This window comes from Sparus aurata, chromosome 5, assembly GCF_900880675.1.
Source record: "Sparus aurata chromosome 5, fSpaAur1.1, whole genome shotgun sequence".
NCBI classification, from domain to species: domain Eukaryota; kingdom Metazoa; phylum Chordata; class Actinopteri; order Spariformes; family Sparidae; genus Sparus; species Sparus aurata.
This window is the reverse complement of record NC_044191.1, coordinates 10,889,859-11,137,362: the sequence shown is the minus strand read 5'-3', so window position 1 is coordinate 11,137,362 and position 247,504 is coordinate 10,889,859. Positions and strand designations below refer to the sequence as shown.

Sequence of the window (247,504 nt, the reverse complement as noted above, 5' to 3'; positions counted from 1 at the left end):
ATTTCTTTGATCCCCGGGGGTTTATTGCTTTAGGTTTTTTTTGTTTTTTTTTTGGTGGAAGCCTCTACAATTCTGTGATTCATGTATTAATTCCTCCTTCTATCATTGCTATCCGTTTCACAGGGGAGTCTTTAAGATACAGCTGTAGGAGTGATGAGGCCACAACTGCAACACATCCAGGAAGGAAGTGGGAGGAAGCGGTAATAAGTGCATTGGCTACTTGCAGTCTTGGAAAGAATATCCGTTCACCCAGCACATAGTGAGCCTTTTATTCTAGTATTTAAAAGCCACTGGGTCATCCTGGCTTCAGTCCCACAACTCATAGAAATGTGCAAATGATTTTAAGGGACAGGGTTCAAGGCTGGACCCAACAATGACGCTGGAAATGTCATCATTCATTTGAGCGAAAAACCCCACAACTCTTCAATGTGTTTCCTCTGATTGAGACAAAGGTTTTTTAAAAGAAACTAGCACAATGCCTCGTATTATGTGTGCGCTCTGGTAGAAATAAGCCCGCAATCCTCAGAATCTGCCATTTTTCAAAGTGGCTTCGCATTAAACAAAACGACTTTGCTGTGCATCATCGCTTAAATAGTGCCAGGAATGTCATAAATCTTTACAAATCTTGAAAACAAAGTCTCTATTTAGAGGCTGTGACAGTGACAAACTGCAAGGCCACTGGCTCATAATGATGTTTGACTGTCAGCCCAGGCTTCCATCCAGCAGGGAAAAGAGCTCGCCGTTATAATGGCAAAATCAGCCTCATTCTGCCTATATTGGCCTGGGCTTATTCTCCCCCCAGAGTTTGAAGTCTCTGTCATTATGAGGACACTGTGAAGCATCCGCCAACACCATGAATGTATCTTGCATCCGTCCTGCAGTTACTCATACGACCAGTTTTGTTTGTGCTTTTTTGAGCAAACCGACCTGTTTTTTCTTGGTTTGTTTTTTCTAGTTTTGCGGATAGAGAAGGCATTTAGTTATCCAAGGAAATTTCCTCACTGAAGAGCAGTTGCATAGATTGTATAAAGTTCACAGTTGCTTGGGCAGTATGCTCAGGAGGAGGGAGAAATCTCTGCTAACACAAGAAGACGTGAAATCAGGAGAGAAACATTAGCAGCAAACACAGCGAGTGAAACAGCTAAATCTTGAGTTGTCGGATTCTTATTCAGGCATTTCATTATTCCCGTCCACGATAGCGCAATATAGATGAACACCATCCTCCTATTTTTTTTTTTTTTTTCTTCCTTGAGCCAAGCTGTCAGTTCCACGGTGGGAGTTTATTCTTGTTGACATTGCACGATTCACCCCCTCCGTGGGTATTTAATTGCTCCATTCTGACATCATAAAGCATCTGCAGTCCTTTTTTTTTTCCACCTGTACAATTAGAGGGAGCTAACAGAGAAACACATACACACGGCTCCCGTTAATAAGCATACGTTTGTGTGCACTGCAGGCACACATTCATGCAGATGCATATAATCTGTATGTCAGATAACCGTGCCCCCACATGATGGCTCAAGACCGTGACGATACGGGATAGAAAGAGTCTGGATTGGAACACATTGTTCCCACTATTGAGGGAAATCACTGCCTGCCCCAAGAAGTGTGTCTAATATGGTGAATATAGATGATATCATTATGAATTCATGGGATATGAAATAATGATACAGATAACAGTCATAGTTAAGACTCTGCGCAATAACTTGTGCTTAGTGAGACAGCAAGCGGGAGGGGGTGTTTGAGTGTGAGCTCATGGTTACTCTCATGGGTCAAATAAGAGCTTAGACAGTCTGAATCCGTCACCTTGAAAGCAGGACAGACAAACTTGCATACAGATGTTGTGCGCGCACGTTTAAGTGTGTGCGTGTAGGTGCCTGAACAGGTGAACGTGAGTTTTTTTTTTTTTTTTTTTGTTCATTCCCCTCCTCATCTTTCACAAGGAGCCTCAAAAAGAAGGAGGGGTCATTACGTCAGGTTGGATGATATCATTGGACCTGTCAATCATCCTGAAAAAAATATGTGATTGACCTACTCTCTGAAGTATGTTCGTTCATTTTCATACAACAAAGATACAGGTGATCATAATGTGTTTCTTCATGCATCCCCCGTAGACTTCAATACAGTCGGCATTGGGAGATGCATGGAGAAACCCAGACCCAGTGTATCTATGCTGTATGGTTTCTGATGAAGAAGTGCCTCCAGAAAATGAAAGAACATGCTTCAGAGAGTAGGTTAACGACTGATACATCCCCCCGAAAAATGGCAGACAGGGCTAATTTCTTCATCATTAGTCATGTAAATATGTGGGGTTGTAGTGTGTTTCTGCCATAGACATCAGTACAGCTGACACCACAGTCTGGCATCAAGGCGATATTCAGCGACGTAATGACATAAATTCTTGGCCTCTCTCTATTCTAATTGTGCTTTGGCAGCACTTGTCAAATGCCCTTTTAAGTTAAAAAAAAAAAACTGAAAATTGAAATTGACTGCGTTCTCAGAATGACTGTAATTACTGCGCTCGGCCGACACTGAAACTCGACCCAGGTGAATCTGAGACATTTAGCCATCAAATTGTTAACTATCTAGAAAAACACCTTGAATGAACCATTGATCCTTTTGCTTAATGTCTCGTCCAATAATAAACTGGAATAATAGGCTGTTGGGCAGCAGTGATAAGGTTTTGCAAAGCTGTGCAACTTCGCAAACACAAAATTTAGTTTGAGATTTATCTGAGGGCAAAGGTCTCTGATTGCTCTGGGCTGGTCATGCTTGTTTGAGAGAGTACTAATGAACCGGGGCATACAGTATGTGCAAGCACACACATAGGCGCACACAGACACACACAGACACACACACACACACACACACACAGAGGTTAAGCATGACTGATTAGATTAGAAATGATGGGATAATTAATCTGTATCTTGGGAGACCTGTGTAGCATGCTTATTAAGAGAACCAGACCAAGTCAAGCGGAGAACATGCAAAAAATATGTGTTGTTAATTTCCTGTTTTAGATTAATTTAGCCCTCTGTAGATCTGTTTCCTCCTGTTTTATCAGAGTAATAAGAGATGCTAAAGATAAAACGTCTGCCTGTGCGTACTATAAAGCCATAAATTATTAAAGATTGGGGCTTGCTGTTGCCATATATCTTCAAAAATTTCTGTTACTCTGACTCTTGACTGAAAGTCAAATTTGAATTTATTTTTTTTTCTAAAAAGGCACAAAAAACTGTATGAGTCATGATATTTGAAACACAGCGAAGAGTGGCTGTGTCAGGTGCAGAGCCCGGAGTCAGTATAAATCATCCGTTCAAATCAATGTGTGAAGGAAAATAGCCAGTGAAAGTATGCATCAGCGACGTCGATCGTGGAGACGGTCGAGTGACAAGTGTCGCTGTGGGCTGCTTCACATTCTGCGGTCTGTTTGCTTTATCTCACGTCGTTCTCCTCAGCTCGCGGATTAAGACGATGAAACAACACAGCTGCTCTTGTTTGCAGACAAGGTCCTTCATGTCAGTGTTTATGTGTATGTCAACTTTGTTTTGGGTTGTTTTGAGTGTATGAACAGCCCTACACTTGCGATGTGACCTCTTCCAGACTCTCTGGAGGCTATCGACCAGTTGGATCCATTTGTTTTCCAGCCATTTCAGACGTCGTCCATTTCTATCACATTACTTTGACAGAAATTGAATTTCCTCTGATGCATTTTTATGTATCCTAAGTGCTGTTCTGTTCTCACTGGGAGTATACCGTTTCCAGTGGCGTGATGATGCAAAAACTCTATTGGTTTAAACAAAAAAAAGGGGGGGGAAATGGATTTTATTTTAATGTGTGTATTGCCTTTCATATTGTTGTTTTTTTTGTTACGTTCTCCACATAAATTATTGCTCCTCACAAGTGAGCATCATCCACATGGCGCTCAATACTGTGGCCATTGTCTGAAAGATCAGACATCATCTTCCAAGAGCACATACTGTAAGAACACATAGAGGACAAACTTTATCAGTGTGCTGATGCCATGCTGGGCTTTCTGTCTTGTTAGTCTCCAAAAGATTGCCATCTTTCTGACAGTAATGGCAGCACACAGTGAGGACATGCACCTATTCCTATCAAGGGGGCACAAACAAATACCATGACTCTGCAGGTTTTTCCAAGCTATTATTTATTTTTTCCTCTTATTTTTACAGTTTAGGAATATTGCACGTAATGACATAAACAGAGATATTCTCTTCAGTGGTTTAAGTGGCCGGTTGCTGGTTCAATCTCAGCAATTTACAGCAGAGCTGCAAACTGTGGCACATCTAGCCCATCTCGTTAAACACACCATGGGTCCCGTATGGAACATTGACAGGTACCTCTGCTCTGCCCAGCTCAGTGAAGGTTTTGGCATCCAGGACGAGCAGGAAAGTACTTTTCTCCTGGAAACAGAAGCAGAGGAGATTAAATATGTTATGTAAAGAAGAAGGTCACCCTTTCCACAGCCATGGCAGAGAAAGTATTAAACCATTCATCTTCTCATGGATGCAGTACAAAGAATATGTATTAGATTAGCAAACACATTAACAATTTACTAGATCCTTATTAGCAGGCATGATAGTAGTATATTGGCTCTTTATTAGTGATTATAAAGCCTTCTTCGGCATAACCATGTTATACAAATACTACCCATGAGCTCCTAATCACTGCTTGTTGTTTGTTATGATCTAAATATGCTTTTCTCAGTATGTCTAATAAAACAACTCAGTTTTAATAGTGTCTAATAACTTTCTAATGAATATATTGAGGTCCTGATATGGAAGGCTCTTCTGTAGAAAATAGTTGATTGTTCAGTCAAGTTCGCAGGTCGTCAAATGCCGACAATTTTGGGGTAGAATTTCAGGCCAAATACCTACCAAAGCATCAGTATTTGAGAACCTGGAATGAAACTCGACAATCAACTATTTTCCCCAGAATGGCCTTCTCTAACTTTAAATGCACAATATGTAATTTACGCGGGGATCTCTGTCAAAAGCAAAACGAAGGGTCTTTCATTTTAGCCGCCTCTCACTGCTCTAACCAGCTCAACTCTCACTGAAGCTGGAGGGGAAATGTACTTTACTTCATTCACGTAACGTTACAAAGAGGAGATGAGAAAAAGAAAAGACAGAACGACAATCTCTGGTGAGTGCTGAGTTCAGTGATTGACCCGAATTCAAACACACAGACACACACACCCTAGGTGCGTGCCATCGGTCATTAGCGTTGGTTAATGGACTGTAAAGTAAGCTGGCTGTTTGACGTGAAAAGCAGGCGAGTAACACAGACATATGCAAAAGAACCTGTGGTCAAACTCCCTTTGTCCCTTTTCTGTCCCAGCCACCACTGCTGTTGAAATCAGACATGACTCCTGTAGACGCGTTCGTGCATGAGTTAATGTTTTAGTCTCGTTCACCTACTTCCTTCCTCACCCACTGACTTGACAGCCGGAAACGTTCGGTATAATGCAACTGAAGTACACAACTCAATAAAATCTAATCTAATGCAGAATTATTGCTTAATATATCTTTAACTAATTGTAGATTTTGTTGTGTGTATAGTCTGCTTTGAAAGCACACAGAGGTTATGTATCCTTTTTATTTATATTTCTGTGATTAAGTGCACTGTTAGAATCTCATGTCAATATCAGTCAAAGCAATGTTGTCACTGGTAAAATAACAACCAGTCTGCCGCCCGCTCCTGTGCATTGTGTTGTGCGGGTCTTTATTTTTCTTTGCAGCTCTTAACTTACTTCTCTGGGTGTGATGATAACTGACATGACCACTCCATCATCTTCATCAGTAGCTTGGGGCGAAGCAACAAAGACAGGCTCAGACGGGTACAATCCGGGGTAACGCCACACCTAGACAGGGAGAGATTACATAAACATCCCCTTTCACTCGGAGCTGTTTCATGTTATAAAACCAACTCCCAACCCACTGGCCTCAGCGATAGAGAGACAGCAGTAGACGTAACTTTGATGTGATAATACCCGGCCCCAGTTAACAATGAGGTCTCCCTAAGTAGTCTTTGATTAATAGAGACCTTAAGCTCTTTGGTGTGGACATCCATCTTGAGCAGGGAGTCGCTGAAGACGTTTCCAAAGCCGCAGGAGTAGAAGTAGCGGTAAGGTCTGCCATTGTGCTTCTCATAGTTGATCTGAGGGAACTCGAGGCCGCCGTACTGCAGCAGCTCGTCGTCGTGAAGCTCCTCGTGGGTCATGTAAACCTGAAGGAGAAAGTCGGTGCAGCTTTTACATTTTAGCCCCAAAAAATATCACAGTAATGCACCCCAGCAGACCCGAATTACTGTAAGCTGCGAGGGCTAGAATCAATACTGCATTATTCTCTAAAACAGTTAAATGGATACCTAAACAAGATCCTGGATATTCATTTCAAACTTTTGCAAGAATAAATCAATTTCTTTTAATTTTACCTTAAAAAATACATGTACCTTCAGTTGCAATACAAGCCCATATTGTTTTATAATTCTTCAGTGTCTGTGGAAGCCAGCAGCATTTACACAGCTGTTTCACACTGAGAACTAAAACTGAGGACAGTGTCACTCAGGTAGTCATGACAACTAAAACACCACACTTTCTATTACATTTCAGACGTATTCCATCACAAGAAAATGTTGGACTGTCTGTGTGTGCATGCTCAATTGTGAACGGAATTGTTCAGCCCCATGGTGGACTCTCATTTTGACATCACTTTTCTAACTGCCTTAAGTTATAAAACGACTACTGCAGAAAGTACCCTAAGTGTCTCATCGAGCTGGATAATTGCTCAGTTCGAGCGTGTGGGAGTGAATTGGCTGCATTCATCATGATTATAGGTCTCACTCTTTGCTTGATTCCAGGAAAACCGTATTGAGCATTATGTACAGTATAACATGACTTCGTATGCAAGATGAGTGTTCTCCACTAAGTTCAAACGTACCTCTCCTGGCTTCGTCATAGTTGCTGTGGCTTTAAAGCTATTGAGAGTGACAAGGTTTTGGTCCAAAGGAGTTTTTTGGTCCACAGTCAGGGGCAGGACGTATCTCCTTGGGAGGTTTCTGCACAGCGAGTTGTAGAACTGTCAAAAGAAATCAGGCAGATATGAAAAACTGTGAGAGGGGCTCCTTTGACTGAAAGGTGCATTGCAACCTCAGGAACAATCAGATCAAAACCAGCCAAGTTGCCAGCATATGATATTAGCAGTCACGTTTCTGCAAACCAAAGATACGTCCAAGAGGCTGAGTACCATACTGACATTTGTACAACATGTGCCATATCATGTTCACATTGCATGTCTATTAACAGCCTCCACATCAGGAGGTGAAGGGGACGGTGTTGACGTTAACATGAAACAGCAGTATGAGTCTGTGTTGCAGCATTTGTAAGCGCTACACCAGTTGATATTTTTAAGAAGGGCTCCAGACCTCTCCAGCCGTGTTCGTGGCGACCAAACCAGATATTTCCTATGGGAAGTCAGGCTGTTTCCAGCTGTGTTAGCGGCGACAGAAACAGGAGTTTTAAAGAAGACCTCAGGACATTTCCAGCAGTGTTTGTGGCAAGCAAAGGAGGTATTTTAAGCCAAACCATGCTTTTTTTTCAGCAACCATTTTTTGTGCCTTAACCTAACCTGAGCATAAGCACAGCGTTGTGACAAGAGATAAATAGAAAGTGGAACCCGAACAAACATAAATTGTACCATTAAGAAACATACAGCTTACATCTGTGGTTTAGCAGAAACTGATCTTGTTAACATTTGTCTGGTGAAAAAAGCCATGTACTTACATGGCAGTGATATTGTTGGAGGCATTTCTACATATGAAATGTAAATGATTATGTTTTGATGAAAGAAACACGCTTCCCCACATTTGAAATAGCAGCGTTTTGAAAAGCTTATTGAATCAGAAACCGACCAATTCATGATCGACTACAGAAAGGGAAAAGAAGAGAATATCAGATATCATTCAACCGTGTCGGCCTAAGAGAAAGACTCTGCTAAGAGAGAAAGATAAGATAACCTTGGTGAAAAAGATGGCCCTTACACAGAAAAACTCAGCAACCTCTTTAAAAGCTTGCGAATAGATGGATGTTTTGTGGGCAGTTTTAAAGTAGGTCAAAACTGAATGGACGGGTCGATGGCAAGAAATGTAAACTAGCAATGGTGGAAAGAGAAACATCATATACTTCACCGACAAACACCTCCACTGAAATAGGCCAGTAAAAGGCAGCACTTAAATCTGCTCTGCTCATTGATGAGAAATTATAAATCAATATACACGACAATTGGATTACGTCTGGGTTTGTATGTGATTGTGAGTCAAACTGGTTGCGTTTACCTTGTCCATTTCCTCTCCTGAGCCTTTGCGGAGGTTCTCCAGTGTGAAGTCTCCAATGGAGTCGCCGTCATCTCCACAGCACATGTCCATAACCAAGAACCCGTTGTCTTCATAGGCGTTGATCTGATGCAGCGTGAACATGGGTGCTGCACGGTACCTCACTTTACTCACCTGTTATTGACAAAACAAAAATGTTATGAAGTCAATCAAGAAGGAGTTTCTGTGTCGGTTTTTCTCGGCCTCCTCGCAGGCACATGCCATTACTGCGTCGCACCTTTCCATTTCGAAAGTTTGATATTGTATGCTTAATGGGTACGCTGTGTAATGAGATGAGAAAATTGAGAGTAACAATGTATGAGAAAAGGCTATGCCATCAAAGTGTGACTTCATCAAAATAAATAAGGAAAGAACGTCGCCATGCGTGAAGAGATTAGCTCGCAGTTTTCCTTTTTTCTGTTCAGGGTGTTCAGCAAATGAGCAAGTATGCTTCCTATTTCACTCTGGTGGAGTATGTCTACTCCTGTGCAGGGAACTAATCCGAACCCACCTTGCCAGTGTGCCTGTTGACCAAGTGGAAGATGGTGTCATACTTAGGCTCCCAGATCATGACCTTGTGGAAGCTCTTTCCCTGGATTCTGTACAGCATGAACTTGAGCAGGTCTAGCTTGATCGGCTGCTCGATGAAAACGATGTAGTTCTCCGACATGACTGAGGAGAGAGAGGAGGGAGGTGATTGATTGATTTTTTTTTTTAGCTCATATACTGTGGACCTGCTGTGTCATGGTGGGATGATGAGCTTAAATGTTATTGCGTGATTCTGATTCTGTTTACTAGTTTCTTGTTTTTGCAATGCCCCACTGGTATGCCTCAGATATTTTCCTAAATATACATGAACTGGGTCAAAGATAATTATTTCAGGGTGCGACACTAATTTGGATTTTTTTTTTTTAAATAGGGCATTTATGTCTGTATGTAAACTGAAAATGAGTTTGTAAGTGGCCCCATGTTGTTTAATTGGACCAGTAATGGAAAATCTGTGAAAAGGATCTTTTCCTGAAGTCATTTCCCTTTTCGCAGGAGGCCACATCCACTGTTGCTCGTTTATTAGCCGGCCAGTTTGCAAAATTATTCTTTCTTGTCTCAGCACCAACCCTTCCTGACATGAGGGAAAAATATACCCCCCTCCTATCCACTGTAACTCTACTGGCAGAAGTAATTATGTGGTGCCTTGTATAGCCGTACAATGTTCCATCACTTGTTAGATTCCTCGGTGCCAGACAGTCTGACAAAGCAAGGGTGGTCTGCTGGAAATATAGACTGAGATATAATCAGTGAACTGGTGCAGTATGAAAACCAAATGGGGCAACATTGTGTTAGATCAAGCCTAATGAAGTCAGGCCAGCATAAACTGATTGGCATCAGCATAATGCGTCATTATCAGGAGCTTCTTTTCTTATCAGCTGCTTGGCTGACTATTAATACAGTGTTGGAATTTGTTTTTTTACTTTACTGGAGTTTTTCCATTTTCTGCTTCTTTATACTTCTGTTCTAGTAAATTTTCCAGGCAAATATTCTACTTTATACTACATTTATTGAATCGCTTTAGTTCCCAGTTAACTTGCAGATTGCATGCTGCGTCAGACCCAAAGTAGCATAATTTTAAATAAATGTATTACCACTGCCAAGGAGGTCATGTTTTCATCAGAGTTTGTTTGTTGGTTGGTTTGTCAGCAGGATAACACAAAAACCAATGAAAGGATTTCCACTTAAACTTGGATGGAGGACTGGCCTCGGCCCAAAACAGACCTTTATTAACTTTATGTGCGAATCTGGATAAAAGGACAGATCCAGGAATTTTATTCTTATCGTCTTCATCATCGCACATTGTGTTTTGAATATTTTCATTAATTTCTCAGGGAATAGTGTATCAATCTTACTGAAAGAAGTCAGGCATATTTATGGGAGTGAGTACAATTCGAAGTGGATCTGGTTAACTTAAATTACAGTTTAGAAGTCACTGGTGGTTTAAAATGTATTTGGATTAAGGGGGATTGTTTGGCCCGCACAGAGGGATGCACTGTATTGATTGCCACTCATCTGATATGCAATCACATAAAAAAAAACAGTAATTCAGATTCAAAATTGGCTTGCCATCAGTAGGCCCATAGTATACAGTGTATACATACATGCAAATATATGTATAATTTTACTTTTAACTGTATAATTATGATTTATAATGAAGCACATTTATTAGTTTTGATACGTTAAGTTTATTCAGATAACAACAAAGTGCCATCTTGGATGCCCGCGTGTTGAATTGAAAAAAATATAAATTGTCCTCTAGGATGCTCTTCCACTGCTGTGTGAACACTGTAACTTTACTTTCCTTACTTTTTACTCTGCTTACAAGCTAATGCCAGTGCAGTCGCAGCCTCCTAAACCACCCTCGACCACCACATTACGTGGTGTGCCCTAAGCTTTTGCTACTGCCGACTTTCCTAAGATCTAATATTCATGTATTTGTTTATTAGGGGGGATTAGTTCTCCCAGCAGGAAAAATAACTCCACTGGGAGAAGTAATTCTTTAAGAGCATCCTGAAAAGGAGCAGAGCACACACCAAACCTAACCGCATAAACATCTGCAATAAAGGTTGCTGACATAAAATATAGACACACAACAGTTTGCAATCAGGCAAAAAGCTACGCAAATTATCCTGATATATTCCTAGGGGGAAAAAAGTTGATTGTGTCTTTTTAATACAGTTAATATTTTTTGCAAAAGTAGGAGAGAAAGTGTGTTGTGTGAGTCAGAGGCAGAGTTATAGACAGAGAGAGATAGTGTGAGCTGAAACAGAAACACAAAGGAGCTCTGATTGACAAAAAAAGAAGCAGGATGAGACTAGAATTCACATTAGCAATTAATAAGAGCTGCAACAAAAAAAAAAACTGTGACGCTCTCTCTCACTGAGTAGACTCACCCTGTCAGTGCAGGGGTAAAACAAAGTGTTTCATAGAATTCATTAATTCCACGTCAGTACACGTGCAGGATGTGGACTCCTCAAAGAAGCTAAGGCCTGTTTGTTATACTGAGGTTTCCATCTCACCAAAGCTGTGATAATAGGAGGGTTTCCTGGGTTCGGCTGCGGGGATGGAGCAGATCACTTCAGCTCCAGCGAAGTCTGGAGAATCTGCCTTTGCCGCTGTCTCATCAGGAGGAGGCACACGGATGATGTTGTAGAAGAAACCTGGGGAGGCCCAGAAACAAGTGATGTGGTACAGCAGGATGGGTCACATAAAATGCAGGTGTATATGGTTTAGGAGGCGGACAGGTGGGAAGCGAGGAGGCAAGGAGTGAATGAAGGTTACCTCCTTTGCCGTAGGAGTTGCCCATGTTGTACGTGGCCCCGTCTCTGCTGTAGTGTGGGTGAGCTGTAGCTGAGTTGACAGCAATGTATTGAGTCCAGTCCACCTTAGAATGGACAGCATCATCCTCTTTATTATCCTGATCATCATTATCGACAGGCACTCATTTTCCTCATCTCTATCCCCTGACAGTTTATCAGCATTAGCATTCAAAGGGGACGTTACTCTGACTCACCTTCTCCTTCGTCTCCAGGCTCTGCGGGTCGACTCGTCTCATGTAGTTGGTTTCTGTGCTGACATAATAGTCTCCTTTGTACTTGACAAAGTTCACACTGGCGTTATCTGTGGCCTCTATTCACACATACAAATGTCAGGAACTTATTACATACAGCAGTTAAGCGAGATCATTGTTCTCAATGATATCACTGGAAACTACCATCCATTTGTTGCTACTTAACATTTCAGAGATTTTTTTTTACATCATGCACCGGATTGCTCTTTCCGTAACAGACAACTACACACAAATACTGACTCGTGTTCCTTTTACCTTAATAAAAACACAATCTGATGTAACACCAGTTTTCACTAGGCTGCAATATACAATGCAGCTCATTCAGTTGAGGGCATGAGCCCTGATGAAAGACATGCTGTGATTTTGGTTTTCTCTGACTTGTCCCTTGTTATCTGGCACAGCTGCCTTGGTACCTCTGCACAAATGAACTGAATACTTTAAATGGTGCATTTTGCACTGCTGGCGTACTGAGGTGAACCACAGATGGGAATATGCAATATGTAAAGAAGACACACATACTGGGAATCTGAAAGCGTGAAAAGAAGCGTGCGAAGATGTTCTTGCATGGATCAGGCATGGCTACTGTGCCAAACTCCGACACCACGATGCGGTTCTTCTCCGAGTTGTGGATGTACGAGTCGCTCCGCAGGAATCGACTGCTGTAGGTAACGTCACCGTCACTGATGTGGAAGCGGTGCATCATGGCCATGCCGTCGAACCAGTGGGTGTATCTGAGAGGGGGAAAAAGAACAATTGGATTTGTCAGCAGGTTATTCGTGTAAGTCAAAGTGGAGAGAGTGATTGGATTGGGAATTTCCGTGGGTGAAGGAAAAGTACCCCCCTGCACCATACTACAAAAGGGGTTCTAAATCTGAAAGTCAAACCTCAGTAAATTCATATTGTGTTCAAACAGTGTCCCTACAGTTATTTCACCCAATATCTCCAAACTGTACATTCTGAGCAATGCGTTCTTTTTTGCACGCTGCCAGTCCAATAAAGCTCACTTAATTCAAGTCATTTGTAAACTGTACACCTTTTGGCCATGATGTCCTTCCATAGTGCTTCTCAAATACCTGTCTTTGCCAAATTCAAACTTCCCGGGACCATTCCTCAGGAAGCTCCCGTTGACCCAGGATGGAATTCTTCCCGTGATGGTGGTGGGAATAGGATCAGGGGTTTCCTCCACAGAACGCACCAGAGGCGCCATGCTCTCCAGGCCTCTGGCGAGCGGACATCGGTCCCTGCTTGGTACTGAGGAGGAGGAGGAGGAGGAGGAGGAGGAGAGGTTTTGGTTAAAGGAGACTGTAAATTCTGTAAGATATTTAAATACAATCATGAGAGAACCCAGAGGTGATTTAGGTAGATTTGTAAGGTATCTGTACTGTACTTGTGTGGCCCGGAAAAAAAAATAAAAATACAGAACTGGACACAGAATAGAATTTTAAGTGGGTCTTTATTCCCCCAACTTAACTTACAAAAAGAATAAGAACAGTGTAAATGCTGTAAACTGAGGATTGTAGGTAACTACAGTGGTAAGAGGTGTGGGAAAACCACTCATCAACAGATATGCACCCATAATGTGGACTGTCTAGCTCACTGTCTGAATGGATTAGACCGACCAACTACACAACCGTGTCAATAATAGACTGAATAGACACCTCCTAAACACTATAGACAATACTAAAACAATACCTGGAACTGTACGGCTGTTCATTCCTTTCCTCAACGTGAGATGAAACACCAAACAGGTTTTTAAGACCTCCGTCGTCCAACATTGCACATTAAGTTTGTTTACTTTCACTTTAGTGTGTCTGCAGTCTCAAGGGAACTCCGTGCTCTCGCGGGTCTAGCCCTGCACCGGAGTGACAGCTTCCCCTCAGCATGCAGAGAGGAGCTTTTACAATAAACATGCCTCAAGTTTATCATAGTATGAGCTAAAAATAAACCCTATTAGCAGTTTTTAGTTCACCTTTTATTTTTCCGACAACTTTTTACTTTTACTCCCTACAGTTTAACACACTGTCTGCATGTACTTTCTACTCCTTACATTTTCAAAGTTGTTATTGAGGGGAATAACTGTTTATTTTCATTTTGGGGAGAAAGGGGGGTGTTGGCTTCACCTGAAGCCCTCTCCCTGTGTTTTCGTATTTTCTCGCTTTGTTGCTGTGGTCTTGCTGCTTTACCAACCCGAATGTTGGTATTTAACGTCCTGGGAATGAGACTTTACAATCAACCATCTTTCTGGTGCTGTTCCATACAGCTCGGTCAAATCCTACTGATTCTTCCTTTAAGTCTAATAATCTTTGAATTGAATCGGTGAGCTTGGCACAGGAATGGCCGGTAGAATTGTCCTTCAGAGGGATACTTTTTATTTTTATACTTTCAGTACATTTCGGAGCCTGTGCTTTCTAACTTCTGCTTGAGAAAGAATGTGTGTTCTTTTGCCACCTCTGAGAGCACTTGAGCCCCACAGTCTCTCTCTCCCTCTCTCTCTCTCTCTCTCTCTCTCTCTCTCTCTCTCTCTCTCTCTCTCTCTATTTCACAAACACAAACACACACACACAGACACACACACACACACACGCGCACACACACACACACACACACACACACACACAGAGAGACACAGGTAGATCTCTGCAGACTTGTACCGACAAGGTGTGGTGCTGTGAACCATTTATAGCTTTGGAACTTTGAGCAAGTGTGAATGAGGAAGTGATGTGAGACCCTATAGAAAACCATTTGTTAGCAGTCAGCTGATAGCAGCAATGAAGCAATCCCACTCGCAGGCTAGAAGACACAAACGCATTCAATTTTAGGGAAGTGATGGGATTTTCGCTGTGATTGTGCCTCACATGTTCAAATTAACATGGTTCAAATTGAAAAATCTAAACCAAATCGTTTACCAAATTGGTCTCGGTATGCCGTCTATAAACAGTACGACACACTTTCCAACTTCATCCTTCTGTTCACACCACAGCAGCTGAATTACCTGCCAAACCACACATGCCATAAAAGTTTAGTGAGAACCACGTGATCTCTTCGCAGGAGAGCTCATGCATTGTTACAGCTCCTGCTTGGATACGTATATGGCTCTTTGGGGTCATGCCCTGTGAATGACACCTGCACTATCTACCGTCTTATCTGTTATCCAATAACCAATTTGCGTTCATTACCTCATATCTCTGCACCATAACGGAGACTGTAAAATGTATGAGCGTTGCGTGATTAACAAAAGCAAATCATCGCGGTTCAATACGGAGAACCATGCTGAGTTCTACTACTATGTGAATTGTTATTGCAGCCAATCAGCAGAGGCAGAATTTTGTTCATTCCCATGACAGCAGCACAACAGACAATAAAAGCGAGAATGTGCAATAGAGAGATAACCGCTGTAGGCTTTAACAATCGCTTACAATGTTGACTTTGTGAGTTTTGATGTGATTACTGCAGCATTGCAAATGATGCCTGAATGCGTGCGGACATTTTTTTGGGGGGGGGGGTTCATGTAGTTTCCTACTGCTGCATATAAAATTGAGTCTCTTGAAAACAAAACTGCGACACTGACGAGCTCAGAACTGGTGTGGATAATAGCTTCAGGTATTGCTTTTTTGTATCTTTCATTTTTGGTAATCACAGTTGCAACAGTAGTTTATTTGTAACAGCTATTGCTTTAACAAACTGTTTTCCTCACGGCACCAACAGCATGTCAGTGTGCGAGCAAATGACCTTGTTGGAATTAGCTGTCATATTCCTGCCCATCTTTTTAATTTCTGTTCTTTTCATTTCCACCGTGCAGGGACCTGTTCGACAGTTTTCTGCCTTTGGTTCACAGCTGAGAATGACTAAAAGCTGTTAATGAGACATTGTTCATATTCCGTCAAAAGCTCTGATTCGACAGGAGACCATAGAGAAGGAACAATAGAAAATGCCAAGATGTACTATTGCAGCTGGATATCTGGTTTTGAAATGCAACAAAATACCATCAGGTCTAAACCACATTATTCAAATGCACCCATCTGTGTGTATTCTGTTTGTTTCTGTGTGGAATATGAGGGGTTTTCAATGAGATGCTATTGTTTATCCCTGCTCCCGGCAACACACCAGCACTGCTGCAAATGTGCACTTGTTGAATGTGGATTCAGTTAGTCGTGCCCATTCCTCCGAATAAATGATAAACTAGCTAGCAAGAAAATGTTCCCCCTTTTTCTGAAAACTATGCAAACTAAACATCTTTATTTTGGCCTCATCTTTTCATCTTCATCCAATATGAATAACATACTGAATTTATAACTCATCAACAGCCTTGATTCATTCTTCAGTTGTAATGTGTGTGCAGGTCTACTCACTGCTGGTTGTCTCTTTGCTCTTGGACATGGCTGGTTGCTCTGTGGAGTCGATCAGACAAACGCAGGGGATTTATACGAGCCCTGAGGGAGACCTTTGAACCTTTTGTCACTTGCCAGGTAAAGAAAGTAATCCCTGGCAGTAAACAACAGTAAGGTGCGGTGTTGGCTGTGTAATTAAACCAGCGCGGGCTGCTTCATGAAACACTGTTGCTCAAATTAGAATCACCTCATGTGATTAATTAACACTTATTAGATCGTTGGATAACGGGTGTTAACTCACAGTTACATTATTTAATTGCAACCAAATTATGTAGATTCCAGTGACATAAAACCTGTATGTTTGCTCAGCTGCTCTACAAGCAGAACAGTACCTGTTTCCATAGGAAAAATGATCTATCTTTAAAATAAAAGTGGTTGTCGAATGCAAACATTTACCTAATAAGCATATCAGAAATACAGTTATATAACTCTGGCATGTTAATATGGTCTATTTATAGTTGAACAACCAGTAAATAGTAATTTCTCCGTTAACAATGAAATGCTTTATAAACCATGTATTAAAGGGGCAATATGGCAATATGGATTTTAGTGAATTTAAATTCACTTACACTTTCAACAGAATGTTAAGAAATAACAGTTTTGTCATTATGTCCTCTGTGTATTGTGTTGCAGAGATATCTACTGAAGTTATCATGCTAATCAGCAAGCCCCGTTTCATTCAAGTCTAAAGTTTCTTAGCTAGCAGTGTAAACACCAAACACCTCCCCGGGGTGCTCCGACCTCCAAACCCGTGTTCCGATATCCATCCTTCCCGTACTTACTATACTTAGTTTGAGTACTTAGGGTGTTCCGATATCGATCGCGGCGAAAAGAAGTGTACCTAAAGGACCCGGATGTTGCCCTCATAACGGCAAAAACGTTGAGTGTGCAACGATGTATACTTTACACACTCAACGGCCGCCATCTTGTCTACGTAGCGGAAGAAGCAGAGCCTGGCAGAGGCCCTCAGCTTGAATTTATTTTTTTAATGGCTACTGAGACGACAGCGCCTGCAGCGGAGCCATACTGCAGGATTGTAGGACTGTAATTGTTAAAAAGTAAAGTCATAGATGTCTTTTGTTCACCGGTCAAAGCGGGATGTTTTTGGCGGGTGACAAGCCGCGCCGGCTGTCACGATCGTGATTTCCGGTAAGTGCAGCACGGAGTATTAGATTTGGAACAACACTCACCTGCTGAAATCTGCATACTTAGTAAGTGCGGATAGTGTACTACGTTTAAGTGTACTCATGGAAGTATGAATATCGGAACACAGCACAAGTCTGGACAGCTAGCTGCATGGCTTACTGAGCTAACTAGCTGGAGCTGCTATTGTTAGCAGCAGCTGTGTAGCACTGGTTACTCTAGCGATACACTGCTCCCTATTTGTTTTGAGGATGATTTTGACAGATAGAGAATTCTTACAAATTATACCTGTAATGCATATACATTACCGCTGGATACATGCATTAATCATCAAGAGTTGTGCATTAGTTAAACAGAACTTAAGCATATGTTGTGTACACAGAGTATATCTTGTTACCATAGAGTACATACTGTGTACACGTTTGACGACCTTTAGATTATCTATAGTACTTAGTCCACGTACTTGGTGCACATTTGCTGCGATTATCTAATCTCACTATACATTGTTAATCTTCATGCAGTTTAAGGTCAGGTACATCACACAGCAGTCAGGGTTCATACACATTTTTGCTGAATCAAGCTACATAAAATATCCATAATAACTGGGAAGTATGTGTCTTGCATCTTGTCAGTCATCTTTAGCCCTGTGTCATCTGGAAACTCATGATTTAGGTTGAGTGTTCAAAGGAAAGTTGCAAAAATACTTTGCTGCTATTTTAATCTATATAAGGCAACAACCAAGCAAAGTTAATGAGACTTTTTTGCCAATGACCACTCAGTGTTAATTGGCTGGGAAATATTCAGCTTCTGTGTCCAATTCTGATGCACTTTTATTTAAGTTCAATGACACTGCAGGCTCCACTAAACCCTAAATAACCCTGCATAGGGGAAAATCAGGCCTCCAGCATCTGAAATAGTTGTGCCTCTTCCAACACCAAATTGCTATGATTAACTCTACAGATATGTGTGTGTATAAATGACATGACATGCTGTAATGAAGAAGAACTATACCCCATAGGGAGAACACTCAAATGTAGAGAAATATAGATTAATAAAAAACTAAAATAACAAATAACACCTTTTGTGGACAAAAAATAAAAATAAGACAGTATTTTAAAAAAAACAACATATATGTCTCATATATTCTGTTTCATAATTGTTTCGTAGAGGAATAAGGTTAGTTTTCACCCACTTTGGACAGGGTTTTAAATGCTTTTGGCTTAGCAATGAAGAATATGTCTTTGGAGGGGGTTGTTTATTTTTTTTTTATGTTTTAAAAGAAAAATCTTGATCAAATATCAAATTGTAAAGTAGTGAACCGTGCATTTAACCTATTCCAAGTGAGCAGAGGGAGGAGTGTGTGCCCAGGGACCATGGATCTAAACCAGTGCCTTGGTCAAGGACAAGATCAACCAGTGTGCATGTTGTGATGGTGTAGAGGAAACCTGCAAAGAACATGCAAGCCCGGCACAGAAAGGCCCAGCCCAAGCAGGATTCAAACACATGGACCTTCTTGCTGTGATGCAACAGCGTTTATCACTGCAGCCCCGCGCCGCCTGCTGCTGTTACCTGACTTTGTATCTGCACAAAGTGACACTGTTGGTAATGGCTGAATTTTCATTTTTGGATGACCTTTTCACCTTTTCGCACTTTTGTGAATGCCAAATTCAGCTACAGCAGTGTTTGAGATTTCTTAATAAATATCTGCTCGTCGAGTTCATAATCACTGTGGCGTAGGAGTTAGAATACACTAGAAAACACTTCACAGGTTTCCTGTATATTAAAAGAAGGTTGTACAGGTTTACACTTACAAATATTTTCCTTTTAGAAATACTGAATAACAGAATAATGTAAATAACACTATAATTTGCTATAATATAGCACTTAAAGTCCACCTTTGCGCACAGGGTATCAATGCAACATCTGATATAGAGATATCATTTATCTCAAACAGAGAATAAAGTCAACAGCCAAACTATGAACTAAAAAAGTTCCTGTGTGTTTGGAGCATAGAATTAACTTGCGAAATTCACACACTACGAATACGTGTTTACACACGTCAATTCCAAGGTCAGGGAGTGAATCAATGTCCTACAGGCACCGTCTGCTACGGCACATATCCAGTCTAGCAAGTCAAATACAAGACACATTAAAGTGTTACCCCACACTTGAAAAAAGCAGTGTAAAGGCTTTTGTGGCTCCAGAGAAAGCCACATGTCATCTGAGCCATTGATGTCACTCAGTAGCTAAGCTGCATTGTGGGTAATGTAGGCACAAGGTTTTGTAAAGCAGTCCACTGGTCGAGTTTTCCAGTCTGAACAATGTTAGACAATTTGCAAACAAATGATCAAAATTGATACAGCAGAACAAGAGATATTATTATTCACTGCTATCTTCTTTCTTAAAAAGAAAAAAAACTCTCTCTCACGCCTCTATCGCCCACAATGCAACTTAGACATTGAGTGACATCACTGGAGGGAATTTATCAGATTAGATGCATCTTCCTCTGGAGCCACAAAAAGCTTCATACTACTTTTCAGATATGCACTAGTACTCTCCATGACCTGGAAACATAAATTATTGAAAAAAATAATAGTGGAGTCGCCCCCGATATGTCCATCGGGTTTACTGGAATGAACTATCAGACAAACAAAACAAGCCAGTACACCAATTACCCATTCAAAGTGGCTGATTGGTTCCTGACATGGTCTCCAGTGAAACTGAGGTGGGCTGCTGTTCCTGGAACATGGGTAACTGAGGGTTGATTTATTTGTCACAGAAAAAAGGCAGCGAGGAGAAAATATAAACATCCACTGAAAATGTAAACATGGAGTGACTGTAAACTATTAGCATACACGAGAGAGTACGAGCCTCATATGCCAAATCAAATAAATAATTCATTCAAGCTGTAAGTACTTCTAAACACTACAGCACTGTATGAAGTGAGACAGGCTGCACCCAGCCCCAGTACTCCCCTGCTACTCTCTCCCACTCAGCATGAAAGACATGGAAATCTGGCAAGTACATACAAGATCTGTGGGAAGACCAGTTCGGTCATGTGTGCTTGTGAGATTTAATTAAATCGGTAGTTCCCAACATGGGAGTTTTTTGAGGAATGATAAGCCAAAATGCTGAGAACCAGAGTACACCAAGACATCAAAATGAAATAAACATATGCACCAAGAATCGGAAGGCGAAGGCAGGGGAGGATTTCTGTTACCATCAGTAGAAAGGATAATGATAAAAGCACATCAGCAGCAGACAGACGATGTTTGGATTTACATCAGCCCTCCAGCTCAAAATACACTGCCTGTGGCAAATAAGGAAGCCCCTGGAAAATACAGCTGTATATTTTTAAATAGGCAAAAAGCTTGACAATATGGATGTACGTGGGCTCAGATTGAGCTAAACATTATACTACTGCTACAAAACTAGAAGATCCAACACACTGTGCAGTGGCACGCTACATACCATTGGTGATGTTGTTGGATACAAAGAGGTATGCAAGGAGAGAAAAGAAAAAAACACACAGCTGACTGCAGCCAACACCGCCGACCTGCCACAATAATGTTTATACTTTATTGCAAAATCTTTCTCCTTTGCTCCACACGGGGAAAGGCAATGGGCAGGACAGTGTTTACTGCCCCAATGTGATATAACCCAACCATAAACCTCACACAGAGTGTCATTCAGGGTTCAGCTGCTGTTCTGATAGGGAAAACACGCAGAAGTTTACCTGTTACAGACCCCCGGGAGGGTTTCAGTCGATGAGGTGTTCTGCTTTGCCCAGCCGTGAAACTAGTAGGCCTCATCCGACAGCAAGACAGACTGCATCAGACTGCATGTAAACATGTTCAAGCGGCCATGGGCGCCATTTAGCTGAGTTGGTAGAGCAGCGTCCCATGTGCAGAGGCTTTGTCCTCACTGCGGCGGCCCCGGGTTCAAGTCACGGCTTGGGGCCCTTTGCCATGTGTCTCTCCCCCTCTCTCTCATCCTGTTTCCTGTCTATCTCCAGCTATTCTATCAATAAAGCCGATAAAAGGCCAAAAAAAATATTTCAAGCGGTCAGGAGCAGATTATGGAGATCAGAGGTTTTGAACTCTGTGATATTTAAGGTCAGGTTAATATGTTTAGCTGCAAAAACGCCATTAACTGATATAATTTACTCCTATCTCTTCTTGATTTCTCTTTTCTTTTTAAAGCAGTTATACCAATTCAGCACACACCTCAGTTCATTATAAGTGTAGTGTCATCTGGCCACTATCAAATTTAATGAACACAAGAGGTTTAATCAGAAAATGGGGAAAGGAGGCCTTTATCCTGGACACTGGCCTATAATAAGTTTGACAATGTTTTAGAGATTTGAAGAGTAATTTAAATTAGCCTTCAGTTAATTGGATATCGCAGCCTTGGAGAAGCTCATACACGCAGGAATGGACACACACACACAGAAGCTAAGTCTACGCTTGTGTACGCTTGTTTTGTTGCTCTAATGGCCTTTCATGCATTTAAAAAAAAAAAAAAATCATATCAACTATTTTTCTCAAGTCTGCAAACGAGAAGGGTAGCTCTGTTGAAAGTTTGAAACCAAACTTTAAAAACAACACTGTTTTGTAGATTCAGCTGTCATGAGTTACAAAGTACTCTCAGAGGTGTATGAAGCTCTCTTACTATCAGCTCAGCATCAAAGTTTTGTCTGACCTCCTTTTCAGGTGCTGCAACCCAGTTAGACTCAGGATTGATTTTCTAAATGACTCAAAGCTTGGATGTTGTATCTTGCGGCAAACAGACACAACATATAGAGTTCCTTTTATCTCTTTTGTAAAAGAAAATAACTCAAGTTTGGTTTCTAAACAGATAAATTGTCCCATCTAGTGGCGAGCTGGGAGAGCAAATCACTCATGAACAACAAGTGCCGTCTGCCGCCTAATGAAAAACGTTCTCTGAAATACTTTGTGTAACGGCAGTGTTTGTTTAAGGTGGTCAGTGACTGGAGATAACAGCGTATGTCACAACCTGATCCTGTCTAATGTGGTGACAGACCATCGCCGTAAACACCTTCAAGATCGTTCCATACAAGCAAATTGTGTTCTAATGCTATAATTCCTCCTTCACCTTGTCTCCTGACTCTGCCTGATTACTGCACCGGAACACCTCACCTTTATTGAGCCATGTAATATTACAGCCTTTGACAGATTTACAGTGGGAGCCTGATGAGTCACCTGAGCCTGTGTCCTTGTTACATTCATTGACTTTCTTCTATAAAGTTGTCTGTGTGTGTGTTGGTGTGTTTCATCAGGTCTGCCACGCCCCTCTCTGGATCAGCCAGCCCTGAACTTCATTAAATCATCACTGGAGCCGTATTGCAACGCCCAGAACCAGTGTAGCTTACCTTTTCATGGACATTCTAATCCACGTGTGATAGAAGGCAATAGCTTATGAACATATGTTTAAATGCAGTTCACAATGTAAACAGTTTGATTTCTTAAGTGGAAATTTCCGTTTGTTTGTGAAAGAAGCAAAGAAGCTAATTTCACATGATTTCATGTGCAATGAGTTGTTTCCTTATGTGGATGTCAGTGTTCAAGTCAAGAACTACCCAAACTGAGGCCAAATCAAGACCAAATCAGGGCATGACTGAGTCAACATGCCAGAGAACATGCAAGCCATAAGCAGTCTAGATCCGATTCACATAAAAACCAAATGAAGCTTCTGTTTCATTCACTTCTTTTGTCTCCATGTGTCTCCATATGTATCTACGTTTTGCCATAGACCAAACACTATGTGCTCTTTTGTGGAAGCATCAGGCTTTCGTGTCTTGTCTTCCTATAGAAACCAACACTGAGTACACTGTACATAAAACAGTCGTTCCCCACAGCTGAGTTCTTGACTGGTCTTGAAATAAAATCCAGTCATCTTTGTCTGAGATGGAGACAAGGCTGAGTAAAAATGCGGTTGACTCCGAGACGAGAGCTTTAAAAAGTCACCTTGAGAACAAGACCAGTCTCCACGTAGTTGTCTGGTGCAGCTGTTGAAGAGTTTGTTGTTATTAGTTCAACTCGGGTTTTGATATAATCTACCTTGATACAGCTCCGTCTAACGCATTTTTTGCCTTTGCTGTCTAGCTGGTATAAACGCCCTTTTTAATTAGTTTTGGCAACTTTAAGGGAGCCTGGTGGGGATTCTCTGCTGTTTATTTCGCTTACCCTTTCCCTCCTGTTTTGTGGTTTGCAAGAGAGCTCGGTATTGTCTTTCTGTTTGATTCTGTAGACCAATTAAGTTTTGATTTTCTAGTTAGTGTGGGGGGCTGTTTATTATTTTAGCCTTGAGGCTTTATTTGTATCCATTTCTTGCAGTGTTTGTTGGCTTATCTTTGCTAATCATTTTTCTGTGAATCAATCTCATTCATTGCAGACTAGAAGTGTTTGAGGAGCCTTTCTTGTGCTTTTGGTCCCACATTTGCAAAGGTTTTGAATAACACTGTTTCGTTTCTCCCTATCAATGATAATAAAAAATAAAAAAAAAAGGTTGTAACACATTTTACTTCACAACATAAACATGTACTAGACTCCAACACCAAGACTGTTTGAATGCGGCATGTGTTTGGTCATACGTTTGGTCAGTTAGCGTGTCTCACATTCCTGGCACAGCAGAATTCACTGCAGAACGGTGTACGTTGCAAATCAAAAGGATTTGAGTGAAGCTGTCGATATTTTGTGCCCCAGTGACACCATCTGTTCCTCATTGTCCTAGTTATTTATCATAGTAATGCCTTCAAGGTGGATTTTTATTTTACATTTCGGAGAAAACAGGCATCCACCTGTAATCCAGATGTTGGCTTCCCATGCTGTTATGCAAGCATTTAATTCCAGGTTTCATGGAAGAGACTTTGTCACAGAAAGGAGTGAAGGTGAGTTAAGAAAATAGACTATCATGTGGAGGTTGTCTAGTATGTCTCGCCAGTGTGTACACACATCCACATACTGTGCATGTATACATGTGAGCCCTCCTGAATGCACACATCCGCTGCAAAATAACAGAGCATACATTGCAGCCCTACGTGAAGGTCATGGGAAATGTTCCAGAAAGCACACCTGTGTGATATGTCATTCGCCCAGTTGCACTGACCCTCATTGCCATTGGTCGACCCCGTCCCCGAAGGGCCTTAACAGACCAATAAGACTGTGTGTTACCGCATTCAGTGCGGGTGTTGCCTGTGGTAGAAAGTTTAAAAGAGATTGTGTGTCCTGCCGTCCCCAAGCAGAAGCATCAATCAACATGATCCCCATTGTGCTGGCCTCAGTGCTCATTGCTAGCGGTAAGAACATCTGGCATTCTCTAATTCTTTGTGTAATTGGCTCTGTGTGTTTGCAAGTTTGCTTGAGTGAGTGTGTGTTTGCCTGCACAATACCACACCGGGAGCTAGCACTGTGCAGTTCTTTATTGGGAAGAAAAATGATGCAGTTTGTGCCTGATGTGGGAATCAAAATTAATTTCATTGTTCTCCTGCCTCACGAACACGCCCTGTCTCATGTCCATCACGCTCGTCGTTATATCTCCCTCGCACAGCCCTTGGGTGCGGCACCCCACCCATTCAGCCCCTGACTACCCGTGTGGTCAATGGAGTAGATGCCAAGCCCCACAGCTGGCCCTGGCAGGTATGCTAATATGTACACATCTGTCAATGTTTTTATTTTTACTGGCAAACCTTTCGGGTCTGGCATCTGCTTGTTAGATTCAAGACCCAGTGGCTATTGAAGATTCTGTAATTAAATGGTTGCTTTTGAATTGAATCAGCAGCAAACTGCGATTTTACACATCCACGACCTGCCTCTCATTGTTTCTGCTATGTTGTCCTTTTTCTTGTCTCCAGATCTCTCTGCAGTATGAGAGGGACGGTGAGTGGAGGCACACTTGTGGGGGATCTCTGATTGCTGCCAACTGGGTCATGACTGCTGCTCACTGCATCAAGTACGAGCATAAAAACACACAAGGACAAAAACACAACCGCAGATTCCAACATCCACAAGTCACATACACACAGACCTTCAGTTAAATGTACTGTACTTACTCTGCACCAGACCGCTTGCCTAATTCTAGACTCTAAACCCTGCTTAACCCTCATAGGAAATGAGAACTGGCAAGACATTAGGTCCAAAGGTTTCCAAAACAAATGTCACACTGATAAGAAAAAATATGCTCAAGGTCACCTGAGCCGCTGCCCGGGTCAAGTCCTCATCATGCCGCCACTTTTAATTATCAGTTTGAGCTTAAGAAATCGTTGAACTGCACAGTAAATCTTCTGTTTGGGTTGGCCTCAACAGTCTGCTCTCTCCCCCAGCACCAAGTTCAACTACAGGGTGTTTGTGGGCAAACACAACCTGGTCGAGGAAGAGGCTGGCTCCAAGGCCATTGTGCCTGAGAAGATTGTCGTCCATGAGAAATGGAACCCCATCTTTGTGGCCTTCGGGTAAGAGAAGCATACCACCATACAGTACAAAAAGCAGCCTAGAGTGAGACATAGAGTGCATCAAAATCTGCTCTGCCTTAAAGAAGTGGACCGAGGCTCAAGCTCAAACCTTTTGTATTCAGCTCTGTAAAGAACTTGGACACAACTTTTCTCACCTTTCAGACGCAACCCACTCTGTCCACTGTCCACTCTGAAATATGCAGCAGGACAAATGAGTGAGATAAGATCAGCCATTGAGATGATTGATTTGTATCTGTAGACATGAGAACAATAAGAAAGATTGCAAAAGTGCAGATTGCACTTGTTCTCATTATCTTTTCTAGCTCTGGATGAACATTTTAAATTGCTTGCCAGAACAACCACCTCCCTAAGTCTCGCTCTCTTTTGTCTTTCTTGCAGTAATGATATTGCCCTGATCAAGCTGTCTGAGTCTGTGCCTTTGACTGACCATGTGCAGTTGGGATGTATCCCTCCTGCTGAAACTGTGCTGTCCAACCTCTACCCCTGCTACATCACTGGATGGGGCAGGCTGTACAGTAAGTCGACCGTAATGTGTTTTTTTTTTTCCAGCTTAGAACCTGTGAAATGTCTTCATGTGATGGTGCAAGCACAACAGTTGGATTTAAATCCAGCTGTGAGTGAGTGTGTGTGATTTGGGTTACCCAGGGAAGCCTCCAAAATTGGGATGAAAATCAAACGCTTGAGATTTTAGTTGAAACTTTTTTAGGCAAGGATTACTCCCAAATTGAAAATTTGGGTCGGGCTGTGAATTTGGCGCTCAGGGGAAATGCTGTAAACCAGATTTGACAGACGGCTAGTGTACGTGGATGATGGTAATGGACTCTGCCTGTGTGTTATAGCCGGAGGCCCCATAGCTGATAAGCTGCAGCAGGCTTTGATGCCTGTGGCTGACTATGCCACCTGCTCCCAGCCTGACTGGTGGGGTATCGCTGTCAGGACCACCATGGTGTGTGCCGGTGGGGACGGAATTGTGGCTGGATGCAACGTAAGTTCATACCTTCTTTGTGTGAGGGTGCAAAAAGTAAGAGGAAAATGTAGATATTTGGGTTCGCAGCTATTTCATTCTAATTGGTTATAATTAAACTGTAAAACTTTTAACAACCTGCTGTGGCTTCTGTACTCGATTATGCACGCAAAGAAAAACTGGAATTTGAATGCAGTGAGTGTGTTCAAATACAAACATCTAAGGAATCCGAGGGAAGGATTCTTTTTCATCACACTCATGCTGCCTAGCTACCAAGAAAAATGAAAAAAAATGTGTCTTTTGACCACATGATACGTGGTGAAACAATGATTTTGATTCTCATGGTTGAGGCTTTCTTGCCAGTCAACCAGTGACTCCACCAAGAGAATAAAACATAAGCCCTCCTCCTTACTTTCTGTGACCAGGGCGATTCCGGTGGCCCTCTGAACTGTAAGAACGCCGATGGTGCCTGGGAGGTTCATGGCATTGCCAGCTTCGTCTCTGGCCTCGGTTGCAACTACGTGAAGAAGCCCACCGTCTTCACCAGAGTCTCTGCTTTCAACAGCTGGATCGACCAGGTAGGAGACGCACAAACACATCCAGACCCTGTTGGGAAGGAGCACCACCAGTTGGCTAAGGGTAACTGAATATTTGTGCTTCCAGGTTATGATGAACAACTAAAGAAGATGGAGTGTCAATAAAGAAGACTATGGCAAGCTGCATTTCTGCTGTGTCTTTGTCTTGTTTGGATCTGATAAACACACATCCAGATGAATAGCGAATGAAGCCTAAACCGCAACAAGCCACGATAACTGATTGATGAGCCTTCCACTGAGGCTTACTACACATGCAAACAATGTCGACAAACGTCCAGCAGGTGTCCTCATACACTCGTGATTCGAAATTGGTTGTGACAGCTTTCCATAGCAGGATCCTTTGCAGAATGACCAATGATTCTGCCTGGGGGGGGAAAAAAAGCACCAAACAGATGTGATACACTGCAAACGGGCCAAATGGTATAAAAACAGGCGACTCACCAATATGACAAATAACACCAAGTTGCATGTTGGATGATTAAGAGTTAAAGGTGAACAGTGTGTGTGCGTTATGGAATAGATTCTTCTTACAAAATATGAATCTAGTATTCCTGCTTTGTAACTGACCCGGTTTGCCCCTTTGCCCTCGCTACAGGACGACTTTATGAAAACCATAATATTCATCTTGGGAGTCTATCTTTCCTCCAGATAACAGTGCTCTGGAAAATGAACAAAGCTGGAATGACAAAATTGAGATTAACACTTCTGTCCTATTTTTTTTTCCTCGCTGTGATGAGATGAGGACCAGAGAGCAGTGGCGGTGGTGGTGGAAATTAAGAAAGAAGTGAAATTGCCTCTCACTTCTGTCTGCTTTATCTCACTCTCCTTTCTCTCCTGTCACATTCGCGAGAGACACGCACATTGATGAGTTTTGACAGGGTAATGGAAGTGTGTGAGCTTCGTCGTTGACACGAGAGGTAGTGATCAGACATGACATGTCCTGCAAGAACAAGTAATAATTACTGTGCCTGTGTGTGTGCCATGTGTGTGTGTGCGTGTGTGTGTGTGTGTGTGTGTGTGTGTGTGGCTGTGGGTGGCATGCATGTGTGCCTGTGTGTATACTAAGAGCAGACACAGATAAAGGCAGTTTCGCTGTGCGCCTGTGATTCTCCCTGGTTACAATTGAGTGTATTCCGCTGATATGATGAATCATTCCTCTGAAGCAGCTTTCTCTGGAGTATCAGCCTCTGATCAGTGATAACTATCTATAAGCTCTCATGTAAGCTAGAGCACAAGTACTGCTCCCTGACTCATTCAGCGTGGCTTGAGTGAAATACGTATCAACGAATAGCGCTTGTCTACATTTGAAGTGCGTCCATTAAGATAAATATTTGCAGTTTTTAAGAGCGCTGTGAATTGTTATTGTGCACAGCAAGGTTGTCAAAAGTAGTGATGCTTTCTAGAGATGCAAGATACATATCAGACCAATACATTCCAGCCCTATATTGGGAAATTTATATGAACGGCTGTTTGCCGGCACTGGTGGAGTTCCAGCCAATACATTTAGACGATAATGACACAATAGGTGAGGAAATGCATCTTTACAGTTGGTTTTTGCGATCCACCTATAACCACAGAGAGGAAGAGGAAGAAGAAGAGGAGGAAGAAGATGTGTAGGAGGCAGGGGAGGACGAGGAGGGTAAAAAAAAGTCTACCAGTTTTGACACAACAATAGTTAGAGTAAGCAAGATGATGTAGACATTGGAATTTTGGAAGAGTTTCTGACTGCAACATCTCTGCCATGAATACAAATCCGACGAAATGTAGGCGCTTACAACAAATAAAAATCCTTACGTCACATCAACAACGTGCGTTGAAGTAAACATGCACATAACACTGTGATCAGACCCTCTCACTGAAGTTACATGTGATGGGGGGGCCGAGTGGCTGAGACAGACACCATTCACCCTGTTACAAGACACTGTACCATCCGAGTGATTTTGAAGCTGTTACTTCAAGGTAAAGTTACGTAATGTTGCTTTAAAAAATAAGACATTTCAGTTATCAGTATCTGCAATCACACTGATGGCTTAAAGTTTGCACATTTCTTTTCTGCTGTAGTAGCAGAGGATGCAGCTCAGCGTCAAACCCAAACGGCAACTTTGTATCCGGTGACACCAACAAATATTGGACAGCTGGCTGCCTGGGTCAAGGCCAATGCAAAATCTGCTCTCGTGTATTCACTAGCAACACTTTTTAGTCTCCTTAACACTGTACTAAGACCAGCCTTCATCTCTGTATGGCATCTGTCGGCTCACAGATTTATACCAATAATGTAAAGAGAGAGATGAGGAGATTCAGACCTGGGGGCTCTGGTGGTAAGCACCACAGCCTACATCTGTGTGGAGTTTGCATGTTCTCCCATTGTGAGTCCAGAGACAAGCAGGTTGGGTTTATAATCAGCCCTCGTCAGCTTATCAGTCTGCCTACACTTAAAGGTTCAGCAAAGGCTTGTATCCAAAGGGGTGTCGTTTGTCACGAGGTCATGCAAGGCTTTCAGCTTTGCACGCCACTGCACCACCCCACGTAAACCATGCAAAAGCTTACTGACTGCACTTGGACACCAATCATGGGCCGCTGCTCCAGGACAGCTCAGGCGAGAGAAAAAATTTGGTTGAAGAATCTGTCTTCGTGCAGGACGTCACTGATTTGCCTAAAGTAGCCAGAATGCAATTTAATGCAAATGAGGAGCCGGCAACATGACGCCCTGTCCTTCGAAACAGGATGCTCAGCTACCAGAATGCATTGCAGGGCTTTTTCTACATAGACAATCAATGGGGGTCATCATGGGGACACAGTCTCCAAAATGTGAATTCACATTGGGCAATGTTTCTGTAAATTAACCCATATTTCCACGTCAATTTTTTTATTTTTTTGAATACTTAGAAAGTAGCAAGGTTTATAAATGAGGCTCCTGGACGGCCTTAATAAGTGGCCCCATGTCCTCATTCAAGTTATTACACTGTTATGATTTCATTGATGTGGACATGAACTCAAGACTATAGATATTTTTGATTTCCAAAACAATAAAAGACGCTTTGTACATCAAAATCTCACTCACCAGTGTTGGTCAGACTCATTAAGAGTTCAGTCTAACCAGTAGCCTACTGCCGAGTTGGGTGAATCTTCTCCTCCGCCCAATTACAGCAACACCCTCCCGATAAATAGCTCCAGCGTCCCCGGTGCACCGTACTGATAATGCAGCCTAACGCAGTGCATGTGGAATAATGTGATACTGAGGGCAGTAATTCATCAAAACATAACGAGATAATTAGGTTAAAGGGGATCTATGTAACAATTTGCAGCAATTTGCAAGTTAATCACTTTTTTATTGGCCATATGTGAGCGGATCGTAATGTGACGTGAAAAATGAGGCCTTGTCCGTCTCTCTTTGCTGTCTGTGCAAAGCCTGTGGACGATTTTCTGCAACAGTCCAAAAGGATGTGACTTTACGCACGTTCTCGAGTGCCTCGTCTCTTGGCTTACAGGCAGCAACAGTTAGTTTTGAGATGAAGTCCACTAACACAAACTAACGACCGGCTCCAAGCAAAGCACAGAAGTTCCACAGAGCCCCTTTAAAACAGTCACCTATCTTTGCCTGACGATGTAATGACATCATCCAGACTGTCAGTGAGTCAAATTTGACGTATTCGAGCAGCTGAAAATGACATGCTGTAATATAAGAACAATGCTGTAACTGAAGCTATTACATTATAATCACTATTATCAATAAACATTTCACTGGCAGGTTCGAACATGTTTTGATTCAATGTTTCAGGATTTACAACATTTTTGGCAGTGTTTCATTACATTTATCATCTGGCACTTATTGCATTGCCAGTCCCTATGTTTACATTCAATCTAAACGCCGTATTTCTTGAAGTATTGCTAATGTGCGCACCAGTGCGGCACTCTGATTAAACCGAGTGCTCTCTGCAACTGTTCTTCTGCAGGACATTTATTTTTTTATTTTTTTCCCCCTGAAGCAACTGGTGAGAATGAGGCCTCAAAAGGACGCTTTGTCCGTTCCTCAACCCTGTGGGTCAGGTTCCCCCCCTCCGGCACACACACACACACACACACACAAACCCACACACTACACACAAAGGCACACACAAAAAGAGAGGCGACAGAGAGAGGGAGCAGATTCCCTGCGGGACAGCCTGTTGTTGAGCTGAATACCAATGAGGAGAAGGAAAAGAGGGGGCAACAAGTTTAAGGTTTGTGCAGCTGCCTGTCAGCTTTGTGCAACTTGTTTTGAGTTGCAGGGAAGAAGGTGGCTGTAAACCACTGCAGCTCCGCCAGGATGAGGCCAAAATAGTCTTGATGGACACAGAGCAGTTTTGAGATGGTCCCTCAGAGTTTAACTATGACATTAAATCTAGTATTTGTCACATCTCAACAAAGGAAACATTATTTTAACCATTTCAGATCTCTCATTTCCTCCTTGTTTTCAATCAAAATTTTTTCCAGAATGATGTTTGCTCTATGCATGATGTTACATTGTTTTTAAAAGTAACTGTGTTGTAACTTTACAGACTCTCTTCCTTGTTGTGTTGTGGGGATGGGACAGTGAAATATATTTTATTACTGATTGCGATAAAAAAAAAAAAAAAACACAGTAAATTGATCAAGGTGATTTTGCTTATTCGGGATAATCGTGAATCGAGATAATCGTAAGTGTCCTCACGTGAATGACTTGACCGAGCTGATGTGCAGTTCTATATTGGTATTTCTTTTGAATTGCCTCAGCTGGTCCCCATGGCTGGATGAACATCTTGCACATTGTATCTCCCGCAAAAACAAGTGAGATCGGATTATCTATAAATACAATACATTTTCAATGAAAATGTGATTCAAGAATAGTTTGATGAGTATCGGGGAAATGATGTGAATCATAATAATGTTGGACTGGATAATTGTGACGTTAAATCGCCCCATGTCTGTTGGCTTTGACCTTATGGGCTCTGTGCGGGTCAGCTGATGAGGATCTTCACAGCGGTGTCAGAGGAAAAGCCCTTGATGGGATGTTCATGAGTCTCTGGTATAAATAGCTTTGTAGTAACAGAGTGATGGAGGGAGGGAGAGAGGGAGGGACGGGCGGCGGATGGGGGAGGGACTGAGGGATGATGGGCAGCCTCCCTGACAGCAGCATCTCCGCTCCGTCGCGCTGCGCCCGTCAGCAGTCACAGGGAACCGGCCGGGACTCCGCCAGCTCCACTTCATTAGCGGTGCGCGCTGCTCACGGCCATATTGCCAAAAGACGGTCGTGGAGAGTTTGGTGACCCACTTCGAGACAAAAAAAAAAAAGTTCCCGCCTCACAGACAATTTGGGGAAGTTGCTGGAGATAGGGCATTCGTTCTCAACATTTTACGCAAGCGTGTTTTGCAGCCGAGGCGTGCAGGGAGGATTACGGACAGCGGACACCAGAGAGAAGAGTTTAGGTAGGTCTGTGAAACATTCATGCGGCTTCAAGTGATACTGCAAGTTTGAACAGCAGAGTACAGTTACATTACTGAAACATCATTCAATTACTAGTCAAATTACCGGCGTTAAAACAATACTTTAGTCAAAGTACAAAATATTCTTCCTAAACGCTCCTCGGAGTATTAGTTACTTTTTAACCGTTGATGTTTGATGCATTATCATCAGCACGCGTTCACACTAATGGCTGTCTCTTCCTCCATATCTTCAGTCTATGTAAATTGCGGCGTAATGCACTCGAAGAAATACAAGTCAAGTGCCCCCCAAAATGACTTAATTACAGTCATTTGAGTAGATGTAATTAGTTACTTCCACCCTGGATAGACAGCAGGTAAGATGATGAAATAGAAACAAATGCAACCCAGTTTTGTCACATTCATTAGATCCTGAACAAAAGTTACAAATCAAGTTTGTTATGTTCATCTCACAGCATCTGTGTTTAAGACAGTTTCAAAGTGCATGGACGTGTTGTCAAATTGCATGCAATATGTAATGTTTTTTCTAATATATCCATAATTTAAAAAGTAAGGCTACTAAGAGGACAATTAGTAATTAAATGTCTTTTTTTGCCAATTTCGCCAACAATCGGGTGATTCTCAATAGCGTTAAAACAGTGACGGCACTCCACCTCCCAGTGAAGGCCGTGCAGCGGCGGTCTCAAATGAGCTGGGGAGGAAGGAAGGAAGGAAGGAAGGAGGGTCAGCCACATGAGATGATAGTCTACTGCAAGGTGATGCATTATGCACAAGCACTTGCCCGTTTTGCATGTGCAGGTGTGAGTTGAGTGTGGCTGTGCGCCTCCATGCACTCCCCATTTGGATGTTGCTGTACACAAGCATTCCTTGGTGCATGTAGGCTCGTATTTGCATCACATTACATGAGATAGTTTGCATGTTAACACAAAAGGCCTTTTATACCGGTCAGTGGTGCCATTCACAAACACACAAATGCACAATAACACACGCACACCCTCATTATTGAGTACACAGTATTTTGCTGTTGCATGACTCCAGTCTCAGCTTAAGGCTCGACTATTTCCTGCCACAGCCACAGAGCCATTACATAACAGATAGACTTTAGTTATCTGTGTATTGATTGTGAACTCATGGAGCGTGTCTATGTGTGGTGGCTCAGTCATGTGCTTTCTGATCTTTGAGCCCTTGAATCTGCTAAACATGCACATTATTTTCCGAAAGAGTTTGGGCCTTTTCGGACTCTTCAAACGTGGTTTACCGTTAACTTTAACTTTCTATTTGGGTTGTTTAAGTTGTGTTTGAATCAGCCCAGTCGCAGGATCGAATGTTGGCAGTAAATGTTTCTGCAAACCCCCCAAAAGTTCCCCTTTTCAAGTGTCATACAACACATCCTCATACCTAAACGATTAAATAGGCTGACTGTCTGCTTCTCCCAAAACAACATGGTTGTTGCACAGTGGCCGGACCTTCCACGTATGGCTGCAGTTTGGTTAGGTATTGCCAGGCTTGGTTAGAGGTAGAAGACAACATCACAGTTTGGGTTGAGATCAAATTGCAAATGTACCTGCGTAATTATTGGTTAGTAACTTAAAATGACTCACTGCTGACTTCTGGTTTCACACAGTCTCCTGAATTGAAGTCCCCCTCCCTACATGGAGTTGTCGCTCCTCACTTCCTCCTATTCAGCTGTGATTATTACTACAGCCACTAGAGGTCGCCACCTACCAACAAGCGTAAATATGAGTCGCAATGACCTGCTAGAAACCTCTAGACATTTTTAGGGAGACCGTGGGACATTTCTAATCCTGTCTGTGGGGGGCAAAACAGCTATTATAAACCACAATGCAGTGTTTTCCTCACCCTAACCCCCCTAAGCGTTTATTGTGCCTGAACCCACCAAAGCATAAGCACGGCCTTGTCAAGATAAAGCTGAAAACTGTAGCTAAAGAAACGTTAAGCTGCAACATATCCGAGGTCTGCAGAAACATACAGCTGACATTCGCTCTCGTGCTGTGGTCGGTCTGACTACATCCGCTCTCCTCCAGCGTGGTCGCCAACAGAGCAGTCTTGCGTTCAGAGGAAATGTATTTACCTCGCAAATGAGAACAAATCATCCTCGTAGTTGTCAAAAACTTGCACCGTAATCACCTTCTGTGGGGAAGTGCGAGTCTTGAAGTCGTGTCGTAATTGGTGATAATGAATATCTAGTGTTGCGTGTTTTCTTGTTATATGCACCGCTGGTTGTCTGAAATCAATATAAGCACGCAGTCCTCTGTTCCAATACATGGCTCACACTTATTTGATTATTCGCTCCGGCACATCCACACACACACACACACACACACATTCAGACGCTCCCCTGTCACATCTCTCCTTCCCCTAACATCCAACACATGCCTCACTTTAGCTCTAATTGAAATTGCGAAAAGTGGATACGCTACATTTAGTGTCTCCTGACTTCCCCGAAGAAGTTCTCAGGGATGTTTGGGAAATATTCTGCAAAACAACGAAGAGGAAGAAGTTTTATTGACAGTGATCCCAGATAGCGATTAAGAGGGTAATTCTCCCCACAGCGATGCCACCAGCATCCTGAGAGGGGCCCATCTGCTACAAACAGAGAGCGACTTCATGTGTTGGAGAGCAGATCAAATGCATCACTGTCACCTCCTCTGACTAGGAGCTATCCGTCTTTATTTGGCTTGGTCATAAAATGCCTATAAAGGGAAGGATAACTCTGAAATGAGTTCTCAACAGCAAGCTCGGACAGTTGCAGCGTTGCCCTCAGTTGGAGAGAGGAAATGTGCGGGCTCATTAGAAATGCATTAGAGGGAAGGGAGAGAGGTGTAGAGATGAGATGAGCTCTAGTTTTTATCTGTTAAAACTCTGAGAGGGAAAATATTCGCACTCTCCATCTCATGCGTGAACCGACTTCCCTCTCTCTCTACCTCTGCCTCTCTCTCTCTCTCTCTCTCTCTCTCTCTCTCTCTCTCCCCTCTCTGTCAGTCTCCCACGCACATGCACACACACACACACACACACACACACCAGCACACCTCAGTGACCCATTTAATATCAGCCACAGAACTGGCAACTATATCCCCACGTGATCCTCCTGAAAACAAATTACTGCTGAAACTCATTCAAAAATAATTCGGCGAGAAAAAGTGCTTACTGGCACCTTCTTTATCAGTTTAATAACTTCATCCCTCTCACTGCCTGTGTAAAGGAAACAAGAGTAAAAAGAGGGGAAAAGGATGATTTTAACACAGAACTGCAGCCAAAAAGGCACCTTTTTTCTTGTCCTGCAATACTCTCCTATCAACCACAGATTATTATACACGACAAAGTCCCCAGAATGAATCTGTCTCCGCACCTGTCCGACACGTTTCCTGTGCAATACAGGTGCCGTGATTGTATAGCTGTCGAGCCCTTGTACACTTCTGTATTTGACACTGTAAGAGCTTTGACCTCTTCTTAAATAAATGTTAAAAACCCCTCAAGTGGAGACAGGACATACGCACGCTGTTCCATATATAGCGTCAGCAGGGATAAAGCCACCTTGACCCAGTGACTGGCTCGTCAGAGAGAAAGTAATCTTTACTGAGCTGACCACACCAGTGGACTCAGGAGGCCCACGTGATCAGCAGGTTAACTGTAGCCAAGTATGCCAACACGTGTGTGTGTGTGCACGGGGCATGCGTGCGTGCTCAGTATGTTCATGTGATGTCTTTCTTTTCAAGGAGAATCCGTGGAGCTGAAGCGACTGACGTGGCAGCTGATCCGAGACGTGCCCCCGAAGTGTGATGTGACCGCAGTCGACCATGGATCATGAAATGAGGCTGGGCCTGTCCGTGTGGGCCATCGTGGCCATCGTTTGTAACTCTGTGGTCGGCGTCCTTGTTCTCATCCTCTTCGTCATCCTCTACAAGGCTTGCAAGGTGCCTTCACACCCGGAGAAAGTGCCAGTGTTAACAGCAGAGCCGCAGCAGAAGAAGGCGGAACAGAAGTACCTGCTGACTGCAGCCTGATGACGAAGACACTGACTTGAGGTTTAGACCAAAACAAACGTCAATCGAAAAGAGGTCAAAAATTTCAATACAGGGTGTTTAGAAGAACACTTTTGTCGTCATTTTGTTTAACATACTGTCCACATTTCCCCATCATCCATGCCATTCAGTGGAGCTCAGAGTGAGCTGACGGCGCTAAGAGTTGCAGCAAGACCAACCACAACAACAAGCGGGGCCCAATCCTCTTATCTCTGCTGTGCGTCGCTGGGACTGTCCATCTGTCAGTCTGTTTGCTTTCCTCCACGCAGGCAGGCCATGATCTCCTCCTCTGCTCCATTCTTTTTCATCCCTCCACACGAGACAAGTGAGAGTCAGTGGTGGAAAGGCAGGCAAAACACAATGGATTGTAGCGGCAAAGTTTGGGGCGACGGGGTCGGCTGAGTTAGGGAGGTGAAGAGAAAGAAATTGATTTGTAGCTGCCAGCTGCAGCACTAATGATGGCAGCGACAGAGCTGTAAACAGACGACAGGTATGAACCGAAAGCCCGACAGAGTGAGGAAGGAGACAGACGCTGCTGGAGGAAGTGTTTAAGAGTCAAGGAGACGGGGCGGAGAGGGCAGATATTTGGTGGGGATAATAAAGTGCAGGGGAAGAATTGTGCTTTGATGTTCTGTTTACAGAAAGCAGCTCGAGGCTCCTGTTTGACAGTCTCCTTATTTGACACAAAAAGTCTCCGCATCCAGCAATCCGACTCCCGTGGGATTAAAAGCAACAGAAAAAATACAGCTCGTTTCCCGGTGTGCCTCTCTTTCAACTTGTGAGCTCCCCGTAAAGACTGAATACGATATTTATAGGCAGCCTTCAGCAGAAATGACAGACTGAACACTCACGGTCTCAGAGTAACGAGTGGATATTGTATGTATTGTAGTGAATGCACTACAGCTAACACACAACTGTGATGTCTACGTCATCAGAAGAACAAAAGTGCTGCATAACAGTATACCTGTTTGTTTTTATTATTGAAATGGCTCTCAACAGAAATGTACATTGTTTTGTTTTGGAAAAAACAAAAACAAAGAGTCAGTTAGCATCTAATTTCAGGTGTGAGTAAACTCGCTTTTAGTCCTAACTGTTGATTTCCTGTGCGGCACTTTCTGTTCTGCTTAATTTGTGGAATATTTCTGTGCAACTAATGTGAAAGTAAATTGTGCCGAAATGAAATAAATACATTTAAGATTTAAGATGTTTGGTATTTGATAAATCATTGAAATCACAGTTAAAGTATAAGTTTGCCCCAAAAATGAATGGTCAGTCAGCATCTGCCAACCCCATGGCTGATGGAGTCCACAAAACATTTCTGGGGCCTCACAGCAAAACAGCATTGCAGCATTCTCCTAAACGACTGAAGTAGATGAGGACATGTTTTAAAATAGAAATTATACCATTTTTAAAGAAAATCTTGACTCTAGTTGCTTAGCTAAAAGGATCAGCATGCACCCTGTATAAAGTTGGTGTATGAGCTCACGGGTATCAAGGGTGTAAATATTGTCAGTTTGAGATCTCTGGGCCGGATGAGGTTCTTTGGGGTCATTTTCTGTTTGTTTTCTGTTTTGGTTTTCTTCCTGTTGTTTTTTTAACGCTCCTAAACAAGTCCCCATCTGCTTCAGTTGTTAAATAGAGAGTGCTTGACTCGATGGTAAATACACAATGACAAAATTGTCATTTTTTGGGTGAACTTTTAGTTGCTTCCTACATGTGGGCATTTCCTTTAATGTCATAAACTGTTATATTTGGGGCGACAAATGGGAGTGCTCATTTTTCATCTGCATGTTCATTTATTTATTTATTTTCATTGTTTTTCAGATTAAATTACCCATCAAGGAATGATCAACAGAATAACTGATGTTGTAAATGATGATATGCTGCAGCCCCACACTCTGCTGAACAGCTATCGATTCACTGCGGGTGGTAATCACCGTTGTGCTCTGCTCCATGTCTCCCGTTACTGATGACAGTTTATTGTTTCACTGACACAATCAAATTATTTACTCTTCTGTATAACTAACGTGCGCCACAATCAATATCGCCATGCTCCTTCGGTGTGGGTTAGAGATAATGGCCCTCTAAATTCTTTAAACAGTAGCTGGAATTAAATAACAATTGGCTTCCCGCGCTGAAGTTATCAGTGTGGAACATGTTGACCCACATCCTGTTGTTTAGCCACCAGTCAGCTTTATCTGCTAAATGATGTGAGCATCTGAGCGTTAATGGCTGCTCCTCTTTTCTTTGAACGACTTCAGCTCTTGTTTCTCTCTGCCCCTCTGCAGCACACATAAAGACACTAACTACTGTATATACTTCGGTTACTAAATACATCAAATTCCATCTTTAGGGATTTACATTTTATGCTACGTTGTGTACTTCTACTAAACTACATCCCGGAGGACTTTACTTGACAATTATAGTTACAAGTTATAATTTACAGATTTTGACTTCTATATATGAAATAAATTGGTTGGTTTGTCAGCAGGATTACAAAAAAAAAAAATCTAGTGAACGCATTTGCACGAAACTTGGATGGAGGACGAGTCTCGGCCCAGCAGAGACCCTCATTAACCTTTGGTGCAGATACAGATAAAGGGACACATCCAGGATTTCTTTTCTAATTGTATTCATATTTAAATGTTTGTTGTTAAAACTGTCTGGTGGGGAGGGACTTGTCGAGGATATTGACTGGCATTTATTGTAGCCAAATGGCGTTGGCGCTATGGGAGTGAGCGACAAAATAGCTGGGCAAACATGGCCGAGCAGGACCTAACACAGCAGCCGAGACTGGGGACTGTTGGGCTTTGGCGGAGGTATGCACTCTACTAGGATTGCCATTCTAATTATATAGTAGAGTACAAGATTGATAGCATTAATGCAGTGTACTTGCAAGACTCATTTTAATGTTGAGGATGGCTATTTACTGTATGACAATCCACTGAATTTCATTCAGTGCTTATAGGATTTTAAACTCTTCCATCCGCAAAGGATGTAACTGAGGTGATCGGATATTCTTGTGAGGTAAAAAGTCCAATATTTCTCTGTGAAACTTGGAAATTTCCAAGTAGAGAGTAGCAGAACATGGAAACACTCAAGTACCTCATAAGTGCAATTAACACTTGAGTGAACGTAATTAGTTAATTTGCAAACACTGCTTTACGCTGACTTAATCTGACTTAATCATGGATTCATCACAGATCTTATGAGACGATAAAGTACATTGTTATTTGCTTCAAGTAGATCTATATCAACACGTCCATTGAGTGTGTGCGACAGGAAAAAGAAAGTATGAAAACATATATGCACAAGTGTAAAACAGCACGTAAGAGACAGATGGTTTGGGCCTTTGGTGGGCTGTTGATGTGAATCTGATCGTCGGAAAGGAGGCTCTACAGCTGTCTAGTGTTTATCTTCTTCCCTTCTCTTTATCTGCCTGCCAATTTCTCTCTTCCTCTCGCTCTTTGGCTGACTCCCTCTTATTTGTTTCTTTACTCCCATCTAAGCCGACCGGCGCCAGACCAGCGCGAAACTGGCCAGCGCACGTCCAGCGATCTCTTCTAGAGTGATGTGTTTGGGTGTGAAGGTCAGTGCACTCTGGCTCGCCGTCTTTGAACCACTGCACTGGCCTCCTTTGTTTTTAATGTTGCATCCTCTGTTCAGGTCAGCTGTAGGGTTTCCTCAATTGATCCAAGAGCCAGAAGAAAACATTGAATAGGCATCCATCATCCATCTGTTCTCTTGCCCATCACACCTCCATCGACCCCTCCGTCTCTAGCCTCTGACGTTTGTTATGGGCTCATCCAGCTGAGATTAGACGTGGCCACTCAACTCTGCGTCAGTGGTTCCATCCCCCCCTGTCAGGGAACGCATCGTGTGGCAGGGGGAGCATTTTTCTCGGGTCCTCCAGTGGCGGCTGAGACGGAGGAGGGTCACTGAACGCAGTATGGTCTTATATAATGATGAGAACAAATATTACAGACAGAGAGATTACTAATAAACATGTGAAGGGCCAGTAATCTGCAGCTCCATCTGCACTGCTGGAGGGGTTGCATAACGCACATCAGGCCAGACTGAGTCACGGCCAGTGTGTGTGCGCGTGTGTGTGTGAGACAGAGAGAGACAGAGAGAGAGAGAGTGTGTTGTAACGCAATTACCGAGGGATCAAATGTTAATCTATGTTTTGGACGCTACATGCCCCAAAATGTGTGCGATTTGTAAAGTACTTGAATTTGATGTAATCCATAATTTAATTTCAAAATAAAGCTTTTTCAAGTGTTTGTCTGTGGGGAGCAGAGAGGCAGAGAGAGAGAGAGTGTCTGTGAGTGCTGCTTTGAAGCCGATTGAGGCAAAGTAAGCATTTACGCAGTATATTGACAGCACAGGTTAAAAGTGATGGAAGACACATGCTGGGGGTGGGATATGTGTGTGTATGTTGATGTCTTACTGTGCTTGTTTAAAAAATTAATGACAAAATCCTAATCACACTTAATCAGCTCTTCATAACAAGACCCCTAAAGAGCCAGGAACACTCTTCGCAATCACACTCACACTCGCACACACGCGGTCAGGACAGACAGTCATTGAATCGATTTTGACAACAGCGCGGCTCTGATACTGCACATCATTATAATTCAGCATAATTTAGTCAGTATGAATGTTTATACTGTCAACAGAGGTCCAATTTTAGCATGAAACAAGCTGAAATAACGATGGTAATAGGGGAGGCATCAGTATGCAACAAAAACGATAAAACACAGTGAGCGCGTGTGAGATATATGGAACATGAAAGTGAGAAAATTGAAGAAAATGAGCTTCTGTAATTAGTATTTTAAGTATTCCTCTATTTTCTAAAAAATACCAGAGCTTTTTTTTCTTTTTTTTTTTTCTTAAAGTGCAGCGTCTCACGTTTCCAAAACGATAAAAAGCTGACCCCCAGACATGCTGCCACAGTCATACATTATACATATGCATGAGCAGAGGTAAGGGCTTCAAACTGTGTGCATTTAGCAGGCTAAAACACAATGACCTACTTGACCCTGCACACACCTCATTGTCATTCATCCTCCATCCGGCCTGTGACCCCTCTCTCCTGCAGTCTCACACTGCCACCTGCTGGCTCAGCCTGTCATGTCTGCTGCCTCAGGTCGCTGCTGGCTGCAGGAGCTGCTGACGGCCTCTCCATCACTGTGCAGCAGAGCGTGCTATTGCTGCTCTCTGCTGGTGTTGCCAGGTAAGAACAGTGTGCAGTCAGACGTGTCAGTGACTTTCAGTGGGAAACGAGTCTCAGCGTTGTGGGTATTCTTCTCTCCTCAGCCAGAGGTTATTTTCTTGAGAATGTATAATTAATGCGCTCCACGATGGTCATTTGGTTGTTTGATTCCGTGTGACAAAATGTATGGTCATCCTATAATACAGCAGTTAGAGGCACATTGGACTGAACTATGATTTAAAATAGAAGGTTTAATGAGTTTCACATTTATTTATTTTTTTTCTACAGAGCTATAAAATGGAGGGTAATTGTTACCTGGGGTGGAAACTCCACAGGGACCAACAAGAAACAAATAAAGCAACCGCCCTGCAGTAAATCCTGTTTTTGTGAAGTTTATAATGTTTTTTTTTTTACTTTCAGAGAGGCTCTGTGGTCATTTTTCAGAAACTATTTCCTCTAGTTCAGCAGTGGATGAAATATTCAGAAACACTAGAGTGTAAAAATAAGCTCCATCACTCAAAAAGCAATTTGCAGTAATTTTGCACGTAAAACGGTGAAGTCAAGCATTTTGATTGCATGTAAATCTTCCTTTTCTTTTTACATAAGTTCAATGTAAAGTGTCAAGTTTTAATGTAGGCTATATGTCATTCTGTGTCAAAGGGAAAAAAATCAATAACTTACTCTGACAATTTAAAATGAATGCAGACCTCTACCTAAACCTTGTGTTTTTTATTCAATTATTACATAATACATGAGGGGAAACTTCTACAGTAACATGATGTGTTTTCAAGGGTTCATGATTCAAGTGGTATCTATAAAATTAATGCTTTTCAATCAAATCACACATCTTATTATTTAATGTAAACACACTGACTTCACATGGAACTTGGTTAAATCATTTACATGTAATTAAAATACTTAAAGTCACTGTTTTAGGCACGTTATTTTTGTGAGGATTGAATGTCAGAGATCTGCATTAAATACAGTAAAATATAGTTAATAGATCAAGTACTATCCACCACTGCAACAGTTTTGCTGATTGTATTATCGTATGTTGTTAAGAGTTCCTGGCATTGTGGCAATTCCCTGCCATTGTTCAAGATTTTGTAGCATGATTGATGATTAAAAGGCATTAATTACAAGGTACAACAAAACTGTTTGTTGTGGACGATGTTGTTTGTCTCGCTGTGTGTTTATTTATTGTGTACCTATTACATGATTATTGTTCTTAACCCAGTTACGTGTCCCAGCAAAAATCCTTTCTGCTTAACAGAGACAACCTCTGTGCTTTATTTATTCAACCTGGTCTACATTTAAAATGCACTTAAGTAAAACCACAGAAGTATAATTGACAATATAGACTTGAAAAATAAAAGCATTCCTAATGCTCAGTGACCAGTTTCTGAGTGATATTATATATATTCATATCATAATATTTATTGATTTACACACAGATCACTTATAACACATCCACCTACCATCACTGACATACTGATGTCTTCTTAAAGGTGCAATATGTAATTTTGCTGAAAAACATTTAATCAGAAGAGAAAGATATTCATTGGCTGACTTTCTTTATGGCTAAACAAACTAAATAAACAAACCCCCCTCACATTCATGGCTGAATAAACTGAACTTAAAGGACAGGACAATTTCATGCTTTTTTACTTTGTTTGTATGTGACACATTAAAAGCTTCAAACAGTGTTCAGGGGACTTATTTTCCTGAGAACAGCTTGTTTATTGACTTATGGGGAAAAATAATTTCTGAGTTATGTTGTTACCTCATTAATAAAGAAGATATTACAAGTTTGAGTTTGAATTTCTGCTCCCAAACGACATAGTGCCCCTTCAAAACACATATGTGATTATACATGGATATATTCTATCATTATTTTAAAAAAAATCTACTATTGGCTAGACTTTATATTCATGTTCTTTCACAGTTTATTTTTCTAAAACAGACTCAACATTAAAAGTCCCATTCATATTTGTTTTCTATTTGCTAGATTCTCTGAAATGTCACTTCATTTGACTATACAGTGTATGACTGTGACTGTGAAACACACTGAAGTTTGATTGTTTGAACATTTTAATGTAATAGCTATTTGACATTTACTGGATGGTGGCTAGTTTAATCTATAACACTGCAGCACATGTTATGTTCAGGTACTGGTTCTTTACGTAGGTATTTCCACTCTCCGCTACTTTACACTTCCACTCTGCTCATTTCTTAAGAACATGTTGTACTTTTTACTCACTACATCTATTTAGTCACAAGTTACTTTGCAGATTGCATACTGCATCAGAGCCAAAGTAGTGCATTTTTGAATTGATTCCTTAGAAAGCTCCTAGAAAATGTGCTAAAATGCAGAAAATCTACTTGTGTAAATGTACTCAGTTACTTTTCACTGGTTTTCATAAACAGGGTGCTGAGTGATGGCAGGAGTCAGACAGCTGTCATGTCCTGCAGCTCCTTGGTGACGGAGGCTGATTCACATCATATAAACTAGTTGATTTTAATTGTTCTGTAGGAACCCAAAGATATTTAGCCTCAATCATGAATTGTGACAAATATGACTTTGTTTTGTGTTAGACATACATTTTTTATCCCCGATCAGCTAATTTCATGGCACTTTAATTATCTTAATTGGTTCCAAACTGTTCATTTGATTGATTAATTTATTCCGTTTTAATTGGAATTTCTGGGTGAAGGCAGGACTGTTAATTGGCTTTCTGAATGATGGCTCGTTAAGTGGTCTGCTTCTGATTTTCCCAGTATTTTTATAATAAAGGAAATGTCTTGAGTATTAACCGGCCTGCAAGATTTCAACTGCTGTTGAAACAATAAAAACTGAATTTCATGCCAAGAGTGCCGGCACAGAGACTCATTTTAATGAAGGAACAGGAGAGATTGTTAATCCCAGAGTTCATTTATTCACTTACATTTGATCTGAGACTCATCAGTTTACACCAGAGGAGCAAAAAGAGAAGGAGAAAATATGAATATGAGAAACAGAATGAACAAATAGCCACACATGAAAAGTCATATTGTTTTTCTATGACACTTAAAAAAAAAAAAAAAAATTAAATCCTATGGGAATTTTTGACTTTGCCAATAAAATCTTGTAGGATTCACATGTGTTTCTCTCTACTGGACATCTGTTTATATTTCTTCCATGGGTTCATTGTCACAATCTTATAGGAACTGTATTCAATGCATGTGAATATGTTGGATTCTTTGAAGATTTTCAAAGTCTTATTGGGAATCAGTGTTTTGTGGGTCCCAATAAAATCCCTCAGGATTCACATAAATTTCTAAAAATCCCATAAAACACTGCATAACCATCATAAGAAAAGAAATGTTCTGGTTCTGTTTTGTGTTTGTTTTGTGTTTTTTCTTCTCCTTGATCATAGAAATATTTTTAACGTCTGAGGGGACTTTTATTAAACTTTTACCAGAATTACCAATAGGACTCTTCTTTCTCATTGTAATTCCAAATACAAATTCAAAAATCCAAGTAGAATTTCAATTGGGGATTGTTTTTGGACTCACTCACGTCATCGTGCCTTCAATTCAAACTACCCACTCTGCTGGGGACCACTCTGTTCCTCTTCAGAGGGCCCCTTCTGGGTGCCCGGACCATAGCTTGGGATACCCTACCCGGAAGTGGGTGGTGGAGTCACCGTCACCCAACTGGTCACACCACCGTCGACATACTGCCTGCTGGGATGAGGCTCGCCAGCGGAGAGCCACAGAGATTGTTACGAGTCTGAGATCACACACACAATCTCGGCGATAAGTCGTCGGAACGAGCGTCTGGCAGCAGTTTGTTTCCGGGAGCAGGGAGGAAAGAGGCGCGTCGCCAAAATGATGGAAGAAATAGACAGATTTCAAGTGCCGAGCGCCGTGCAGGAGGCGGAGATGCAGGCTGAGATGCAGCCGCTGGTGAGTCAGATACGAGATCATCATCAGTGTTTTGGTCGTGTTTTCCGATCCAACACGTCTTCATTAATTCGGGATTATTAGTCTACGAGGCCTGCCATTCATAACGTCCTGCTCTGGGATCCCGACACATCCATCACCTGCCATGCGTAATATGGGCTGATGTGCCAACAGAGCAAGTTTTTTTTTATTTATTTTTTTTATATATTTCTACCACAGTGAAATGTTATAAATGGCAGAGTAACATGTGAGATGATGGCTGATCTGCTCATAGTCTGGCGTTTCTAGTCGTGTAATGCGAGCAGCGTCCGGTCTGCTGCGTAGTGAGCAGCATCCGTCATGTCTGGTGAAAAACAAGCATCCCATCCCAGCACCGCCGCCACATCCTCAGCATCCATGCAGCAAGTTGCTCCGGCGTCGACGCCGATGGTGTCGCCGTGACGTAACGAGTGAGCGGCCTTCAAAGGCAGATGTTTAGTGCTCGTGTTTTCCCGTCAAACCGCTGTCTTTTTGATTTTAAAAGGGAGAATCAGTGGACGTGGTGTGGCTGTGCGCTCCGTGGCCTGTAGCGGGGCCCTGGGTTACTGCAGCCTGCGGGGCGGCCTCTGCTGCCCACGGCCGGGGCCGCTAGAGAGCCAGACTAGACCCAGAGCAGTCTGACCTGGTGTCCATTCATCCCCGGTCCTCCCGTTTCCACTGATTGATAAGATCTTTATTCACCCCACCCTTGCCCTGTGGATATATTTGAGTGTTCCCTGAAGTGGGATCCAGGGACTACAAGAAGTCCTCCAAAGGGTCCCAGAGCAACCTGAAGAAAACAAGTGTAGTTTTAAGTTCAGTGTTTTGTATGGCCTGGCAATATATCTGCATTATAGATTAAACAAATGTTTGATATTGTTCTGTTTTAATATGGCATACATTTAGTCTGGTTTGAAAAGAGACATTTTGAAGATATGGCCAGAATTTGAGTTTAACGGGTTGCTTTGTAATCTCAGAGAAGCAATTTAAAGTCATAATTCTGCCCTTAATGAGGTAATAACGCAAACTCGTAAATATGTATGTTTTCCATAACTGAATAAACAAGCTGTTCTCAGAGGAAAGTAAGGTCCCCAGAACACTGCTTGAAGCTAGAAAGGTGGCAGGGTCCGCCACATATCAACAAAGTGAAACAGTATGAAGCTGTGTTGTCCTTTAAATTCAGTTTGTTTATTCAGTCGTGAAAACAGAGAGAGTTTGTTTATTTTGCTTGTTTAGCCATAAAATCAACAAAAGAAGATGCCCAAAACTACGTAGTGCACCTTTAAAGGTGGCTCATTCCTGATATGTTGCATGCACCTAAACTGTATTCGGTGAGAGAGAGAGTTGTATCTGTTCTGTTTTACAGTTTCGGTCTGTTTCTGTTTCTGCTATCCATGAATATACACAGGTGCTCACTAGATGGAGACGGATTCTTCCTCGCACGTTTTACCTATTCATGAACTGTTTTATTCTCATCGTCTGGGCATAGTAGGGCCGATTGTGCATTACAAAAGCGCATTAATTATTCATCGATGCCTCCGTAATGCACATTTCTGCTCATCTTTCTGCCGTCTGCCTTGTTGTTTGTCTCCAGGATCCGGCCTCGTCCACAGCCTCAGAGGCGGACTCAGACACCAGAGAGGGGGAGCCGGTCACCATCAACTACAAGCCCTCACCCCTGCAGATGAAAATAGGTGAGTAGAGGAGCTTGCAGTGTTTGTAAGGCCAAGTTTCCGCCTGTGGGACTCAGCATCTCTTGTAATCTAGTGTGAATTTAAAGTCTCCAGACAAGGCAGAGGGATCTGTACCGAGACTGTGGCTGTGTTTGGGCCACTCTGTTTCCTGGTGGGATGGCATTTGAACAGTGGGGATCAATTTTCAGAGAATCTTTCTGTGACGTGGCAAATCAAGACTGCTGTGGTTTAAACGTCCTTGTTGTGCTGCTTAACTCTCAGTAAAATGTACCATTATCGTCCATTTCAGGGCTGCAGCCAGATGAGTTATGTGTCATTTGTCTGGATTAATCTGCTAATCAATGAGTCTGATATACCAAGTTCCCAGAGTAGGGTGTTATCAGGATGATGCGTGTTCTCTGTGCGGTTACATATCTCAAAAAGTTCTCAAGTTACACCATATAAAACTGTAAAAAAAAAAAAAAAAACACTAATCCTCATATTTTAGAGGCTGGTGGCAGCAGGGCTTGGGCATTTTTGCATGAAAAGTAACTTAAACAAATAATCAGTTTTCAAAGTTGTTGTCCGTTACTTCTCAAAAGACTAATCGTTTCAGCTCTTACAAATGATATGCATCATTTGGCTTATGGATATCCAGGGCAAAAGATACCAGCCTGTTTTATGTTTGGGAATGTAACTCCCTTGTGTGTTTGCGAGAAGCCACAGTCCTTAAAGTCTCATTTCAGCACCTTGGACAGAATCCAGTGGTGAGCAGCAGCGCCTCTTTATTTTTCTTTTACTCCTACTGCAATACTCTCTCAGCCAAAACCTTTAAAGCGCCAGGAGTATTCACAAATCAGGAAACTACTCAGCTACAGAAATACATGAAAAATGATTTCAAAAAATGATAATAATTTTGTTTACATAGCACAGTTCATACATACAATGCGGTGTAGTGCTTTACAGCGTGGTGATAAAAACAGAAGGCAATAGAAAAACAATATTAAATAGTTCACATCGAACAAGAATGCCACTCACCAGAGTCCCTTGTAATTCAATCAGGCCTAATGCAATATCAAATAAAACATAGTTAAATCCTCTAGATCCAATTGTCCTCGTTCATAGATACCAGCCACCATACATGTGTGCTTTTCCTATCAAGATCTCTGCCTCATTCCCTCAGAAATTTACGAAATGTCAATCAATTCTTAGATCCGTCATTTTATACGGATACGCACCAAAAGTTAATGGGGTCTGTTCTGGGCTGAGACCCATCCTACATCTAAGTTTTGTGACAACCTGTTTGGTAGTTTTTGTATAATCCTGCTGACAAACCAACAAACGGCTCATGGGTGAGAAACATTACCTACTTGGCAGAAGTAATAAAAAAGGCAGATGCGCAAAAGAAGTGAGCAGTGCTTTCATACCTGAAGTAACTGGGAAAGATGTTTCACGGTCTCAGCTAAAAGCTGCTGTCTCACTTGTTTTGTGGGCCACTTTAGGATCAGGGCACTAAAGAGCTGGTTGATTGGGAGCTAAAAGGTCCAAAAATGTAGGGAGGTGCTATGTCATTAAGAGCTTTGTGTGTGAGTTAAAATGGAACTAAAAATCAGTTCTAAAAGAGCCAAGGTGTCAGTGTAGGGGAGCTAAAACAGAAGCCATTTGCTCTCTTGTCCTAGTTTCTGTTAAAAGTCTGGCAGCAGAGGTCTGGACTAGCTGGAGTTGAATGAATCAACTTCCCTGCATGGTGTTTTGCCACCCTTTGGCAACATTTCTCAGGTGGAAGAGTCTTGATCACATTTTCCAATATGGGCCTCAAAGTTGATATCAAGTCCAGAATAAATCCGACTTGGTTCTTTTCGAAATCTAGCTCCAGCAGAGTCGGCCAGTGCAGATGTTCATCTCAGTCTACATCCACGGTGAAAGTGAGAGCACGAAGATAGCTTCAACGCTGCTTCATATTATTCTGTTTAGTCTCACTGGAATTTTACAGCATGTAAACACTGTCATAACATTTCCTGAGTATAAAATACAACCTCCTCATATTGTAATAGTGTGTGCTTGTAAAGCTAGTCACTGTGTCTTTGTGACCTTGGGACCGAAAATAATCTGATCTACAGCGGACGGCCTTTTAAAACTCTTTCCTGCATTAAACATGCAATGCCTTTAACTGGTGTCACAATATAAATTAGACGCAACATTTTTCTGGTGTCACAGATCTTTTATATTCTAGTTAACCGCTGGACTAATGGTGGTAGTAGCTATTTGTTTTGGGGTCAGGTTTTGAAGACAGGCCAGGGGATTCTCTGTCACAGGAGGAGTCTTTTCTTCCTCAGTATGTTGTCGAATGCTTTCGCGATCTTCTGTCTTACTGATCGTCGCACTTCCTGAAGAGCACGTGTTTAAATTATGCTGATGTCTTCTTGTTAAATCTGCAAATCTGACAACCTGGAGACGTCCACAGAGTTTGCAGTGTGGTTTTAATCGGATGCCATCTGGCATTGCTGTGCTTTACATCAGCAAATTACAAAAGTTTATTCAGGGATTTCATTACAAGCAAATGACAGACTTGCAAGTAGACGACGCTGACATCAGTTCACCATCAATCCATCACTTTCTCATGCAGTTTGTGTGTCATTTGGAGCTAACCTGGCGTGTGTGTGTATGTGTGTGTTTCTCGTGCAGAGAAACAGAGAGAGCTGGCCAGGAAGGGCTCACTGAAGAACAGCAACACTGTAGGAAGTCCCGTCAACCAGCAGCCCAAGAAGAACAACGTCATGGCCAGAACACGGTAGGAAGTCAACGCTGTGGTCTCCACTTCCATCTTCTTTCATTCGCTGGTGTCGTTCTGATTGGTGACAGCAGCTCAGATGTATTTTTGTTTTAGTACTCCGGTGGAGGGTAAGGTAAAGGTAGAAATAATACAACAACCAGAAATTTTGACAAGAGTTTGGTGAGACGCCCCTCTTGATCCGAGAGATAGATAGAGGGCCAGATGTGTCTCTGGAGCCATCTACACTCTTTGGGTCCGGGGTTAAATGCAAACGAAATGCAGAGCAACAATCTGTAGCTCAGATGATGAGTTGGTGGCTCTGGATGCGGGCAAAAGGGAGAAAAAGTTTACCGCTGTTCAGCTCAGACCTTTAAAAAGGTCAAAGGGAAGTTGTAGAAACACTTTGGAATATGTAATGATGTAAACTGACAATTCCAGCAACTGTTTCACACACAGAATCCCCATTAAAAAGTCCACTTCTCCACTCGTGCGTGGCCTCCCTCACAGTGAGCCGTCTGCTGTTTTTATGTGTTTGAACAGAAACATGTTTTCAGCGCTCGACAAAACAGATTATATTCTCTTGTCATTATCTCTGTCTGTCAGTGAGGCTGGCAGGAGAGTAGTTTTATTGATTTTGGCGGTTGTTAGATGTCGGAGTTAGAAATTAGACCTCTTTCATGCTGCTTTTGTTACTGTAGTTCAGCTGCGAGGCTGCCTCAAGGCCGCCTTCCTTTTTTCTGTCAGCGCCTCCGCCGGCCCTTTTCTTACTCATCTCTTCCTGTTTTCCCCTCCTCCGCCTCTTCCCATCTTGCTCTGTTACACCCTTTTTTTCCCCCCTCCTCGGTTCTCTCTCTCTCTGTACCTGCCCCACAGGTTGGTAGTGCCCAATAAAGGCTATTCCTCTTTAGACCAGAGCCCGGACGAGAAGCCCTTGGTGGCCCTAGACACGGACAGGTGAACACATTCACACACCTTGAGCTACGTGAACATCCAGGACACAGAAAAACAAAAAGCTAACTTGTGCCTCTGTTTCTTTCAGTGATGACGATTTCGACATGTCTAGATACTCGTCGTCGGGATACTCCTCTGCTGAGGTGAGATACGTTACAGCTTCTACATGTCATCCACCCCCTCCCTCCCTCCCTCCCTCCCCTTCTTTCCTCCATTTTCTTTTATTGTCAAGAGTCAGATTTTATAAGCCAGTCTTGAAGCAAACCCATTTATATCCATCCCGCTCATCCATGTTAATTCTCAAAGCGCGTGTGCTACAAGTGCATGATTACATTGCAGACGCACCTGCACACAGATGTGTGTGTGTGGGTGTGTGTGTGAGACACAAAGCGGGGAAACAAATGAAATGATATCTCTGGGTGTCTGCTCCTGAAAATCCTATTTTCAATGCTGCTGCCAATATATAAGTGCGAATCACAGACACATCATCGGATTTATTCTCCAGGGGAATCCTCACTCCCACCCGCTACATCCATTTTATGCTTGACAGGACCGGGCTTGTGGATACACTGCGGGTGTATGCCACAGTGTTGTCACATAAACTAAATGTTTTAACCCGGTGTAGCCATCGTCTCCTCCCTCCTTTTTAGCGCTCGATAACAGCGGCAAGGGCAAAGCACACACCGTAACAAGAGTAGGATTAACAAAGTAATGGATTTTTGTTGTTGTAGTGTATGAAGCACAGTAGACACAGTTAATCCACTGCAGGTGAGGCAGCTAAATGCTGGGATTTTGAATGAAGCCATGAAGACAATCAGTTACATGCGAACAAAGGCACTGCTTTGCCAAAAACAAATCACGCCAGGACAGTAGTCGTCGTGTTCGTGACAGAGCTCCAAGCGATGATCCCCGCGACCATCTGCGAAAGTGCCTCGACTCACTTTGCCGTGGTTACCGCTGTAAATCTTTGCCCAGTCTGAGTCATGAGCTTGAGAAAACTCGGCTAAATCTGATAAAGTCAGAGGGAAGCTGTGTTTGTGTGAGAAACAAAAAAGACAAGTGAATTGTCTTCTTTTTTTGTACAGATTAAGCAACCAAGATGCAACATGTTAATGAGTGTGATTAAGAGGTGCTGATTGGCACATTTTGTTATCTTTGGACGGAGCCAGGCTAGCTGTTTCCAGTCAATGTGCTAAGCCAACCAGCTGCTCTCTGTGGATTCATATTCATGGTAGACATGAGGGAGGAATCGAGACGACCTTCTCATCCTACTCTCTGCCAAAAATGTCTAATTATTGATAAATTCTCTCAAATTGTGTCACAATGTATTTTTGTTTTGTTTTTAGCTCAGTTAGCTAGGTAATCTTAATAATATCAGAATCAAACCAGAATTGGAACGAAGTCCTGCAGTTTTATTTTTGATACATTTCATCCATCATCTACTGCTAGCTCACCAGGCAGGTTCCCACATTAGCTACACTCATCAGCTCTTCCCATTGGGTATTTTGTGTCTAGCCTGGGCCCTACTTGGAACACATGCAGAGAGCACTGCACGAGAAATCTAGCCCAAAGCTCAATGTATAAAAACGTCTGGACCTGTCCTGTTTGGGAATTTCTTTCGACAGTCCAAGCTACAGCTCCTCTGCTCAGTGCCTCTCTCCACCCCGCTGGTGGATTAGTGGTTCAGAAACTGAGACAAAAGTTCATCAGAGCCCCCCCCCAAAAAAGAAAAAAATATAAAAATACTTGCATGCAAATATTTTTGCATTAAAATATAAGAACATATTACCAATATGTTGAAAAGAATGAGCCGGTTGTGCATAGTCCCAAAGCTCTGTAGCCCGTCCTGGTTCACGGCCCTGTCGTAGGGAAACGCAGCTCCGACTCCTCATTCTCCTCTCTCTGTCCTCCCTCCTCCAGCAAATCAATCAGGATCTGAACATCCAGCTACTGAAAGATGGTTACCGCCTAGACGAAATCCCCGACGACGAGGACCTGGATCTGATCCCGCCCAAATCCGTCAACCCCACCTGCATGTGCTGCCAGGCAACCTCCTCCACCACCTGTCAAATACAGTAACCCCACCCCCCTGACCTTCTCCCCCCTCCCCCCTTTTCCACACACTATAACCCCGATCTCCATCTGCTGCGAGTTCACTTCGCCGCCACAGTGACGACAGTGAAAGCATTGGTAGAGTATTGTGATGACAGTTCAGTGCTATGATGATGATGACAATGAGGAATAATCAGATTAACATGTCAAACGTTTGGGTTTCTAATCGAGGGGGAAGGAACACACGTGAAAATATCAAATATGTATTTAAAATGAGAGTTAAAGTGGTGGTTTCCTCCTATGGTAGGACGTGCACTTGTGTCCGAGAGCCTTTCTCCTGGTGATGTAACATAACACACTGATATTAGTAGACCGAAAACAAAAGGCTAACTGATGCTATAAAGTGATTTCCATCTACCCCCCGAGAGAGTAAGAAACATCATCATAACTGCTGACTCAACTGTTCTGCTTACCGGAATTCTGGGTTGCATTTTTCTAGTTTGTTTTTTTTTTTAAACATTTTTTTATTTAAATGCTTACTTTTGTTCTTTCTAAACCCGAGGGATATGTATGATTGTACGCGTCAACGGGAGATATTTCAAAAGCATGGACCGCAGTCTCGGAACCCCAAATAGAGGATATTTGGTACTGTATTCATCGCACTGTACAGGTTTGTTATGTAGCACGGGCCAGGTATTGCACTCATCCACGCCCCCTTCAACACTTAGTGGAGGAATGTATGAACATGTATGGCTGACGAACAAACTGCATGAAGAAAGAACACTGGACTGAAACTGGAAAATTAAGAAGTAGCTCGTTGCACATTCGACTTCGCCCCATATCTACCGTGCAACCGCACGCTGCTGCCGTGGCACTAGCTTGACTCGTGTTGTTTTTTGAATTTGCACATTTTTTTGGGCCCGTGTCTTTGTACTCTTTCCTGCATAGCAGTGACAGTGTCTTAGCTGAAATGAACTGTGTCAAAAAGGGAAGACGATACAGCACGTGGCACATGATGCTCACGTGATTCACATATTAACAAGGCCAAAGGGAAGGTGGGGGGCCTGAAGATCCATTGTTCAGCACACACTGTTGTGTTACCCCCCCCCCCCCCCCACTACATCGTTTCTCAGTGTCACCCCTTCATTTCCATTCCCATTTCCACTGATCACACACTCACACGCATGCATACAGTGCCAACAGAAAGGGCGAGATGAGATCTATTTGTCTCTTTTGACTAATAGTTGGAAATTGTTTTGTAATTGCGACATCAAGGATCATCGACTTGGAGCACTAGTATTCTTCATTTACGACTCTCTGCCCCCCTTAAATCAGTTGATCATTTGCAATGAGAGTATGCCTTAAGTACAGAGAAGTGTATTTATCGCCATCTTGATGATTTACTTTATTTTAGCATTTGCTGTTTATGAAGTTATGCTTTTTTTTTTTTTTATCTACATTTAGACACGGGTGATGATTGTTTTTCTTTTTTTAAAATGACTTTCTTGTAAGGTAAACACTTCCATTACAGTATTTAACAATGTTATTGTTATGTGCAGTGTATGAAAAACAATGAATAAATACAAATCTAATAGAGCACTTCCTGTCCTCGCTGTATTCCCGTTACATCTTTGTGAAATTACAGCGTCAGGTGTGGTCGTGTGACGTGGGACAGAAATACTTCTTAGGATTTTTTTTTTTTTTTTACAAAGAAAAATAATTTTAATGTTAAAACATTTGAGCAGTCATTTATTACACAGCTATGTATATTGCAATAACTTGGGGGTCTGCGTTGACAGTCCCTGATTACAGTACAGTAGCATCAGAAGTAAGGGCATTAACCTGAAAGGCACCAACATCTAATCACAGTTGTCATAATGCCGGAAAAAAGAAAAACATTTCACTGTACAAATGTATGTAGTTTGCGTCCTACTACACCTACCTGTACACTCTGTCTGGACGTTTGAATGCATTGTGTTGCAAGTATAAAAGAAAAAATTAATGACATCAACAAGGTTTCTGGCTCCTGCAGTGGACAAATAAGACCTCTCATCCCATTAGTAATATTACAAAAGATTACCAGACAATTAAAAAAATACATTGTACCAAACAAATACATACAAACATGCTACATGATGTAATTCAAAAGACTCGGGAAAAAACAAACCAATCAAACAGAGACAGAGCGTGCCTTACAATGCTTGAACAGAAAATAAAAAAATGGTGTCGTGAGAAATGTTGTGCTTCCACATCACCACCAGGGGGTGTAGTACTGGTTGAAATGACCGTGCTGTCGCATTATTCCCTGATAAGAAATGCAGTTCAGATACAGAGTAAACAAAAGTTTCAATGTACAGCAACTGGCACTGTTGGCATAAGAGACAGTGGTTGATATTCAACGTAGCATTGAATATCAACATAAAGAATCTGATGATGTTCATTTATGTAGCATCTCCAAAGGCTGAAAATGTAGAAATTCATCTCTGCTACAAAACCCTTGAAAGGCACAGACCTCCTACGTTAACTGAACGTGAATCATTATGGTCTTGACGCCACAGAGTGAAAAATAAATCTCTAACTTTGCCCTTTAAAAGGCTTTTACCCTGTTGTGTTTTCCTGCACTATCGACAAAATTCAAGCCTGAAAAATCGTATTTTCCCATGAGGTCTGCTTATATATTATGGTCGAGCAGAAGTACTCTAAAAGTGTTCTGCTTCATTATGATGCGTCAACATTTATGTTTCCATACAGGAAACACGTCGTCTAAGCCTACAAGCTCACAGTATACCTGATTTACTAAGCCCATAGCCAGATATAAGAAATTAAATACCCAAGCTCTGTAATTCTCTCTATTATAGCTTTGTCTCTAATAATACTTAACTATACTGAGTATACATCCATCAAAAAAGTAGTCTGTTTATTTTATTTACATGATAATACTGCTATACTGTACATTCACCTCGTCCTGGACTGGAGATAACTGTACAAGTATGAGTGTATGTGCGCAACAGTAATATTTACGAAACGACCAGTCCCAAAACGTCTTACTCCATCTCAGTCATGATCTGCTCCCTTCCTGTTGTCTTAGCCTGAATTTAAAACTGTGACGTGAAGTGAGCACATGTAGTGTTAATGTACATGAACACCTCCTAGACTGCAGACTGTTCCAGGCAAACATAGAAAAAAAAAAAACTCACACAACACATAATTACAAATGGCGAAAGCAACTAGAAGCCGTCAGACAGACCCTGCATATCCCTTAATAAATACCAATCACCTCAGGGCACAGAGAGGGGAAGCTCTAGTTTGATTACAGTCAAAGCTATGTTTCTGGTACATGCGTAGAAAAACTTTAAATAGTGGTCTGGCTGGTTGAGGTGTGTGACTGGACAGGCGTGTGTGTAAAAGTGCACAAGCCCACATGTGGTTGTGTCTGTGTTTGCCTCTGTATCTACTGCATGAACCTTCATGTATATACAGTATGTGTGCTATGAGGGTGTGTCTCACACCCCCGCAGGGCTTTGGTCTCCAGAGTCAGAGGAGGACACGGACACGGAGCAGCGGCGTCTCTTGGCCGCGCCGGAGCCCTGGAGCATGCTGGGATGGAAGCCTGCGTGTCGCCGTGCGTGTTTAGTCAGGTGGTCGCTCCTCATGAAGCACTTGTCGCACATCGGGCAGTTGAAGCGCTTCTCGCCCGTGTGTGTGCGGTAGTGACGCGTCAGCTCGTCTGAGCGCGAGAACTTCTTGCCGCAGTCCGGCCAGGTACACTCGAAGGGGCGCTCACCTGAAGAGACACACACACACAGGTTTTGTATTACTATTCCTCTGAAGGCTGCCCTTTGACTGGATTTAAAGCTTTGCCACGTTCATACTTTTCTACATACATGGTTTTAATGAGGTCAGAAAAAAGAGGGGAAAAAAGTTTTGAAGGAGACTTATTACTGATTTTGTAGTTATTGTTTCGTACTACAGCAGCAGGGTCCCCAAACGAGGAGGAGAAACAGCACAGGTGCCAAGGTTGTAGCTGGCATCCCACTGCAGTGTATATTGGTATTCTGGAGTCCTGCTGCTGTATGTGTAAAATAATAATAGCAAAATCAAGAATTTCTTTCCTCACTTTTTTTCTCCTGACCTCATTTAAACCCAGTATGTAGAAAAGTATGAACGTTTACAATATATGATGATGGTGACACAATACAAAAATGTCAATAAAGTATTGTTAATGTACTAACGATACAAATGTTCACATTCCACATGTTATTTGTGCTATATATGAATGAACACACTCATTTTATTTGCCGACAGACCAAGAAATATGTTGTTTGTCATCCTCCATTACTACACTTTAAAATGGATTAGTCAGCCCTCAGAAAGGTCAAAGTTGGGACTTATTATGACCAAACTCCATTTAAGGGGTAACTCTGCATATTTTTATGCAGAGAAAGCTGCATGTAATCTGATTAACTGCCTCCAGTGTTGCATGCTAGGTGTAGGTGCCAGGTTTTGAAGAATGTTACCATTCTGATCATTTGTTTTTAAGGTGGCCATAATGGATCCAACAGTGTTATAGGAGTGCACACTGCAAGACCAGTGGAAAGCTTTTCAAAACCTGCAACTACATTTCCCACAATGCAACTTTGCTTTTTGAATGACATCACTGGAGGCAGTTTTATCAGATTACATGCAGCTTCCTCTGGAGCCGCGAAAGGCTTTAAACTACATTTTTCACATATGCAGTAGGACTCCCAGAGAACTGGAAACACACGTTAATGTGTACAACTGTTGAGGATTGGGGAGGTTGAGGTGTAAAATGTACTGTCAAAAGAAACTACTGCTACAGACCAAATAAAAATCTGTTGTGTTTAACCATGATTTCATCAGGAGTATCATGGTGATAAAACAAGTCTGGAGCTGTTAAAAAGAGCCCGTGGTCTCCAGGAAACCAAACAGAACATTAAAGTTAACCTTTTGTATTAGCACAGCTGCTCCATAACCTTTACTAAACTATCATTAACTCACATTACGATTCAGAACCATCATTTTACGTCTCAGTCCTGAAATGGAGGGCTGCAGATAACGAAAACAACACACAAACACAGAGATTACTAAACATGTATGTACTGAGGGGAGGGGGAGGGACAACATTCTGTTCCGTGATGTTGTTCTGAGTCTGTGAGGAATCCAGTTGTGGACGCTGCCGTGCACAAACAGCATTTTCCTGGAACAGTAACAGAACTTGATGATTTTAAAAATGGTGAGTCATCATAAGAGCCCCGTGAATAAAACCAAAAGAAAAAATGAGCATGGCCGCCCCCCTCCTCCTCCTCCTCCCTCTGCTGCACGTGCTCTACTGAACCACATGTCTGCCCTTGTTTACAACCCGGCGCGAGGGGAGTGGAGGAGGATGACGTATGAGGAAATAGTGGTGCAGGGAAGGGTTATCTCCGGACAAGAACATGTGGGGACAACAATGTCGCAGTGACCTGCATGTGAATCAGAAGCCACGATGTCGACTTTTACTGCTCTGTAATTACAATACCGTGTGTGCACACACACAGAACCTGATATATATATATATTGATTATTAACAGCCATCAATCATTTGAGGCATCAAGTCTCATTATTTGGAGAACGTGCCTCGTGAATTTTCCAGATGACCTGTCCACCACCTTTTGTACAAACATGGGCGGTGCTCCCTGATCGCAGTGGGTGCGCGTCAACAGCATATGAAAAAAATACCCTCCAACCACCATCTCCTCCTCCACCAGCACTTCTTTTTCTTTACCTCACACGCCTCCCCTCTCCCCCCTCAGCCTGCCCCTGACCAGCCATGGGCTGCTCTGTCACACCCCCAACCCCCCAGCAGCAGCAGGGGCCAATTCATGGGACCACCTTTCCTCTAATCTGTTATTCATTGGCAGGAACATGTGGTCCCTCGCTCACCCTCCTCGTGGAGTCTGTGGCGTTGAATATCACATTCTAACTTAAGCCATGGCTGATGATGACGACGTCATAATCACTGAGCTAGTTTTTCTCCTCCGTGGTTTGACGTCTTCAGCCAGCAGAGTTTGAACAGTGATGTCAACACATGCGTATGAAATACAGGAAAAAAAAAAAAAAAAAAAAAAAAAAAGATGGCAGAAGTGACGCAGAGCGGTCACTCAGGCTTACCAGTGTGCACCCTGAGGTGGGCTTTGAGGTGGGACGACTTGCCGTACATCTTCCCACAGCCCGTGAAAGGACAGCAGTGTCTCTTCTCGGGAGACTCCTGTCTCACCGCCACCGCCCTCTTGTTCCGGGACTGTTTGGGTGCCGCCGAGCCCCGGCTGTCCCCGGCGTTCAACCGGCAACTCCCCCGCTCCACCTTCTCCTGCGCGCCAGCAGCGTCGCCCATGCCACCGAGACATCTGCTGCCTCCGCCGCTGACGGCGTTGGGGTTGTTCAAGTCCAACAAAATCATTGCCACCATCAGCAAAGTCCTGTTCTCCTGGTTCTCTTTCAACACGTCCTCTGTCCGACCCGGCGGTCGGCTGGGGGCACAGTCTGCAGAGACACCGACCTCCGACATCACTACAGCGGGTCCGGGTGGAGGAAGGGGGACAGTGTGTTGGTAGAGTGGCTGTTCGTTCACAAACAATCCGACACCATAAAGTGATCAGACCGCGGTCTCCACAGGAAACATGTGGTTAACCATCCACACGTGTCGTCTTCAATGTGACTATTCCGCAAAGGCTGCGCTTCTTGTTGAGGTTGCAGGGTGGATAAGTAAACACCCCCGCAGCAAAGATAGCACTTTGAATCCCGGCTCTTCCTCTCTCCTTCTCCCTCTCCTTGTCTTCTTCCCTTTCTCCCTCTTCTTCTTCTTCTTCTTCTCCTTCTCGCGGTTCGTTCCCTCTAACTGCCGGATCGATAAAACCACAGCGGCTCAGCGAGGGAGCTATTGTGTCTGCGTTTATTCCGCCTTTCTGTGCGCTCCCACACATGCGTCAACTTGTCCTATTTTACTGCGAGCGGTACATCTCTCAACTCCAAGAAACAATTTCGCGGAATCCCACGGCGTCATACGAAAGCGGGGCTCTGATTGGCTGCGAGGAAACACGACTCAGTTTTTGGAATCGCCTATTCACGTGAGTGAGCGACAGGACGCTGGACCAATCACAGGGCGGGAACGATGGAGAGACGGCGGGACCAAACCGATGCCACATTTAAGTGCTTAAAATGACTGGGACATATGAGTGTCGTTTTCTAAAAGTGATTTTGAAGCGTCAGCTAAAATGACTTCGTACTCAGAGATGGAAGATGTGAATATTATAGTATATAAATCCAAAATATATACAACATTTATAATAGAATGTCTTTTTATTGAATGTTATAACTTGTTATAACTCAACCCAGTTGAAAAAAAAACAACAACTTGTAGCTGACCATAATTTGGACTGCTTAGCATCAATAAAATCACATTATTGTTCTAATCGTTTGATTATGATTTCAGGTCAGTGCTCTGATTTGATGATAGTCTGTTGACAAAAATGTCAAATTAATAAAAGTTGTTTATATTGTTCCAACTGTCTTATTTGCCTCCTGTTCATAACTAGGCACTTTTTAAAATTCTTATCTCTATGTTGCTATCCCCTTTGCTGCTTTAACAATACAAATTTCCCCGTTTATAGGAATATTAAAGGAATATCTCATTTTTGTTGATTTTACTAATGCATTCTCAATTTCAATGGTGGAATAACAGCTTGATTTACAATTAATTTACGACCTGATCCTTTCACAGTTTGGTGCAAAAAAAATGAAAAAATTAAACACTTCTAAAAAGTTAAGATGTTTATTAATAGGACAACGTGGAGGGAAAGATTTAGAGCAGAAAACTGTCATTACATTTAATCCCATTCATTTTATATTCTTAATGTCACTGTTTTTTGTCTGTTTCAATTCTTTGATAGCAATTCAAAGCACTTACGTTTCTCGTCTGCTGGAAATTCCTGTCACCAGGTCCGTTTTTCCATTTCCCACCATACGCAACTCACAATTACGACATGCTTTGAAGAGGCACTCGAATGCAACATGACAACAGGGGTACAGGCACTCTACATGGCACGCCTCCAGGCCCAGCCCACACTGTTGCCTCATGTTAGATAAACCTGCCTATCTTTTATATATTTTCAAGAATACATATGCTAACACTTTCATATTTGTAAAATAAAGTAACTAGCTGAGAGATTAAATCAAGGATTGTATTGTTTTGTTTTTAGTCCCTGCAGGATCGTGTTACTTGGAGGAAATGCACAACCTTTGTGTGTGAGAGTAAGAGAAAACAACAGTAGGCTGTGTGATTGCATACTTGCGTACAGTGAAATCCAGCTGCCCCAATTTACAGTCACCGCCTTGATAAATTAGATGCACCACAAGCCACACTGACCATGTCATGTGTAGTTGGTTTGTATGTTGACATTTGTGTGATCCATAAAGAGGCCAGTTGTGGCTTGTGTTGCTGAATGTCCCGCCTACGGCTGCAAAAGTATTTGCCCTGCAGTTATGAAACAGTGAAGGTCAAACCATACATGCAGCCCATGTGCTTTATGCTGCATAAGATTATCTGTGGACCATACGTAATAATTCTACCAGTATGAATCCTGTGTGCTAAATGCGGACACCTGATGCTGACTGATGCTGAGGAGAGAGGTGTGTGTTTTGTGTGCTCAGATGAAAACACAAGCCCAGCCGCTGTGGCCCATAAAGCTTCAGTTGTGGACAGGTCTGTCCCAGTTTCACAACCTCGCTCTGATCCCAAATTAGCGCAGTCCTCAACGGTCCTCTGAGGCACACTTGAACTCTCTGTGCCAGTGCAACCTCCCTTGACGCCGTACATCAGGTATGTCCACATTGGCATTGTATTACAGTGTTTTCTCAACATGAGTAGCTCTCAACTGGTATATGGTGTGAATGTGTGATGTTAATTTAGCTACGTCACTTTGCAACAGTCAACTGGTATCATCATGAAGACCTGTTTTAAAATGTATTTTTTTTAAAACTCAAAGGTTAAATCAAAGACTCCATATAGCTCGTCTGGCGTAACCCAAGTCTGAGGTAACCAAGGCCCTGAGGTTTTCATGTTGATTTGAAAATACTTTATTGACACCCTTTTGATAGATGAAATCTTTGTGGCCGTTAAACTAAAAGCCCTAGTGAGCACTCTGTCTGAGGTGGGACTACAGGCTTGAGCGCTCGTCGAGGGCATAAATATCGTCTTTTCAAATCAATTTAAGCTCTCTGGGTTTCCTGACACCTGGATTATAGCCAATGAGCTGTATGAAGCCATTTCATGATTGGGTTTTTTGGGGGGTCCCCATCCATTTCAGTTGTTTGGGAGAGTGCTGCAACCCTGTCTTGCTTCAAAGCTACAGAAATGTTTTGAGAGCTACAAAACTTCAATTGGAAAGCGGGTGATTAGATAATGACTGAATTTTCATTTGTGGTTGAACTTATCCTTTAGTGTCTAACATTCGCATTGCCATACCTCTGTCCAAGGTCTTGTTAATGTGTGGAGATGTTTGATGATTACAGTCATAAAGCATCACAAGCATGAGTACCAACAGATTACGATATAAAGGCATGTATATCAATAATATAATTATAAATCAAATAAGTTTTCTACCTAAATGCATGAAAGGTTGTGAGATTGTATGATCAGGGTGGATAGTGTGGTTATGGCGCTCTGTAATGTCTTAATGACTGCTATGTGCCTGTTTTGGGTTAGGTAACATGTTGACAGGTGCGTGTGTGTAGTGTTGCATCTCATAGGATTTAAATATTTAGACATGGCGTTTTTGTTGTTTTTGAGACGGGAAGAGAAAATCACAGCTTCTCTTCTGTCAATGATGTTCAGTGTCACAGTGACACACCAGAATATCATCACCATTTCTTTTTTTTTTTGACACAGTTTGATTGGAGCACAAAGGTAGACAGGAACAAAGAGTTCTGCAGTGACTCATACTTGTGTTTTGTTGTTGTTGTTTTTTTTTAATGTATGAACCATCCGAGCGTAATGTGCTTCTTAATCCTGCCACGCCGGTATTCCCACCCATTTAATTAGAGATGTTCTTTCAACAAGGCTGCAGTTCGGTTTCTTCTTGCCTCAATGCTTCTGCACTTTCTCTCGGCAAACACACATATAAGCCGGCTTAATTACTCCTAAATACATGTAAGGAAAGGGTAAAAGAACTAATGAAATAAAATAACATAACACAAAGCCAAACATAAACAACTCACACTGGCACCCTCCCCTGGATTGTGCATAGCAGATATTTAGTTAATAGGGTTGACCTTTAAGTTTTGTTGAACCAGCCAGTTGTGTCATTGTGGTGATCCATTCTTCAGAGGGGTGTGGGTGTTTTTCTCTCCAAAGTCTCAGGAGTATCCATTTAGCTGTTATATATGTAAAAAAAAAAAACTAGATCAGAGTCCAGAAGATCAGGCTTGAGCCCAAAACAGACAGATTTGCACAGACTTGTAACCTCTTTCTTAAGGTCTTAAAGTGCCTTCAGGATCAACAGATACTGTGACGGTCTGTCTGCACCCTGTGATGCTCACAAGTAGAACCTTTACTTTATGTAAAGGATAAGTTCCTCCAAAATTCAAAAACTCAAGTTGTTGTCTTCTCACCTCATTACTGACGGAAAGTCACGTGGAATTCTGTTGTCCATGAAACAGTTCTGGAGCTTCACAGCAAATTAAAATGGGGTCTCTAAAATGGCTCCTTACAGCTCGTCCAGTGTGATCACATTTCCGGAAGTCCCGAGATGCAAAATTGATTTGGGCAGAAGTCATTCACATCCTTTTAAAAGCCACAATCTTCCCTGTAGCTGCTAAATTATAAGCGTCAGCCCGCACCCCGAATGAAGTGCTTGCACAAACTAGACTGTGTGCCAAGGGTATAATTAATGTGTTTTCTGGATCCCAAATCGATTTGAAAAGATTTATTTTTTTTTCAATTCAGGAAGGGTACGCGCTAGCACTTCTAGTTTCGCAGCTACAGTGAAGTTTTCAGCTTTCTAAAGGGTTTAAACAACATCCTTTCAGATCAATTTGGGATCTCAAGGCCTCCGGAGACTTGGATTAAGCTGGACGATCTGTATGGAGACATATTTACATTTTTAGGTGTTGTTTTTTTTTTTTACCCCAGTTGTTCAGGACAGTGCTCTTAGCCCCAGAGATGTTTTGCGGATGATAAAACTTTCTGACTTTCCAATTTCTATTTTTAGGTTAGCTTGTCCTTTAAAGCAGACCATTCCCAAGAAGCTCCTGTCTATTTAATATGGCTAAAGAGGCAATAGTGTGCTCATAATAACTCATAGCCTTATATGGAACACGGGTATAGTAGATGAACTCTCATAGCGCAGTTACATGCGTTATAATAAGCTATATTATCATAAATGTTAAGAGGGTCTGCTGATCCTGTGTAGAGATCCTTTATATAGGCCTGTATGCAGTCTGCAGGAGAGGATTTAATGCAGCAGGCCTGTGTAACCGGACCCTCTGCCAAAAAAACAGGGGCTCTGAGTGCAGTGGGTGGTTCATTCATGGGTAAAGTTCCTAGAAAATTCTCTTTGGCCCAGAGGGACCTGGGATTGAGCAATGCTGCTTCAGGACATGACCTGTGTGTTTTGATACATGTTCCTCCCCCGAGGGCCAGTCAGACGAGAATACACTGACTCAGACACAGAGTGTAAGAGTGTTTTCCTGCGTCTTAATAACACACGACTCAGGCTAAAGTGAAGCAATCACATGTCACCGTTTCCCCTAAATGATACTACACTGCTGTATACATCTCAAACTGGGGGAATGTCACAACACAGCAACATTTCACAACAGGCAGAGAGCAGGGCCACGCCTCTCGTCTGTTCAGCTGAAGCCTGCTCTCTCTGCAGTGACTCACTGCTGCGATCGCTGCGTTTATAAATCCCGATGCTGGCATGACGTGAGAGACAAAATGTGCAGGAGGAAATGTTCAAGGAGAGGGAAAAACAAGAAGTCTCTATTTGCGCACAACAGATGCGGGGAGCGCTCGCCCTTTTCCTGGATCGTCTCGCCCTCGCCACTCCGCCTCCACTTGTGCTCGATTCAGTGGCAGGACCCCAAAGTTTTCCAGGAAAAAAAAAAAAATAATCGAGATTGGAACCAAAAAAGAAAAAAAAAAGAAAAAGAAGTTTCTTGCTGTTTCCTGCAGCCGCCCTCCTCCAGCTCCTCCTTCGGCAGCAGAGCTGTAAACATTCCCTGGAAGAGGAGGCGCCTCCTCCTCCTCCTTCTCCGCGCGCTCCCCGCCTCACCCTCACCCTCAAGTTCAGGAGTGCACGGCGCATCTGGGTCATGTTGTTGCGCTGACATGATGGCGCTGGCGATCGTGTCAAAGATGAGGCGCTTTCACGGTGCGCGAGCGCGTGCGCGCAGTGTAACAGAAGGGAGGGTGGGGGGCACGCGCATGATCCCGGTACAGAATGTTCCCTTCCACGTGCGGAGTTAGAGCTGACGCATCACCGCCGCCACGCGCCCTTATATGACTCCACAGACAGCCGGTAATATAACGCAGTGTGCGCATTGAACGGGCTGGTTTAAATTAGACAGAGCATCAGAAAACTGCAGGCATGTCACTGATCCAACAGTGTGAGTTAAAGTAGACATCATGGTAAACTATTACTTTGGTGAATGTCACCCATATGAATAGTACTTGAGTAAAAGTCTCAAAATGTCTTAGTAAAAAGCGCAATATTTGCTTCTAACATGTAGTAGAGTGGCAGTATTCTACTCATGTGCAGTACTTGATCAAATATACTTAGTTTCAGTAATCACTGATACAATTATAATACTCGAATGAGAGCATAATGAATACCTTTACTGTAGCAGTGCAAGATTTTACTTAAAAGTCTGTTATTGCGACTTTTACTTATGTTAGGAATTTGAGTATTCCTCTATTATTAAGTATGGTATTGAGTTTGTTACCCCTGTCCAAATGAAGACCTTACTCCATCATATCGATCTACTAAGTGAATCCAGGCCTGGGGTGGCACAGGATTTGAAAATGCGTCATTCACACACTACAGATATGATCGAGCGATTGCTACAAATTTAGAAGGGGGCTGCGCTAATGCTTTTAGCTTAGCAGCTACAGTGAACGTTTCAGCTTATTAAAAGGGTGTGAAAAACTTTTTTCAGCAATTTTGTATCCCAAGCATTTCAGCAACTTGTTTTCCGCTGGACGAGCTGCATGGAACGGTTTTATGTCTTTGTTTTTCAGGCCGCCCCTGAAATCTGATTCGCCACCCCAGCTGCCCATTACCCTCAAAACATTCTTGGCTTTTTGCCTCAGTTCGAGCAAACTTTTGGGACTTTCCTTTTAAGTTTTGCACAATTTTGTCAATCCAATATTTTGTCCGCACATGCCTATTTATTTTGTTGTCACTTTATACAGTGAATGTATTTGTGAATGTGCATGGTTTGCATGTGAATGGGCAAGATGTAGGGAGCTATTTTTTTATTTCTTTTTTAACATTTTAAAACAAGTCCCCATCTTCTACTTCAGTTGTTTAGGAGATGTTGATGCAATGCAGTTTTGCTGTGAAGCTCCAGAAATGTTTGACGGACTTTCACCCGACTTTCCATCGGTATGGATGTGACAAGAAAATGACTGAATTGTCAATTTTGGATGACCTTATCATTTAAAGAACCTGATTGGTGGGGCAATTTATCTTTTGAATACAATTTTTATACACAGGAGTGTTAGAAACTGTAAGATATTGTTACGTTGGTAATTACAGTAAAAAGGAGACAGAAGTAGTAAACGCTGTTCTGACACGTGTGTTAATGTGCAGGTTCTTCATTCCGCCCTGGCACAGTCAAAAATGTCTGGATGCGTCACTGATTGTAAGCTGGATAAAGGAGAAATTACTCAGTGCTACTGCCCTGACTGCATCATGATACAGGTGGTACAGGCACGTGTTGATTTTATTGTGTCCATAAAGCACGATGAAACCAGATCTTTGCAAAACAACACATGCCTGAATGCAGAAGTGGTGTTTTTAAGTTTCTGTGCTATTTGAATGTTGTAAACGGACGCCCAGGTGCTTACTGGTCGCTTTACGCACAAGCCAGAGTCAGAGCTAATGACCTCAGCTATGAAGAAATGACTTCATAAACAATCATTTCTAAAGAACATGGTGTAAGAAAGTGGCACATGTATTGAAAGAGTAGCATGTTTAAATAAAACAAACTACACATTTTACAACAAGGCTCTTTGGCGCTCATGGCTGTGGGACAAGTTTTAAGGCCGGTCCATCCAGCAGCACCTGTCCCGCTCATCTAACCAGCAGGCGTCGGGGGGAGGGAGGCCTGCTGTCCTGCCTGAACTGCAGCACAACTCATCTCATGTGCCTCATTACTCGACAGTTTACACACTGCATGTGTTTGATGTTTAATGAGTTTTACAGTGACGAGGTTAACAGCTCTCGGCCTCAGTTTGTAGCTCACATTAAGGGGTCAAAGAAATGCAGATGTTCCTGATGTTTGGTCCAACAGGCTCTTCTTCTCTCGGCCTCTTCCTCTGTGTCAGTTCGTGTCATAGAAAACGCCTCCCTGGATGTTTGACATCTCTGCGGGTCAGAACCAACATGGCTGCAGAATGTGGCTCCAAAATGACATCAAGTGGTCCAAGAGGAGCGCGAGTTGGTTGTCTTTTTGTATTCTCGGTGATGTTTTGCTGAGGGACAGCTTGTCTTTTCTTAGCATAAGGATTACCATCATGGAGATCCCAGGACAGTCTTTGGGTTTCATTTTGATTTAGTTCTTTTCTGGAATGGTGTCTGTGTATTGATTGTTTTACTTGAATTACTGTGTGTTCATCTGGAAATTCTTGTGTTTTGTTCAATCTCTACGCAAAGCACTTTGGTCAACGTTGTTTTTTTTTCAAAATGTGCTCCATAAATAAACTGAGGGACTTTAACGATGACTTGGAGATGTTTGTTTTTATGAGCCCTTCAATGTGTCTGCTGAAGAAACAGAGAGAGCTAAAATACAACGTCAAAACAGACAAATCCTAGTGCAGGAAAAACAGGCGAGACACAGGCGAGTACCAATCTATGTAGTTTTTTTTTATTTAACAATGCATGCCAGACATGATCCTATTCACATTGAAGAATACAGATTTGTATTTGCATCCAAATACTCACTACTTTGATTTCATATTATAATCGCTCTCTATCTTTCTCTCAGTCGTCTTTATAGGTCGTCTCTGTACACTCTGAGTGGAAGAACTGCATGCATTTGAAGGACATTAAATAAAACGTGACCAGTGGGGGGGGGGGGGGTTAAGTCCCCTTTCTGTTGTAAAGCAACATCATCAGCAGTTATTGCAGAAAAAAAACGTGCATGAAACTCACGACGGAGGTCATGGGAGGAAAGCAGATCTGTTCCATGATTATCATCATATGCTCATGATTCCACAAAACTGTAAGATACAGTATAGGAAAAAATATTTAAAAATACTGTACATGGAGATTCTGTTGGGTTGTGTTGTGTTGCCATGCCTCCCCATTATCGGCCTCGCCTACATCTCCGGGGTTCACACGCAGTTGATTTACTCTCACAGACACACATACACCCACGCTTCCTGTCAAGACCTTCCAAGACAGCCATGTCAACAAATCACAAAACCATTTCTAGAATCACGTTCTCACGAGTTCAGAAGTGTCATGGATATGTATGCTATCAAAAAACTGATTTGCTATCACACGAGGTCGAATAGCAGGGTCTGTTTTCGTAATTATCCGTACAAACCTGAGTTGAGCGGTACGACCTTTGCTTGGTGCCACAGCTGTGTAGACAACAGGTCAGCAGAGCACAACTCAGCTCGTTTCCATTTGGTTTGGCTAAGTTTGGTTTGGCTCAGCAACTGTTAGAGAACTTTCACAAAACTCCTGTGAGTGAACAATGTCAGTCGGTCAGGTATGAAGACATTCATTCATATTCTATTGCCATTCCTGAAGACATAGAGCACAAACTACAGAGATTTCCCTACAATCCTCAAAGACTCTGGGTAAGACTCAGAAAGCACAGTGATTATGTTTGAGGCTGTCTGCGGAGAACAAATTCAAATCTATTTCCTTTTGTATTTCCATCTTTCTTTCCACAATGATATACTTACAGCCTTGCATCTGGGGTAACATTGTCCCTGAGCATTGACTTGGGGTCAAACTTTCTATTTCAATTCATACCTGAACCCATATACTTCTTAAAGAAATTGCAAATCTGATCCTTTGTACTTATCAGTGGGCTGAGACAATAATTAAGTTATTTTCATGTCTTTTCGCTCAAGACTTAAAGGTCCAATTTGTAAAAAAAAACAAAAACTGTCGATTGTTGAGTCTCATTCCCAACTCGTCAAATACTGATACTTTCGGTCAGTAGGTCGGGTCGGCCGGCAACCCAAAGCGTCAGTATTTGACGAGTTAGAAATGAGATTCAACAATCAACTATTTAACAAATTGGAGCTTCTAAGTATTTAACAGATAGCCTGCTTTATAATCTGGGGTCCAAAAGTTTGACAGAAAAAGAAGGTCCATCAAAAGAATCTACTGAGACACACTATGACAAGGCTCCAGTGTTTTTGAAACATGACCCATACTGACTAAGAGGCTGTTCACACACGGTATCAACATGCGTCCTGAGTAATTCATCCACAAGCGGACAGCTCAAGATCCATTAAGGATGCATTTGAAATCTAATTATTCAAAGGGGGTCTCAAGCGTGTGGCCACACTCTTTCATCGCGAAACAACAAGAAGAATTTACATGTGGTTCACGGTTATTTAAACCTTGTATTTTCACCTGCAGCTCGTCTGCGTCTGTGTCCAAAGTGCATCTTACTTTATGACATTTAGCAGCTAGTTGAGGAGGCTGTTTCCACCTGATTTTATCATTTACTTCCAGTTTGTGGAGGAGACACCATTTTATTGATGGAAAACATTCTACATTTTTACCAATAAAGTTAACAGTAAACAATATAGGCAACTTATTAAATGCCTGTGGAGAGACTCCTTAAAAATACAATTTAAAAAAATGCTAAATTTTGTGAGATGTAGAGTAAAAAAAAAAAAAAGTTATAATCTTTATGAAGCACTTTCTACAAGAGATTATTACATCTTTGGGCCTTCTTGTTAATTCAGCAAACGATATATATAAAAATATTTATTTTTTTTGTGCAAAAACACTTTTTTTTTTACTTAGGACACATGTTAATACCAGGTCGGAATTCCCTCCAAAAGCCTAGATATCTCAGCCTCTGTTTGTTCATTCTGGACCATCCATTTTAAAATCTATAAAGTCCCCAAACTCTGTGGATGTGTACTAAATCACTGGAGTACAAAGGTCTGGGCCAGGGTTAGTGGGTATATGAAGAGACATGTGACACAGATAAGTCATTTGATAAAAACCACAGCACCAAACCTCTGGTGATGCTTTGCCCTCAGCTGCATGTCTCAGTTTAATGTGCAAATATATTTGTACCTTCAGCTATGAAACTGGTATCCTCACCGAGTTCCAGTTACGTGTATTGGGAGATTCAAATAAATGTCCATACAAGCAATGAAACAGTTTACTCATGACAAAATTCCCCTCACTCTGTACATCAGATGTCTTAAAAGAGAACAACAAAGCCACATGTTGAAAAAAATAATCACAGATATTTGGGCTCTATGATTCGGAGGAAGAAAAAAAAGAAGAGAAGTTTCACAGATTTCTGAATCACTTCAGTCCCCACATACTCCATCCATGCCCAAAAGGCACCCTAAGTTTGGTATACGGGCAACTGCGTATTGCCATGTCAACTTTACATTAGAAAATTATCATAAGCGTCTTGATAAAACATACAATAAAAACTACTTTAAATACTTTAAATATGATTGAAATGTACAGTATATTAGACAATTCTATATTTAATAAATAATATAATACATCAGCATTTAGTGCATGTCGATGGTCATCTTTTATTAAATTTAAAAGCTTAATTAGAAAATACTTAAAATTCGACAAAAATATCACTGAGAAGATATAAATATTGATTTCGTAATTCAAACAGGCATTTACTGTAATTATCCATAATGAGCAAGAAAATGTCAATAAATAGAATCAATCTCAAAATAAATGCAACATGATTATTAAACTGAAATGTAATAGTAAGGAAATATAAAACAAACATAAAAAAAAAATCTGTAAGAATTCTATTAATTTCACCTATCTTATCTTTACAAAGCTATCAGAGAGGGGCATCTTCCTTCACCCACACGTTTCACGTTAGAATAAAAAATGAGAGATTTTAAAACACTGATCTGGCTTTTATCTGTTCATAATAATATCCCCATGTTTCCGCCTTCATGTCACATAAAATGCTTTCTTATATCTCAGCTAGAATGCATATACTTGAAAGCTTATTTCAAGCTTTTTAAAAAATAAACTCCTCCCTTTTTCTTCAGGAACTCTTCTTGACCTGTTTTATAATGGGCTTGGTCATTGGACAATGACCGTCTAAAGTCTCCTTTTGCAGTGGCTGGCTTTAAATGCAATTCAAAAAATAAATAAATAAATAAAGGAGGGGAAAAAAAAAAAATGAATGACAGTTATGTAATAGATGAAGGACGGATCCATTAGGTGTAGGTGGATGTTAAACCATTGCAATGTAATGCCACTGTAGAAAACCTAAAGGAGGAGGAGGGTTGGGTCCAAGAGAGCAATGATTGGTTGAGTGTAAGGATTTTTGGTGTCAGGTGCAGGCAAAGAAGGCTCACGTCAGGTTCACTCAGCAAGCATTGCTTCTGAAGTAGGCTCACAGCGCCCTCTGGTCCTGTGTTTTTGCAATTGCACTTGTTAAAGCTCTCAGGGATCAGGTCTGAAACTTTCTCTTGTGTTCTTGTGTGCGCAGACATGTAAATATGATAGACTTGATTAAACTCTTCTATCTCCTTTCCTTCCCTTTCTTGTTGTAGATGCATGCCTTGACTCAGTGCTGTCACCTGCTAGTCTCTATTTATGTCACTCTGGTCACATGGCTAATTAAAGCCAGTTTTAACTGTTCCACTTAACAGCAACATGTGACTGACTGGTGACCTTTTGACTGGAGTACGTTCAAACACTGCTTTCTCTTTCTAGCTGAACTGACAAATGAAATAAAAACAGTTTTGTAGAGAAATTATGCTACAAATACAATTAAAGGCAAAATCGATATTCTTCTGGAAAAAAAAAAAGAAGATAATTGGTGATTATTTGAAAGGTGTACTGTACTTGTGTATCCAGAGGTAAGTTGTTGCCATTTTACTGCAGTCATTTCCAGTGCAACCATGAGGAGAAAAAGTCCCTGATGGTTCCAAACACTTTGATTCCTTTAAAGAAGCAGCCAAAAATGTCTTTCTGTTTGCGAGTGGAGTTGTATGAAAAGAGAAAAAAGTATTTAAAGCAAACGTTTTGCAACAGTAATGACTCTATGCTAAGACAAAATGACAAAATGAAGTGGCTGTTTTTTCTTTCTCCGCTCTCTTTGTCAAACAGACTAAACAGTTTCTACCATACAACGCAGCTAGGAGGAGTAACAGTATACTTTCTCTGACTAACGTGATTGATATGTGATGTAACACAGTGACAGATGTCTACTTTGACGTAAAGGTTGGTGGGTGGAACATACAGTACGAATACACCTTTCATTGCCATAACACCCCATTGAGAGTTACTTAGCTACAAGAGGAGGTAAAAACTACTCTAGATTCATAGCTCTTTGTTTTTGACTGGTGTACAGTAGGACCCCTACATCTCCCATCTATTCATCCTGACTTCTGATCCAGGGTAAAGTTGCCCACCAGCACTGACTGTCATTAAACTTTTATAATCTTTTCTATCATTTGCAACTTCACCCTGCGTTCACGTTCTCCTTCAGCCCTCTCAGTTTTCCTCCCTGGTCCTAACAATGTGTGAGTGTGCTGACCAGTGTTACTGTCACGTGTAGTTTTGTCTATCAAAGCTGCGAAAAGCCGACGGAGTGGCCAACTTCCTCATAGATAGGCTGTCAGTCTTGGCTGTATCAGGTCTTGCTCCAGACTTGCTCCTGAGGAAGGGGTTTCTGGTTCCTGCCAGACCCCGGCCCCCTGGCCCAGGCCCCCTGTCTGCCCCCAGACCCGGTCCTCTCTCCATCCTTTCACTCACCGACAGGCTCTTCCGTTGTGGAGGGGCCAGTGTGAGGGAAGGATGGGAGTCATCTGAGGAGCAGCTGTTTGCTCGCTCCAGCCTGGAGAAGGGGGAGCAGAGAGGGGCCCCACTGGGCCCGCTAAGCCCCCCTAGACGAGGGGTATCAGGGGCTGGGATCAGGTCCTCAGGGTCCTCTGGATCAGACTCTGTATGACTAAGCTCTGCCTCTCTCTCTGGATGAGAGGAAACAACGTCTGACGGCTTATCAAAGGGGAATGAGGTGGATCCTCCGGGGGAGTTTGAGCGTTCTGCAGGAGTGTATGGAGCGGAGACACAGCGTGTGTCGATGCAGTCAGTGATGCTGGTGTACTCTGCAGCTTTTACCTGGACTCCTGCCCCCAGTCCGCTGTAGCAGCCTCTTGGAGTGAACATGAGGCTGTGGGACTTGACCAGAGTGGGCTCATCCAGAAAAGATGTGCCTGCTGTGGAGAGGTAGCGGCTGCTCTTAGAGCGCTCAAGCAGCCCTGCTGAGGGAGGTGGGGATGGTTCTATGTCCCAAGGAGGTAAAGTGGCGTCTGGTAAGAGGTGGGCTGAGCACAATGACAAATCAGCAGCTGCACTGTCATCAAACATAGCTCCAGCTGTTCCGCTGCTGCCTGCACCACCCTCCGAGTGCCTGTCGCCCATACCGCTGGTGGCGACGCTGCCGAAGTCCCGGCCTCCTGGCAGCATCGTCTCCATGATATCTGACTGCAGCGAGGAGTCTCTCTGGAGTTGTGGGACCACACGGAGAGGATCCAGGAAGACCTCTGCAGGCCCCACCTCCTCCGAAGTTGAGACATAGATATCAATGCATGACGATGGACGGTGCTGCTGGGAGACCGACAGCGTCGCCAGGGGGAGGGGCTTAGACTCCTTGGGGGCGGCACCTGAGGACACTGATTGTGAGCTGTTGGCTCGGTGGAGACTGAGTGAGCGTTCTTTGAAGAAGCTCTCCGCTCGTTCGGCTCCACTTGCACGTTCACCACCACGACCACCTCCAACATAAAATGAGTGGCTTCTTGTCCGTGTAGCCATGCCAGTAGGAGAAGGAGGGGACATTGAGCCCTCCGCTGTTCCCTCCAGTGCCTCCTGCAGGCGGTAGGCGTTCCCTTCTGTGCTGTTAAAGCTGCTTTGACGGAGGATGTATGCTGCGTCTGGGCACTCACCCTGGCGTAGTATGTATGCTGAGTCTGTGCAATCAGATGAAGTCCGGGAACGTACTTTGTTGACCTCCCCACGCTCAACACCTGTCACACGCTCCAGTGCTACGGCAATACGTCCAATCAGCTCCTCCATTTGGGCCAGACGGATGTCAACAGTCTGCAGTGAAGCCTTCATGAAGTGTTCCCGTTCATTGACTTCCTCCAGTCGCATTGCCATGTTCTCCACCCTGATTGAGAAGAGTAGAAAGGAATGAAAGATTAAAAGCACTGGAGGGTGGAGAATAGCAGGGGACAATGGCAGAGAGAGACCGCCACACTGACAGAAAAAGAAAAAAAAACCTGAGAAAACAGCAAGATTGCATTTAGAAATGGACCACAAGCAAATACAGATAAAAGTGACTGAATACACTGTGGTTTTGAGTGTGAACTTTATACTTTGTTCACTAACACCAATGATCTATATAAATTGAGAGTTTGTGCATTAGAGGATAAGTTCACCCAAAAAAGAAAATTCAGTCATTACGACCCGCATGCTGACATAAGCTCATGTGTCCACAGCATTCTCTTAAACAATTGTCCATGTTTTGTGGACTACCAAACTCCCCACAACTCTCCATTGGCTTGAGGGTGAGCAGATAACTGGCTTTGTCCTGTGCTGTAGCCCATTTAGTCAGTCACAGTCTAAATAAAACAAGAAGTTATTCAGTAGCTCGATCATTTGTGTTCCTTTAAAAATGTCAGCCCTGTGTTCATGCATTGTATGTATTATAATACAGAAAGGAGAAAAATTATACAATCAAAATATCTAATACCACATATGTTGTTATAGTTCCTGGTAGACAGAGCACTGAACTTATACATATACCAATTTTCCCACAGACTGAAAGCTTTAATGCAGACAGATGTGACAATATGTCCGACCTTTCAGAAGTGACTCTGATCCTCTCATCGTTAGAGGAATGGAATCGGTCATCTTTCTCTCTGAAGTACTCTTCTATGCATTGCTCCTCAAAGTCGTGGACTTTCTTGAGCTCATCCTCGGTGATGAAAAGTTCTGCAGAAGAAAGAGTTGAAAAAAGGTTGATTGGCCAAAGTTCAAATCCTAAATACATATAGCACAGGTAAGGCACCAAAAGCAGAGTACTGAAAATAACTATAATATTAATGTGATGTGTCCAAATTGAGTTTATCAGACTTGTTCATGTTGCCACTCACTCAGTCCGTAGTCCCTCTCGTCGTCGTCATGCTTGCGCCAGCGACAACACAGATGCTTGAGGACCATGGTTATGTGACTGAAGATGATGAGGGGTGGAGGGAGGACTGGGCGCTCGTGGAAGGTCATAATGAGCTGGTAGCGCTGGAACTTCCAAACTTGGTTGGAGATGGACTTCACCTCGAAGAATGTATTACTATGATGATGGACAATAACACACCACCCAAGAAAAATTACATGCACTGAGAAAGATCATCACTACTTCAGATTCAGATGAATGAACTAATTCCTTCACTCAGCCAAGTAGGGACTAGGAGCATGTATGCAGATAGAAAAGAATGCGGCAGCCGGCAGCCGACAGTGCTGTAATGAGATTAAACCTTCAATTTAACTGCTGTGTTTATTCCATTGTGCAATTTTTTTGGCTAATTACCCTGACAAACGTGAAGAAGAGGATGATCGTCCTTGCTACAAAGATTATGCAGAGGTACAATAACAGATCATTAGCATGATAATGTCTCTGTGGAAGTAGTACTATCACACTTTGTAACACAATTTGCTACCAGCCTCTCGTAAGTGTCTTAACAAACAGAAACTTCTGTCATATCTCTTGATCCCTCACATATAAACACACAAATCTCGAGAAAGGGAAAGCGATACTACAACAGCGCTGTTATTTCATCATTTCATTATAATTCTTCCAAAATACGTGTGTTTCAGGTCCTGAGGTGTCTGTAAAGCAGCGCGGTGTCGATTAGACAGTGTACGTACTTGAACACAGCTATGAGTAGGTTAACCAGCAGGATGTTGGCCACCAGCAGGTAGCAGGCCATGATGGCTGGGACAATCCAGGCACCGGTCTTACAGGCAGGCAGGGCCACCACCACCCCATCCTCTGTGGTGATGTTCTGCCCACAGGGGGCTGCACACCGGCCCGAAACAAATACACACACATACAAGTTAATACGAGGTTAACAATGTCTGCAGATAGAGACGTGAATACATTGTGAATATTTCCATCGAATTTATATGGCTGTAAGGAATTACAATGACATGCAGACACAGAACGTAAATGAAAGATACAGTAAACAAACAATAAAAAAACGTAAATAAAATCAAAGCAAATAAAATAAACATAAAACATTGAAGCACACACTGTACACTGATTAACAAGACAGCAACAATGACAAACAAAGAGACAGGCAGACCTGATATACCAAACAAAATGCATAACTGCATATTTTGCAAACAAACAAGAAGCATAATTCGTCTTTATGCTTCTTAGCGTGGGGACTGGAACGAGTGGACACTATAATGGTTGGGGCTCATGTTCAGAAATGTGCATCTGAAAACAAAAATACACCAAAAAAATGCATTTATCATGTGTCATCACAATCTGTGTTCCCAATATATTTAAACATGTAGTCGATGTTTGAAATATATTGTCACATATGTGCGCCATAGCTTCATTCAGCAAGGGTGGGTTGCTCTAAATCATTTGAGATGTATTTAGGATACATAGTATGTTTTTTCCATCTGTGATGGTTCAGTTGCTGCGGCTTATCTGGGGAACATTCAGCATTTGTTCTTGGTTTGTTTGCCTTTGAGATTCATTCTAGTCATGCTCATCATTGCTTGATGTTCAATTGATTCACACAATGCAGCCCAAAGACAGAGAACTGAAGTAATTTTTCTGTTTAGAAAAATAAATACATATTTTTACCTTTAAAAAAATTTGGATTAAAAACTCTGACAACTGAACCACGTGAAAAAACAGATTATAGTTGATGAAAGGTGGCTGATTAAAATATTTTGGTGTGGATGTGTGTATATTTACGTGTATGGTGTGGAACTGATATGTACATTTCAATGCTTGCTTATGTTAAATGTTGGTGAAATATTGGTAGAAATATTTTGGCAATGTTGTCATTGCTCCAGTGAGAAGCTGAGCGGGCGTTAAGGGCAGGGTGACATGGTTTATGTGACAGACGGTGTTAACATGGCAGGGTCACTTTTTCAAATGAAACTAATTAAAAGTCAAGAAACAAAACGGGTGAAAGAAACATCAAGGGAATATCAAAGTTTAAACCTTGATAGTTCCTCTTGATGTGACAGTCGTGACAAAACTATAATATTAGAACACATTTGAAAAAGGTGCTACTGCCATGTAACAGAGCCATTTGCCAGCCAGTGCCAAAACTAGTAAGGTTAAAGTTGCTTACAAGTTACAGCCTTGGGTCAAGCTACCAGTCAATCAAAGATTCGGAGAAGATGAGCAGCATTGTGAATGAGGCTGCCATTGTTTTTAAATGATCTAAAACAAGACTCTATGAATATTTATGGAAGATGTTGTTTAGATACAGCAGCTGACCCAAGATACCAAACACACAAACGCAACTTTAACCTTAGAGCGCGTGGAGCCGCATGCACACTTTTGTCTCAAGTGGCCTCTAGTGGTGGGAGTGGGCATGACATGGTGGTAATGTGAGGATGATGAAGGAGAGGTGGGATACGTAGATGTGGTTAAATTGAGGTCTGTATGTATTGATTTACTGGGATTTTGACTGCACTGGAAAATGTGGAATGCACCATTACTACGCCAGCTTCCGTGAGTTCGAAAGTAATTTTCGACCAGCCAGAGTTTTTCATTCAGCCTGTGCTGTAACTTCCTACTATGCATATCTGAAACAAAGAATGAAAACATTATTTCAGATCTCTTCTCTTTGGGCCACTCCTCACATGCTGTACACACCATCATATACGCTACCATCCCAAAAGACAACAGACCAGCACACGGATGCACTCTCACTCTCAAGACATTTTCTCACAGACACCGCTCACAGTCTATGTTTGATTTATTGAGTCAAAAGTCACTTTGTCTACAATACGAAAATAATGCGGAGACAAAAAAGATCCAGACAGTCTGACAGTAAAAACAATATGTCCTGATGCAAGGAGCTACAGAATTTGAAAGAAAAAATTATGCAGATATGACTAAAATGATGCAACTACTCTTGTATTTGACAATAATGTATTATAAAAGGACAACTTTCAGTGTCAACCTGTGGAGGAAGGACTGAAAATTGAATGTAATTCTGAAAGTGCATATTCAGTCATATCACTTGCATCTCTCTTTATTCTCCCCTGAAATTAAAGAAAAAATATGTTTATCCCAAAGCTCTGATGCTCTGGCCCTGAACTTACGGTCAATCTGGTCGGCAAACACCTCTCCGTAGATCATCCAGTAAGGCATGAAGAAGATGTTCCTTGCAAGCATCCAGGACGGGTCTTCATTTGGGTTGAGGATGGCCTGACGCGCCACTCCGAAACTCATCAGCACCACCAACATGATGATCACAAAATACATCATGTCGATCATCTGACAAAGGGAGGGGGGTAGAGGAGGATTGTCAGAGAGAAGGGAAGGAGTGAGTGGTTAAAGAAGTGAATACAAACAGGGAACAGTTGGTTGGAATGTTCTTTTAGAAAGGAATGATTGCTGCCTTCAAATGGGGTCGTGTTTTCCATGCTCATACGAACACCCCCTCTTGTGGTATTCAAGACCTCTTAAGACCCTGACACACGAGGCTGATGGTCTCGCTGTCGGGCATTGTCAGAGCTGTCAGTGAGCTCTGGTCAGTGCAGCGTGTCCCACAATCTGATTGGCTGTTCAGGTAAGTGGACCAGTTCACAAAAAGAGAACCACAACACGAAATGGAAAACCCACTGACTCTGTTGCTGTAGTATCAATTATTTCACTCATTTAGCACAATTTCCCCTAATTCTTCTCCTCTGCCTCTTCCCCAGTGTTGTTTGCAATTTTTATCAGACATATTACTGATCAGAAGGGGCTGTATAGCGAGACTGGTGTCAAAAAATGCTGCTTAGTCATAACAAGGGTTTGTATATTGGCGGTACTTCCTCTCACGCAGGGGTTAGAATGTACAAACTTGTTAGCCATTAGCTGTAGTCTTTGCGGTGTGTTCAAGTGCACCTTTTCGCTAAAACACATGAGGCCTGAGCCAATGCAACAGTTGGCCTTTAATGCAGCGAGCTCGTTGACCTCAGAGTGGTGTGTCTGGACCTTAAGTTGTAATTTTCTGAAAGCTCAGAGTCCATGAGTCGTTGCGTGTTCGCTGACCTTTTCAGAAATGGCAGAGGCCATGTAAGTTCAGCATACTGTGGATGGTAAGTTAATTTATTGTAATGCAAGTCTCATAGAATTTTCCTTTTTTAAAATAATTTTTGGGTGCTTTCATGGCTTTCTTATAGGGCCACACTTCCTGAGCTACAGCAGCAAGGATGTAGCCTCTGTACATGGGCTGCACTCTCCACCAACTGAGGTCCCGGGGCGCTTCTCTTTGTACACTTTCTCTTTCTAATTTCAAAATATGTCTGAGGGAAATGTTGATATTACAGCCTCAACAGCCAACACCCCAACAGCCTCATCTTCTATATGCATTACTTTCCCTGCTCCCTATTAGCTTGGGTGGCTTCTAGATGCCATTGCCTAGCAGTGGTGTTTTAACGACTTGAATTAGCTGAATGCCACACATATCATGTATACATTTCCCCGTCATAGTTCCATTTGAAGGCAGCAGATGATAAAACCAGAGGGAATGGCTTAAATGAAGAAAGCAGCAATGGGGCTAAACAAGTCTGGTCCGTTACAGCTGGAGAAGCAGTTTAACAAGTTTTAATAAATGATGGTCTGCATTTGCATTTTTTGATGACTATGATTTCCAGAGTCTTGGTTGGTCAATCTTCAGTTTTAATTTGTTCTGGATTGAAACCTCAACTCAATATTTGAAATACACCTGATATCCATAAAACCCTGATTGATTGAGAAAGTCTAAGCCCAAGAGGGACAAACACTTCCTCCAAGCTGATTTATATTCCACATTCCTCTGTGTGTTTTCTTTTATTGAGGCTACCATTCATTGTCTTTTTTTGCAACTGAAACACATCTGGTTATAGTCACATTATAAGGTTCTTTCTCTCTTTAACTAATGGCCACATTTTCATATCAAAGACAGCTCGGGTCCAGCGGTCCACAGCCCATGTCAAAGACAGGAGAACATCAGATACAGATTTGGACCTTTGATCCCTTCTGTAGTTTTGTCTACATGTATTTATCAGAGGCTCTGATCTTGTGCTGTCTGAGATCAAACAATGAGGTTTAGAAGATCCATTAGGGCCAAGCCTGCACAGCACACACAAATGAACCTTTGTAATCGTAGGTCCTGGTAAACTCTTATATCAGTATGTATTGTGTGGAAGGTAGGAAAAGCCAGACATAAATGAAGAATAATGATGGACTGAGGAAAACATGAAAGACAATGTGTATAGCAAAGAAAGACACACACACACACACACACACACACACCATCACCCCTGCCCTCCTCTCACCATCTTGCCAATCATCATCACATAGGGACCGAGGTACTTGTTGACCCCGAAGATGTCCAGCAGCCGGATGTACCAATAGATGATGTTTACGCAGTAGATGACCCGCCCGTAGCTCATGAGCGGTGGCTCCTGGAGACGCAGGACCATGCCGACAGAGAATATGAGGATGGCCATGAGGTCTGTGATGTTCCAGTACTCCTGAAGCCAAACTTTCACCTTTTGTAACAACTTCCCCGGCTCTGACATCAGGATCTGGAGAAGAGTATGAAAAAAAAAATACTTAAGCATCGATGCCTCTCAAATGTGGAACAAATTTAAGTACGCTGCCAACGTGATTGAAACGGAGAGGAAAAGAAACGCATTATATCTTGACCACCATTAGAGGGCAGTATGAGTTCATCAATCAGGGCATCTAGCAGATGTCTGAGGAGGAATTGCTGTGCAGCTGAGAATGATGTGACATAATGATTAATGCATTTCATTCACTTACAGTACAAACACAGCCACAGAATGAGGCTGAAGTAGATAGTCTCATATGGCACATACCTTATTTTCTATTTACTCCTTTTTTTGCTGTTTTTCCCCCCTTCTCTGTCTCTATCCTTCATCTCAACTGGTCTCCTGTTCCTTTCTCTTTCCCTTTGATTCTTTCTTTTTCCTCCCCTTCAATTATCACAGTTGCCCTGTTTATTAAGAATTTGCTGATATGGACATATTATATTAAGCGTCGGCCCTCAGCCACAGGACTCACTGAATTAAACTGAACAATTATAACTATATGACTGCTTTTGTGTCTTCATTTCACTAAATAGTGGTGAAGAATTGATTATTGAGTCTTCAATACAGTACAGGATGGGTGGTACCTCTCTCATTTTCTCAATGCCGTTGGTGAAGATGTAAGCGATGACAATCCACTCTTGAGGAGAGGGCCACAGGTCCATCTTGACCAGGACGATGTAGTTGTACAGCATCAGGTAGCCAACGTACGCCATCTACGTAAAACACAACAGCAGCTCAATAAAGCACAAGCATCAATAAAGTGATATTCTCTTTTTCAAAGGGCTAGAGAGAGAAGAGGGGTTGTGTTTGAAATCAGGTGAATGATTGACCCTCATTACACCTTCATTTATGCAGTGTCTCTGATCTGATAATAGAGGTTTGATGTCAAGACACTTGATTGCTGTACGTTCACACTTGGGCTGAAAATATCCATGATGCTCCTCCTGTGGCTATGTCTATTTAAATCCATGTCAGCTGTCTAATTCCGTTTTTTCCACCACTTCTTTCGGCGCTCTGGCTCATCATGATCCACGCGATGATAAAAATGTGATTACAATGCAAGGCTCAAGGCCTGAGACTTGACACAAATGTATTCAAAATCAATTTTTACATGTTTACCTCATTCACAGGTCCTGACATCAGTTCAATCATATGTTTTGATTCAGTGAATGGTGATCCGATATGACTAAAGAACTTTTAAATGGCATGAATATAAGTGGTTGTGATTTGGACACAAAAATTAAAAGCTTTAACATATTCAAATTATGGATTGAAGTAGATACAAACACACTGGGGATGGTTTCTCTCCCAGTCCATGCTTAAATCAAGCATTCTAGTCAAGTAAGCAGGCAAAATGATTTTAATCATGTGTGACCAGGACTGTCATTCCGTCCCCCATGAGTTGGTTTGTGTGATATATTCGACTAATATAACTATAAATGAGCAGCGCTCTGCAGCGGATGACAGGTTTGAATATAAATCTAGTAAAGATGTAAATACCACATTTGACCCTGAGAAAATCCAGCATCTGTTCTTATCAGAGCAATAATGAAATTCAGAGTATATTCTCTTTAACCTCGAGGGCAGGGAGAAGAAGCGAGGGGTGAGAAGAGTATGAGGGGAGTAAATAGCCAGTGAAGAGAAAACAGGATGAAACAAAGTGCAGTCAAAATATTTCCACAGCATAAATAAACAGGGAAATCCCTGCCGGTGATGGAAAAAAGATGTTTTCACTGGGCAAGCAAATTGAAGGAGCCTAAGATGGGAAACAAAAAAATCAGCTTAAATCAAACATCACACACAAACTCACACGCAGATACTGTACAAAACACAAGCCCACACAGACTTCAAAAAAATCAGGGGCCAGATGCAAAAACCTCGACTAAAACTGTGTGTACGTGCAGAGACAGAAATCTGCATACACACTCTTTTCGCCGGATTTATAAAGCTGCTCATATGCCTGGTTCTGTTTTATAACCCTTAATCATTGCTGTTACAGTTGCACGTGCACAAGCTTCACTTCCACAGCCACAATTATCCAAAAATAGATCAAGAAATGGCCTTAAACATCTGTTTGTATATAGGTATACTTATACCCACTCCACTACTCATTAGACCTGGCAGAACAGAAAGCAAAGTTTCAGCAAAGTTCTCCAACAGCATCACAACAGCTGTCATTACACACAGCTGCAGCTTTTAATGGCGCCTGTATCACTAATTCATCACATTTATCTGTAAATCATGATTATTAAAAGTCAGAACAATGATGGTGGTTAATCTTTAGAGTTTATACTGAAAATGACTTGGCTAAGTGCTTGGCTATTTAGGATGAAATGATAAGTTCATTACCAGGTGAGAAATGGCTCCAAAGTCAATAAAAAGAAGAATCATCAAATCATCTTATATTGTAAGTACACCTCATTGTTTTACCCACAGCTGGCTCTAGAAAAATGTGTGCATGCTGGTCTGAAGTAAGTTCAAGGTATGCACATTCTTTATTCACATTCTTCCTCTATAAATACCAGTTGTGGGAAAAATCATAAACATTTTTTGGTGCGCACTCATTGTTTATACATTCGGCCCCTGGAGTTACAGAATCCACATGGACAGTGCTGTATAGAAAGATTAAAACATAAAACATGCAGACTTCCCCACATATGTAAACACTTTATTTACATATAGTAATATTTCATCCTGTGGCAATATGCTATAACTGAAAGGGTTCAGCGTCTGTTTACACACAGTTAACACACAACCTCCTTGTTCATTCTCTGAACGCTTTCTCTCAGCTGTACTTTTCTCCCCATGTTGCTTCCATCACTCTCCCAATCTCTTTCACACAGAAGCTTCCCACCTAACAGAAGCTGGGTAATGACAGAGTGGAACAGCACGTTAATGACAACAGAGGCACTGTGGCAGTAGCAGCAAACGGCAGGGAACCAGGAATAGTTGGTGTTACAGAAATACAGTTAGTACTGACAGTGGCAGCAGCAAGCTGAGTATGTAGGTGGCGTTGCTGCAGCTGACACTGACCGTATGGAACCAGAACTTGACAATTGGAGCGTTGTAGAACTCGTATATCTTGCGTCCCATGGGGATGAGGCGGTGGCGGTTCTGAACCTCCTCAACATCCTTCTTTCTGGATGTCTCTGTGGTAACCTTACCCAGCATTGCCTTGGGGAATGCAAACCCCACATGGAGCGAGGGAGGAAGTGAAAGGTGTGAGGGATAAAAGCATGGAAAGAGTGGGAGGAGGGAGGTGTGACAGATTGGAAAGACAGGAGGAGGAGGAGCGGGGGAGATGCACAGAGAGGATGGAGATGAAGATAAGTATGTGAAAGAGGGGAGGTGGGATGGGAAGAGTCGAATAACAAAGGAAAAAGCAGAACAAAAAAAGAGAAGGGGGAGAGGGTTACATTATGGACACTGCACAGTTTTAATATCATAATCAAAAAAGCAAGCACAGGCAATGTCATCATTCCAAAATGTGAGATGTGTGTTTGAGGTGGAGTGTTGGGTGAGAGTGGTAACACTGTATGACGCAGACAAGGACACTCATGGATTGTGTCTCAGACAACAATTAAGAAGCAGAAGAGAGACAAGATAATGACAGAAAGAAGACAGATAAAGAATAGATAAAGGGTAAGACATAGATATCTCTTTTCAATCTGTGACACATTTCCTTATCCATGAGAGAGGGTTCGGAGCCCACTGATTCGATGGGTCATGGTCTCAATGTCAAAGCAACACCAGACCTCTGAGGGAGTTTATTCATTGAATTGTATTGTATGTCAAGAAGTATACTGCCCAACAGACAAAACGCAGTAACTACATATCTATTATTATATCATATCAAAACTGAATTATAACTTGCATCCAGCATTCTTGTATCACATCGATTTTATGATATAAACAAATATCATAAAGGCTTTTCAAATCTGCAGTAACTACAAAGCCGACCAACTGAGTGCTGCAGGAATAAGTCATATAACCCGAAAATAAGTTAGCATTTATGCACTTTCTGTTCCCTCGACCTGAAGTCAGTGGGCTTTTTGAATTGATTTTTTGGTTGAATGCCCTCAATAAGTCTGTTGTTAAAACATGCGTAGAATATTTTCACGTTTTGTTCTACGACATAAGATACGTCGACTTTAACTGGAAACTATTCTGAAATGTTGAGCACAATGTAGTTCATTATAGCTTAAAGTAAGCTATACCATTCTGGTGATTGCGCTTACACTTCAAAAATCACAAAAGTTTTCATCCTTGAACTGAACAAAATGTGCAAGTATCATAAGCTTATTTTCTGTAATAATACAAAATCCAATGGAAAAATCTCACAGGAGCTTTGTCAAGGGAACCAGCGCGATGCTAACTTCCAAGTTAGCCAACAAAAATATGTCATCCCTGCAGCACTCCATAAACCAAAAGGCAGTATTTTCTATAGTTACTGCTCTGTAGCTTGGTAATATCTTGGGGGACTAAATAAAAATTAAATTTAAGTACATTTTCTTCAAAAACCTAGTTAAAACTGATAAGAACTGCAGTTTCTCTGAGCAGTGATTGTTTTTTAATGGTTTATTTGAGAGGGACGATACTTATAGGCAATGTTACATCATACATAACAGCAACCTATAAAACGTATATAGCACTTCTAGCTGTAGCTATTTTGCAGTTCTTGAGTTCTTGTCTCTGCCTTTAATCAAAGGCATAGTGGAGTATATTGCATTTTTTTTGCCTTTTGTGTACATTCTATTATGACATAGTCATAAATGACAGAATTTGAAAACATTTACAAATGATCTTTTTTACAGTTTGCCATCCAGTCTGAAAACCCAGCTTCACTGCTTCTGTAGTTACTGCACTGTCTTTGTAGGGCAGCATAGCAGACCCGGGGAAAGATAAATAGTTAATCTGTCCAAATATTTGAAACACATGGGTTGTTGGTTTAAGTTCCCAGGCCACTGAGTAGGTGATAAAAACATCGCTAAGAATTTAAAGAAGACATCACCATCAGTGAGGAACCATGGGATATATATAATTTTCCATTGTTTGAAAAATAAACAGTCAGTCTAAGTTTTGTCCAAGGCACACACAGACGGGGGCCTTCAGGGTGAACAGATTCAGATGCCAGTGTGTAAATCACACCATGCCTTTACTGTACTGAACATGCACATTATCTGATCAGCAAGTGGAGATCACACAAGCTATAACATTCATCACAGTGTGGTTTATCTAAAGCATCTGAGGATAGGACAATACAATCTCCCTCTGTGGTGTAGCAGTCTGTGTTTATCTGTATGAATCTTTGTGTGATTCATAAGTGTCTGAAGGTGCATTTGTACAGTCAGAAGCCAGGACAATAGTGAAGGACCACTGCAAATGCATCCTTTGGCAGCCGGGTCCTTTGTGTACCTCAGTGCCTCAAGAACTGCATGTGTAAAATGGCCCGTTTTGTGAATCTTTGTGCCTGCTTGCTGGCTGTGCTAAATGCAGATGGAGAGTATGTACAGTGGTGCTGAAAGGCGTTCAACTTCAATTCAATCGCTTAACGGGATAACCTCACACTCTGGCTACATGTAACGTATGAAAACCATTCACAGAGCTGATGTGCCACTGAATGCATCTTTTTACTGGCTACACCTGCAGCACAAGTATGGCGTAAAGTTCGAGTGGCAGGCAAATCAAGACAGTGAGCTTTCCTTTTTGGTTCTGTCTTCAGTTTTTGAAGACAGATAGCAGACTGGTCTATTCTTATGACTGTAGAAAGGATTTCTTACGCACTGCACTCACACTTGGTGGAGCCAGTTTCTTCGTGTTGCAGCTCTATTAACAGTCTGCATACGCTAATGTAGCCTGTCTGCTAGATTCAGTTTGTGTGTTAAAATTGTCTTTCATAATCCTGCTCTTTATTTCAACAAACAAACTGGATCTTGGTATCATCTCCACAATTGATTGGATTGAAATGGAACGAGTCCTAATCCTGCTGTACATCCATGTCTATGCAGATGGATCAACTCTTCAACTGTGAGCCGGGAGAAGATGCTCAGACTCTGCATGATTTAAGCTCTGCAGCAGCAGGCGGACATGGTTATATAATGCAAAAGCCTGGGCCTCCCATGCTCATCAGCCAACATGCTGAGTGGTATGCTGCAGCAAGCCATCATCATGATGGGAGAGAGTGAGGGGCAGCAATCGGCTAGCATACAGTACTGTACCTCAATCAGAACTGAGCTTGGAGAGACGGAGAGAGAGAGAGAGAGAGAAAGAGCTAGAGGAAGGGGGAGCCGAAAGCAAAAGAAATGAAGGAACAACAGAGGCAGAGAGAGAGAGAGAGAGAGAGAGAGAGAGAGAGCTGGGCAGAGAACGAGAGGGGTCAAAGAAAAGTAGAAAGAAATAGAGGAGGAGATAGGTGGAAGAAGAAACATACACGGGGGAACCCACAAGCGGCGACAGACTGAGACGCTACAACTCCAAGACCATGTCTTTGCTGAGACGACGAGAAACAGGAAAGGCCGATTTGGCCGGAGGGGTCCAGTTGGCCAGAATAGAGAAACAAGTATGTGTGTGTGTAGAGAACTGTGTGCGTATGTGTGTGCATATCGACATCTCATTGTGAACAGGTTGTATAAAACTGGTCCACAAGAGAAATGTACAAAAGACACAGAATCTGGGCTATGTGTTCAATGATCAGCTGTTTAACATCTGAATATGTGTATAGATTCTGAGATGCGGGGCTGAGGTGGGTTCTCTCACCACGGAGTTGTACTGCGTCTCACAGTAAGATCTTACTGTGAACTCCATGTCTTCCTCCTCCTTCTCCTTGACTGGTTTCTCAGGCTCCTCCTCCTCCTTCTCCTGCAGGTAGGCCTCCTGATCCTGGGGCATGTAGGACATCTCATCCTTGTTCTTGAACTCCAGACTCAGGATAGATGGTGGCAGAAGCAGCCCTAAGATTACCTGAGTGATGAGGTAGGGGAGGTTGAAGTGACAGAATTGACAAAGAAGTACAGTTTCATGAACAGCGCCGCGGTAATTAGGACACAGAAGTCTGGAACAAACAAACCTTCGTGATCAGGGAAAACCACTTTCCCCTCATGCCTGTACATGGCTGAATGACAAAGCCTTGGTATTTACAACCCCTAAAGCGAGGGTTCTCATTGCGGGAGTCGATTACAAAAGCATTAGTCCAGACAGGCAGCAAGAGTATTGTGCTGCCACGATAGATGAGAGGGACAAACACCCGAAGCAGAGAAGGGAGTCAGGCGTGCAGCAAACACTTCAGATACAGTACATAGTACCAGTCAAACAAGAAAAGCGAGAGCGAGGCTGTTACCACAGTGAGAAAGTGACCAATAGAGGAAAGAGAAGAAGATGGAGAGCAGTGTGTCTTCTTATCTCCAGAAGCAGTTGTCTTCGACTAATTAAAAAGTAAAATTAATCTGTCTTCATTGTATTGACCAGTGGCTAAAAATCTAAATGACTGTAATCAGTTTAATGTCTGACCAGTTACTGGACTGAAAATGTATCTTATAATTTAAAAAGTCAGTTGACTAGCCAAAATAATGTAATGTTAAAGACATTAACAAGTTGCTTATTATCAGGCATATAAGTAGCATATTGACTGATCATTATTCATTAAAAAGCACTTAGTGAGGCCTTATTTTGCCTTACCATATTCAGCTACAGCTACTAGGCCACACAAACTGCCAAACTATTGCTTCTTGATCAGGATGATGGCATAAATTACAAGGTTGACAGGCTTCAATCAGTCTGGGCTTTATAAGGTACAACAAGAGCCGGGGTGGCAGTTGCTCAAGAGGTAGATCCCCAGATCCCCCAGCTGCTTGGAAAAGATACTGATCCCCAAATTGCTCCTAGTTCCACTGGTGTGTGGGTGTGTGTCCATGGCTTTGCATAGAAATGAGCATGGGCAGCCTCCAACGTGCATGATTGTGCGTGTGATTGGGTGAATGTAATGTGTTGCAAAGTGCTTTGAGTAGTCTTTGAACCAGAAAGGCCCTATATAAATGTAAGTCCATTTACCATTTAGTGTCACACGAACAGTCATTCTCTATTCTTATGTAACAAAACTACATGTGTTAATAGTGTCCTCCAATTAAGCCTTTCTGATTCAGAATATCTCCCCATTCTAAGTCGAGGTCTTGCTCATAACTAATTCACTAGTATTTTGACACTTATTAACTCACACAGGTTCCACTAGTGAATAAGTTATGAGTAAGACCTTATGTCAGAATGTGGAACGTAATCTGAGTGAGAAAGGCTTAATCAAGAATTCTTTGGACACTGTAAATACATTAAATTTCATGTTTCGCTACACAAGAATAGATCCATTCTATGAAGTATTAAGGGAGAATAAAAAGTACAAGGTGGTGTGTTGGTCAATGTACAACACAGGTTTGCATAACAAAATTAAACTCCTTCATGCTACACAAAAACAGAACATGCATATGTATACAGTTATTTATATATAAATAAACATGTAGTGTATCTTTTGAATTTCAATCACCACCTCTCGTCATTCAGCCGTAGTCCTGCACTCTGTCGGTTTGAAACACTGCCTGCTTGTTGAGTACGACAGATTGATCCGTGATGTTGTGGCGGAGACAGGTCTCAGGAGGCACAACAGTCTCTGATTTCATTAATTGTTTGGCCAGCCTTAGTCCCCTTTGTCCGTTTCCTTTTCCTGCGACCAAGCATTAGTCATGAGCAGCCTTAAAACCAAACTGGATTAGCATGGCTCTTATTCCAACTCTCTCCCTGCCTGGGGCAGTCTGACTGGTCAGGTTGGATGGTCAAAAGATCCTTTGGGCAATGATTGTCTCCAAGTCGGCTTCTCTTCATCCAAAACACCCACTTTTTCCCTCCAATACTGATGAAAGTATTTAATCTAAAGGCAATACGTATTTCGTCAATAAAGCAGAGGAAATAACCATTACTTATGTTTTACAATTTATATTCGAGAACTTCCTTATTAATAAGCCGTAATTAGGAGATTACCGAGGGAAACTCTTAGTTGATGGCCTAGTAGTAACATAATGTGGTCAGGCAGAATAATGCATAATAGGTTTAATAGTTTTAAAATGACTAATACAGAGTCAATATGCCACTAATATGAATGCTAATAAGGATGGTATCAGGATGACATATGAGGGTAGTGACCTGTGAAAAATACAATTAAAACCACAGCACAAAAAGTGATGTCTCTGCTTCTCTTGTCATCAGTCATGTTGATGGGTTGAAAGCAAAGACATCGATAGTTTGTCAGACTCATTGATGTGCGAAGAAATCAATGTACTCGTCTTTGCATAGTTAACTCACAGCCTCCAGTAACGGTGTACTGATATGGTATGAGAGTGTTGGAGGGGGTGCCGAATGCCGTGACAACTATAGCAACTCAAAAATGTACACACATATTATTTTGACAACATTTTGACAATGTTATTTGCTGTATATCATGAACTCCTGGGGGCATCGAATCTTGTTTGTTCCACTTGTGTTTTTCTTCCTGTCTTTCTGCTCCGGTGAGTTTGCTTAGCAGTGAACTATCTCTCTCTCTCCTGCAAAGGCCAAACCATACTTAAAGCACTTGTAGTCAGCCCTGCTCCAAGACCTATTCCCCTGTCTCATTCTATGTATGAACGAGTGTGAACCCAGCCGTCCCTCCAGCAAATCCCAGGGTTACTCTTCATTATAAATAACTCTAACCTCTACGATCTATGCCGCCGTCCACCTCCAGACATCGAGAAAACCCACGTGAGTAAAGATCGCTCCAGTCTTAAATGAATCTACTCTAGACTCAAAGGATGTTCACCAAATAAGCATTTGATATAAAATATGTGGGACATAATGTTTTGAAATAATAAGGTCTGTTCTTCTGTCCCTCTGGGCTTATTAAAATGCTTTGTAGGCTTATACTAATGAAGACCAAAGTTGGAACTGGAGGGCCACCTCATCCAGACAGTTACATAATCAAAAGTATTAGCTTCCAAAAAAAGCCTCTTTCCTACAAATTCCCCCCCCCCCCCCCCCCCGAAATCAAATAGAACTTTCTGTTATTAACAATCATTAAAGGCTGGTTCTCAATTTGTCCTGAATCCAGTGAAAAAAAAATCAAAATTTCATAATGATGTAATTCTAACAGACTGACTTTTCCATCAGGGTTGGGTCTGCTTACTCCTGAGCTTCCACAAACTAGAAGATAAAGTGTTTTAACTGTCAGTGGTGACCTGTGGTCTTTTCACAGCCCAGCGCTCTCTACATTATTGTGAATGAGTCATCAAAGCGAAACCACAGATATACCCAGCCAGACGGGTGTACTCCCAGCTCTATTTAATGAAGATGAATAGCCCTATGTTGTACAGCATATGGGTTATCTGAATTGATCATTTAATTGTTTATTTGACTATATCCTGATATTTGAGAATTGTGACAAAGATATGCACTAATTCTATATATAACTGTGAGAAAACAGACCTGTCATTGTTTTTAAATTACCTGCATTCTATTTCTCATTACACATCTGTCAACATTCACACTGATACTGCACATGCACTGATATATGTTTAAGAAGAAGACCCAATCAGAATCTGCTGATTTTTTATATCTGTCAGGTTTTTAGTGTCTGCAGCAGTCAGAAGAATGTTTCTTATTCAGTTAAGATGACAAAGACTGTTTTTGAGCAAAAATAAACAAACGTGCAAAAAACATATTAACATGTGTCAGTGTTCTGAGTTTAACAAACAGCAACTCTGCTCGGGTAGAATCTGTGGAAAATCTGGGGAGTTGTTTACTGAATTCTGTGGCTGCAAATTGCGTGTAGGCCTGGTAATCACCTAATGCTGGCCGCCCTCTGCTTCTCATATAGGAACATTACATCCAAAGCAACTAACAATTTTCATTTTCTACAGAAAGGTAATCAGCACTACTCTCTGCTTCACATCTCTACATTTCCACACCTGGCAGCTGTCACATGTAACAACTCTCCACTTAGCAGCACCACTCAGCAGATCCACAGTAGTGATTTGGGCCACCTCTGCAGAAGTTCCTCAGATAGCTGAGAGCCTTTCTCATTACTTTGTGTGCATCACTTTTCACAAATGAGTCTGCAGGGATTCAAGCGTTCCAGTGCAACTCTGCATTTCTAGCCTGAAGCCTGAAGTTACTGTGAAGTGCACAGAGAGGCTACTTAATGTAAGCACACTTTCCTTTACCCAAAGGTTATCCCAAACATCTGTCCAACTTCTTTTACCTTCAGGCCTGAGTTCTTGCGCATCCGCAGGCGTCCCATCCACATGTCGGTCAGCAGCATCTGACTGCAGGTGTGAGCGATGAAATCTCTGTGCTTGGCTGCTACCGCCAGCTGCAGGCAGGTGGCGTTGCTCCAGTTCTTCAGCTCGTACGTCAGCAGCTTCATGGCCATCTGCTCGTCCTGTTTATAGGACTGGTCGAGGAGTTCCACCGCCAGCTGGCCAAACTCTCTGTGAAATTATATACAGGACATATACAAGCACACAGAGACAAGAACTGTGATACACTGTGTTCAAAAATGTAATTAAACTGGTCGGGGAATCACTGACCATCTGGTCAGATTCTGTAAGAGATTAAATTTGCATACAAACACTTGTACACACAAAGCGACACAACATTTTGTAAATCCTGGCACACAGGGAAGGTCAAGGACTTACATGAAAAGTGTATCTTATTGCCTTAGTGGATGCGCACTCGTACCCAAATTCTCACTGGTAACTATGTCTGCATCTTTTCCAAGGTGACAGTGTTTGGACCCCTTGTTGTTTAAGTTATAATGTATGTACACTGCATGCTGAACTAGAACTGCTGTGTGCAGCGATTATTACGGAACGACCGTGCTAATATGAAATATTTCTTTGAGAAATTAGGCAAAAATGTGAAAACAATATCTAAATGTTTGGATGTAATATGACCAACACATACAGCACATAAACACAATTTAGGTGGTATAAACCTCACACCAACACTTTAATATGTCCCCTTTGGACAAAACAAACATAAATCAATGCTCTGAGATCACGTTTCATCCTAATCTAAGTCTCTGAGAGGACTTTCTTCCACACGCACGCACGCACGCACGCATTACAGCACAATATTGCACACTACGCTAGAAAGCAATCTGTTCTGTACAGTTTAAAGTGTATAACATGGCACTAACACCACTGGGGTTTGGAGGATTTATAAAACAAGGGCTCAAAATGGCACAGATCACAGCACATGCCCCAGTTCAGCAGTTTCTGTTTATATGAGGGGCTTTTCTAATGACTTATGAATATAAAAGGTGAATACTCTACAGCAACACAGCCTGTTTGAAAATGTCTTGGACAGTAAGAAAAGGTACCTACAGAATGTATGCATTACTGTATGTACCTTCACACAAAATAACAAGTTCACATAAACATCCCTCAAATTTATCCATATCTACACACATACAGCCAATCTCAAACACTGCAAACACAAATAACAAAGGATAACATATAGATATAAAAATGCAAGTTAAATGAGCTCTCTTGAAGGAAGCCAAGAAAATTCTCTGTGGAAAGTAAACCTAAAATATGCCAGCTGTAAGGCTGTCCTTTGAAACTGTGCGTAAGTGTGTGTGGGAAATCGAGGTTGGCGTGATTTTGCTTCATCTGTAGTATCTGAAATCTTCCCCCTTAATTAACAGTAATTTCCATAGCCAGCATTTTCATCTCTATGTGATTACCTTCATCTCAAATGCATATCCTTAACTAATGATGATGCATGTTATTAGATTTCTGTATCTATGTCACTGACGTCCCATGAGAGCCTGGAGTAGTCCGAAACAGGTCAGTTTGCAGCAAAGAAGGTATGTTAGTGTATGTCTGTGTGCCCGTATGTAATGGAGTATGGAGGTAAATGTCCTGTCTAGACTCGCCACTCAACTTTACATAAATCATTTAGTGCACAAAAATGCACATGAGAGAGATCTGAACTCACAGAGAAGGACTACAGAATCTCAACATGTTGGAATACTCAGTTCAAGAACACATATGGCTGCGCGTGTGGTAGTCGGGAAGCATTGGGACACAATGTTCCTCCAGTGTGTTATATAGGTCTTTGTGCATGTAAAAGAATGAAGCAGGGTGGGCCTTAAAAAGACAGTAGCTAAAACAGAGTGTCAGAGTGAGGGGGAGAACAGTGCTGCAGTACTGGACAAAAGGAGAAAAATCTTTTGTTTTTTTGAGCATTAAAGGTTGTAAACCTTTTTCAAGCAGTCAAAGTAAAATTATGAACCTGAAAATATGCATTGATTTTTGTTAATATATTAATTATTTTGAAGTTGATGAGGGTTCACAGTCATCTTATCCTGAATTTGATGCCATATACATATATATACTTATGCCGTATGTTATGAACTCCCCTGGGAGATGTGAAGCAGGTGAAGTGTGAGGGCCAGGTGAGGTCAAGGTAGACTGATCCACAAATACACAACACAGAAACATGTCACGAGATGGGAGGTAGCTCACTGAACCCCGTGAGTGGGTGGAGTTGAGGAATCAGTATCACCTGGTCTTGGGGGGAGGTGGAGGTTGAAGACAACTTCCGGGGTTTCAAGAAGAAGAGAGAGAGACCGGGCCGGCGACACACACCCACCCACCGCACCGGAGTCACACACCAAATGAACTAAGAACCAAGTGCTGAATTGAGCGAGCTGGCCGGCTGTGGAGCTGCTGTGGCCATATAGCGACGGGGACGCCCTGAGCTATGGCTTCGCCGAGTCCGGTCGTGCCGGGTTGTACCGGGTCCAGAAGCGGTACAGAAGGAGTGGATAAGTGAAGCAACTCCCATGCTCAGTTAGTTACACACACCTAGATAGGTACACAAACTCACGTTCTGTACATACACCTGAGAGAGGTAACCACAGGAGGAAGCGGGAGGCTTAAATCAGGTCAGGCATAGTTTGATAATGTTAAACGAACAACCCATATTTACATGCTGTACTGTTGCAGTCCCGTTTGTCCACGTGTGTTACAAGTGGGGGCTCGTCCAGGATCAGGATTTCGATAGGCAGTGGTTTTGGTTAATGTGTGATACTGTTGTCTTATTTCTGAATTGTGTTTATGTTAGCTGACTTTTGTGAGTTTTCAGTTAGCTACTGAAGGGGCAACGGCGTTAAAAGCCGAGCTGGCGGAGTTTAACGCAGCTGGATTGGTCGCGCACAGGTGTGGTTTGGTTAATTGGCGCGGGTCTCTGGTCCGAGTCTGTCGTGTCGAGTGTGATGCGGTCGGAAGGAGAAGAAAGACTTCCATTTTGCTGACGGGGTTGGGATGAGGAGCACTGGGTGGCTCTGATACAAAGCTCACTTACAGGGAAAGCTCAAGAAGCCTTTGTTATGCTTGGTATGGACGACAGTGAGGATTATGAGTGTGTTCGGGATGCTGTTTTGAGACAGTATGCTTTAGTCCCTGAAGCTTATAGGCAGTTTTTCAGTTCTGACCGAATACAGACGGGGCAGTCATATGCAGAGTTTGCCAGGCAGCAGGCACTGGTGTTCGAAAGGTGGCTTAAGGCCAGTGAAGCCTATAGCTATGAGGAATTGAAAGAACTCATGCTCCTTGAGCAGTTTAAACTAAGTCATTCAGACATATTTGAGTGAGTTAGATCTTTCTTCAGTGACTAAAGCCGCTGAGGCTGCAGATCGTTATGCTCTCATTCATAAGGACATTAGGTCTGATAAATGTGAGTGGCAGGAGAGGCCAGGGCAGAGTAGGTGGTCAGGGGGCACAAAGAAGCCCATATGAGAAATATAGTGGCAGTTCACGGCCCCTTGTTGGAGAACCTGGAAATGATAAAGTGAGTGGTAACTGGCGCACCCCAGTGCATGGAGTCGACAGGAGAGGGGATGGCAGACGCCCTCCTTTGAAATTTCGAAATGACCGACCATATGATAAATTTTCCCCCTTTCCCAGGGAAAACATATATCACTATTTTAACAAACCAGGCCATCTCAAATCGCGTTGTCCAGTGCTGCAAAAGAGAGGGGCAACAGTTGGGATAGATGGTTGTGAAGTATCTTGTGTGGGGGCACAGAAAGAACCTTCAGGGGGGGAAGGAGGCCGTGAGCTTGTGTGTTTGGGACTCATGCCTGCCATGCAGCCAGTGTCAGACGTAACAAGTGTTGGGCTCAAGCAGTTTGGGAAATATGTGTCAGAGGGAGCAGTCGCTGTGGCAGAAGGAACAGCTGAGGCTTCTGTGACAGTGCTGAGGGACACAGCTAGTGGCATTTCAATCTTGTTAGCCGGTACCATTGATCTACCAGACACAGCTGCGATAGGGAGGTATGTCCCAGTCAAGGGTTTTGGTGGCACAGATTACCTGGCCGTGCCTTTGTATCGAGTGTTTGTGAGAACTAAGCATTACATAGGATATGCCGAGGTAGGAGTGGCGCCAGAGTTGCCGGTTGCTGGGGTGCACCTACTGTTGGCTAATGATTTGGCAACTGATGAAGCAGCAGTTGCTCCCTACCACAGCGACTGCTCCCATCTGTCCCCCACCCCCTGTGAGGTAGCGGAAACTGTGGCTCTGGAGAAAGAATTTCCAGCAGCATTCCCGGTGTGTGTGGCCCGAGCAAGAGCAAATGTGGACCCCCCTGTAACTGAGAAGGACGCCCCACAGGTTGAATTAGCAGATACCGTTTTTGCAAAGTGGTGTGGTTTGGAGAAAGCGCCAAAATTGAACCAGAGGAATTTGGTGAAGGAGTAGTTACAGGACCCTACCTTAGGTCTCCTGAGAGAAACGGCGGCATCCGAGGAGGAAAGTCGGGAGATGGCTGGAGGGTTTTTTCTTCGGGGAGATGTGCTCATGAGAAAATGGCGGCTTCCGGACAGGCCGGCCACCGAGGAGTGGAGTGTGTGTGAGCAAATAGTCTTGCCCTGATGTTACCAAGGTGAAGTTCTCAGGATGGCCCATGAGTCTCCCCTAGCTGGTCATGTCAGTGTTAGGAAAACGCTAGCTAGGATTAGACGTCATTTCTATTGGCCCCAGCTCCGTAAGGACGTGGTGAATTTTTGTCGGCCTTGTCATGAGTGTCATGTTGTCGGGAAGCCTAATCAAAAGGTTCCAAAAGCACCTTTGAATCCCATCCCAGTTATGGAGGAGCCTTTTGCTAAAGTGATTATTGACTGTGTTGGCCCGTTGCCTAAGACCCGGAAGGGAAATGAGTTTCTGCTTACCATCATGGATAGTAGCACTCGGTTTCCAGAGGCTGTTCCCCTGAGAAACATTAAGGCATGCACTATCATAGAGGCCTGAGTTGGTTTCTTTTCGAAGTTTGGCCTTCCTAAGCAGATACAGCATGACAGAGGGACTAATTTTGTGTCCGGAGTCTTTCAGGAAGTCATGACTGGGTTGGGCATCACACAAGCGGTGTCCTCGGCGTACCATTCAGAGTCTCAAGGGGCTCTGGAGCGTGCTCACCAGACCCTAAAGACAATGCTAAAGACATATTGTGTTCAGTTCCCTGCAAACTGGGATATGGCAGTTCCCTTTGTGCTATTTGCGTGCTGCTCAAATTGTTGAAGGAGCAGTTGACACAGCCACAGACAAATGAGAATATGTTGCAGTACATTTCAAAATTTCAAGATCGGTTGTGGGTTGCTGGCCGGGTGGCAAGGGAACACCTGAAGGGAGCCCAAGCTCGTATGAAGGTGCAGTCTGACAAGAGGGCTGTGGACCGCTGCTTTGATGTTGGTGACCGGGTTTTGGCCTTGATCCCACAGCGGACCTCTAGCCTGGGTTCATCTTTCTCTGGTCCATACTCGGTGCTCAAGAAAGTGGGTGATCGGAACTATATCATTAGTAACCCAAATGGGAAGCGAAAAGACTGTTTATGTCATGTTAATTTGTTGAAAAGATATGTAAATTGATCTCCAGCTCCAGCAGTGGTTTGTATGGTTATGAGTCAGGTGCCTGAGGAGGGTAGTGGGGATTAGATTCCCATCTAGCTCATATATCTGCTGAGTGGCAGTCTGCCATTAAGATGTTGTTAGTAGAGTTCTCACCACTTTTTTAAAGATGTTCCAGGGCGAACTACTTTGGCAGTTCATGACGTAGATGTTGGTGGTTCCTCCCCAATAAAGCAGCACCCATACAGGATGCCACCCTCTAAGCTGCATGTGTTAAAAGAGGAGCTGTCATATATGTTGGAGATAGGTGCCATTGAAAGGGGGCAGAGCAAATGGAGCTCCCCGCTGGTGCTTGTCCCTTAGCCTGACCAGACCGTTAGGCCATGTATAGACTATCGTAAAGTGAATCAGGTGACTCGAGCAGATGCATTTCCCATCCCATGGCTGGAAGACTGCATAGATCGTATTGGTAGAGATACTGTTGTCTCAAAGTTGGATCTGCTCAAAGGGTATTGGCAGGTGCCATTAACGCCCCGGGCCAAGGAGATCTCAGCTTTTGTGACTTCTGAAGGATTGTATTTGTGTAATGTGCTTCCATTTGGGATGAAGAACGCACCAGCCAAATTTCAGCGGCTTAGTGGAGTGACTGATGGTATGAGCTTTGTAGTCACCTACATTGATGATGTAGTTGTGTTTAGTAATTCGTGGGAGGAGCACCTTGGCCATTTGCGGCAGTTGTTTGAGAGGTTGAAAGGGGCAGGCTTAGTCGTCAACCTACCAAAGTGTGAATTCGGTAAGGGGGAGGTGACCTACCAAGGACACGCAGAGCCAAGGTGGAGGCCATTTTGAGTCTTCCTCAGCCCAAGAACCGGCGGGAGGTGTTGAGAATACTGGGAATGTGCGGGTTTTACCGTAGGTTTGTGCCCAACTTTGCGGCTGTCACAGCACCTTTAAGTGATCTGCTAAAGAAAACAGTGAAGTTCGTATGGACTGATGCATGTGAGAAAGCGTTTGGGGGGGTCAAGACAATCTTGGCCTGTGAACCCGTTTTGCGTGCACCGAATTTTGACATCCCCTTTAAGTTGGCTGTAGATGCGTGCGTCATTGGGGTGGGTGCTGTACTTCTGCAGTATGATAAGGCAGGACGGGATAGTTCAGTGGCCTATTTCTCTAGGAAACTCAATGTACATCAGAGAGCGTACTCTACGATAGAGAAGGAGGCATTGGGTCTAGTACTTGCAGTAAAGCACTTTGAGGTGTATGTGTCCCATTCTGGGCAGGAGGTTGAGGTCTACACAGACCACAACCCGCTGGTATTTCTTGCCCGTTTCCAGACAGCTAACCCGAGGGTGTTCAGGTGGGCTTTAGCCTTGCAGCCTTATAGTCTAGTGGTGAGGCGCGTGGCAGGAAAATACAACATCCTGGCGGATACTCTGTCACGCATGCCCATTGATCCAACTTGATTTGCTGTGTATTCAGAGAGTGATTGTAGTCTGTCCAGAGATTTTGGAGCTTATGTCTCGTAGAAACAGGAAGTGGATTGGTTTAGTGGGACTCTGTTGCCTCATTGAAGGGAGAGTCACTGATTGTCCTTTTGTCCTGTTAGATTTTAATGAGTTCAGGTAAATATTATGGAGGTTGGGGAAGTGGTGTAAAGATGAGAAAACCTCTATAAAAATATAAAATTGAATAAAAAAACTCCTTCTATAAAAAGATAAAAATTGGTAAAAACAAAACGCATAGAAAACATTAGGTGCTTTATGATTTCACATGGTTTAGTTTTTCTTTTATGGGGGGAGGGATGTTATGAACTCCCCTGGGAGATGTGAAGCAGGTGAAGTGTGAGGGCCGGGTGAGGTCAAGGTAGACTGATCCACAAATACACAACACAGAAACATGTCACGAGATGGGAGGTAGCTCACTGAACACCGTGAGTGGGTGGAGTTGAGGAATCAGTATCACCTGGTCTGGGGGGGAGGCGGAGGTTGAAGACAACTTCCGGTGTTTCAAGAAGAAGAGAGAGAGACCGGGCCGGTGACACACACACCCACCCACCGCACCGGAGTCACACACCAAAAGAACCAAGTGCCGAATCGAGCTAGCTGGCCGGCTGTGGAGCTGCTGTGGCCATATAGCGGCGGGGACGCCCTGAGCTACGGCCTCGCCAAGTCCGGTCGTGCCGGGTCGTACCGGGTCCAGAAGCGGTATGGAAGGAGCGGGTAAGCGAAGCAACTCCCATGCTCAGTTAGATACACACCTCGACAGGTAGACAAACTCACGTTCTGTACATACACCTGAGAGAGGTAACCACAGGAGGAAGCGGGAGGCTTAAATCAGGTCAGGCATAGTTTGATAATGTTAAACGGGCAAACCCATATTTACATGCTGTACTGTTGCAGTCCCGTTTGTCTATGTGTGTTACACCGTATAAATATATTTGTCCCTAATTTGATACCAGCAACACTTCTCAAACAAGGCAGAGGCAACAAACAACTGTAAAGAAATTTGGAATGCTCCATAAAAACCTCTTGGAACATTTCACAGGTAAACTAGATGATTGTATCATGATTGTGCATTAAAGGGGCATCCTTTTAAGGCTCAGTCATTCACAAACAAGGATGGGGCGAGGTTCAATACTTTGTGAAACACGATAACATGGGCTGAAATGGTTTAGAAATCATTGCATTCTGTGTTATTTCCATTCAAAGCCCAGTTCAGACCAAAGATTCGCAACACGACAAAACCATTTTATAACCTTGCTGGGGAAAGTTGCAGCAGTGTGAACTGACCCATAGCAGATCGCCGAGGCTGGCTGATTGTGTTGTCTGTGATTCAGCTTGGTAAGTCGCTTGTGGCTGTCTTTTGTTTTTCTGCCATTCCATCATTACTACAAATGCAACTATATCAAGGATGATCTGTGCACATTCATATTAATAAGGCATTACAAATAATATCCAGCTATAAAAAATCTGACAAGCTGGCAGTTCCCACAAAAGTACAGAGAATCGCAAATGACATGATAGACCGCCTCATCTAGTCAAATTGGTGTGAACTGGCAGGTTTGCAGAACGTTGTAGATCGACACTCATCTTGTCTCGCCACAGATTTTTGGTCTGAACTGGGCTTTACACAGCACCCCAATTATTGTTATCTGGGTTGTAATTCATGTCACCAACCTGGAGTTGTGGTTTAGTTCCTGGGAGATGTCGTCAACCATGTCGTTCTCGGAAGCTTCGTGTGCCATGGCCTTACAAAGCTTGCATGCCACCAAGGCCTTGGCCATGGCCTCTTCACCATGCTGCCAGAAGAACAGTGCCATCTTCTGACGTTTCATGAGCACGGCCCACACCATGAGCTCATGGAAGGGGAAAGGGAAGTGGTTGATTTCAGGGTCGTCTAAATCGATGTCCACTTCCTCCTCTCGTTTACGTGTCGTCTTCTGGCGACCTCTCCGGATGGGCATGTCATCCTGGTTGGGATCCATAGCAAGTGAGTTGGGTGGAAAGAAAGAGACAGCTATGTATATAGACATATATTGGGCTGAGTTGTGACAAATTATAATTATTTCCATGATTACAGTACAACTGTAGGGTGTTTTAGGTTGATGCTGTACTACTTTTGGATGTATACAGTCAGAGCTTGGGTTCTGGATTTTCCCAGTAACTCTGTCGCTGAAGGACTGGCCATGTGTTTGGCCACATTGCACACAAGTCTAGAGGGGTCGTAGCACTCAAGGAAGATTTTCAAAATGTATTTTCTATAATTGCTCACCCTCCAGATAATGAGGGTTTAGTCATGAGGCAAAATCAGACTTTGAAGGACACAGGTGGAAGGACAAAGAGCAACACACAAAATACGCATCACAGGCTTGATCTCATACACCTTTCAATGAAATCTTCTCAGAGGATTTAACTTTGGTCTCTCTTTTCATACTTTTCCTTTAATTTTGAGTACAGAAATAGTGCCTCAATGCAGATTGTCTCTACAGGGATGGACACTACCAGTTAATGTTTAAATGCCACATCAGCAGGATGGCATTGATATCCAATATTTTCGCATTTTAATAATTGAGGACTGCTGATGGTTGATCAATGACAGCGATCTGAGAATTAACTTTCAGCTTTTGCAGAGCTGCTGCTTGCTTTGAGACAGATCATCTGGAAAAAAGATAGGATATTTTTTATGGATACTTTGAAACGATTACAGCACCATATATGCATATCTTCAACAATCACAAGTGTTGAAGGTTAACAGCAGGAAATCACACTGATTAAATCATAAACTGAATTACAAAAAGAGAGAAAGACATTAAGGTAAACACTTGAACAGACAGACAGGGAAACAGATTTCAAACTGGCAGACGTACAAAGGAATGGACAGCCATGCATGTTAGATATAAATTCCTCTGAGAAAACTGTAGACACATGCTGCGATAAAAGCTTTATGATGTGGTTACTTCATGGCGTGTACACCATGTGTACATGTGAGTCCACAAACCACATATTATGTAATCCTGTAAGGCCTGTCATAACCTATTCCGAAAAATGTGACTGGGCTGCTCTGACATGTATCACAATAGCTACAGTAATGTGGACATATTTTTTCATCTTATAAATCAATTAATTGGAAATTATCTTTTAAGGTGTGTAAGGTATAAATAAATGTACCTGATACCGCACCTTCAATGTATGCAGATTTCCAGCAGAATTCATTAAATATGCCTCAAGGTCTTCCTTTCGAAGGCCGAGAGGCACAAGCACAATGATTATTTTGCTGAAAAGATTCTGTACACTGACTATACACTCAACATGTTATGAGGGAGAAGACGGGAGAGAGAGGAACAGTAAAGGAATGACTGAACGACAACCTTGATGAGATCAACACTCACCTCCATCCCCAGCAGTTTCAGGGCTTTGGGCTAGAAAAGCAACAAAGAACATGAAGAAACAGTACAAGACCTTGTCGGATGTGTTTTTATAGAGTAATGTACTCTATAAGTACAACACAGCACAGACTGACAGAGAGACGAACTGACTCACACGAAACCAGAAACACTCTTTGATATGGCAAGTCACTCACTTTCAGTTGAATGCTTTTCTTTAAAATGGCAACATAAATCAGGGATAGTATTTTGTGCCGGTGTGATTGACAGTATATGATACATACGGAAACAATCTCTTGTGGTTGCGTGTTTGCATGTATTATGGGAGAATGTAGTTGTGCATTTGGTACAGTACTGTGTATCTGTATTAAAGCAGGGCATGTATGAATTATGTATTCATGAGCCATCATCTGAGTTGGTAAAAATAGCCCAGGTCTCCTGTGGGGATTTTGATATCTGCATCTATTTCGAGGCTTTGTTCTTTCTTGTGTGTGTGTGCGTGCACTTGAAAATGTGATCCTAGGTTTTTTTCATCACAAAAATCATAGTTAAATTGCAACTGATTGACAAAGGCTCTTTCTCTCTCTCTCTCTCTCTCATTTTGCCTCTTTACTGTGCTTTTTGCTTTATCTGTGTCTTTCCAGCTGCTTTGTTTCTCCCATGGCACAAATACAATGAGATAAACAAGCACATATAGACTCACATACACACACTCAAACACAAACACAAAGGTGCACAATCAAGCAGAGGTATGGTGTTACAGATACAGCTGTGTGTTCTTCTATTTTCATCACACCTGTGACAGTGCGTGAAGTATTGAGGCAGAATGAGAGAATTAGAACATCAGAATATGAACATAAACCAGATAATGCGCAGAATGTGTGGAGTGAAACACACAAGCACCAAACACTATAGCTCATGATTTCAATGATCAGTTCCTCCACTTTGATTGAAGGTGTGCTAATCAGTGACATGAGTTTCTGTAGTGGTTGGAATGAAGTGTGTGTATCATTCAGGTTACGTTATGATGGCACATGATGAGGAGCCGCTGCTATAGATGGATAGTCTGTTGCAACAAGCTAATAATAGCCTGTGCTGCCTCTCTACTTGATGTGGACTCTTATGTTTGACCTCTGTTGTTGACCAAAGGAGAACGTGGTTAGGCTAACATACGTATGCAGATTTACATTTCTATCCTTGTGCGACATTAGCTAGCAGTTGCCCCCTAAAAACAAACATGTCAAACCGACGTTTTTGGGCTCATACATGAGATAATAATAGATGTCATTTGTTATCCATTTATTCCAGGAGAAATTGTTCCTCCCTGCAATTTCCGTCAAACATTTATGACATTTATAAAACTTTATTTCTTGTGCAAAGGAAAGATGGCAGTATACAACAAAGACTGGCAGTATACAACTATAATGATTGTCTCACGGTTGTATGCCTCCTAATACCAGTCAAGATGCTGGTTCCTGGGCTATGGCTTTGAATAATGTGAAGTAGACTTCTGACCTTTTGGTTATAAAATATCATAACTTCATATTTCATTCTATTAGACATTTGTGGTAAATTTTGTTTTATCAGCTCATGCTTGTATCCAAGTTGCTAACTTTATGTCCGTTTTGCAGTTAGCAATCCCCTCCGTCTTCTCTACATCACCACCTGAACAGGGAGTGGTCATCGCCAGATAAAGCAGCAAACAGAAGGGTCCTGCTCTCCTGCTAATTTGCTGCTAATTAACACATATTTTACTTACAGCAGCTTTAAGCCATAGTGGACATTTGTGCCAAATTGGAAGATGTTCCCTCATTGTGTTTCTGAGGTATAGCGTTCACGAGAATGGGGCTGACGGTCAGGTGAAAACATAACCTCTGGCCCCAGCTATCGCCAGCGTGGAGGCATAACAACATACAATACAGGATGTGGTTAACTCATTTCTGTCAACCTTGCTGTATTTCCTGCTCATTCAGTCATGTTACAACTAATAACATCTAAACGTTCATGCTAATTTACTACTTGCATCAGCAGGTGAAGTTTGCCCTTGAGTGCACAATGCCTAATTAACATTTTATTATAACACATCATTTGCCCATATTATTCATCTTTCCCTTATCAGGTATAATTTGATAATGAGGTTCATTTCACTGATATTGGTCTTTTGATTAATGGCATTAAATAATCGTAGACATAGTGTATTAAATGGAGGGGTAGTAAGGCAGTTGAAAATCTTTCACTCACCCTCTTGGGTCCGAAGAGGTTGTGGTAAAGTGTTCTGAATCTCTTCCTGGTGTAGTTACACCGATACGCCCCGCCCATGAGGTATTCAATGACCAGTCCAATGTCGATGAGGCTGATGCGGTAGTCCGGGGGCAGGTTTCCCTAGAAAATCAGACAGTGTTAACAGGCAACAGCCCAAGGCAACTGATTAATAATGGAGGTTAAACAAGAGTACAAAACGAACCACACAGTCTTTCGCACACTTTACAAAATCCATATCAAACATTTTTTGGCTATCAAAGAAAACGTGATTATCGGATTCACCTTGAAGTAGATCCAACTGAACCCTGGATATTCTCGCTTGGAAAGAACACACAATGTCAGTGAGTAAACGGCACGATAAGCAAGAGCAGGGGAAAAGAGATACACAGAAACTCTCAGGCACGATCTCTCTTCCAGCCTCTTTAATAATTTGTTATCTCGACCAGACTGTGGTTCAGTTTGCGTTTCTGTATCGAGCTTTAAAGACTTTAAAACTATGTGAATATAGAACTCTGCAGCTTTTCCTCTGACCTCTTAATTGTTTGAACCAACAACTGGTTGCAGTTTCAGGTTCAGACATTAATCCCGAGCCCCAAGCTGTAAATTGTTCTCTTATTGAGGAGCAGAAAATGAGGAGAGAATGAAAACTCAGGTGCAGTATGAATCGCAGAGAGAATATACTGACTGAGGACAAGTACTGCAGATGTAACAAAAATGGAATGATTTATCATAATTTGCATTTAGGGAATTAATGAGATCTTCTCAGTGAGGTTCAATGTAGTCTTGAAGAAAGGAAAAGAAAGAGAGAGTGGTAATATCTCATTAGCCTGGAAGAGAGGGCTAATAGCATGAAGAAACAGACAGGCGAGAGGGGAGAATCGCTTTTGAAGAAGTCCTTTCACGGGAGGCCTATAACCATATCAACACTCCCTGCTACTCATTGTGCCCTCAATGTCAACCCTGGATCCTGCAGTCGTCAGCCTGACCCCCGCTGTGTCTTTGAGCTACACACAATTACCTTACATATCGCTACATCTTCCTTGATACCATCTCCAGTCCTCTGCCTCAGATGTGAGATCCTAGAAATCCTCTCTGACCTGCTCATCCCCAGCCTGTCTTCATAGCCTACGATTCATTTTCATTGGCAGTAAAGCCTGGCAAACCCCTGTAGACCAACTAACGCGCTTTGAAGTAGAGAGAGCCACAGCTACTGCTTGTGTTTGCATACATCCACAGTTTAAAGTGAATACACAAATCTTCACTTCCTGCTACATATATAAAAATGCACCAGTCAGCAGTCAGCAGAGCCCACTTTTAATTCCCTGCGGGGATGATGCTCAAAGTAATAGCTGTTTCTTAATCTTGACTGGCATCCGAAGGGAAAAATGATGGGTTAATTAAAGGAAGCACAGCAGAGTAGACATCAAAACAATAAACTAGACCAAAGTTTTAACACAGTTGACAGCTATTCTACAGGTCTAAAATGTTGCACTGCCAACTGGAACATGTGTAACTGCTTGGAATTCATCTACGATAATAAAAGTGATAGCCCTCATACAGGCCAATATCACCACTGGACAACACTGGTAATGACTTCAGTGCAGTTACACTTACAGTTGATAGATTAAAGGACACTGTGCCTGATATATTGCTGTTGAGACGGACTCACAAATCTATTACTTCCAATGTTAGATGCAGAGAATGCTTTATACCAAAGGCCATTTATGTGAGATTGAGATTGTAGGTGGTTTTAGCTTCCATGAGAAGTTTAGTTTGTGGCTCCAATATATGTTTTACAATCTAAAGTTTAGAGTTAAGTTTAATCGCACAATGCCTGGAAGATTCTCAATCCATAAAGGAACAAGACAAGGAAAACCTCTCTCACTACTGATATAAAAATAAAAACATAACAACAACAACAACAACATTAACTGGCATTTACTTAACGTCCTCAGATCAATCTATACCAAACTAAATCAAAAACGATTTCAGAATACAGCGAGCATCATAAACTAAATCGAAGTTTGAAGCAATAACACTTAGAAAACATATCAGCAGAGTTCAAGGAAATATGTTAATTAAAATGGGTTTCAATGGTATCAAATATTTAGGATTCCATCTTACTGGAGACATAAACCCCTTGTATATACACAGCTACAAGCCACACTTAAATCAATTGGAATACTATACTACTTAAGTTGAAAGGAAATGCAAAAGTACAATGGAAATAATAGATGTGTAGAAAATATCTTTATGTATTTATAAAATAAACCATTTTGACAGTTACTGCCTATTTCAAAGAAATAGTGAGTGATACATATTTTCTACCTAAAAAATGGATGAATTACTCGAAGAATGGCTAAGAGAGAGATCCAAAGTGTCGGACAGACTCATCTGAAACATTAGCAACTAAAATGTATATACTGTAGATTACAATAATGTCAGGGATCTGGAATCAGGAAACAAAGGTGTGGATAACACCAAAGAGAAATGGGAAACAGAATGGACAGTAACAATTCTAGAAGAAGATTCGATGGAATTCGCCTGGAAAATTTACATTAAGCTTTTTTTGTTGTTGTTTTTCGTGTTGATAATGTTTTAGGGGAACGTTTGGGAGGAAACCCAAAAAATTCGATCTAAAAGGAGATAAGTATCTGTAAACAACAATATGCATAGCTGAACTGAAACGAATCACACAAAACTGGATGGACCTCAAACCAACTACTGATGAAAGTCAGAAGAAGAGGAATTTAAGAGAAAGAGTTAATCGACCCACTAACACCCTTTTTTCCCTGTCTCTCTTTCATTTCTCAATGTCCGTAGTAAAAATGAATGAATGCATAAATTAAATACATATTTTCTTTCCTGCCTTTGAACACAATAGGCCAGTGTTAACTGCAATACATTTAACAGTTGCTTTTTTCAGAGTCTGACCAAATCATCACAACAATACAATACTAAAATGTATAAGGCAGCATTGTGTTTTTTAATTTAATTCTCATGTCATAAAATTCAAATAATAAACTGATGACCAACAATACAAATCAACAATAACTCTGGCCCATTCTTACTCTCAAGCAAAGAAAACTTAAATATAAAAACCGCCTGATTACATTTGGATTTTCCTCTAACCAGTCTGAGACGCAGACACAAGGTGTATTGCTACAAGCCTCAACAAAACTGCACTGTTCATTTACTCCACAGGAAAAACAATTTCTGCTTTGGCAGCTGTAGCCCACAGGCCGATCTTCGTAATTCTCTGTTTCATGACTCAGTTTTCACACAATCTAATGAATGGAACAGCTTGAACCTGAGAGCAGCCCTCACCTACAGCTGTTAACGCGACACCTGCACGACACCGAAATCAAAGTATGACCTGCCAATAATCAACACCATGACCAAACAACCCACAGAGAAGAATGACAAAGAAAGAGCACAGCGGTGACATGGTGACTCTACCCGAGGGAAAGCAGTTACAACTAATTAGCATCGTACTATGAAACAACAATCACAGACAAACACTTAGCTACACTATGGCAATCACACACAGCCCCGCAAAAAGACGATGAGGATGTAATGCCATGCAGATCAGTGTGTGTTTTGCATGTGTATGAGGCGTTGTGAGTATAAACTGCATATTCTCTCTGCACCAACTTCCGATCAGAGTTGTTTTTAAAGACAGAGAGGAGGTAAAAGAGGAGGGATTACAATACTGAGCCTCCTCAGTGACTCCCAGAGGAGCAGGCAGCGTTACTATAATCAGTACCACTTTAATTAATGAACACCTCTACATGCTAATGGTGGTGCTGCTGACCTCCCCATCATATCTCAGCAGTAGGATCACTCTTAATTGGCAGGCAAAGATGTACCGACTGTACATTTTTTTGTTGTTTATTTTATCGCAGCATACACCACATGGAGTTGGTATGTTTTGGCACAACCTACTGAGAGAGACGCTTCCACCATTTCATCGTCAGACACAGGAAAATAACAATGCTGGGAAGATACAGCTTTACTATTCGAAGAACCACAGGATACTCCATATCAAAAACAACACACTGATAAGTGTTGTTAATAATCCAAATAAAAAAGAAATGAATCAACTGAAGGCATCTACTGAGTTCTTCCTTCTCAGCCTCACAGTGCTCCACTGCGGCCCCAGTTTGCTCAAACTCAAGCACTGTGGATAAAGCAATGTTTATTACATTTAGTGTGTGCCTGAGAGAAAGAACAGAGTAAATTGCTGAAAAGTCATGACAGGGATGTGAGTCGTGCACAGCTCTACACAGCCACTGCAGCCCGCAACTCCAGCTGAAAGAGAAAAGCCGGCCTCTATTTGCAGTTAACAGCAACTAGGGCTACCAAACTTTACACACACAGACTGATGCAAAAGGAGTAACAACTCAAACGGCAAAAGAAGCAACTGAAACTCTATGTAGTCACCCATCTTTAATGTACACATTCAAGCCAACATTCCCATACAGTGTGCCTGAAAAAGCCACATAGCTAAAAGGACGGCAGTGATGCTCTAACCTTTTTGACATCTCTGACGAGGTGGTACAGCGTGTTGGACGGTCCATGTCTCTGTTGACAAAGCAAACAAACAAACAAAGTGAATATTACCATCACTCACAGCATCTGGCTGCTACACTGTTCATTATCAGCACCACGTTTTTCTGGGCTAATAACCTTTCAATCAACATTTTACTTTGAAACTCACTATGGCAACTATTGGTTTGTCGCTGAAAGATAATACAACCCTCTGTGCATTTGTTATTACCGTGTTGTAGAGCTCCTCGAGTCTGGAAAGCGTGAGGAAACGGTGCATGCTAACTCCATTTTCAATCAGCAGCTTGACAAAGTCCACTCTGTCCAGAACTAAGGCATCCAGCATCGCCTGCTCCAGGGAACCAACCTAAGACAGACAGAATGGAGAGTATATGTAGTGACAGCTTGTTTTCACTCCTAACGTGTCAAATCAAGCAGCCAGGACAGTAGCTCTACACTACACTACAGGCTATTCATAGGACTTCCCCGTTTGTGACCAAGAGTGAGGATTAGCTATGTGATGTGAGTTACTTTTCTTATGTAAGTTACTTAGTTATTATAAGCCAAAGTATGACCTTTCATAACTGTAACCAGTTTTTTGTTTTTTTTGCCAACTCCTTACAAAGTAGTTTATGTTGCCTAAACTAAGACGACATTCCAAGAGGTCAGAATTTGTTATACAATGCAAACAGATGGTCAGCACACGGCAACATTTCAATACTCATAATTGTTTCTTCTCATGTTCTATCAGTAATAATCCAATATAAAGAGCTGAAATTGTACAGTTTGAAAACTGCAAAGAAGCTAATAATAACTGATAATTATGATTCCTCATTAACCAGCCAATTAGCCAGTTGCTGAACCTTTCAGCCATGACTGATCCTGAGCTGCTTCCTGCATCTAAACTACCGTTTAAAACTGAAAGTATCCTTTAATCTGCTGTTTAAGTTATCATTCTCTCTAGCATACTCTCTCTGTGACTACTTTAGAGACAATCAATCTGTCTTGACGTAAAGCTCTTTGAACTGTGGGTCAGGAGGTGGGTGGGTGGAGTGGGTCATCCACAGATCACAGGGTTGGTGGTTGGATTCCAGCCTCCTCCTGCCCACATGCCACAGTGCCCCTGGGCTGGTTACTGAACCCCAAACTGCTCCTGATGGTGTTAACTCAGCAAACTTGTCAAAAACCTTGGAAAGCACTTTGGGTAAAAGCATTATATTAATGTAGCTTTTACCTGCATTTCTTGTCTACTATATCATTTATTATTAATAATATCATCTGATGAGAACTGTAAACAAACTTCAGATGTGGTATTTTAAACATCATCGAGAATCCTTGTGAATACGATCAATATTTCTGCGGCAGATTTCTTGTTTATGCTGTTTTCTGGTTCTTACAGGCCACTGTTGTCCGTAGATGAAGATCTGACTGCGGGCGATGTCCACTCTGTTCCATGCCAGAGCCAAACTCAGCTGGTCGGGAGCTGAAGCGTTGGCACCTTAGAGAGGACACAAGTCAGTTGGGAGAAAATGTCACATTGCAGGAAAACAAGGTTCTTGATACACATAATATACTGTTATTTTGTAGTTGGTGAGTTATTAGATCTACTTTGTTGTTATAGTGTTTATAATGATCTTTCTTTACTGCTTAATGAAGTTTATTTGAAAGTCAGAGAAGAAGAAGAGAAAACACATATTGTTTTATGTTATGCACATGAATGTGCTGAAGACCTGGAAACAACGGCACTGCGCAGCCTATCCTAAGTCATCCTATTTATATCTTTATATAGATTGCTTTTTAAAATATAATCATATGAGATGCTAAGTGGAATGAGTTACCTTCAGTCACCATAAAATCCTATAAAAAAAACCAAAAACAATAAAACTTTTAAAAAGTGGATGGAAGAGAGAAAGATGGTGTGTGTGAGTGAGTGACAGAGTCCCTCCTTCTGTATTCTGATTGTGTAGATTTTTCAGCAAAGGTCCTCCAGGACAGAAACTTGTAGAGCTGTGATGCCACTGCTGCCGTCTAGCTCCCTTTGTTGAAGGTTGAGGGCTTTCTTTGTGAACTGCAGGAGCTTCATCTAACTTCAGGCTTTGTGGATCTCTGCTTTAATTTGCAATGTGTCTGTTCCTTCCGTCTTTCTCTATGTGTCTGCAGAAAAAAGATGTCTTCCCATTAAAGAATGACAGCTTGGACTTTGACGTATCACTTAATTTAACACTTCACTTCATCCCTGCATAAAATGTGAAATACAACTGTGTTCTTTTGATTTGCTGTGTCCGTGCCCAGGTCCTGCTGTAAAATCAACACGAATGTAATGTACTCAGTAGAAGAAGAAAAATAACTATAGTACGTACACCCACTAGACAAAAAAAAAAAAAAGAAAAGAAAATGAAAGGAAAGATAAAAAAGTGGCATTCTGGAAAGGTCTGACTTGTTTAATATAATACTGAGTGATGCAAAGGAAAGGAAAAACATCTTGCTTATGAGATTCAAGGGCACATCGACAAAAAGGATAAAATAAAGTATTATGTGGCATGTGGATGAAATGTTGATATGTTGATAGCTTTGCTGTGTGTCACTGCTGTGTGGTGAAGGACAAACTGGCTGAAGTTAATATGACATATTCACAATCCATAGCTGGTTAGATTGTTTGGTGTAACTTAACTTAATAATCACAAAGGTTGACCCTTTGATTATTTTTGCACACATATTTGGTCTAAAACTATACTTGGACACTTTTTGTGTAATTATCCCAAATGTTTCCAAAAATGTTAAAAACCAGAGAAATCTGTTGTCAAGTTAACTGTAGGCTTTACAGTATGTTCCTGGTGTTACGCGGTGGTCGGGCATAGACCCATCATTTTAGTTGCATACCGTTTTTATGCTTTTATAAAAACAACAATTGCAAACTGCAACAGTTACAGTAATGTCACATTTCACTTGCAATGTGACGACAGTAAGGACAGTTGAAGGACAAGATGATGGTGGAGGATTTGAAGTCATACAAAAGAACAAATTAGCAGTATTTCAAATTTAAACCCAGTGCTAACAGGGAACCTGATAACGTTAATAAAGGAAAACGAGTTGGTTTATGTTACCTTACTGAAAAGTTGAACAACAGTGGTGCTGAACTCACTCTACATGTTGCATTTCCTTTGACTACTTGACTTCAAAAGGTAAGCAATCTTCTGTTTCACCCTTTTAATGCTTTTTAATGTGAAGCTGAAGCAAAAGGAAATGTTTGGTGCATTTCATCTGGTCGCCTGTGGCAACAACGTAAAAATGGGATGACTCGTGAAGAAGAACATCGGTGTAATGAGAATAAAACTTAAATTCAAATGACATTTTTGCTTGAGTCACATCAGATATATTTTCATGAGCCATGTTGGTTGTTTAACAATGAGGGCAACAACTCCCATGATTCCACACTACTTCAAGTTGTCATCGAACTATGTCCTGGTGACAGAAATGACATACTGTGCATTTAATTGATTCACAGGAACAGCTTGAAATGTAAGATGATTACGATGGGTTTTAGGTTTTATCATGTTAGCCCTAAAGACTCGGAAAAGGGCCCAAGTATGCACATTAATACCTGCTACTGTAGGTATTTTTTTTTTTTAAAGCAGTGCACTGTAGATAACAGTCAGAGATGTTGTTGGAGATGAGAGAATATGTCTTAAACACAAAAAAGTCCACAGTATAAAATGGCACAGGGACAGATGACTATAACTATAAAATCAAACCTCTCTGTTCAACGCCGTATAATCACATGTAAGGCACTTCACTGTAAAAACTGCTATTAAATGTGCCACAAAATGCATTTGTAGCGATTCGACGTTGTAGTAAAACACGTGAAACATTGTAGACCAGTGAGACTGACCACAAAAACCTCAGTCTGCTGCTCACCTGTGCACAGGGGTAATTACCCAAAATGAGGAAGATAAAGCAACAATCATCTCGGTCTTTAGAGAAATCCGGTGTAATACAAAAAGTATGATAATAATCCCTTGTGTGCAGACAAAACTGTGTAATTTTTAATAAGCACACCAGTATCATCAATTTACACAGCGCCCTCTCCATCTTAAGGGCCTGTGCAGCATTACTGGAGCTTAATGTTCAGACAGATCCCAGCTAATAAGATGCAGAGCCTACTAATAAGAGCTTTAGTGGAGATATGTGTATATTAAAAAGGCAGAGTGGCCTTGCCTCATTAAAGGCCTGCGGTTTCTCTCTGTCTGCCTGCAGGGTGGTTGAACTGCAGCCAACTGACTTTATGGACCCAATCTTCAGGATATTGACTACCTCAGACAGCAGATAATCAATTACTCCAAACTCCCCTTGGTTACTCCATGTGTCTTTAGGTGCAGTTTCCTTTATGCGCTATCTGTTCTCTGTCTGTTCTCTTTCTTTCTTCTCTCACACAGTCAGTCCTTTATTTATTCATTTTCCTTGCTCGTGCTCTGTTCTCCACTCAACTTGTATTCCTGACTGTGCTGTGCCTTGTTGAGCTTCAGGCAGTAGCTTAGTTCTTCAGCGAAGGAGTCTCATCCAGTGTTTTATAAGCTCTGAGGCAGGATGTGACTGATTTCATTTTACACTAAAAGCCTTAACGCGTCTCATTCACTCATTGGCAGATTGAAACTTGCATCTGAAATGACCCTCATGCTGGTTACCATAAAGTACTTTTTTGCTCCTTTTCTTAATGTTCTCCTTTCATCCTTTCACTTCTTCGATTCCTTCCCTTTCATTTTTCTTTTTTCCTATTTTCTCTTCTTTTTCTTTGGTTTCAATACCTCTCTTCACTCATTCATCTACATCCCTCTTCTGCCACAGTGTGAAATGAGAAGACTAGTAAAGGGCGAAAACAACGGAAACAGATGGAGTTGACAGAATACACGAGTGAGACATGTACATGGTTAGAGTAATAGGGCACGAGAGCGAGAGCCTGACATGAAGACAAAGATCAGCGAGTGATGCATGGGCCAAAGAAATCATGCGGCTTGACTGCTTAACATAAATTATGTAAAACACATTTCTCTTTCACGCATTCCCTCTCCAAACTCACTAGTAGAGTCTTTTTCTCTTTCTCTCTTTGGAATGAAATGTTCCTCTGAGGAACAATTCCTGAGATAGTCAATCATATGCACTGAATTGCTAAGCAGTCCCTCAAGACTCATTTCCTTTTAGTACGCGTGCAGGAGTGTGCACCTTCGGTGTTCACATGTGTAGGTGTGTGTATTAGACAGAGCATGCACACAAACTCCACTGGGCCTGGTTAACGTTAGATTCCTTGAAGGGGCAAGAGCAATCGTGATCAATACGGGCCACTGAACAACAAATCAAACGTATTGATCTCCTGTGTGTGTGTGTGTGTGTGTGTGTGTGTGTGTGTAGAACATTAAGAAGTGTAAAAACAGGGTAGAGGAAGACGAAGAATGGTGGTTGGGTTTAATTGCTGCTTCTGCCCTTAACATCTTTTTTATTTTGTAATCCGATTTGGTCCCTTAGGTCGTTGATTATCCTGTATGTTTGCAATGTGATTTGTGGCCGCACGGCTGCACACAGAATTATTTTAACTTGGATGTTAATTATTGTATTTTATGTACCTCAAATGTATTATGTAGAAACAGTCATATAGTTTTATCATATGGATATTCTGTTACTTGTGTATGTGTTTATCTTTATACTGCACATATGTCTTTTATTTGCCATTTGCAGTTGACAGACTTGCTGCAATCCCATTTCTCCGTACAGTTATACACACATACATACATGTGACAAATATAACTCTTGAATCTTGAATATAGAGGGATAAACATTGATATCAGCCTTTCAATCTTGAATTACGTGCATGCCAGCAACTGCTAATCTGTATTCACACACTAACACTAGGTCAGCTCTTTTACAGGGACAACATTAGTTTGCAGTTTTTATGCAGATGTCTCCCAGATTTATTTCTCATTTGAATGCAACAGCACAACAAAACTTGTAAAAGAACAACCCTGTCTTACAGATGGAAAAAACATTCCTGTCCAGTTCTGTCAAACCCCGGTATAGAAATCTCTGTGTTATCTTTGACCATAAACACGTGAAATCACATGTTCAAGTGTGCTTTCTTCAACTACGTCATAAATAGCTCCCTCAAAAATAGATCTTATTTATCTACTGTCATCACACACCTTCATTAGTTTAGATTACTACAGTTTGCTATATTCCTGTCTCACGCAAGACAAGGTTTCCAAACTTCAACAGGCTTAAATTACTGTAGCAAAATCCATTGGAAGAGTCAACACAACTACTGTTTTAGCATCTACAGTATATATTGGTTTCCTGTATGTTGTCTATACGTTGCCTGTATGTTGTCTATACATTGTTTATTCCACTCATCGACTAACTAACCAATGACAAGCCTGAACGAAGACTGACAGAGGACTGTTAATTCCGAGGTCAAGGCTGAAAACCAGGGGTGAGCGAGTCTTTGGAGTTATAGCCCAACAACTCTGGAACAAGCTGCCAGAGGAGATCCGGCAGGCCAGCTGTTTCTTCTTTTTCTCTTAAAAACAAATTTTTTCAGGGTAACTTTCTCCTGAATTTCTCACTCTTTCTTTGTTATTGCTTTTCTTCACTTGTTTAATTATTGTATTACTGTATGAATTGTACTGCTGTTTATCATTTATCTGTAATTTCTCCTGTTGTGCTATCTAAATAAAGTTGTTATTATTATAATGCTGGTTGTGTAACAATGCCTGTATAGATGCTGGTCACAATGTAGGGATAAATATAGTTCTGAGGAAAGAGACACTGATGTTGCATAATAGCATGTCATTAGGCCATGTGTTTGTTTTCAAGAGTAATTATTTATCTCAAAGGGAATTAATTTCATAATTGCAAATTAAATTGAAATACATACTTCAAAAGAGATGGATAAAATAACAATGCAACATAATTCACTGGTGACTGTAAGAGTGGTCCAGTAATTATTTGTCTCTGGGCACACATTAATGAGCAGCTGCAATCCAGCTCATTCATTATTCTGCAGCTGTTGTTACAATATCAGGATTTTATTACCATATAAAATAAGAAGCATGATCTCACTGCAAGCTAGTCTGACATGGCTTTAATAGCTATTAGGGCACAAGGACCATGTCCTCTTCATATTTAAAGGAAGGGTTAATGATTTAGACACAGAAGATAGATGTATAATAAATATGTGGCCAAAGCTAGCAGCTGGTTAGCTTAGCTTAGCACAAAAACTGTAAATAGAGGGAAACCTCTGTGACTGTCCTGAAAGTTAAGTTAACAAAATTTGCCAACCAAAAAAAACCATCACTAGTTAAAACCTTATATCTTGCCGTAATTTGTAAGAAATGGCCAGAATTCCAAGGTGGTCCAAAAAACACAGCATATAGCCCAGCATAACCACTAACTGCTGCTCATGATACTCTTTGCTGTGGCTGTCTTTGGCTGTGCTGACTAGCTGCCATTAATTAGCAAGCAGTTCAGTTAGCCATGAAGCTAGGTCACAGGTGTCTGCTTAGAGTGTGGAATCACCGCATGCAACAGGGCACCAGTCTGGGACCAAACACAGCCTCTGAGACCGACGGATGCCTGTTTGAGGACAGGGGGTACAGTATTGAGATGATATACAGCAGCTCTGACCAGGAGTACTGAACTCTGTGCACAAGCAGACATGGCAGGTGGGGATAGGAGAGGCATGAAGCAGCAGAAGAAGGAGAAAGATCAGCGATGGGGGAAAAATGGCATCTAAAGTTGGAATATTTTCACATCCTAGTGGTTACACCCCGCCTTTCCGAAACCCCGCTGTTCCGAACATAGACTTCAATTCATCGTAATGGCAGGGTTTCCCTTTTTTTCAAAGACCTCTCTATTCCGAAAAGGCTATTGGGGAAACCCCTCCATTCCGAACCCCCCCCAACCCCCCCCCCCCCACCACCGAAAAGGACACAATCAGAAAGGAAACGGAGGCTGTGCATTTCTCCTTTTTTTCCTTTGTGGGTTCAAACGGATCATGTGGCTGATTAACTGCAAAACAAGCCTACTTCATATTAATAATGACATAACGCTCATTATGCTTCAGCTGGACAAATGGCTATGTTGAATTGAAATTACTTTATCATGCTAAATATCCGAAATTGTATGAAAATTGCTCCAATGCGTTATACCGATCTTCGTGCATATTCAGACACAGCCTGATATAGGTTCTGAGCAAAGGAATGCCTGTTTTCTCCCCCGGTCTGTTGTCAGCAGGAGCGGGGGCTGCAGGCTCGCGCCTGGGTGAAGTGGGGTCATTCCCCGGCAGATCGCACCCATGGGCCACAGTTTATTTCAGAATTGTGCGAGTGCGGCTGGAAGTGGGGATTTCAGCACCACGGCTAGCGCGTGTAAAAAGATTAGACAAACGTTTAAATGTGTTTGCTGCAAGCGAAAATATACTAGAAGATAGTACTAAGATAGTGACATAGGCCTATTAGCAATAAAAAACAATGAGTTGTGTGAGTGCGGCCGGTGAGTGGACGGCAGTGTTTGATGTAGGAAGTAATGTAAACTTGAAAATCAACTTCAATTTTGCCACATGAAGTGATGTTGCATTATCAACATCAAGACTGTAATTCTTCATATTCTGTTGATATTGTTAGTTCCTCTTTCCAAATGTTTTAAGCCATATCATAAAAACGTCTTCCATTCAAAAACTCAATTTGAATAACAGCATGTTGTAGTTTTCAAGGGTGGTTAAAATAGTTAGCCTCAAAGAGAAAGAAATTTTTTTGGCAGTGGATAGATGACTTTATAGAACAGGCAGTGAAAAGAGGAATATTATATGCTCACAACACTGTTTCTGCTTAAACTGTAAGAAAGCAATTGTTTGATAAGCTCAAGTTTGTTGAGTCTCCCAGCCCTGCAGAGGTCAAAAATTACTTAATGGAGCTTTAAGATAGAAAAAAACCCAGAGCTGTCGGATTTATTCCTGTGCCACTGATCTCCAAAAATGAAAAAAAAAAACAAAAAAACATGAACAGACTTAACATATACACCTAAACTGGGACAGTGAGAGGAAAGTTTTCTGAAACGATATCATCCTTCTTTTATGAACAGAACCTCACCGAATAACAACATCCCTGGAGAGAGACACTGAAATGAAATGATTTTACTGTACATCCATGCTCCGACAGACACATACATGCACGGACACACCCACACACACACACGCACGCACACCCACACACACACACACACACACACACACACACACACACAAATGCATACACCCACCTTTGAGTAATGCAGTGAGGATGGCGAGGTCAATATCCTGATGACCCTCCGAGCCCATCCGGAAAACTGTTATCTGAGAGACAAGGGGAGAGACCGAGAGCAGGGAACAAAGAGTGACAGACAGGTGAATTAATTATATTCAAGCCAAACAGTTTGAAAGTGAATTTACTCTATTAACTTATAGTGTTTTTGATTGATTGATGTCAAGGCTTATACTACAAAATTCACAGCCTGAGTAAAAGTGTTCTCATTCGCAGGATAGAGGCGAGGTGAGGTGAGGCGCTGAGAGGAGAGCAGAGGAGCGGTACTGCTCTGATGTAATGTGCTGTATCTCCTCTCCAGAATCTCTGCTGTTTCCTCTTGTGTCTTGTGCAGTGAACACCAGAAAACTCTCTCAAACAGCATGTTCACTGTGAGGCGGGAATGAAGGGATTTGCTGAGAAGGCAACTGAGGTAGTAAAACATGACAAAGACAGAAATCAACTTAGTATAATTAATGGTGCTCTCCATTACCAAGTGATATTTTGTTCTTTTTCTTTTTTTTCAACATTTTTTGGGATTAGGATTTATGAAAAATATTTAACTCTCAGTTTAGGTCTTCTACTGTGGAGTCTGATGTGTCTCTCAGCTGCATTTTTAGACCTCCGCGTGAGATGAACTAATGGTGCAATGGATGAAAGCCAACGTCCGCTGAGAGGGAAATCAGAGAAGTGGGGCAGCGAGTGTGGATTTTTTATTCTTTTTTTGGTCAAATATAACAAGCGCATGTACACATACTGATGCTAACATGATGTGTGGGCAGACATGCGCGTATGTGTGCATGTGTGAAGGGCACCTTGTGGGAGCCGTGTACGAGAGAATGCGTGTTCAGAATGCCTGACAAGCTATTCCTCTAATCCTTCCATCCACCCATTCATCTCCTCCCACCACCCTCTTCTCCCTGCAGCCCATCTCCCCCCTCTAAATGGCTTCATTTCATGGAGCTCCTGGAATCTGCAGGCTTTGCTGCCACTGCTGCTGCTTTCCCTTGGGCGATGTTGCAATCTTGAAGCCTAACCCTCCTCTCTCTCTCTCTCTTTATCGCTCCCTCTTTTTTCACACATTCTAAATGCACAGCAGCAATTCAATTCACACTGATGATTTACAGTATCTATAATGTTGCGTCATTCATCATTTGCACACCACATGCCGATGACATGTTGGCTCCTCCCTGAGAGGGAAATGAGGAGTGAGACATGATGTAACACCTTAGACCTGTTCCATGCATTGCAAATGCAATCACTAGTAAGGACAGCATCTGAGTGTGCTTGTGCCAATTTGTGAGTGGCGGTCACTATCAGCCTGTGTAATCAGAAGCTCATTCTCTATGTGAAATAGGAGTGCAATGAGATGTTAAGTATCGATTAAGGCCTTCATGAGTAGGGAGTCCAATAAGTCGCTGGTGTAGTGTGTAATTTCATGTTGTTCTTCAAGCTAAGTTATAGCTTGAAGAACTTTGTGTGTGTGTGTGTAGGTGTTTTTAAATGGAGTGGCTAGTTGCTAGATTATCATTTGCTAGAATGCATCTTTGCCTTCACTCTAAAAGATGTTAACATCACACTTAAGGAACCATCTGAGGGACACACATGCAACACACTGATCGAACCGTGCACGCGCGCGTGTGTGTGTGCGTCTAAAGGGGACCTATTATGCTCATTTTTAGCTTTATATTTTTATTCTGGAACTTGACTGGAGTGGTTTTGCATTATTCAACGCTTTAAAAAAAAATTCTTGTTTATCTTATAATGGCCTCCTCAGTTCGTACTCTATCGGAAACCGACCATTTAAGCTCCATCCCTCCTTACAGCTTCTATTGGTAAGATGGTAGTTGATTTTTGAGTCTCATTCCCAACTTGTCAAATACCGACACTTTCTGATGACTGCTGACTCGATCTACAGTCCGAGAGCGTCAGTATTTCTATCTTACCAGCAGGAGCTACAAGCTGATGTGCTGGTCGGCACCTTGCATGGCAGCCACCGCCATCAATGTATGAATTACTGTAAGTCGCTTTTGACAAAAGCGTCTGCTAAATGTAATTTGTATGCTTATAATCTTTTGACCCTGTTTGAATAGTGGCATGAATTCCAGTAAACAATGGTTACGTCCCACTTAGTTTTGTATGAAATTCCTCAGTGAACTTCATCTCTTGTCTTACATATATTTCCGAACACCAACAACTCACGTTGGCACAGTAAAAATATTAAAAGTTAGCGGTTATTAGCAACGACAAGTCAGCTGCGATTTCATGCTCTCTCTTCCCTTTGACAGCGAGTTGAGACACACACCACGCTGCAGTACACACATGGGCCCGCCTCCACCCACTGAATTAACTTAGATGCCTTTGTGTTTAACACAAAGGGCACAATTTCCCAATGTTATCGAACATGGTTTCAACTATCTATATTTTTCATGGTATCATATCAAAGTTGAAATTCTAGTTTTGCCCCGTCTATGACAAAACCAGCGTGTTGTGCCTGAAGCAGAAAACCAATACACAAATGTCATCAGATCTTTGTCAAAGTAGGAAAACCTGTTGGAAATGGTGCATTCAAAGCAGTCCGAAACAATAGCTTTTTGCTCACAGCAATCACTACATGACATACATTTACCTCATTAAAACTGTGGCCACATTTCAAATAAACTTCCAACATTATAACATCTCTCAACCTCAGAGAGAGTGACTGGCATTGGGTGCGCTCCCACGCTGACTCTAAAGGGTCAAGCTATATGCATGCAGAGCTTTCTAACAAGATCAACAAGATCTTGTTTTGTTGAGAGTGTGAGAGAGAGAGAGAGGAAGAGAAAGATAGGAGAGAGAGAGAGAGAGGGAGAGTGAGTGAGTGAGTGAGTGAGTGAGTGAGAGAGAGAGAGAGAGAGAGAGAGAGTGAGTGAGTGAGTGAGTGAGTGAGTGAGAGAGAGTGAGTGAGTGAGTGAGTGAGTGAGTGATTGAGAGAGAGAGAGAGAGAGAGAGAGAAGAGAGTGAGTGAGTGAGAGAGAGAGAGAGAGAGAGAGAGAGAGAGAGAGAGAGAGAGAAGGGGCAAATAGGTATAATTTTTTAGGGGGTGTTCATGTGCAAGCACTAATTTCAACCAATCAGTGCAGGTTCCTTTTCCAGCCACTTGCTTTTTACACCCTGTAGTTTTCATTATAGCAGAAAGAAAACACATACACACACGGCTCTAGGCTGCCTTAAGGACTAAAGATGGATGGCGGTGTGATAGAGGAAATTTGATGATTACAGAAGAATTTCTCCATAGTTTCTATTCTCCCCTCTCCCTCCAGGCTTCTCCCCCTGTACCTCCACTCTGTTTCTTCCACCCATCATCTTTCTGCCCTCCTACCAACAACCACTATTCTTACATCAGTGTCCCACTGCCATGCCACTCTCCCTGCCCCTTCCATCCTTACCCACTTCCTCCCTGCTTCTTCCCCCATCTTCCCTTCCTCCAATCACACCTCCAAGGTGACCCTGTGGATATGTTTTCATGAAGGCTCTGTAACACAGAGGAGGCTAAGCAACACAACCGCTATGACAACACAAGGTTGTTAATTTAATCCCAACGATCCCACAGAGTCATCTCTAGGTGTGTGCAAAGGTAAACAGATGGCTTCTCTCTATCTGTTTTTATCATATTGAACAAAGGTGCTCTCAAGTACTTCTTGTGAGCAGACATCTTTAGTTTGTCTTTTTTTTAAAACCCATCTGTTGTACATTACATTTCCAATGCTTCAGTGTTTGAGTTCATCTCATGATTTGTTAATGTAGCACAAAATGTCTTTAAATGCTGAATGTATTTTTTGACCTTCCTCTGCCTCTACACTAACAGCCTTCACTTCAGGGGTCAGCATGCAAGAGACAGATCAGTGACTCGTGTCTGTTGCACTCCATCCCTCTGATGACAAGGAATGAGGAGAGAGGAGGAGAACGGTAACGATAAGGAGGGGGGAAACAAGAGGAGGCAGGAATCTGGAGGACCGACAGAAGACAGCAGGAAAGAGGAAGGGGAAGACAGAAGGAGGGAGATTTAGTGTCAACAAATTGAAGACGGATGTAAGATATGAAAGACAAAGAGCAGCGCCGTGTCTCACAGAGCGACTGGATTCCGTCGGAGGATTCCGGCATCTTCAGAGACGCTGAGCTACATGCTTAGAGGATCAGAAAACTGCTCTTCACGCTGCATTGAGCCAAGCTGATTGGAAAGCATGCATCTTCATTTAACAGGCAAAGACCCTGCTGATGTTGCTACACATACATGCAAGACAAATGGCAGACTCCACACACACAAGCCCCCCCCCATATCGATATAGATACATTATATCCATAAATATAAACAATACACAGTGTGTAGCAGTTCAGATTTGATAAAGATCTGCGGGTGGTTTTATCTGTCTGAAGTTAAACATAACATATGTATATTTGTTACTTTCTGTCATCATTATGGAAAAACCCAGAGGAAAGACGGAAATGAACTGATACACTGCCCTGCTGATTATCAAGGAATTATCTCTTCTTCCAGCATATTTATCTCTTTGTGGCTTAAACTCTTTACTGCACCCCATTTTCACATTTTACTCTTTCCCCAAACCAAATCTGTTTTCCCTCTCTCTTACTTCTTGTCTCATTTCCTCCATCCCTCCCTCTCTCTCTCTCCCCTCATCTGCCTGTCACAAGCTCCCTCACTCTCTCTCTCTCATGGGCCATTTAAGTCACTCTTTTGCTCTCCCTGTCGTCCTCCCACTCGTTCTTGGTCTCTCTTGTCAGGGGAGGTGGAGGGAAACTGCGGGTTGGTGGTTCCTCCTCAATATTTAATCCGAATTAAACATATAAGGACTATTCTACACTCAATTATTCATACCAAACTGGGAGATACCAGAACTGTCATCTTGCATCCCTCCCTCACAGAAGAGGAGGGGGAGGGAGAGAGGAACTTCTCTTTTAATTACCCCTAGAATTGAATTCACACATTTTTTGCAAAAAAGAGCTACCCGACAAAGGCCTTTTGTGATATTTCTCACGTAGCCTGTAGTCTTTTGAATATACTTGTTTGACATTCATATGAAAATGTTCCACCTTTGTGCAGAAGAGATAAAAGAAAGAAGATAAGTGATGCAAAAGTATGAGGAAGATAATTACCCTGATCATCTTAACAAATTGATGCAAATGTGGCCTCTGCTTTCATAAGTATTCCTTTTCATGTTACTTACAGTATATCACACATTATCTATATATTCTATACACTACATCTGCTACTCTTCTATAAAACTCAAGAGCTAGCACATTATTCATTGATTAGCTTCGCAATTATTTCCCCTCCTTCCTCCTTGGAACCTAATAACATGCCATCTATCATAAGAGATTTTTCTTACAGCGGGATGAGCCAGCACACTTTGAAATTACAACAATTTAAATTATAAAGTAGTTAATTGGGGTGACTGTTTCTAGCTGCAAAGAGGACTTCTTAGTTTTATAATCTACCACCTAACCAGCTACCCAGTAATTTATTTAAAAAGCAGCACTTTGAAATCAAAAATATTACTGCAAAAAAGGGCATAAGGCTCGTTCCACCTGGTAAAACAAAGATACAAACATAGAACACAGAGGTGCAAATATATATATACACTTCAGTGAGAATGCATTAAGGAGTGCAAGTTTATTGCCTCTCCATATAAAACATAAATAGTCCTGAGAACGATAAAGAAAGCAGAGACAACAGGGAAATAACTGAAGCACAAAATGTCCACATGAATAAACCAACAAACTGAAAATAAGGGAAAAAGCAAGGCACAGCCTTTCCTTGGTCTTTACACACACACACACACACACACACACACACACACACACACACACACACACACACACACACACACACACACACACACACACACACACACACACACACACATTTCCCCAACCAGTCACCTTTACTCTCTCTTTTCCTCCCACTCTCTGGCTTTCCTGCTGCACAGCCAAAAAAAAAAAAAAAACACAGGCGTACTGGCACACAGACAAACACACTCTCATTGTCTCTCTCTCTGTCACACACTTACCCATTTCAGACCACTGCACTGACCCAGGGTAAACCTGCATTTCCTGCCTGCCAACGCAACTCTCTCGGTACCCTACTCTTGACTTGAGTGTTAATATGGATTTGACACTACTTGGCGATAAAAAACGTAGGTTTCTGTAATTGCTTCTGGGTAGTGTGGAAGATACTACAAAGGTAAAATAGTATCACTGCAACATCTAGACTAAGCAGAAGTTACACTCAAGACATCTGAAGAGATACATGAACATGATTGTAGTGCTATTGCATCAAGCTTTCACATGTGACAGAATATATAAAAGTATCTCACCAATTCCCCAGCTGTGTCCTCAATTTTTCATCTCCAGTTTCTCATCATTCATGCGCAGCAGTTTTAAAGTTATATAATTCTACGGGTCAGCAGGGATGCGTTAGGAGCTACACTCATACAGTATGTATGAATAAAACACAATAATCTCGCAGGTTATAAGATTTTTATCAGTGCCCTGTTAATGATACTCTGTGGACCCGGGACTTGTCAGTTTGTTATTTTAGTTTGTGCAAAGTAGTTGGCAGCTGTCTCAGGAATACCTTTGTGGCAGTGCTGAGGGAAAACCAAAACCAAAAGTAAACAGTTGTTCACTGTGTTTGTCCTTATTGTGGGGATAACAAACACATTTATAAATCTGGTGTTACAGAAGCCAAGAACAAGATGAGGAAACAAAAGGACAATTTCTTGAGATATCAGGATAATTAATCATGTGAAAACAACTTTTGTTTTCTTGAGATCACAGGATAATCATGGAAAACTCAAAAATTAGGTTTTGGTTCATTTGGTCACAGCTGAATTCATCCTTCATCACTGCCATGACTGTCAATTTATTACTGAACAAGACAATTGCATGCATTTCAGTGATTAGTAAAATCACTGCTGCGGGGCTACCCTTTTTTTAAATGATGAGGACTGATCTGAATGTTATCTTTAACAGAAAGACAGTTAGACCTTGATTGAAGTACAGTCTGATGTACTGATTAATTATGGATTACCCATTATTGATTCAACATTTTCCGCTAAAATCAGTCACTACAGTCACAGTAATGCTCGTTTTCTTGAGATAAAGAAATGAATAAGCTCAAGATCTGCGCGCCCATTCTCAATATCCGTACAGGTAAACAGCAAACATGGAGGATAAAACTATAAGATATAAAGGAAATATGCTCTGGCTCGCTGTTTTGCATGTCTTTAAACAAATCAGAATTTTCTTTGCCGGCACTTGACCCAGGATGCAGCGACAGTGTCCGTGCAAAATAGTGTCGGGGGAAACTTGTTTGCACGCGTGGAGGGGATGCCTGACAAAGAAATGGCTAAATCCCTGAAAAAGAAAAGGTAATAGATGCTCACTTGTTTATGTTGGTGCGGTTAGCGAACAGGTTAGCGTGAGAGTAACTCACCAGATTCAGCGTGTAAACTGCTAGCTTGGAGGTTGTTGTTTTTTCAAGTAGCGATGGATTTATGGAAAACAGTACAAGTAGATAGCAGGATGAAGCAGCGAATAGGTGGGCAATGACATGCTTTATTCAGTCAGTCTGTCTCAAAAGGGATGCACTGCTCTTACACAGTTGCCCTGCAGTATTGAAATGTTTGAGATTTGAAAAGTGGTTCAGTCTGATTAGAGATCAAGAGAGCAACTTTAACACACATATATATCATATTAGAAAAAAAGAGGAAGCTTCCTCAGAGTAAAATGAAACAGGAGTCCAAACAGGATTATTGCTTATCACTGATCTCAGTATTAGGCCAACATTTACATATTCTCCAACAAAATCAGTGAACCACATAGTGTAATGTGTTCGGTCCACTTTAGGGTCTTGAGCGGAACATGACAAGAGTGTTTCTGGAGATCTCTTTTGCTCATTCTTATTTCCTCTTCCTCTCTCACAGTAACTACCTAACTTCCAATCGCACACACATACACGCTCAAATCTGTGGCTGATCGTGGAGTAAGATCAAGAGCCAGGAACCCCCGTGATGCCTATCAGCCTGATAAACAGGAGAGGCGCCAGACAGCAGAGAGGTGAGACATCCATCTCTCTTTCTCCCACAAATATAATCAACTTTAAGATTCTCTGCACGGTGCAAGGACATTAATAACTGCAGTCTGTGTTCAAAGAGAAGGAAGTAGGAAGATTGTGTCTACTCATCAGGGAGTTCAAAGTTTTATATCTGGGTAAATGTTTTATGGCATTGTTCAAGTTATAAGCCACAGATGACTATTTATTTTCACATTCATACATACTACATGAAGTTATATTATACTTCACTGGCAGTAAATGGATTCTAATCCATATTCCAATCCTAACTGGCCAATAAAATGCAGAAATATTAATGTCAGGGTCAAGCAGGTTTGGTGGACTTTTATAATGGTCCAAAAACACACTCTCAGTGCTCAGCTTCAGTATGTAGTAGAGCTAACAGTTTTGGGAGTTTGGAGAGAGGCAGCATCTGATTATCTGGCCTCTACAGCTGCTCCTGCTGAATGATTCACACCCCATTGTTCTGCTCTGGTGTATTGTGTTCAGAAGATCCATCAGTGTGAGCATCAGTCAGCCACTGGAACCCCACTGAGGATGCAATCAATCCACTTTCACGCTGCACAACCATGACCAATGCTGGGCTGCCCGCAAATATAATGTGCACTAAGTGTGTGCATGTTTCTGTATTTGTCTTTTGGGTTAATCATTGTGTTAAAATTGTCATAATAACTGACAAACAACGAAAATAATTAACCTACAGCATCTTTACAAACAGAGAAGACCGTGGTGTAATTTAAAATCTAACAGATGCACCAAACCAACATCATAGAACTAGCTGTGGTGAAGGCCTACTGTTGGGTCGTCTCATGTGGACTGCGTCTCGGCCAAAAAGCTGCATTTGAACATACCGCAAAGACTGAAGCAGACCAACCAGCTATTACGTTCTGTGGTTGCATGAGAGGAAATACCACAGGGTAGTGGTAGTCTGTATTCGCCATTTGAAAAGGGAAACCAGAAGACTCAGGACTGGTTTGTTAGGATAAATCAGCGTTCTTTGACACCGCTCTCGCTAATATTACCAATTTAAATAACAAATTCGTCAGAGCAAATGTTGCAAATGGACCTAGTGAAGATGCAGAAGTGAAAAAACAAGGAGAAAATATGCTATATAGGTGAATTCTTGGTTACCACCACCGGTTCTACACTCTCAATCGGCCAAAAAGCAGCCAACAAGGGTCAACTGGTACAAACGGAGCGCAACACATCGCAACAAGGCCACAGATGCTCACCAGTGGCCCCGACATTGGTGTCTCAAAGCCCAAACAGATGCAAAACCATATTCTAGTTTAGCACTGGTAGTCCGAAAGTCGTGATTAAATGAGGCTTAGATGTTTATGCAACTAATTACAAATTTGTTTTGGAAATGCCTCTGGCAGCCAGCAGTGCCGGCAGTCACAGATCTGGCAAGTATTCCCCTCCTTACGAAAGACATCGTATGCTATGTTCAAAGTGAGTTGAGGCGAGAGCAGTAGAGCAGAGTAGTAAATAAGTCTAAGATGCTGCAGAGCTCTGATACCGTAAAAGCTGCTAGCTGTTTGTTTCCAGCATAGGGGATGTGCGCCACTATTATCTTGTGAATGAGTGTAGGGTTGTGTGTGGGTGTTTGCATGTGCACTGCATGCACTGCTGTGGCAAAGTCTTTGGATCGCAAGCATTGCGCACCCTGCTACTGTGTTAAAATGTACCATGATAAACAAACATTTAATCATGCACGTAAATACACGTCACCTCTACACAGACAGCGTTTAACAGCATTAATATGAGTTGATCTTGTGTGACTGACAGTGCTCCAAAGGGACTGAGACTGTCCCCTAGGGGAGAGGGATGTCTGTGACAGTCCCCAGTTGACAAGACGTTTTTGCTTCAGTTAACCACTGCCAGAGGGGCAAAGACTCTCAAGGTGGAGGCCATTTGGTCCTGAACGTCACCTGAATACATTTACATCCACTTAACATTACACGCCATGCATAAAAGATGGGGTAATAATTGCTTCAATAAAAGTTTCATGATGAGCAAGCTTCATTTGACAAATCCATTTTGTTACTCCCTCACATATTTTTCATTTTTTCCTTATACAGCAGAGACATCAAAGCATTAGTGAAATGTGATATTGGTGTTATTAGTGGTTTAATGGTGTGTGCGTGTGTGAGAGAGAGAGAAAGTGTGTATGTGCATCCCTCTATGTAGGTCTCTTCTTCTACAGTGTTTTGTGTAGATACTGCTCATATCTTTGCTTTCTCTGCTTCTTCAAATACACTCACACCTGGACAAATTTGTGCTTGTGTGATACCTGGGATGTGTCCGTGCACATGTGTTGAAGTGACACTCACCAGCTCCTTCTTCTTCATGCACTCCATGAGGATGATGAACAGATGTTGGGCCTGTGTGCGGCTGTAGGTGAAAGTCTTCTGGATGGTCACCAGCAACTGGTCTCTTAGAGACTCGTTAATTATGCTGCAGAGGCAGAGATGTGCGGAATTAAAAAAAAGACAGACTCAGGAAGGTGGTCGTATAGAGGCAAGGGGAAGAAAATGGTGAGGGGGAAGCAGAAATATTTTATTTGTTTTCCAGTAAGTGAAAACAAGGTTGACTGCGGCTCTCAGCATTACTTTCTCTGAGTCCTTGGTGAGTTGTGATTCTGCAGGTTTACATTTATCTGTAACTGGATATATGAGGCTGTAAAAACATGTCTAAACTCAATGTGTGACTCATGAGAACCCATAACCCAAAATGTTTACTGCTTGTTATTAAAGCAATGCATCAGCACATTTCAGAAAAAGTTGCAGACTTGCATCACTTCAAGCTTTTATCCTAGTATATTATCTGCAGATTTAAGGGCAGTCCACACTAGACAACAGCACCACAACTATAACGACAATGTCGTTCGGATCGCTTTCAGAGGGACAGACAATAGAAGCACTGACAGCAGATCAGAATCCATCTGAATTTACAGGGCCATCACTTGATTTGGGGAACATTTTCCGACACAATAATGTTGCAGTAGTGAGTGGAAACACATTTTAGCTTCTCTTGTAACTCAGTCTTGAATATTTATACAACTTAACATACATGTATATAACGTGTATTAAGTCTTTTAAGTTTGTTATAATGTCCTTTATAACAATCTAAAGATAACTGATGTTGATTCAGCCAACGTTTTGAATAAAAATTGTCTTCAAAACACGCCAACTCGTGTAACAGAGAGCTGGATATTCCTAACACCTCACCTTTGAAGAATTTTCGCAAAACCGTGTCTTTCTATGGATTTTTTTTTTTTTAGCTTCTTTGTGCAACATACAGCAGGTCATTAATATCTATTTTCCAAAACTGCCAACAATGTTATTGTTCATCAGTTTGCATGCTCACATCATTATCTTTATAGTTATTGTTATAGTGATCCTTCTCGGTGTGTACGGCCCTTTATCTTAGAAAGACATTTTACACAGCATAACTGATTTTTCACCACAGATACAATTTTTATTAGCACATGTGAGCGCATACCCTCCCTCCTCAGAATATTTGTGTCCGAAGGCCAAGATGTCTGACGCTCTTCCACTGCCATCACACACCACCACAGGGACGGGAGGTGTGTCCCTGAGGTACTCCAGCACAATTGAGATCACATTCGGGCCTCCTTCAACGATGAGAGCCACCACTGGCACACCCTGACCAATGCCTGCACAAGAAAACAAGCGGGGAGCAGCAGACACAGGGGGTGCAGTGTGATTGTAGAGAGGAAAACAGGGATGAACAACAGGGTTAGAAATGTGAAGAAGGAGAAGGGAAGCAAAGGATAGAAAAAAACAAAAGGAAGAGAGTCATTAACTAGGCTTCATCCCATCAGCAAGACTTGATCATTGAATCCAAATTTTTTTATCAAGGTGCAGATGCGACACCTGTGACATCTCTTGACTGTATTGTCAAGACACGATATGCTTTCTAATTATGGTAGAAAGGGTTTAAAAAAATGCCTGTACCAAAAATAACCAACCCACTTTGTGCTTTGTGCTCTGTTCCCCTGGCATGGACGAGTATGTGTGTGTGTGTGTGTGTGTGTGTGAGAGAGAGAGAGAGAGCGAGAGAGAGAGAGAGAGAGAGGGAGAAAAAGAGAGAGAGAGAGATGTGTGTGTGTTTCACTGATAAACCCCCTGCTGTTCCACACAAAAAACTGGCTCCTTGCCTGCTAATCATAGGCTATTTAGGGAAATTATGCATATTAAGCAGGTGGGCTGTTTTGCACATGGCAAGACTATGTACAAGAGAAGCTACTGTAGATATTAAAGTTACTGCCAAACTCTCAAAGGAGTTTCCTGCCTTAATCTTGCTTGTGTTGCTCCCTTCTCCTCTTCTGGTTGCCTTTCTGTACTCTATTTCTCATTATACCACTGAACATCACCTTTAAGACACCATGAGTCTCATTCTCTCTTACCCCCTGTGTTCTTTCCCTTTTTAGTGGTCTCAGTGCAATCCATTTTCTAAGCCCTTCCCTCATTCTGCCCTCTGTCTCACTTCCTGTCTCACTCTCTCCAGCTTCCCTTCCAATACAGCCACTCCTTTTTCATCCTCTACACACCATTTTGTTTCATGTGGTTGTATTTTCTGTCGGGTGTTTTGACTCTTCTAATTCAAAAGCTGTGTAACAGCCGGATCTTCCCCGCCCAGCACCTTCATCCTGGTCTGCATAATTCACGGAGGAAAGAGCGTAGTCTGTCTCTCAAACGCGCAGGCCGACGAGCACAAACAGATAAGTGCTTACATACTCTATGCACAGACACACACACAAACACAAGCGCAAGTGCACATTGGGAAGCATACCCACCACCATCGAGCTTTGCCTCACATAGCCTTGCACGGCCTTGCAACAGGGACAGTTACATAAGAAGAATATTTTCGGGGCCTCGCCTACTTCAAAGAGGTAAAACGTCACTGTGCCACAACGCATCACACGACCATACATCACCAGAGCTGAATGTGTGAGAGAGAAGCAGATTAATGACCTGCATTTTGAATCAGATTCTTCCTTTTCTGCTGAATGGGTTTTACCTGCTGCGTGTGTTGCATGTGTGTGTATACGAGCTTGCGGTTGGGTGCTGGAATGATGGATATTGATGACGAGTGAGCTTTGGAGGCAGCGCGGCAGTATCTAAAGCAGATTATTGTTCAGATGAAACCCACTGAGGAGCAGATGAGGAGGGGAAAGCACAGCTGTGTCATGGCTAATTGGTAGAAGAAGATTCTGCCTGGGCGCACACATACACACACATACACTCAAACAAATACAGATAGAGGCACTAACACAGAACAAACCACAAATAAAATCCAATTCGCTCTTGCCTGACTAACCTTTAGGCTCACAGGCACATTTTAGGCTTGGCTTTTGACCTCAGGTTCACAGTTAGTTTTCCTAATTAACTGTATTTATTCCTGTGGGAACATGGATGCATTAAACATGGATGGGGAAGCCTAATGTGGCAGCCCATTTATTCTAATTACAGCTGTCAACCCAGAGCAGTTTGTCTTGTTTCCCCCTGTGGTTGCCAAAAATGCACGTGGATGGCACCAAAATAATATTACACTTTAAGTTTGATTCTACCTAGCAGTTATAATTCTGATAATACAATGAACAGTCTGTGTGCGGCGTCCATGAAAAGCTGTTTTCAGCTTTGCAGACATCCTCATCATACTGTACTGTGGCCACGTAAAGTTTTTCTGGATCCATGGACACAATGTGACCTGAATTTCGATTGGGGCCACTACTGAAAAAGTGCCTCACAGTCCAGTGATATTCCTGGAGGCTTGAGTGGGAATTGAAGCCCTAAACTTAGCAGTGTTAACGCTCTGGCAGCTGCTGCTTCTCCTGAACTTGCAAATTTATAGTCTTTTTAAATTGAATCCTGTGATTGTTAGAAAGCTTCAGATAGTTCTCTGATTTATTTTACCTGTGGAGGCGGATTTTGTGGTCTGAACTCCGCTTTTATATCAAATAAAACGCTAAGTATTTGAACAAGTGCAGTTTGGTTATATGAGTCAGCCCTTTCAGAAGAATACCTTTTGTTCTGGATGGAAATGCTCAACTGTTATTACGTATTTACCGGAGACACAATCTTCAAAGTGCTAGACTGTTATGCAGTCGACTATCCATAAGCATCTGTGATCTATTCTCCTCATTTTTAACTTTATTTTCAATAGCTGTTTTGCTTTAGCTAGCTTTTTGTTTGCTAATCCAGAAGTGAGGGAAGAGGTACACTTTTTTTGCTTATTTAACTACCTGTTATTGGATCCTTTTGAGTTCTTAAATACTTAAAACAGAAAAGAAATATCACTTAACAGCCAGGTGCTTAGTAACATTACAGGATGCTACGACTACAGTTATTTCTGGAATGCCATCTGATTTGAGATAATATAATTAATCTATATTTAATATAAAAAATAAACTCTATGGATCAGTGGCCCCTCTTCTCTAATCAAAATAATTAGTGGGCTGTTGATTGTGTGATTATGGACTATTGGGTATATCTCTGCAGCAGTGCCACAATCAGTGCAATCAGTGCTCAGACCTTTAAATCAACTTTGCCCCTTTGTTTGGTGTTTTTATTCTCAGCACGTGGGGCAGGAGTGGGAGGAGAGGCACAAACACATGGGATGTTCACTCAAATGAGGCAGAGCAAAGCAGGTTGATGATATTTTGGTGGAAAATGGGTCTTTGACTACAAACTGACGCTACAAATATACGCCACTTTGGTGATTTTGTTAAAGCTGCTGTAAGAGTAGTCGTTGTTTTTGCTGACCCCTTCCTCCTCTTTACGTCACCACACTTGCAACACTCCCTTCTTTCTGTGGGGTTAGCTCAATGTGCCTCTTTTTTTTCTTTAAACAATGTCATCGCTTGACCTGTTTGGTGGTATAAACTATCACCGGGAGCACTGGAATTGGTAACATTCCTTGTTCAGCCATTGCTCATATAGGAGGATCCTGCTCTCTGTGAGATCTCTGTCCTGATAGGATAAAGTGGGCAGGCACAGCACAACATTTATTTTCTTTTTTACTGCATGAGCAGGGGGGTGAGAGACATGTGTCACTCACCAAACACTCATACACATCATAACACATACACATACATAACTTGAGGTAGCTTTAATAAGAGCAAACCAACAACAAACAAATGCAGAGGAACTGCATGAAATGTAAAGGAACTAATTCCCTCGCAAGAAGATGCTTTTGAACTGGCATTAAAAATCATGTTGAATTTTTTTTTTTGTCAGTAAATCCTTCTACATTCATTCATCACCACATCCTCAAATGTACAGTATATTCCACCTTATCTTCTTTGCAATGTTTCACATACATGAACCACAGCAGCAGGTCCACCCAATCAGCCAGAGCACCCAAGGCCTACCAATTTTATGGTCGTTGTGCTAACAAAATTTCAAATAATCAATAAAAATCATATATCATGTATGTTGCTGAGTGCAAATGCAATTTTTGCATTTTAGTGATCTTTTTAATAAGATGTAAGCTGGTTTCAATCATTAAAATAAAAACTATGATAAATATACAAATGTATACAGTACAATGTAAACATACACTATATTCTGTGGCATATGATATCAGAAAATACATACTATGCGAAATACACCCTGTACAATCTGTACTGCTTCTCTCAACACACTCAGTCTTTCCACCCCCTATTCTTCTATTGACTGTATCCATGCACTATTCACACACTCCAACGCATCAGATAAATCGGTCGTCAAACCCCTACTTTCTCTTTCTCTTCCTCTTCCTTGTCTCTCTGTGCAGCCTACATTGTTTTAACCCAGTGCCCACATCTTATATCTCAGGAGATGCACTACCCTGAAAAAGTGTGAAAAAAGTAGAGGCAGAAGAAAGGGAGAGCGGTGGTCGATGCGACTCCATGGCCACAACTTTCTATATTTATCCAGCCTGGAAGACAAGGAAGTAGCGAGGAGCAGAAGGAATTAGGGAGGGGAAGAGGAGCGCGTAAGCGAGACACACATAACATGCTTAAATGGTCCTAATTAAGGATCGAGCAATGAGTCATCTTCTGCGTGTGTGTGTCTCTATGTGCGTGGGTGCGTGCGAGTGTCTGTGAGTTTGTCCTTGTATGTGTCAAATTAGTATCAGCGTGACTGGAGGAGGTGTGCTACAGTATGTGGGTCGTTGTTCGCACCCCCCACACCATAAATAAAAAAATAAAAACACTCTCACACACACAACAGCATCACCCGACCCACAACTAAAACAGGCAGGAAACATCAGATCCATGACGGCAACATGACTCGACAAGCTAAAGAACAAAAAGGTCAGGGGTGCGGTACATTAAAAGGGCAAAGCTTCTCTCAATTTTAACTTTTGAGTGTTTTTTTGTGACATCAATAGGAATTAAGATTCAATCTAATGGTCTGTGCCACCTTTTCATCAGTAATCTGAGTTGAGTTGTGCTGCTACCAAGGCCGAATAAGCCAGAGAGAATCAAACATGAATGGTGTCTTTGATAAAGAAAAAAGATTTTAATTTTGAAATTGATGTCAAAGGTATTTTATTCTATTGATTTCTGTGTAAATGGGTATGTGTGTATCATCATTTTGTCAGTGCTGAGGATAAAACCATGGCAACGATGGTGCATGCAAATTCAGCAGCCAGTTGCCTATTCAGGTGTAGTTGGTGACAGAAATTAATTCAACAGCACTGAAGAAGAAAGCGCAGGTTTTGGATTGAGCGTGGCAGACTTTGGAAAGATCATGGCCCACTGCACCTTTTGACTAACCAGACCAGCCAGACCACCCCAGGGATGACAGGGAAGAGATCCAGGATTGGGAGCCATGTGAGCCCAGCTTGTACTTAAGGCTACTTCTGGCTAATATCTGGTGGAAAGAAAATTAAATGGACAAAATGGTGTCCTGACACACCACAGAACTGCTCGGGAAATGGCCCAGGGAATGTGACAAATAACTTGAGGCATCACCCTGTCCTCCAAATATCCCAGATCCCAATCCAATCTAGCATTGGTAGGACATGCTGGAAGGAGTCTAATCCAAGGAGGGCATACCATTAATATTATGCAGCTCTGGTCTGTTGAAGCATGAACCAGAACCTCGGCGGATGTGCTGTTGTGTCTCATAACACGATGCTGGCGGCAAAACCTTTGAGTTCTGTGGGTTTGCAAGGTGAGGCCACCATGGACGTCACTCGTTTCGGAATATCCCACTGATGCTTGATCTGACTGGGATCTAGAGTTCTTGATAATGGTGGTGCGTGTCAATTGGCAGCCACATGAATGCCAGGACTCAGGGTTTCCCTTGATGTACATTGCACTGTGACAAAATGATCAATGTTACTCACTTCACCTGCCAGTGGTCTTAATGTTGTGGCTCAACAGTGTATAGTAATCTGTATACAGTATGTATATTATGTTTGTGTGTTCAAGAATTGTTAACATGCATCAACTGAAGACAGAATCAGGCGACTATCAGATATCAATCGCTAAGTGTAAATGCATCCAAGTAGAAATTGAGAGGGACTCAAATCCAAATGTTCACAACACCTCAAGAGGTTGTTTAAAAATCATTCTAGCAAAATAATAAAAAGGTGTAAATGGATTCATCTCTTCCAGACATGTGCGAAATATTCAGTCCTCCCAAGTGAACATGAGTTATCTGTTTAAAGTTATGCTAAAATTAACTGCCTCAACAACAGAAAAAATGACTGCAGTGACTTCATCACATAAAGTTGATCAGAGGGTTCAACGAGTTGAGATCTTATGTGATCTCTGATCACTTTGACTACTGAATGATCTCAATGGGTGACAGAGCTTTGTGAGACCTTGAGGCTTGCTAGCTAATATGTTATTGTTGTAACATAACTGCTCAAGTGTAGAAAAAAGTAAAGTAAAGCTTCAGGTGCATTACCACCTACATTTGCATGTAGAAAACCCAGACACATTGTAAAATACAGACTGTCTGTGCTGCAACTGACTTTTTAAAATAACAATACCAAAAATGTAATGTTAAAAATATTATATATAAAAATCTAGTTCACAACCTTTAATCTCTTTGTTTAATTCTGCCAAAACATTCTAGACTTTGTTCATGTAATAGCATCTAATGCAAAATATACAATTCTGCACTGCCTTTTAATGCATAATTTCAACAGTGAATACATCATCGTGAATTTGTAACACTCGCCCGAACAAAGAGTTGGTAGGACAGGAAGAAACAGACTTGTTCTTTTTGCAGTTTAATCTTTCATGGTTTAGTTGTGTGCATACTGAATTTACCAGGGCTTTTCTGGCATTTCCCAACACACGTTTTTAGCAGTTCACACTACTGATCACATAACATGTTTGCCATCCATGCACTTCCTCAACCTGGTAACATACCTGAAGCTGAAGTCTTGTTTCCAAGCTCACCCACTACTGGCTCTTATCTCTCCACCACAGGGTTGAACACTCTGGCAGTTTGTGTTCATCATTTTGACATGTTTTTCACATCCGTTCGTGCATGAGCACACCTTAGCCCCATGACTTCCACTGTTGCCACATTGTCTTTGCAGGCCTATTCTTACGTGCATGCAAATATTTATCTACTTATCTACTCCACAGTTTCAATTCAGCCCCACTGATTTAACCTGTTATAAATGCAAAATGACCAAAGGGGGCTTAATAAAAAAATATTAATTTGTGTGACTCATACGATTATCTTGAGACCTGAATGAAAATTTTGCACCAATTTCAAGCTTAACATATTCCTTCTGTTTGTCCGTCATTGAATACAGTAGCCTTCAGCAGAGGGTGACATTTCTAAGCCTGATTCAGAGTTTGAAACTGCAGCTGTGTGATATGTGTCAAAGAACAAGAGACATCCAGTAATCCAGTTGGTCACACAGTTGGGGAGCACAAAATAGGAGAAATATTATTAGCTACTGTATATCTTAAAAATAAGAGTTTGTCCAGGCACTTATGGCGCTTGAAAGAATAGTATTACAACCCTCTTCACTTCCCATGTAGCAGGGTTTAACTGTAATCTCATCTGTAAGGGCTGCCTCATGGTGGAGGTCACAATGTCACAGCTAATCTGCAACGCAAGGCCTTATGGCTTCTGGATTCAATTACCCCAGCTACTTCATCTTTTACCTATGCTGTGATTAATGAAACCACTGCTATAGGAGGCCTGTGAAGGTTACACAGTGGACATGGAGTTTAAACACACAAAAGCCTGCATCAATGCACACATTCTATACACCAAGTATTTATGGTATGTGCCCATTTAAAGGCTCCAAGTAATTTAGGGGAATGGAAGAGGGCGCACTCAAGGTGCCTCATTCATACTTAAAGAATTTAACCTAACATGCACAAATTACTTCCAGCTTTTTCTCTTCTTTCTTTCATATACATCCAATCTAAGATTTTCATGGGCGTGAACACATAAAAGGGTGAATGAGTAAGCTGCAGGATTTTCATATTTCATCTTGTTCAGTTTTAAAAGAGAAAATAAGAAAACACTCATGTATGAAGCCTATAAATATTGCTTTCTCTTGCTGCCTTTTCACTTTGTCATCTCGCTTTTTCAATGAAGACACCTCAAGGTAATATGTCGTCTCACTGCCTGGGTCCTCCTCAGCAGCTTCACACGTCCTTCGCTTTTTGTATTATTCTCTTCCCTCTCTGCCCACCCTCAATCCCTTTTCTCTGTCTTCATTTTCTCACTCTCCTCCCTTCCTCTTTTACTTGTCATTTTCCTGAGATAGGTGTGTGATTAAAACACATTATGGCCACTGCTGGAGACATGTCAAAGGAGCTGTGCAATGGTTGAGTGAGCTGTGCTGAATGGTGCCAATCATTTTTATAGATTTTCATGACTTTGGGTTTGACAATGTCTGCCAGCTTCAGGAGACAGTAAGGAGTATTATACCACTGTAAGTGTGACCTTACAGACCATAAATACTAGTGTGCTGGGATGAGAAATACATGTTTTATATCGCAAGTTTCATACATGCATGTACAGCAGGGCACACTGCAGCATTTACTCTAGTGTGTGAATGTGTCAGCACCCACTGGCATATTTACAGCCCCCCAACCCCAGTCTCCTTTCTGAAGACATTTACTTTGTTTACTCCTGACCAGAAATGTCCCTTAGATATTTTTGTCCAAATTCCTCTAAAGAGGGTACAAACTATAGGCGGAAACACCTTGAGTAACATCAAATATGCAGTACAGACCAGAGGACCAAGCATGCAGATGGAAAACACACATCTTGTCATCAAGGCGGTGTTAAGGGGTATCTGAACTGTGCAGCTGTGCTCCAGTGCTGAGTTTTGACTGGCGTTAATAATACTTCTGTAACTTGCACTGTGCAAAAAGACAACAATTATCAAAATGTTGCCAGGTTTTCATAAAATGTTCATGACTCAGAAGATTTGTTCTGACATTGTTTGCAATATTAAATTTTTTTCTTGAGCCAAAACACCACTTAAAGCAATTACACACAACCGATTCCCATACTGTATCTTAAAACTGTGATTTAATATTGTGGATCCAATTTGATTGCTTCAGCATTTCCAGCAGCCTCGTGGTGATAGCTGTTGCATGGAAAATTGCACACAGACACAGTAGGATTAGCCACAGGATTGCCCAGACATCATAAAATACCACAGGGGGAGATTACGCATCTCTATCTACCACACTTCTTTCATCCAGTGTGCAGTGTGTGTGACTGTGTGTTGAGAGAAAAAAGAAAGAAAGAAAAAAAGAGCTTGTGGTTACATGTGGTCCACAGCCCACATGTTTGGCCATTCAAACTAAACTGCTTTTTCTCTCTTTACCTGCATGATCCTCTTTTCCTGATGGAACCTGAGGCTATACTTGGATCCCACAGGAGCCCTGATGTGAGGAAAATTGATAAACTCCTCGACTGACCGTGTACAGGTAATCAAATCAAGAAACGGTCCTTGTCTGCCAACCCTACAGCTATAAATAACAAAGTAAAGGATACAAACGCATGCACAAAAAAGTACAGTAAATTCTACAGACACATACAGTAATCCCACATGACGGCTGCCTATTTAATTGAAAAACAGTGCAGTATGAACTGCAGCAACTTTGATACAACAAGAAAATGCATATGTGGCAGGTTTGTAATAGTGCGTTTATGTCACCTTCTTTTAGGTGTCAAGACTGCAGTGGAGTTTTTTCCCATGTTTTCCACAGCAATAAAGATTTAGTAATGAATATTTATAACTTTCCTTGATTGCTTTTCGACAACAACTCTTATTGGTTCATTCTATTCTTTTCCCGTTGAGGGTTTTTTGGAGGTGTGTAGGTTTCCCACCTTCAGAAGTCCCTGAATGCAAATTTGTCATTTGTGATATTTGGCAGACATAAAAATGTACGTGAAATATGAATAAATGTGTGCATGTGCAGCCGCTGCATCAGCATTTTAACTGGAATAACCACATACCATTAACATTAGATTTTAAGTCTAATTAGGGTTAGGGAACCAATCAAGATTACAGATACAGATGGGTACAGATCACAGAGAACCTGAACAGTCTGTCCATACTAACATCTTGATTAAAAAGGCACAGCAATGCCTTTATCACCTGCAACGGCTGTCAGGACGGTGTAACATCAGGGAACATCATCGCCTGGAATGCAGCAGCACCCAGCAGGACTGCTACACCCTGAAGAGAGTGGTACAGTCGGCCCAATGTACCATGGGGAGATGCACTCTCAACAAGGCATCTACACCACGCAGTGCAGGACCAAGGTCGATAGATCATTAAGGATTCAAGTCATTCAAACTATGGCCTCTTTGAAGTGTTGCATTTAGGGAGGCACTACTGTTGTTATGGGTGCCAGAAGAGAGAGGTGAGGAGCTGCTTCCCCCAGGCAATCTGGAGCCTGGCCATGGAGACTACTGAGGCTCCTGATTGACCTCCACAACTACCCTGCATCCCTTAAATCTTTGCACCTTAAATATATGCACCATATATAATATTTTTTACACATATTAGGCTGTTGCTGTTGTATATATTTTAGTCAAACTATTTCTATTTTGCATTTGTTTATAACGCAATACCAGTTTGTATTACTAGTGATGATGTCAGCCTAACAGTCAAAACAAAACTGTCCATACATTTCAGAATATATCTTTCAATATATTTTGAAAGCAATTTTTCGGTATGTCCCCCTTTAATCTTAATGACAGCATGCACTTATGATGGCATGGACACCACAAGTTTGTGTAAAACCTGATGACTCATGTTATCCCAGCATGATTTGACAGTGTTCTACAAATCATCTTGTGATGTCACAGATTGTTTGGCTCTCTTGCTCCACAACTGCCCCAGCAAATGTTCAGTGGGGCTGAGGTCAGGTGAATATGGAGGTAAATCAATGACAGTCAGGACTCCTTGGTGTTATTTGGTCTTCAAGTGGTTCTGCTAAGCTTTGAGGTGTGTCCGGGCGCAGTGTGAGGACAAGTCAAGTAATTGCTCAACTAAAGCATTCTAAGGAGGCAGTACAAGGAAATCTAAATCACTTTTTAGAAACAATCAACACCACACCACCAGATGATTAACACATCAAAATTATTTCCCCAAGAATTAAAAAAGAAATTCAGCACAGATGAAGAATTTGCTAAATACATAATGTAAGACTTCAATCAGCAAAACGACTGTCAAAAGAAGGCTGTCTTGTTGTGGTCTCATCTAATGAGTAGCAGTTTCTAAACCACTACTGAGGAGGGGAAACAAGGCCATTTGCTTGGCAGTAGGCAGTGTTAGCACTTAAGTTGGATCCAGATATATGTTAAAGCTAGTCAGATGTTGGATAAATCAGGGATGGTACTGTACATTACCATTGTTAGATGGTCAGATGCTTGTATGACGACTGGGCGTCCCTTTGCCTTCCCAGCCCCTTTTGTATGAGTCCAGGCATAGGATGACAAAGGGAAGTCCATAGGTCACATGACTGGACAATGAACAGGGAGGAAGTACATTTGCATATCCTGTCAACCCCAGTTAGGTTTCTTGATTCCCTGAAGTCAAATGATTAGGAAGAATACGATAGTGGTTAGTATAAAAAAGCCCAGTTTTATCTTGAGTGACGTTTAAACTCTCCTCATCCTCATCCCTATCAATGAACATCAATGTTAGGTCAGACAGTGAGCAAAAATATTTTCGACGAAGGTAAGGTCTGAGTCATGATATTGCTCTTGACATTGTAACCACATATCCATTTGGTAACATCTATTTCCTGACACCCTCAGTTTTTAAATAAGTATTGATGTTAAAATGTGTGCATTTGTGTCACCAACACCCTGAGGAAATTTTTATCAAATGGCTTTATGTTGACAACAAAAGAGGGTAATAACAAATAGATAGCTGCAAACAACATTTCTCTGACTCAGGTTTGTTCCCAGCCCTGACACATTTTTAACAATGCTGTGAGAGGCAATTGAGGAATGCCTTTAAAGGGTATCACAGAGGTTTGTGCGTGTTTGTGTCTTTGTGCGAGAGAGAGAACATGAGAATGAGAGAGAAAAGTAATGCATTTTGTATTTATGCAAATCCATTTGGTTTGGAGCAAAGGTAGAATGTGTAAATTGAAAATGAAGAGATGCAACGTGACAAGGGCTCAACGTTGGATGAACACTCCACTCGCCGGCCAATACGAGCACATGCAGACACAAACACATGAATATACACACAGGACAAAAACCCCTATGCCTTTAGGCACACAAACAAAAAATGAAATATACTCTTGCTGCGCTTGTATGAGCCTAATAGGCTTTTGATGCAACATATTTTAAAATGAAGACATGGGGAGCTGCGCAGGAATACATAGAGGGAAATTCTGTTGAGTTTCAACAGCAGCTATAATAAAAAAAGCAATTGCACACTCTGAAAATGCTCCACTTCAGTTACAAGTCAAGCATTCAAAAAATTAGTTAAGTGAAGTATCACAATATCATCAGCAAGTATCAAAAGCAATCATCCTTCACTGACCTTCAGATTTTCCAAAGGATGTGATTTTACACACATTCTTGAGAGCCCTGTCTCTTCCACAGTGCCCCTTTAACTAATTTACAGTACATACTGTTTGGTATTTTAATCTACAGTAATGCATCATATTCTATCAGAGCATCATATGTTTGTAGTGTGACTGTCCTGCGAGAACCACATACCTTGAAAAAGTAAACTAACTAATCCAAGAAGACTTTAAATAGTTTATTTAGCTGAAAAAGAAAACAAATCCATGATTTTGGAGATACATGGTTTTCACTCAGCAGGCAATGTTATGAAAAATTGTAATCTGAAAAGTAACTAATAACTAAAGCTGTCAGACAACTGAAGTTACATTAAAAGTAAAAAATGTGCCTCTGCGATGTAGCAGAGTAGAAGTTGAAAGTTGCTTAAAAAGAAAATACTCAAATAAAGTACAAGTACCTAAAATGTACCTCGAAGTGTTGTCCTTGAGTAAAAGTACTAAGTTACAGTGTCTGTCAAACTACGAATAAAAACGCATAAAATAAGGCCGTCCTTACTTTGTGCGATATTGACCAAGTGGTTTAAAATGCCTCAAGAGTGCTATGTTCCAATTGGTTTGCACTATTAAGTATAAAATAAACATACAGCATAAGGCAGTACAGTACATATGTGCTTATATGCAGGTACAGGGGTTGTGTGCTGGTCATTATGCCCGTGTTTGATAGCTGGGTTGGCAGCTTCGTAAAGCAAATTATCTAGTGGGTTCGTTTGAGGAGTTCATCAAAGCTGTACGGAAGCTTTAAAAGAAAAAAATAAACCTCCCCTGAAGGCAGGGACAGTTTCAAAGGTTCATTGAGTTATATCACATCTGACTAAAAATACACCGTCTGACAGCATGTGTTCAGGATAAAGCAGGTAAAGAAGATAATTTTAGTCTGGCCACAGCTATAAAATAGAGTGTGAACTCAATTAACCCACAGTGGTGTCGTTGATAAAACAAGGACTACAGTTTCATTATGCTGTTATCACACACTGTGTCATTTAAAGACACCTCCTCTAATTTGGGGTAAATAGGTCAGCCTGGCAATAGCCGTGACAATCAGATACAGTAAATTCCACTCACGCGTGTTGATCTTCTGCAGTGAGATGTGTTTCTCTAGCTGGCGTCGCAGTTTGACCTCAGCGCCATACTTTCCCGTGGTTCCATTGTCTGCCAGGATGAAGTGGGAGTGGAGACTGTTTAAAACTGTCAGCTTGCTCATAGGGTTCGACATGGTCTGGTATGGACGCACCACCTAGCCAAGAGAAGATGACATTAGACATCCAAGAAACCCACGTACTGTTTAACAGAGGCATACAACGACTTGACAAAGGTGTATGGTTTAATGGTAACTAGCACGTTTTCTTAGCGCCAGTAATGTAACCCAAGTATAGGCAACGTGAATTGAATTTGGCAGTTATTAAAGTATGTTCTCATTAAAGGAGCATTCCACTGATTTTACACCTAAACTTTACTGATGTACTTCATGTTGCAGAACAAAACCTGAAAATCTCTTAAGTGTGTGTTAACCACATACTTTAACTCTGGGATTTAAACACAAACCAGTCCAAAAAACCCGCTGATTTTGAGACAAGGGAGCATGAAGTGTAAGAATACTAATTTACGGGTTTGTACGACTCAGTTAACACTCTGTGTCCTCTGTGTTTTGAGAGGAAGCTTTCCAACGTTTAAAAAAGTAGTCCTAGGATGTCATCAGGGATTATTTTGGCTTGTTTTTGGAGGTTAAACATTTTTGCAGCAGAACCCCTGTGTTGCAAACTGGGGCATAGACTTGGAATGGCATGAGCATTTACCATGTAGGGACTAATAAAAAGTTGCCAATAGTTGCATTACAGGAAATGCAGGAACCACATTTTTCAGGGTTAACCCATACTATAGACTAAAAGTCTCAAAGCAGTATCTCTGCCTCTGATGCACTGTTTTTTTTTTACAATTGTTTTCTTTTTTATTTTGAATCTGTGTCTTGTAAGTCATCCAACTTTAATGGAAGTACAGTACTATATAACTGGAGTGTTCCTTGAAGACAATTAACACATCATATAAGCATACCAAGAGCTGTTCAATGAAATAAGTAAAGGTGTATAAAGGTTTACAGAATGCTGCTGGGAAATAGCAGAGTCCTAATCATGGGCTTTGGATCAGTACAGGGACTGCTGTAATTTGGGAGATCTAATAAAGCATTTTAGGCTCAGAGACATTTCCAATACTGGTATCACTATCAGTAAAACCCTTAATAATTAGAAAAAAAGTATAGTTTCACATTTTTTTCAAAGCAGAAAAGCACAGGGGTTACCAATAATATTAACGATGGAACCATTCCATTAAGTGTCCCAGTGAGTCATGCTAACTAGTGAGCCTGCACAATACTAGCACCCTCTAACTAGCTCACCTCAATGGAATGCCATCATTAATCTTACAAATCACACCTGTTCCTGCTTTGACAAGTCAAAATGTCTGTAGTGAAAAATGATCTACTCTCCTAGGTATTTCCTATAGTTCCTGTTGTCTTTTGTACAGCTAGGTCTAGAGCAGGAATAGCTCACACAGATATGAAAGAACAGACTTTTTGCACTGGTATTAAAGCTACAGGGAATTACACTGGGTGAATATCTATACACCATTAATGACAGTGTCACAGAAGCCTGGATTTAGTCTATTGGGGCACTGCCTGACAACCTGAGGTAAATTCATCTGGCCATTAGGCATACAGTTGAGACCAATCAAGCATGAAAAAAGAGCTTCAGCACTTAATAATCTCATTTCAGTCACCAACATTAATCGTCTCTGCTTCACTTGTTCAGTCGGACAGAGTGCTGATGAAATTTTAACTATAACATAACATTAATTTCAGAAATTTGAATGAGTCAGCATGTGCTCTGCAGTCTCATGTGGTTCCACCAGCTGTCCAACTCACTTTGAACAAGTGTTTATCACAGATTGGATTGGCCTACTCAGCATCTCAGTTAATAAACTATCAACTGCAATTTACCGTTCTTAGCAACTGTGGACGGCGTGTGACATTTTTCACATATACACGGAAAACATCAGGGCTAAAGCATGAAAAAGTCGCTCAGTGACCGTTTCATATTGTTCGGTTTCTTGGCTCTCAGGAACTTACATCTTTGCCAACAAGATCCTCTTGGTTTTCTACGATCCCCCATGGTGCAATGCCAATGGTGCAGATCTTCCCCCGTGACTTTGAGGCGTGATCTTTCAGTGCATCACCCACGTGGCGTATAACCCCTGTGTATGTGTGTGTGTGTGTGTGTGTGTGTGTGTGTGTGCATAAATGTTTAGTGTAGAGTATTTGCAAGGGGGACAGAGAAACATAAAAAGAAATCAGTTTTGTCACAATCAATACCCAGGCTACACTTAGATAATGATACACTCTGCTGAGAAACATAAACAGAATCTATTAGCAGCAGAGTACAACAGTGTGGCAGCCAGTGTGAACGTGCGCACACACACAAACACAAACACACAGCTTAAAATACAGACAGGTCGTAGCTCCCGGCCTCTAGTTGTTGTCCTCAGGGGAGCAACAGTCAGACCTGGAGGCCATCTTATTCCATCTCTCCTGCTGACATTCATTCTTTCTCCTCCACCCTCATCTATCCCTCCAATCCATCCCTCTATCCATTATTCAGGTCTCTCTCTTCCTCTTTCTTGCCTCTGCACCCATTCTTTCACTAAATCTTACTTTCTATTCCTTTCTATATTCAAGTGTGCCCACTCTTCAGCATCCAACACTGTATAATTTCGTTCCATCTGTTTTTAGACCTTGTTGTCCCGTCTTTTTTCTTATTTCAAGATACCTAATCTTAATCTACTAAAAATGCTTCTGTTTTTGAAGCTCTAGAAACGAACAGTGAACTCCTACAGTGAAGATAAAGTGTAACAGAACTGATAACAGTTCCAGTATAAACACTTAACATAAGGTTTTGGCAAAAAACTAAGAAACAAATAAGCTGTCTGCATTAACCCATTCTAAAAATTTATTCTGCAACACAGTCATTAATTTTAATCCCACCACACATGTCACCATCTATATCTTACCAAGATCAGAAACATGGAGCTCAAGTTTAATCGCAGAGACTACTTTTCCATATGCATGTTGACTCCACATTTAGCATAAGTGTATAAAGCTGTCAATCTGTCTATATTCTTCTCAACACATTTTGTCACAAACTCTGCTACCCAATCATCTTGCTGCTGTCAGACTGCTGTCAGACTACATAATAATAATTTCTTTCTGGAGTGCTTTGACCCTCCTCCTCCTCCTCCTTCAGCTATGTGTTTAAGATCCAGTCCACTGAGCCCCTCATAAATCCTGCTCCAGGCCAAAATCATCCTGCTACTCAGTATCTGGGAAAAGAGATCTCACAGAAGTCTTGAGTCTTTTTCACAACCTTGATTTTATTAGACTCCAACTGGGAAATCCCTTTATTGCTGAATGAAGCTGAAATACCACTCCTAGTAAAGTATAAGTCCATGATAGGCCTAATTGCTTCCTCAATCCTTTCTGTCGCAGTAATGTGCAGACTCAGATATACCTTTAGGTCTAAATGTTACTCTGTCACTGACATTTGGCGATAAAAATAAGCACTCTACACTTCCTGTCACTATTTTCATTAAAGATGCATGAAATTATAATTGAGAGCTATCACTTTACCTGTCTAGTCTGACTATGAGTGTCTCTAAGTACAGTTGAGTGCTCATAATATACGTAGAAGAACACTTTCGCAGTGATCCAGTGGTTCAACATCTTTACAGCCTTAAGGGGCAGTCGAATGATTAAATGATAGCTGATAACTTATGAGGAACATTTGAGTACATGTCAACGTGTTTCAAAAGTATGTACAGTTCTTCACCTGTGTTGACCCCACCGGTGAAGATCCAGGCTCCAGTTGTCATGGCAGCCTTAATGAGCCCTTTGCCAAAGACCTGTTTGAGTTTGGGCTGCAATTCAAAGTTCTGCAGACCCCCGTGGACTGAGATGAGCAGCTTGGGCAGATCCAGCTGCCACTCCTTGGTCATCAGGTGGAGCAGCAGGTCAGGCTTGGTGTCATAAGACACTCGCACATACTGAAAACAATAGAGCATGTGTAAGTGGTGTACAGTAGCACATCTGCTTCACCCTCGAGCACGTAAGGACGAGAAGCCTGCACGCGCCGGAGAAATAAACAAACAGGAGCACAGACATAAACATATGTCTGTGTTCCTGTTTGTTTATTTCTCAGTACACATATAATAAAAGCATGTGAAACACATCTGTGAAAGCAATGAAATGAAAGATGTCATATTGATGATGAGTGTTGCAGACCTGCCGGAGCGTCACTACAACAGTATTGAACAGATGTTTGCTGTTACTGGAGAACCACATGCATTATAGAGCATCTGTTTATCTACCTAATTCACCCTTACACACACTGCCTGACATGTGTCTGCATTAATAATTTAACACTGGGAATAAATCAGACGTTCAGTCTTAATCATCTGAATACCCTGAATGCTATAGCATGTGTGATGTGATTCTGTCACCATGGTTGTGATTGACGGTAATTGTGTGTAATTGTGTGACTAACATATTCAATCAGACTACTTTTGGAATGGATCGTTTAATCAAGCAACACTTAAATCTTCTTAAATATATAATGACATGATTGCATATAATCATACTCATTTGATTTGATGTTGTTGTTATGGTATGTGGAGAAGGATGTCTGCATATGTGTGAGCAATCCTCATATCATTTCATTCCCATTTGTATTTGGACCATGAATGAAACTTAATAATTCCCCCAAAAACTTGGCAATCGTGGGATATCCTGGGAATCATAGCACTGGTGTTACTTTGCCATCCAGATCAAGAGTAGAAATCATTTCTGTCATTTCAGACATCAACACTTTCCTTCTTTGCACCTTTGTGTTGTTACTCTTCTTAAGTTTACTGCAGCTGAGGAAAATATCTACAAATCACATTCATCATTTTATGCTTTTAGCTTTCAGATTTTACTATCCTCTTCTTACAGCAGTCAGCTAAGGACCACTCAGTCTACTCCATCTTTGACATCTCATGTCAATAGAACATTATATGTTATTTGTCTCCCTGTAATCCAGGTATAAATCTCTATTTGTGGAGTGATGCATCTCACAAACATATCTACCTTTTTAAAACCACACATTCGAAAGCTTTAATCAGAGGTCAAAATCAAGTGTTACAAGTTCAATTATTGGTCCCTTGTGTTGTGTGGAAGCGTATTTTTGGATCTCCAAAACCATACAGTTGTTATTTTCTTGTCTGAACTAGATGTCGACAATCCAGAGCAGCAAGGCATCTGCAAGAAACTGACAAAATACATCAAATTAGATGTGTTATGGGAGTCACCATGGCTTTGTTGGAGTGTCCCCCTCCCTGGAACTCAATGGTGCCAAAGGCATCAGTGGGGCTGAGCTGTGTGTGTTTGCTGATCGACCACTTCTCCGACAGGCTGTCATTCTTAGCCAGACGCTCTGCCTTATCATTCTGACTGGATGAGATGCCTGGGGGCAGGCCCACATGCTGACCTATCAGACGCCCACAACAGCACCTGGAGGAGAGGAGAGAGTAGACAGGAATGTAAGATTGGTGTATAAAACTGTACGCTACTGTAGCGTTGGGAAGGAAAAAGAAGATGGTGAGAGAGACTGTGTGTGTGTGACTGAAAGAGCGAGCTGCCATAGTTATGTGCCTAGCAGTAAGAGGAGGGCAAGGCTGAAGTGACAGCTTGTCATCTGACTTTCATCTCCTGATTGGGAGGAGAGGAGGAGAACGATCCGTAGGCCCCTGTAATCTTTTATTAGTTCTGTCTCTTTTTGTTTTCTGCTCTTCACAAACATCTGTCTTTTTCTCTCCTTTGCTCTCCGCTCCTTCTCTCTCTCGCTGCAACCACAGGAGTTAGCAGATTGACAGTTACATTGTAGTATTCCTCCACAAGTATATGCTTATTCAGATGTACTGAATACAGCTTTCATATTGAGTTTTTTGTTTAACCTTGCAGGATGGAGTTGAAACCCAGGGAGGAAAGGGAGTCAGGAGGCTTTGATTATCACTTCATGTTTACGTCATCTCTTACCAGCGGTACTTTGCCTCCTCCTGCCTCATTGCATCAACACAAGTGCTTTTGACTAAAAAGGAAAAAGCTGATTTGATCTTTAGGAACATCGGGCTTCCACCCACTTTCCTTCAGTTATGCTAATTCTTTTTACCTAACAAACAGTGGCATTTCCTGAGTCTGTGTGTATATGAGTGTGTATCAGGGCCCTTGCTACAAGAATCAGACTTGCCTACCAACATCAGCTGTAGTAAATATTTCAGTAACAGCCCTTATAAATGTACTTTCACAGTTAAACTTTGCTACACTTAGCTGTACACGCCTGTGAGCTTGAATTAACAACCTTTAAAAATGATGTGGAATATCTTAAAGTCTGAACTGGGCTGACCCTGAATTTCACATTTGTGGTTTTTAAATTGTATATTGTCAGTGTTTGGCTCATTAGTGTGGAGCATCTACCTGTGACGCAAATAGAGGCCAGCATGATATTACTCTGAGGCATGTTTTTAAAGGTCAGTGGTGAAACAGGGCTCTTAATCTGCTATATGTGAGCTGGGCATTCACATTAGCTAACTCGCTCATTACAGTCTTGGAGCTTTTGATGCAGAGCTGAATCCTGAATCTAAAAAACTAAACGATATGTTAACAAGGCATTAGGCATTATGTCATTCACATTCAAACACAATAATGTAATGCATTAAGATTTCTTCCTTTACACATATTCTTACTCACCTATGGGGGTCTTTGGCGCTCACTATGATATGAACACATTCTCTCTTGCTGAACGCTCTTTCTATCCACGATTTCTGTGCCTGCAAATAAAGACATAAGATCTCAGTCAGTCTTGGTGCTGTCACTCCCGCATGCTCGGGTCATAACTCCATTATCTGACAAAGACAGCAGGAACAGGCTCAAATCCTGCACGGACTTGTGTTTGACAGGAGTTCACCTGTAAAATAGACAAGAGTTTTCTTGTCCTTCTGTTCTGTTTCTTGTGTAAAATGACTCAGACTGATCTCTGTTGTACAGATACTTTTCATCCACATTTCTCCAGTTATCCGGAAAGGCAAACAGAGCATACACTTTGAAACGTTTGACCTAATGTCTCAGAAGTTACATAAAACATTTGGAGAAAAAACAGCAACCTCACATCAAAACCTGCTTTGAAACCTCAACACACACAACAAACAAACGGACCATCGCACATCATTTAAACGCTGAAGACAAAAATGTTTTATGTTATTCAGCAACTCAAACCCGAACAGGATGAGATCAAGAGCTGGGAAAGAGAAAGCGGATGTTGAATGCAGTGAGGCAGTAAATTGTGTCCCAGTCCACAGACACTCTTGCGTGCAGCCAGCCGAGTGTATGTCTATATGAGCAGTGGTGGGTACTTCTATGTGTGTATACACTGTGCCATTATATTTTACGTAGTCAAGAAGGACTTCCTCAGCATAATGCAGCAAGTAAGATGGTGTATGTGTGACACTGCAGTCGCATCTGCTGCGGGACTGAGTGACAGAGACCGACGAGAGCCAATTATCCTGCCACAGACGCGACAGGAAAGACGGCGTAGAGCTGCAGAGCAAGCCTGAGATACATGTGTAGCACAGGATTAGGAGCCGACGTATGTTTCAACAGATAGATGCATGAATACCTGTTACGTGCAAACAAGAATTAATGTACACCAAGTGGTAATATGTTGTTTCTACTTTAGAAAGTGCTTCTTACAGCTCATAGGAAACTGCACTTTATCCAGAGCTCTAAGAAACAAGTGGGGAAAATAGTCCACTTGTTTTATTCAAAGGGGCAGCATACTTTTAATGGCATGAGACCTAGCACTTAAATGTCTTTGTTTTTTATGTACTAGATGTATTTCTGTTGTACAGTAGATACTAGCACAACTTTCTCTTCTATTACCCAGTTTGAAATGGGAGTACAAAAGGCACTAGAAAAAAGGACTATGCTCCAAAGTGACTTTTAAAAATGTCACCTATTACACCATTGAAAGAAGCTAATTTAAGTGTGACAAGAGAAGGTACAAACAGCAGTTATTTCTACATAAAGACCACAAAGTACTGGTACACTAAAGCAAACAGGTATGTCCATCAACATGCAAAGCAAGTTTTAGTAATGAAAGCAGCACATAATAATGACACTAAGGATTAAAGTCAACCAAATCCTGTGAAAATACAAAGTGTCACATGTTCATTTCCCAAAACAGAACCTGACTATTCAAAAAGAGTTGTCATTTATCTTCCAATCAGTGCTAAAAATGAGATACAAACATAGAAAAAATCTAGAGCCGTGGCGTTGCCCTAATGGTGTATCTGGTATCGTCGTGCTGGACAACATGTTGGTTAGAACATCACAATCAATGTCGTTCCATGGCCATCATTTCCATTTAGCAAAAAGTGACTAAATCTGCACTTAGAGCAAGCTGTTTGGTTACGCATAGGAGTATCACTCAGGAGACAGGAGTTTTAATCCTGTATGGAAGATTTTACTATGCTATTCACTTTAAATTATGTTCACTTATTGGGTTAAAATGGACCTAAAAAAATAGAAGATGCAAAGCTATAACATGACAAAAACATGATTGATCAGTTGTGATGATGGTCCTGAAGCAACATGAGCTCCATTAACATGAAGTTAACCGGCATGATTACACCAATAACTGATAAAGCGTATGTTTGCACACCATTATTGTTCGGTCTGTTTTATAATTGCTTCTCCTCGCAGGTGACGTCAAAAGCTCTGCTTGCAAAATAAAACATGTTTACCTTAGTCCTTAGTCATTTTGATAATGACTTTTATAATAATCTACAGTAGGTATATGCATGTCCCTGCCTTTAGAGATCAATATCTTTCAGTCTTTTTCACCCCTCTGTAATAAAGTTTTCATGTGTGTGTTCATTAACTGTAGAAATAAAATCCGGTTCATCCAAAATAGCTGCGTATTGCACACTGCACAATTTAAATGCTCTATTTCTGTGATTATGATAATTTTACCCATTTAAATGTACATCTTTCTACTCAGCACATTGTGGTTCAAAGGTTGCACTTCCTGTGTTGACACCACCATTCCAGGAAGTGGATTATGTCTGTGTGATTTTGTGGCGACAGAGCACAACACTAGAGGTCCAAAATAGGACCTAATGTCACAACGGGACAGTCACAGACAACCAGGAGGACACACAGACCAGACTCCCAAAGCCACAGTGGAGGGAACACAACAGCCGTGAAAACAAAAGGACAGAGCTTTTTTTCTGCTTTTTACTCTGGGAGAGCTGCCCCAGCTCTTCTCCCAGCCAGCAGAGCTGAGCGCTGCTTGTACAGGGCTTTCCCCACTGCCACGGCTACAACAACACACGCCCCATCCGCCTGACTGGCCCTGTCACACCACGGCACGCCAAAACCCACCGAAACTGGCCACAAACAGGCTCGGCCTACACATAGGCACACTTACCCTAACACCAGACTTCCCACGATTAACCATTACTCTGGGGGGCTGGGGGGCTGCTTTTAGAGATCACCCTGGCCACGATGACTCAGCGGGCCACAACAACGCCCCCAGCCCCATTCTTTCCCTGACGTGCTAGAACTGTGTATCCATCCGCCGGCTCACCCTGGGACAAACTAGATCCGCTCAATGGTAGCAGAACCGGATAGCAGGGTTTTAGATTTGATTTGTACTGACAGTCACGGTACACAAAAAGCCTTTTATGTTCTCTAAGTAAATCCTTAAAAGAGGGAGCACAGTCGTTTCACCTCAGAGCGTCCCCGACAAACATATACTTCCCTTTGCACCCCATCTTTTCTCCTCCAACCCTATCACTGCTGCCTTCCCTTATTTTCTGCTCAGACATTGTATGCACATTCTCTCACTCTCTCATACTATTGCATGTCTGTCTCTCGCTCTTTCCCTCACGCTCTTGCTGTTGCTTATGAGATTTGACATGGTATGATGAGATGGCACATGGCCCGCACTCCATTTTGTAATTAAGATTCATCACTGGGGCGCACTCACACACACAAAACCACTGTTGCTGTGTTTGTGTGTGTGTGAGGAGTGATTGTGCGGCAAGTGAGCAGCATCTGACAGCCTGTTAGGGGTCTTGACTCAATTACCCTCAAACTCACCACTTCCACCGTCTTCTCCCTGTCCTCTCTTCCTTTCACTATTGTATCTCTTCTTTCTTATTGGCATTGGCAGGGAGCTGCATTGGGAACCACATCCAATCAAGAGCCCTAATCTCTTTGCTCCCTCTCCTTTCTTCACCTTATTCTGTTTTCTTTTTTACAAACATGAATGACTCAGCTTTTCTATGACTATATAGGTGGCCAGTCAGAACACGCTGTACAGCACTTTGCCGAGAGCATGTTTTCCATATGATAATAGCTGACTTGACAAGAGATTTTCAAAAATGGAAACAATTCACAGGAGGGATCCACACACTGTCAAGATACCCAAGCACGCTAAGATGTGCAAAGAGCTAAATCATCACCTTTCCTCTTATGCCATAATATCTTTATCTTCCCCTCTTTATAAACTCTTCAATTATTTTACACTGAACCGGTTTTCACTGTCAACTCAGTGATTAAAGTAATAAAAACCCAACCGGAAATGCATCTTTATTTCTTTCTTCTGGATTTAAGTGCAGAATAACACCGACAGTTTTTTTTTTAAAAACTTTTGTCAGGAGACAAATAAGCCTTTGATGATAGAGGAGGGTCAGGGTGGTCAAAACTGAGAACAGGAGTATCACAAAGATATACATTTGATCCACCTTCAGAGTAGAAAAATAGTAAAGTCCAGAGATTTTAAATGAGCAAAACCAGAATGGCACTCAAGAGAGAGCATATCTCCCTCAATATGTATGAACATTTATTAACTCATAGATACCAGTCACCTAAATATGCATGATTATTTTCACCAAGATAAATGCATTATTTCCTGAGACATTAAGTTGCATTTTCGAAAAAATGCAAATGAGACAAAATTCCTGGAACCATCCCTTAATCCGCACCAAAAGTTAATGGGGTCTATCCTGGCTGAGACCCATCTTCTATCCAAGTTTCATGGAAATCCGTTAACAAGTTTTTGTGTAATCCTGCTGACAAACCAACAAACCAACCGACAAACAAAAGGACACTGGTAAAAAACATAGCATCCTTGGTGGAGGTAATGATATCATAACTCAGACAGTTATAAATGTCAGCACACATTTATGATACAGGATTGTCCTAGATGAGAAGATAAGTATTACAAAAAATACACTCTTCTTATGACACATTTGATGCACCTTCAGAGTAAAATATAGTTGAGTCTAGAGCTATTAAAGAAATGAAAAATAAAATAAAGATATAGAGAAAAGCTCTACCGTTAAGTCCTCAGATGAAGATACGAGCCTCTGGATATACTACAACTGAAAGAGTCTCTGAAGACACTCCAGCATCTCAAATACAAAATATTGTATGACGTCAAAATGTTCTGCCCAAAGTTTTCAATCAAGAATGACAGTAGAAGTAAACAAAAATCAGTAAACAAAGAGACTGAAATCCACAAATGGAGAGAAAGTGTAAACTGTAGAGAATCTTAACAACACTGCCGAAATCAAACAACTATCAGAACTGTGACATACATCTTGATTTCATGACTCACCTGTGTTATGTGATGGGCTGCATTGTTTATGCCATCCCTTCATAGGTATTGCTGAAGGTAGTGTAAGAGGTCTGTCCCAACTTTAAAACTAAGATCAATGAATGAAACTCATCAGAGCAAAACTGATCAAGCCACCTCTCAGTCGACTGGCAACTGGTCTACTCTGGGACTATTAGCACTGCTTGTATATGTGCCTGTTTGTGTGTGCGTGTGTGTGCGTGTGTGCTAAAGGTAACCACCGAGAAAGCCCCAAACAACCACTGAAGTTGACATATCCTGTCTCTCAAAGTCTCTTCTCCACTCCCAGATCCAAACAGCTGTCACTGCATGTATGAGCCAGGAAATGAAATGTGAATGTAAAAAGAAATCACATCATGACACGGCTGGTTAACTATCTTTACATAATGCAAAAAAAAGTCTGACCCCTCTGAAATACTCAAAAGTCAGCAGAAATTAGCTGCTGTCCTTCACCTATAACAAGAACCTCACCTGTTAGATTCAAATTAAAGTTGGACTGTCAGGCTGTGTGTGTGTGTGTGTGTGTGTGTGTGTGTGTGTGTGTGTGTGCGCTGAGTATGTGAGTGTCTGTGTGTTGGAGAGAGTGAGAGTGAAAGAGAGCGAGTGATCTAAGCTACATTTCTGTCTGGGATCAAGACCAGAGGGGGAGTATGAATGGCAAGAGAGCCTATTAGGTGGAGCAATATGACATCCCTCTAGCCTACTCACCGTCCTTACCTTGTCCTAAATGACACACACACACACATGCACGCACGCACGCACGCACGCACGCAATCTTTGCTGTTGCATCTGCAGTTTTCCAAGATTAGTCTCCTCGCTGTTTTCAGTAAAGGGATTATTGGCCCTGTACATAATACGGAGCAGGTTTAATTAGCAGGAGCAGTGGGGGAAGCTGGGCACATAAGACTGTAATCTGAACTAAATGAAGTCCAACAATAGATGAGCAGGAAAAACACAGAGAGGAAAGAGAATGTTCTTTCCAAAAACTGTAATCCTACTTAATGTAACCTGAGTCCAAACAGTCCAAACGCTGCAAGGCACCAGAGGCGGGCGTGCTTATGTGCATCTATATGTGTACATGCACATAATGACAAACAACACACACCAATCAGCAGTGAGGACGGTAAGGTCATGTGTGTGCAATGTTGAGTAAGGTAATTTAACTCTTTAATTTTTTAGATGTGTTGTTTGCATTCAAGATTGCAGCACTTGATAAATATTGGCATATTGACATGCTGCCATTCAATAGTTTACTGCCACTCTGTTGCTGTTACCATGGTTACTTTTACCTACTATGACATCACGTGCATGGCCTTGATTGAGTTATTCAAGTTTTCTGGTGAAATTCCAGTGTTTTTTTCATATAACAATGAATATCGCAGTAAAAATCTATTTTCCAATATTGTGCAGCCCTAAAAACAACCATTTTATAATTATATAATTAGCCTGGTGAAGTTTTATAAGGGTTACATTTGTGGCACAACAGGAAAAATATGAGCATCCTTACATTGTTGTTGTTTCATTTTGACACTATATTTGCCTTATACAGAAAAAAAAAAAAAATCTTATGGCTCCAAAATGTTTACAATGTGTGCCCCATTATGTTAACAGTCTTAGCCAATTCATATGACAAAAGCACACAACAGACCAGGTAAAATTAGGTTTGGATAAAAAGTGGGGACAGTCTTGCTACCGACCTCTATCTGTCTTCCTAATGTCAGCCATGCATTTTTAACAATATTTTATTGGCCATAGTAGTTCAGATCAATTTTCTGGGACTGACTGTTATTAATTTATTATTACCACAAACCTTTTCCTGAACCTAACCAACAAAAGTCAAATTCACCTGCAAGTTATTTTAACACACATCACTGTTTCTCTCTTATTACATATCTATATTGTATTTTTATATCCAGGGCTGGTATAACTAGACAACTAGAGGCACAACGACGTGCTTTCATTGACATTTACATAAATATAAACTTTATGTGACATAACTATATCACCTATGTAAATTATAATTTATGTTTCGAATGTAGCTTATTTTAACCCAAACCACAATCTGTTCCTAAACCTAACCGTATAACCACATTTTTTTCCCATTCCAGTTCACCTGTTGTTAGTTCTCTCCATCAGCAATATGTTGTTGCTCGTGTGTCTTTGTGGGAACAGTCACATATGTTTTTTTAAAGAGTCACTGAAACTCTCCCTATTGAGTTGTTGAGTGAATCTAGCTGCTGAACTCTTACTCAAACAGAGCAGTTCAAGATAAGATGAACACTGCTGAGTTTTTTTTGTTGTGTTTGTTTTGGCCTTGCTTTCCGGGCTGGCCACAACACTTGAATTGAACTGCAGTTAAAAGACATTTGGCACAACCACTTCACCCTCTATCTCTACTACACTCATCTTCTCTTAATGTCTAAGTGCCTCTGTCTCTCTCTGCTCACCCCTTCTCTATTCACAATCCTTCCCTTCGATTGAGTCTGTTTGTAATCCCATACAATATCAGCCAAGGGTAAATCAAGCACACAATATGTGACCCCTGAGATGGGCAATATAATATGCAATGACCTTCACATGACAGCCATCTCCATCAAGTCAATGCATTGGTAAACAGCACTGGGTTGTGACTCATTGCTTGATCCAGACCCACACAGACCAATGCCAGTGCGGCGTAGTAACTGCTTACATTAAGGATGAGGTCATTGACTGTAAATGCAATCTTGTCAAGGTAAGGAACCACTTATGCAAGTGAAATAGCATTCAGTGACCTGGACACGCAAACACTGGGTTTATCTCCCTGGAGGGTAGCCGGCATGCAGGAGTATGGTCCACCCACATATTCATACAGTCTCTCCAACACATACACACAAACAGAGTTTTCCACATGTTTAAGCATTTCGCAGCTTTAGAGATTTAACGTATAAACCAAAAATGCCTTTAAATGCAAATGTGTGTACGTGTGTGTTTGCTTTTGTTTGTGTGTGTGTGTGCGCGTGCATGTGTGTGTGTGTCATGGGTCAAGATTGGCATGTGTGGATTTCTTGTTGAGGTACTTTCTGACAAAATGTGTAACACTCAACTGCATATTGGAGGCTATCTGTAGGTCTACTAGAGCAAATCAACATTTTCTACTCAGCACACAAGGGGTCTCAAGGGAAGAAGTGAAAAAGGCAAACACAGAACCGTCAAAAGTGCAGCCTGCCTCAGCCAAAACTTATCTTTTCCATCACTCTAATGTGCTGAATTGCAAAATGGCCAATAGACAAGATAACCAAGTGCTGATTGGGGGTTGTCCTCCGGTGTGTTACACTGAGGAAAATCTCAATCACAACCTTTCCACCTCTGTTCAGCAGCTATCCTACAGTCCAGTAGACTGGAGGTTATCAGTAAATTGGTCGACAACCCAGAGCAGCCCAAAACTACTTTTCTCACCTCACTATTCCCCATGAAGTGTATCCTGAAGAATATACCAACTATTAATAACACCAGTGACAGAGTCAAACACAAGACTGAGGGTGAAGACTCAGTCCTCCTGAGGCAATTGCCTACAATTTCATCATGCTCACTATGTTGTCCAATTAGAGCCATGCAAAAATCACAATTAAAAAATGGCTTTAATACATTTCAAATATTAATAGCTCTAAAGAGGCACATGGAACATTTACTTAAATCCCGTAATTTGTTAGGTGCCACTGGGATTCTCTCTTTTAATCACACACAATACACAAATTCACACTATGCAAACATAAGCTGCTGAATAACAAGTCTCTCAGTCCTTTCATTAGCACCTTACTACATATATTGGATCATCCACCAGCCAAAAAATGGCAAACAAAGCACTTTACACTAACAAGATGGGCTTCTCATTTGTCCTTAGGGGTTGCTTTCAAAGAAAATTATGTAGCATATATAAGACGGCACATCTTACATGAATATTTAAACAGATGCAAAGCCTTCTAAATTTTAATAGATGAAGACTTGGTAACATAAATTGCAATATATCTAATCCACAGTCTGCTTGATGATTAATAATCATTCACAACATCAAAGATGAGATCAATGACTAACGCCTGACCTTTTAACTCAATGATCAGCCCTTCAGTGAAATCATCTGAAATGGGATTAATGCAATCCCGATAGCAGTATTTACAGCAGGTTGCACACGGTTTATGGAGTGACTTATATGTAATTTATTGATTCGCCTGCAGCTATTTAATGTCTTTTTAAACTGAAGAGTGTAGATAGCATGAAACTGATGAAGTAGCTTTTCTATGTAACTGTATACACTGAGTTTGATTTATAAGGAATCTAATTGGAATCCTACATATCTCTTAGATAAATAAACTATTAAACTACATCGAACTACTATTCAATCCTTCACATATTAAAAGGTTTTCTATGAAACAGACCTACAGTCACTGCGTTTCTTTGCGTCACTGGCAAGTAATCAGAGCACAATATAAAGGGACTATCACAAATCCAGAGATAAAGTTATGTGAGAATGCTGAATAGAAATGTAAGTGAGAAAGGGAGATCAACAGTGACATGAGGAAAAAAGGAACAGCATCGTTGAGTGCAAGAGTCAAACACTCAAAGAAAACACAGGGCGACTGAGGTTTATATTGTTGCTTTGTGGTTAAGGATGCATTGATCTGATTCACAGAATCTATATCTGCATCAATACTGACTCTATTAAGCAGTTGGGCTAGACTGTGTCACATGAAATACAATTTCTATGTAAATGTTGTCAGAGTTTCAACTACTAGTTACATTCTATCAGTTGTGGCAGGCAGCCGACTTTCTTTTGTGCTCCTACTACAATCGTTAACTTTAAATCATCTTACTGATATCCTCCCAATGAGCTCAATGCAGCAAGGTCAACACATTTCAAATTTGTGAAAATGAGACCACTGCTGTCGGTTCAGTACTTGACAGATCTTCTGAGCTGAGGCATCAGGTGGTGGGAATGGTGGGTGTATCGGACCTAAGCAACAAACCCAAAGTGTTGGTACTCAAAAATCAAAAACTCAAAACTCTTTCTGTATTGTTTAAAAGTTGCTTACAAAGTGTTGCTTTAATTTTCTACCTTAAGGCACACATGCTGGCTTGCTTTGCCATTCTGATTTTCTCCCCCATATGTGTCTGCTGTGTTGAATGCTCGAGAACCCAACCTCATATTTTGGACTTTTTTTAACCTGCTTGCCTGTGGAAGTTACTGCTGTTAATCACACAACCTGTTAAAATCATTGAAACCAATGTGGTACAGAATGACAATGCAACGACCAGGTGCACTTACAAACTTGTACAAAGCAATGGTATAAGAAGCACTGAATTAAATATCACAAGCAATCCGTTTACATGTCAGTAGACAGGAGGGATAGACCAAGCACAGATTGTCCACTACTTAATCGTTGTGGATGATGTTGTTCTAAGACAGATTTTTTTTTTTGTTATTAAATAATGCTAACATGGATTGCCAAATATACTTGAGCAGCAATAATATACCTGGGTGGCCCCCTACTTAAAGTTTATGTGTGGGAAACACTGGTACAGAAATAGTCATATCAATGTATATGTAGCTTGTACTTGATTCTGTTTTCATAATAATATGTAAAACAAAGAAGAGTGTCGCATGTAGAGAAATATTTAATGAGTTGCTTCACACTACAGCATCATTTTAAAGAACAATGGTAAAAAAAAAAAGAAAATACAAAGATACAAAAAATGTGTTTCTGCATTGTTCAAAAATTAAATCAAAATCAAATGCCAGATCCATGAGGAAAAGACTGGTTAAAGTGCGTGATTTTACAGTGTACTTGCGCATGCATCCGTTTTCCTCTTGATAGACTGCTGTGACGTGCTTCTTTGCTTACTAGGGCGCATGTGCGGGTGTGTTCAATGTGCGAGCGTAATGAGAGAATGCTTGCTTGTTTTAGCTCCCGTCGTTTTCAATCCATCTCCTGAGGCTAGAATAAGCAGCTCTCTTTCCCACAGGCCTCTGCTAAGCCTAGCTGAGCATCTGTCCATGCAGGCTCTAATCAACACTGGCATGGCCATTCTGTCTGTGACTGAGAGGGGAAAAAGGGGGAAGGCGGGTTCACTCTTTCGAGGGTTGGAGGTGGGGGGACTGTCGTCTGCATCAGAGGAGATGCAGAGGAGGGAAGGGTTTTAGAGAGTAGGAAGGTGGTGGGAGAGATAAGAGGTGACGGAGAGGTGAGGGTGAGAAGAAAGAAGGGAAGGAAGGGGAGAAAGTAGGAAGTCGTGACACAAAGCATGTTGTATCGGAATTTGAGACATGAAGGTCAAAATGACGTGAAAAAGGTAAAGTGTGAAGGTTAGCAAAGCAAAAAGGTAGAAGATCTTACGTAGAACAAAGGTACTTCTGAAGTGAGGATGAAGTGGACATGGCTGAGGTGAGAGAGAAAAGAAGAACCTATCTGTTGTACATCAGATGCCAGGTCCAAACTGAGTTGGGAATTTCAAAAGTGCACACAGTAATAGAAAAGTAGTGGAAAGAGTGGACACAGAGGGAGGGAGAGCGAGAGACAGAGAGAGAGAGAGAGAGAGAGAGAGAGAGAGAGAGAGAAAGAGAGAGAGAGAGAAATAGACTGACAGTGAGGTAAGATAAGGTGTAACCATTTTGTCTGTGTCAAGATGAGGGCAGGGAAGTGAGAAAACCCTCCATCAGCAGGGATGAGAAGCCAGCAGAGAAACGAGCCACAGTGAATGACAAGGGGAGCAACCGGCAAGTGAACTGCAGTCAGTCTAATGATCACACGCCGTTTTAGTTAACAGTGTTTGACTGAAACCTGTCAAGTGGCCTATAAGAAGTGACGATGGGCGTTCTAACAGTCAGGGGCCAGGAAAAGAAAAGACATAGGTAGGTAGACTTTGCTCGTTTAGTGGTTAATTTGTTAGGTCTGTTAGCACTAATTCACCTGAGAAATCCTGAGTGGTGATGTTCAATACAAAATGTAGTGGAAAAAAACTTTACTTTAGTCTAAAGTAAAGTTAACAGTCCATTAGTTGACCAAATTAAAAGATTTTTCCAACAATTTCATAATTTATTCATGTTTCAGTAATTTTTCAAGCATAAATGTCAAACGCCTGTTGGTTCCAACTGCTTAAATGTCAGGATTTGATGCTTTTCATTGTTAAAAGCAAGAGGTTGAGAAACTTGGATGAGGGATTTTGGCATTGTGCACCTGGAATGCTTGGTGGAAGTTGTAAATCTCAACTAGGAAATTCGGACCCTTTGACTTTGCCTGGAATACAGCAATAGTAGTCAATTGATTTAATTTGATTTAAGATCTGTTTAAGAGCTGTCCATTGCACAGCTGTGTCAAATTCATCTGTGTCATCCATCTGCAACATTCTTCATGGAGGTAACTATACCAGCCTTGAAGGCAGATCAACATCACCAAAGCTCTGACAATTGTTTCTGGAAGCTGCAGAAACAGCCATCAACAAACACAACATATCTATTTAAAATTGGGGAAACAATTGGAGATGTGGGTGAGTTCAGACAGCTGGAACAAAGCTATGTGTTACAACATGTGCTGGTTATATTTAGTTTCTGTCTTTCTTTGTGTGCTTTTAAGCTTCATGTGGTATCTCTACCTGTCCAGCACGGTTGTACCTCATTATCTGGCAGCTTTTGCTATTCCACAAAATGATTGCTGTTTACCAGACCACTGGCACTATGACTTGGACATTGTCCATGTGACCACCATTATAATCAAGTGCCACATTCAAGGTCACAACAAGAGCTGTTGCACTCCTCTGTGCTGAGTTGTGTGTGTCTATTTGTGTGCAGCAGACCAGTGCCAGTGTAATGAAGTTGCAGGTGCTGAAGTGGTTCAGGGCAAGGGCTGTGAAATAGCTTGTTGTGCGACCACCACATTTAAGCTGATGGGGAGTTTGTGTGTACATGTGGAAAGAGACAGAGATAGAGAGAGAGAGCGAGAGAGAGAAAAGAAAAGGCTATCCATTTAGGGAAAAACTGCATTAAAAGAGGTCATTACTATGTTCATTTTTAGGTTACTTTATTTTGTGTTTATGTTTGCTGTTAAGGCAGGAACACACCGGCCCAACTGTTGGACGTCTGAAGCACTTGGGGAGACTCGGACAAGGTCGGGAACAAATCCGTTCGGTGTGTTCAGCTGCGTTGGAAGCTTTCGGAGCCGCGCAGACGTTGTCTGCTCCGATTCAACATGCGAAGTCTGAGAAGGTTGGCTGTCGGCCGTCTGAGCCATTGGATTCTCTGATTAGCAGTGTGCTAGCGAAACAGCGCAGTGTGTGGGAGCAGCGGAGAACTGTGTGTGCTTTGTTTTTCTATGCACTCCGTTCCGTCATTTCCAGTTTTCATATAGCGCCACCCGCTTATTGCATCTCGCGCAAGCGCAGAACGTTCTCGCTACTATGAAGCTGGCAGCACGTCATAGCGGTGTGTTCAATGCAACTTTTCTGCCTAACAGGTCAGACGAGAGGCAACAGAGCGGTCCGATAAAGGCAGTTGGCTGTTGGTTTGGGTCTAGGTGGTGTGTGGGGGCCTTCAGAATAGGTTTAGATGCTTTAGTGTTCAAAAACACTGTACACAGCACTGTATTTCCCCTCTGTCTGAAATGCTCTGCTTTAGCTGCTGTCTCTTTAATGTTCCCCTAACGAGTACCCAGTTTGCTCTGATTTGTCAGCTCACATACACCTGAGCCAGCAACGCTCACTGTGTCTTCAGTCGGCTCTGTTACGTTTTCAGCTTCCAGTTAGCTTCAGTTCTATCTTAAGTACAGACATAAATTATGTAAATGTATTACATAATGACACTGTAATGTCACACAGTCACATAATTAAAGTTGGGACTACTGACAAGGTGTTTGAGTCACTTCAGGAGCAGTGTTTTCTGTAGGAGAGAATAGCTCCTGTTGGTGCAGACTTTAGACTTTTTAACTTTCAAGACCTTTAACATGCACAATAAACAACATAACACGATAATGGGAAGAAGTTCTCCACTTCTCATCTCTTTCTTGACACCCCTTTTATCAATTTGTAATAGATGTATTTGTCAGGTCAGGTGAACTTGGCCAGTGACTCATTTTTAATATCACAAACAGCAAAGTGGTCACGCAGTGATTCAGACGCTGTTCCATTAGTGCAGCTAACACTCCCACTGTGTCTCTTGTCCAGGCTGCAGTCAGATATGTCAGATGGCCTTCTGAGATCTCAACAGCCAGACATATTAAAAAGCACAGAAGAAAAGTTCCTTCGAGATCTATAAAACATTTCAACGTAATTTGGAATAAATTAGGCCACCAGAAAAGAAGCACATTTGTTCTTGTTGAAACAAATGGAGGAGAAATTACTTCTTTTTAAGAGCAGCAGAGTGTGTCTGTGTCTAACCATCCAAGACGCAACTAAACATTATTTCCTCCATTCTACATCTTATTCTGTCAACACAAGTGAAATATGGATCAACACAGCCGAAGTTGTATTCATGGTTACTGAGCTGAAGCAGAAATGAGCAGCTACATCCATTTATCACAATCACAGACAGGCATAAACAGTGTGGTCACACAAATATACAAGACCTGCATGCATACAATTTCTCTGTTTGTTTCTTGCTCTCTCTGTCTGTCTCCCTGTTGATTCCAGCACAGCGTGAACAGCTGACAAGTTTCCTCTTCTGGCACACCATCAGTATCACACACACTTACACACATATAGAAAGGACGCTACTGAAACTATAGCATACCCAGGCTTTCCCTTTACACCAACACAAACTCAACCCTTTTTTTAGAGCCAGTAGGCCCGTATTGAATTGTAGATCTCCCCCCTTCGTCTGCCACTCTCTGAAACCCCTATCAAGATCGATAAGCAGTTTGGCATCTTGGTAAACTCAATCTGACTCCCACAACTGAGAGAGACAGAGAGACAGGATCCACACACAGAGGTAGACAGGAAGAGAGGCAGGGAGAGGAAGGAAATCACAGCTAGTCCCCTCTGGCCAAAATTATGGTGCCAGTGTTGGCCCTGCTGCCTGTTGGGCGTAGGGGTCAGACCATGTGGGTGAAGGATGCAGAGATTTAGGAAGCATCACATTATTGTCCACTGAACTAGCAGGTAGAACGAGTCCCTTCTACCTCTCTCTATATATTTGTCAATTTATCAAACAACCCCATCTACCCCTTATCTCTTCCTTTCCTTCCTTTTTACACATCCTTTCAACCCCCCTCATCCGCTTCACCTTCCACCACTATTTTCCTTTAGTTCTCCCAACCTTTCTTTCCTTTCCTTTTCCTCCCTCCATCCCCTCTTGTGTCTCTCTGGATCCCATCTCAGCACCACTGACACAGATCCTGGCAGGGCAGGATGGTGTTACCATGGATACTGAAAACTAGGAGGAACCCCCCTTGCTTCCTGTGCCCCTCCATCGTAGCCCCTCCGGCGTTGCTGAGAACTGGAGTGGTGATCTCTGGTGCATAGTCATGTGCGTCAATGCACTGACACAACAGTGAGCACACACACACACACACACACACACACACACACACACACACACACACACACACACACACACACACACACACACACAGAATAACTGCATATTTGCCAAACAATATTTAACTGACAGGCTTATGGCAATACATGTTTCACATAGAAAGATTGTGAATATTAATGTGAGGAAATGAGAAGCTGGGATTATTGAGCAGGACGTTTGTGTTTAGCTGTTGTTCTGCCCATTAAATATGATCCTGTATGTCTGGTGATATCTGACAAGCCTGGGAGGGACAACACCCCATCATGCTGTGTCCCAGCATTTATACAATGACAATGATTGGCATCAAGGGAGCAGGAGCTATAACTAAAGGTTAAAACATTTAACTTGCAATGTGATGTCAGAGAACCACTAACCATTGTTTCTGATGATGGATAGACCATTCTGTTACTGACAAGCCCAAGTGGTGTCCTTAACTGTAGTAGAAAATGACTTGAGGGAGAAACTGGCCTGTCTTTTTAGCCTCATAAAATTACTATTTGTTTTCTTGTTGTTCTGCTTTATTTCTGATATTAATCACGTTGGCAGGACTTGCTGAAGTTGTGGGAGGTTTTGAGACTTAATCTACGAGCAGGACCTGTAAAGACACTGTCCCCTGCCATCTAATTTTTTATCTCTGCGACACTGACACCTTCCAATCGCAGTGTACTGCAAATTGTCACAATAGAGGTAACCTATGTATGCTGCACTGCTAAGATGTACCAATAATTGTGTGCTGACATTTCTGTGACACGCTCTTTTCTATCGAATTGGCAGAGTATGTTAATTTGTTATCAGCCTGTTGGTTGAGCTGTCTGACCACTAATGGTGCTGTCTGTTACATGTGTGGACAGTTTTGAGAAAAAATGGCTGTATCACTGCTTCATCAACTTCCTGTCACACGTGTGCTTTGTCTAAACAACACAGATCTCGCAGGAGATGATCTTTCAAAGGGACAAATACAGTTGCCTGTCATTTTATTTGGATCACATACAATAAGCTGATTAAAATGCGAATATTATGATTAAAAATAAAATAAATACGTTTTCTTTTGAGGTCTGAACAGCTCAAATAATTCCCTTGAAAGGCACATATATATATACTTCCAACATTTGATTTATAGACAGGCCATTCATTTCTAAGGATAGTTTAAATAATACATGATGTTAGGGAAACTGAGGAGAACAGAGAAGGACAGCAACATATCTCAATTTCCCGGCAGAGGGCCGATAGCCAGAAACTCATCCATGTGAACCAGATCTACTTTGTCTGTGTTTGCAGAGACTCAGTAATGTATCTGTGGTTAAAGCTACTCTGACACAAAGCTCTTTACTGGGGCCAGCGCCTTAATCCTATTGTCCCTCCCTCTCTATCTCTCTTTATCTGTCTAAGTGTAAATACCACTTTTCTAATCTCCCAACTTGTTTCGTGTACGTGTTTGTGTGTTCCGGGGGCATATTATACGATGCACAGATTTTGGAATATATATGGTGCCAAAATGTCGTGGTGGTTGGGGGGGGGGGCAAAAAGAAACGGATATAATGAGACAATACAATCTGAAAGTATTGCACATTGCCTTTGTACCAGCATGACATAGGTTTACACAGGCTGGAGAATGCAGACTTTCTGACAGTATTACATCTGGCACATGAAAATAATAATGGCCAAAATGAAAGGTGGGAAATATGCTAAATAATTAATAAATGGTTTATCAAAAAATAACTTATTACTGTGTGACCTATAACATAAGTTGCCAAGACAGCATATATAAACTTATATTATGCAAAAGTTTGGTTTTACTTCCGCCGTTAAGACACATCCTTTGGCCAGTTTAAGAAAGAAAACAAGTGATGGTGCAACAAGTACTGAAGCTTTGGCCAGCAACAACACAGAAAACCATCAAGGCCCTGCTCCTCAAGTAATGGAAAAAAACAGCAGCCAAAAAAATTATGGATGCTTTAAACAGGTAGGGCATGAGAAGTTTAAGCGGGTAGCCAATTGTCATCGTCACTGTTTATGTGACGTTTTATGTGATGGTATGCATGTTATCGCTCCAGCAGTTTTGGTCTTGCATTAAAGTTAAAACATTACAGTACTGGTACAGTACATGGAAATGCACATATCAGGTGTTCAACCAACAAGGAAATTCTGAATCAGACATGTCAAGGTCCACAAACAGCACATGTATAGAGGAATGATTCACTGGGTTGCCCTAGTACATATACACACACACGCACAACTACTCTCATTACCGCTGATTACTCTGATTCCCCTTGCGTGTCTCTTTTCCTATTTCCAGAAACTTGACTGGACCAAAAAATGTCCAGAGAAAAGAGTCCTACTGAGCCTCTAGCAGCCAAACAGTTTTTAATTTGCTTCCAAACTTAATGAAGTGTGACAAGAGGAATCTGCCAAAAGGAGAGCTGATAAGCACTCTAAGATATCTTCCTCTGTGTCTTTCCACATCTTCATCAGCATGTTTGTTTTCCGATATGGCAAACCAGAATTAACTCTTATTCAGAGAGATTTGGGAAGCTGACACTTCACTAAGATCTGTTGTGTTAAATAGATGTAAAAATGATCTTTCAATATGTATATGATCCCTAATTATTAATCATTTCTCATAGTCTTAGCACAGCAAGCAGAGAGATGGGAATTCAGGCAATTAAGGGGACCTAGGCTCTTACTATCATATTGCATCTTAACAATACCACACAATAGGTGCTTGCTTTAGGCCCGTGTCCCATTGCTCAGTTTAAGTTTGGGCTCTACAAGGGAGAGAGTTTGGCACCCCTGGGCCAGAGCAACAGGCACTGGAGAGAACAAGAGAAGAGGCTGGTGAGGCTAAAAGAGAGGAGCAAGATGACCAAATTCAGGGATGATAGGATGAGCTAATGACGAGAAGGATAGATGTACCAATGATTACAGAAGGTGAGACGGACCATTGTGGTAGTAATTGAAGTTCAGTGTGCAGGTTTTAATAGCACATGGCTCCCGTGTGGCTCTTGGCGATGCCTTGGCCTGCTAAGTTATCCTCCTGATCCATACCCTTCACATATATTATATATAGATTACTTGTATCAGACATTCTGTCAATGAAATCTGCAAACTGTGAGTTTACAGATTGTAAAGCTCACTGAATCAATGTGATTGTGACTGCAGGCTATATAAATACAACTGATTCGATTTGATTTACTCCTTGTACTTCCCTTAAATGGAGGTCAAGCATCTTAGTTTTCAGAAACCAGAAATGAATGGGATACAACAAAAGATGCAAAGGTCTCTGACGTTTTGGAGGCTAATGGTCCCAGCTCTAATCTCCATGATCCATGAGAAGCACAAGTTGGATAGTATTTGTGACGTCAACTATTAGGAAAATCTACTTTGTTAGAAACACAGTTTGGGAGAGATTTGGACAGTTGAAGCAGGTTAATCACACTGAGACCAGATTTCAATTCTTCCCCTCTAGCATCTGTTTTGTAATGGCTGAAATGGCTGCGAAACGGTTATGCAGTAATGACTTTTTATGACTATGTAATTTGTTAAAATTTCATCTCATATTGAGATAATATGCATATGGGGAGGGATGGCTGCAGGGAACAGAGAGTTAGGGATGCCACATTTTATGCCAAATTTGCACCTGTGTCACAACTGCTGTGTCTAATGAGGAGGAAGTTGGAGAGGATAAGTGCAGCTGAGCTGAGGCTTAGATCGATGGGGTTATACCTGAGTTCAGAGAGATTGGTCTCTGGGATGTGGAGGATGTATCATAGGCAACTGAGACTAGATTGTCTGAGTGGAAGTGTCTTTTCTCTCAGCTGTCATGAATAAATGACTCTGTAGCTTTGTGCCTCTTGCACCTCTAGGTGATACTAAACCCTCTGGCAACATTCTGGCACCAACCGAGAAGCAGGTGGTCTTCGGGTCAGGACATGACCGCATACAGTTTTGTGTGGTATGGCAGGAGTACAGTTGAGCTTTACTGACCTGGAGAGAAGGGTTCAGGTTCCTGACTCCCAGTAGCCCAAAAAACTCTGCATTCAATGTCAATCAAATATTAATTTTGGCTGTTAATTTTAATCTAAGAAGCTACATCTGAACAACATAAACATCATTGGAGAATCTAGAAATCTGTACTGAGGGCTGATTGTTTTTTTTCCCATGTTTTTCAAGCTAAATTTATACTTTGCCATTGCCATTTTTGCTGGAAAACAGGATGATATTGGCAGTCTATATGATACGCTTGCTATTAGTAATGGCTTAACCTAATATCTGAATGTGAGAGGTAATGTATCATGTGCTGTGAGCTAAAGGTAGGTGCTAGAATATAATATAAGCCGGCCCGTGATTCTGTAAATGCCACTGTGTTGGAGTTAGTTTCTCACGTTTAATTGGCAAAAACTCTGAAAGTGCGAAAAAACTGCCAATCAGACATACAGTATGTGGGGACTGCATGGGAAAAATGTGTGCATTTTGACAAGTGCTGTTACACAACAGCAAGGTCACAGTATCTGAACAGCTGCAAGACCTAATTCTTCAGGAAAGTTGCATCACTTTAACAGGCTGCCATACAAGCTGATGAGCTCTCTCAGACACACAGTAAGAATGCATTTGCGCCATGGTACTTTATGTCAGGAACAGCCTGTTTTCGCCTTAACGGAGAGAAAAAAATCCCAAAGAGCTTGACCCACCTCGAGTGACACAAGTGTCCTTGTCCACACCAGACCAGGTTATTTTGCAACCGAGGTTTTGTTAAATAAAATTCCACGTCCACGCGAGCAGTGTAATAAAAATAACCGAGAATAACTCCGTACACACGCAACCATAAAATCCGCCACCAAGTGATGCAATATACGTGTAATACATATGCCACAGCAATAGGTGGGGATGTAAGGTAAAACAGAAAGGCTGTTTTAACCAATGAAAATAGTTTAAAACTGGAAAGGGGAAGTGTGGCCAATACCAAAACACAAACAACAATGGCGACTCGCAAGGGTGCGTCGTTTGTTTGCTAGCAAGAGGAGCAGTCTCCTTCGTTGCTCATCCAGGCGCCGCTGTTGTTGCATCAGTTGGACATGACAGCCAAACACAGCTGACAGCAAGCCAATAAACAACAACTTTGTCACGTCCATATTAGCCGAGGTATCAAGCGAAGCTAGTTAACATCTAACCACCTTCCAACTGTCGTTACTCTGTGTTTACATTGCTGTGCGTGCAATATTAACAGAGGCACGCGCTCAGCTTTGACGTAAGCAATGGAAATAATCGCGGTTGTCATATCCACACGCAACCGCTGAAACCCGAACCGGCCGAAAACCTAACCCTGGACCCCGGTTTCAAACGACCACAGTTTCAGTGTTCCAAAAGCACGGTTGCATGTGGACACAACAGTAAAACCGGGAACATAACTTAACGGTTGCAAAATTAACCGGGCTAGTGTGGACAGCTCCTCAGTGACACGACCTGGCAACTGTTCATCCATCAAATAAAAAACATCTGTCGAAAGACACCAAGCCTATCAACTCTCCTATCCAAACCAAGTTTGACAGTTTTCAACTACATTAAATGCCTGAATCTGATATCGAGCTGAATGATGCTTTAAGACCATTCACCAAAAAAATGTGACTCCTTGACTGACAAGTAGGCCAGAGGCAAGTCAGGGTCCCAACTTAGAGATACAGTTAGAGGACTGAGTTGTCCTGATCCTGATGTCTGGGATTAAATTAAGCAATTTATGCATATACATCCCCACACTGTTCATCTTTACATTTTTGCCAAAAGCAAATACATCATATTTGTACGTGTCATGCATACCATATTTAGATTTACATAAAAAAAGGTTGCCATATTATGTTGACATTACATGTTTGTGACCTGACTTTCAAATCAGAAAGGGGGGTGGCTGGTGGTGGAATCATAGAGAAGGCTAGCATGGTTTGAGCAACATTTCATTAAGTGTGAAACCACTGGATGTTTGTGCAGCATGACTAAGGCACTTCACGATTGTGTTTGTGGGATCCAAAACAGGAATTTTAAATTAAAGCATGAACCTTTACCTAACCCTAACCAAGTGGGGTTTGTTGCCTTCACCTATTTCCATTGATAAATATTTACAGAAACATACAATGTAGCTGACATTTATTCTGGTGATTGGGTTGTTTTACCATATCCAAATCTGGAATTAATCATTCACTGTATCAAATAGTTGAAAATGAAACCTTTTCATCTTGTCAAGCTATTGGCATTTAGGAATAGCCAGCCAACTTTTCCACATTATTCTGTTCCAGCAACGTCTGCCAGGATTCTGCTAGACCCAGTCAAGTTATTTCTCCTGACCTTGCCACACCAAATTTCAGTAGTTGGTGAACCAAAACGTGTAATTATGACAAATGACCATGAGCCAAGTCTGGACAGTGTCCGTAGTTAACTTTTTGACATACCAGCGAAGGGAAGTGGTAAATAAAAAAAATCCACCAGCCAGGGATATTTCGTACCAGCCAACATAATAAATGGACTGCTGTGAGAGATGAATGTTCATTCAACACAGCCAATGGGGAGCTGAAAAGGCTGCAGTGGAGGATATGTGTCAGTGGAAAACTCAAAACTCTGTTTCTGAATCAGATACATGCCCTGGGTGAGAAGTGTGGAGGCCACAGAGAGGCGAAGAGATACAAAAAATAAAAAACCTTTTCCCTTGAGAGAGCGACAGAAGTGACTCTACAGCTGATGTAATGTGTGTGCGCAGTTGAGGGACCATGTGTGTGGGAAACAGTTGCAGAATACTCAATGGACAGAGACGCAGGCTGTTTGTTGTAAAAAGAGGCGCATGAGACGGCCAGTTTCATGGCACTGTTTAGAATGTAGCCTCCTTGGATTTTCCCGCCAAACAAAATAGCTACCTGCATCTGGCACTTGCCAGGTGTTACTTTCAGACCCCACTGGACAGCGATGTAAACTCACTGCCATGCACATCCTGTTGCTGCTAAATAAATATGCAGGCTTGACAATTCATCATTTAGTTACCAGTTTATCAGGCAAAATTTTATGCAACACAATGCAACAGTCTTACAATATATCACATCACATCATAACATTCATTATGGCGGTCATTATCGGGAAAATAAGTCCCTTCAGGATGAATCAGACCCCAACCTGTCAGGACGTATTTTCCCGATAATGACCGCCGCTCTATACATTATTATCATTATTGCTTATTACACGGTTACTTGCCAACACGAAAAAAAACTTGACACAGTGTGTCTTTTTACAATTTATTTGTTACCGTTCATGGTGTTTTTCAGCAGAGAAATATAGTTCGCCAAACCGACGCGGTTTCGCTTCCTCTCTTTGCTGCTTTCCTCTCTCTTTCTTTCCTTGACCAGTGACGACAACTCAGCCTTTTGCCAAGAGTTGAAGTCACTGTATTTTCCAAAAATATTAAAGTTAATGTGAAACTCATCCATACTAGTGGCCTAGGAGTACGTTTTTTTCCGATATGAATTGACTACAGATCAGCTGACATCGCTTAGCGACTAAGGACGCTGGGGTGATAAGTGACCAGACTACTTGCGGAGCAAAGATTTTAGAACGCAGAGTGCTACGAAATACGTGAATCAGAGGCAAAAAAGCCACTTTCCTTGACGAAGGTCAAATATGCTTAGTAGCGGTCAATTATATGAAAATAATTGACCGCCGAAAATTGGGAAGGCCCATTAAAGTGAATGGAGCATTCTACAGCATTGAGAAGAGCCGTGTAATAAAGTTGTATAATCTGATATGTGGAAATACTGCATTGTGTATGTGTAGAAGTTAAAGAGCTTTCAGAGTTATTTTAGTATATTTTGTCTCTGCCTTGCTACGACATATGTTTCATTTAAGAAATAGGCAAAGCCTCTATTAGCAGGTTCACAAGCTCAGTCCTGTGTACAGTGTATAAACTGTGGGTGGATTTCCTCTTTCTGTGTGAATCTGTGAACCAATCGCTTTGTGCTCAGCCTTTCCCACACACACTCACGACAACAGCCTGTCAGCTAAATCAAGATGAACCTTGGCCTTCAAGACAGGCTTAGAAGTGGGAGGAGGAAGAACAGCAAGGCTCATTAAAATGATTTGTCCCTCCTACACTTTCAGCAGGAAGCCATTTAAGTTGAGATGCAATATTGTTAGAGATGAGATAAAAGGATAAATGAACAAGAATGGGTAACAAAGGAAAATAACTAACACATTTTGTTGCCTCCTTTTTTTCATGGCAGAAAGGTCAAACTGCAGTTTGCATGTTTTGCGAGTTATTCTTTCACCTGTTCAGGTCAAACTGAGCATGAATGAGCATGACAGTACTGCATCATGTTAATTTAACTTATTTAAATAGCTGGAAAAGCCAAGAGACACCAAATCAAGGACAAATACGGAGTCAGTGTTTTAAACCTCGCAACCAGACCTGTCATTACAGCTTCAGGTATTAGTCGCATTTAAGCATATGACAAAATTATAATTGGACTGCAGATAGAATGCATTATTTCTCTATCATGAATCATTATTTGCTGTTTGTGTGTCTGAGTGTAAGAGGGGGAACATTAAAGTGAGTGCATGCTTGTGCACTAATATTATTGCTTTGCAGCTCCTGTAGGCTACTTATTACAAGCAACATGAAAACCACTCAAGTGAGACTTGAAACATTATGTATAACAGCGGGCATGCCTTGAATAAATCCTTGTGGTGATATTCAGATCTCTGCTCTGAGCGGATTCACGACGTGATCAACTTTGTGTCTGCTAATAATGTCTTGAAAGACAGTTTTGGGGGGGGGGGGAGCTTGAGGAAGGACAAATGTCTGTCCCTTCTCCCGTCTTTGCTCCCTCCCTAATCTCTATCATTTTTAATGAAGCGTCTGTTCATGTGTCATTGGTGGTGTGGTGTATGAAACAGAGTTTAATTGGATGGGCAAGGGCCATGGTTTGTTTAACTATAGACATGACAAGATAATGACAACAAAACCCTGTCACAGAATGACCTTGTGCCGTGTCTGTGACACAGTAAGAACTGCATACAGTATTTCTGTGATTCAGTTCTTGTTTGTCCATCATTAATGGCTTTGTAGCCTTAATCTGACTCACAAATAGTCAACGATGCAATCTAAAAAATCTAACACACATAGACACAGATGTCTTACACACACACACACACACACACACACACACACACACACACACAAACACTCGTGGATGAAGCCAAAAAAAAAGCTCAGAACTTACCAATTTTTGCAAATGTCTAATGCATTGCCCTCCTTATAACTCTTATTCTTTCTATGTCACTCCATCATGAAAAAAACAAACTATAATGCGATCTTTGTTTTTGACATCTGTTGTCCAGGCTTTTTTTTTTTCATCTTCTTCAAACAATCGCAACATCTCAGCCAGCAGAATCTTGCATGCTTTTGCAGATAATTACCCATTTGTGCGCTATTTGTCCTTGCTCAGCGGGGATTTGTGTAAAGTCTTCTAATTGGACAAAGAGGAAGTGCATGGTACAGTAAATGGCCTGTATTTACACATCATTACCTCAGCAAGAAAACCTCCCCCAGTGAAAACATACAAACGCCTATTAATTAGTGAGGCATGGAGAGAGAGAGGGAGAGAGCTAATACAGAGACATAAGTTGAAGCAGGGTTCGCTCCACAGTAAAGAAACAGATATTGAGGACAATTTGTACTTGATAAGCATAATGATCTCAGGGAATTTAAGTAGCGGCCACATTGTTAATCACTCACATGATGCTACTCAGCCAATCAGATCTGTGTCCTGGCTTAAAGGTCCAATCTGATAGACAATTGATGATTGAGTCTCATTCCTATTTTCTATTTCTATTTCTAAAATACTTAAGCTATGGGTTGGCGGCAGGCCTGACCTACCAATTCACTCACACACACACACACACACACGCACACACACACACACACACACACACACACACACACACACACACACACACACACACACACACACACACACACACACACACACACACACACACACACACAGTCAGAGAAAACAGACAGCTAAAGCAGAGCTTTTACTCAAGAATGTAGTTCATTCTTCTCCCATGCCATGGCGATTATAAAAAGCACCAGTGTGATGCGCCACTACTAGACAAAACACAGAGCATGTTTTGACCAAACATACCCACTCAAATCTAAACTGAAGGCGCAGGAATTTAAATATTTTATATGGTGCTGAATCTGAATCGTGACGCATGCTTAAAAAAATGATGTACATTTTCTCTAACTGGACCTCTTTGTGTTTAAGTTTTTCCTCTGAATCCTGTCATCAAATTGCCTGCTGAGTGCAAGACTTTTCAAACAGGGCAGCGTAAATAAACAGGGCTGATTTCTCAGCTCACATGGACTCATTGTCAGGGCTCAGTTCAAGTTAGCACGGACAAAAGTTTGTTCACTTTAGTCTCTGAAGTGAGAACTGTTAAAGCTGCCTGAATGATTATAATCAAATCAGTCAGATGAGGTTTAAACTGTGGGCACCACAGGCAATGGAAGACCTTCGTTTGCTTTATATGTGTAATTTAAAAGATTGTAATGCAAGGTAAAGAAGAGGCATTCGCTTGTCAGCATTTTGTGAAGCATGCAAGTGTTGCTCAGATTAATGGTGACATGTTAACACTCTGTCCAGCGAAATGAACTGTCAGGCCAGCTGGGTGTCGGAGGACAGCACAATCACCTTCATAATGAGCCAATCAGCACTGCCCTCAATCACATATGCACGCACACCATCAGCACTGCAATCAGAGAGCAGCTGTGCTGTTATTGTACACATTTTCTCTCTCTCTTTCTCTCTCTCTCTCTCTCTCTGGTGGACCTCACCTAGTCTGTGTCAAAAAGCAGGTGCATGGCACAGCCTGATTCCACATTAAATGACTTGGCTTTATATTTTAGGTCAGCAAATCCATGATTATTAAAATGTTCACACTCGCAGCGGGAGCTAAGTGTCAGCAGAGTTTACCTGCTCATCTGTCAGCTGAGCTCAACTGCACCACTCACCCTGAATGGACACACACAGACACACATTAACACACTCACACATGCAGTCTCACATACACAGATTTATCAACAGATTTTTCACTGAAAGCAGATTTCTGTTTATATAAGAATCTCATTATCAAGTAATACCTCCTCACCCACTCCTCTGAAAAAAGAAATGCAATTAACCAGTATTCTTCCTCAATTCTATGAAAGACAACATAATGTCACTTTAAAGATGAGGATTAGGATCAACATTAAAAAAAAAACATTTGACGGTAAAGGTGATGCAGAATGCTATCTAAAGTAAACAAATGGAAAATTTGTTATCAAAAGGTTATCAAAAGTGTTGATACCAAATTTAAAACAAAAGGACATCCACATTAAAGAGTATGGAAAGTACCTCAGCAATAAAAATAAACTGAGCTACAAGTGTTCAGTGTTCAGAGGTTTCTTTCTGCACCAGCAATGTGTGCACATTGTTAATATCAAGAAGACCAAAAATGATCATATTTTTTGTTCCTCTGTTTTTATTTTCTTCACCATAATCACCATAAAATAGCCAATGATTGAAAACAGTTGTAATTTTTCTCCACAATTTAACCATTACTACTTAATGTAGATAAATTCTATTTGTTATTATGTCTGAACCCGAATAAGTCCAAGAGAGTAGTAACTGAGCTTGACACAAACTAAAACTCAAAACACACTCTCTCTCTCTCTCTCTCTCTCTCTCACTCTCTCTCTGATTCTCGCTTTCACACCGTGCACAATATGTAATTTCAAATGGAAGACGTATGATTCGAAAGGCTTTTATGTTGATTTTTCACGCCTGTGTCAAGTTGAAATGACATCACACAGTCCGCTGGCTTTTACCCTGCAGCAAAGGAAATGGCTTCGCAAACTCATCAACCACCTCATCAATGTCTATCAGTGGGAGTCACACTTACTAAGACCCACCTTGATCCCACACAAAGGGCTTTGAGCACATGGGAGTAAGCATGCGCACACACGCGCACACACGCACGCACACACAATATTATATATTATATTTGGTCATTTCTGTGGACGCGCGCAGAAATGACCAAAAGTAAAACTACATGTCTGACTCGTTTGATGCACATAAGGTAAGTGTGAATATTTCCAGATTACATGTCACTAAACAAGCCTTGTGATAAATGTAGTGGCACTAAGTGATGTGTGCATTTAGACAGCATACTCATCAGCTTCCCTCAGTATTGCTTCAGGCTGCAGCTCACTGCAGCTGAGTTCTGTTCCATCTTGACTGACTGGTACACATGGCTGCTTGTGCAAAATTTTCAAAAGCCATTTTTGGCTGTGTTAAAACCTCCAATTCGTCCACTGGGAAGACGTTGCAGTGCTTCCATTTTGCTTGAAATTGGTTTAGTGAAGAATATTACCGTGAAACAAAGAGCAAACTCATTTTTTATCACCTCCACCAAGAAGAGCCCATGTCCATTTGCTGGTCGGTTGGTTGGTCAGCAGGATTACACAATGACTGGTCAACAGATTTCCACCAAACTTGGATGGAGAATGGGTCTCTGCCCAGAATAGACCCCATTAACTTCTGTTGCTGATCCAGATAAAAGGACCAATCCAGGAACTCTTTCTCTCTTTTTTAACATTGCAATATACAAATTTCATTGCCAACAATTTTCTAGGACTAATCGAAAAAAAATCAGGCGTATATTTATGACTGATAACCATGGTTGATCTAGCAGATGTAAATATGTTTTATTTGGCATTGGATTAGGCTTGATTGAATTAGAGAGGAGCGTTGGAACGTGGCAGGGGTATTGCTTTACTGAATGCCATTCTTGTTCCAGCAAAACATCATCTTTACAGTTGGTCAGCATGTTTAGGTACATTTTTTGCAAGTGTGTGACTGTATGACCTTGTACTTGTGTTTATTCAAATGTGTATATTTGTCTCATGTCTGAACTGTCAACTTAGACAAAGATGCAGACGGTGATGTGACCTGGACTAAACTTCAGATTGCGGATGGCTGAGTCTGGGGCATACATGTGTCTTTGTGCGTGTCTGACTGTGTGTGAGAGAGAGAGCGCTGCAGACAAGCTTTCCCTGAATGCAGAGATGAAGAGCCACTGGCACTGGCAACCAACCTCTGAGCTGATAGGATGGGGTTAGGGGTTCATTCCAGGCGGATGGGCAAGAGCCAGAGTGCATTGTGGGTACATGTTTTTCTCCCATGCCTGGACTAGCCTGATAAGGCAAAAAGAGCTGGCTGAGGATCAGGGCGATTGAAACCTCTGTCTTTCCCTCTCTCTCTTTCACAGCCTGCCTTGTTCACGCCCTCATTCATTACCATGTTTTCACTCTCCATTTCTGACATGTCTCCATCACCGCTCACTGCCTTCTCATGCTCTCAGGCTCCATAGCTAATCACACTTTCCCACTATTCAAGTCCTGTTTTTCTCTGCTTTACACTGGACCACTTTACTCCGTTCCCTCATTCTCTTAGCAACTCATTACAGCCCTCGATCCTCAACTCCTCTCTATTTCTCTTTCTCACTGAAAATGGGGTCTTTTTCTCTCCCTTCTTGTTCCACTATTGAAACAACTCATCACTTTCCAGTTCTCGACTCTTTGCTATCCATCTCTTTAGCTTTCTTTTTCCACTCCTCTCTCGCTGTCAGGATGTCAGCCCACGGACATGTTCGTGTAAGACAAACACTGAGGAGTGGGGACATGTGAGGAATCTGGAGGACTTGGTGGCAGTTTTTTTGGGAACATAGTGTATGAAAGAAGGCTGGAAAACTATGGGAAGTGGTAATTTGACTTGTGCATATTCAGTGTGCTAAAAATTGGCGATTTTTGAGTTGTACTTTGAGCTGCATATTTTTCCAATTACACGATTTACATCAAATAATCTTTGACTCTACCATAAAGTTGGCTTTTTAAAAAACATATACTCCTGTAATTTGTAATCTTTACCAGAGCTTTCCACATGAGGAGCAGAATATATAATTGATCATCTAATATAGTCCTGCAGGAAATTCAATCATCTCACTTCTTTTAAACATGATTTTTGGGCATCTGATATTAGTTTGGATTATTAGTCAATGGCAAAAAAATACAAAAGGCTTCTAGGACATTTAAAACAGTACAATTTAGTTTTCCTCACAGCGTGTAGGCCTATTACTGACGACTGTGCATGTTTTGGTGTGTTTTCTATGCATCTCATAGATGGCTCAACTTTAGATAATTCATTAATTTGTTCATTCATTAAGCCCATAAATCGCTGTTTGTATGGAAAATGCACCACTTCTGTGGACTTCATAATGTTGTATGTTCAAGTTGCCACAACCAGTGCTATCCAAAGTAGCCTATCTAATTATAATGTCCCCAGCCGTGCAATTAATAGAATTCTTAATGTGTCTTGTCATCAGTTATTTCATTGTTATTTCTCTAACACAATGGACAACTCTCTGCTCTCTTCTCTTCTCACAACCTCTTAGCTGTGAACTGAACATGCAAATTCAAATATGTGGGGATGGCACTAATAAAGACAGATTCTCCCTCATCATTCTTGTTATGTTCTGAGGCTGAGACCAGTGGTTGTGAAATATACACGCATCGCAAATAGCACCTCATCCATCAGAACAGTTTTATAAGAATCAAAAATTAATATAATAGAGTAGCAGGCTGGACTTCAATGTGTATGCCTAATGCTGCTATTATACACGAGTGAGTCCGATTTTCTTCAACAAGCATATGTGATTCTGCATGTTGAGTCCTTTACAGTTTCCTTCTCCCTTCTCTCATAAAATTTGAAGGTGCATACTGTAAAGATACAGTAACTGGTCAGACGGACGTGAGTTGTCAGGTATTTACAGCCCGCAACTGGGAAACACACTGAATTTGCATATCAATGAAGAATTGTTCAACACAGAATCACTGTGCATCTGATGATTGCATACTTTCGCTCCCCTAGGGTGAACGAATGAGTGCAAAGAAGGTGAGTTGAATTATGAAAAAATGATGGATTTAGAAAGAGCATACACCAGATTATAAACTATTATCATCTGCTGGAAGTATCCTCACAATGTCTGCCAGTCAGCACCTAGCAGTGTGTTTTGTCTTCTCTCTCTCTAAATCAACGACTTAACAAACACACCAAACATTTATGATGTTTACAATATCAGACAGGTGACAGTGGAGCCAGATCGCACATAAACATGAACTGGCCACATGTTACTGGCTCCTCTGGTGTGTCATGATGACACACTCGTGTTGAGGGGGCTAAGCGTAATTAAGCCAGGGACTGACTCCATCCGATGCTCTGCTGCACCGCTACCATTTGACTGCCACTTTAATTGCTTTTCTTTCCCCTATTCCCGATTCACTCACCTGCCCCGTCCTATCAATCTATTCAATTCCAGTGGGGAAAATGCCTCCATACAAACATGCAAATATAGGAGCGATAGAGAGATATTGTGTGTGTGTGTGTGTGTGTGTGTGTGCCGTTCATGTTAAAGCGTATTTTAATGCACACAATTTTACTTCACTTATACTACCACACACACATACATTAATGTATGCACATGTCCCAGTGGATGTGTACTTCGCAGCTTTATGCATACTCATGAGCTGGTGTCTGCCCATGAAATGACTCATGTGAGTCTTGCTCTTCCCCTGTGGTGCAGAGCTGGGGACTGTGTGAGGTTTCCCCAAATAGCTACTCTCGTTTCAAGTCTCTCTTTGGTCTAGGCTTTCTATGTCTGCCTCCCTTGGCAGCAGCTACTGTGAAGCACCTGACCCTCTTTGCCAGACGCGCACTCACACATGCATACAGATAAATATGTGGTACACATACATTCCAGGACAAGAGAGCTGGTTCCAGAGAGCTTGTGATACTGAGTATGTCAGGAAAACAGCCAAGGTCATGTGTTCAAGACATCTTCTAAAAAACATACAATATAGATATACACTCTCATGGGGCAGTGAGTAGTCAGAGATAAAAGCATACATGAAATGTCATAAGGGACAGCAGGGGATGGATCAACACAGTGCTTTACTGGATTTTCACATGCCTCAGAATGTCTCACACACTGCTGAACTGCATGTGAACTCTCCTGGATCCTGATAAAGTAAAAACAAGGGTTGTGTTTTCTGTTTTGAACCCAGTTCCACCGAACCATGCAATGTTTGCCTGTCCTCCAGACCCTGTGACCTTGACCTGAAATAGGACTGTCAAAATGTACGTCAGAATGGTGGTGATCCTTCAAAGGACGGAGCAACAAATGCAGCAAGAGAGAGAGATAGCAAGCAGAAATACTGAAATAACACACTATTCACATGCAACTTGTATCCAGATTAATTTCGCATGGTTGTGTGCTTTTGAATAAAGTGAAAGTGTGAAGCTAGAAATTCCATCTCACTCATTACATCTTTATCAACAGCTTGTTGTTTTGCACTAAGCACAAATCCAACCACTAACTTTATAATTAGGTATACTGTACTGTACTGTACATATAAGTACCTATCTTACACATAAGCATTAGTATCTAAAGTATCATATGTTGGGGAAGAAATATGATTCTTCCAGGTAAATATGTCTCCAAACATCAGGAGGTCATTTGTGTTTTGTACAGACGTTAAAGTCTGGATAATGATAGTGACAATTGCTCCACCAGCAATCTTCTCACAGTCTCTGCAACCTAGATATGTCTACAGAACAGATGTCTGATGAACCGAGCTAAGTGTTTGCGTAAACCTTGTAAGGAGGCCCTCGATATATCTATGTTAGCAGACTTGGTGTCTCTGACCTATTTTACCTCTGAGTCTTCTGGCTAGCGGGGAGAGATTCTGCATCTCCCCCCTTGCTATGTTATTACAGATAACCATGTATGGAAGCACTGCCTCCTGAAGCTGTAAGATATAATTTGGACAATTGAGAAATCTCGGGAGGATTATCGTGGCTGCACTCTGTGAAGACAGACGTGATGTTATGTTGCTCCTCCAAGATCTTGTTTTATAAACTGTCTCAACATAATTCATCGGTGTCTCTGAGTCTTCTTCATCTCTCCTGAACAGTCAAGTGAGCCGAAATTCCACAACATCATGTACACACGTTTAAAGGGATATTCCGGTGTAAGTTTAATGCATGGTCTAAATCACTGTGAAACTGTGTTAGACTCCCTTTCGAGAGATCAAGTTAGCAGACCGCTAATTTACGGAGTTTTATCAACCTCAGAAACGACCGCACGACAACAATACATTGCAGTAAATGGATCCAAATATAAACCGCCACCAAAAAGCCACAAATAATGCTCAGAACATCACCAAACTTCAGCAACAGTACAAATAGGGTCTTGGCACATAGTCCGGGGCATCTAACCTCCGCTAGCTTAGCTAGGGAAGCTATTGGGAAGCTAAAAACAGATTTCAACTCTCCTCCATCAGCTTCCGGGTCAGAGAAGTCCCGACGCGACGATTACCGAGTGCGATTAGAAATGCTCAATTCCGTTCTTTTCCCTGTCCGCTCTCGATAATAACTGTTAGAAACTGGCAGGTAAGACACATATGAACTTTGATTGCTTTTCCATGGAGCCATAATCACACATTTTCATCCATGAGCCGTGGAAATCTACTGCACTCAGTAATCGAATCGCCAGGACTTCCCGTCAACAGGAAGCTGCTGCAGAAGAGTGGTAAATTTTGTCAGCTTTTCAGCAGAAATCCAGCTAAGCTAGCGGAGGTTAGATGCCCCGGACTATGTGCTGAGACCCTATTTGTACTGTTGCTGAAGTTTGGTGCTGTTCTGAGCATTATTTGTGGCTTTTTGGTGGCGGTTTATATTTGTACCCATGTACTGCAGTGTTTTGTTGTCGTGCGGTCATTTCTAAGGTTGATAAAACTCCGTAAATTAGCGGTCTGCTAACTTGATCTCTCGAGAGGGAGTCTAACACAGTTTCATGGTGTGTTAGACCATGGATTAAATTTAAACCGGAATATCCCTTTAAGTATCTATCATGCATGAAAGTATAAAGATCTATCGTCCACATAAATATAAATTACAAGGCAACTTTATTGTCATTTTTTAAACAGGAGTTAAAATAATGATTGAGTCCTTGAGTCCTGCTATATCTGTTTAAGACAATGGAATGTTTAGAATGAGTTCAGCAGTCTCACATATCTATCTTACACGTAGGCTTACGTATCTATCATGCATGTAGGTGTAAGCATCTATTGTACATGTAAGTTTACGTTTCTATTCTATCTATAGTTCATAAGTAGAACTATTGCCCCAATAAGTAGAAATTGTTATCGTAAGCCTAAGTATGTGTTTCTGTCATACACAGTATGTGTAGTCTGTTGTACACAAAAGTTTGTGTATGTATCGTATAGGCCTGGGTGATAAACCGAAAATTTACCGATACCAAAATTTACAACGATAACCGACGTCATTTTGGCCATGTTGGTATATTCGGTGTCATAGGCATAACATCCACTAGGGACAGGGGACATGTTAGGTCCACTTGATTAACCTACCCCTGTGTATACCGATGTGCTTATTTTACATTAATTTGATGGCAAACTCCGCCCGCTGATGCAACACCAGCTATGCCAGGTAAGTAATCAAGTGAACCCACCCTCGCTGTGAGTCGCGGACAGTTTGTGTAATGATGCTGCGTTCAAAGGCTGCAACAGGCCACTGTCTTCGGCTGGGCCGGTCCATTGATCAAACATTTGTGTTTTGTTTTTTATTCACTCAAAATAATGACTGTATTTCCAGCTAGAAAACGCGCATCTCTCTCCTCCCTCCATTGTTGTTTGCATTTGTGTCTCTGCTTTGTCTGACACGTGAGTGTCTTCATGCTGGAAAACGTGACTTCTCGCGTACGTGACGTCACTCCCCGAGACGCAAGAAGAAAGCAAAAATATATATTTTTTACTAAGGAAAATGACAAAACTAGTAACACGTTACCGGCATCACTGGTTGTGTAGCTTAAGTGCAACATGGAGCATGAAGATGTAAAGAAAAAAATAAAAACAGTAGAATTAACTTTGAGCAAGTTTGGAGGAAAGTCGGAGGTGTGGACCCATTTTAAACAAGTCGTGGGCCGTGATAATAACATGTGTCGGCTTTGTCGAGTGCATTAAGTGCGGCACTTGTTGCATTATTCATTAAGATTTCTGTAGTTCAAACAACTCGCAATTGTAGTCGAGAACGTCAGTTATAACAGCCCACGTATTAAACAGGTTTCGGGTTTAAATCGGTCTCGGGCTCATAATTACATTCAATGTGTTGGGCCGGGCTCGGACACAACGTGCACGGGCTCAGGTCGGGCTTGATTCTAAGCTCTACTCGGGTCCAGCCGCGACTTTACTGAGGTTCACCCAGCGTGAGCAGCAGGAGGACGGTAAGCTCACCTCCCAGAACATGGCACTGAATCCCTGGAAACTGATTTAGGGACTGTTATCAAATTACTTAGCATAGATATATTAATACAAAATAATTGCAGTTCTTTCAATATCTTCCATGTCATGGGGCCCAGTGACTCCAGCAGCAGATTATATTAGTAAACTGGACGAATGAGACACAACTATGTTTATTGTACTTTAGTGCCTCCTCTATTTTATATGAATATTAATATGCAGAAATCTTGATTTTTTTTCTCAATAGCTTCCATGTCATGTGACCCACTGACTTCTGAAACAGATTCTGTGTCTATCAAAAATATATGATAAAGAAAATAATGGTAAAAAAAAGTTCTCTAATGCTCAAGAGGTTAACATATTATTAAGCAGCAATGTCAACTTCTCTACTATTTTGTCTCAAGTCTTAGATTCTGATTCTGAAGTCCTCAAAATGTTTATTTATTTACATCCAACCTCTTCCACCACCTGCAGTACAACCACGTGATTCAATTCGAAGAAATAAAAAAAGCAAGTAGCAAGAAGCTTAGAATTTGTTTATAAGGGACTGTATATTTTATACTTTTAAACTTGTTCAGTTGTTGTCATTTCAAGTAATCTGTGCTTATCAGTTGTTCTTAACTACTAAATAAATGATATAAATCTTAACTACAATGTAGTTTTACAGTCCTTTAAAGTGGCATTTCTGTAAATACATTTCCTTTTTTTTAGGTGCGGGGGGGGGGGGGGGGGGTTACTTATCGTTCATTTATTGTTCATTTATCGTTATCGAGGTGAGTTGCTCAATATATTGTGATATTGATTTGAGGCCATATCGCCCAGCCCTAGTATCGTACACTAAGTATATTTATCTAACATACACACAACGTAGTATAGTTGGCTCAGATAGAGTATTGATATTAAAATCTATTTAATGCATGTTTAAAACATTTTGTTATTTTTCACATACACAAAACATCCAAAGATGTCAAATAATTGTCTCTTAGTGTTTATGGTCTATTGGCCTCCTGGTGGCGAGAGAAACCCTACAGAAGACCTAAGAAACAATCTTTGTATTTATTGTCATTTTAAACACTGATGAGTAATAGCCTAGACACCCAATTACTTGCAAAGTATATAAAACATTTAGTTCCATACCAAATCTGTTAAAAGTCAAAGTGGTCAGTACTTTGCACTGATTGGCGATTCAGTAAAAAAAAATCTACAACAGTTGCAGATGAAATTAAAACAACCTTTAAAGCCAAAAGCACAAAACCAATGTCGCACTTGAACAACCTTTTCTAAAGTGAGCCAATTCTAACACATCTGATTGAGTCGGAGCACAAGATAAAATCTATTAGGAGCCAAAAATGAGAAGCTAAGCTGACAAGTCCCATTCATGTTCCCTAAAATGATTTCCAGCTCAATATTTCTTTGTGGCACTGACACAGAACGGAGGCAATGTGCCACTGTACCTCTAACCCTCATGGAGTGACAGGGATAAAGCTTCATTACATAAGGTTACTGGCAGGACTTGAGCTTGTTCTCAGCAGCACAGCACCTGCCAACAATCCCACAGAGCACTGGGCACACATTCAGCATTACACTGACTTCCTGCATCCTATTTTCTGAGCCTCTGATGGTTTGCTCATTCAGTCATTTCTCCTAATTTCACTATTCTCTTTTTTTTCCTTATGTCCCCTTCCCCCCTTTCTCTCTTACTTTCTTTCTGGGAAACTGATGCATCCTACTCTCCTCCTTTTGGGATCAGGCTGAAAGGCAAGCAGAGAGAGCAAGGCTGTCTAAGTCTCTAGTTGTCCTCAAAGACTGTATAATCCTCTTGATGTTCTGCCACTGTTGTTGCACTCACTCGAGAGGAAGGCAGTGTAGAACAGGCAGTGTTATAACATCTATACTGTAAAGTATGTATGTGCTGCGCAGAAAGAAGCAGTGTGTGAATTTTGAGGAATACCAAAGCTATAACTAGCTTTCATAGTATTACACAAGTAATAAAATGATGTTTACGCTTTGCTCACATGTTTGTGCAAATTACAATTTGTGCTTTGTTTAAATTTTTTTGGGCTTTTGCTTGTACATGCTTGAACAAACCATTCAATAAAATTCATGTTGAAATGCCTACAAGCAGTTCTGTGAGACCTTCATTTGTTCTTTAGCTGACACACTTGACCTTCTGACTATATTTAAACATATACTACTATATAACACATGTATCATTACTGTGCAATAAGCCACAATGTGCTTCAGCTGGAGTCAGCCAGAGTGACCCTTGTTTCTCCTCATATGGAAATCATGTCATACTGTAGCTGAGGCAGAAATTGAATTTTTATAGATACAGGCTAATGTAGCACTGCTGAGCTGCCTACTGTAGAGGCCGGTAAGGAAAAGATGAAAAGAAATGGAGGTAAATCCTGCATAACGTATTGCAGAATTTTCCAAAGAATTCTCCAAAGGGGCACAACAACAGGGCTCCTTCAGTTCACTACATACATGTACATAACTAAATATGATGCAATACAAATGGGAAAGACTGAAAACCTCACTTTTGCAGGACATTTAACAGGCTGTGTGTGGAAATGATTCATGAGAGGATTGAAGAGATAATTTTAGACTGACTGTTGTAAAAACAGCACTTTGGAAGCCAAAGTGGAGCACTGCTATAATAACCTCTTAGATGTAAAATGACAGCCATTCCTTCAAGGCAGGGGGCTGTAACCACAGCCTAAGAGGGAAGTGTGGTTAGTCTATAAAATATGGGATATTGAGACTGTTTGACGGCTGTGACTGCGCTGATATGGCCACAGATATATCAGATATATTGGACAGGAGGAGAATGGGAAAGATGACAGGGAGAGGGGGAAAAAAAGGGGAAGAGTAAAGTTAGGGAGAAGGAGGGGAAGGGAGGAATCCAGAACTGAGAGTGCGCTGAGAGAAGGATGGAGGGACAAAAATAGCCCTGTGTGGCCATGCTGTTCACTTTCATTTTCCATGTCCCAATATCCAATTTACAGACACACACAGGCAGGCATATATGCACACACACACACGTCTCCCACTAATGTTTCTCACATACTCAACATTACCCCAATATTACATTCACACGAAAACACACAATCTCATTTAGCCTCATGATAAAACTGTTCTATTCTCACATTCTTTTACACCTCCACATTCGCTCCTTTTCTCCGTCCTGTTCCGTCCTCCATCCTGTATATTTCGTTAAGTTGAAGCTAGCCATGCATTGCGAGCGCATTGTACTCAAACATAGGCCGACTTATGCATACACATGTACATACACACACACAGACAGACTAACTACGGCTGGCAGAGCTCCCCTGGGTGCTGTCCTATAGCTATGCCATGTGATTTAGAGCTGCTCATTTCATTTTAAGGGGGCAAAAGTTAGAGTAATAAATGGGAAGAGGTTGGGAGGAGATGTAGAGAGTAAAAGAGACAGAAGCACCAAGATAAAGGCTGAGATGAAGGGGAAGAAAAGAGGAGAGGGAAACTAGAATGGAGAGGATATTTGCATACATGTGGTCTTAATTCATGTGAGGCCCATGGTGGCACTCAGGAATCCAGCCTATTTTTCACTAGGTTTAAAAATGAAGGCTCAGTGTTACAGCTGATCTTCAAAGACCCTTCATGCTCCTCACATGCATGTATGCGCGTGGACACGAGGGCATGTTTGTACCATTTAAAAAGGCTTCCACCGGGTAGACACTTTATCCGTCCCTCCATTATGCTGGACAGGGAATACACTATTAAAAGTATCATTACTCTTTGTCAAGGAGGAAGCCGGGCAGTCATACAAGTGCAATAAAAAACAACACTGTCTTTCTGGTTTGACTCTTTTACGTGCCTGCATGTTTGCGCTTGTGTGTGTGTTTGTGTGTGTGTGCGTGTGTTCTCGGGATTAGCTGTTGCTTGCAAATGAGAATGTGTACATGCGTGCATGATTAGGCAGCATGTGTGTATTCTGTGTTGAGGTGCTAATGTGTATGTGTGTTGATCCACGAGTGCAAGCACAGGGGAACATTTTGGAGGAGGCATGCGGGGGAAATAAAGCTGCCCCAGCATGATTTAAGATGCCACCGCTCTCAGCTAATGACCTGAGTGAGATCACTGAAGTGAAACAATACACTGTGTGAGCTGCAGAGAACAGTGTCGGTAGGGAGATGGATAAAGAGTGAGAGACAGATGCTGGCAAAGAGCTAACAAAAGCGGGAGTGAGAGATGATGTTACTGTAAAGAGCCAGCGGGAAATGATGGAGAAACACCTGAACAACATTTTTATAAAGAGGAACCATCAAAAGCCAGAGGTGAATTCCTCCTGAGCAGAGGAATGGAAAAACAACAGGGAAGAGTGAAGAAATGCTCCCATTCATGAGTGCATTAGTAAATGGTTGAAAGGCTTCCAAACTCTTATTGCAGACCACATATTGATTGTCAATAAAAAGTCTTCAAGGCCTTAAATAAACAACTGTTCAAGGAGATAACAGAGATGATTATGGTATTGATAAAAAATGCCTTTGTGTGTTGATGACCTGTTCCACTTCTACAACAGCACAGCGTGTAAAAGAAGTGCCAGAATAAAGACATTTCAACTTTTAGGAATTTTGTGTGCTGATGGTGTTGAGTTCTTTCATTTATTTGAACGTATTTGACCAGAACAATGTTAAAAGAACAGTTTGACTAAGCATTCAGTTTATTATAGTGTTAAGTTGTTGAGCAATTAGAGTCTTGTCATCAAGTTAGGCTGCCAGGCAAACAGTGGAGACACTTCTAGACCTTATGCTAAGCTAATTCCACCTTGGCTCTCGATACATACAGTATATTTTAATATGCAGCTGCGCTCATACAGAAATGTGAGATTCTCCTGTAACCAGAGTGGCCAAGTCACATTTGGGTAAATACAAACACTGTGAAAATGCCAGAACAAAATTGAGAAAGCTAGTAGGACTGTGCCTAAAGCCACCGTGTTGCAGTTTACACTTTGAACATTTAAAAAAAAACCCAGTTCATGATTTTCCTTTATTCCTTATACAGTAGTAGAAGAGATATGTGGCTTCAGGCCATCTCTGCATGGATGGAAAAGGTAACCTGTGAGACCCAGCCAGCCAATATGTGTCAATCTTTGGCAAACACTTCATCACTTGTTAGTTAATGGATTTATTGAGTAAATGTGCCAATTGTAGATCAAGGCGAATAAGAAGAGAGTGTGTAAAAATATGGTCCAACAATAAAATGCCTGAATTTTTCATTTTGAAATGAAACCAAGACAGTAAGAGTCCTAATGATGGAAAAAGTAACAGAGGCGGATATTAAACTCACCAACCCCCATTTCCTACATTTCTATATACTGTTGCCAATCTTCAAGATCATCAACAAAAAAACATGATTGTTTGCCTGACAAGCATAGAATTTGGGCTCATAATAGTTAAAAAGCAATAAGGTATTTGTATTTAACGCTATTCAATTGGCAAAGACCACAGATTTTGCATTTACTGGCAGTCAAATTATGGGCTGCTTTCACCCAAAAAGTTTCATTATGAAAGAGCAAAGAACCTTGCTGGGCTCATCTCAGCTTTGTCAATGTGCATGAGAAAATAAAAACAGTTTTTTTTGTTGTATAAATGTGCTGTAGATTTTGATGGCAGAGTTTTCTTGATCAGTATAGAGAACGAGACAGAGTTGAAGCGGGTACTTATCAGAGTGCCATTGATAGTCATGGATGCTGAAGCAGGGAGAGACACATTGAGGGGCATGGATAGAAAGGCACAGATCGAGGGAGTGATGAAATGAGACATTACATGAAGGCAGGACAGGCGGAGAGAGAGCGCTCTGTTCCATTGCTCTCTCAGATCAAAGCATTTTGTTAAAAGACTCTCCCTGTCATAAAGAATCCTATTCTCTTTCAACACTATTCATATTTTAAAAAAATCTTTTATTCACTCCTCTTCGTTTGGCTGTCACACTGCAAAATCAGCCCTCCAACATTACAGATAAGGTGCCAGATATGCTATCTTTTCATGGCGAATAGTTAATTGGCAACCAACCACAAAGCTTACCTTTTTTTAATGCAAAAAAAACTTGTACGGGAAATTTTGTCACGCTACTGTTAGAATCGAATACAAATCTTCACAATGATTAATGCATACCCCACAAATCTGTGAGGCAGAAACTATGTAATGCGTGGGCATCCTTAAAATGAAGGAATAAAAACGAATAAAAAACACTTCTTTTTGTTTTTATTTGATGCCTTAAAGTGATAAAGGCCAGACTACTGTAACTGTTTATGCAACAGATACCACTATGTGCAGCTCCAAATGTTTGATCTCCTTCAGGACTGAGGAGAAATATTAAAAAAGCAATATGCAAAGTCTGAAAACAATAATATTCAGTCTCTTTCATCTATCTTCTTTGTGTGATGGATGACACCTCAATTTGATCAGGTTAGGCGTAAAGCTTAAAATGATTCTTTTAAGTTTTTGGGCATTAATCTGGATCATGGAACAGTGCGGGGTAATAAACTGAACTGCGCTGTCCACCACAAGTCTGCAAAGTGTTTAGAAACTGAAGATGTTATATCATGTCTAAGCCTTTCCTACACACACACACACACACACACACACACAAAGACACACCACAATTACCAAGGCCATATCAATTATTTACAGGCTACCACATGCTCAAACATCCACAGCCGGGCATGCCTACGCATCCATTCCTGTGAGTTTGTCTGAAGTCAAAAGAAACGTAAATCTATGAAGGAAGCATATACTCATGTCAGACACGCTCAAGCACACACGTGATCTGTTAAAGCGATCAGTGTCAATTCTGGGCAAGACATGCTATCTTAGTTAATTGTAACGCTACTGTATCATAGCTACAGCTACTGTATTTCAAAAATAAAAGATTATTCTCAGACACCACCGGTTCAGTCTTTACAGAAAATGTTAGAGATTGTGGTTAGTGCCATGATAGAAAACATTCACTATTGTAAATAAATAAATAAACACTGTGGACAGATTACAGTTATCTTATTGTGGCTATCTCAGCATCAAAGGTACAATACAATGATAGAAAATAAAATTGAGATTAGTCAAGTGACAGGCTTTGCATCTTTTCTTTCTCTTATGACATACGTAATGTATTGCTGGTTGGTCAGACATTACATACAGCTCAGGTAAAATGATTTTTTCTTAATTTTCCATAATTTTATAGACGAATGATTAACATAGAAAATGATTGGGATATTAATCCATAATAGCAATACTTGTTAGTTGTAGTCTTGATGAATAACAGTGGCTGTGCTAAATAAAACCTTTTAAAACATCAGCAGTTGGGACAATGTGTCTTCAGTATCAGAGCTTTGAGACAGGGATGCTGTGCAGCCACTGTCCATGGTGCTGATTGTGAACTTCAGCTGATCTGGCTGCATAGTAGCACTGATTGGCTGGCTTCAGTTCAACATGAACAACAGTTTGACTGATTGCACACGCTTCAGTAACAATATGGCTTCTGCTATGAGATTATTACAGCCGCTAATTTTAGTCTCCTGAGCTCAGGATGCAATTTCAATACTTTTCCCATCCTCCTCTCACACCTCAGCTTGCCTTTTCATTATCTTAACAGCCTTGACAATTACAGTCTTGGTTCTGGTCCAGGCGCTTGTCATCTCACGCCTACAGCGCTGCAACTCACTCCTGGTTGTTGTGCCTGCATGTAGTGTCCGACCTCCACAGCCCAGCTGGTCAAACACAGACCATAGACCATCCACTACACACTGCTGCTGGCAATCGGCACCACATCGCAAGGGGCTCAGCTGCTGGTCGGCAAATCCTGACTGTGTGCAATGGCGGCGATTTTTGGGTTGCATCTACATGGTTGAATGCATTTATTGAATGTCACAATAGATATATGGGAGTGATTATGTATTGATTTGTGGATTTATTGATCAAATGTTGACCTATGAATTAACTAAAAATCACCTTCCGAGGATTCGTGAATATATGAATACACAAAAGGCAATTTGAGGGCGAATTCCATCCCCCTTAGCAAAATGCTTGTTGACCTGATACCCCCCTTTGTCCATCCTCTAGTAGCAGAGAAAATGTAGGAGCAGAAGGGTTTATATGTTGAAGACGCAAGTCCAGTCTGCCTGAATCACTGATCCTTGTTCAGACTTTTTGCAGGTTAGGGTCTCTGGACCTGACCATGGCTCTGAAATATCAGTAGTGTATTTGAGTTGCGTATTGATAAATTCATGGCGCTATCCATGGTGCTGAAGTAGTAGACAGCTCTTGTCTTGGACCTATAATACCTCTAAACTCTCTAATATAAATACACTATTCTTTACTATATTGTAGCCTATGTAGTGTCAATTTCATGATCAAAGAGAAAAGTAACCTGTGGTTGCGGATGAGCGGGAGGATCTACTAAGGCTTTCCCATACATATACGCTGGCTCGGCTTGACTCAGTTTGTCACGGCACGTTACCCCAGAGCAGCAGGGATTTGCATTTCCATTAAAAGGGCTACATACTTATAGGGGTTTATTTAACTCATGATGCGCTCGTCTTGAGTTGTGGAAAAAGGACAAAGCTCCCCTAATTTGGTTGTAAACACAAAGTTCCCCATTATGTGGTTATTTAAAAGGTAATATTATGAAGCAGCAAAATCAGGATTTGTTTGGTTTCAACCATCAGTAACATGTAACTATTCCGGAAAGTACAAAACTGGAGATAAACTAAGCTCTGTGATTCAATGAGAAGCTACAAAATTAATGAGAACACACTGGGAGTTTTGTGAAACTGTCTTTTCAGGTTTGATGCACCGACATGAGACCACTATCACAACACCGCCTTTATTTTGGGGGGTAAAGAGCATTCATCACGGGTTGGCCGCGGTTGCGAGATGTCACTGCAGCTCATTTGGAGACTGGGTGCAGCCCCACTCAAGAGAATGTCCATTACAGGCATGGCATGGCTCAACATGCCGCAGTAAAACTCCTACTTGAAAAGCAAATCAGTGTGAGAAGGGTTGACTCAGGAGAGCCCCATTAGACACACACTGCAAGAATATCCTTTCAGAGGTGAACATGGGTGCGTGTGTTGGTTGGTGGTGTGGAGGCAGGTGGAGCTCCTATTGGGTTGGGTCAGCGCCCCCTCCCCCCGTTAAAAATGTACAAATCACTGACTATGAATACGCCATAATGCACTAAATACAACCAAAACCAATCAATTAACATACATCACACTTCATATATGAAATAGCCTCATTCCTCATTCTAGGCAGCCATACACTACAGCAGTACCACTTAACTAATTAAAGTGATAAATTAAGGTGCTTCTGCATCCACACAATTTCTGAACTTTCAGATTGGTGTAAAGATTTTAAACTTTAAATTTCACGGAGCATATTGCGGGATACTTTGGCACATGTGAGCTTTACCAACGTGATAAAACATTATATTTCAATATACATACTACACTTGCTGCTTCCCTCTGGCTCCAGCTTCATTATGAACTGACAGAAATGATAGTGGTATCAATCATCTCGTATAAATCTAAGTGCATGTCAGCTTATTCGTACTTTGCAAGTTCCTACAATTACAAGCAAATTCTCACCAACAGAAACAGTGCTGTGTTTGATTTCACATACGTTTCTCCTAAACATTCTTATCCAGCATGTCCACATGCTAAGGAATGGTGATGGTGAAAGGGTTAGAGGTTAGGTTCTGTAAGGCTGCACTCGAACCAAATGTAACCTAAATTGATTTACAAACAAGATATAGCATGAAGCGGCACATAAAATTCAACAGCTACAGATTACATGCAGAAAACCTGCACAAACGCAGCAACGTAAAAATAAATGCACGCTATAAATTCTCCCAATATCTGTGTCATACTCTTTGCATCAATCTATAGTGTACATAAAGCATATCACGAGGATTCATGACTTACTGTCCTTATATATTATTAAACAGCCCTACATCACTGGTATATAATTCCCCATGACAGTTAACAGGTCAAAGGTCAGCATTCAGAGTTCATAACTCTACTGCTAGTGTCATGGATGCTGCTGCTCTGACTAAAAGGTGGGAGCTGTGGGTGGATGGTTATAGAATTTATATTTGTGTGTGTGTGTGTGTGTGTGTGTGAGTCAGTGTGTTTGCCAAAGGTGTTTATGCACTAGCTTGTCAGAAATTCCACAATGAAAACTCGAAGTGGTTTGCCAAATTATACATTTATTCTGACTCTGCAGGTCCTTTCAGCAATGAATCTCATAAATTATTCAGCAGCTGACTGGTAGGTACAGTCTTTCTGTAGTAGCTGATGCATTAATTCAAGACAAACGCATTTAGAAATAAAGAGAATGAACAGTATGATGACACATTGTTTCCACAAGCCAGCTTCTTGTTTAAAGATCCAGATATTTTACAAAGCATAACAGCAATAACAGCTTGTTTTACTTCCTATGATGTTGTGTGGAAGCATGCCAAATAGGAAATATAAAGTCTTTGTGTGCCAGGATAAAGGAATTAGGTGTTAATTGGCAGCTTATGTTCTCGTTTTGGTTCATTAGCGAGATACAGTTTTAATTGAAATTTCACAAATGTGGTATTTACCGGTTAATTGAGACAGAAACAAGCAAGCTTTGAGTGACTTTGAGGCTTTTGTACATTCACACCAACCAAAAAAAAGAAAAAGAGGAAGAGTGAGGGTGAGAGAAAGGGGAAAGGACCCTCCCTTAGGCCTGTGTGTGACAACATGCTGTTTCCTCTGGTTTCATTCAACACTCAAGTAGCATTTGCTTTCAACACATTGGGGTCTGTCAGTAAGTGTGGAAGTAAGAGAGAAGAAGAGTGAGGGGAATTTTGGAGACACAAGACTGACCTCAAATGCACTTTAAAAACACACAAAGCACATGCTAGTTGTCATGCTACATGTGCTGAACATGCGCTTAATTGTTTTGTGGCTCTTCTGTTTGTTGTAATGTTGTAACCAACATGTTATGTAACTGTGTTTTTATGTTTCCTGCAGAGACACTACAAATAATATTAGAGAGCAGCTATTATCATTCTCTGGAACAACAATATTGAGGGCAACACATTGACATGAGAGCAACAAATGCACAAAAGGATTCTATTGGAACAAGCATGTCAAGAGTGTCATTGTGATGCGTCATGGAAAATTGAATCAGATAATCAGTGGATTCCGAGCGCTCGCTAATTAGAACAATCCCTGCTGTCCCAATCTTTATCAGAATTGACCACGATTTATCAGGATGTGTGAATTAAGTATTTGTTGTACAGTTGGAATCTCATGCAAAGACAGAAAACACACACTTCAGCTGCTCCAACAATCATAAAACATCTAATTATCAGTTAAAATCTGTAATAGGATGTTGTATGCACAGAATCATATCATACTGAAGTCAAACAGATACTTGTTATCAGCCCAGTCAATGTGTTACACTCTTTAGTCAGGAAAAAGATATGATGAGGTGCTGAATTGGTGCAACATCTGTTTCATTAAAAAGACCCCCCCTCCCACTCTTATATAGAGCAGATACAAAGAGGAAATACAGATCACTTTTGTTATGAAACATTTTGTTTCTCATGCAACACACATACACTGCTTATGTATTAAAATATGTGATAGATACTAATATAGTACAGATATAGGGCCACCTTCATCTGTATCAAATTCTAAAATGCCCAGGCATTTACTTAGCTCACAACAGTTTTTGTGCTGAGATCTACAGAATCTAGGTGGTGCCACCTATGGGTGACAGATTGTACTTTGGCAGATTGTGCTCCTTCATCATTCTGTATAATGTAAGTGTAGATTATTTGATAAATATAATTGCAATTGTTGTATACTCCCACACATATCCACTCCTTGCAGCTAAACTAGAAGATATAAAGCACTGAAACAGTCTGTCTTTTTATGTAACACAAATTTATTTTTAGCATTAGAGAGCTGTATTTCTTTTTTTAGCAGCAGCATCCCGCCCACTGATGTATTTTGCATAAGATGGAGTGGTATCTATGCTTTATGATGATGATGGGAAGCCAAAGACAAAAAGAGAAGAGGAAAAGAGTTTGTAACAAAGACAGAAAGAGGCAGAAAAAAAGAAGATGACAGCAAAAAAGACAGGCACACTGGGCACAACAGAGAAAAATGCAAGATAGAGACGGGAGAGTAGAAACTAAACGACTCCATGAAGAGAATCAAAGAAAGCATTATTACTGTACTGTATGCAGCATTTTTTTCCACAATTACTGCATAGCACTGCAGAGGTATTAACACTGTTTGATTCCCTAAAAAGGTGAGGAGATGTGAGACTAAACCCCCTTGAAACTGTCAGAAAAGGCATTGTTATTGGAGAACTTCATGCAGTATGATGATCAAAAGAAAGATAAAAAACAAATCACAAAATCTAAATGTGTAATATAAGAGGCTGTCTTCTTAAAAGGCTGAGTAAAAGACAGAGATAGGTGAATGAAACAGATTTCTTGTTTCTGACATTCCAATATTTTCATTTGTTATCTCACTAAGTCTACACAAAATCACAGCTGCATATAATTGTTTTAGGAACAAGGAACAAGCTCTGACAGAGAGGAACTTTTAATTAAATCCATTTTATTATTCATCCAACAAAGAGCACTTTTTTTTAAAGGTCTGGATAAAAGAGCCCAGGGTTTCAAAGGGACAGTGAACTACATGACTCTCCTGTTTCTGAATTACTTTCTGGACAAGGGGCGATAGCACATGGACCAGAGTGAAACCCCAGGTGTGTCTTCTACTCCTTTTTTAGAGGTGTCCTACTTCAGGAACACCCCCCGCCCCCTTTACATTACTCTTCTGTGAAGTGGCACTTGACCAATTGCTTGCCATTTTAAAGGTCAATAGGAAGCAGTTGTAATGAATTCAATTACTTGCTGAACACTTGTGTCAGTACAAAGTTGATTCATTGTCAATTTGGGATCATTAATAAGTTAGTGTAACGCTTCCAGCCTTGGAGACAAAAGCATGTATTTTGAAGATATCTCTATAAGTCCACTCACACTGACATAGATACAAGAACATTTATCTTTGAGCTGAACTGAAAGACACACAGGCACATGGACACCACAGACAGAAACACCCAAATTAAAAAAACACTTTTACATCCGGTTAGGCTGTTATAGCTGATTCCATCATCCATCCACAACGGCTGACAGTCATCTACTTCTGAGCCCAGTACCTTCATAATTTAAAAGGAGCCTCACAAGAGAGCACAAAAAAAGTAGCATGTACCCTCAGAGTTGCCGTAAGGCAGGAGTTTTTGGTGTTCATGACGTGTAGAAGAGATAATGAAAGGAAGGTTTCTTTTTCAAGTATTTCTTTCATTCATGCTGCTGCTATACTATTTTTTTTTTTTACTAGCTGCTAGTTATAGACATTTGGTGTGAAGATCCTTTGAAACCCAGCACAGGAATGTATGTCAGTGGTGATGGGAGAATGTTTCTCAGCTGGGTGAGATCAGTGGGTCAGAGGTACAGTGGGAACCAGCAGTGAGTACAGTGGTGAGCTAACTCTCCTTACAGCAAACTGAGGGGACACGCTACCTCAAATTCAGAAAGACTTGATGTTTCACTGAGAACACCGTAGTATGCCAATTCAGTTAACATCCCCCAACCATAATCAGGTTTGCACTCAAGGACATGCACACACACCCACACACAATTTTACAAATTATAAGCCGGGGCTCTTTCATGGATCAGACGTCAAACAGAGTAAATTCCACATCAATGCGGTGAGCTTTTGGGTCTTGCCACTGGGAAAATGATATCTTTGTATGATCAATATCTAAGCATGCTTCAGCTCTGTGTTCTGTACACACACATGTGTAAACACACACTTCTACTGTCATGTGATGATAATGGGAGGTTGTTTGAGAAAATGGTAAAACTGGTGATGGGTTTTTGATTAACTGCATGAAATCAAGAGAAACAGTGGCTGGAGGAGTATTAGCAGGTTAGCTTGGTTACGTGTGGTGTATAAGATGAGATAAGATTGTATTACTGGCTAGCTTCGAAGAGACATTTGTGGTGATTCCTATTTGATGAAGGCAGTAACATTTCTTGGTGTGTTATCCTTGTCTGCAATGTCAATTTACACACAAAGGTATCAGTTCATATAAAATGTACTTACTGTAACTGTTTCTCCAACTCAATCATACGTACGCACAAAGGTGCTTGCAGAGTACATATTTGCCGCAACGTGCCTGTAGCACTGCATTTTAAATGCACACACTCATAGACAAGCATCTGCACAGACACAAGCACACACCTACGTTCAAACACACATTGACAATCTGCTGGACATATTTTCCTGCCTAAGGTAGACGGGAAACATCTCTGACAGCCATATAAATTGTAGTCACACTCACATGCACACACAAGCAGAAGTATGCAGTTGGCAGCAGCAGCAGGCAGGTAATAAGTTAGAGGGACATGGGAGGAAAATGCTTGTCGTGCAGAAATTTCCGACAATAATGATAGGCCTATTAAGTCATTTTTACACTCACAGCCTGATGTGTCCCTAGAAGGATTCACACACAGTGTCAGGGATCATAATTCGCTGTAGCTTCTACTGTTACAGACATTTAAACTATAAGACTTTAACCTCAAAATGAAATATCAGCTCTAAAATTCACATTATTTTTTTTATAATATTAAACAACTAATTGGTAATTCTTTTGAGCAAGAATCTCCTGAGTAAAACAGCAGAGATCACACCATGCTAATGATGTTTAATTCTAGAGGTGCTTTGTATATCGTTGTTGGATACAATGAGGGAATATGGGATGGGAACATTTTCACAGCTGGGAGCTCTAAATTCAACTAACACTTAGAGGAAATCAGTCTCACTTGATGACATCATGTTTTTCAAGTCTTGATGCTCACAGATCCAGCTTAGGGAGGGAAGAAATGTAATTGAATGTAAATGTGTAAACTCAGTTCAACTTTTTGCAGGGTTAGGGTTAGAGTGGATTTCTTTTATGGTTTTACTTACAAACATGTTCATTTCGGGGAATAGAATCACCTAGGATTTAGAAATGTTCACTGGTGCAATTTTAAAGGCTGTTTTGTCTAAAATGAATATATTGCACTAATCTTACAGCATTGTGGGTTCCTCTGAATACTCTAAGAACACACCAGGGTACAAAAGTAGGATCAACCACCAGTCAAATGCTGGTAAAATAAGATGGTAATGATGAACTACTGAGTGGCTCGTGAATTTGATTTTTTTTCTGTAAGTGGCTGGTAGATATTCATGTTTTAAAAAGCTTCCCATGCTGCACACACGTGCATGGAGACACCGCTTTCTGAAAAACTGCCTGCTCATGTGCAGTTTTACAGTAAAGCACGTTAACAACCCCACTATGAACGTCCTCGGGATCTGTTTGTTTGCGTGTGTGTGTCTATGTGCATGCAATCAAGGATCACAATGATAGTCATTTAACCAGGCCATACAAATGCAAATGCCTGACATGTGAGCTGAAGCACTCCAGGTTGTGTGGTTCAACATCACAGCGACACTGTTCTGTGAGACACTTTGATAAAACCAGATCAAAGGAGAGGGAAGAACAGGCATTCAAGACCTCCAACAATAGCCCACCTTCAAGAGTGCCTGTAACTGGCTTATACAAGCACATAAATGAATAAAGATTTGATTTTAGAGCAGAAATGTCTGTAAATAAGCCAAATAGAGGCACTCGGGTGCACCCACACATGCTCAGATACACAGATGAGAAGACGCTCATTTACACACATTATATTACACACCTCTGCTCAGGTGACATTGTGAAATGGGGTGCTCTGCCAACCAAACCTGGCCAGCTCTAACAAAATATAAGTCCACCGCGAGGCTTTACATTAAGGTGTGCTGTGAAATTCATTTAAACACCTGTCAACTGGGATTTGATGTTGCACATCCACCTCTTTTCTAAATTGCTTCAGTCCTTGTCATCACTTCCAATTCAACATCTCTGTTCACCCATCCCTACAAAATCCTCTCATCCTTTATATTGTGTCTCTTTTATTCAGCATCCACCTTTCCATTCCCCTTTTCTCATTTCTTTTACGCTTGGTCTCCTCACCTTCACCGTTTGTGCATCCTTCTTGCTATTTCCGACACTGGACCCCTGTAATCCACTCTCACCCTGTGATTCCTTTACATCTCTTGTTGTCAGTGTCTTGTCCTCTGCTCTTCTTCATTTTACATGTTCTAAATCATTTAGACATCTTTTTTCTGTCTAACACACTTTCTGTCACTGATTCTTCCATTTCTCCATCTCATTTCCTATGTGCATCTCTCTAACATCAGGCTCCTGCTTTTCTTCAATCTCCATTTTATCCTCTTTTCGCATCACCATGCTTCCATAGCTCTGCGCTCCCCTCTTAGTGTTACGCTGTCAGTTTTAACACACTTAGCTTAATTTTCAACTACATTCTTCCTTACAACAGCTTGGTAATACACACAGTATAACGTGGCATCGCAGCTTCTCCAGCATTCATTTTGTATCCTCACACCTCTTTCTACTTGTCTTCTTTTGCAAAAGTAGCAAGATAGCAGAGGGGCTGCCTGCCATATTTTACTATACATCTCCCTATAAATCTAGTTTTTAGTTCATTCCCACACTCCCTTCCCCTGTGTTCTTTTACCTTTAGCAGGCGTACAGAAGGCAGGAAGGCTGCATGGCACAGTTTTCTGATGGTCCAGTTGAGTGGCCGCGGTGCATCCAGCTGGTTCATGGTGCCCACTCTTCACGGTGGTGCCGCTGGTGCCCGGTTGCTTTTCCCGGCACCAGGATCAATGCTGCCCCACTAGGGGGGCAAAAATGGGAGAGGGTCTCCAACTCCAACTGCCGAAAAGCACGCAAGTCCCAGGGCATGACCCTCGACGGAGAAACAATCAACCACTACCGCCACCACCTTGAAGCCTTTACTTCCCCAAGCAGATGGAGATCTCACCTGGGCAGCTCTCTGCCCACCCTCCTCTTCCTCCCTACCTTCTTCTCCTCTCTGGCCCACACAGATCCAAATAGTTCAAGACAAGCCGAACCTGGAGCACAAGGAACATCTGAATCCTCTTCCACCAGTAGCCGGAGTGCACTCAGCCCTGGCGCAAAAACACCAAGAGTGTACAGTATTTCCCCAAACAATGGAGCGGAGCGCAGCAATGCACAACAGAGATACGAGAGTGTAGTGAAAGAGGGATGCAGGTAGAGAAAGACAAAGAAGGGAGAAAGAGAAGGAGGAGAGATGGAGATGAGAGGAGAGACGAGCAGTGCAGTGCAGTGCAGTGCAGTATAGCGCATAGGAGAGAGGAGAGGGAAGCAGAGTAGCGCAGAGCGCATAAACGGAGCAGCCTGACAGGCAGCGGCTTAGATTTGAGACTGCATGCACACTCTCCAAGATGAGAGAAAGAGAGAGAGGGGGAGATTGTAAGAGAGGGAGACAGAAAAATGGAGAGAGAGAGAGAGAGAGAGAAAGAGAGAGGGAGAGAGAGAGAGAATGTGGAGACATAAAATAAGGTCCAAATCAATTGACAGATGAGCTGAAATTGAAACTATTGGAATGGGATGCAAGAGAAAAAGATTGCTTCTGCGTATGGGAAAAAAAGGAGCAATGAAGGGAGAGAGAGAGAGAGAGAGAGAGAGAGAGAGAGAGAGAGAGAGAGAGAGAGAGAGAGCACAGGAGGAAAAAGAGGAAAAAGAGGGGGGCAAGATGGAGAGAATGGGAAGAGATGGAGGGGTGTGTGCTGATGCTAGGTATGGTGCTCAAAAGGAACATTTCGTTAATGCTCTGTCTTACAGAGTCAATTCAGACGGAGCTTGAAGATGGAAGCACACAAAACAACTTGGTGCTGTGGCAGCGGAGGAGAGGAGTACGACCTACTTACTGATTTGCGCGTTATACAAAATATTGTTTAAAGTTGTTAAATTAAAATCAGGCGGTTGATGTTGCTGTCGGAAAAAGGCATTTTAAATGCCTCTCAGCATCTCTATCTCCTCCTCTCTCATTTTATGTATCTCAGTTGGCTGTCTTTGCATGAATGTTGCAATGACAGCTCTAGCTATGAGGACAATATCAAATAAACAAGACGTCCTATGATGATGTCCTCTAAAGACGCTTCTTGAAATGAGTACATTACAGTTCTACTCACATATGACTTGTACCTTGAGTGCTGGCAAAATCTTTAAAGCTTAAAATAACATTGCAGTATTTGTAGGCTATATCACGATACACAATATATATCTCGAGATTTGAAATCTTTTCAAAAGCCTCTGTAAATGCTAGAACTGGGACACAAAGTCAAATATCGCAATACTATTTTGACGAAATACCTCAGTATCTGTTGTAGGGATGACAATTGGTATCAACACAGTAATGGGGATATAATGACTGAGAGGGTACTGTAATGGAGTCTTATAACCAGGGAAAGACAACATTTATGCCATATTATGATATAATAATATCCAAAATGCAAGACATATATAGTCTCATATCATGATAACAATAGACTAAGGATATTAGGGGTGTCAGAAAAAAAATATTCAGCACTGATGGCTATTGCTATTGTTAGACTTAGACTTTTATGCATAGACAACTTTCATTTACATTTTTCCTCAGGTGCACTTAAAGGTCCCTGTCGTCGCACATATCCATTGCCATATGAAGCCAGGTAGATTTTAGAGTTTAAGACGTGCACCTGAATGCACCATGAGGTCCCTCTGAGTGTGTCAAACTCCGGCACAGACCAAAAGCAGAGGAGAGAAGCAGAGATAAATCTACTGAGATAAACCAAAACACAGCAGAAATGCTCAGCATAGCTTCCTCATCAAAGACTTCTTAGTGCAAACTGACTGTGTGGCGGAGGGTCTTACAAGATTTACTGGCCAAACGGAAATTATTCTCACATTTGGCACTTGGCGGATACTGTTTCTGAGTCACAGTAGTTGTATAAACTGTGCTGGAGAAAATGAGACGGTATTCAATGTCACCAACAATTTATTGATTGACATAAATCAATTTGCAGTGCAGATGTGGAATCGTCAAAACTGAATTTGATACATTTTCAATTCAAAATCAAATTCGTAAACATACCAAAGAACCAATTTTTAGTTCTGTGCTATAATTCCTTCTAGCACTATAGAAACAAATGCCTGCAGTCATCACACTTTAAGTTGATTTAAAGTTACATGAGGATGAATCATATTTCTATCACAAGCCTGAGATTATCAGGTTTGATTAAAGGGTAAATCATTACTCTCACTGTCTTAAGGCAGAGGGAGAACTGCATTTTGCACTGTTGTTGGTTCACAGGCTACAATCATCCACAGATCAGTAGGAACTTAGAGTATATGAACAATGACAAATCTTATCAGTGCAGCACAAAGACCTGAATACAACAAAAGGTAAAATGAGCCGGCTATTTTTGCTTCATCTTTGTTACTATTCTTTATTTTGTGTTTTTATTTCTATCTCTAGTCGCTCAGACCATTTGTCTCCAGCGAGCCACTGCTTCAAAATAGTCAAAAACCCAGAGACCTGTCATAACAAAACAATGAAAAACACAAATTAACATCTCGCTTTGTGATAGACTTGGCATGCTCGGACAGGCTGGGGAGTGATTCAGTGTGATATTATTCTCTGGTGTAGAGATAAAAAACACTCAAGGTTCAGAGGTGTTGATGACAGCAAATGATGCCTTCTGTTAGATATACTGCACATTGTCAAAAGGAAAGGTTCAAATTAATGTCACTATGACTGTAGCTGCATTAAGCACCAAAATACCTGAATATGCCTGTGCAGCACATACTCAAGCTTTGCTGAGACATTACATCAGTTCAAATAAAAGCAAAGCTTAAAATATGGACACAGAATACTGAGGGAACAGTTTGTTTTATATTTGGGCTTTCATTAAAGGGAACCTTGAGGAAAATTAAGCTCAGACTCAGTTAACCTCACCTCAGTGAAGCAAGACAGGCTGTCAGAGTTATCCTGGGAGCAAAATAAAGAACAAAGAGTAATGCGTAATTAACTGAGAGTTCACTTACATTTATTTTAAAACAATAGCTGCGGCAATGCAACATAATACAGCGAAATATGAAATATATATATTGCTCTTAAATTGCACGTTACTGTTTTTTTAATACACATGTATTAAATACATGTTAGTAAAGAGTAGAGCTGGAAGATGAAACGTTGATTATGATTTTTGCCATGCATGTCGTAGCCCATTTCATACCACAAAGCATTGTTTGAGCCACCGGTAAAGTGGATGTCAAAGAGTTTTTCTGGGGAATAGGAAAAAAAATAAGTGGTACTGAGGGCCACGAAAGCAACACTGAAATTGAACTCGGGTTATCCTTCAAAGCTGAGGAAAATAATTTTATATAATCAATAAAATCTTTTATCCCAAAATACATATTAAACCAAGCCATCATTGCACAATGTGTACATTATGTTGTTCTATCTTTTATGTTAAGAAACTACAGAATATTCTTATGTTTAACTAATTAACCCTCTGGTTTCTTCTGGCTCTTAAGTCATTATCACCATACTCTGGCAAGCATTTGATAAATATCTATATTGAACAATATGGAAAACGTTTTTTTTTTTTTTACCATATTGCCAAACGCTAGTGTAGAGTATTTTGTTAACATCCTGATTACTGTCTTGAGTAACTACCACACAGTAAGTAGGTGGTGCCATGACAGTCACGGATTGACATTCAGAATATCCACCTCGCTGACCACCGACTCCTCCGGGGACCTCCAAGACCCCTGGGAAATGTGTCTGTCAACTGCACAGCCAGTCACTGTGGAGATGATTTGTGTGTGTGTGTGTGTGTGTGTGTGTGTGTGTGTGTGTGTGTGTGTGTGTGTGTGTGTGTGTGTGTGAAGGAGAAAAGGGTGGTAGGAAGGGAGCAGCATGAGAGTGTGTCTTTTTCCCCTGACCCTCTGGCTTCACACTTCTCAATCTCACCCCATGAAATGGTTCAGCAAACACATCTAACCCCATGAATCACTCTGCACTGTCTGCATGCCGACTCTAGATGGCAATCTTCTAATGCACAATACCAGTCTTAGCCTAGGAACCATCATTCAAACCCGACTTCTAAGTGATGCTATAATATTAATATAAATTAATATGAAACAATTGCTAACTTTACTACAACAGAGCCAGAGTGACTGCCTTTTGATAAATCGGTGCATCAGGCTACTGAGTAGATTAAGTCCGCAGGTGCAAAAAAAAATACTTACACACTTCAACCACCAGGTGGCACCAATTCAACATAACTGCTGAAGACAAAGAGAGTGTCTTGTGTGTTTTATCCTCTCACTCTTCTTGGCTACACTAATTATCACAACATTAAAAGGTATTAAAGCACTTACAAAGAACAAGACCAGACAAGATGAGATTTCATTCTCTCACAGTGATTCGTTTCTCCCCATGGGAGCTTAACTTGGCTGATGCAGGAGGCAATTTACTGTGAATTACTAAACTGATTCCGTGCTGAGAGCTTGTATCAGATGGTGAGGCAAAACAATAAATGTCTATAAACGTTTTCTCACTCACGTTTTCGGACGAGGTGGGAAAAGGAGTGCTGTATTGTGCTCTTTATTAGCGCAAGCAGAGGTCGAGGTGAATGGCCTCCCTATACATGAATCAGAACAAAATCTGCTGTCAATCTGAACAGATACTGCCCTGCACTTGAAGCAAGATTATTGTGCCAGCTAAAGTCACTCTGCTCTGGTGCCTGACGATGTGGATGTATGAGGATTTATGTAAATGTAAGAATGTGTAAATGTGTGTGTGTGCGCGCATCGGTGAATCTCTGAATAATTTATTCACGACCCACAAGTTGTCATGAGGAAAATACTCTTCATCATCCATTGAGTGTGTGAGTGATCACATTTATGTGTACTAACACAAAGTGGGTGTTCTCTATAACCCATTTCTTCTCGGCGACATCCCTGCTCCAGGTGGACCCTGTGACATCTGCACTGTGATAAAAGTGGGAAAGAAGCCCATTTCCACCTGTCAATCAAAGCCAGAGGCTCCCAAGAAGCTGCTCCCTCACTGAAAATGTGAATCATCTCTGCTGGTATTCATGTGAAAGAGTGGAAATCAATTATTAGAATTCTATTTAAAAGAGGTAGATATATGTCATATTGTAGTTGTATTGTATAAATGAATTAGAATCCTGACAATATTTTCAAGTACTGCATTAAACTGTATAAAGTCAACTGAACTGTCTTTTGTTACAACAGCATATATTTTCCCTGTCTATCACCATGTTCTTCTTCTGGAAAAACAATAACAGAAATGTATTTTTTCCCTTGTTGTCACCCACTAGTTTTGCATTATTTCTACAGACTATCGTTAGTGTGTCAGTCCAAGTAGATGGAAACATTATTTCGTTTCAGCCAATTAAATCTAGCTAATGTGTTGTTATCTAATTTACAGACATAGAGAACAGGAGGATAAGAGCACTGTTAATTTCAGTTTGCAGACTAGAAAGCTAATGAGCTGCTCAGCTGCAGAACCTTAGACAGAATGTAAAAATACCTGCAAATGTATGGTCTGGTCTGGTTAGATGCTATAGTGGTCCTGACTATTCAATCCCATTAAAAACAGGCTCTCTTTCCCAGCCAGCTTAGATGAAAAGCAGAATTTCTGACCTTTTTGTTTTCTGTTAAATTATCTACAATAAATATGAAAACACATTTATTTAGAGTGCAAAAAGGGATGACTAAATGTGATTTCAGTTGGATTTTAAACTATGCTACAACAAACCAAGACACAATGAAGATTTAAAAAGGACAAGTATTTTTTAAAGACAGCCAGCAAGAAGTGCCTTGAAGTTCTGCAAATTGATTAACATATTGGGATCTATCAAGACAGCTTTGCTGGAAGTCCCTGATTAATTCATGTCCCTCAAAGTTTAATATTGTTTTGTTTTAACTGAAGCTTTTGCATGTACAGAAGAAAACCATTTTTCCTCTTATAAAAACCTGTGACTCAGTTGACTCAGTGATTCAGTTGAGATACAGTATCCTCCAGATGCAATTCCTATTAGTTGTGCCATTGGACAGTTTATATACACAAGCTGAAATTTCTCCAAGGATAGTATCCACTTCGGCTTCTTGGTATATACGTCCTCTGATTAGGAGCTCAGCTCTCTCACAGTCAATCATGGTAAAAAACGTAAATGTAGTACCATCAAGTGTTGTAAATGGCAGCATTCACCACACATACACACAGACAACAACACTGTCAGTTTTTCAAAAGAAAACGAGGGACTGAGGTTATGTGATAAAGTTGTCTGCTGTAGATTGACGATGCCAAAAGTCTCTATCTGATTTGGCTTCCTCACACTCTTCTCTGTGTGATGCTCATCCCTTGGAGGATTCCCGGTAAGTGACAGTTCAATACCTACCTCCATATGCACTCAGACACACTAGTGTGCACATATATACACACACACACACACACACACACACACACACACACACACACACACGCATCAACCCCCTGCGTCTCTTGCCCTGAGGAAGCAGGAAGACCTCTACTGAGTCAGGAACACTCTTCCATCTGGAGAGAGGCAATGATTATCAGCCTGCGGGATAGAGCCACACACACATAAGCACACACACTCCAAGCCTCAAAATGTGTTGTTGCTCGACATTTTTTTGCTGCTCACCATCCAACCCGTTATCAGGCCAATGTGTAATAGACCAGCCAGCTCACCGTCTCAGTGTCAGGTTTTACCTTGTCAAGGTGTGAAAAGTTCAATTTCTCATTGGTGGTCAAGTAAGCAACAATAACTATACAACTTGTGATTAGACTTGCGAAATAAAGCTCTCTCTATGCGTATACTGATTTAAATAAACAATCTGATACCCTGCGGGCGGTGAAAAATATATTCGAGACGTGGCTGTTTAGTTGGACTTCCAGACATCATGGCACGCATATTTGGGTGCACATTTTCGAGATGTGCCCTCATGTTGCTAGTGGTGAAATGGTAAGCTAACTGTAGCTTACACAGTTTGCATACAACTTTATCTCGAGGCTCCGCATTTTTGTCGTCTACTGACCATAATCTGAAGTATTTCCAAACAGAGCTTTTTAGGTTGCTTGGAGTACAAACCACTCTCTCTGCTGCCGAGTTGGGCTCTGAACTTTCTGCCATTTCGTTTTTCTTTCTGCCATCTGTATCTGCCACGGTTTTTGTCGCGTCTCACTTTCAGCAGTAGCCCCTTTCACACTGCCGTTTGCATGCGGGGATCCTGCGCCAATTCTCCGCACCCTCCTCTGTGTGAAAGTTTCAGACGCGGAGAGGGGGGAAATTTCGCTCCGGCTCTGATCCACCTCTGGAGGTAGTATCAGTGCCGCATTATTGGTAAGCCGTCCCAGTGTGAACGGTTAAGCCGGAGGCGCGGAGCGTGGGCGTGTCGGTCGTGCAGTCTGATAACTGCAAAGGTCCTTCACTCAACTAAATACAGAGATATGTCCCACAAAGCAACAGTATAGGACCAAACAAAAGTAATGTAGAAACTGTAACTGTCTTTGGCAACTTATATGAGGAAAAAAATACCGCAACTGTACGTGGAGATGCATCCATCCTCCCGCCCGTCCTATCGACTCTTCATCACATTTCTGCCCGAAAAACATCGTTTGTCACCGGCAAAAACTTTAACACACCGAGTGTTTGTGATGAAAATAAATCACCGCAACTGTCAGCCCTCCTGACCAAGACTTCAGGGAACTTTCCCCCAGAAAACAGCCTCCACCCCCACGAGTGAGGGAGTCAGACAGCGTCCAGTTTACTGATGGTGATTATGTAATTATGTAATTTAGCACGAAAAACGTAACTTCGTCACTTTCCAGGATGTTTGGTGGGTCATGATCTCAATCACTACACATTATAACAGCATCCATATGATTATAAACTGTCCGCAGGTTTAGGTAGACAGGGGGAACACCTGGGAAACACCGACGTCATCCACATGACGTGTACAGTCACGCCTCTTTAGGAGCCGCAGCGCCGGCTTTCTGTGTGAATTACACGGCGGAACGGCGGAGATGCTTCGCTCTGTGTGAATCACCATCGGCGGAGAATTGGCGAAACAACGCTCCGGAGATAGTGCGGAGACGCTGTGTAAAAAGGGCTAGTGAGTGACGCTGTGCAAGTGCGACTCCTGTGACCTGTCACTGACCCGTCATGCAGTGCGCCCACTCGCAGAGCAGCCTCTGATGTGTTTTATTCCACAGTCGAATAATAATTTTCACAATCGAATCTCCGTTTTTTTTAAATATTCGAATATCTACGAATTTAGAATATTCGTTGACAGCACTAATATAGATCCATCAGTCTCTGGACACCACAGAATTTACCTTCCAAACAAATTCACCTGAGCATAAACCCTAATCTCAGGGAATCAAAAAATACAAAAAAGTCCCCTTTAGTCCTCCTAATCTCCTTTTTACATTTAAATTCCATGAATTACAATACAAGCTAAAATTATAATAAACAATACATTCCAACATAAACAGGACTGCCTTTTTGCTGAATTTTCAGGGACAGATGTTCTTGTATGCTGTACAGATTGTAAAGCTCTATGAAGCACTGTGAACTGGGATTTTGGGTCGTGTAGAAAGAATTGACTAGATTTGACTTGAATATGACATAACAGTCATGTACAGCTTTACCAGAAGGTTTTGCTACCACCTTAGTGAAAACATTCCTGCATAGCATGTTCAGCACATTTTGTTTACTCTCAAGCAAAGAGCCCTTATTTTACTCATAATGTAACACCTGCATGTATTTTCTGCCTTGTTTATATTAAAGGGACAGTTCACCCTAACTTTCTTTATACTCATGGACAGAAGGCTAGCTTACTTTAAAGCTCAGCTGTTTACTTCCCACGCTGTCAACCATGAGAAGATGCACGCTTCCTTTTGCATTATGTTACAGCTGGCAGGTGTAGTTTGAAAGAAAATGTTCCTGCATTAAACTTCTCACAACAAGGTTTGGGGACTAACCAAGTCATCATTTCTGGAAAGAGAAATCCCTGTTGAGATTTTCAAATGTATTTCTTTAGTGCTTGGAGCACCACAAGCAGAGTACCATCCAGGTCCATTATATTTAAGACAAGGCAGACATCACTATAGCCAATAAAGAGCAATACAGGTAAAGTATTTTTGATTTGGGGGTTAACAATCCCTTTAAATGCCTGTCAATCTTGGAGAGCTAGGGCCAAGAGTTAAATGCATGATAAGAGATACAAATGTGATGGGTGAGCAGGTGAGGTAAATACCAACATGTGTATGTCGGGAAATGGTTATAATGCAGGCAGAGACAGCAGGGATGACAGAGATATGATGATGTCAGGTTGTTGAACACAAGGTGAGACTGAATCAGACTGAGGCAAGACTAAAAACAAGGTAGAGGGAAGAGGGAGGACTATATAAAACATACCAAGATAAGTTTGGAGTCATGGAAGGTAAATTCAACCTTTAAGTTTAGCACGTATTATTTCATGCTGTAAGGTTGTCTGACAAAGAAACAGCGAGGGGCAATCCTCTTTTCTCTGCAGTAGTAATTATTTATGTGGCATTTCGCATTCCCCATAATAGAAAGTAGTAAAACCACAAATGACTCCAGTATACATAATTGCAGTAGAACAAGTACCGTTTTATGGTTGAGAAACTTGATCTTATACTCACCATAAACACATTTAATGTACTGCATCTCTTAATTTACATCTCTCTGATTTTAAGACATCTGTGTCTGAAGTATTGTGAAATGTATTTCTTTGTGCCTTTTGCGGAGATTGTGTTATGTTACAAATATGAGAGAAATAAGGGAGTGCTTGAGGAGACTAAACAGACATGAGACAAACAGATGGATACAGCCTCACATCCTCCAAGAAGGCCTGCTCTGCATTTAGAAGCAAATTAATACGCAAAAAAGGGAGCAAGCAAAACCGACACAACACAACCATCTCAAATGTGCAAAGGTCAAACTAGCAAAGATACGTTTATCATAAGTTCAAACAGAAGGCAATTACAGTAAATTGCACAGTATGTACAGTCTGCATGTGAGTGCACGTACATTGTCTGGAGGCATTTACTTTATGAGTGGTTGTGTGTGTGTGTGTGTGTGTGTGTGTGTGTTTGTGTGACTCAAAAGCATCTCTAAACTCCCAAAGCACTGAGGAAGGCAAAACATCACACAGCATGGTGCAATTATGGGAACTCTGTCTCTATAATTGGAAATGAATAATGTACACGGACTACTGGCGGTCCTCATAAAAGTTATCATTTTATAGTAAAATGCCACCTAGCCTGTAAACTATTCAGAAAAAACATCTATTAACAGTTTACTTTTTTTCAGTGAAAACCGTTTTATTTATGATGGAACTATCATGTATTATGAATGTCGCATACCCGCATACCCATATCCTTCTTCGAGTCAGCGGGGGGTTTTTAATGGTGACCAGCTATTCGCAATAAGAGAGCTTTTGTCAAAGATCACTCAATAAGAAAAAAGAAGTTCAGAGCAAACTTCGCAGCACATTGTCCTCCCACTGGGCTATAATTACATAACTATTATGCTGCTAGTCTGTACTCCTTTTTTCACAAATGAGGTGTAATACCACAACAAAACCTCTACAAACAGAAATTGCACTAAAAGGATAAAGCACTGATTTTAAAGTAAAGTAAAAAAAAAAATACAAGTATTGTACATATAATAGCTACTAATTTACAGCATCAGTTCTCAAAATATGTTACTTTACACCCTTGATAGCAGTATAATTTTGACCAGGTGTGACAGCTTCAGCTGGGAATGATCAGTAAGTGAGTCTGTCTGCATCACAGGGATGTGCACATAATCATAGAGGGGCAGGGACTCAAAGTCAGAAAAGGGCAGTATGTGCGTGCGCTATGAACATTTTTTTCAGGGCTTTATAACACAATATGTACATTAATGTAAAATTAATACACAAAGTACTTATAGAAAGCTAACTAGTTAGCTGTGTATCCTGTGTAGCTGTGAGTGATATGCAATTGCCATTTCTTTTGGGTCAGCAAATTATTGCCAACATGAGTTTATTCACATTATCATAATACTGAGGTTTAGAAGACATGCAATACAGCTGCAATTCTAAAAGGCACTACAACACTGGTTTATTATCAGGCTATTTATTGTAGGGCAAGTACAAACTAGAAATACAGGATACATGTCTAAAAATGTGACAAAACCAAGAAATTACTACTGTGAATGTTAGTAGGAACAGCAATGTTTACAACAGCAACAACGGCTTGATAACTCACAAAGGTTCAAGTCGCTTTTCTCTTTGCTTCTCTCTCTTTTAATACGCGGCAAAAAGGGCAGGGGCTCAAGGGCTCAAGCACCCCTTGGGCCCTATGTGTGCACGTGCCTGTTGCATCATATTAAAATGTCCTCCTGGGGACAGATGTTTGTCCACACATTAGCATTATAACCATGTAACATGCAGTCACAAACCTTTACCAGTGTGTAGCTGAGACTAAAATGAGGGCACAATTTGAAGATGATGTGGCCCTAGCAAGGGGGCCAGAACTAGGGAGGTAGGAAGTAAGAAGGTGGCCACTATGCACCCCTGACCCACATCTGGTTTAGGTTGCAGATCATTGTAACCCATCTCTAATCATTCCTCTCCATTCTAGTGTAGGTGTTAATGTTTTAATCGTGTGTGTGTGTGTGTGTGTGTGTGTGTGTGTGTGTGTCTGTCTGTGGACAGACTTTTGTCAGCACAATAGCATGTTAGTGTTTTGAGGCTGATGAGGTGTGTTTGCGTGTGTGTGTGTTTGTATGGTATCACCATTAAGTTTTAATACATTCCCATCTATTTCTATCAGTATCTCAATTTTGAGTAAACTGTTTCAGCATGGACCTTTGTACGATATTATATATTGGATTCCACACTAGTCAAATAGAGAAAGTTATTCTTTAAATTGACTGCCAACTGTTTTTGTTTGTGCCTTTGTGGTTGGAGGTTTTTGGGAGTTAATTTGATCCGACTAAACGGCAGAGCTGTAAAAATATGAAGGCAAAACAAACAGTGGATAGATGTTTAATAAATAAATGGTCAAGACTCTCCATCCACGATAACTTTAGCCCAGGTCTGAAATGTCTTGTGTTAAGCTTCAAGCTTCTCAAAGAGTACACTGAGGGAACAGTTTTTAGTGTTTTCATCTTCTGTCCGATGAAGCAGAGAAGTGTGACTAAGAACCATGGCCAGGGAACATCTCTGCTTTTCCTCTGAGACAGACCATTCAGATACTGACCAGGAGGACAGAATTAGAGGGAAGAGAAGGAAGTCAATGAGTGAGGAAGATAGGGAATGGACTGAAGAAAAAAAATAGAGTACAAAGAGGAAGGCAGAGAGAGCATGTCAGAGAACAATGAAGGGGCATAACCATTTGAGATAAACATTGCTGTATACTCCTTTCTATCATCGTTGGACTGCAGCACTGAACTGCTCTTTAGCATAATGTGGCTGCATTAAAGCAGCTTAAGCAATTCAAACCCTGACATTTAGTTTGAATGAGGCTGAGAAAGAGATTGATTGTGTTTGTTGTGAAACAACAATAACTGTCTACCAAAGCATTAAGATCATGCTCAAACCACCAGATATATATTGAAGGAAAATCTAACTTGATAACCAGTGCCTATAATTTATCATTTTAGAAGAAGTACTTATGTAGTGTGACATCCTCTGGTCACAACCCTGAGTGCAAAAAACAATTTTGTGACTACTTGGCAGTGGTGCACCCACTGGCCCTTACAAAGACATATCGGAATATCTCTATGGGGTTATTCTTAAGTGAATGACTAGTTGGTTGAAGGTGCAATATGTACGAATTGTAGTTGAAAACAACCAAACATTTACTAAAATGATCGACAGAATGTGAAGAAATGACAGACTGTTGCTATGGAAACACCAAAAACTCTTTGCTTAATATACTTCTTAAGAAGCTTGAAGATTAACACAAGACGTTTCAGACTGTGCTAAGGTTTTCATTGATTGATTATGAAGTCTTGACCATTTATTTAATACAGATATATCCACTGTTTATTTTGCCTTCATATTTTTACAGCTCCACAGCTTAGGCTAACTGAGGTAACTACCTATTGGCAGCTACCATTAGCAGCAGTTAGCAGTTATTCTGGTGATATGCCCCTATTGTTTTGGAGTTTGAACTTGACAGGTAGCAGACTATTACATATTGCACCCTTAAGCCTTTTTTTTATCATTCAATTCAATTTAATGTAATTTTATTTAATTCAATTAAATAAATACAAGTACATATTGAGGTGAGAGTCACGTCTTCCTAGACAAGTTTTGCTTTATCAAAAAATACTAATGTTAACTAACTGTTGCTACATGTTACAAAGCAACCTGTATTAAGATAAATGCACTAAAATTAATGCAATATTTGTATTTCTCCAATATACAACATAATTCTTCAAGTGAAATTTACGATTACATTTGTAGATTAAATTGTGCTCAATTTGAGTATTGTTTTACATTCATACTAGACTAAGAACATTCTTAATCTCAAAAGGTAGTAAAGGAGAGTTGTCAATATGCAATAAACAACTGGTTTATACTATCTTGTAAATGTCAGTTTGCTAATCTCACTGTAACAGCAGTTGTGGCATGATAAAGTGCTTAGATAAGCAATAATATCATATGGATTTCACTTCCAAATCCGGTCCTTAAATCCTTAAATTTGCAGACTTTAGTTGGTCAAGGCCCTATGCAGAATATTTATCTAGTTAATGAAAAAGACCTTCACCCCCCATGTAGTAAGGAGAAGTTTTTACTTCCTTTAGAGCCCATTAGCACTTGAATCGGGGGAAAAGCCTATCAAAAAAATTGAGATGCCACATGAATAATAATTAGGCTATATAAAATGAGTAGATGTTCAGTATTCAGTACATCTACATTACTAGACATTTAAGTAAAGATGATAGATGATTGAGGCTGCTGGGCTTGGCAGGAAGTGTCAACTTCTGCCAAATGGAAAATAATGCAATGTCTACATATGATGTGCCTCAGGGCAAAATAAGATTGGCCCAAAAATTGGAACCTGCTGCACTCCAGATGTTATATGGGCATTGGAAGAGTCACTGTCGCCAGTGGAGATGAAATTCAAGAAAACCATTATGAAGCAGTGTCAAAAATGCTGGCCATGTGCTGGATTTGTCAGAGTACCTCTGTCAACAGTTAGAAGAGCTGCTCTTGCAATTCACACAACACAAAATGACAGTGCCTTTGCATATTGTGCTGAACACAACATTTGATTTATTTATCTATTCTTTGTTTCTTGCATTTGTTTGATCACATCTGTTAAATTTTGATACATCAATGTGATTCCATCCAGTCTTCATTTCCACACAATCAAAGTGTAGACAATTTCTTACTAAATACACAAAAAAACACTGCTTGTTTAACGTGGTGGGGCCTTCTTTCCTTTAGAATGTCACTATCTCCATCGAGAGAGACAGGAGATCAGTGCACTGCCCATCCGGTAATACCTGAAGCCCCCAAGTCCCCATCAGTCCAGTGCTCAATGGAGAAAAACTCTCTCTCTCTCTCTCTCTCTCTCTCTCTCTCTCACACACACACACACACACACACACACACACACACACCCACACACACACAAATCTATAAATGCCAGATTAGCTTTGGTGCTTGCCGATCTAATCTTCTGAGTCAACAGAGCAATGCAGACATGGCTCAGTGTCAGAAGCCACAATAATGAACAGTCAGAGTTTTCACCCCAATACTGAAGAGTAGACTGCTGTCTTTAAATTCTCATTCTTCAGCACACGTGTGTGGCTTTACTGGACTTTTCATTAATCAATTCAGACCAGGAACAAGTTAAGAAACTTTACATGAAACTAAGTGGAACATAGTCAAACATACAACAAATTTCTACTGTACCTTTAAAGCAGGCCTACTTTACCAAACTAATCCTAAACATGCCAATATTAGCTTATGAATGCCAAACTCAAGCCATATGGGTCCTAAGATTTTGATGAGATAATTTCCCTCTGGCAAAGAAGGCAGAGTTTGGATCAGTCTGGTTCAGACTAGTTGTATCTAAAAGCTTTTGGGCACTCAGTGTTTGACGTAGGAGTGTTTCCAGGTTGTCCTAAAAATCAGGCCTCAGTGCTCAGCTGTGTGGATGGAACCAGTCAGGTGAAATAGTGGATATTACCACTAATGCTATCCTCCCACATTTTGTCCCTCCTTCTTTAAAATGAGCCCCCTTTGAGAAGGCAAATGTACAGCTACACGCACGCACACACACACGCACACACACACACACACACACACACACGCACACACACACACACACACACACACACACACACACACGCACACACACTGTGTATGAAAACAAAATGCCAAACTCCCCTAACATAAATTCTGCATTAGCCGTTGAGAACCGTCATGTTGCCGTAGCAACATAGATATAGTGTAATTACTGTCTCGCGGGTCGGTGTAATAAAGCCGTACCTGCAGCCCAGTGGCCCCGGGGCCCCTGGTAATGGCTTTTATGGCAATCATTATTGCCACAACGCTACACCAGGAAACACATAGGAGGACACGCTTAGCCTCAAAGCCCAGAGCTCATGTCTTTAGACAGAAGAGCTTCAAAGCACAGTTCAAAGACAGGGTGCAACACTGGTTTCAAATCAACAGATCTCTATTCTCTAAAGATGTCTAAATTTACATAAATAAGAATATCTGCATTTACATAAATAGACAGACCTCCCTTTTATAGGGTTTCCTAATTCTAGGTTTCGGCAACAGGTTTGAGGAGGGCTAGCAGTGATCATACGGTGCAAAATGGGGGGACTGTAGCATTTACTATCTTCACTAAATAATTCCTGGGAGAAATCCTGAAAAGTAATGTTCAACACGTTCAGTAAATGTAGAGGGAAAAAAAAGAAAGAATTAAAGAGAGGAGTCTAAAGTAGAGCTGTCAGTTGATTAGTCTATCAAAAGGAAATTAAGTTGGACTGAATTTTAGGCTCTTGTAAAATGAATGAGTATCAATCAGCAGAATCGGCAGAATAACACAAAATGAAAATCATCATTTGTTTTGGCCTTATTCTAAATAATATAGGGCTGCATATGGTAAAAAAAAATCCCACTGCAATTATTTTGACAGATGTTGCGATTGCAATATGAATCATGATCAGTGGGAATGATTAATTGGGCATCGCAATTTTCATTTTCACTGAACAAACCAATCTAAACCATGATGTGACATTTCTTACATCTGGAGAAACAAGACCATGGCTGCAGCACCCCAGTATCTCATTTTAAATGCTGCAACGCATTTTACCATGATAACAAAAACTGAAGCTTCTGCCTTTGATATTTCACCAGCCCATAGTACAATTTTGATATTAATATGAATATTAATATTTCTATTAATTGTGCAGCCAAAGTTCAGACTAAGCGGAAGGTACAGTGAGTGTGGCTGTTTGGCCAGTAGAGATCTTATACTGAACCTTTCTTAATGACATCAAACCATAGCACTAAAATCAGGGAAAGGAACAAGGGAAATGAGAAAACTAAGACTAGGATTTCTTCCTGCATACAAAAAAGCTGTAATTTAATGTCAATTCTCTAATGGAAGGCATTTTGGTTGAGGCATGACTAAGCATCTCTGAAACGCCTCTGTCCATGTCTCCCTCTCCTCTTCTGTTCCTCTCCTCCTCTGTCTGAGTGAGGATAAATTAGCAGAAGGAATTCAGAGCAAGGCTTCTTAGAGGAGGGTTTAAAAAAAGCTTTGATCAGGACCCATGCCAGTAATCTGACAAATCCATAAGGGGAGCAACTCAAATCATGTCCTATTGTAAGAGGCTATATATTGCTTTGGCAAGTCACTGTGTTGGCCCTGTGTTTATAAATATGTGTCCCCTCCATGCTGCCCTGTTGATAATGAACACCGGTGCCTCTAATTATTTATTTCAGAAATGTAGGAACATGATTTGCTCTTTTACTACTCTGTATTCTCATGTTTCTGTGTGCATCTACAGTATATGTGCATGTGTATCCAACGTGCACGTGTGCGTGTGTCAACCCAGTGAACCACCAGTTTTTAATCCTTGACTCCAGGTAGAGTGGATTACACTTTCGCTTCAGCAATAAAATCTGCACGAACAAGTAATCTGACTTCTGTATCCCTGCCACTGACCTGGAGGGCAAGGAGCACAAAGTGTAGACAAAGCCAAATTTAGTACAAAGGCACACTTCAATTACTGTGACATAATGAAAAACAGCTTCTCAATTTAATTAATTAGCCTCTCACAGTGTTATCTTACATTTCACTTCAACACATTTCCCAAAAGCCTGGCAAAGAGAAAGGATTATAGAGCTGTCAAAATACCTCTCCCTTTCTTAAATAACGTGGAGAGAAAAGAGAGGAGGATAAATGGATCTGTAGATTGATAAAATGAAACAGAAGGAGAGAAGAGTTGATTAATAAAAGCCCAAATTAAATCTAGCGGGGTTTTTTTTGGCTGCATGGCATTTTCAAACCACAAGAGAAATGACCAGCTCTTGGTGGTGTAGGATGTGGTATTTCATGTATAAAAATCTGTCAGCTCCTTTTTTGCTATTTTAGTGATCTTAACAGACAAAGGCAGACAGAACTGTAGGCAAACTCTCTGTTAGTTCAGTGCAGCTTCGCAGTGAAGTCAACCTGAGTCACAATTCAGCAAAAGTGATGAACGTATTTAAGGTCAGAATACACGTTTTTTTTTTTACACGTTTGTCCATGTTTTTTACACATACTCACGCCAAACACACACACACAAACAGATAATGTCTGACAGGTCAACTGTGGTCATTACCTCAACATCAAAAGTTCTCCAAGCGACCTTATCAAATCCAGTCCTCTTTCTTTCCTTTCCCCTCCCTTTTCCTTTTCATGGCCAGAGTTCATTTTGCTCTTTCTACTCCCCTGCCTGAAAAGTTCACCATCCACACCATCTCTCTGAATGGCATCTATGGAGAAGATCTCCTGAGTTAGGATTGACAACAACAAAAAGGATCTGTGTGTTTGAGAGAGAGAGAGATAAAATAAAAAGAGAGAACATTTATTTTTTAACAACTAACACAATTACCATGCCAACCCTCTCTAAATCTACACAATCACTCACAAATAAGTTCTTCTGTCCTCCCAAAAGATGCTTTTGTCTCCTCGGCACGTTCTCCCACTATCTAACACCTCCCACCACATTCACTGCTTAAGCAAACGCTACATGATACTTCGGGCTGTTTCCAAGCTACTGTTGCTACGGATGTCAGTCAACACCCTCCACACACACACAAACTCACACCATCAATGCCATCAACTAACCAGCTTATATGCACTACCGGTCTACCACTGAAACTTCTGTTAAGCTGATTAAAATGCTGAGGACTTAGCTGTGCTGGCATGCCAGCTTCAGGTTCGTTATGACTCAGCCCCGACAAAATGAAATGAAAGTATCATGGGTGGCATGACTGAGAGAGGCCAGTTACTACAACTGCTACTATTACACTCAAATTAAAGAGAAAGAAAAGTGTGTCATTCTGGTGATTTGTTTTGCCGCTAGTGATCCCTGGTGTGTTTTGGTGCTGTAGTTAAAGGGTGGTGTGGGGTCTAATGTGACATTTCCACACATCTGTCTCCATCCTTCTGCCACCCACTATCATTTCTCCAGATGGCTCTCTCATCTTTTCACTTCCCATCCTACTGCTACTTAATTTATCTTTAATTAGCTTGAGGTGTGTTACAATTTACAAAGACTAATGACTTACAAATGGGCTGTAAGTCGAATCCACCTATGTTGTTGACTGTGCTCTACTATGACGGATGTCTCAATATAAATCAATGTGTGCAAAAAATTGTATTTAAAAAATACTTAACAAAATGCAGAACATAGTTACAGGCTGAACGACTGATTGATTGATTGATTGAATTACACTTGGTGGGGTGCATACCTCCAAAGAGTTCAAACCGTACGACTTTGTCTTTAATCATAGCTACCAGCCACTTAAATACACCTGAGTTTTTTCATCAAGATCCAAGCATTATTCCCTGAGAAATTAACAAAAAATGCAATGTTAAAAAAATCCTGGATCCATCCCTTTATCCGCAGCATTAACTGGGGACTGTTCTGGGCTGAGACCCATCCTCCATCCAAGTTTCATTGACACCCGTTCAGCAGTTTTTTGTAAAACCCTGCTAACAAACCAACCTAACCTGTCATCGAGTTAATTAAATTTTTTCAGTGACAGACAGTTGACATGGCGTCTGTCATTGTGACTAGTGAAAGGAAAAGCTACTCGCTTACTGTTTCCTGCACTACTAGCCTTTTTGTCCATGTATGCAGATGTATATCCATGTATACTGCATACAGAGAAGGATTCTGTGGTCTGCAGTTGTCTGAATTTTTTGAAAGTGAGCTGTCACCTTGCTGCATACTGACAAAACTTGCATTGTGTCATAGGAGAGCAAACAGACAGGCAAACGTTTAAATGGCACTGATAGTCTAGTTAGAAATATTAACTGGCTCTGAAGAGTATATAATTGGGTGTTTTTGTATGAATCAAACATCAATGAATGTTGATTGTCAATGAGATTTTCATCATGAACAATTTTACCACAATGAAGCTAAGGCTAGTGAGTCCAGCCAAAACAAACAACAAAGACGGTTTTAATGAAAATAGAAAATCTGAATGGAAACAACACAAGTTTGCTGAGACAATAATAGTGCAAGCAAGATTCAACCAAATACCATTTCTAGACCATCTGTACAGTCCATCTTTCTTCACACTTGGTTTTAGCACTACCTGCAGTGGCTCGCCACATCGTCACTGTTTTCAGTAAACCAACTATTGTTAGTGCCTCTACATTGCTGAAATCTAACACAATTTCATGCCAATGTTAAAAAATATTTGTGAGATCAATGTCTCCTTAATTCTTAGTATTTCAAAGTGAGAGCCACAAGGGGGTACTAGATAAACAGATTATATAAGACTGTATTTACACAACACTAGATGTGAGTCTGAAAAAAAAATAATATTAAGACAAAAGGACAATGGCTAGGGTGCAGGTGCACGTCAGGCAACTCAAACATTCTCTATATGAATCCAGCTACTTTGCATCAAGTTTAACTTCAGAACAGCACATAAAAAGCAGACCAACAGGAGGGAGACCAAATATCACCTACAGAGTCTCTAAACTTTATTCAGGCAGCAAAAGCCCTGTGGACCAGTTTTTCATACTCATATGATCCTGTCTTTGCAAAAGATCCACATAGTCATGTCCTTCCAAACGCACAGCCTGGAGAACTCAGCATGATGAGGCTGCTTAGACAATCGGTAAGTACCACTGTTCAATAGCAACAAGTGAAAGGCTGACCATATATTTCATGAAACTGAATGAAGGCACGGGTGCAGCCAAAACTGTACCACAGTTAATGAATGGAATGTACAAGGAATAACTACCGGTTGGGACAGCCCTTGAAAGTTTTTACTTTTTGTCTTTTGGTCTCTGACTCAAATACCCGACAGTATTCATGAGACATTGAGGAGAAATAGAAAAGTCTGTATTGCCAAAGATGGTGGTGGTATGACACATATCCCTTCCTTTCCAATTACCTGCTTTATTACAGCCACACCATGAAGTATAAATATGTTGTTTCAATAATGCCAGCACACAGCTGTCAAACAATTTAGTGTATATATGCCCATAATAATTAATTAGCCAAGTCTCTACCCCTTGCACTTTGTGGTATTTTCCTTCAATAATACATACATTTTCCACCTTGGCCATGTGTAAATTTGACATTTTGAGGTTGGTGTTTTTTTGGCTGTTTATATGCATCAACCAGGGAGTGTTAAAGCATGCACAGTCTTCCCTGCTTCCTGAAAAAAAAACCCTGACACACCAGATGCTTTGTTAAAAGGAATAGTGGCATTCCGTGTATAGGCAATTTGTCATTTTCATTTCAAATTGATGCAAAAGTTTCATTGACACAAGTTGTTTGTAAGGCTCCATAGAATAATTTTGGTCTGAGGGCCAGACAGGCCTGTCAAAAAATTGCCCTCTAGGGGGTGTTAATGACTCCCAACCCACCACCAGCCTTAATAAAATATGGTAGTGTCACGTGGACAATCACATCCGTGTCTCCAGTATGCACCAATCTGAAACGCTTAGATTATATTTATGTAAGAGTTCGACCAACTTCTTGCTTCTTGTTTGCAAATGCAGTTCGAGGGCTAGGAACACTGCAAGTGGAGGCTCACAATTCAAGTTTGAAGAAAGAGAAGTCATATTTAGCATGGCCATCTGACTCACGGAGGGTATCTCCCTGCAAGGAGATGACGGAAGAAATACTTCATACGTCGTGGAACAGAAGATTCTTCGCAGTCTTTGGGAAATGAACCATCCAAACTGAATGGAGTGTCGTGATTCAAAACGGCTGTCCTGAGAATGGATGCTGCCATAAGTAATGTATGTGCTTCCTCTTCTGGTGTTTGAGATGCAACTGATATGATCTTCCTAGCAGTCTTTGAACAAAAGATGAAAACTCGGTCACAGGTACCTTTCTCTCCTCTCAAATCCGTGTTTGAGGACTGTTTTCTTTGGGCGTGTCAGGTTCACAGTCTTCTGGATCCCATGTTGTTCCAATCTCTCTGTCATCATATCAGTCAGATTTTGTAATGCAAAGATGTTGCGACCTCCAGCAATTTCTTCCTGTATGAACTGGAGCGACTCATTTTCTGCTGTGACTTCAAAGTCTTCACTCGCTGTATCTCGTTTACAAATTCCATTGTAACGGCGGTTGAACCCTGTGTATCAATTGCGATGATACTTGGCCTCAACAGCGACAAGATCTCCGTCTGAAAGGAGTGCCACAATACGATCTTTCCCCAGTGCAACTGCCTTGTCATGTATCTGATGGGATAGTTCTACCTTCTGGAAAGAATGGTCTGCTGCATTTGTTTCACAGAAATACATATATTACAATTAACAGGTGCACCAGACCGGCAGGATCTTCTTGTGGTAGGAAGCAATCCTTCAGAATAACGTTTTTTTGCATCTGTTTCGGATGCCCCCGGGACACCTCCCTCGGGAGGTGTTCCTGGCATGTCCCTCCGGGAGGAGACCCCGAGGAAGACCCAGGACACGCTGGTGTGACTATGTCGCCCAGCTGGCCTGGGAACGCCTTGGGGTCCTCCCGGAAGAGCTGGAGGCAGTATCCGGGGAGAGGGAGGTCTGGGTGTCCCTGCTCAGGCAGCTGCCCCCGCGACCCGGCACCGGATAAGCGGATGAAAATGGATGGATGGATGGATGGATGCATTGTCAAGTGTTGTTGGCTGGTAAAGCTTACGACAGATTTTGTGCCAGGCAGCCCGATTCTGGTGCATGGATTCTTCATCTGGAAGTTCTACATCTGGGTGGGGAGCAACACCAATTGCTCTGAACTGACTTGCAAGGCTGATAATTTCTGTGTATGCTCCCTCACTACGACTGACAATTGGATTAGCAAGAGGGCAAACAAGTTTTTCCTCTGTTTGTTTTTAGCACAGAATTCATGTTAGGCAGTAACAATAAAAGAAGTAATACTTCATTTTTATGTTAATTGCAAATTATGCAGTCACTTCAAAATAACAGTACCATGAGAACTTATCCAGTAAAGGGCCAAGTGGTTCAGTGAACTGTGATCACTGAGGGCCATCAATAAAAATGCATGATGGAATTACTGTATTCTTAAGGCATTTATTCACTCTTCCTACATGGACTGAATGGACTTTGCATATGAGGCACACAGACGAATGAACTTAATCTATCTAAGCATTAGAAGAGAGAAAATAAGGAAATGAGGAATAGAAGATAAATAACTCAAGGGCATGAAATGTAAGATTGTAAAATATTCTTGACATACATTAGGCCTAAACCAAAGTACTGTATGTGAAATGGAATAAATAATAAAAACCTTCCCTTATTCACAATACTCAGGAAATTCTCCAAAGTTACTATAGGTATTGATATAATTAATTTAAAAAAGGTATGAAAATTGGTAGCCACCTTAGATTTTTGCCATAACATAATTTAACATAATTCAAAACTTCCATATTTGAGCAAAAGTTGATTCCCCACATAGTAATAACTAGCAATAGCAATACAAATAATATTACATAGCAAATTCAAAAAAAAAATCATAATTCCGACTTTACTCATTTTAGAAAATGGGCCAAACAACTATTTTCTTTCAATCTGGTTTCTTGGCCCTCGGACCAAAACTGTTCGATACATATCTTCAACCTAGAATAGAAAACAAAACTTTTGCATCAATTTGAAATGACTGAGTGCCCAGGCACCCCACTAGAACCATCTGGAAAGGAGACACTAGAAACCTTTTGATAATATCATCACACATGCTACCATCCACCCATCAGGTCAACAGTAAGACAGCACTATCACCAGCTGAGGCAATGGGTAAATCAAACTATTATTGATACTCGTTAAGAGAAGAGCAAAAACATTTTTCCCCATTTTTCCTTGAGAAATGTCTGCATTGCTGTGCTTTGCTCTTCTTTCAGCAAAATACACTTTCCAGTTCACTGATGGTAGTGTTGTTTTCACTGAAGGGCCAATTCCAATGTCTATACCCACAGACTCTGAGTCCACTAAGGTTTAGGGCAGTCCTGCTGTCAAGTCATTAACCCTCTGGACTCTATGCTGGCCATTTGCGTCCACCTCACTTCCTTTTTGTTGATCATTTTAGCTGTGTTAATGCATATGGAATGATATTTCCCAAGGGTCTGGATTTTTGGCTGATCTTTCAATTTTCAAAACCTGCTCTTTAAATATGTCAATATTATACTGTGTATCTACAATTGTACCTTATGACTCTATCGTGGACACTTTTGGCCAATTGAAACCCATTAAAACCACATTTTTTAATTCCTTGTGATTTACAGTATAAAATCATATAATTTAGGTAAAATGGCTTTCATTCTAAACTCAACACTTGAAAATTTTAGTTTTTAATGTGTTTTACCAGATTGTGTCATTTGTCCATTTTTGGGCAAGGGAGCAATTTCAGTTAATATTCTTAGTTTCCACTAGGGGCGTATGATGGCTTCATGCACTCCAATGGAGCAAATGAATGACACAATTTTGACATAGGTGTGATCCTAAGGATGTCAGGTAATGATGTGTGTTTGTGCATGAAAAAGAAATTTAGTATTAGCAAGATAAAGTGACATAAATTACAGTGTATCATACCATACAAGTTTTGGTGAATTACTCTTGGTACAGGTTATTGAGCTTTGAGTTTCCAAGGCAAACCTGGCTGTGATGCACAGGTTGAAAACACCTGTAACTTTGATCTTTTCATAAAAAATGCCACACACAACTACACAATAGCCTTTACATTCTCAAATAGCTGCTCTCCAAAAAAAAGGATCACAGGTCATCTTGACCTCTGGCTTCTGGGGAAACAAAAACAAAGTCTGACACTGTTTATAAATCTGTCCTGGAGTTTTTGCAGGTGCAGTCAGTACTAATGCTATAAGTGAGCCTATCAGCTCCCAGATCCTTCTTTATCTGTAGGATGGCGAGAAGGTCATATGCCCTGACTGAAGCACTTGAGTATGTGATTGGCTCAGAGAGTAAAGATGGAGAGAAATCCTCTGCGGTTGAGGAGGAGAAATCTTCTACCCAAGATGAGGACACGTCCTCTCCTGAAGATGATGGGACACTTTCCTCAGAGGATGACAGCAACACCACTGATGACGACTTCCAGCCAGTGCCTGATTCCTCTTCCTCAGGGGAAGAGGACGGTACAGACACAGCGATGGAGGCCGATCAGCTGATGGCAGAGACAGAGGGGCTGGCGGGTGAGTGGATGTCTCGTCATGGGAAAATAATGTGGTTTCCCACTGCTGAAGAGACCCTGCACCACAATCCAGTATCCACTGGTTTCACCCCAGGGCCCACCCTGTATGCAGTTGCCCATATCAGCAACCTGAGGTCTGCCTTTGACCATTTTATTACAGAGGAGATCATTCAGCTGCTGCGCACCAACACAAACCTGCATGGAAGGCGAAGGTGTGAGGATTGGAAGAATGTGGATGAAGTGAAGATGAGAGTCTACATTGGGATTCTGATTCTGGCTGGCGTCTACCGCTCAAGACATGAAGCAACACGCGGCATGTGGGATGCCAAGACAGGACGGGCCACGTTTTGTGCCACGATGCCCCTCTACAGCTTCACTCAGATCAGCGCTAACATCTGCTTTGATGACAGGCTCTCCCACCTAGGACGCTTCAGGAATGATAAACTTGCTGCATTTCGCATCCTGTGGGAAAGTGGGTTGCTTGCCTCCCCCTCTTATTTAATCCAGGGGTTGATGTGTGTGTTGACGAGCAGCTTGTTGCATTCATAGGTCATTGTGGACTTCGACCAGTTGCGTGCACAGACCTTTTGAAAGGCAGGAGCGAAAGGCAAAAAAAGGGCACATACAGCACGTTCTTGCGACTGAAGAGGGCACAGTAGCGCGCGTTTTGGCTCTGAGGAGGGCACTTTAGTGCCTGATTTTGTCACCCAAGAGGGCAGTTTATCATGTTTTAACCAGCCAAGGGGGCAGTTTGTTGTGTTTTGCCAATCAAGAGGGCACTTTAACGCACTTTTTGGCTCCCAAGAGGGCGCTTCAGCGCGCGTTTTGGCTCCCAAGATGGTGCTTCAGCACGCATTTTGGCACCCAAGAGGGCACTTTAGTGTGCATTTTCCAACAATTAGGCCACTGCCCACCACCCCCCCCCCCCCCCCCCCCCCCCATGCACACCACTGACATCTACAATATATTCCCAACAAGCCTGCAAAGTATGGCATTAAAATCTGGTTCACCTGTGATGTGGCAACCTCCTATGCCTGGAGCATGCAGATTTACATGGGAAAACGACCCAGTTAATTCTGGAATTGATTAAAATTTTGGATTTCATGATCAGGACTGATGTCAAATTTGAAAAAAGGAGCAAATATTTTCAGTATATAGTGTTTGTATATAGCATTTTGTAAGCAAACAGGAGGTGGACACTTTTGGCCATGCATAAGCTAAGAGGGAGTTTTTATGTTTTTTCTGCCACTGCACAAACAACTAATGAAGCATAAAAATCATTGATACTGCTTATTATTGACAACCATTTAGCTGCAATGATGGTTAAAGAATAATACAGGTAGCATGTATTATTTTGTAAAAACATGCTGATTTAATGCTATTCTCCCTTACAAATCATCAGCATTATGTTATCTAATAGGCATTTAAAGGGTTAAAATTCTGAATTTTGAATGAAACTTTAGTTTTCATGACAAGGACTGATGCAAATTTAAAAAACTGGTTAAAAAAAAATATATTTTTCAATATATATATTAGTTTTATAGCATTTTGAAAATGTAAACAGGAGGTGGACACTTTTGGCCACGAACAAGCTGAGAGGGAGTTTTTTTCTACTTTGCCTTCCCTGCACAAAAATAACAATGCATAATAATCAATGTTGTTGTTAATCAGTTACATATCTCAGACTGTGTTATTGATAATACAAGATAAACCGGTAGCACTGAGAAGATAGGCAGTGATCATTGTTTTGGTAGTTTTCCAACAAGCGCATTGTGCAAACAAATTGGCATTTGAGGGGTTAAAAAATTAAAAATGAATTAGTTTTTTGTACTTATGACAAGAACTGATATTAATTAAACATTTTATGCAGTAAAAGCATCAAAAAACATACAAAATCACAAAAATTACTGACTCAATCTGTTGGTGGCCATTTTTGGCCACGAACAAGCTGAGAGGGTAGTAAAAATGAACAAGGCCAGAGGGTTAAGTCCATGATCGTCCTCTTGTGGACATTTTGAGCCCTTTATGGCCACTCTCCATAAATTTACATTTCTTTATCTAAGAAATCACCCGCAGTTCATAGAAGCCCCAAGACACTTTTAAAAAAGACGAACAATCCCGATGCTTGTCATTTTCCTATGTGCAACATTTTTTATTGCAAGGAAAACAAATATTGTCCAATCACAATTTTTTTTTTTAATTCCCCAATCTTTGTAAGGTAATTAGAATACTGAAAACATTTTTTTGGAAAAAAAAAATTTTATTTTTAAGATATCATGTGTCCATGTTACGACCCTCTAGTAACAGTCCAACGGAATGCCATACATGTGAAACTGAGCCTTGATGGCAACCAACGTGCTTCTGAGAATGACTCCCTTTCTTTTCATTTGAAAAACCAAACTAAATGGAGGAAATAACTATAAATGTCCACTACAAAGGACATTTTTTAAACACTTAAATACTATGCTAAAATAATTAAAACAATTCAGACAATGTTGTAGTGTGTGAGATATTGTTTCACAGGCATTTATAATGGTGTTGGAAAAAACTATATAATCATCTGCAATTTGTGATTTGTTGGGGACCTGGGGACGGTGGAAAAACTTTGACATGTCATCACATTTCAAGGTAATATGGCAAACTTGCCAGCAAACAGTTGCTTAATTACACATCCACACATTGCAGAGTAACATTCACTTGGAGCTGCATTTCTGGCCACCTGGCAATTGTAAGGTCAATACTAGCTTTGCTTTTGGTCTTAACCAATCCCACAGAGAAATCTGGCTCATAAGCTGCTAAATCCTTAACTTAATTTTTCTCCAGCTAGTTACTGACTATGTCTGGTCTGCCAGTTATTGTGTTTTCTCACTTTAAACAGCTGCCCGCTGTGGCCAAAAACCAGCAGAGAGCAAAGTGAAACCCAATATTGATGTTTTGGACTGAGCTGAGCTTAACTCCCATAGAGCTGAGAGAGGATGCAGATTTGGCTGATACTTCTCCCTAGGTTTATCACCACAAGCGACCCTGTGTTGATGTAAATATGGCCAAAGTTTCAAATAATGTGTAAACACATGCAAAAGTAATCCATGTGAGCAAAAAGCTATGGCCTCGAATTTCGTATTTAACGACAATCTGACCACATTCTGTGGTGAACTCCTGTATTGATCTTCTGTTCCAGGCACAGCAGGCCCACAAAGTACAGGGGAGTGCACATCCACCTGCACAATCTGACAATGTTATTTGTAGCAAGGTGATTTAAAGTGGCTATGACCTGGACTCTCATCTTGATTATAGTTTATTGAGAAAATACTTTCCAGTTTTCCCTCTGATGATAATGATGAGGCACTCGTCTTGAGCAGTGGTCAAAGGAGCGGACGTAAGTACTCTTTTTCCCTGCAATACTATCAAAGAACAGACGTTTACAAAGCTTGTTAAAGTGAAACTCTCGCCAAAACGCCACCTAGGCTTTTTTTGTGAATGTATATGAGTCAAACCTTTGTGTAAAAGTAAAATTGTGATGAAAAAGCCACTTGTGAAATTTACCGTATTTTCGTTTTCGGGTCAAAATCATTTTCAGTGGCGCACTATGGGCAATTTACGATAGCATCAAAATCGCTATTTTTAAAACACTAGGAAGACTCAACACAACCTGACATTTTGCACATAGTATCACTAGGGTCTCTACACATGAACATGAGCATTGAGAACATTGTTTGTGTACACAGAGTTTACTAAAAAGAGAGTTTTTGAACATGATGAACATTAATAAGATCAAGACTCATTTCCTATAAAATCTTCTCAAGGAAAGTCTCCCATTTAACCGTTATTTCAGAGCTTCTATTATTCTCCTGAAAGTGAACATGATGAATACGGTATGGTGTAACCTGGTGTTATTTTTTCTTTCTCTTAACTTTAGAGAAATCTCAAGGAACACAGAGTGAGCACCAATGCGCCTAATCAGAGCAATTTAAGACCACTGAGGAGAGGAAACAAATGGGTTATGGAGGTTTTTAAAGTCACGCTCTGAATATATGGGTGATTACAGAAGGCAAAATGTTTTCTAGACTATTGTGGTCCCACTGAGGTGCCATGAGATGAGGCTCATAACAGCCAAAAGCATTAGGATGATGGTATGAGCTGCATTGCCATAATCTCTAAGGGACAGTCTTCATGACATGCTATTCTACACATAAAAAATTAAATCACAACAAAGCACAGAAAACTCACACAAACAGACATTACATAGTCAATATAATGCTAAAAAACATCCCGGTCTTGCTATGAAAGCAACAGGGGATTTCTCTAACTGTACTGAGCAGAAGGCCTCCATGAGCCACAGATGGCTTGATGAACTACAGGGCATTCACATGGCAATAAAGAGTGAAGGATGACACAAACTGAATCAAAACCAATCCAAACCACATTCAGGGTTTAATTTTAACCAGGGTTATAGCAAAATATTAGTAAATAACTTTGTCAGTATTAAGTTTTTGTCCGTGTGTGAGAGCAGAGAGAGACTAGCATATCTTGCTATTTCAACAAGTTGCTTACAGTACTTACTTCATACCATTCACAATCAATCCAACAGAAGAACAGCTAGAATTACCACCTCATGGTTTAAATTCAAAGATGCTCCCTCAAAAAGCCTAGTCCTAACAATTACAACTTGTTTTTCAGGAGATTTCTAAATATCAAGATATATATTGATATCATATTATAAAGAGCAATGTTTGCTTACGATAACCAGTCAATATGTCATTTCTGTACACACCGGTGTACAAAGTTGACATTTCCCTGACTCTTCTATTGGTCCCATACCACCTGTAGTATGCAATCAGTCAGTGCGTTTACATGACACTCAAGAAAACCGAATTACTGTATTAGTCCGACTATGATGGGATCTTTAAGATGCATGAATACACCTTAGTCTGACTAAAATCGGACCGGATCGGATTTCTCATAGTCGAATTAAAGCACCCAGATTATTCGATTGATAGTCGCATTACTCCTGCATGTATACGTTCCAGCGGATCGGATCGGATTTTGCGTTTTGCACAGGCACACAATTTTTTCCCCGGGACCGTGAGCCGGAAGTGGTCCGAAATCACCACAAGAAAGAGCGCCATTGTGCAGCTAGTTTGTGTAATTATCATGTACACCATATACGAAATGTACAAAGATGTAGCTTCGTCTCGCTCTTCGTACGCCATCTTTCTTGAATGCCGCGGCAGCTGGTGACGTAAAGAGGTCAGCCGGAGGTGTCTCTGTTACACTAGTTGAAATGCGTACCGGGGTATGACATGCTCCGACCCAATAATCCGGTTTTCTCACCAGCATGTATACACGGATAATTGCAGTTGTCTGATTGAGTAGCATAGTCGAACTACGGCTGTAATCTGACTAAACTGTTACGCACTGAATGACTAGATCCAAAATGTGCAGAGGTCTAATCAGCCAGAACTGAAAACATCTGTTTGAGGGTGCTGAACCTTTCACGGTAATTACTAAAACATTTTACAAAAGGTACTGCCAGTGCAGTAATTCCTTTGCAAAAATACAATACAATACAAACAAATTAAACATTGCTTTTGATTCACAGAGTACAAATCTATGTCTCAATTCATTATTTTTTTCTTGCAGGTAACTAAATTTTGTTTTGAATTTTGGTTCCAAAAAAAGACTTCAACTGTGGATTTAAAGAGATCATCTTAAATCCAGAGTACTGATTATCTTAAAACTCTTCTCTTTCACTCTTCCCATCCATCTTTGCCTCCAATTCTCCTTGTCTTTCTCATTCAGCACTATCGATGAGCGCCTGAGGACCAATTCTCCATCTCTCCCTCACTTTTCTGTTCCAATTTCTTTTCTTCAGTCTCTTTCTAACTCATTCTGCCAGTCACACACAGAAAGGCTCACCCATTCAGTAATAAACACACCTGGCCATTACAAATGACTGATGATTCAAAGTGATGTGAGAGTTGCAGTGGTGTTGTGGTGGTATCACTCTGTGGTCCATATCCAAGCAACACAAATCCCAAGGGAACAGGATTAGTGTCTCTTTGTGCACAGTGACACACACACTTGATGATGATGGCAGCACACACGTTCTACTAAAATATACTGATTAATTTAGATAGGCCTTAATCACATATGTGAGAAAGCTGACAGACAGTCTGTAACCTTACAGTAAATTTCACGCATTTCCTCTCAGAGTTTTATATCTGTATATGTGTTTAATACAAAATAGCTCTGGTTACTGGGACACAACTAAAAACCAGAAATGGATCTTGCATCTCCAACTGTTCATATCTCTGTCTCCCACACATCTCCCTGCTCAGATATCGCTGCCAATATCACCCCACAGAAGTCCATGAGCACAAGCTAGCAGCCAGCTTTAGTTATTCTGACCTTGATCCATAAACATCAGTGAAGCTCTACATTTCAAAAATAGTATGGACGGGACCCCAGATCCATCAGTTGCACATCACAGAGATGTTTTATCAACGCCACAATGGCTCTTGAGACATTTCTCAAACCAGCCTGCCAAAAGACATAGGGCATATATCAATTTTCAGGCACTATAAGCAACTCAGCACGGCGAAGCAGGTGCAGGGACCAAACAAACAGATGGGAATTAAGAGAATAACAAAAGAGAAGAGTAAGACAGAGTCTGAGTGTTTGTGTGCAACCAGTTTCCAAAATAGTCAGAGATTCCTCTTTCACCATTCTCTCAGTAACTCCCAACAAGGAATGTACTATGGGGAATGTATAATTGGCCATTTATCGGAATGACTAAAATTTTAGCCAATAGAGCATAGAGCGAATGACATTGAGCCAAATTGTTTTCATTAACAAGTGCATCATTTAGAACCTCTGATAAAGCAGGTAGATGTTGAGAGGAAGAACAACAACAAGAGAAAGAAGAAGAAGGAGAATGCAAATCTGTTGCATTTGTAACATCAAACATCTGTACCTGTGTGGAGTCAGGCAATGTAGACTAGAGAGCAAAACATACCGTTGCAGGTGTGGACGTTTTTTATAGTTGCAACATGTATTGAAAAAAATCTATGAGTTTTAATACAATAAATCTTATCAGAGCTTGTCACATCATCTGCCTCAGCTCACTACACCTTAGTCTTTCATCAACTACACCTGACTTCTTTTTACAATATGAAAATGTATTGTATTGCTGTCGGCCATGAGAAGCAGGAAATTATTGATTATCGGAATCCGCTCAAAAGATTCCGTATTGTGCATCCCTTCTCCCAACATTGTTTAACAGCAAATTTTAGTAAGTAATTTCACATATGCTAACAGTTGCATTGTGTCTTCGGGTATCACAAGTTCTGCAAGTACATTGTTTCTCTCACAATCCTTCAATTGTCTTTAAACAACTACAATACTTCAATATTATTAAACATGTGATTTCACACCATGAACAAATGCTCCACTGGAGAAATAAGCCAAAGTCATTCAAAGCCCACCAGCTGTCAGTTGTCCTGTTGATATTTAATTAATATTCCATAATAAGCCCTCACCAGCAGGTAATGTTTGGCTATAAAAATCCTCAAGAATCCAATACTTCTTGATACTGGCCATCATTGCTTTACTGTTACACCACACGTCACTTGAAGCCACCAAAACCAGCTGGCACACGCAAACAAACCTGCCCTTTTATTTCAAGTCTGAGATGGCAGAGTTTTAACTGATGTGCAGGCAAAAGTCACTGAAACACTGTTCATTATGCAATCATTTCTAAAGCCTTAAAACAAACAGTTGCCTATCAAAAGAAGACTAACTTGCAAATGGAACACATTTCTCCTCAGGGCTTCTCTCATCCTTGGTCCAAACACCAGGTTATTTCAAGGAGTGAATCACTATTGCATCCTACAGAAAGATCGACTGGGTGCCGAGGGTTTGTGTCAGGCTGGCCCTTTGGTCAATTTACTCATTAAGTACAGGGAGCACAGACACCATTATCACTGACAGGCTTCAGTAGATGTCATTTTGTGGTCTTCCATTAGATGACGAGCCTTGAATACCTTGCAATATTTCAGTTAAAAATGAGAAGCTAATCTGTTTTTGTATATAGAATACTTGTAAAAAAAATCATTTAATTTTGTATTGTACGATATAGAGTACACAAAACATACCAAAAAATAAGCAAAAATAAGCTATTCTGTTCTGATTAAAGTACCTGGTTACTAAGGTAACAGGTGATGGAAGGAGTTGTAAAGCTAAAAATAATTGCACAACAGCCAAAGAAAAGCATCTCACTTTAAGTAATCTCGATGCCTTTTATCACTGAAGATGCTGAAGTATTGGCAAGAGGTGCTGCAGAATAAATAATCTCGTCACTACTAAACTGGTGAGTCAACCAACAAGTTAGTCTTCCAGATTCCTCTTAACCATTCACCTCCTAATCCCTCACTACTGCTTAACTTCTCTCAGGCAAGGTGCTAGCATGACAGCAGCCTTTCCTGTCCCATTTCCCTCCCAGCACCCAGATCATTGATTAATCTTTGGGGGGACATGTAGAGGGGGCCTGTGTGTCCTCGAAACATCTTACCGGTGGCTGCTGAGAGTTGAGCGCCCCCCTCTTGGTGGACCCCCCTCTGGAGCTTAGTCTCTTCCACGACTCTGAGAAACGCCCCCTGGTGGTGGGACGCCCTGGGCCAGATGTCCCGGACGCAACAGATGAATCGTCCCGGGTGGAGAATGTCCGGTCCCTGCGCAACTCCCTCCTCTCGGCCCACTTCTTCTTGGACGCCATTGGTGTTAAAAATTCGGTCAAAGAGACGTGGGAAACAGGGCAGCCACACTGAGTCAAGGAGGCTGTTCTTTAATCAAACTAGTGCCACAGGTGGCATCTTCACTTCACTCCACTCTGAACTCTGCTGCTTACAGGACTACCGGGATTTTCTCAGTCTTTGCGTCTCCTCTTCTTTTTCTACTTTTTTCACACCTTAAGATTGTGCAAGAGAAATTTCTGACTCCTTTATCCCCTGTTTTTTCCACTTTTTCCTCTTCTGAACTCTTGATCAAAAGGAAGGGAAAACAGATCTTCACCTGCTCGGCTGCACTCCTGTGATCTTCCTTTCTTCACTGTAGCCTTCTTCTGTGAGGGATGACGAGAGTCAAAGAGGAGAGGTGGCGACGCAGAAGGTGCTGTCTGCACCCTGTTGCATGTGCTGGCACTGTGGCTCGGCCGTTGATGCTGTTTTCCCTCCTCACAGAGAGAGAGTGAGAGTGTGTGAGAGAGAGAGAGAGTGAGAGAGAGAGAGAGAAACAGGGAAACAAGGCAAGGGAAAGAGAGAGGGAGGGAGGGAGGGGGAGAGGAGGAGGTGGTTGGACGGTAGGATATTCAGATCCGGGTGAGAGGGGCTTCAAGACAGTGACAAAATAATAGGAAGGAGCTCAAGGTGGTCAGAGAAAGAAAAGGAAAAAAGAGCAAATGACAGCGACATAGGTGGAGAAAGGGGGGGGGGGGGAAATAAGGTTACCAGACAAGAAAAACGAAGTGACAAGCCAGAGTCTCTGCAGTGTAGGGTTCCTGTTGAGCATTGTGCAGAGCTGCTTTAAGCTGACTGAGAGGCAGAGAGACAAACACCCTGTTCAGTAAGTCACTCTCTCACTGTGAACACTGTGCTTTGAATACCCACAGCCACTAAACCTCCATCTCCTCCCTCTCCTCTTCCTCTTACTCGCCAAGCTTTCATTTACAATCTCGCCATCTCCTTCTTCTCTGTGCGACGTACGGAACTTCCCCCTCTTATTCTCTCTGTCCTTTGTCTTTGTGGGTTCACAGTTCATAAATTATACCGCTTGAGACTCAGTTTTTCGTTTTGCCATTGAAGAATATAGGATGATACCAAACTAAATTGGCAGTTGAGATCTTCTCTTCGTTTTTCGGTTGCATTAATGGTCATCTTCTCTTCGCCATCACACTGCAGAGTCTTCAGCTGCGCTGTGGAGTTGTGGAGTTGACAGCAGGTGAGTATTTTCTTCAGGTGCAATTGTGTGTGAATAAAGTACTTGTTATTCTATGACAAACAAAAACACTGAGTCGATTTTGGCTAAATAAGATGGGAAAAAGATATTACAAAACAAGATGAGGGACGCAGAGTGAGAGACAGACAGAGAGAGAAGGCACGTGAGATAGCGGGAGAGAGACAGGGAGACCAAGAAACGAGAGTTGACAGTGTCTGAACACCAGGGACATCCTCACCGTCGCTCCAAGCAACCACTCACCACAGATAAATACACGCAGGAGTACCTCCTGCGTGTATTTATGTGTGGTGAGTGAGAGAGAGACAGAGAGAGAGGGAGAGAGAGACAGAGACAGAGATTGTATTTTCAAGTAAGTGAGAGACAGGGAAAGTGAAAAAGCACGACGGATATTATCTAAAGGTTGAGAAGAAGGGAGACTGAGAGGCAGGGAAGGAAAAACAACTAATCACCACTTTTGATCAAACATAGAATGACACCATGGGGAGTTCAAAGTAAGCCCTCACTATTGAATCACTGAAACAATAATTAACTTTCTGCCAATCATTATATATTTCATCAAAGCTGAACCGAAATGGCAAAATACAAAGTGTTACACTGAAGCTTAACTCGGAATATGATACCAAAATGAATAACTTGGGGTTTTGAACTGTAGGTTGGACAAAGCAAGACATTTGTAGATGTCATCTTGGACTCTGTGAAATGATAGCCTTGTTTATCATATTATAATCATTCTGTAAGCATCAAATATTCAGCAGATGAATCAATAGGTAATAATGCAAATAATGCTGGTTGCAGCAAGCAGGTGTTGTAAATTGTTAAAGCATTTTGCAAAAGAACATCACTCCGCCTGCCTGACAATAAAGAGCAAACTCAAAATGTTCTCCAGTCGCACTGACTTTTGGCAAGGGCTGCATCATATTACGATTCACGATTAGTGTGAATGATCATTTTTGCATCACAGTTCTATTTATTTTAAATACTATTTACTATTTGTTAGGGTCTGTACCAAACAGACACATCTTCTCACATCTGGAGCGCAAGGTCTTTAGGCAAGGACATAAGTATTTAGTCAGAATGCCACTTTACCTTTATCGAATAACAGAACCACGTGCGGGTTGGACATTTTACTTGGTCATATTGCGATTTCTATTACATTTCAATGCATTGTTCAGACCTAGTTTCATCTGTTCAGTTTCCTTTCCATTTACTGTTAATAATGTAAAAACTCATCAAAATTTCAAAATCAAAATGAATTATACATTTAACAAAGAGTGGAAGGAGGAAAAGTAGGCTATCTTGGTCTACACAGTGCATAAAGTGCTCCAATGGTTATAAACTCATATTAAAAATTAGCCACTTAATTAAAAGCTGCTATAAACAGTTCAATGTAGCTTTGCTAGTTATGTGTTTTGTTGGCCTGTTACACCGTATGTGGATGAAAACTTTTTTCATTTTGGAAGAATGACCAAGCAAATCTGTGGTTTGGAGGCTCTCTGTCACAGGTGTCAACAATAAACTGTCATTAACGTTTTTAGCATAGCTAGCTTGCATGCTAGTGACTGTTGATAGCAAAACTTCCAGCTAAACCACAATATTGCAATTGAGGACGATAAATATACATAAACATAATCAACATAGTTTCACTGTGTGTAGGATGAATTAAGTTTCCTCACTGCTGTCGTCATCTTACCTGCGGTACATGGGGGCGCCCTGCTGCTCTGTCACCTCCGTCAGCTCCGTTTACGGCTGCGTGTCTTTTCTGATGCGACCACTAGGAGTCCATTTCAACTTCCGGTTTCCCCTCGTGGAAAGAGACAGTCCCGCTTGAAATGTGCCATGAATCACAGATATGATCCAGTTTGTCAGTTTAAAAGATAATGTTCCAAGTCACAGTTTGTCATAGAACTAATGAAATATGAGACTAATTGTCAAACTAATGAGAAACACTACACAGCCAACAGTTGTGACAGTATAAGCGAGTTACTGATGTCTTCTCCAAACCCCAGGAGTTAAACATTGTACAGCTGGTCCTTCATAGTAGAAGCTGACCAACTCTCCTTTCACATGACCAGATTTATTGTGTTTTTTTTACCCATTTTTGGACCTTTTCTGTGCCGAGCTGGCGGCCATCTTTGTGTTGGTGTTGTATGCTGAGTGAGACGATGTAGTTCACTGAGCGGTTTCCCACAAAGCAACATGATATTTTACTATCTTTAGGACAAACAGTAACGTTATTGACTTGACAAAATATGGTTTTAATTTAGAAACATTATATGGGTAATTCACGGCACAAACGGAATCAAAAAAGGATTCGTCTCTCTCCGCTCACTAACATACAAAGTTTTTATGTAACAAGGTCCCATAGGATCCACTGAAAGGGGCGTGACATCGGCTCTCTAATAAAGATTGGCTGCAACAAAAGCCAGAATAGAGATCATGGAGAAATAGAGAAAAAACTTGACCGAGCTGCATTTAATTTAATCACTAAATGGGCCAACTACAGGTCACTCATAAAGATTCAGAACTGCAACAATAACAATGTTTATAAAACTATTGAAGTAATCCTGATCCACAGCTGGCAGACATCTGGATCCTCTGCTTGATTCCCAATGAATCTATACACTGTATATAAAGTGTATCACTTCGGACAGACAGTCTTCATTAAGGAAAGGCTTATGTATTTGAAATTCAGTTTTTTTCCCCCAAAGTTCTTCTCAAAAGAAGAGTTACACTGAAAGTAAAAGTCACTTTAGTACTTTTTGGAAAAGCTTGCATTCAAAAACACAGATATTCTTGGAAGACACCATGGTAACAGCGATTTTACTTCTTCCGCAAATGTTCCCTCTTGTGGAGGGCATGTACAGATTGTGACTGCTAATTAAACGCGGAACCTCCTTGACTTTATCCCGATTTATGATAACATACTCAAACACACTCACACAATTGCCACTTTTACAACCAAACTCAGTAATGTGAAAATGTATTTGACAGTGAGGTTACACACAGCTTTTCAACACACGCAAAGGGAAAACAAGTGACTGGTGGAATAATTCTAAAAATGGGTTTTCATGAAAGAAGCAAGACAAATAAGATAGACGTTATCTCATGGCTCTGGCTCTGGAACGAAGTAAATCAAGTGTCTTACAACGTACTGGTTTCATGAGAAAAAATGAGGACACAGTGCAGAAAGCTTGAGAAACCCTGTGTGACAGAGAGTGAGAAAACATACACTCTGAAAAGCAGGAAGGAATATAAAAGTTGCACATTTCACCCACAGGGCTTTGAGGACATTTGTCATGGTATGTTTAAAGTTTGGACCACACTCGGTGTGTACTCGCTGACATCTGCCTTCCTCCTGTCTCCCAGCGCCACCCCCTTCCTTTAACATCAAAGAACCACCTACACAGGGTCGTGTGGTTGCCATGGTTACTAACCCGAAAACTTAGACGTTGCATCATCAGTGCCTCATTATAATCCTCCCGTGTATCACAATGCACACTCATGTAGAATTTCACATCATTACATCCATGAAACACACACATTGCCCCACAGCCAATCCCCTGCAAGAATATTTATGTTTTCTGTTACAAAGACACACACACACACACACACACACACACAAACACACACACATAGACATACAGGTGTCCTATGCGGTCATTAATCTCCTGAATTGCCAGAAATGTTGATGCAATTAGCAAATTACCATAATGTCTCACACACAGCATGGAAAGAATTTCATAAGAAAAAGCAGAAAGGAAGAAGCAGTATACAGAGTCTGGCTGAAAGCCACGCAATAACATCTTGTTCAGTGCCAGCTTTACATGGCCCGCACTCCAATAAAATAATAAATACAACACCTATAGAGATGCTCGCCGGGTCAAAATATACCCGTTAGTTCCAGGTTATTTGATTAAACAACTAACTTTTTTTGAGAGGCTTTTTAATTGGTTGTTTGATGAGCGGAACACATTTTCTGGGGTTGTGTACAGTGTCGGACTCCGACTCTAACAAGATACAGAAAAAAGGAAAAAAATGAGCAGAGCATGCCCCTGCAAAATGAGCTTCCATTAGTAAAAGGAATAACAAAATACTTGAGAAAACTGCTCAGTTAGTTTCTAATCTCTAAAACAAATGTTATAGTTGTACAACTTTCTGAAGAAGACATTAATTCTTATCTTGAAGGAGATTGATGTGCAAAGTGCATCCCCTTTCCAAAGCAATCCAAAAATTGCGAATTTCTTTGATTTTTTTTTTAACACTGAAGTGTTTTATATCACCACCAAAGAGAAAACCACATTGGAGGAAATTCTGTTACTATTTCAATCACATTTAAATACACAAATTGAGCATGTGGAACAAATTATTCAGCCTCGGCTGAACACCAATTGATCCAAAGCTATGGTTCTTTTCTTAATCTGAGCTTTGAAATCATTGCACATAAAATCACAGTAATTATCAGCAACAAAAGAAAAACCCTTCTCTGAAATTTGGAAAGTGCCCAACTATGACTGAACAAAAATGTAGTATATGATTAAATGTTTCCAGAATAAAGGTTTGATTGCAACCATTTCAGTTTTACAAGTATCTCATCAGAAAGCATTTCTGCAGTCTATAGTGTAGAGGTTAAATCTAATCTAAGAGTAACATCGTCTTTAAAATGACAAATACTGCGATATTATAACATTTTATTCCCCTTGAAATATTGCTTATTGTGTGACGCAACATTCCTCTGATATTAATTAACAGCAGTAAAAAGCAGCTGTTCAGAAAATTCTAAAATCCTTTTAGATTCAAATCAGTTTATACTGTAGACATGAATAAATGTGAATATTAATACGAAGTGTGATCTTTTTTTCGTCTATTATGTTGAAGATCCCAAACAGGAAGTGTATTTCCTACCTTAATCTCTGTGCACAGTGGGGTCAGAACTCTTCTTGTGTGAGATTTCCTCGTCATTTTCCTCTGAAGGACAAAGTCAGAGAGCGAGAGAGAGAAAGTAAGACAATATTTGTTCACAGTGATATGAAAAACTTTCAATCAATTACCTCATCCCTGTGCAGCTGCTTAAGTTGCATTTGGTTGTTGTTTTAAATTTTAAATATATATATATATATATATATATAAATATATATATGTATATATGTGTGTGTATATATATGTGTATATATATATATATATATATGTATATATATATGTTTGAATCTTTTATTTTGTAGTTTTACAGATTTTATTCTTGCCAAACTGAAATCGATCGTGTTCCTTTATAAAGATCTGTTGATTCTACAGCCTTCACATGTAAGCATGATGCAATGTGCGGAAAACATGCAACACTGAATATGGTTGCGTTAGACTAGTCTTGATAGTGTATTTACACTGAGTTAAAAGGTTTTATCATTCTCTACTGGTTCTCCATTGCTATTGGTATTTATTACAGCTGTCTGATCTCAGTGGTTTTATATTGATCGCGTTAACTCAATTTACCAGTTAGCTTTTCGCAGATGACAAAGATGATGAAACTTCAGAGGTGGAGGCATAATTTGGGAAAACAAATGTTAGACCTGCTGGGAGTTATCGGACCATTAATTGATTGGCAAATGTCATTTTTTAGTCATTTTTCCACGTTTCATTCACATTTCATTGCTCTAGCTTCTAAAATTGTGACAAAATGCTCTCTCCCTTTTAATTGTGGAATATGTAAGATTTTAGCTGAGCATTAACTATCAACAGAATATGAAGAAATAACAGTTTTTTGTCATTATGATGTCATTAATCAACTGGTCCCTACATGTCCTGGTCCAAAGCTCCTGTGCTTGTGGTGTAAATAACAGAACTTCCCTGATGCTGCACGGCTAACTGAGCTAACTAGCTAGTGGTAGCTACATTTAGCAGCAGTTAGCGTGTAAAGTACCAGTATCCTGCCCCTATTTGTTTTGGGTATGAATTTGACAGTTATGATAACTTTAATTTAATAACTTTATCTAAAAAATATGAAATTCTAAAAAATGGGCTTTGAGTAATTGTAACAGCATTTCTTGCTCTTTTCGAATTTTTTATAAAACACAAACAATCAATCAATTCCTGGAGAAAAAAACGTACATATTAATCCTTGATGATGTTGCAGTACTATTAAATGTAGTTGAAAGTTATAAGGCAAAATATATAGTACAGTAAGTTAATAGTTTAAGTAAAATGGGAAATGTTCTGCTTTAAATACTTTAAGAACACTTTTCTTAAATTATACTTTTCATTGCAGGACTTTTACTTACATACGTGTCTTTAAGCACATAATTTCATACAGCTACACTGTGTGATCAATTATTAGGTTTTTGTATGAATGTCATTGGCATCAAATAAACCCAGAGTAGCTCTAAATAACATATGTGTTGGAATCACAATGTGATCACTATGCGTACAAAATCAGCCACATTAAATGCAGACATATTATAACATATATTATAACCAAAACCAAAACTACTGCCTGGCAATCCTCATATTCTGGTAGTAAGAGGGATACAAACAAATTAATGTACATGTTTTAATCAAAATCAGTTAGGTTCACAACAATCCAGGTAATTTGAAGATAAAAACTGCTGCATCAAATGGTTTTAAGGCTAATATGAAAGGCTGTTTTAATAGTCGTTAGCAGTATTTTAAAATTAGAAAAATTCTCCTTCCAAACATTGCCCTATTATTTATTTATTTTTTTAAATAATAAGTTGAAATTGATGTAAGGATCAGCTCCGAGGACATTTTTGTTAAAAGGTGTTAATTGAAAGTGTTAACAAGACACACCAAAGAAAATGTTTCCAATTACTGAGAAGGGGGCAAAGAATCAAGTGATATAAAATTTCTTTGTTTAAAAGAAAATTAGCTCTGTTGTGAACAGATGCTTTAGTGCCAGTGGACCAAGAAAATCACATTAAATGAGAAGAAATACTTTAGTATGCAAAGCTTCATTCTCTCCTTGTTTAAAGAGATTTTTTTCCAACAATCCTATCACATGGGGATTTTTATTCATTTCCGTGGTGCCGACAATTAATTATTACTGTTAAAAGTCTAAAATTCAACCTTACTGACCATATTTAAGCTGGCAGCACAGTGGGCAATGTGTCAGAATCACAAAATTAGGCAAAAATACAAAAATAACTTGATCCATGCAGGAGCGCCATACTTGCACCAAATAATCAGTGGATTTAATATTGGTGTGCCAGACTCCAGCACAGCTTCAACTCCCACCTGTCACTTTTGACCGTCAACTTCTCGAGCTTCATTACAGCCAGCCTGGCTTGAGTTACTTCACTTTCTCCAACACTTCGTCACCTTTTCCCATCTGCAGCGGCTCCCATTCCCCAACCATCCGTCCACCCCTTCTTTCATAGTGTTTTATTCATTCAGCTTGAGTGCTGTCTGGCGTGTGGCCACCTCACTCAAATGAGCAAATCAATGTAGGAAATTGGTGTAATGAATTCAGGATGCTCTTTTCCTTGAACGTGAAATGCTCTGTGATAAGTGGCTCCTCTCCAATGCTGCATTTTTCTTTTCATAATCAGACACCGCTTCTTTTTTCGCTTTAAAGAATGCCAAAGCAAAAGACTTTCCTCGGCTCCTCTCATCCTCCCTCTCATACCTCTTCAAACCAAACAAGCTGGATGGCAATTAGGGACAAAAATAACAATAAAGTGTTTCCACAGTTTGTAAACCTGCAGAATCTGTTGTAAATAAAAGAAAGCTCAAATCAAGAGCTGCTGTGTTTACCCCACTGATAATTAGCCTAGGTCTCCTCTCATATCCTAACACTAATTACTGCTTCCTCTCTGTGCGACGGAAAGGTTGGGGATGCATTTTTAAGCAGGCTGACGGCATCAATAATTCACACACGGCATCCACATACAATATGTGTGTTTCTGTTTGCCAGAATCTGTGAATTTCAGACAAGTTTATTAGCATTACGGGCCCAAATAGTCAGAGACCTAGAAAATCAATACTGCCGCAACCACATGCACTGTGTGAGCTAACCCGCACTACTAATAACCCTACCAGGAGAAAACATATGATGAGATTAAAGCATGTTTTTTTTCTTTTTGCAGCTCTCTCAAAGACTCAACAAGCTGTCAAGTCCTAACAGCAGATGAGCCAGAAGCAAACGCAGCCTCCTGTGGAGAAGTGTCACGAAAACTGTCCATACTGCCGCTCAAACTCCTACACATCTCACAGGCTGTTTGACGACAGTCTAAATGACTGCCAGCGAACCGATGATATTCTCAATATGTTCACGAAACGTTGCATGTGTAGCTTTTCGTGCGAGTGTGTGTGGGTTTGTATGACTCACTGGTGCTGGCTCACTGTCCGAGTCACACGTACACTAATGAGGGACTGCTCATCTGTGTCTGAGTGACAGCCACGGACCGGCTCAGTGACAAGTCACTAATCTCTGAATCACAAGGAGAGGAGACCAAAGCATGGGCACTGTCTAATGATAATTCATCAT

The 247,504-nt window shown here is 41.3% G+C and overlaps 5 protein-coding genes and 1 long non-coding RNA gene across 28 annotated transcripts; 3 read left to right on the top strand and 3 right to left on the bottom strand.

Annotated features, from left to right (window-relative positions):
- Nucleotides 1-4,150: 4,150 nt before the first annotated feature.
- bco2l (beta-carotene 15, 15-dioxygenase 2, like) lies at nucleotides 4,151-17,619 on the bottom strand. 2 transcript variants are annotated; one of them, XM_030415711.1, is made up of 13 exons: nucleotides 17,589-17,619; nucleotides 16,360-16,398; nucleotides 13,084-13,261; nucleotides 12,530-12,741; nucleotides 11,954-12,069; nucleotides 11,722-11,824; nucleotides 11,460-11,600; nucleotides 8,903-9,063; nucleotides 8,356-8,526; nucleotides 6,963-7,100; nucleotides 6,067-6,249; nucleotides 5,774-5,884; nucleotides 4,151-4,424 (listed from the first exon to the last, which is right to left on the bottom strand). In XM_030415711.1, the coding sequence occupies exons 1-13, from the start codon at nucleotides 17,602-17,604 to the stop codon at nucleotides 4,308-4,310; spliced, it is 1,686 nt and encodes a 561-aa protein (XP_030271571.1). In that variant the 5' UTR covers nucleotides 17,605-17,619; the 3' UTR covers nucleotides 4,151-4,307. The 2 variants fall into 2 exon arrangements, with proteins under 2 accessions (XP_030271571.1, XP_030271572.1); XM_030415712.1 differs by lacking the exons at nucleotides 16,360-16,398; nucleotides 17,589-17,619 and adding an exon at nucleotides 13,703-13,739.
- A 7,122-nt stretch (nucleotides 17,620-24,741) lies between these two features.
- On the top strand, nucleotides 24,742-27,718 carry ela3l (elastase 3 like). The gene is made up of 8 exons (XM_030415957.1): nucleotides 24,742-24,859; nucleotides 25,111-25,199; nucleotides 25,415-25,512; nucleotides 25,883-26,011; nucleotides 26,411-26,547; nucleotides 26,872-27,017; nucleotides 27,422-27,574; nucleotides 27,660-27,718. Exons 1-8 carry the CDS (start codon nucleotides 24,820-24,822, stop codon nucleotides 27,675-27,677), a joined length of 810 nt encoding a protein of 269 aa, XP_030271817.1. The 5' UTR covers nucleotides 24,742-24,819; the 3' UTR covers nucleotides 27,678-27,718.
- Nucleotides 27,719-32,688: 4,970 nt separating this feature from the next.
- On the top strand, nucleotides 32,689-38,300 carry LOC115582364 (uncharacterized). Its single transcript, XR_003984161.1, has 2 exons — nucleotides 32,689-33,037; nucleotides 36,793-38,300. It is a non-coding gene; the product is annotated as an uncharacterized LOC115582364 (long non-coding RNA).
- Nucleotides 38,301-45,968: 7,668 nt separating this feature from the next.
- On the top strand, nucleotides 45,969-55,322 carry fam219ab (family with sequence similarity 219 member Ab). The gene is made up of 6 exons (XM_030417358.1): nucleotides 45,969-46,261; nucleotides 47,871-47,970; nucleotides 50,635-50,740; nucleotides 51,596-51,676; nucleotides 51,762-51,816; nucleotides 53,594-55,322. Exons 1-6 carry the CDS (start codon nucleotides 46,184-46,186, stop codon nucleotides 53,750-53,752), a joined length of 579 nt encoding a protein of 192 aa, XP_030273218.1. The 5' UTR covers nucleotides 45,969-46,183; the 3' UTR covers nucleotides 53,753-55,322.
- Nucleotides 55,323-55,445: 123 nt separating this feature from the next.
- On the bottom strand, nucleotides 55,446-60,768 carry klf9 (Kruppel like factor 9). The gene is made up of 2 exons (XM_030417357.1): nucleotides 59,897-60,768; nucleotides 55,446-57,509 (listed from the first exon to the last, which is right to left on the bottom strand). Exons 1-2 carry the CDS (start codon nucleotides 60,291-60,293, stop codon nucleotides 57,229-57,231), a joined length of 678 nt encoding a protein of 225 aa, XP_030273217.1. The 5' UTR covers nucleotides 60,294-60,768; the 3' UTR covers nucleotides 55,446-57,228.
- Nucleotides 60,769-68,850: 8,082 nt separating this feature from the next.
- trpm3 (transient receptor potential cation channel, subfamily M, member 3) lies at nucleotides 68,851-238,495 on the bottom strand. 22 transcript variants are annotated; one of them, XM_030415794.1, is made up of 27 exons: nucleotides 237,572-238,495; nucleotides 152,019-152,098; nucleotides 150,581-150,782; nucleotides 149,065-149,278; nucleotides 147,312-147,436; nucleotides 145,256-145,427; nucleotides 131,626-131,800; nucleotides 130,455-130,578; nucleotides 119,968-120,040; nucleotides 112,065-112,165; nucleotides 110,900-111,034; nucleotides 110,653-110,703; nucleotides 106,402-106,437; nucleotides 106,099-106,239; nucleotides 103,864-103,893; nucleotides 102,152-102,444; nucleotides 93,326-93,554; nucleotides 88,810-89,013; nucleotides 85,087-85,227; nucleotides 82,638-82,766; nucleotides 81,775-82,026; nucleotides 79,570-79,744; nucleotides 78,919-79,047; nucleotides 77,137-77,287; nucleotides 76,368-76,561; nucleotides 76,074-76,206; nucleotides 68,851-75,379 (listed from the first exon to the last, which is right to left on the bottom strand). In XM_030415794.1, exons 1-27 carry the CDS (start codon nucleotides 237,773-237,775, stop codon nucleotides 73,759-73,761), a joined length of 5,514 nt encoding a protein of 1,837 aa, XP_030271654.1. In that variant the 5' UTR covers nucleotides 237,776-238,495; the 3' UTR covers nucleotides 68,851-73,758. The 22 variants fall into 22 exon arrangements, with proteins under 22 accessions (XP_030271654.1, XP_030271634.1, XP_030271637.1 ...); XM_030415774.1 differs by having other exon boundaries at nucleotides 78,955-79,047; XM_030415777.1 differs by having other exon boundaries at nucleotides 78,955-79,047; nucleotides 88,846-89,013.
- Nucleotides 238,496-247,504: the final 9,009 nt, after the last annotated feature.

Coding starts and splice junctions, on each gene's coding strand:
- bco2l (XM_030415711.1), bottom strand. Junction 7,101..8,355: donor CAGGAGAGGAAATGGACAAG/GTAAACGCAACC, acceptor TTCTTTTGACAG/TTCTACAACTCGCTGTGCAG. Junction 4,425..5,773: donor TTATCATCACACCCAGAGAA/GTAAGTTAAGAG, acceptor TTCTGTTTCCAG/GAGAAAAGTACTTTCCTGCT.
- fam219ab (XM_030417358.1), top strand. CDS start 46,184: ATGATGGAAGAAATAGACAGATTTCAAGTGCCGAGCGCCGTGCAGGAG. Junction 46,262..47,870: donor AGGCTGAGATGCAGCCGCTG/GTGAGTCAGATA, acceptor GTTTGTCTCCAG/GATCCGGCCTCGTCCACAGC. Junction 50,741..51,595: donor AACGTCATGGCCAGAACACG/GTAGGAAGTCAA, acceptor CCTGCCCCACAG/GTTGGTAGTGCCCAATAAAG.
- trpm3 (XM_030415794.1), bottom strand. CDS start 237,775: ATGGCGTCCAAGAAGAAGTGGGCCGAGAGGAGGGAGTTGCGCAGGGAC. Junction 149,279..150,580: donor GACACTCCAACAAAGCCATG/GTGACTCCCATA, acceptor TATTGTTTTCAG/TATGTGCGAGTGTCTTATGA. Junction 76,207..76,367: donor CGAGAGGGACTACGGACTGA/GTGAGTGGCAAC, acceptor TTTCTTCTGCAG/AACTTTTCATCACCGAGGAT.
- ela3l (XM_030415957.1), top strand. CDS start 24,820: ATGATCCCCATTGTGCTGGCCTCAGTGCTCATTGCTAGCG. Junction 24,860..25,110: donor CTCAGTGCTCATTGCTAGCG/GTAAGAACATCT, acceptor TCCCTCGCACAG/CCCTTGGGTGCGGCACCCCA. Junction 25,513..25,882: donor ACTGCTGCTCACTGCATCAA/GTACGAGCATAA, acceptor TCTCTCCCCCAG/CACCAAGTTCAACTACAGGG.
- klf9 (XM_030417357.1), bottom strand. CDS start 60,293: ATGTCGGAGGTCGGTGTCTCTGCAGACTGTGCCCCCAGCCGACCGCCG. Junction 57,510..59,896: donor CCACCTCAGGGTGCACACTG/GTAAGCCTGAGT, acceptor GTGTCTCTTCAG/GTGAGCGCCCCTTCGAGTGT.